Genomic DNA, 243643 nt, shown 5'->3' on the forward strand with positions numbered 1-243643 from the left:
CGCACTTGAGAGCTTGGCCACGTATCTAAGCCGTCAAAAACAGCTCTCATTCTTGTGGAAAAAGGTCGGCAACATCTTCTCAAAAGACTCCGACCCAAGGACAAAATCAGGGGCTTTTTTGGGGCTGGGAGGGAGGCAGTGTATTGTTGCAAGGGAAGAGCTAGGCCATCAAACCCCAACTCCCATTCTTTTCAGCAAGGGGCACTTCCTCTTTCATTTAGTGATGCATGGCTGATGAAGTATATCCTGGCAAATAGAAATAGGCAAATAATATGGAAATGCACCCTTTCTAAAATTCAACAAATATGCTGGCACTGCTTCATGATATAGTCTTCATAATGTAGTATTTGGGATTAAGTATATGTACATCGCGTGTTAAATTATGAGTCATAAATCATATATTCATTCAAGGCTGGGGTAAAAGGTCGAAAGGAAGCGTTAATGGCAGCGGCATATCAAAATATGAATGTATGAAGTTGCATATTACCCTGCCAGGAGTAGATTCAGCATCAAATTTGAAGGGGGTTCATGAACCAGATTCGGACAGTATTGGTATACCCCCGGGAGAGAGGGGCATTCTCCCAAGTAAATTCTTTCTAAATACTCATTTCGGAGCAAGAATTTCATTTTTATTCTAGAGAGGGTTCATGACCTGAATCCGGGGGGTATGGAAAACCTCTGGGAGAGAGGGGCGTTCTGCATTGTAATTTTTATAAACCCATTTTCTTTACACATTTCGGAGCCTAACATTTCAAGCAATAGATAAATTTGAGCAAATTTGGACATTTAAAGATACAGAAATCATTAAATTTGATAAAATTGGGAGGGTCATTACCTCTGTGGCCCCCCTAAATCCGCCCCTGATTACGTCATACTAGTCGAAATTCGCGCGCCGGAATTTGGTCGTCATCACTTGGCACACGGGGGCTTCATTGTCAGGTTGTCAGGGCTCAGAGGGCTCAGAGGGTTCCGCGGATTCGCGTTGGTGACACAAAGGTCGTGTGAATAAAGGTAGGCGCCAGATTTACACATGGTTACGATGTTACCATCGTAGCGATCTACGTCGTGTGAACGGGGATGAAAACAAGAAAACTCTGAATAACGTATCATAAACAAATAGCAGGTGAATAACATGTGACAATAATAACGTGATTCATCTTGGGGAAGTACGTCTCGAAGCGTTGTGTTAGTTTTTGGCAATTATGCTCTCCTGAAGAGATAGACAGTGAGAAGAATGTTTTATACCAATCCTTGAATTTAAGGCTGCTTTTCGTCCTTCATCGCGGGTGGATCCCTGTCGCTCATCGCTTTCGTGATGGACAGGATGGAAGGACTGAACAAAGATGTTATCAGTGAAGGTGTCATATGCCGACTTTGCTTGAAGATTCATGAATTAAGCATTGGCATATTCGTCTCCGATTCGGTTCATGGGATAGCAATTTGGAATCTTTTGCAGGATCTTCTAAACCTCCAGGTAAGTGCGCGGAAAATGTGCAATGAAGATACGGATTCAATGCGCATCATTTGCTACTATTTGTACCAGTCTGGGCTGAATCAAGTCGATTGCGGAACACGACGTTGTCGTATTGCTCGTGTTGTCTCTCATAGGGTGATTTTCTCCGGCAGGAGCAAGTTTTTCCTTCTATTGTGTGTCTAACCTTAGCGCGTCATCTTCATTTCCCCGAATCCCCTAATTGATAAACGATAGTCTTCCCTAGCATCGCGAATTTTGGCATCCTGTTGTTTCTCCAAACCGGATAAGTAAAGAAAGTTTTATCTCCTCTAGATCCGTGTTAAATTTGACACATGAAGTCATAATATATGCCTTTGTATTATTATTACGAACATTCGCAAATGTATCCTGATCCGTTGTACAACGTATTTGTATGTATCCTGATTATCCAGGCAGTGGTACACTACATCACCGAAAGCAATGGATAAATATACAATACAAGTTCAAAACTTTCACTAAGTGTTAGTGTGATTCCCTTTAGCATTCAAGCAGATCCCTCATGCTTTTTTATATCAGAGCTACACAGACTTTAAAATACGGCTAGTAGTGGAATACCCTAGTAGCACAAGAAATGTTGAGCATATGCTCAGATTATGTCAGGGAAATATGTTTTGCACACAACATTAGCATATGCTGAAAATATGTTCAGCAGATGTTTAAAACCACATGTTTTCAACATATGCTCGAAATATTTCCAGCATATGTTCAGACGATGTGTTGAGCATATTTTCATAGAAATATGCTCCACATGTGTTCAACGAAATATGTTGAGCATATGTACGTAGACATATGCTCCACATGTGTTCAACGAAATATGTTGAGCATATACTCGTAGACATATGCTCCACATGTGTTCAACGAAATATGTTGAGCATATTTTCAAGTAAATATCTATGCGTTCTGAGAAATATTTCGTCGACAAATCAGCGATCAGGATTCGAATACTGCATGCTAGTTTTATAATTAATGTAAAGGAATATATCTAGTTCTAGTTTATTCTAATTCAAGTATATCAATTCATAATTTTAACCAAGGCCCTGATTTTAACACTTTTAAAACAATTGAAGAGCGAGACGCATGCGTCGACGTTGTTGTGTGTGTTCATGTTGCTATGATTTCATTGCTCAAATCGCACGTTGTTTACGTTACTTTATACAAGAGGAGAGAGCCCAGTTACCTCGGAATCATCTAGAAGCATGAAATGTAAGTACATTGGTAGATAAATATATGAAATTACTATTTTACAATTAGTACTAACTGTTCTTGTGTGATATCGTAAAAGTTCTCAATCGCTGTTTATGAACGGATGAATGTATGATATTACTATTTTAGTTCTAACTGTTCTTGTGTGGTATGGTAAAAGTTCTCAATGGCTATTTATGAACTGAATTGTGGTCGTAAATGCCGTATTAAGTTATTCCTGCCCAATGTAAATACTTGGATCGAATATGATGCATGTAACCGAGTGAGTGCGAAAATGTTCGATCAAAATCAATCATAGCCACAATAAAATGTGAAGGAAGTAATAAATTCTTGGTCAAGGCTTAGAGCCTGTTCTAATTTCGTTTGTGAATCTATTCATAAACTCTTTTTTTGTTCATGCTAATATTGTAACAAGGCCATAAAATTATGATAACGGCAGCATATTTCATGAATGCTAAACTAATCGCTGGATGATGAATTAGCCCTCTCTTTCATGGTATCATTTTGAGGCATAATTAACTAATTTGTAACCAAGTATCATTAACGAACTTATTTTGTGAATAACTGTCGCAGCGAAGTGCTAACAGTAAATATGAGTAGTCTCGACTAGGAATCATGTTAACACAGTTGCACTCTGATATGAGGGAACGAAGCAAAGAATTGGCATAGGTAACCCATGGGGAAGGCTCAAAAGGTGTGCATGATACGTACTATCGTTAGTTTTTTCCATCAGATTACTAAAAATTTACTTTAGCACTTAGGCGATTCACTCAGAAGTAAGGGGACAAAAATAATCGAGTTGATTTGCAGTATCTACAGTATTCCTGTGGTTCGTGCCTCAAATACTAACCAAATCTGGCATATATATTGCTTGGGTTTCACGGATTTCAAGACATACACCATATGCCCATTGGTATTTATAATTTCATGGACAATTAGAGACCAAAGTCACATAATGTGTATCTTAAGCGATTTTTTATGGAAAATAAGGCTCCACATTATAGTGGAATTAAATTTAATGTTGTCAATTGAACCGTTTGTTCTGTTAAACATGATATTCTCAGGTTCATCATAATTTTCTTGCTTTCCATATTTCATTACATATTTTAAGCAATGCAAAATCTGTTAATGAGAAATGTCTGTTTAGTCATGCAAAAAAATGACATTTTTATTTTTTGAAGAACCTCATCACCCTCTTGCATGGAAATGAATCGGTGTCTTAAAATGTTCATGACCTCACTAATCTATTAGTATTATCTTCATCTAGCACTCAATAATTGTATTATGATGATGAACTTACATGGAAATGTATTGTAGGATTATTGATATTTAAGACCAATGTATATACACTAGCTGACATGAATAACTTTTACATTACATATTGTGTGAACTTATGATGCAATACTTCCCTTGCTGCTGCTTCCTCTCCTTAGTCTGTCTCATGCAAATTTTAAATTTTGCAACTTAATGTTAATTTACCATTCATGAAAGATGTCAATATTCACCATTTTCAGGTTAAAGAAGTAATATTTTTTGCTGTTTAGTGCTTGTTTAGTGGATAAATATTGACTTCTGTTTATTTTAATCTACAGATGCTCTCCACTCTTGTCTTATGTTTAGCAGTGCTGATAAATGTGCCTTTCTTGAGTTAACTGGGGAGTGGCTACGATGGTCGTGCTGCCTGAAGAAGACTGAGAGAAATCAAGGAAAAGAATAGGCTTGAAATATTTGTTGATAATGTTAAATGCTTATGTTTTTTTATTAGAATAAATCTACTTCATTATCAAATTGCAGAACTATGTCATACTTGATTCTCCTATTATATCCTATGTAATCCATTATCTACCAATTGATTACATATTCCGTAGGAGCTCCATCAAAGGATAAAGTGGCAGTAGACTTTAATAATTACAAATAATTTGGGCTAAAGCATTAGTGGCTCATGATACCACCTATGTATCAATATTCTTATTAATGTTACTAAAACATGCCTTAGCCCTTTTCCTTGTTCGTTCAATCTTTCGTACGTTGTAATCTAGCAGTGTGGAGTGTAATGCTTTCAGAAGCACATGTGCAGTGGAGCTGGTGAGAGCTGTACGATGACAGGGCTAAAGAGGATGTTGAAGGGATAGACAACATGAATGTTTTGCAGGCAGTCGCTATTACCCAAATGTACCTTTCACCCTTGCCTACTCATACAATTTCGTCACAGGAAAAAGGTAATAATGACTTCATCCCTCTTGTTTGCCCTTCTCTCTCCATCCTCTTTTCTGGATTGTCTTCGTAAACCCTTTTTACACCTTCCGTGGGAGTTTCCCATCCTGACCAGGCAGCATTGCTGCCTACCACTGACTTGCCTCTTCTGCCTATCATCAGACAACTCTCGTTGGCTCAACTTTAGGAATGATCCGTGATAAAATTACGTACATTATATGGCTAATTAATTACATTATTTGGAATGCATAAAATTTTCATTGTTTTCAAACAATAGAAGTGGGGAAATCTCAGTTGAACAATTTGTGGGAGACTTTTTTTTCAGAGATTCACTTATTCCTTGCTGTTCCTTATGGTTGATTAACCATTTTATTTTGCAATATTTTCAGCTTTTCTGAAAGGCATCACATGTAACTAAAACTTTATTGCTTCTCATAGTAGAAGGTTAATCTATTTTTTATGTAATAAGTTTCAGGGTGTAGTACTCCCTCATGACTATCTCATGTGTAGGATTTGCTCTTAAATCACTATGGGATGTAGACTGTTTAGATGCAGCAGCAATTAAGTTGGTAATTAATTAATCTTTGGTCATTATAAGGATGTTGGATCAGAAGCAGGATCATGGTTATTTCCTTCTGATAATCAATACCATCGATGCTTTATTCTGTCGAATGCTTATCATTTATAAATTTTAAATTAACATTGGCGATTTCAAATCCTTGACCAAATTTAGTTGTATTAATGATTATACATTTTCAATTTAAAGTGCTAATCTGATAACTCGAGTGAATGCAATGTGTAGGTCTGACATCATGCCCTGAGTCCACAGTGAAAGGCAGGAGCGGTAAAAAGGAGAGAATTTGTGCATCTATAGGTATTGCAAGGTTGTAAGGGAATACTTTTCATAAGGGGGATAAATGGATGCAACCTCACCCTAGTGAAAATCTCCATAGGATTTCTTTGTCCTTTATAGTAATTTGACAATGGGAAATGATTGTTCCTTTAGGAAAATTTTAGGTTCCTTTGGGAAAATAAAATTTTCCTGTAGGAACATAAAAATTTCCTATAGAAACAAATGTTTCCCATTGTCAAATTACTATTGGAAAAAAAATCCTGTAGATATTTTCACTAGGGTATGCTGAGCATATTTTGGGAGAATGATGGGCATATGTTAAAAACATATGTTGGGCATAATTGGATACCATGCTGAGCATATGTTAAAAACATATGTTGGGCATGAGTGGGTAATATGCTGAGCATATGTTAAAAACATATGTTGAGCATGTGTGGAAAATATGCTGAGCATATGTTGAAAACTTGTGTTGAACATATGTTGAGCATATGCCTTGCCGGACATTTACATATGCTCAGCATGTGCTCAAATTATGTTGAACACATCTTACATATGTGTTGAAAATGCCCTGAGCATACTCTGAACACAAATTGTGCTACTAGGGTAATGACTGTCAAATTCATGGGCCAGAACCTGTAATTAATCATTTAATTTGATATTTTCCATGCATATCATGAGATGCCGAGTAGACTCATTCATATGGTCAGCTAATAAGGAAATAATAATGTAATCTTCGCTTGGAATCCCCAAGTACAATATATGATTTCATACAATGTAAAATATTATGCATTTGACACTGATTTCATTCGTTTATTTTTCCTCTTCCTCTAAATAGTCTGATAAATCACATAAGGCACTCTCTCGAAATGATGCGTTAAGTTTTCACAGAAGGTGTTATCACGAAGGTCACTTTCAAAATTATTGGCAGGTTGGGGCAAAGCAATGGATTTATTCTCTACTTTGGTGCAAGAAGTTGCGAGTTGTTGGAGAACAGCCACTTGTAGGCACATATTTGCTGCTGCAGTTCACTTGAGCCTGTATCTCCTTTTACGTTGAAATGGTAGCCTCATTTTTGTTTGGAAGAATGTGGTCTTCTTGCATCAATGGATTTTAATTATCTTCATCAGCCTCCACGTTATCATTTCCAGGGTCCATTTGCACCTCTTTGGGCTGTTAATGGTCCTGAAGGAGTTTGAGAATTTCAGTCCCTGGAAATTCTCTGTCAGGGAAGGTGAGAGGAGATTGGCTGCATGTCTCTTGGAAGGAGGAGTGAACTGGAAAATACTCAATGGGAGGGATGGGAGAGTGAGGGGTACCGGAACTGTATTGAAGGATTTTGTATTGAATTGTTTGAGAAGGTATAGCTTAGTTGGATGAAATGCCTGCCATTAGTGTGGCAGTGGCATAACTATGGGGGTAGGGGGTTTGAGGGGATGTATCCCCTCCCAAAGCCTCAGAGAAATCAAAAAATGATTTGAAAGTCTTGTCTGGATTTGATTTATAATAATTGCATTTGCTTAACCCTTGTACGGACAACATATTTTTCCAACGTAATCGGACAAGGTGAGTCTATTGGACTCTCTTAACCCATTAGTGCATAGGGTCCAATATATCGGACGTGTGTATTTTATTTTTTTATGGGCACCAGTTGACTTGCGCTACATTTTAATACTGTATTAAGTTCAAATGGATGTCTGTCTTCACCTCCCTGCTAATATTTTAGTTGACTCATTGAATTTATCGACTAGAGAAGTATTTATGTGAGACATGGCACACGTCCGATATATCGGACGCTATGCACTAATGGGTTAACTTATGCTTTTCATTTGAACTAATTAGCAATGAAAAATATTAATTTTCACATCACTTTGTATTAATTGTACGCTAAAGAATCATTTGACGTAAAATGTATTATTTTTTGTTAAATAAAAGTTTTACATTACTTATTAATTTCACATAAAGTCAAACAGCGAGTTCAGTAGACTCTTTTTAGCAATTCTCTCTGTTTTCACAAAATAAAAAGACAAAATATTTATCGTCACATGTACTTTGTGATTATTTAACAATAAATTGACAATTCAATATGTAAGCTTAGAAGAAATTAAGAAACATCATGAGTCCCACGGACTTACCTTGCCTGGATTTGTAGGAATTCAGAGAAAATTTTTTTTCTAAGTTACTTTAATTTTGAAAGAAGTTTGAATTGCTCTAATTTATAGGAAATATACAATTAGAAGAAGTCAAAAATTTACGCCACGCTTACATTTCAATGACATTATAAAATTCTCAAAAATGTGATGCGATGAGTCCGAGAGACTCACCTTTTCAGTATTTGGGTTAAAGTTAAATTTTAACTGCCAAAATGATGTAAGATGCATTTTCAGGCATGTAATTTTTCAAAAATTTTCCCGAACTTCCTGTTTCCTAGTGGAGTAGCCCCCACTAATCCCCTCATTCCACCCCCTTTATTCCCCCTCATCCCCTAAAGCATATTCCTAGATACGCCGCTGTTGTGTGGAGTGATGTTACATGCACATACTCAATGCAGGGTGTTTCAAAAAGAGTATCCGTATTACGAAGTATTATTTATTCCAAACTATCGATTGTTGCACCTTGGTTGTTTCCGAGGCTGCACATTGCACAAAGACAACTTCAATTTTCTACAATACTGGAGGTGCCAAGTGCGTGAATATCTGAATGAAAATAAGTTCAATAGATGTAGGCACTATATGGTGGAAGTTCAACATATGTAAATAAAGATGGTAGCACTTTTCCACAATATTTTAATGCATACTTTGTGTTTTGGTTCACAGAGCCATCATCTGGTACAAGACGTGTTGTACCAGATGATGGCTCCAGGAGCCAAAACGCATAGTGCGCATTAAAATGTTGTGGAAAAGTGCAACCATCTTTTATTTAAATCTGAATGAAACTCTATCTGGGCTCCATGGTCACCAGATTTGATACTGTGTGGGGTTTCGTTAAAGATAACGCTAATGTACTACCACTCCCTCAGAACTGGAAGAGGTGAAGAAACGGACCTGCAGTACTGACCTTGCAAGTAGGACATACTTGCCCGAGTATAGAAGGGATTTGAGTATTGGTATGATATTATTTGTGTCCCTGATGGAGGACATATTGAAAATCTCTAATCTAAATTTGAGGGGTTGGTGATTATGTGTGTAAAGTTTCATATTCATAGAAGTTTAATAAATATGTGCCTTCAAAATATGTATATTGTTTTTGAAACACCCTTTACTTTGAAAAATGTCCTTATCAATTCTACATGAATCACCTCCTACCTGAAAATTGTTTTTGATGAAGTTCTGCTGCGTGGGCATTTCTCTGTCATAAATTTTAAAATATATATTATAAGAAGGAAAACTTGATAAGACATTTTTGTATTTTAGGATGCTTAAAGATTTTTTTTCTGTTCATTAAGGTTGCTGAAGGGGATGGATTACCTGACACAGCTTGTCATAGTTGTGTGAGCAAACTGGTGGAATTCAGCGAGTTCAAAGAAATGTGCTTAAAATCTTCAAAAGAGCTACAGAAAGGTGCTCCAGTCAGTGTTTTGCAGGTGGGTTATTATTTAAGCTCTTTGGAATGAATCTCTCATTGAAATGCATATTCGCACGGGTTATTGTGGCATTAATTAATAGAATCATATTTGAAAATGTTTTGGTAGTGTTAATTATGTAATTAAGTGATTGATTTCTCCTTTCAGGTTCGTGTAAAGGAAGAAGTTGACCCAGGTGGATCACTTCCTGAAGTGGATACTGGGTGGCTGGAAAACCATTGCGGAGGTGAATCAGAGGGTAGAACAATGTATGGGGTCTCCAGTGAAGAACTTGAGATTAGAAATGAGGTAATGAAGGAACTTTTATCTCTAAAATATGTTTCCTCTTATGGGGGAGATCTGGGGTGGCAAGTCATAGAGTTGTGTCCTCGTGTGCCCGGAAAAAAAAGGGGTTCAGTAGAGCTGTAATGGGCTTGTTCTCCAATTTCATTTCGCTGTCAATTGTGATAGAGCTTGAAAAATAAAGGTGCTTGTATTTTTCTGTTTCTCTACCTTTCACGTACTTCTTGAGGTTTTCCCAGCAAATAATCATTGGAGTCAACCCTTTCATAGATAAATCCGAGTGATCACAACATGATATTGTGATTCAGTCCCTTGTGATCATTTTAGTTGGGGAATCCAGCTATAGGCACCTTCCCATGGCTTTTTCTTTCACTTGGCACATCACTTGTACTATCTCTGAAGCCATTGCTGACATCGACCTTTCGCCAATCAGGATGCACAGCAGTGTTGCACGGTTATAACACTACGGCCAGTCAGAGTTGCACACTGGCAGTGCATATGCGGTGTAGTAGAAAAAGGACCAAAAGAATGATGGAAAAAATGATCATATTATTCATAAAGTGCTTCGAGCCTTTCATGGTGCCCTTGAGTATTACTTTTTTGGTCTCATAAACTCAGAATGATGGAAAAAAATGATTGTGTGATTCAGGTGTGGTGTTGATTCCACTAAGTCCCGTCAAACATCACTGCTACTCCACTTATCCTCAACCTTACACATGAGTCTCACAGGGTTAATTGTTGTTCACTCTCTTGTGATTAATTCCCTCAGTGAGCAGCTCTCCCTGAATAAGTCTATAGAATAAAACTAATGACATCACCAACTCATGAAGAGCGGGCAGAAACTTCTGTAATTTTTCAAATACATATTTCATGGCAGAATGGGGACATGAGAAAGATTTTTTTTTCTTCGAAATTAATCTTTCCCTTCAGCTTACCAATTATTTTTGTGAATTGTGATTTTTGGTCTTAGTGAATGACCCCATTGTCGGAGGAAAGTCCTAACAGATAGGAAATGGAGTTAGGAGAAGACACATTGGTATTAACCATTCTGGAACTGCTGTTTTAAATCAGTGGTATTGTAAAATGTGGTTCAACGTTTGCTGATGAAATTATGGTGCTTGTAGTCTATATTTATTTGATAATGCACTCTTATTTCCAGGCTGGTTTCAAAGAAGAGTTTGGTTCAAATGAGATGGCAATGTTTAACAGGACAGAAAGGGATGAAAACTCAGCTGAAAATGGATCCCAATTGAATGCTGCATTGATTGGCCAATCTGCTCCATGTGAGGTCATAAACAAGGTAAGGTTTTCCCAGTATTTACTTTTTTTTCTTCATTTTTATGGGTTCATGTTTAAAAAAAATCTTTTATTCTGAGATCATTTTATTAAATATGTATTTGAACTGAAAAAGTATGTAAATGAAGTTGCTTCTTGATCTAACAATATTTGTGTGTTTGTAGCTGTAATTAAGGAGTTTTTTTAGTATGCATTTTTTTCTTATTATATCCAGGTCTGTGTTCAAAAAGGGGTAGATGCCGATGACAATGAAATGCTCATGGAGGCTGGAGAATACTTTGATGGAAATGAATCTTTGGTAAGTGCTATATCTAGAGACTTATTTGAGACTCACTGTGTTAAAAGTATAGTAAGATCAGTCAAGTAACTAGAAATATTCTTTGGGGAGATGAGGTGTCTGGGGGTGGGGGGGGGGGTGACCCCTCCTCCGAGGCAACGGGCAGTAAGGACACAATTTTTGAAAAATAACTTACCTGGAAAATCATTTTACATCATTTTGGCACTTAAAATTTGTCGGTATTCAGTGACTCATCTCAATGAAAGTATATTAACAAATAATTTTAACTCTAAGCAGATCCAGTTGTAATATGTAATAAACTAGACAGTATTTTTTAAAAATTTATATCCCTCTTAGGCTTTGGGGGGGATCTATCCCCCTCATTCCCCTCCGCCATAGTTAAGCCACTGGTAACATAATCACTATTTTCCACCTTCCTTCATTTTTGCAGAATTGTAATTTTCAATAAGCATAATTTTTTCATGCTAATCTTATTCGAAATTTGGGCTGCAAAAAAATAAATAGAATCCTGCTTGCCCTTTGGGCCATCAACTCATCATTAGGTTTTGAATTACTCATAGTGTCAGTCATCATCCTGTTAAATTGCTTGTTCTTCAATCCAGAGAAGTGCAAAGCATAATATTGTAATACCTAGTAAGTTGATTACTTCCCAAAGTAACAGTCTCAAAAAATTATATAGATTTCATACAAAATTTTTAGTGATCTTAATGTAGGCCCGAGGAAAAATGTAGTTGAAGAAACTTCATACAATGATAGTTACTTTATATTCCTCTTTGGGCTGATTAAGTATCCATTCCCTTGTCCTTTTAAGGAATTGTTTTAATATTTAGACCTTTATATTCATTGACATGAAATTGTCATCCATACGTCTCGCCTAGAGATAACAAATTTAAAAAGGGATTTTTTTAAAATTAATAGAGAAACAGGCAATTTATTTCTAAGGTCTTGTTATGTTCTTTGCAATGGTTATTTCATTTTATGAGATAAAATGGGTAAAGGACTTTGTAAATAAAATGTGTTAATGGTATTGATGTGGATGAAGGAAGTAAGGGGAATGTGTGGAAGCATTTCATTTTACCTGCAATTATTCTAATTATTCTTTTTTGCAGTTCTTTGATTGGTTGTAGTTAAGTTTAGTTATCTCCCCTCCAACAAAACAATCTTTAATTTAATGTAGACCAAACCAAAGCAATATAAAGAGTTTTACAGAAGTGGATTTATTAGTTATTTCATATAAAGGATAATTTTGATGAACAGCACCTTAGTGCAACATTTGCAATGTCAAGGAAAATGACAAATGAACTTGGAAAAATGATATTTTTTGAACAATTCTGTTGGTGATATTTACTCATGCTTTAAAATTTAGCTATATATTTGATATGGAAACATACTTTGCATAAAAGATAGCCATTTTTAAGCCTCTATTATGTATTATTATGAACAACCATAATCCATACAAAATACTATTTTTTGGAATTAAATGTATTCAGGCCTCCTATGCTTACCTTCTTATTTCTAGATCTGTGTAATTGAAGAGGTTTATGGAGGGATAGATTCCTTTGAAACACCGACAATAGAAAAATCTCTAAGTGAACGATTTGCTGGAAATTGGTCTCTATCAAATTCTGCATCCAGTGACATGTATGGAGCTCCTGAAATTATAAATGCTGTAAGTTCATTTTTCTACCCTCTTCCCGGTATTCCATTTTCATCACCTAGAACAGGGTTCATATTGCTAAATAAATATTCACAATGATAGGAAATTTCTTGGGCTCAGGTTAGCATTTTGCATGAAAAAGTGTAGAAACATAATTTTTTGCAAAACTGAGTAAATTTCGGGAGTACAAGAAAATTTTGACTCCATCATTGCATCATTCCTTGTGAAAATTTGCTGCCTCTGTTAATAGAGAGTTCACTGTTTCTTACAAAACCGTAGTCGTGTTCATTAAACTTGAATTTTGAACCTTACAAAGTGTTAAACTTTTTCATTTTCCTACAATGTAGGTATGGATCCAAAATATTTGTAGATGGGCCTGTTTTGATGATATAGGTACATAATTTACCAATTTTTTAATCCTTCAGATTGAAGAAGATAATGTCCTGAATGAGTCACATTCTAAAAATGGGTTCCAAAGAGAGGAGAGCCATGGTGAAGATGACTATGAGGAAACAGATATCACTAATGTCGCACCCAAGCCACTAGAGGTGGAGCATCAGGTAAGGGTAGCTTACTTCACTCTTTTCCAGTAAATGGCTTAGTCAGCCCAATTTTAAGCTTGGATGCATCACACCTCATAGAGACAGTTTAATTCGTATTTGCTCAGATGTTTATCGGGAATTACCGTATAAGTGTGTGTAAGAGAACATTTTTTGAACATCGAAGCTATAAAGAAAAAAAATTTTGCGGCATTTTTTTATCCTACCGTGCGGTGTCGCAGACGTATGCGTGGAATTTCGACAGTTATCGAAATTTCCTCTTTCAATCCTAATTGAAAGAGGAAATTTTGATAACTGCGGCGGTAATAGCGGCATAAGAGGGAGTAGAAAGAGTTCCGATCCTCTCTTCGCACACACCGTTGCTCTATGATGCTAGTCCTACTCACGAAAAATTTTGTTTAAAAGCTCTCGCAGGAGTATTACAACAGAATTGCAGCCGTGGAAAATTTTAAGGCAAAACACGACAGGCACGTAGCATGAACCTTCCCAAGAGATTGGACCACAATCGGGGCAATTTCAGCATCGTAGGATAATAACCATGTCGTAGATTTAACGGAACCACCCTCGGCCCTCCATCAGCCAATGCCTCTGCTGTTTTTTTCCTTTCCGAGACCCCACAGGAAAATAGGAAAATATCAAGTTACAGGGGAACAATGGAAACGTGTTTCATCCCTACCCCATCTCACCAACTGACCTTTTTCGTTCTACGAGGTTCAATTCTCCCAGTTTCTGGAGGCCAAATGCTAGGTGAGTCAACTACTGAGCTCGAAGATATCTCAATATCTTTCAGCAATTGTATGACATGCACGAGATTCTAAAAAGAATGAGATCTAATGCAACATATATCTGACAGCGTTAAAGTTTTTTAAGCTCTAATTGATTGACACAAAAATTTATCGTTAAAACAAGGCTACTAATATTCAACATAGTCCAAACAGCACAATTTCGGAAGAAACAAGTGTAGCATAAGCGCATTCAAACAAGACGAGACGGACTGGTAACTTGAGGCAATGCAAACTGCATGTATCACATTGCTGTGCCTTCGCCCCTTCACTTTGAAGGCAACGACGTCGCATGTAAGATCAGACGTGTTCTTCCCTTGCTCCTTCGCTCATAGCCTCGTAGCTTGAAATACAGAGGGGAGGGAGTGCGCTCCTTCCTCTCGACCACTCCTTCAGCGCTCTTCACTTATAAGCATTTCCGATTTCTTCCGTCCAGCATTTAGTCCAATGATGAACACACTCGTTCGATTTTTTTAAACAGCAGTTTTTGACACCAATATAATTTTTCAGTCGCAAAAAACCTCATATTAGCGTCTGAAGATGATTTTTTTTTAAATCAGGTCCTCAGCGTAATGGAAATTGCTCGGCAAGACAGATGTTGACTATTAACCAAGTATGTCCTTCAAAAATACGCGTTTCTTTACCTTTGATAAGCGATTACTATATGCAGTATAAATGCCGCGGGATGCCCACTCGTGGCAGTAAATTTAGCTCACCCACCGGAGCGAAAAACCCCGCGCGATCTTTTCCGTGTTCACCTCTGGGGTACTGACGTGACGGTGCGATGCTTACAAGAAAAGCAAACAGGAGCATTTTAAAAATACGTCACTAAGGGAGAAACTCCCCTCCCTGCCGCTTGTTTTTGACCAAACTTTTCAGATGACTGACTCACGCTGAAAACCAAGGCCACTCAGTTCCCCTTGGATTTGCGACCGGTGAAGGGGGGCGGGGGAAGATAAGAAGTTTGTTTAAGAGGCGCACCCCCATTTTCGGCTGCAATTCCTGGGAAAAAAGGTGCGGCTCTTACACGTGCTTGTACGGTAGTTACTTCTTTTTGGTTCAAAGTTGCCACTTTTAGTAAGTTGAAGATTGTGCAATTACTTGCTTGGAATATTGGAGACCAATGTTGAAGCATTGCCAGAAGTTAGTTGATGGATGATACCTATTTTTTTAGTGCTCTTTGTGTTGAGTTGAGCAAAGTCTAACCAATGGGCTTCTTCACCAAATTTTATTTAGTTGATTCTTTAATGCATAGTTTGAAAAACAAGAGGTCCACATTTTTCCATTTTTCAATCATCTGTAATTATTGGTACTTATAATGTCAGCAGTGCCTTCTTCCTATTTTATTCCCATTCTTCCCCTCTCCCATGCTGTGTAGCATATAAGTGAGGAATTGTGAGTGCAGGATCCGAATCTACCTGTGTCTTTGAGAGTGTGAAAGGTTTGCACTTGCATGTGAGTTAGCAATATTGAACTGGAAGTTAGTGAAATTTGCTGGTTGAGCTGTATGAGACAGTGGAATTTTTATTCTGGCAATCAATGTTTTCGTAGTCCAATACCAGGCCATGCTCATTCATTAGAGAACAACAAATTACCTGAGCAGAGAGCAAAGGCCTGTTCTTTCCTGCTCATTATAAAGGGTGTGGCCCTTTTATTAAGGGTTGCATTTGAGTATTAATGCTGGTTTAAAAAAATTAATAAGTTATCCTAAGAGAGCACTTAGCATGGATGATAATTCAATGGTGATTATGCAATGAATCATGGATTGTCCACTTTAAAATTAAAGTGGTTTAGTAAAAGTTTTTTGTCAACAAACCTTGTGAAGGAATATCACCAAATTCTCCTCTTGTGCAGCAGTCACTGCAGCTTCTACTGGGGTGTTGAAACATGTTTCATCCTTGACATTAACTTAACATTGTCAGGAACTGTAACTTGATATGTTAATATTAATATAGTTATTTTAAGGTTTTTAAATGTATAAATCATTCCAATTCTAGGTGAGTGACTCCCATTTGACCAAAGGAATCACACAAACTAAAAATAAAATAGGAATATGTGTGAGAGCAGAAAGCCACAAAAGTTGCTTGGCTATTGATGTAAAAAAATGTAAAATTTTGGATACTGTGTCTGCAGGGAAATTTTTAAAGAACAATCCCACTGGTCGATCAATGATTCGGCTGTGTCAACTGAATGATGACATGTGTACTATCGAAGCGGAAATTGTTCATACAAAGAATTTTGGTATTGGCCCTAGTCAATCAAATAGCTGTCAGAATTATGGGAACAGAAATGAGAGAATGTTTGAAAGTGGCGGTAAAGAATCCAGGGCTATGTGTGTTTGTAAATATTGTGGCATTAGCATAAGTGATGAGAGTATTTTACTTGCTCACCTAAGAGAGCATTTTCCATTGAAAAGTGAATCAAATTGTGCGGCGGTAAATGAGGATGTGTATCTTAAACCTCTTTCTTTGATGAGTATGAATATTCCAGAAACTCTGAAGTCAATGGATTCTAAAATACATGATAAATTAACTCATTATGAGGGCAATTTACCTGTTCGTCCAGTCTTAGAAGGTAACTTGAAGCAATTTAATTGTGAAACGTGTGGAAAGCATTCAAGGATGCACTGTAAAATGTGCCACGAAGTTCCCTTCAAATGTTTTACGTGTGGGGAAGAATTTTCCCAGGAACAGCATCTGTGGAGACCTATGGCTGCCCACCCTGAATTCAGACCCTACAAGTGTGACAAGTGTGAAATGGATTTTTTAAGGGAGTATGATTTAGAAGTTCATACGGTCCCGAACAGTGACTTATGTCTGTGCAGATGCTCTGTATGTAAAAGGTGGTTTTCAAGTTATTCGGATCTGTCAAATCATATAGCTCTGCACAGGCATGAAGCTCCGTTAGAAAGCTGTCGGGCTGTGCGTCCTCATCCAAAATCATACCCATGTAAAACTTGTGGGAAGCTGTTTAGAGAGAAGGATGTATTGGATGGCCCTTTAACAAGACACTTGCGCATAAAGCCAAATGAGTGTGACGTGTGTTTAAAAAAGTTTTTTCGTGAGATTTATCGGAGGAGACAAATGCGGAATCGTACTCACAAGAATCCGTATCTACGCGACGAATGTGGAAAAGGTTTCTTTTTCCAATACCGCCTGAGATCGAACTCGCATTTGCACAGTGATTCCAACCCATTTAAGTGTGGGATCTGTGGGAAGCAATTTGTTGATGGGAGAGCTTTAGCTTCGCACAGCATCATGCATTCTGATGTGAAATCATTTCACCATGAAACTAGTGGACTACGCTGTGCCACAATCGGTGGGTTGAGAAATCACTCCATAAAGTACTTGGGTCGTAAACATTACACATGCAAGGAAAATGGTGTGAAGTTTTATCGGCAGCAAGAGTTTTCAAAGCATGTACATGAACATAATGACAAGAAGTTGTTTAAGCGTAAGAAGCAGTTTGCTGCTACAAATAATGTGCACAAATGTATCACCGGTCGTACTGGTTTGAAATCTTCCTATAAACGTGAAGCTTGTGGTAAAACTTTTGGCGCTGAGAATGGGTTAAAGGTGCACTCCAAAATAAATGGTGACCTGAAGTGGCATCTTTGTAAAAAATGTGGTAGAAAGTTTAGTTCGGCTCACGAATTAGGAAAGCACATTGACCAAATACATTACCATAACAAGCCTTACAAGTGTGCGGAATGTGGCAAGGGATATCCTACAAAAGAAAGTTTGGGAAATCACATTCTTAGTTACGTTGGCCTAAAGCTGTTGGAGTGCAAAAAATGTGGGAGGAAATTTCATAAGAAATGTGACCTAGGAAAACATTTATCAATGCATGATCGCATTCAGCCTCTCAAGTGTGACATTTGTGGTGAAGAGTATAGTCAAAAGATCTATTTGGCGGAGCATATTGCAATACACTAATGGAAAACCAATTACATATATCCTTAAAATAGTTACGAGGTGTATTTTCTCTCTGTCAGTCCTCACATACATTATTGAAAACCTATCGCAGATAGATAAGCCAATGCATAGCAGTGAGCATAATAATAATGATACCAGTTATAGAAAAGGAAAGAGAATCATGACATTTATTCTATATGAAATCAAAGATACTAGTCTTCCTTAATTTGTTTAAATTTCCTTCAGTTCATCTAGTCACGTTGACAGATACCATAATGATGGCTCTTCTAAGCTTGTTGGTTAGGTAGTGTGGGTAAAGAGTTCCCCAAAGTTTTATGTATTTGTGGAACTGAATCAGGAGAGATAGGTGCATGACAAATTGAAGTAGGAAGGTTCTTGTGGCAAAAGAATGCATTATGTGTATTCAGAAGCATTTTTTCCATTGGAGATAGCCAAAGTGGTAAAAAATGAGGTTTTTTTTTACCACTTTGCCTTACTTACTATTTTTTAAATTACTTATTTTAAAAAATCATTTAATTCTTCCTCCTGTTTTAATGATGCATTACCTACCTATCTTTCACCTAGTGCAATAAATTTTTTTGAATGATGTTAATTTAACATGTCAGATGCATGTATAGTTATTGTTTGTGTGTGTAATTCATTTATGTATTTGCTGGCATTCATATTAAACATACAGATTCAAAGATTGATCATTGTGCTGCTTATGGGCATCTCAGGTTATTTTTTGTATTTTACACTGTGTAAGTGTTGTGTAAGTATAATTTTTCAATAAAATTTTTTTAATCGTACATTTCTTAACATCATGGCTGGTTCATTGGTATTGGGAGTTCACAAGTGTGACTCGTAGCTATGTATCCAATATAATAATGTTTTTAGTTTCTCTGTGGGGTAGATGAGTAAAAGTGTATATTAGTCCCTTGTCAAACTTTTAACATTTTTATTGTCGTCCTCTGAAACTAAATTATAAAACTTGGAGACAAAAATCAACCATTTAGTATTTGAAAAGTAATTTTCAAATAAAAATAAGCTAAAAACATTCCTCTAAAATTAGTGGTCAAGAAATAAATTCATGAAAAAATAATGAAAGGTGTGTTGGATTCAAATCATGATTGTGTAAGTGTGTTCTCTGACATTTCTGAATCACTGTGAAGAACACGGTGCAAATCAATAGCCATAATTCTCATGGAAATTTTGCTGGAGTTCATGATGTTAGGTGTGATACTTTTGCTTTTCATCCCAGATAGTAGCATCAAAGAGAAAGGGCTTAGAAGACACCACTTCCTGGGTAATTGCCTTATCAGAACTAAATTCTTGCGTGTCAGTAAATGTGAGATGTTGGTGGTGGGGTTAAATCCTCCACTGTCATACTAAAGTCCATGAGTTTGAGTCTCCAGAGCTAGGATTTCACATTTAGGCTATTCTTTTTACCATCCATCGTTTAATGTTCTCTTGTAAAAAGGCTCACAGAGACTGATTTTTTGATTGCATGGAAATGAAAAAAATTAAGGTTCAAGTGCTACTCATGCAAGAATACTGAAAGGAGACACAGAAACAGTATGCAAAAGTATTCATGAGAGGAGTAGTACTCCATTGAATCAGAGTCCTGGGCGATTGGGAAAGTCAACTAGAAAAGACATGAACTTCAAGGGACCTTGTGCTGCCCAGAGTGAAAAAACTGTTAAAAAAACTGTTGAAAATGTCAACAGTTAATTGGGACAACTGTTGAATCCAACAGTAACTGTTGAAAATTCAACGGTAACTGTTGAAACTCAAGAATAACCGTAGAAAATCCAACAGTGACCATTAAAATCCTACAGTAACTATTAAAATCCAACAGTAACTGTTAAAATCCAACAGTAACTGTTAAAATCCAACAGTAACTGTTAAAATCCAACAGTTTTTTTTGCTAAGGGTGGTGGCAGGTAATGAAGGTAAATAGATGGAACATGCAAATAAAAGTTTAATCAAGGATAGAATATGAGAAGGAACTGTGGCGCACTTATACTAGGGAAGGATCCAGTTGATAGGTCATGTCATAAGAAAGCAATTACATGAATCCTCACAATCGTGGGACATTGGTAAATTTAACTGATAGGTTTTTCTTTCATCTCCATCTTCACCCTTCCTTACCAACCCTTTGGAGTGCCATTGATCACTTCCTTCTTATGCCATACCATTGAGATAAACAGCATGTATGCTAAAGGTAAAGCTATTGCTAAAATCATGTCCTTCTGGAATCAAATGATCTGGGATTACACCATTTCAATTCCATTTGCATGTAGAGCAGGCAAATACATATCAATATTTTTTTATATATTTTATCAGGGAAATGCACATATCCTCAAAGATATTCGAATCCTCATTTTCCATTCTGCGGAAGTTATCTCAGTTTTGCACATTTTCTGCAATTTGCTTCAAGATGACCAGCCAAGGATAGATTTACTGTTGAATTTACAATCTACAGCAGGATTCACAACTGTTAAGAATGGCATTGTTCACTAAGACTTGAAATCATTATCTGTCAAAAGAATGTAATACATAGATGGAAGTGAAAGATAGGTTATGACAAAAAAGACACACTTGCTTCCTCATGAAGACATTCTATCATAATTTAGAAATAAAAAATGCAAAAGTGGTACATTTTCCATGAGTTGGTGTGTTCATTAGAAAGTTGGGTCAGTAGCGCATTCAGAAAGAAGCTCACTAAGAAAAAAGTCACTCAACAGAGTGTAAACAACATTGAACTATTCAAGGCTTTGGCACAAGTCCAAGGATTAGCTGAGAAGCAATAGATAGTTTTACAATAGCTCTCGAGGTCATCAACTTATCTAAGTCCGGAGACATGGAATCAATTTGCCAAAAATATATCTGGCCATACTTTGTAGAATCTATAATTCATGTTGAGACAACAAGAAAGACTACTTACACTTCCACAGCTATTTATGTCGAGGCCAAGATTTTGTCAAACAGGTGACATTGTCAGATGAGCAACTTACAGAACATATTTAGCTTAAATGGCAACAAAGTGGGGGAGTAGAAAAGGAGAGGTCTATGGACGGATTAGTTAGGAGCTTAGGAAGCAGATTAGGGGAAGGTGGAGGAAGGAAAGGGATGTCTCACAGAGAAACATGAAGCACTACTGAGAAAAGGAAGAATTGCAATCCATAGTGGCTTCATTGTTTTGTTAAGAATTCATCTGGCTTAGAAAGAGATAGGGTTGGGTAATGCAATTTCCAGGAGATGAGAGTTTGTAAGGAAAGGTTGTCATCAGCAAGATGATCCTTTTGGAGTTTTTTTTTTATTTCATGCTGATTCCACACATCCAATCTCCATCCTTTTGGCTCGAGGTGGCACAAAACCACTGGTATGGTCTTCATCCCTCAGATGTCATATGCTGATTTAACACGTTGTGCACTGGGGTATTTAAATTCCTAGGAACAACAAAATTGGAAAAATGTGCCTATTAGGGCGTAATGCCTTTAGTTTATACATGGTTAAAAAGCTGATGTTTAGAATATAACTTTAACCAATCAAACATTATGAGTAACGAACAACAACTGAAAACGTACTAACGAATACGTATTGTACGCTTTAAAATTGTTTAGGTTGACACGCCTAAATGATGAGAATCTTCGTCATCCGTCCGGAACGTTTGGGAAAAAAATGACGAGAATTCTCGCCATCCGTATGCAACGTGTTAAGTTGGTAAGAAAAATATCCTGAAACTAGTTTACCGATACTCGAAGGCAATCTTCAAAGGGAAGGAAATATTATTCTTATCAACTTCAATTGGTATTTGGAATATGTGCATTTATACTTGCACACTATAGCAGATTAGTTGCTCAACTTATTTATTCCAATCAACTTATCTGTAGACAGGGGCAGGTGTGGGGGGTCCTGACCCATTTCCCAAAAATTTGTCAAATTTTTAAAATTTTTTATTAGTTAAACACTTTTATCCTTATGATGCTGATAGAGAGGGAGAGAGAGATGTCCAAAATTGTTCAATTAAACCTGTTTTTAAGAATGAAAATGAAATTTTAGGCTCTTAAATGTATAAAAAATGGGTATTTAAAAAAAATTACATGGGAGAACTCCTGGGGGGATTCCATACTCCTCTACACTCAGGTCATTGCCCTCCCTACCCAAATATGATGCTGAATTCGCCTTTTTCTGCAGAAGTGTCAAGGCTTTTAATTTTTTGTGCGTACAAATATGTATATCTAGGAATAGGATAGGACAAATTTGAGGGATAGGAAAACAGAAAAACTCGGATCTCTTTATTTTTGAAATCTCTCTCACTATCAACATTTTTAAAAATTTGTTGAATTAACAGATGACAATCTAATTTCTTAAGGAATGGGAAGTGGAATAGTTACGAGGTCAGAAATAAAAAAGTCCTTGGCCTGAGGAAAACTTGAAACTTGCCAAAGAAAAGAGCTAACGAGAAAGTTTTTTCCTTTTGCGTAACATTTTAACGCAAATGATTTATTTGGGCATGGAAACAAGGAGCATTGAAAACTGCTAGACCCAAGGAGGTTGGAATATTGTGCTAGAGGCAATGGAGGTGCTGTTTGCGAGTATTTAGTCTAGCCAAAGTTCCGCCATCTTAGTTTGACAATTTTTGGATTTATCTGACAGATATTCTGAGGTGGCTAAGTTTTGTTCTGTAAATGTGCTGCATTGAGTGAAAAATGCTAGCATAATAATTAGCATTTAGCGGGTGATTTTTATCAGAGTCTTCCCATCATTTGCATTACTTCTATAAATGTATAAACTCGGTGTCCTTTTTGTAACTTTACTGGTGGGGATATCCTGAAAAATATACTTTTGTACTGTAATTGTTAGATTTCCGTTGGCTATAATAAAATTATATATCAGTATAAGTGCAGGGAAATGATTAGTTTACACTTTTAACATTTGATTTTCATCTCAGCTGGTTCTAGAACGTAACCGTGGTGATTGATTATAATCTTTCCCTGGGAAAAGATGTTTGAGAAGTTTGATAACTTCGTAAAGCCAACCAGTGAAATTAGGAAAAAACGTTTACATTGTGCGACCCATAGTTTATTTTAATGTATGAACGAGTTATGACCAAAAATTTCACCAAATAGTGGATTGTCAATGTTTTGGTCGAAGTGGGCATCGCTAATTCTACCCTAGCACCCCCATTCCTGCCACACTGCACTCCATGCTCAGAATCAGTATTGCCCCTTTCAGTATATTCCAACCTCACTGGATTAACAAGTAAATGTTAGTTACATGATTCTTTTGTTTTATTGGGTAAACAAGGAAAATTCAGTCTTACATTTAGTCATCAGATTTCTGATTAAGCTGCTATAATAATATCATGGTACAAAAATATATTATTTACAAATATATATTTATGAAATAATTTTTACTGGCATTGGATTTCTTTGGAAAAAATGCACACAAATATTTGGCATCCAGTCTTATATGCGAGTAAAATTCTTAATTGTATATTTATTAGCTTTCTGTTGATACTTGATCAATGTGATTCATTGATGTCAGACATACAGCTTCAGCTGAATCTGATATGTACGTGGAGTAAAATATATATTCAGTGTTAGTCACACTAATAGACAGGAAGAAGGTACACATGTAGTTGTACGAATTTGATCAGTATTATTCACGCCACCATCAGGATTTGAACATTGTAGATTTTAAAAGTCTTTTTCCCTAATCCAACCCTTTGAACATATAATGTGTATTGTTTTTTGCAAATTTTTCATGACTCAGAAAATTTTTCATGAACGTCATCTGCCATCGTTGTTATTTAGAAATAGTTCTACCCCCTTAAAATTAAATGTTTTTTAATCTTGTTTCGATGAACTCATCATATTGGAATTTACAATAACCACTCCCTAAGGCATCTTGAGAAGAATTCACCAACTTCTTTACAGTCTGTGCTGGGTAAATCAGTTGGGGCGTTTCATTGGTGATTAGCTTCTAAAATTCTTTTCAATTAGATCATTTTGGTGGTTTTGGGTTTGGCCTATTGTTGGCCATTTGTAGAAACTGTCCTTTTGTTGTCTCCCACAAATTTCCAAACGAGAAATTCTTCCCAAACTCTTCGCAGGTTTGGATGAGAACTGGATATAACTTGGCCAAGTGAGCATTGTCGATGGTTGGGAAGAGGTGGTGAAGAGTGTGATTTCCAAAAGTTACGAGGGAAAATTCTTGGATACCATTGCAAACTTCAACTCGGTCCATTATGGCATCTACTTGGGCCAGTCCCCAGTCATTGTCCTTGCGTGGCGTATCCCCTGCGTGGAATACCTAAAGAAATGAATATATTATTTACACAAAGCTTAATATTCTCTGCACTCCCTATTACATAATTTGTTCCCATTGAATGTCCCGATGGAGAATTGGCAATGGAGAAAAAGAACACTTCAAGCATGAAATGAGACTTCTGAGTGAAATTTCACCAGTATAAATGATTGAACTGAAAGCATGGAATGCTGTTCTCCATGTACCACAAATGGGAGCTACTGAAGCTTATCCAGGCTCTCTCTCAAGGCTTACTCCTACGTTTTTTAAATGCGATGATGCCCAAAATTGTAAAGATTCATTTTGTGTTCCAAAAACAGTCTTGTGTTTCAAGTACCGTATTTCTCCGAATATAGTCCCCATCTGAATATAGTCCACCCCCCCTAATTTTGAGGCTTCAGTTTAGGGAAAAGTTAAAAAAATGCGTTTGAATATAGTCCCCCCCTTTACTTTTACCACAGGCATTTTTGGGAAAAAAAGGGGGGACTATATTCAGACATATACGGTAATTTATTTTCCAAGTTAAAATCTCATCCAAAGGGCAGAGAAAAAAATTAAAAGCTTGATTACCCATGTATTTAAATGGTACTCAATTCTTGAGGTCTTTCTTACGATGCCCAAATGTGCAAATTAATGGCTTCTTGGTAAAGGATATCAGTATTCCAATGCTGAGGCCAGTGTTACTGATTCAAGTCAAAATTCAACTATGAGAAAATTTATGTTCCATCATTGGATCTTTGAATTATATGGACCAATTATGACGGAGAAACTGTGTTCACCAGATTATGAACTACAATTGGAATAATGATATAAGAAACTAGAGAAATGTAAGTTGAGTATCAGTGTGATAGTTGATGGTTCAGCTGAAAATGATATGAAATAAATTCACTCATTAGCATTTGAATATATAAATGTTAGTCTGATTTTTCTCATTATTCTCGTTATACTTAGGTAAATATTACCTCAGGATGATGATGCCCTGCATTGAGTCCTATGTAACCAAATAGAAAACTCGAGACAGCAATTACGCTGAGCCATGTGTAGATAGCACCCCGGATGCAATCTGGAGAAAATCCAGTTGAAGCCCAAAATGTCAGTGGTATAATGAGAGGAATGGCATCCTTCCATTCCAACTCCCTTGATAAAATTCTCTTCAGTTTCTCAGCGTAGAATATTACAGCCCAGAGTATAGGGCTATAAATCCAAGACACATATCTTATCACAAATCCTTTCTGTAATTCAAAAGTAAAAAGGAATTATTACATTGTTACTTCTAGCTTCTTTTTGATAAAATTTTTCATCAATATTGTTAAGGAGTATGATGAGCTAATGATCACTGATTAATAATCCTCAATTATTTGGGATGGATTTGATTTGGTCTCATGTGGATAAGAAACGGAGGAATCACAAGTTAGTGGGACCATCATTAGGAATTTGATATGATATTAAACCAATACAGAGGTAATAATGGGTGGTGCCAGTAAGTTGTTTCAAGAAGACATTTTTTCAATGCCACCCGCTGACTCAGTGATATCATTAGAAATAATAATAAAACCTATCATAGGAAAGAAATTGCAAATCTTGAATCATGAAATATATTCAAAACAGCAAAATGCAGTATTTTAGGGGTGCGTAGCGGCACATGACCGGCTCCAGCTGCTATGCTCTTTGCCTTATCTTATATGATATCAATTATTTCAATACCCGTTAGATATTCCAACGATTGGCTGTAAATTTTTGTTCATTTTTATAATTATGCATCTAAAAGTTGAGGATTCCTCCTGGCTTTTTCTCAGAGAGGGTGAAAGGGTGACTCTTCTAAGAGCATGCAGCCTGATTTTAAACCTAAATGGTGAACCTTTTCTCGGATTATACTTCACAGCTTTTCATGAGAGTTTGAGGGAGCAGAACCCTTTGTCAGCAGGCGTGAAACACAGCGAGTGCACATGCTATCAAATCCTGATGATATCTTCATATTTTTTTTATGTTCTACCTAAAATGAACTTGAAAATTCATCAAATTTTCTCTTGAAGTGCACAAATATTGCTATAATGAGTGGCTGTCATTAATTAGGGGAGTTTTTCTGTAATGGAACATGTAAGAAGATAGGAAACATCACAGATCCACAGAAAAATAACACCTATTCATTATTATAGTTGAGCTGAATAGTAGCATTATCAGGCGAGGAAATAACATCATGTTACTGATTTTTATATTCTTTACTCACCTTAGGATTGGGCAGCCACTCAACAAATGGTTCAAACAGACAAACTTCCAAATCCAGCTTTGTGTTTGGGAAGAGATGGTGGCTGAGGGCATGGGATACTCTCCAGTCCCGAGAGGACATTAAGGACAGGTCGAAGTATAAGACCCTCAATGAATCCCTTTGGTGGAAGAAGTTATGACCGCTAATGGTGAGTAGAGTTAGCATCACTCCAGACACGGCCATGAACATGTAATATATAGATGCTCCGAGAGTAGGACTGTTGTAATAGTTGCTTGCCAGGCAACCAGCCACCAGAGTGGAGATGAGCAAGAAGTCTGCTGCCAATTTGGTTCTAAGAGTAGGCCCAAGGTGTCTGGTATTGTCTTTTACCGCCAACTCTTTCCTCACACGTTCCTTCAGGATGTTGTAGAAACCGTCTTTGGCAAATGTGTATGCACTGTTCCGGGGTCCTGATGCCTCTCTCACAAAAAATCGCTCCAGCATTCTTGTCGGCCTCTCCGAAAGGTGGTGAGACTCGAAAGCTTCTGTGATGTCAGTACCCTAGATAGCCGGATTATTTGGATGACATTGGAGAAGAGAGAAAGAGTTGAGAATTAATATATTAGGTATGGATAGCGTATTTGAACAGATAAATTAAGACCTATCTTCATTAGGTTAGGCCAGGGGTCGGCAACCTTTTGAGTCGGAAGAGCCAAAAATTACAATTTACAAAATTTCTAAGTTTTAAAGAGCCACAAAAATTTTTCTTGCCAACAATAAATAGCACTCGCATAAATATTTTTTTGATAAAAAAACGAATCTAACTATTCATAAGAAAAATGTCTATTTATTCTTATATAAGTAGTGTTTTTTTACAACAAATTAGGTAATATATCAGGTGTGTGTAAAAGTCTTTACCGGATTTTTCGCAAAATAAAACACGTTATTTCAAGTATTTACTTAAAATTTATTTAATCAAAGTATTGGCCATTAGATTCTATACATCTTACCATCTCTGAAGTAATTTATGGATATTATTCTAAAAGAATTGTAACTCCTGTGAGTTAAACCATTAATTAACCCATTTTTTAACTTCTTTGAAATTGGCAAAGTGTTGCTCTGCAAGTACATGTCCTATCGATGTGAAAATAAAAACAAACAATAGCATACATTTCAAAAATTTAAACTTTATTAAACAATGTAACTTGTACTTAAAAATAAAAACAAACAAATTCAATGGGAGCGTTGGCTTTGCATGGTTTTAGAAAGTTCGGATAAATTTGCCTCATAACTTGTTGTTTTAAGTTTCATACACGACTCCAAATTTTCATTTGTTAGTTGGCTTCTTACTTTACTTTTAATTATATTCATGCAAGAGAACGCTTGCTCGCACGAACATGTTGATCCGAAGATTGTCAGTACTCTAAATGCCAACTTCTTCACCTCACTGTAGCAATCTGGAAGACTATTCCATGCGTCGAATATAAGTGCCTCAACTCACGGCAATTCTTTTAAAGCTGTCCATTTTTGTTGCGTTACGTACATATATTTCTGGACCTCCAACTCTTCCAACTTGCTTTTCAACTCTGTAAATTTTCCACTCCACAAAGCTTTACTTTTTAAATCGATCAATTGCATTTCTAAAGATCCAGTATCAATTCCAAATGGCTCAATGTGGATTTCGTCACTATTTGTGTTGAGAGGATTTACTATGAATGCCAGAGTGGTTTTGTTGGTTTTAAGTTGCTAAAATCTGTCAGCAAATTCATCTTTAATTTTTTTTATAACTGTGCTGAAGTAAATCGTGTCAACAGTTGCACTGGTTTTATCGCGATATTGCTTTAGAAATTGAAAATGAAGCAATTTACCGCTCTTGAATATCTTCTGCAAAAATAGTTAATTTTTCTTCGAAACAAATCAATTCTTCTACCAAAACATAGACTGGGTTTCCCTTTCCTTGCAGTTCTAGATTCAGCTCGTTTAATTTTGCCGTGAAATCTACCATGAAATAAAATTTTTGCAACCATTTGCCGTTCTCTAATTCAGGGTGATTAATGCCTTTTTCATTGAGGAATGTATTTATTTCATTTAAGCACAAAGCAAAACGTTTTAACACCTCACCTTTGGAAAGCCATCGCACTTTATTTTGAAGAAGGAGGTCGGAATACTTAGTCTCCATTTCATTTAAGAATTCTTTAAACTGACGATGGTAGAGTGGTTTTGACAAGATGCTGTTAACAATCTTGATTACCAAATTCATGACCTCAACTATTTCGGCCGGAAATGTTTGGACACAAAGCGCTTCTTGGTGTATTATGCAGTGAAACCGTATTGCTGAGTTTGAGCGAAGTCGGTAGGAAGGCGAAGGTCGGTTTGAGTAGTGACGGACGATGAGAGCGACAATTGCTGGCTTACGTCGTGAACCGTGCCGGACTGGCCCCCACTTCTTTCGCACATCCACAGCACAGCGGCGACGGCATCATTCGAGAGCTTGCTTCTACCTTACTGACGACAGTGACAACGCGTGTCACGGGGGAGAGGTGGAGTGAAAAGCGAGTACAATGGGCTGAGAGAGAGAAATGGTGCCCAATCCTCGTTAGTCGATTCAAAATCATTTTTAAATGTTTTTTTTAATAAGTAATATTTGCGTATGGAACTAAAGAGCCGCAGTTTCATATCCAAAGAGCCGCATGTGGCTTGCGAGCCGCAGGTTGCCGACCCCTGGGTTAGGCTATTGACATGAAAAAATGATGAAATGTCTTGTAATAAATAAAAATGAGGACAGTTGTTCAAGATAGATTCAGTTATTTGCAGTTGTAGGTCCAATTAATTTAACTAATCAACTTTTAAAATAAAAATTGTTTTGCTGGTGAAATACATTCTCATGTTCATTGCATAATTCTTTAATTTTTGCAATGGCTCCATTAAACAATGGCAGAATTTAAATGACTTCACTATAATTGCCTATTTACATGCCCCATTTTCTCAAGATCTTCCTTCCTCCAAATTTAGGATTTAACACCTGTGGCTGTTTTTGATTTTGAAGTAAGTTATTTTGGGAAGTTCTTTTCTTGAGGGTGTTATAAACAGTATATTCTAATTCACAATTCACGCAAATCACCAACTGCTTGGATTATATGTTATGATAGAAGTTCACTTTATGCAGGGTAGTGAATTTTTGGGGCACAAGCTCTGTTGTATGACATCCACTTCCTTAAGATCCTAGCAGTGGCTGTTTATGGGGGTATTTAATGGGATGGGCAAAGTACACCAATGAAATTCAAGCAGGGAGCTTATAAAATGGGCTCCATGGGGGTAATGAAAAATCAAGTAATAATATTGAGTTACTAAAAGTATTCCAGAAAGGGATTCCTTCGTAGAACGTATATGTATGAATATAGGTATAACAGGTTGGAAGCTTAGAGAGAAACAGATAGAAGTCTGGGAGGGAATGGGTTTGAGTGAACTGTTTTCTTCAGGGCACTTTGTTTTTTTGGGGAGAGGGTATTATTCAAAATACAGTAGACTCTCGTTATTACGTAGTTCACGGGACCGAAAAACCGGGGGTTCATAATAACGAAGTTCGTATGAACGTTTCTTTTAGGAATCATCGAAAGAAACAAACATACTTTGTCAAAATTACTTGCCTCTTCAATCTCCCGCACTTATAATCTTCAGAGTCTAGTGTATAATATATGCGATTAAATTATGTGTAAGTCCTCGATATACGAAGAAGATGCTTTCCGAGATCTTGCTCGCAAGTTGATAAACCCATAAAAGGCATCGAAGAGAGTGTTTATCCTGCATAATGCAACACTGCATCACAATCGTGCGTCATTCACGATTGTTACGAACAAATCTAGCTTGCAACGTAGCTGAAGCCGAAAAAATCGCTGTCCGCGGGAAGAAAGAATGGGCGAAATGCTGAACATTCCTGACTTCACCCCGGATTAAATGATTCTTTATTCAGATTATGCCCAAAGTGCGAGTTCCTCTACTCAACGACGTGTCGCATTGGCATGATCCAAAGTCGCCAAATTTGAAATTTCGGGCGTGCTTGGATTTTTCGAATTCTCGTACCGCTGAGAGTTCGTAAATCTAATGCGCGTAGGAAGAGGACTAACTGTACGTCCAATTTACGAGCATTAATGAGTGGGTCACCATAATTCCACAGGAATGAAGCTTATTAGTAAAAGAAGAGAAATTAAATGTAGATCAATGATGATAACGTAGCGTAGTGTATATCCACCTAAAGGCCATTGCTTTTTCGCGGAGCTTCGTAATAAAGTTCATTTTGTTACCGCCGGGACCGGGACTGAGGTTCGTAATAACGTTTCTTTTACCATAGATTGGATAGGCCTTTTCGTCGGGACCAACGATTTGCTTCGTAATATCGAGAACTTCGTAATAGCGTTGTTCGTATTAAAGAGTGTCTACTTTATCTCTGCATTTTATGTGCGATGTATTCAAAGTGAATGTGATACATAATCGATCAAGGTATAACTGTAGACAGGTCATCGGCATATTTTCATGGATTCAGTAACAAGTGCACTTTTAAAACAAGAAGTCCGCAGAGGAAAAATAATTACCCTTAACCGGATTTTGATCCTGAATCTTCCGACTTTGCCCCAGGTGGTCAATCTTTTGAACTACCAAGGTATATTATTTTTATGCAGAGTTTAATTGGGTTGACACGACAAGATGGTTTATGCTGATAGATGTGAATTGGCACAAAGCAGCTTGTGTCATTACATAGCACACACTGCTGAGGCATAAGATGCTTTGGTACTTCAAGTGTTAAAATATCCATCACAATTTTGGTGGATCAGGGTTCGAGTCCCGGTCTAGACAAATCAATTTTTCTCTGTAGAATTTCCACAATACAGAACATATTCTTTGGTGGTGTTTGGTGGTACAGCATCAAGAAACTTCCCCTTCTTAATGATATCCTTTTTGAGAACCTTTCCCCCCTAATAGCCTCCCTGAACCTCACGGAAAAACCAACAACCCATAATCCTTCCCCTTCCCCCACTCCTACGGACACCCCCGTCATTACCTTAGTCACCAACAACCTTCCGTTACTCCCGACCAACGGTCTTCCACACCCCACCCCTCTCCAACTCTCACCACCCTCCCACAACGCCCAATCACACACCTCAGATTTCCCAGCCACCCCTTCCACCTACCTTATTCCTCCCGATACCACATGATATATAAGGATGTTTGTTTCTTTGTAGCCGTTGTACCTGATGATGACGCCGCTGCGTCGAAACTAGTAGTACCACACAAATAAATTGGTGGATTTATACATAGTTTGTTCGCTTTTATTTATTAACATATTCTTTATTGGCTCAACCCAATCTAACTCACCCGCGTTAGCGTCAGCCAGTCCGGTCCTCCAGGGTGCATCTTGATAAAGTCAGTCAGATCGTAGAGTTTGTCGTGAATCCGCCAGAGTTCACCAATATCATCGTCTCGCCGCTTCCCTTTCAGCCACATGGTGGATCCTTTGATGGGCCGACGGCGGTAGGAGGGCGCTTCCCACCTGGGTGGTACAGCATCTGCCCCTGTGACCCCTTCTCCACCCCTGGTTGCCGTCTCCTCCCGGTCTTTGGCCGTCGAGTCCCTAGGTGCCATCCCTCCTCCCTAGTGCACTCAAGGGAGGCAGATGAAGTGGAAACTGAATGCTAACCTGTTCAAATGAGAAGAGAAGTCATATTTACTAATGGAATGGTTCAGAAGGTAGAAGCATGCCATATTCATACTTCTTTTGTCTCCCTTCACGTCCTAGCTGGTACTTATTGTTAGCTAGAAATTTGCTTCATGAGATTCTTGGGAGGTATTCAGGTTAGGGTGGGTCAAAAAAATGAATGTTTTCAGGATCATGTTTGCCGTATGTGGGAGAGTTCCCAACTTATATCAGCATCTCGAATTCAAGCTGAATTTCGAGACCCAAAAGGCAAAATGTGAATTGATGCTACAAGCAGCCAGACATTTTTGGTTGCACGCAGCTTGCATATACTCGCCATTTGTTGACCATTCTTACCCATTGTGAAACCATAAAATTCTTTAGTAAAACTTTAAAATTCGTCAAAATAATCTTGCATGATGCATTCATCGATGATTATCGGTAAAAGGAGCTTAGTTGTTGTAATTTATTCTCCGTAGGTGTTTATCTCGAAATTCAGCCTGAATTTTGGCAAAATGTTAAAATTAAGGTCTCGGGCGGCAGTGGTTAACCATATCCGGTTTTGAAAAAAATTCGAATCTGAGAGCCGGAAATAAGTTGGCAGCTTTCCCTGGGCTGTTGGACTAGATAATGTTTTAAAGTTTTCGCTAATTAACTACAAAATAGGCGTTCTAAAAATACGACAAAGCCATTTTATTTATCCCATCTAATGTTCGCAACTTATTGTGCAAGATGAATGCCGTAGACGTAGTAGTTTTCCCTCTGCTGAGTTGCAAAGTTCATGTGGTTGACAAAACGGGTAATTTTAGGGTGCGCGGAGTCATTTATTGCACTGGCGTGTCTACATTTTAGTTTTTTTATCAAAAAATAAATCAGAATTGAGGATAACAGTTTCTACAATATGATGTATTATTTATTGTTTTAGCATGCACACAAACTCGGATATAAATTTTCATTGTAGCGGGACATCAATTTGACGCCGGCAGTAATCAAGGTTGCCTATCCTGATATTTCATTCCCGATTCGTTGCTTGCATTGGGTGGAGGCATCTTAAAATTATAATAAGTGATGGCTGAAACCTAAAGGCTTATAAGCCGCTAAGCCTATAGGTTTCAGCCACCTCATGTTTTGCGAAAGCAAAAGACTCGGGCACATTAGTTTATGTTTTTGGGAGGTGATGACGGCAGCAGGACCGGGACTTCCAGCAAAAATCCAAAACGGATGAACTCCCAAGATTACGTCCGCATTTTAGAGATAACTTCTTTCCTTTTTACATTCTGGGTAGTCCATGAGGCGGAGAAATTGATTAGCATTCAAGAAAACCGCCCCATTCAGAGGAAAGCCTTTGCAAAGAGGGTCTTCGTGGAGAATCGACATGTGCAACCATTGGCCTGGCCTTCAAATTCTCCAGACCTTAATCCCATAGTATATATGATCATTGTGAGGGAGTGGGACAATATCGAGGAGAAAACGGAAGATGATCTAGTAGCGCATATGGGCGTACGCAGCGGGGGGCAGCTCTGCCCCCTAAAACCAAAAGTAAATTTAGCTCAAAACGGAAGTTTTGAACAAAGTTTCTTTAAATTCAAGAAAAGTAATGTTACTATAAAACATGTAATTAAACTAAAACTTATTTCGAACAATAATTTTGAAAACTAGAGAAACGCTGTTATAATTTTTACTTAAGATTTTTGTTCCTTTAACTTTTTCTGTGTTACAACTTGAAAGACCTCGGCTTGCCCCCCTCTAGTTTTGATCCTGGGTATGCCAATGGTACCGCACGTGAAGGAAGTCTCGGCAGACTTATTCAGGCGTCCTTCTCCATCGCGATGACGGGATTGGCAAGGGGATTGCAAACTCAGATTAGGTGTGTTTTTTGTGCACTTTCTGTGATTTGTATGATAGGAAGGAAAGTTCGATTTACAATCAGAAATTACATGCCCTGATGTTGAAATTGCACAATAATAAGGTAAGGAAGCGTCAGAAACGAGTGATTTCTGTTTAATATCGTTTACAGCGACAGTCAGCGTAGAAGACAGTCGCAATCGTCACAGAAGGCGTAAATTCGAGTAATACGAAAGAGAACTTGATGCAGAAGAATACATGCCTAATTTTTTTTCCATATTTTTCGTGAAATAAGATTTCGATGCAAATAAATAACTATTTCCGTAAAAAAACAAAATGAATTTTCGCCGTACAAATTTTATAACGACAGCAGTGGAGTTGATGCATTTAAGTTGGTATGAAAAATATAGTACTGCCAAAATATATGTAAAAGTTACTTGTGGCAAAGTCCAACTCAACTTTACTGCCACAACATGTTCATATTTTAGGTGTTGCTTTATGGTATGTAAGTACAGTTGAATTCGAAAGTATTGAAACGAACGTAGCGACGCCACTTTTGCCGCAATTCGCATGTGGAGTTTCGGTATTTTCCATGGTACCAGCAGGAGGAAAATTTGAACAATATTTCCATCTTCCGCAATATTTGTATTAATACATCATTAAAGGAAAATTTATACGGTATATGCGCAATGTTTAATGCCGCGTGAATTTTTCATCTAAATGCTAGATAATAAATGCACCTCCAGAACTTCAATTTACTTTCTCTCGTAAATTGGTCGATCCATCGAAGCATATTTTCTTACAATTAACGCTGTAGCCTTTTTTATGAGATATTTTATAGTGTTACCTTTGTATCTATCTATCTTAGCATAAATCAATTGTAGTTACTACTTCTCACTAAAAATGGAAAACGGCTAAAATATCTGTGGAAGTCCAAGCATTTGACGCTCGTCCCACCTTTCTACCACGTTTATCTAATCATTGTGTTACTGATAATTATGTCAACAAATAAGGTCATACTTACAATTTTTTTCGGTCAATACCGTTTGTATCCTCTCTATTAAATGCGGTTATTAAATAAAACTTCCTTAAATTCAAATGAATATGAGATCTTCATCAGCATTATATGCAACAATATTACAATTCTGTTATCAATTAAAAGCTTTCTGATAAACTATTATTTTCATTTTTGCGGAGTGTATATAATAAGGGATGACTAAGTCATTTGAAAATCTCTGTTATATTTTTGAATGTTGGCCAAAAAGTGTTAAGAATCATTACCAATTCCAGAAACTAATGAGCGTAATGGATCTAGAGGTGCCACCAATTGTGGCAATTTTACTTTTCCATCAGCACAACATCATCCAGTATATTCATTGCTGTATTTTAACGCCTTTCATTATTGAAAAATGATTTTAATTTCTCCAACCGTTACTTTTTTTGGCACAATAACCTACCACCCGATCGTAGTTGAATGCTACTCGTTCTAGGATAACAGCAATAATTCGTCTGCGGAATCATTTATTTCATTATGTCGTGATCAAAGCGAGTTTATGTGTTCAAAAGCGAGTTTTGTGAATAAACTTAGAAAGAGATGCAAAACTAAAATTAAAAATACTGATGGTCGTCTAGGGGGCTGTTAGCCGAAAATGCTAAAAAAAAAACTGGTGCTAATGATCATAATTGCGCGTTCTCCTCAAAAATAGCCATTGAGGAAAAATTAGATTTAATACCTAGTAGTTGTATCAGGTAGTAAACTCATAGTTTTGCATTCTTCTGGGGTCGAACCTATTTCGAAAACACTGTCGTGCGGAATTGCGTCTCGTTGAGAATGTTTTTCTGTTCCCCAGCGCATCAAGCGGCCCTCATTAGAGCGTATCTCTTTTTTTTCTTATCGGTATCCGCCGCTTTTCTCGCGCGAGAAACCGTGCTTATCTGAAAAGACAAGTTGTTTGCGTCGCCAAAGTTTCTGTTCAGGAGTCGTTTCCTTTCGTACAACTACAGTAAATATCTACTGCCACCAATTTACTCACTTAAGTGAAAGATAATCTCGTTACGAGGTTTCTTAAGTCATGCACAGGAACGAAATAGCCTACTGATGTCACTCAATCAAACTGAATTTTAACACGCTGTGGCATTAGTTTCAGTGATGAACAGATCTTTTATATATATTTACTTTTCTTATTCTCTATATATAAAAAAACTGAATTGCTGTGCGTTAGTCTCGCTAAAACTCGAGAGCGAGTGGACCGATTTGGCTAATTTTGGTTTTAAAATGTTCATGAAAGTTCAGGGAAAGTTTAAACGGTAAGAATATTGTGAAGTCCATGAGGCCCTAGAATGGACCCTTACACTTATTTTCATAAGAAATACATATAAAGTTCCTTATTATTGCCTGCAGGCCTTTTTTCTTTTCCACATTTTAATTAGTGGTAATGGTCATATATAGTGGAAACACATACCATTGGGAAGAAAAATAAAAATCCCTTCTTATTCCTGCAATCAATTTTAGTTTTTCACGTGATTTACGGCGAATAAAAAAAACATTTATAAACATGCAGAAATGTTAGCATTTTCGGCTAATAGTCCCCTTCACGGCCATCTGTATTTTTAATTGTAGTTTTACGTCTCTTTCTAAGTTTATTCACAAAACTCGCTTTTGAACACATAAACTCGCTTTGATCACGACATAATGAAATAAATCGATTTGAGGGTGTTCGAGCAAAAAACCAAATTTGGAAATCTAGTAAGAAGTTTGGTACGAAAAAGTAAGGTTCCCAATGAGCCGCAATGTTGAGCAAAGGTGCTACGCTAAATCCCACAACATTGCCGTGTGCAGTGTCCTACTCTCGAGTCCGCCAGCCGGCGATTCACTGTGTCGCTCATTATTGGCTTAGCAACCGTCAACAATGAAAGTGATGATCCCCGTTCCCGCCAAGTGTGAGGATCGAGCAGTAATCCGATTTCTCCTTGCAAGGAAGTTACCGCCATTGGAGATTCATCAGCAACTGACTGAACTTTATGGTGAAGAGTGCATGTCCGTTCAGCTCGTCCGCAAATGTTGCAGGGCTTTTGCCGAGGGTCGCACGGAAGTTCACAATAAAGAACGGAGTGGAAGACCGCCGGTTTTGGATTGTCCAGAAGATCAATAGTGAGCTGCTCAAAGATCGGAGGGTCACTGTCCGTGAACTTCTTGAACGCATTCCTGAAGCTTCCCACGGCACAATTGAAAGAATTCAGCAGAAACGTTGGGTTATTGCAAGATGTGTGCTTGCTGGGTCCCCCGTATGCTGACTGACGGACACATGCAGAAACGCCTTGACTGTGCTCTCAAATTTCTTCAACAATTTTAGGGGGGGGAGGAGTTGTTGGTCTTTATCGTCACCGGACATGAAGCGTGGGTGTTTCATTATATCCCCGAAACAAAACTCTTAGGTGGCAAACGCTTCAAGAGCGACGATGAAGTCCGAGCAGAGGTCGCACACTTCCTAAACAGGTTGGCGGGAGACTTCTTCATCTTAGAGATAAAAAAGCTGGACCACTGTCTTTAAAAGTGTATCGAAAAAAATGGAGACTACGTTGAAAAATAGGCAAAAGTATAAGCTTTTCAACGATGTGAAAATTAATATAAATAAACATAGTTTTGTATTTTTTTTAAATACGGGAACCTTACTTTTGTACAACCCGTAGTTGCTATCCTAGCACCTGTCTGGATACTTGCGTCCCTGTTTGGGTACTACATAAGTAAGTGCCGTTAGAGCTTTTTTAAAACGACACTTTTTTCCTTGTGAATGAGATGGTGCCATACGTTATTTTGTGAAAGGTATGCATGATTAATTTATAAAAATCAATTGTAACTTTGCGTCCTCCGAAGCATTTTTAATATTTCGTCATATTTGCACTAAGGGCACACCGGTGATGGCATGGTAAACTCTGGCCTAATGATGTCATAACTTCGGCGAGTAGTAAACAGTAATGACCGGTAGCGCTAAAAAATACTGAAAATACTTTAGAAGAAGCAAAGTTACAATTGGTTTTTACGATTTTCCTCAATTTCTTTAATAATTTAATGTACCATACTTTTGTTTTTAACGCCTTAGGAAAACAATAGGTAACAATTCGCAATTCCCTTCTAGAGTTGTGAATTTTTGTGTTAACACGTTTTATTTTTAACTTTACCTTTACTCCTTCGATTTTTACCTAGGTCTTTATTTTTGTCTACTTTCCTCTATTGAAATGTGATATTTATTTCATGCGTGTGAGATTTCTTAATCGTGCGTTATTCACTATAAATTCCAAACTTGCCCTTATCAACTGCAGTCTCTTCGGAAAGTGAGTAAACAAGGCGTTATCAGCCACTGATCTAACTTCCCGTATCAGCCCCTCTATTCATACGTCCTCTGATGTTTAATGTCATTCATGTATAATTTATTTCCCCTTCTTTTTTTAGCTTTCCATTGTTCTCAAGTACGCCCCCTTTGGCAATGAAGTCGTTTGATTTTTCCATGGTATTTCATTATTTCCCCGAGAGTTCCTTTTTCCTTGTGTTTTCCTTGCTATCTGGAATTTAGAGAATGGGGTCGTTAACATATATCCGAAATCGTTAATCGTTAAAATAATTCGCTAGATGGAAGGTAAGCATGAGCTATAACGAAGAAAATCTTCCTGTCCCCTGTAGCTTACCACATAGGGCCAATTTGGACTAAGATGCCAATTTTGGCTTTCGTTGGCCATGGACTGCCAACTCCATATCAGCTACCCCATTATATTTATAATGCTTAATCAGGAGTTCAACTTGTTTGGCGAGATTTAGTGAAACAGCAAACTGCATAAACTGATAACACTTATTGTACTGGTTTATTAATAATACTAACGCGTTTCGACGCTTAGCGTCATCGTCAGATCAAATGGAAGTAACAAGTCTTGTTCTTTCTGATGCCGCTAAGCGTCCAAACATGATGGTAAAATTAATGAACCAGTGAACTATACAATTAGTTTTATCATTTTACTCATGATTAATTATAGAGTTTACTAATATTTTATGCCTCATCGAACTCGTTTTCATGATAGTTTTCCCCCTAACCTTTTCAAAGCCCTCTTGTTTGAGTCCGGACACAGCAATTTTTCCATGTGTCTATGTACAATAATACATATTCAAAGTCACAGAAGGGGCTCTGGGGCACCCCTAGGGACGATTTTGGGGGGCTAGTCCTCCACAGAAATCAGATATTGGCTATTCATTGGTTTTAATCTCATTTCCAACATAAAGTCAGTATGGGGTGCCAATGAATAGCCAACATTTCGTAGAACATTTTGTAGAAAGGAGTTCCACACCAACACACTCTGTACAATGGAGTTCGAAAGGGGATTACGAATGAGTTACAAACGTCTTCATATTTCCAATTTTTGGTACAAATGAGTGGAAATGAGTTCCATAGCAGTTCCATGACAGATTTTGGTGTTTCAAAACAGTTTCAAAAGGCTTCCAAAGCAGATGGAAAGCAAAACGTAATATTGGGTGGCTACTGAGGATTCAGCCTCTCTCACTCTTAATTTTAAAATAAAATAAAAACACGAAAGTTGGCGCCCGCTTTTCATTAGTTCGTGACGTCCGTCGTTAGAGTTCCGGCTCGGTAACTCGATCAGAGAGAACCACTCATTGAAGGAAGGAATCCCTCACAAAATTGAAAATAACCAAAAAGAACCACGCGAGGACGATGTGCGAACCCAAGGAGTACCTGAGGCGCGGTGATCCGATCGGCAGGAGTAGGTGAAGTCATCAACTTATTAGCGAAAGGGTCAAGGCCGCATATATTTCTCCGAGAATATCTCGAAAAGTAGGATATGGGTCCAATTAGTTTTCAAACTCACTTACAATCGACGATGAAAGAAATTTGGCGAATAAGCCCTTTGTCTTCTCTCTTATCTTTTCGTACAAAGAAACTTAATTTTTTTCTGAGTTCTACCGACACCAATAATGCAAAGTCTACCTAAAGTCTATCAATATTCCAGTTGAAGTTTTATTTTCGTCTACGGCTTCTTGGAAATGTCTCTTTCACTGTGTAAGAGTACATTATCTCCAGCCGAAGGGATCCACTTCTTATCTCCCCGTTTTTTATCACCTACAGCCAATTTCTTAGATGAGAATGTAAACAACGTTTTACCATTCATACTTACAACTGACAACAGATATTGTAGATTTATTTTATCATGTTTATACATTTTATTCACTCTAGCAAACCCAAATATTAGGATGATAGCAGTCTCTATTGCATAATTTTCTAGTTGTTAACTACCCAATGTAATTAACTGCGTACAATCCACATGGCTGCTACACAAAGAAATCAAATCAAGTTACAACCCGATCATCTGAATTGACTATTGAACTAGGTTACAATAGAAATGATCGAACTTTCAAGGTATATGACGAAGGTTAACTTTTAAACCAGATATAACCATTGGATAATGGAAATAAAGTCAGCATTTTGACCAGGACGACGTTTCTACATAATTAGCCTTTGAATTATGCTCAGTGAATTGTCAGATAATGTAAACGAATCAATCACGGTTAATCGCATCAGGAAAAAATTGCTAATGCCCTCCTGGCTAATTGTAAGTGCCTGCCAAAGATTCACTGCCGGTTGACTTTAGGTGGGTGTACGTACTACAGATGTACCTACTGGCGTATGGATTGTGATAAAATGATAAGCCAAATCCGTGCAAAATATGTACTATTTGTTGATAATGTATGTTGAGGGAAAAAACTTATCGTCCAATTGTATTTGGAATTTTCTCAGCGGACCGTAATCAATTTTTGGACCTTTAGAAGTGGATGCTTACTTTGAGGACATGCGACCGAGAAATCCTCCACGTGTCCAAGTCACGTGATCCCATCCTCCTAACTTTGCACTCTGATTCCTTTCGCCCCTCTCTTATGGTCTCTGATTGAAATCGAACAATGCGCCGCGCGGTGGTAATCTTTGAAAGGGAGTGATCATTGTGAATGCCTCTATTTGGGACACTCGAAGAGTGGATTGATCTGCCTCTGATTGTGGGTCGTAAAGCGAGTTCCCCGACGTTTGAAACCCTCTGCTGCGTTAGGAGAGGCTTAAGAGGACGCATCACCCCAGCTAAACTGGTAATTTCCCCGACGAAAAAACTCGTTTAAAACTTAAGGCCAATTTATGGAAAAGAAGAAGACGACGAAGAAGTCTTTAGAAGACTAAAGTGATAAAAGTGAGAAATGTAGATGGTATGAGGGTGAAGACAAAAGAAGGTGATGTACAGAATGTGAGAACCTACAGCTACTTGGGAACTTTGATAACTGAAGACTAGAAAAGTAAAGGAGAAATAAAAAGAAGGATAGGAATGGCAAAAGAAGTTTTCAAGAAGAAGAAAAGACCCTTGCGTAACAAGGTACTGGAATTAAAATTGAGGAAGGGATTGGTGAAATGCTATGTGTGGAGTGTGTTTATGTATGGATGTGAGACTTGGACGATGGGGAAGAGAGACAGGGACAGGATTGGGGCGTTTGAGATGTGGGTTTTGGAGGAAGATGGAAGGAATACGGTGGACGGATCGAGTTAGGAATGAGCAAGTGTAGATGGATGATGTAATAGGATAGATGAGAAAAGAACGTTGATGGACATAGTAAGTCAAAGGAAGGGTAACTGGCTTGGACATTTGATGAGAGGGAATGGAATATTGAAAGTAGCTTTGGAGGGAACGGTGGAAGGGATCAGAAGAAGGGGAAGGAGAAGGCTGAAGTTTATTGACAAAGTAAAAATTGGAAGTTATGGAGACTTCAAGGAGGTGGCCGGCGACAGGAGGGAATGGAGACAGCATTGGCGCGGGGAACCTGCCTACGGGCAGATTACCACAAGATGATGATGATGAATTTATGGAAAAATTAGCAATAAATTAAAATTCAGCGCTTAACTAAAAATTAGCGTCACAGCTTTTGGGCGTTGTAGAAAAAATTAACACGTAGGTACTCGACGTCATAATTCATTCTCCTACGGCAATAACGGCAAATTGTAGCACCCAAGGTATTGTCATTGAGGTTCGTATATTTCTAATCCACATCGATGTCTTTTCCAGAATTAACTTCTCAATTCCATTTTCTATGCGAGTTGTTTTTCATCCGGAGACGTCTACTTCCTTGATTCGCTGTCAGAGCTAATGAAACATGGGTGAAAAGCATATGAAACAAAATGACTGCGCGTTCTGACTGCTACTTACTACGTCTTTACTGACTGTCTGTTAACATTTACATAAGGGTTGCAGTAACACGCTCTTAGCTAAACCGTATAAATAAAACCTAATGGGAATGTTCTCAACGTAATAGCGATAGATAATATATGACTTCAATATGATGTCTCCATGTTCCTGGGTTTCACCGCGTGGATTTTCTTTGTGACGACAGTTTCGCCGGTATTCCAACCGGCGTGACTTATATAAGTCACCAAAAATTGAATCCCGACATCGACCTGAAGACGCCGCACAGTGGGGCCAAATGCTTAAAAGGTGGTCATAATTATTAAATATCATGCAATGTGTTTGAAATTTGGAATATAACAGTTTTCGAGGTCACTGATTCCGAATATGATATTGAAATATAAAGAAAATTTATATTTTGCCAAAAAATTGGAATTTTTACTAAAATAAGACAGTAATTGTTCCTTATGTCCAGTAAAAAGGGGGGGAATATTTTTAATTATATTATATTACGAATATGAAACTGATTTTGAAAATTATATGAAATGCATTTCAAAGCTTTAAGGCAATCGATTAATAATTTTATTAATTTTTAAAAATAAATATCATAATTTTATGGTTATTTTTAATTTTCAAACATTAAACGAATTCTAAACGAATTAATTTCCGATACTGTTATATGCATCTTAATGTACACGTTATAAGCATGTATACATACTTATGGCTTAAAAATATATCCTGGAACACAATAAGGTAACAAAGAAATTATAAACATTATTATATAACAGTCAGTCTGCGTAGAATATGAACAGGCCCGCGACCACTCACTTAAAAAAATGCAAACACTAAATATTATCCGTCTCTAATTCGTCCCATGAATAATTATTTAAGCACAAAACTGCATTATTGAATAAACCCACTTATCATTTTGAATATTAAATGAAAACTAATAAGTCTTTATAAGAATATATAAAACGTTAACAAACACATTTACATCACACATTATTATGTAGTAGGTTTTCTACGTTGAATATGAAAAGAGCTGCGCGCACAGGCTTATAAACGTAAACACAAATTTCAATCAGACTTCGTTCCACCCAAAGAATCGTCTACAGATTCCGATGAAGATCCTGATTCTATCAGGTAAGATTCATACACAATATTCATGGCTCCGGAACATAAAACTGTCGATGACTTGGACCGCATCACAATCTGACTTACAATAATCGAGTCGGAATGTAACATCAATCTCACGACCAAGTCCACTACAGTTTTTTCCTTGAGTACTTTCGGGTAAAATATTCCCTGAATTTCCTCAACAATTTGTTGTACGCTTCCTGCGCTTCCTCTGACATTTTTTCGATTGGCAACAATGAATTTTGTATGGCATTCCTTTCGTGCAACAGTATTTAGGGTAAACATTGTTGGCATGCAAAACCAGTGATTTAATTCAACAATAGCCGTGCTGTTTAGATAGGATACACTTCGCAGATCTCTATATTAAGCTAATATCTTTTATTCTATGGCCAGATGACAGCTTGTAAAACAGTATTAAATCCCTGAAGAAGCTCCAAATGGAGCCCTGTTATATTGGCGGAAATTTCAGAGTTCTCGAGCTGTGTTGTCGTCATTACTACAACCATACACCTACTTTAGCCTGTTTAAACTAAGCTCCTTTTTAAGTCCTTCTCCTTCTTAGGCTCCTCCACCAATTTTTTAGCGTTTGTATTGCAGATCTGCCAGGTTTTAACATACATTCTGAAAGCCACTTGCAAGCAGCATTCGAAATTTCGAATCCATGCATGCAACGTGGTTAAACTACATTAGGGATATCATTCTTTACTGGACGAGATATTATAGCATCAACTTTGTATATACTTTGTCTTGAGTCTTTGTTGCGTCAATTTATTGCAAAAGAACTCATTTTGTTTCGCTTATTATAAAGTAAGTGCTCCCTCTTGCATGCAGCGTGTCAACGAGCTGCGCGCTTTGGCGTCCATACGGTTGGAGGTTACTTACGTATTTCTTCATTAATTCACGAAGGGGCGGGTTGGGGCGGTTAATTTTTTTTTGTTTTGATAGCCGACAGTTGTGGCTACAATAATATAACTATATAAGAGCACTGCAGAGCACTGCTATATAACTTAATGATGTTCGTATTTTTATTTTTTAATAAAAGTTGTGCAATTTATTGGTTAATATTTATGTTAATAATAATTTTAATTTTGCTTCAATGTTATGGTAAAGCAACATTTTTTTATCTATGCACATTGCTTCGTTGATTCTATTTTTTAAATTTTAAATTTAGCCAATTGGGTAGCTGAGGAGGAGCCTAGAAGATGAGGGTATTTCGAAGCGAGAGGGAGGATGTGTATCCCAGCAGCGCACCTGTCACTTTGAAAGTGATTTTTACGAAGAGGTGCACACTTACCTGCTTCTCAAACTTATTTCTCAGCAGCTCAAATAAGTTTCTTCCCAACCATGTAAAAAGAAATCATAACCCCGAACTTTTATTTTTCTAATTATGGCCACCTTTTATAGATTTGGCCCCACTGTGCGCCGGTTGGAATACCGGCGAAACTGTCGTCACAAAGAAAATCCACGCGGTGAAACCCAGGAACATGGAGACATCATCTAGACAACGCCGCGGAAAACTACGCATGACTTCAATATGTTAAAAGTAGATACTTCCAACCAAATGCGTAACAATAATTGGTCTTTCTGGTACAAAAGAATTTTCTTAGCATTTAGTCACATCAACTAAACTCCCTTCAAAATTGGTAAGCTGCACACCATGCTTCATTGCCCCAAGCATTAAAGCGAAGAGATTTTTTTTTTCAGGAGAGTTAAAATTCTTCATTTCCCGTTGGAACAGCTTTTACTGCATTTTCTGTTATAAATTGTAAATTTCTCCGCTCTTGCTACTAATTTTAATTTTGGTACCATTCAAACAAAGTTAATAGATTAATTGTTAACCAGCTATTTATATTAATATTGTATTACTATCGGCGCAAAAAAGGTAGAACACTGAACTTCAAGCTATGGTATGAAATTCTGTCGAAGCTCCATAGGGTCGTGTCATATATTGTTTCACTCATTGTTTATTCGACTACAGCAATGAATCATTGAAAAATGTTTAAACGTAAAACGTTTAGATTCTACGGTCGAAAGAGTGAAGAAGAACACGTGAAAAACTATGAGAATGGCATAACGGTCGTCTTCTTCATCTCGTCACGGGCAAAATATTTGATTGGGCATTTTATTGTATTTGTTATAGAAAGAACGACATATTCGAATTGCAAAGAGCTTTTTATAATTTAAAATATACCGGGACTAGCCGCGGTGATAACGTTTACGGGAGTCACCCGCAATGCACAATCGTGCGAAAGTTCCACAGAGAAAAAATCATTCGCCTCGCGAAAATATCCACAGGGAAGAATGACGCCTCGGTAGCTTAACTGGCTAAAGCACTCGACCGGAAATCGGGGGATCCGGATTCGGATCCCGGTCAAGGCGAATGATTTTTTCTCTGTGGAACTTTCGCAAGCTTTTTATAATTAAATTTAACCCATTATTTGATTTTTTAAATGGTCGAAAGCTAGGTTTCAATTTCCAAAGTGTAGAAACGTACATGAGTATCGAAATTACATATGCTACAAGAAAAAAAATATTACCAAACTTTTCACTTAAAGAAATTTGAATGTTGTTTCTCTTGCTTAAAATAAGCCATAAAGACGAAACTCGTCCCGCGGCAATGCACACTAGCAACATGGTGATTTTCGTATTTTTGGTTTATTTTAAGTAAGAGAAATAGTATTAATATTTCCATGCATGAAAAGTTTCGAAATATTTTTATTCATATTGTAATATTTTTTTTACTTTTGAGGTAAGAGTGGCATAAAACCAAGTTCTGATGTCGTTAAAAATAACACATACCTCGCGATAAAAAAACACGTTACTTACGCTATGATTATTTTTCGTATGCGTATGATTTTAGCATAAGATATCGAAGATAGTAATCGTATTTTAAAAAGATAGGAAAATCGTATAAAAGTTCTCATGTTTTTACATTATTCTCCTGCCGTCCTAAACTGCATATGTTAAAAACTCGTACGTCGATCACAGCGATTTATCCACCCAAAAATCGTTACTTATATGATAAAAGCTTTACGTTGGCGTTATATTGTGTCTAGAACCGAAAATAATAATACATCAGCAATTAGAATCAGAACTGTGGGGTAAGTCAAGCTAGTGTCAGTGAATAAGAATGCTTCGAGGAGGAAGTCTCGTGTGAGAAGTGCCGCATAAATCCGTTCCCAGAGAGAGACGGAAATTCTCGAGAGTTTTATCACTGTGGTGTCGTAAAAACTTATCATATTTTTTCGGTTAGTTGTTTTTTCCTTGGAGTAGGAAGCATGATATTTACTAAAGGGAAAAGAAAACTTAAACGCTGTAAAGTAGTCTTCACCATATATTCGTAATTAGCGCGTGTATCAAAGAGTTGGTGTGACATATAAATAACTTTACTTGCGAAATTATCAATAATTTCATTTCAGAATGCCACTATCTTCTGTGATGTACAGTTTGATAAAATTCAAATAAAAACTTTGAGAGAATTCTGCAAAAGATTTGGTGAAGACCTCTCCGCGTTTCGTGTTCACACAATCGCTACTGAAATGGATACACATGTTTCAAACCGATAATATTAACCAGGCAGAAAAAAAATCGATCGGAATTTATGGTATAATATTGTGCCTTTTTATTCTAATTTTAGAGGCGTTAAACTTTCGGTATTTCCGAAGAAGTGAATATTTTCGCTATCATGTGCAGTCAATCGAACAAGAGCAGTGAAACATCACATTGCACTGATTTCTACAAGAGAAATAGCTCATATCCCGGTGTGTAACATCTTCAATCTGGCATATTATCTACATTTAACCTTTTTGTTTGTTCTGGTGAATAATTATCTAGGTATTATTTATTAATCGCTTGAGAGGCGAGCTAAAAAAAGCGGGAAGAACTATAGTGATAATAATAATATCGTTTATTTTCGTAGGCACTGGGGCCCTTGAGAGAACAAAAGTACATCTTTCTACACTTCCATCTTGGTAGATAAACAGAAGAAGAAAAGCAAACAAATATAATTAAGGACAAATGCAATCAGTACAGATCGCCCAGAGCATGAAAAAACAATACAATATTTTCTGCAAAAAAAATGAATAATCGCACTTAGACACAACATACCAAATACATGAATCCAAGGTGACTATACATTATGACAACCATGACAAACAAACATTTCTTTTTAAAGAAACCATAAAACTAGGACAACACTGCGATTTAGTACAATTGTAAATTTAGCTAACCATTCACTCACATATGTCTCAATAAAAATAACAATAACAATAATAATAAGAACTAGGCTAAATATGAATATAAACAAAAGATATTCAACTTGAGGTTAAGGAGGCATTCTTTAGAAACCCATATGTGCTATGTTTAAACCTATTTATAGTTGTACTGCTTCTTATTTGGGCTGGGAGAGAGTTCCATATTCGTGAGGCGGTTACTATGAATGATTAGTTCATATGTGGCGTGTGATGTTTTGGTATGTGGAGGTCAATGGTATGATTACGGGTAGGTATATTATGAACTTCAGATTTTCTAACGAATTTCTCGTACAAGTATGGCGGGTAACCGGTCGTTAAGACACTAAAGGCTAGAGTTATTATCAGAAGGGTGCGACGCTCTTTATACTTAAGCCAGTTAAGGCGGTTGTAAGAGTTACTAATATGGTCCCATTTTTTAAAATCGTAAATAAATCTTACAGCTGAATTCTTGGCCACTTGGAGTCTATTATTGTTTTCGTCGTCTAGATTAGTGAAAAAGGCTGCACAATAATCCAGGTGAGGGAAGACTAATTTTTTTACTAAAGAAATTCGTATGTCGGGTGTGATGAGGCAGATAATAGTGATGAGGCAGAATCAATAAAAAATGTAGCACTTATGGCCTGTTTTGCATTTTTGTGGTTGTAATGATGACGCAAACTGGAGGTCACTGTCACTTTACCGATCTTTACACTTTTTCGTCTTTTGTAATTCTTTATTGAGCGTTCATGTCAGCCACGATATATCATTAATTTTCCTTGGGAAGCTTTTTTGCTTCTTTGTTGATCACGTAATTTATTCCGTCTGTAAATACCAATTCATTAGGTGGGATTTTCGGAACGCGCTTTCATGAAAGCTTCTCTTTGTTATGGTTGCATTGAAAATTTGAGAAATTATTACATATTTTAATAAAATAGGTGAAAATGAACGGTTGAAATTTGTGTTTCTATAAGGTTAGTAGTGAATTTCTTTATTTCTTGAACCAAATTATCAACTTTTTCATACCTTTAAAGAGTAGCAAAGCTGCTTAGCCACAATTACCTATTACCAACAATAGCCATTGATCACATGTTTCATTGTTACCCAGAATTAACTATTGATGGTGTGGTTGGAGGCAGGAAAACTGAAACAATATTTTTTTTTAATTATCATGGCGAATCTTAAACAAAAACGGTCTGTTTTGTTTACATTTGAGATTCTCGAAATTTCTTGCATGAATTTATATTCTATGACTCATTATTCATGATGATAAACTTATATACTATGTTTATAACTTTCCGACGGGAACGTTCAGAAATTACCTCAAATTAAATAATTAACCTTCAGCGTTGCAAGCATACGTCATGAATTATTATATAGACATTCTACAGTAGTCACCACTTGATGAGAAAAAATGTTACTGTCGATCTTCCAGGGATCATCACCTCCAAATATCACTTATAATTTGACACATCCCTCATCCTTCAACACCTCTTTAAGGTACAGAAATAATTTACAGTTCCACTAGTGTGAATCTATCAGACTTTTCCACTGTATTGCACGAAATAATTTAATTCGCAATATAAAAATGTGGTGGAATAAAAGTAGACCTTGACAAGACAATTCGCTTAAGTGCAAGGAAATATGCATATGAATGTTTAGGTTCTGTAAGATGTGTGATTACTATTATTATGAATAAATTAGCCTTTGGAACTAGGCTATAGCTTCGGATAGCTTTGACAGAATCTTTTATGGGGATCATTTCTAGTTGCCAGGGCTTCTCAATAGAATTCCCTCCACGCGCCTTTTCTTTCTGCATTGCAGATTACGTTGGCATTTCTCCATTACTCGTAATGGAAGAAACCACGCATCATTTTAAATTCGACCTCCAGAATCTATTAACATTCGCCTCAAGAATAAAATACAGCCGTAGTTGATATCGTAGCTCTCAATGCTGGTTTATGCAAAAAATTAGGAATATATCAATATAAAAGCAGTTCTTCAAGAAAAATAGGTTTTAGAGCTTTGCGGCGATAAAAAAAATCAGCGCGTACCCGACGACATTAAATTATCTTACCATTCTTCTACAGCCCTGACAGCAAACTACCGAACACAAGGTATTTGAATTTAGTTGAGTATTTTTTAGCTGCATCGATATCTTTTCCGGTGTTTACTCCTCAGTTTCATGTTATTTTTATCCCATGATATCTTCTACCATCATTCGTGGTTAGGGCTAACAAAATACTGATGAAAGGCGCATGAGGAAAAAATGACCTCCAAATTTCCCATTTATTCAAATTCGACCAAATCCCACGTTAAAGTTCCCGTTGATAGGTTTCACCGTCATTTTTTCTATGAACGCCGACACTGACGTATAGATAAGGCTCCTCCGTTTTCGCAATCTTATCATTTGCTAGCAGTTTTGTTACATCTACATAATACCCTGCGAGCCACCTCTAGGGTGTTTGGCAGGGGGTGATCAATCACCAGCATGCAGCATGCATTGGACTCCCACATGCACACCACACCGTCCAAAAAACGTCACGTATACTAACAAATTAACTACTATATGCAGTTAGAAATAATAATAAAATTGAGAAACATGCAATAAGTTTTACATAGGTTAGCTGGCCACACTACAAGTCATGCAATCTATCTATGAGTTCCATCGCTGCCGTTATAATCTCTTATTGATTGTGGAAAAATGGCATTCTGTACCTGTCTGTTCTACAATCTATCTCTATCATTTTATTTATATGATCTGATCTTCCGTAGTATGTTGGCGTCCGTAAGATAGACGTCCGTTACAGTGGAAGTAAGGTCCTAACACCATTAAAAAATCGAGGAAAAATAAAAATAACGCCATGAACACTGAAATATTATGTGAAAAATGCAAAAAAATAAGACGCTACAAACACTTTTATTCGCGAAAGTAATGTATTCCTACGTATGGACACTGGAATCTGGCGCTAAGTGCTACCATTGAGTAAGTATATAATAAAACTCTCGATACGATTCCCGCCTATGCCATGAGCTCTCTAGAATAAACTTACTCTATGGTGCTACCGAGGGATGATTTATGGCTAATTATTCCTATAAACCGATCTTAGGAGTGGAGGTTCCTAATTGATTTAATTGATGAATAATGAAGTGATAATGCCCTGTGGAGGATGTCTTACCAGACATGATTATACAGAGGAAGGAGTGGGGCGATAAGAAGAGATAGTGGTATGGAAGATATCAAACAGTGGGTTTATCGAAGGAAAGTGGTGTTGAACACGTAGGCAAAATGGGAGAACACGGAATAGCTAAAGTAGCGAGAGAAAATTTTCATAAGGAAAAATTCAACGGCATCAGACGAGATGTTGCGGAACATATAACGAGGATGAATAAAGAAAAGATTTTGCAATATCCACGTAGACTTTTAATTGAGTACATTCAGGGGCGGTCTGGGGCACTCGGCTGGGGATCAATTGGGCCCCCCCTTATCGGGGATATCGGTGGCCTCGCCCGGAAAGTTTTAGGAAATTGCATGCCCAAGAAATAGATTTTTGACGCTATTCTGGCTCTTAAAAACTAGGTGAAATTCAATTTTATAAATGGCAAATTCGAAAGAAAAAAATTCCGCGAAAAGTGAGAATTTCACAACTAATAAAACGTTATAATTTATTATAGTTCTCGTATATATTTAGCAAATATTTTCCATGAAACTGAATTGAAATCTAAAAAAAAACCTCGAAAATAATATTTTCGAATAACCCTTTAAAAAAACCATCAGGTTCTTTTTTATCTTCTGACTCATTAATTTAATTTATTTATTATACAATATTTTACGCTGAGTATGTGGCATGTAAAGCAATTAATGAAAACGTAAAATTTTATAATTGCAAAAAAAATGGTTCAAGTAATCGTAGTCTTATTTATAACACCTTTTATTTATTATTACGGAGGCTTCCGCGGTGAGTTGATTGGTGATAGTTTTCCGGGTTTACACCGCGTTGCGGTCTAAACCTGAAATATATAAACTATCACCGCGTTGCGGTGTAAACCCGTAAAACTATCTCCAATCACCTATTTGCGGACCGCAAAAACATGAATCAACGCGGTGTAAGCCCGGAAAACTATCACCAACCTTTTATATATGCTTCAGGTGATATTCATCGCACCATAAAGTAAGTATATGCTTACTCTATGATCGCACCAATCGTGCGATAGACGCGAGCGTTGTGGGAGCCCCCTACTTAGGGGCCCTCGGCGATTGCCGACCAGCCGACCTGGCCAGACCACCACTGACTGTGATTGATTCGTTTACAGCATCTGACAATGCACTGACAAAGGCTAATACGTAGAAGCGTCGTCCTAATCAAAACTTTGAATTTATTTCCATTGGCCAATTATTTTATTTGGTTTAAAAGTTAGTCTTCGTCAAATACCTTGAAAATAACTTTTTATTCATTATACAATTCAGATTATCGGGTTGCAACTTGATTTGATTTACTTGTGGAGGAGCCATGTGGATTGAAGGCAGTTAATCGTATTGGGTTGTTAACAACTTGAAAATTATGCAATGGTGACTGCTATCATTCTAATTTTTGGGTTTGCTTGAGTGAATAAAATGTATAAACACGATAATATAAATCCTCTTAAAGTCAGTTACAAATATGAATGGTAAAACGTTGTTTACATTCTCATATTAGAAATTGGCAGTAGGTGATAAAAAACGGGGTGGTAACAAATGGATCCATTCGGCTAGAGATAATGTACTTTACAAAAGTGAAAGAGATATTTTCAAGAAGCAGTAGACGAAAATAAAACCATTCGTACGATAGACGCGAGCGTGGGGGACCCTTACTTCGGGGCCCTTGGCGATCGCCGACCAGCCCGGTTACAACCCGATCGCCGACCCAGCCAGACCGCCACTGACAAGAAGTAATGAAGGCTCAGGGGAGCCTTACGAGGGTACAACACACCGGGGCCGGGACCCAGCAATCGTGCTGATACGCCCGATCATCCGGGGAGGGGGAGGACAGGAGGGAAAAAGGAAAGAGGCGCCGCCGCGATAGGAGCCCGACGACGCCTCTGGGGTTAGGAAAGGGTTGGAAGGGATGGGACGGGGAAAACAACTTAACGCTATAGAAGCGAGAAGGGTCCACTAGCTAGCGAAACCAGGCGAAGCCATTACAGTGCCAGCGATTTTAGAGGATTATCCTATGAGGAAGAATAATCCAACGATCAAATAGCTAGAACCGCCACTGACAATGAGTACAATACGTTTTGATGCCACTGCGTCATCAAGTATGCGCACAGAGAGTGTACCTGATGATGACGCAGTAGCGTTGAAACGCCTCGTATTCAATTTACCAAACTGAAAGTCTAAGTATACATAGCAAAATATATTCAAATAAAGTCAACTTTCTTAGGAGAGATGTCGTGAAACATAACTAATGATAGTGATAAACGAAGATATTGTATTGTGAACAATTTACATTTAAATTCGTTCTTCGTTTATCATTATAATATTTCCAAAGTATAAAATAAGTGTGGGTCGACCAAGAATAAGGTGAAAGGATAACCGGGATGTGGACTTAATGCACGTAAGGAAACTGGCGCAAGTTATGGATGGAAAAGAAGGAGAGATATCGTGATGTTGATGCATGAAGATCGCTTGATTTGTATTTTAAGTAGATTTTGGCTTTATGTGTGCGGCTCCAGTATTGCTAAACCAGTCGATTGGTTTACAATTTGGGTTGCCAACCCACCCGTATATTCCGGAAGCACCCATTTTCGTAAAAAAAAATTACATGGTCAATCAATGACTCTTGAAAGCGATCAGTTCAAACTTTGGTTGGGTGTTTACGTAGACCTGCATTTAACTAGTGACGTTGTACAAAGTCACGCGCATTGGTGCAAAGTTCATTCTATGGGTGAAATTGACTGTAAAGTATTTTGCGTAGCTAGGATTCGAGCCTGGATCTCCCGAATACCGGTGAAGTATGCTAACATATGCAGCTCCAAGTCACTTTCCTCTCAGATAGACCCAGGTTCTAAACCGGGCGTTGGCAAATGATTTCTTGATGACGGTTTTCAACCTTGGAATAAATAAAGGCATTTAGGTATTTTATCGTCCTTGAATTCTGCAGAAGGATTAACGGCACAATTTAATGTTCACAACCTTAAACAGGAAGTGTTTTTCTATTTTAATTTTATCTAGTACTAGTTTCATTTCCCATTTTTTAAGTTGGCAACCCTATTTACTATGCCTCACACGAAAGGCTGCCGCGACACAAAGATTTATGCGTATTTATTGATTACGAGGAGGAATTTTAAACGCGCTCCGTGGATGCCAACACCATTAAGGAGTGAGGCTACCACCACGAGCTGAAGAGATAACGTGAGCTGAAGCTTATGGTCGCGAGCACCAGAAGCAAAAATACACTAACACTTTGTAGTTTACATGATAAATGTTCATTCCTATATTGAAATTATTGTTGCGCAGCGAATTTAGCCTCAGGGCATATGAAGGATGATGGTGTCATTTACTCTGACGCGATCTCGTAAGAATTCAGTACTTCGAAGCGCCAAAGTACATTGGGGCGAAACGCCAAAATCGCGGTCAAAAGTAAAAAAATAAACTTTGAAAGTTATGCTTTTTCTATTTAGGGTTAGGTAGTTAAATATTTTTCCCGCTTTAACAATTGTGCTAGGAATCGGTAAATATTCACCTGCGTTTTTCAATCAATGTTCGATTGACAGGTTTTTGGTTACCCTCTGCCACGTCAGACGAAGTGCAGCTTATTTGATACCAATTTTAAATGTGAAAAAAGAATTATCTTCCCTGATTCAAGTGTATTTTGGTATATATTGTTTAAATATGACAAAAATCAATATATCCTCTTTATTATTGATCTAAAGTAAGAAAATATATTGTATTTTCAAATGAAAAATCGGCAAAAAAGATATTGAAAAGTTACTTTGAACGACTTTGAATGGCAATAATATCGGTTAATGTCATCTTATTGCTGAAGACCCTAAAGCCCCTATGAAAAGTCAGTAACCAGAACGTTAAATAAAGCCACATGGTAACTAACGGGGATTGTTGAGTTGTTTAAAAACGTCCAACATGATGGAAGCAAGACGCTTTTCTGCTGAGTACATAACCTGATAGTACTTCTTTACGGATTATTGGTACTTCTAACATGCCTGTAAAGAGATATGCAGCTTTGATACCATGCGTTTTTTAAATACTCTAGGTAAAAGATACGGCCTTACACGTGAGGAAATATTTGACTTGAGTCGCCCACTTTGGAAGGAGACATCTACAGCTATATATGTGGAGGAGGCCATTTGTAACAAATACGGCTGCATTTTTACACTGCCTGAGGGAGATAGAGCACGGTTAAGATCGTTAATTTTAGACATGAAAAGCAGATGGAATAAAGCCAACCGTTTTGTGGAGCGATTTAACGCTATGCACAGGGACTGGCTCACAACAACCATCTGCTTCGAAGATGTTCACCAGAAATTCGAAAGGGCTCCAGGAAAAGATGGCCTGACATCGGCGGACTTGTCGGTAGCTAGTAATCGCACGAAAAGGAGACGCACACAACAGATGCGTTCAACCCGCGCCTGAAGAGTTGGCGTACGCAGCACAAATGTCTCTCCGTGCGCAAGGAAAAACTGACTCAGCAATAGTTGTCATGAATGCGGCTCTAGGGTCGCCAAGCAAAGCACGGAAATACCGCTCGTCGCTTGCGGAGAGCCGCGAAGAGCCTTCAACTCCTGAGCGTGCTCTTGCCTGGTTGGTGCAAACGCATCAGACAAAAAGTTCGTACCAGGCGTTACGAAACTGGTCGCTTATGCAAAACAGTTGGAAGGTGCCTCCATATAAATTAGTTGCAGATGCTAAAACAGCATGCTATCAGAAAAATATCTTGTGCCGCGACTGGAGTGCGGAAACCAGGCTCCAATCTCTTCTTGACCACACCACTAGGCTCATCTTGTAACTCCAGCAAGAAGTAATTTATACCTTATCAGAGCAAGTAGTTGTACAGTTAGATGTAGATGTAGTTAGCGACCTTCAACTTATAGTGAAGTGGGGTCGCGGTGGAAGTTCTGGGTAGAAGAACTATAAGCAAAAAATGATGGATAGTGATGGCGTGGAAAAAGACTATTCCAACTTGTTTTTGACATCACTGGTCCCACTGCAGCTTGCATCATCTGAGAGGGTAGGGAAAATGGTTGCATGGAAAAACCCGCGACCGTATTACCTCGATTTTGCCGCCCTTTAAAAGTTGAGTTTGTGAAAGAAACAAAAGAGCACACAGTTCGGGCTATCCATGATGTGGAACAGCAGGCTAGTAATCTCGTCCAAATAACAACAGAAATCGATGGGAGAATTGTGGAGGTGAAGCACAAGCTGGGATTAACTGGGATTATGATTGACGGAAAGGTTTCAAACATGATAGCTAATACATCATCAACCCAGAGGTGCTACCTGTGTAGAGCCACCACTACGGTGTTCAACAACGTCGGCGGTATTTTGCAGCTGCCATTAAATGAAAACTACTGTCCCATAGTTCTATCTACTCTTCACGCATGGATAAGAATGTGGGATTGGTATCTCTGTAGTGAAGTTTCCATTCAATCGTCCTGCAAACGTATTCATTTTCTACGTGTATCGACGGAATAAAATTTATCCATTCTAGGAAACTGAGGCTTATTTTATTATTTGCTCTCATTCTTACCTCTGTGTGGGTTACAGCTTTGCATAATTAATGTAAGCTAGACAAGCATAATGTGTAACGGCTATCAAGCAGTGTATTGGTTTTCCCTTTTTATTGCCAGCTAACTGGGTAAGCAACCTACCACCGGGAGCTTTTGCACTCATACAAAATCCCTTAATGTACTTTGCGTTAGTTATACCGGTTGTATCGATTTTATTTTCTTACAATCAACAGCTGGATATATAACTAATAACTCGAAGCTTTAACAGAGTTAACGAAATCCCAAAATGTACATTGCGTTAGTTATAGCGTTTGTATCGGTTTTCTCTTCTTACAACCAGCGAACTGTGTAGACAACCTACCACTAGTAGTTTTTACCTACCTCCTAAATCCCTTTGTCTACCCCGCGTTAGTTATACGGGGAGTATCGGTTTTCTCTTCTTTTAACCAGCGAACTGGGTAGACAACCTATCTCTGGCAGCTTTTACACTCTTACAAAATCCCAAAATGTACATCGGTTTATTTGTACCGGTTGTTTCGGTTTTCTCTTTTTATAACCAGCAAATTGGGTGGATAACCTACCACTGAGAGCTTTTTCACGCTAAATTACAAAAGTTCATGCCTTCGTTTACACCAGGATACGATGAGAGGACAATCCGTTGGCTGATTTGCCGGGTGGAAACTTAGAATGCGCGACGTAAACACGTTAAGTATATTACCTCTGCATTTTATTTCCCGTGAGGATATTTCCATGAATTTCTTCTCATCGCTCGTCGACGAAGGTTATCGTTTGCGTATGCGCGTCTTAATCGTAGCCACTTGCCACGTGACAAAATAATAACTCGAATGACTAATCATGTTTAAGCACATATTTTAAAACGCCAACCTTGTTTTCATTGGCTTGCATAAGCTCTAAATTAAACTCGAAAGTTCTTAGAATGGATAGTGCATTACTCAATATTCTTTCTTGGACTCGTACTGCATTGGAAATACAGCGTGGCCGTGGCCGGAGGGGGGAAGTGGAGGGAGGGAGGGGACTCTCTGGCGCCGCCCGACCTGGACAACTTGAACTTCCAGCATTTTACAATAGGGTGGTTTCCTATTATTTTTTATTGCCTAAATCGAAAGATTATTACTCCTGGAGTACGTATTTCACGCTTTTAGATTTTGAAATGATGAAATCCATTTTTCGCGATTAAATGAAAAGTGAAAATTTTCAAGGGCGCGAAAACGCGACGGGTAAGTATGAATGCCGGGAAAACTCCCGTGTGACGTCGTTCTGGTTCCCGCTGCCGCAAGTGAGGTGACCTTGGGGCGAGGCTCTGAGCGCTGATACGACGCAGGATGCTAGCAGTTAGCTGAGTGCCATGCTAGCTGGTAGCGCTTGGCTTAAATAAGGATTATTAATACCTTATCAAACAAGGAAAACTTTCCGACCTTAGCCAGTTTTAATAGGTGATTATTAAGACATGTTTCCCTGAGCTCTGTGCCTCATGCATGCATTGGTAACCTCAGACGATGTATAACTCCTATCCTCTCGTGTAGAAACTAGGTCCCTGTGACGTCACGTGGAGTGGAATCGCATGGGCGCCAATCTGGCCTTTTTCAAATGAGGATAAAATTGACCCTTGCCATTCGTCTAAACTGGTATTTCTAAAACCAAATAATTTGTTTATTATGAATACACTAAAGGCCTGGTTACACGATACATTAACACGTACGGGTTAATGTCTAAATGTATGAACGCGAGAATGAACGCCAAAATGCACCGTATAACCACCCAACTTGTGCGAATGCATGAACGGAAAATAGAACCTGTTCTATGTAGTTTGGTTCATGCATTCGTACATGTTCCGTTCCGGTCCACCAAAATCATTCACGCAAACGTACATTAACTTGTACGCGTTAATGTACCGTGTAACCAGGCCTTAATGGTGGGTAACGTATCGCAATCAATGCCTTTCGTTTTCTTTGATGAAGGAAACTACCCTATTGTATTCATTATATCCCGCCCTCCCCCAGCCGCGTATGCTTGTTGCCCGATCTGACTACCTGTCTCTCTGGATGAAGTTCTTATTTAGAAATACAATGCGTTGTCTCATACAAATGACCTTTGTTATCTTCAATTTAAATTGACGTATGACATTGGAAATTTTTCTTAGTAGATTTTATGAGGTAGATGAAATAAGTGCCTTGAAATTAAATCAATTTCAATTAATAAAATATTTTTGGCTATGCGCGGATCGAACAGGGGTGTAAATAAGATGGTGAACCTCGGTGGGTCAGGACCCCTTCCCAAAATGAGGAACATATTTAGCTTTTTTGCTGTCTACTATCTGGTTTTCTTGATCATGTTCGGCCAAAAAACCTTGGTCTGAACCCTGAGCCTGTCTTAGTATTTCTCCTTGTTTATTCTTGAGGCGTCCTAACATGGTTGAATATTCGATGAGATTCCTGCTTACGCAACGAGGTTAACGCGTTATCAGCAAGTGTGTATCATTTTTAGATTAGCTGGCTGTTCTGAAGAGTAAACAACACGATTATCTCACGAAAAACATTTAGTGACTTGTACAAATATTAATGTATTGCATATCAGGTACGGTTATGGTTTGGTATTTAATAATAATAATGTCTGTAATGATCATAGGTGCCCTCAATAATAATCATTATAGTATATGTGGACAACACACTTAAAATCCCCCATGCCCATGCGGAACTCGAACCCGCGACCATCGGTTTGGCATTTGGAGGCGATCGACCGATTAGGTCATTTGCGACAAGGGGGAAGGGTAAGGAAGGAAGGGTGGAGAGAAACTCGGTGTCGGCGCTACGAAAGACTCAGTGGTGGATTCAGGGGGTGGTCACAGGGGTCATGACCTCTCCCCAAATTTTATCAAAATTAAAAATTTTTTTCTAGTTCCATTGTTTTTTTTTATCTTTGTAAAGGGAGTGTTTATGCAAATGCATTGCTACAAGTGCCAAACGTGAGAGAAATTTGAGTTGTATTTATCGTAGAGCGCAGCACTCCCCGCAAAACATTTACACGGAAGATCGTCTGTCTCTCTTTCGGGGAGTATTGCATACCACCCTTGCTATCATTCCCAATAGCAGACTGACACATGATACATTTTGCCATATTTTAAAATTTGTTTGCACAAATACCCGGTGAAAAAAATAGCAGGTTTTCTCGTGGCATTGCAGCTTGCCATTTACTAATCTTTACAGGATATTTTTGTGCAGAGAAAATGAAATGGTAGGGAATTTTTGGAGCCATACCACCAGAGAGTAGTAGAGAGGGCCAGCGCTAATGGGGAAAAAGATATACATTTGTCGTTGTGAATTGCTCTCGAGAGATTGCAGTGACGTGCTTCCGCACGGGCAACCCGACCTTGGGCACGGCTCCTCAGCAAAAGGCACCATCCCCTCTTTCCCCACCAGGAACTGTTTGATGGGGAGAGGGAAGACAATCGTCGCCTAGGTCAGAGGGAAGGCGAAGTCTACTCGGACTGTTTTCGAGGGAGAGAGAAGAGCTGGGACAGAAGGGGGCGGGGTACAATAGGAGGGATTTCTTTCTCGCCTACGAGCTGCGTCTTCCACGAATCTTTTCCTCTACACTTTGCTTGGCTTTTTCTGTTACTACTGAAAACAATTTTACAACATACAACTGTGTTCATGTAAGTGTTGAAACGGTCTCATACACTTCAAATAATGTGGTTGAAAAGCAAGGCAGAAGAGGGAGTGATAAAGGGGAGATAAGGGGAGCCGCGGGATCCCCAAATTGATGATTGTAAGTGAAAAGTGAAGCATTCTCCATAATTGAAACCTCAAAATTATGTAATCTACCTGTAAATTAAATCATCGCTTTTGCAAAAAAAGAATCCATCCGTCCGAAAGAACAGATTCTTAAATTCTGAATGCTTCACCATTCTGGGTCATAGTCCTTTAGGGAATTTTGTTCTTTATTCATAAACTAAATGAATAGGCTATCAGTGAGATAACGTCAGTTAAGTATCCACTCGACCTCCAGGGATTTTGATGAAATTTTGAGGGGAGATATGCACGAATATCGAATGGGCGTTTTGAGGGTTTTTATACTCAGCAATGCCAGATCCAAAAATTCCTTTGACGAAGTTCTGCAGCCTTCCACTATACGGTACTGGTACAAAGGCAAATTTGAAAGATAATATCGCCGATAATATTTTGTCGGAAGAGATGATACTAAGCCACTTTATGAAACTTATTGGGCTCCATTAATCGAGGCAATGAAATATTACCCGTGAATATTTCCACGCTGATAAGTTGATGCAAAAGTGGAGACAAATTTATGACAGTAGGAATCTTTTGTTCGGAGATTCTTATTTCAGGAATAAAGAGCATAAAAAAGGAAATCTTTGCACACAACAACATGCAAAAGAATTACATAATATAATTCACCATCTCAATCTATTTGTATGTTTCATTCACCATCTCAATCTAATGTACCCGCGTTGGATGCTGTGGAAGTGCCTAGGAGAGTTAGAGAATATTGGTGCAACGAACCCCTTTCTAAGTGATTTTGTTAAATTAGTCACCATCTGTGAGGAACAAAACTATTTTATTTTCAACGACGAGTATTACCATAAAAAAGAAGGTTTAGCTATGGGCTCCCCCTTATCACCCCTCCTCGCTGACCTTTTCATGAATGACTTCGAAGAAAAACTATTTACCAGTGACTCAATAAATACAAAAAACATTCACTGCTGGTCCAGGTAAGTGGATGACATTTTTGCAGTATGGATGGGCTCAATTCGACAGCTAGACATCTTTTTAAACTCGCTGAACTCCCTATCCAACAACATTAGATTCACTTATGAGATTGAAAACGAAGGAAAACTTAAGTTTCTTGACTTGACTACATAAAGGACGGGTGAAAAGTTTTATTTCGCCATTTTCCGAAAAAAAAACTCCGCTACAGATCACGTCATACCAGTCACCTCCTGTCACCACTTCTCACAAAAACTATCCACTTTCCACTACTTAATTAACTGGCTGCTGGACATCCCCCTTTCTAAAAACAATTTCGAAAAAGAACTGAATACAATTAAATTTTTAGCTACAAGGAATGGTTATTCAGACGATTTGGTGGATAAAATGTAAAGAAAAAACAATCTGTAAGAGCCAACAGCATGTTATACCAAAACAAGGAAAAAAGGAGTGAGTTTAAATGGTGTAAACTACCGTATTACGGGTGGCTGACAGAAAAACTAACCAGCGTCTTCCCCAAAGAATACAGACCAGCGTTTTACAACCACGCAAACTTAAGGAATCTCATTAATAGAACAAAAGATAAAGTGAAGAAGTTGGAAGGCTACGGGATATGCAAACTCAAGTGTAATGATTGTGACGCAGTGCATGTGGGGCAGACGGGTAGGGCGTTCCGGACCAGAACTGAAGAGCACGAAAGGTGTTTACGCACGGGGAATTTACAACAATCCCACTTTGCAAAGCACCTGTGGGAAGAGGGACATCATAGTGACTTCGAACCGGACATTTTATGCAAAGTTAAGTAGGGGAGGAAGATGGACGTCCCTGAAGAGTTGGAGATTAAAAGAAATTTGAGTTTGGGACATGTCCTTAATGACATCGTCTTCCTGAGAAACTCACCTCTCATTACCACTGCACTTAACCTTCACAATGTACCCCTCTCCAAACCGACCCTTTCCCCCGGCCGAGGAACCTTACCTGCCTCTCCTAGCGTGGCCTTAGTCACGCATCCCAGCCATTCCCTCACCAACCCTCCTACTCCTCCCGAAATTTCCCCCCCTGTATAACCCTTCTCCCTCCCCCCTACCAGAATTTGGGTATTTATTGGATTGTCGATATTATAAACAGTGTACTTGAGAATGACGCCTTAGCGTCGAAACGCGTCGTACCAATAAATAATTTTCCAGTAAAAAGTTACCAAGGTTGTGTATTTTCATTTCAATCTATTTGATTAACTCAAAACTTTTCCTGCGAACAGGTGTTTTTGATAAACGCCGAAAATAGGGTATTATCAGTCCAATTCTAAATTAAACAACCCCTTATACGCTCCTAAAAAATGTTTTTCCTTTGGTGGAAGTTTTTTAACTTGTGAAAACATTTCAACAATTTTCAAATATAGGGAAATAACTCCCTAACAATGGAGGAGAATGAGGGCTTTACCTAGGGAAAATTATTGATAAATGACATTTCAGCCACTCAGAGGAAGTATCTCCGGAAAGGCTCGTCAACAGGTCGTTTGCAGTTAGAAATTTGAACTTAATGTTGCACACTTGAAACAAATCCTGTGCTGATGTTAAAAATCGATATTTTAATGAATAATTTGTTATCTAAGACAAAAAAAATTAGTTTTGGCCGTTTACATTCTTTGCGAAAAGTAATAAATATCTAAGATACATAGCATAAAATATTTTGCAGCCAATAATGAATTCCCTCTTCTTCTCTCAAACCTAATGCATCTCCCATTCGACAAATTACAACAAAAATTACTGCTGTTGAGACTCCTAAAAAGAAAAAGCTGAAAGCTCGCATAAAAAATAATAAAAAGTCATTGCTAGACTACGGTCCTCTATTTCGCGCTTAAAAAGAGCCAACAGGGCAATGAAAACATTCCAACAAAAAAAAAATTTATGAACCCTATATTAATGGGGAAAAATTTAAATCTAGGGAATCTTTAATCTTCACACAAATGCAATTGAGCCACAAGATGTTAAGTCCATGGAGTAAGGAGGAACAGAACATCTCTGTATTTCAAATCCCCTACTGCGTATAGATTCCTATTAGAAAAGCTCACGATTCCAGCTGTTTCAACTCTGACGAAATGGATTGTTAGCTCATCCAAATATATGACCGAGTTTAATGAGTTATTCTTCCAATAGCTAGCGCTCGAGTTGTCCGTGATGTCTCAAAAATGCAAAGTTTGTGTAATTTTATTTGATTAGATGTCCCTCATGGCAAATTTGATAACTCAAACTCAATGGATATAATCGTGAGATTTGAAGATCCGGGACATCTTTGCAGGACGAAAAATGTTGGGAAGTAAGCATCAGTCTTTCTATTAAGGGTCTTGCAGCAAAACTGTGGCATATTTCATATCCGAAAAGGGACTAAGAAACATTCAATTAAAAAGATTATGGTACTATCTAATCGAAAAGGTTTTGGTCGTTGGATTAAGTTCATAAAGTCTTTTATTTGTGATCAGGGAAGCTCAAACAGAAAAGCACTTGAAGACGGGAATGTCATTTGAAAAACCTTATCTCGAGGTAAAAAATTGAAAAATTAATTGCATATCTGATGTGCCTCATCTTGTTAAATCTTTAAGAAATAACATACGTGCTAGTGACTTTGTAGCGGTTGGAAAAATAACTTTCTTCCAAAATATCCGTAGTGTTCATAGGAGCGAAACTTCGAGCTCAACCTCAAGAGCGTTTTGAAAATTATAAGCTCTATTATAAAATTATAGCAACGGCTCATTTATGGCCAAATACCTTCCAGAAGTTTTCAGTAAAGGTGGCTGCTAAAGTATTCAGTTTTTCCGTCGCCGCCGCAATCCGTGCGAGTTGCTCCATGGGAGAGCTGACACTATCATCCGCTACCTCTACTGCGGACTTCATTGAGCAGACAAACAATATTTTTGATTTACTTAACTGTAAAGTCCACCGTTGTGATAGTAACATTAAAATCAAGGAGCTGCTGCATGAAGGGTTTCGGATAATGAGTGGCATAGCAAAAGTAGACGGAAGTCGACCTCCGTTTTTCAACGGCTTTCTATGGTCAATTAGGTACATCATGACACTTTTAGATTCCAAAGAAGAGGGGGTTGCGACAGCAAAACTAAATGAAGACCCCCCTGGTGTACGTTTTCTCCGTGATGAGGTAGAAGGGAGGATTTAATCGGAATCCCACAGTCAGGGGCACAGCTAGGAATTAAGGCTAAGGGGGGGGGGGGGGCGTTTAGGCGCAAAACACTGTGGTGTCTGAGGGTGTGGAATACCCACTAGGGTATGTGAGAGGTAAGGGGGCCCTCCCCTCGAAAATTTTTTCAGATAAATGGTTCCAAATGGTGAGTTTTACGGCCTTCTGAGGGATATTTTATTAATGTTTACACTTTTCTAAAGGGAATATTAATCCAATTAAGTGAGATTTATTCAACTTAAACATTTTCTGAGCTCCAGGGGGGGTTTTATCCCCCAAAACCCCCCCTCGCTGCGCCACTGTTCACAGTAAAGGCATTCAGAACGAGCTTCAGGCAAGTTTCAGTCCTAAGTTTGCTGGAACCTTCTAGATACATAGGCTATTACGTGGATGATGGCTACATGTAGGACATTCAAAATGAAGAATGGATTAGATTCATGGAGTCATGCCCTTCAACTTTGCCTACAGATTTCGAAGAAGGTGAAGAAGAGACCTCCACAAACTCCTCTGAGGAGCAGGTTGACGTCAACTCTGATGTCAGAACGAATGTGGTCACCCTCAGGATTGCTACGACGTATGTTTCTCAGGGTACTTGGTTAGAAGACTGGTGGAAAGATTTTCCTGCCCCAAGTGCGAGGAAATATTTTTAGGTGAGGAGGACCTGAGCGATAAGTCTCATCTCCTAATCTTATATGAGTCGGTGAGAATCAGTGGCGTAGCGAGGAATTTTGTTCGGGGGGTCCAAAAAAGGGGAAAATTTTTTTTAAAAACGGGATACTAAGTAATGGGTTTTGAACTAATTTTAACACTCTTCATAATCGAAAAAGCTTCATTTGTTAAAGAAATATTTTGCAAATTCATGATTTTTCAATATTTTGTTTTCTTTTGCGAAGGAAAATAATTGTATTTTTATATTTCGGGGGGGGGGGGGGGGGGGGTTACGGGTTACTTGGCTACGCCACTGGTGAGAATCCAAGGGGTACAAGTGACTTCTTTTTTTTACTCAGTGGTACGTACAGAAATTAGGTGTATAAAACAAACGTGATGAATTAGATATTTGATATAGTGTATTTGATTTTCCACTCGATGTCAGCACAGATATGAGTCTCACTCGTATCCCTTGGCAACCGATTTTTGTGTATTTCTTCTAACAATTAACTTTACCTATCTCTGTTGAGAAAAAATCACTTGTACCCCTTGGCTTCTCACCCCCTCATATAAGACCTTTCCTGGCCTAAAGAATACATTCTACAGAATCTTCCGGTCTCCATTATCCATTTAGTGACTTTTTTGTCTTTGCTAAAGCTGCCTTGAAAGTTTTCAAAAGCCATTTCCAAAAGATCTTTCACAAATAAAAATAAATGTAAAAAAAACTATAATGACTAAGTTAAAAAGAAATTTGAAAGGAAAACTAGTGGGCCACACCGATGTACAGTGGGCATTCCACTTGAATGCAAATCGCATCTATTCTAAGTATTTGATTTACTTTTTAACTGCCTCATTTAAAATAATTGTAAACGGATGTCTATAGGCAAATGCTTCAGTAGAGACAAGATAAGAATTTTGTCTAATAAATAAAAAAATGTAAAATTTGTGTATATAAGTAAAAAACTGAAGTAAGTAAACTCTCCTTTACACTAATCATACTATTTTATTCTCTCCGTCAAAAAACTCATACTTTTTAAAATTACTCTCATTATATTCTCTGAAAATATGTCTTGAAGGGATGTAAAAACGATATAAACGATCATCTTATTTCCTCCAAAATGAAAGGTAATTTCCAATGATTCCAAGCTTCAACGTATGTGGGACAGAAAAAAAATTCAAGAAGTAAGAATTGAGTTCGGCTGATTACGTAATAGACGGATAGATTCAGGTTGTGACTTGATGTAGTTGTATTGTAATAAGCAAAACACTGCCGTGGCAAAGAAAAAGCTTCAAATAGGAACTCAGATGAATGGTGGGTACAGCCTTCTGAAAATATTATATACTATCAAAATATCTATGGATTACCTTGAGATATCTAATGCTCGCCAGAGATACCACTCACTACACTGTGGTGCGACACAGCTTCGTGGCATTTCAAATACCGACGAAAGTAAAGCGAACGAGCTCCTTCGCCACTTGAAATATCCACAACTACGACTACGTTCGCGTTCAGAAATTTAAAAAAACACGATAAAGAGCTCAGTTTAATACTTTTTCAAGTGCGAATAACTTGCGTTGATATACCGCACCACTTACAAACCATGGATTGATTGCAAGTGGCGCCCGTAGTTCGTTAAAAATCCGCAGCCCCAAAAACGTGCCACCAAAACTGAAACGGCGTGCATGAGAAGTGTCCCTGGTATGAAAGAACCCAAGGAGATGACGACTTGTCGTCTCATCCGACGGAAGGAGTGTTAAAATTTGTGTGCCCACCACAATGTTAACAATAGGGCAGCATCTAGTAAATCTTCACAACGGTCGATATTTAGTTCCGGGCCCACGGGTCAATTCTCTGACCCGCGCACCTATCTGATCCACCGATTTAGGATGTCATGCCATCACTTATCCATTCCTTACTATCAGCGCGGAAGTACTTCAGTGTACATGGAGATAATAGGCAGCGAAAGCCGTAACTCCATTCAATTTTTATGCAGGGCTTGCATCGGTACACTGTAATTCTGAGAAGAGTGACAATTTTTTCATTAACATCCCATAGCTTTTATGCTAATTTTTCGCTGTGTGCTTAATTTATTTTTTCTCCCGTCATTATCACCGGTGAACAATCTTAAGATTGATTTGACGTATCTCTCCACTAAGTTCTCCCTTCAGCTAATTTTTTCTTCACATTCTGTCCCTGTTCTATATATTTTGTGCAAGGTCTTCCTTTTCTTCTTTTCAGCAACTTATTCCTCGGCGTTTGCCTTCTCCATCCCATCATTTTCTCAAGATAGGACCTATAAGGTTGGTCCGTCTCCTTGTCAAGGTTTTCATGAGGCTTCTCTTCTCTCCTAGTCTTCTTAGGACTTCCTCATTACGTACTCGGTCGATCCATTTTATCCTCATCATTCTTCTGTGGCACCACATTTTGAAGGCCTCTATTCTTGCTTTCTCCGCTGCTGTCATTGCCCATGCCTCGCTTCCATAGAGGAGCATACTCAAAATGTAGGATCTAATAACTTTTTTCCTTACTTCTATGTTTAAATTTCCCGCTGTGTTTAGATCTTTCTTTTGGTGGAATGCTCTATTCGACTGGGCTATTCTGCGGATACTTTCTTTCTTGCTTCTCCCGTCGCTAGTTGTCTTGCTACGGAAATTTTTAATACTGTGGTTTGCTGTTTATTCTTAGAAGAGTGATAGATAGTTTCCATTATGCGTTAATATTTTTCTAACCCCGCGAAGTCAAAAAGGTTACTTTCATTCAAGTGCTTAATTTAATTTTTCGTGTGTCTCGCCTGTGAATCAGGCGGGCATTGCGAGAAAGGGTCCTTTTTAACCCTGAATTAATCCGTAAGATAAAATTATGTTACTAATCGCGTCGGGTCATGTTGACCCAGAATTCAAACCTTTAAAGCAACAATGGTCTGATGATTAATAATAAATCTGGGTTTTATATAGTAAAAAGAAACTGAAAATATTTATAGCATTTTATATTATTTTTCCATTAGAGTAAGTGGTATAAATGGATGGTATAGGTATAGGTAATGGTATAGGATGACAGAAAGGAGACAGAGTACCTAAGCACCGTGGAAATCACTAATTCTTGATTTACTTTGTGGTATTCCGTTATAAGTTTTCTTGGATATCAGAAAATTACTTATACCACTTATTTTTTATCAGAGCGCGACCCGGGTTTCAATGGATTATCATCATCTTCAGGCGCTAATTAAGTTTTATCGGGTTGCGCTCTGATAAAAAAATAAGTGGTATAAGTAATTGTCTGATAACCAGGAAAACTTACCGTGAAAATATTCGAAAATTATATCACAAACACTCGCGACAAGTCGTGGAGTGGTATTTTTCAAGATGCAAACATTCGGGTCGGGTCAATGCGCTAAATTATCATGCATAATGCATATTTCAGGACAAAAATTGCATGGAAAGAAATAGAAGAGAACGTTGTAACATTGAATGGGACGCAAATCGCTAATTTATTTAACTGAATGTAAGTTTAAATCATTTAAAAAATCTCGGGTCATATAAACCAGATATGGCTACTTAAGAATATATAAGGTGGGCTAAGAGAACGCATCACACCCGCTCGCCCCGTCGTCTTTTGTTTTTTTTTCGCCAAAGATTACTCGTTTCAAGCTTTATCGTCTAGAAATTTTCAGGGTGGATAGCGAAGCCCTTTAACAACTCCTTCCCGATCTTAATGATGATAAGTTTTCGTGTAAGACAATACTGAGGAATAATTTTTATCTTGAATGAATAGTAAGGGCTTCGCAATTTCACATATTTTTTTATCGACAATGTTTTTGACGTGGAATGTCATCATTAGGTACAAATGTAAGGTAGCAAACACACATAAGTCAAAAAAGTATCGTGGTATCATGAGGCAAGCAAGTAAAGTCTACTTAATATATCGTTAAAAAGTCTCTCTGATATTCCAACTCCTCTTCAGGGCGAGAAAATCGTAACATGATGTCAATTCCGAGATGCGTATGTACGAAAGAGAAGGTGACTGAAAATTGAAGCGGTTCAACGGGTGGGTATAACAGGTTTCCGCTGGGAGACGGGGAAGTTACCGCGCCTAAGGCGAGTCCCGAGGGACAAGGTCACCACTGCCCTCCTTCGAATGACAGCCAAGGTCGTCGTGAGGGACACATTGGCGGAAGCTATGCTTTATAGTTTTATCGGGGATCGGCACGATTTAATGTTCACAATCTTAAAGGGGGATCGGGCTGGTGTGGTGGCTAGAGTGCTGGCTTCCCACCCGGCGGACTCGGGCTCAAATCCCGGCAGTGGCAGAGAATATTCAGAGATTGTCCGATCCCTGCTTGAGTGTTGTGTGGAGGACATTTCAAGCGCAACCCTCCGTCCGGGACGTTAAGCCGTGGTCCCCTTGGCGCCTTTCGTTAAGAGCAGGCTAATGCCATTGCCGGGTTTCCCTCCACCCTTCCATCCATACTCTTCCCTGCAAATGACCTCAGCTGTCGGTCGCCTCCTCCAAATACCTTATTGTTTTATCGATAGTGAATGATAGCAACGTATTGGGTTTCCTATCGTGTTTGTTGTTCCTAACGAACACGGTGGGAAACCCAAGAGGATGCTGCCGTTCACTAGGAAACACGGTGGAAGCCTTCGCACTAACTGTTTTATCGATATCAAGGAATGCTGTTTTTTTTTTCTTGTATTGCTCCAACATTTCCATGTCTGGCCACAAGCTCCCCAACGAAAAAGCAATCACTTTTTCAAGACGGTTCGCCCAAGCTTTCGCTAGCGAGTACACGACATATTTCAGGTTAATTTCTTTTAATTGTTTAATTACACTGTCCTTAGACAAAACCGCGTGGTAACTGCCAGTATAAAAACTGCCCAGATTACTGGCGGGGCCGGAGATGTGAAGAGCCGGATAATAGAGGGAGTACTGTTCTTAATTTGCCACTTGCGATGATGACGGTAAAGAGATCCAAATTTAACGGAAAATTAGGGGCCGGTCAAGGTCGTTGTTTTGGCGGGGCGGTTCACTGCTTTCTACGGCGCTTAACCCATTGTAACCCAATGTTGCTTCTAAGCAACGTCAAAAATGCATAACTTTTCTGCTCTATTTAGGAAATATCTCAACTAAGCATTATTTTGTAGTGTAAGTTGTAATGGCGAAATATTTATATGCCACGATATTAATGATTCAGTGCAAAATTTTCAAGTTTTCTAGATGAAAAATCTTGATATTTTACATCTCCCAGAAGCTGCCCTGGGTTAGAAAGGGTTAAGTGGTTTGCAGTTTCTCTCGGCGGTGATACATCGGCTCTTTAGATATTCTCCGATTATCATATCACACCAGCAATAATATAGAGCTGATAACGAATATAATTTCTTTCGAGAACATTCAAGCATTTTTGAAGATGAACTTTGATGATTTTCACGTTAGGTGCTACCTGGCGTTGAGTGTCACCCAAGGCCGGATTTTCCTATAAACTAATTAGGCATCAGCCCAGTGTCACAAGATGAAGAGGGACCTACGTTCAAATTATTAGCAAAATTAAATTAAAACTTTTTTTAAAAGTAGTGAACACTAAAATACTGAACCGAAAAAAAGAAAAATTCCAAACATATACCTAATGCACAAACATAAAGATTAATGCATTTTATTACCTCTCATATAATTATCAATAAAAAATATTGGAGGAGAAAGGGTCTCGTAAATGGAATAGCTTATGGCTTCCTTTCATCTAAATTCGGCCCTGGTTTTAACCAATGCACTGTTTCAATCGATATTTTTCATTTAAGGTAGGTGAAAGAAAGGATGGATTCATCCCTTTCATAACATAAGGCTAAGTCATTAGGCATTGACAATGAGCGTCTTTATTGGATCAACTGTAATTTTTTTCTTGGAAAATAAGACTGAAATTCTTTATACGAGATTCAATGAACGCATGTTTTACCTAGTATGAATTGCCTAATTTTTAAGAATTAGCTTGTGTATCTTTGATGTTAATATGATGACGTGATCCATTAAATGGCTTTACATTATTGTGAGGGAACCGAGAAAATATTTTTATTATGTATCGTGTTCACATTCTCATTAAAGAAGCGAAAATTTATCTTTGCTCCGCTTTATACAATATACTTTCGAGTAATTCTCTCCCCTAAGGTCACCAAATAGTCGTGAATATAATGCCATGATTTTAAATATCAGTGCCAACATAATTTTTTTTTCACCGAAGCCGAGTAAGTGGCCACAGTAACTTCATATGGAATTTGTAGTGTAGTGTAAAATAGTGTATGCTCATATCTTCTACAATGTGTGCTACGTAATTGCTCTGTTTTACATGTCACATTTTCATTAGAATTATTATTTGCATTTTGTAATACGTTCTTATGAATTGGAATTGAACAAAATGCATTCAAATGTTAGTATAAATTATAAGTGGAATGGATTTAAGTTGAGGAAAGGTGATTTTGTCAAAAAAATAAAGTTTGAATGCGAATTATAGCCTGCGAAGAATTTTCATTCCAATAATATTTAGCCTATCAATATAACGCATTATTTAAGCAATGGAGCTAGACAAATTTTTATGCAAATATTATATTTTGCAGCTAGGGAACAAAGAGCATAGCATATGTAGTGAAATAAGGTGAAGGTTAAATGGGAAAAATCACCAATGAAGAAGTTAATGAAATTGTTGAACGGTCTTCAGAGTGAGGGGAGGATATGTTAATTGAGGACAAATTGTGTCTCAATGGCCTTTGAAAAACCACAATGGAAGGTTACGATGAATTTCTGTCGGGGTTCAATTTTTGATGCATATATAGGAACAATCATTATTTATAGTCTCTTTTGTATTTAAAAAACGATTGACGTGTTGAAATGTATTATTTAAAAAGCCAATTTTCCAGGTACTCGAAGTGCCTTGAAAAAGTATGGTAATAATGTTATTGTCTTTCACTCTTATTGTTGTCCAATGTTTTTATTAAAAGCGATTCTGGGAGGGTGGTATGAATAAGGAGAATAATTGAAGGCCGAGTACGAAATGCCGAAAGCAATTATCGATTACTGTCTAATTGAGGGTAAAGGTGGAACAAAATAAATTATAATGAAGATATCTAATTACGAGTGGTGTTAGCTAGTCTTCGGTTATCGACCGATAATAATGTTATCTTCCTATATTCATCCAATCGAAGATTATGAGGATTGGGATCTAGAATAAGGAAATTGGTTTACCTTTTCGCCCTCAGAAGGACACCGTTAAAATTTCATTTTATTTTCGAATGTGTCACCTCATTCCATTTGGCTGCGTAACGTAATATAAAGTGAAAGTTTACCCTCGTAGCTTGATCGCTTTTTATCTGAGTTTGTGGTTAACTCATTATCTTCAAGTACGCTACCTTTCGTTTTATTTTTGTCAGCCTAAAAAACGCTGTACAACATTTTCGGTACCTCCACTTCATAAACGCTCAAAAATCGCACACCGAATCAAATCCGTTCATCTAGTTGCCCAACATTATGAATGCGCTCAGCTGGCAGTAGCCGAAGCATAAACGCTCACTTCCAGTTCTCAAACTTCGTAGGTGAGCTTTTGTGCTCCGGCTACTACCACCGGAGCACATTCGTATTGCTGGGCTACTAGATGAGCGCATTTGATTCGGTGGGCGATTGTTGAGCGTTTGTGCATTGGAGATATCATTGTAAGAAATCGTTTCTGTCGTAACTGTGGAAGTTTTTACCATTTGTACTCAAATACAATCGTAAGCCTCCGCCCAGTTTTGCATCAACCGACCCAGATTTAGGAAGCTCAGAGGCATTTTCGAAGTTGAACACTGTAATTTCCGCCTTTACTTCGCAAATGAAATAAATAAAAGTACAAACATCAATGTTCTGGGTAATTACTCGCGAAGAAAAATCGGGAGCGACGACACGTACCATTACTTCACAAATCATGACACACAAATTGTAAACACAATCGATGAGTATTCGGGATGAAAATTCGGGAGAAACGACGAGTACCACCGAACGCCACTATTTTTATTACAAGATTCCCATTGTTTATTTTCGCGTCGTCAACAAGAATTGTTGTTCATTATTATTAATCTCCCATTGTTTTCTCCCGTCGTCAAGGAGAATTGTTAAAACACAGCTGCTGAAACTTGGGCTGGTTGATATTAAAGAAAGTGAGAAGTATTACTACTGTGATTCATTTATATGAACGTGTACTTTAAATGTCATAGGGACCTCGCAGGTATTTGGCTGGGCAAGAGTTTTCCACATATTGTATCAACACCACCTTCTTTGAAATTTACATTGCTTTTCAAATTCATGTCCTAATATAAGCACGTGCGTGGTTGGAGATAGCCGTCACCAAACATACATGTACGTCACATAACTCAAAACCTGTTCGCATTGTAGCGGTATCATAAAAAAACTGTCTTATCCTTTGATAATTACCTTCCTCAATGGCTTGCACGTTTGATTCGTGACCTATTTCTGGGCCAAAAGAGCTGAGTAAAAGAAAGTATTGAGAAAAATTATGCTTATAAAAACTATAATTGAGCGTAAGCTTCGGTGGAATGCCCGGCGGTATTGTTTCTTGTTATAGTTATTTCTGCAAACAATGGCGTGATGATGATGACACCGGGGAATGCATTGGATTAAAATATTGAAATTGCTGGCAATAAAAGTGCCCTATTGTTAATAATCTTTCTGGCCATTTTACACGGTGAAAGAATTCGTGCCAACGAATGAGCGTGAGATGAGAGCGTGATAGTCTGCACGAATTTAGAACGGTTTCAATGTTTCGTTCTGTCATTCATAGAAATTGGCGCTTAACAATTCAGTTTGCCGCATGCAAGGGTTCACAGAAAAGTTTGTACAAATATTTCTATAGCGTTAAACGGCTTTCAGAAGAAATGTTATCTAGCAAACGCGTTTTCTTCTCCATTTTTAATTCAAACAATTGAATGTAAAAAAATCCAAAGAAATTGTTGTGGAGGACAATTGGAAAAAATGCCTGGTTTAGGATAAAAATACCGTAAAATTGAGTCTCGCTAAATTAAAATCTGTCAATAAATAAATTTTTCATAATAAAAGTTATTACAATTTGACACTTGCTATATTAAAATCGGCACAGAAATCAATATTTATTGGAAAAAAATAAAAGTTCTTAGCCAGTGATTTAACGTTGTGAAAGTACATATAAAATCGAGCAAACTCTATTTCCAATTCAAGTTTTTCATTGCTTAAAATTATACATATGTGAAGAGTTGTATGAATATCATTTTCTACCAAATTATATTCATACACTCCGCTAAGGGACGAAACGGCTAATCTTTGCCTGTTTATCAAGTGATCAAGTTTTAACCTAATAATTTGACTAAAAGTGTTGCAAGACATCTCTTCTACATGGAAGATGTATATATTGTTTCATTTATCTTGACCATCCGAAATAACTTTTTGTCCAGATGCAAATTCAAAAATGTGTCAAGCAAATCTTCATTAGCCGTCAGGGGGACATTAATCAGCATGATTGCCTTCTTGTAGCTTTTTTATTTACAAAGATATGAACATCGGTATGTCTTTTTTAAATGGCACCATATATTTTGTATTCGGCAATTCATTACCTCTCCTAAAGACTTATTAAAAAATGTAGCACAGTGGACCATTAACATAAGCACGGTGTTAGGAAGAATGTCTGACTCTCAAGCGCTTAGTGCAGGTACGCGGGTATTGGAACTACTCCACTTGCTGACGTTGACGGTGAACAAATGAAAACATAGTAAAATGCACACCAGTCATAAAAAACTCGTCCACAGTAAGTGGACGAGTTTATTATGTTCTCATAACGTTGTGTTTATGTTAATGGTCCACTGTGCTACATTTTTGAATAGGTCTTAAGGAGAGGAAATGAAATGCCGAATAAAAAATATAGGGTGCCCTTTAAAAAAACATATCGATGTTCATCTCTTTGTAAATAACAAAGCTAAAAGGAAGGCAGTCATGCTGATTAATGTCCCCCTGACGGCTAATGAACATTTGCTTTACACATTTTTGAATTTGCATCTGGATTACAAGTTATTTCGGGTGGTCAAGATAAATGGGACACACTGTATATTGAAAATATGAGAGTATAGTTTAAGGCTTCATTGAGTATATTATATAAAATAAAATTCGGCCAAAGTCACCCCATTTGTAGTCATCATTTTAAAAAATCACATTTTTGGCGTATTTTGCATTGGCACTACGGGAAAGAATATACTCAGGGACAAAGTCAAGGCTATCAGGAAAATATCTCACAAAATTGGTCGCTCTAATTTGCCAAAAAATATATCAGCGATTCCCGTGATTGGATAAGATGTGTACGCACTTACCTAAAGCCGGGTAGGCTGACCGAGCGCGAGTGTCCGATGAGGCGCCAGTGGAGGTGCCGCTTCGGGTGCCGGCAAAGGAATGAAGGCGAGAACGAGTCTGTTCTGCATCCCCTCGAACGAGATAACCTTCGATTGAACTCCCACTACGAGTCCCAACGGGTTACCGCGCGATTGGGAGTGCACACCGCGTGGCCGACTTGTGACTTACCCTTCCCGCGCGCGGGAACGGCGCCATCTAACGTGAGAGACGGCGCAAGAGTGGAACGGGGCGGACTGAAATCATGTCTTTCAACTCGGGCTGTCCACCGGGTTAAAGTCACCACTGATACCGACGCTTCGACAACCGAGTCGGATTTCGTCTTTAGGGCGATTGACGTGATATTAGGATTGGCCAATTGGAAAAATACGCCGTGGCGGAGCTCAGTATAACAAAAAATCGTGCCATTGGGACAAAGCCAGAATAGGGTGCTTGCCTATTTTTTAATTGCCTAAATCGAAAGGTTATTACTGAAGGACTACGTACTTCTCGCTTTTAGATTTTAAAATGAGGATATCTATTTTTCGCGATTAAATGAAAAGTGAAAATTTTCAAGCGCGCTAAAAACGCGACGGCTCAGTATGGATGCTGGGAAAAGCCCGTGTGACGTCATTCTGGCTCTAAAGCACCCTACTAGTCGGCAATGCTTGGCTTAAATAAGGATTATTTATACCCTATCAAAAGAAGGAAACTTGCCGACCATAGGCATTTTTAATAGGTGATTATGAAGATATGTTTCCCTGAGATCTGTGCCTCATGCATGCATTGTTAATCTCAGGCGATGTAAAACTCCTGACTACTCGTATAGCATCTAGGCTCCTGTGATGTCACATTGAGTGGCATCGCATGGCCGCCAATCTGGCCATTTTCAAATGAGGTTTAAATTGACCATCAACATTCGTCTAAACTTGGATTTCTAAAACCAAATAATTTGTATATTATGATAACACTAATGGTGTGTATCGAATCGCAATCAATACCTTTCGTTTTCTTTGTTGAAGTAAACTGCTCTTTCTGTGCAGCGCTAACCATTACTGTGGAATACTCACAAAGGAAGCCATCGATATCAGGCTGGAAGAAGAAAATATCAACAGATACAACGGCGGCAACTGAAGTACCGACTGGAGGCCGATTGTTAGGTTGATCAATGGGTAAAGAGAAAGGCGGGAAAATTGGACCAATCAGCAGCCCCCTGAAGTTAACGCTCGGACTATATATTCTGACCACATTTCTAATCACGTCTCTGGCCTACCGTCCGTTCACCCACAGCGGACAACAACAACAACAACAGCACAACGCCACGCGCGCCCGGGCCTTTGCCTGTACTCGGCCGGGTCTCCGCCCACCTGCCGCAATCCTCCCACTCCCCCCTCATCCACGCGCCACTCACAGCAACCGCCACGCGACTCCCATGCACCTGCATGCGTGGGAAGACCACAGGACGAGAACAATGCACTTGGTTCTCGCCGTTGCACTCATCCCGCCTCCCAATGCAAAGGACAACATCACGGCCTGCACGTGCACGCGAGGGAAGCCAAGCAGCCAAGGACTGAAATAATAGGAGCGGCTGAAATAATGCGGCGAACAATACCGATTGTTCTCGCTGCTATGCACGACCTGCCATACACCCGGCGACCCGGCATCTTTCGGAGCAGGCTTGAGCGGCGCTCTCGTGAGTCGAAGTCACCGCCGCGGCGACGGCGGTGGCGGATAGTCTTCTTGTCGTCCAGTCCCCGCGCGCGGGCGTCGAAATCGATCCCACGGCATGACGTGAAAGGGTGCCTTCACAGTTCGGCGTTGCGTTGACGCCGCGGCTAGCGAGCCAATCAGAGCCCGTCTTTGAGAATTGATAACGTCACGTCTCCAGCTCGCTGCGTCGTCGCAGAAAAACTGAACCTGTCGGATTTTCTCAGCGTGAAGGCGGCAGTACGCCGACGATTTCGAATTGGTGTTTGTTTATGGGAAGCATAGGTATACAAATATGCAAGATTAGCTCTAATGGAAGTGACAAATGCTGTTTATTTCATTATTTACTATTATTTTGAAGTGTTAAGCATAGATATTTCGTATCTTTCCTAAACATAAGATTAATGTTAACCCTAAATTAGATTACAATCACCGAGGAGAGTAGATAAGCATAGCACATACCCGTAAATGGTATCACAAGCTAAATACAGCGTGAGAGCTCTTTCGCTAGATAACATGACTAGGACAATCTGTTTGAACAACATTTATCATTAATAAATATTCCTGATAACTTTCCACGTTACTCATGTTCACTGAGTGTTTGTAATTTGTTATTTTTCGAATATTCCGAGTTAGGAAATGAAATTTAAAGGTCATAATAATGCATAGGCAAGGGCCATCAATACATGCATGATTATCGACTTTATGGTCGCCATATTAACTTCAAATGCTATTTATGGTTAAGAAGAATATTTTAAGAAATAAAATTGAGTAAAAATGCACGAAAAACATATGTATTGTGCGTTTGGTTCGAAATCATAACATGATACGCTCACAGGCCGATTTTTAGGAGCCGACGCTTTTTACCTTTCATTTTTTTCGTAACGCAGAGCTGTGAAGGGCAAAATTTGCTGGCGTGGCGGGAGCTCTCGTGGCGTCGACGCAACGCTGAGCTGTGAAGGCACCCAAAGTCAGAAATATGCCGAATTTCGCCGTGGGATGAGTGTTGTGTCTTCTCGTAGAAATCCTGCGCGCGGGACTGGAAGACATCTTCCAGCGGCGGCAACTTCGAGATAGGCCAAAGGGCGTCATTGTGTGTCATGACACATAGCCGTAGTGCTGTTCGAAGACTCTTGCGATCGGCAACACAGAGTATGCGCTGAGCAGTCTTGGAGGCGAGTCCGATCCACGCTGAGACGGCGTATTCTATGATCGGCCGAAGAATGGTCCTGTGCAGCATGATCCGGCGATGTAGCGGCAGGCTGCCATTTCCGAGCATTGAAGAAATATGGTTCCTTCTTGAGAGCAAAAGAGCACTTCAGAAGCGCCAGCGAGAAGTTCGCCGGGCTCCTTCCGTGCTCTAGAGAAGACGATCGCCTGCGTCTTTGTCTCGTTCACTGCCATGCGCCAACGCTCGTACCACTCTACCAGACCGTCAGTGGCACGTTGTAGGTATTCGACAGCTTTTTACTGCTGTGACGATCTGGCGAGCAGCGCCGCGTCGTCAGCATACAGCGCCGCCATCACGTTCGGGCCGAAGTTGCTCGGAAAGTCAGCCGTGAAGATGCTGAATAGCAGCGGCGAAAGAACAGATCCCTGCGGGACGCCTGCTCTTATTCGCCGCTGCATCGATGCCCCGAACCCCATGCCACGGAGAAGCTTCTTTCCCGGATCCAAGCCGCGATGATGCGAAGGCACCAACGTGGAAAACCGAAGCAATTCAGCTTCCAGAGCAAGCCTTCATGCCACATTTTATCGAAAACTTTACTGATGTCGAAGAAGGCTCCAGCTGTATGACAATTACAGTCGAAGCCCTCAACGACATAGTTCAGTCGTGCGACTTGATGAGTTGTTGAATGCCCGTTCCGGCAGCCGAATTGGTAGTCCGGGAGAAGATCCAGCTCCTCCGTGATGCGGCGTCTTCAGGTCCTCGACCTGAAGACGCCGGTTGGAATACCGGAGAAACTGTCGTCACAAAGAAAATCCACGCAGTGAAACCCAGAAACATGGAGACATCAGTATTGATTTATGACTATAACCATGAACTGTCCTTGTAATGAATGAAAAAAATTAAAAATTGTTTTGGAAATTACCGTATATGTGCCTTAATGAGTTCATTTTTATACTGCTTAATAAGGTGGTATATGCAGCATCGCTTGTCTATCATCTCTTGTCGTATAAGATATGAAATGCTCTTCCACGTCAATGGGTAGCTTTTTCTCGACCCAATGACCTCATAGACGAGGTCAGTTCTTTCCGAAGTCATATCCTCAAAGAACTCCCCCATAACTCCTTGCTGGTGTACACGCGAATGCTGCGTTGTGATTACACCAGTACTCGGAGCGATTGAAAACGCCGTAAGCCTTGCGATAAAAGGCTGCTGAACAGTGGAACTAATTTCGTAGTCACATAGAACAGAAAGCCAGTATTTTTCCATAATGTATTCACTTGACCGGATGTGGTTACGATTGCTGTGACTAATTGCTTAAACCCTGAAGGCTGGGATTCATATGATGAGGGTAGCGCTCATTTTCAGTAGCGTATATCCTTGTTTAGATATTATTAGATTACATGCATTAGATACATGTAGATCCTTATTTAGGGTCATTTCCCTTATATTCGCCCCTTAGGGAACTGCCATTGGCAGGTCCAAACATAGGGTTGGACCCAATGAAGAGCGAAATCTTGTTCACGAGAAGCGTTCGCGCTTCTCAGAAAACTCATGAAATATTTTTTTATGCATATCAAAGTAAAACGTAAATGATGTAAACGTTCTTTTCCTCAAAGAACTCCCCATATATCTTAATGATATATAATAATGATTAAATATCTTATTAAAAATTTAAAACTGGAATGTCGCCTAAAATATCGCGGTTACTGCTCATAACCGTCACGCGAAATAAAAATTACTCTCGGAATTTCGTCGAATTTGGCGAACGTTAAAATGGCAAATTTAAAGTTATTGCAGCTTAAAAAAAAACTTCAATGCCCCTACGAGAAAATTCGCTAATAACACCTATTCGTGAAATTTCAGTGTCACTTCTATTAACATATGTATACGGCGAAGTATCTCTGTATGCCGTCGTTTCGTTCTCGCGTATGATCGATCAAACTATTCTAGATAACTGCACTTGGTTTTTTCTTCATATTTCTCATTTTGGCCTGTCAGCATATGAGGGACATAGGGGATAACACTAAAGACCTTTCAGGTAGCTTCAAAGACCTAATAAGATTGCAGATTCTCAGTTACAATTTCTTGATATATCTGAATATAACTATTCACACAACCTAGTCTTGATGATTCTGGGCATTGTGTTAACTTTTTTTTTAAATTTCTGAATTCAAAAACGTAAAATAATAATTTTTTTCTGTGTTTCTATGAAATTTAATAATTTCATTAATAATACGAATTGAGCTTCAACTAGCATCTATTTAGCTATCAGGAAATTATTAATTATTATATTTATTAGGTTGAGAGCACTTTTTACAATGTACGAGAGAACGAAGTGTATTAAAATATTTATTTCTCTGTATTTTAGGAAATATCGTATTTTAACGGGGCTTCCTGACCGTCAGGTGTTTTTGGTCTTAGAGTCCGGGTTTAAAATTCGGAATATGCCTCTGGAAATTCCCAAATGAAATTTATATTTGAAATTCATCTGCTCGTTGTCGAGCCAGAGTCGAGATTCACCCTCAACTATTCCCACCAACCTTCAAGTTGAACAACTGAATTAATGAAAGCAGCTCTGAAAATGTCCTCACTAAATAAGTGTACCTTGTTTTAGATTGTTTATCTGATAGAAATTTAAACGAATTACTGTAAGTACAGTCGGGCAATCTGGCTACATATTTGTTAAGACCAGTAAAAAGCAATGTTGGAAATACATGTAATTACCCCTTGACTAATGTGCATCACTAATTAATCCGCAGTTTAAGGCATTGCGTTGAATATGAGAAATAGTTCACTCTTAAGAAATTCCCACAGCAAATTGATGTGACCGCACGCTTCATCATCATCACTGGTCAACAATCCTAGGATTGGTTTGACGCAGCTCTCCACTCAGTTCTCCTATCAGCTAATCTTTTCACTCCTACGTATTTCTTCTCTTTCACATCTCTCTTTACTTGTTCCATATATTTTGTTCGAGGTCTTCCTTTTCCATTCTTGCCTTCCACCTGTCCTTCGACGATTGTCTTCATCAGGCCATCATGTCTCAAGATGTGGCCTATAAGGTTGTTCCGTCTTCTTATTAAGGCTTTCATGAGGCTTCTCTTCTCTCCTACCCTTCTTAGGACTTCCTCGTTACTAACTCGGTCGATCCATTTGATTTTCGACCGAGTTAGTAACGAGGAACCGCACGCTTACATTCCAAAATCTAAAGTATTAAATTTTTATATTTTTCTATGGCACTTAAGAAATTCACAATGAATACGAATTGAGCTTCTCCTAGCATCGATTTAGCTATCAGGTATTGAAATCAAAAGGTTGAGAGCATTTTAATGATTTTTTTTTGTTGCTTGCTGAAGCCACACCGTGATAAAGCTTCAGGCGCTTTCTCTAGCAATTTACGTGAAACGTCAGCACGCTCGTGATCTCTATATGTACTTGTTTTGAAGCATGGGATGACCTAGCACAAACATGAAGGATTCTTCATAATTGCGTCCATTTTTAAAAATCAGCATGACTCTTAAATTTCCCGGAGGCGGAGTGATTGCTTGACTATGTCGGGGTCGCGCACAAGAGGATACGTCACTCCTTCTCGACCGACCGTATTGTTTCTCTAGTCGGGTTCACGGGAAAAAATAGGGTAGTTTCTTTCATCAAAGAAAACGAAATGCATTGATTGCGATTCCTTACCCACCATTAGTGTTTTCATAATATACAAATTATTTGGTTTTAGAAATACCAGTTAAGACGAATGGCAAGGGTCAATTTTATCCTCATTTGAAAAAGGCCAGATTGGCGCCCATACCATTCCACTCCACGTGACGTCACAGGGACCTAGTTTCTATACGAGAAGATAGGAGTTTTACATCGTCTGAGGTTACCAATGCATGCATGAGGCACAGAGCTAAGGGAAACATGTCTTGATAACCACCTATTAAAACTGGCTAAGGTCGGAAAGTTTTCCTTGTTTGATAAGGTATTAATAATCCTTATTTAAGCCAAGCGCTACCAGCTAGCATAGTACTCAGCTAACTTCTAGCGTCCTGCGTCGTATCAGCGCTCTGATCCTCGCCCCACGGTCACCTCACTTACGGTAGCGGGAACCAGAACGACGTCACACGGAGTTTTCCCGGCATTCATACTTACCCGTCGCGTTTTCGCGCGCTTGAAATTTTTCACTTTTTTTTTGATCGCGAAAAATACATACCGTCATTTAAAAATCTAAAACAGTGAAATACGTGCTCCAGGAGTAATAATCTTTCGATTAAGGCAATAAAAAAATAATAGGAAACCACCCTATTGGGATAAATTATCCTATGCAACAGTGAAACATTTTTTTCACAAATTTAGGTGTATTAAATGTATTCTTGCCTCTTGAATTCGAAAATGATACTCAAAGGTCGTATCTCCCGCAGGTATGGCGTTAATCATATTCTCCAACCAATATCAATATCCGTTGCGTCGATTAGGCACGACCTTATTGGCATATTTTTCCTGCAAAAATATCCTTACTAGCAATAAGTATCAATCAGGAGGTTTAAATGCGGAAGACTGCAATATTTTGTTTGCAAGCAACTTCGGAAATATCATCTGTTCCTGGAGCCTTACTCTTTCGCAGGTCCCCTTAGGTCTGATGCAGGTTACTGCAGCTTAAAATTCCGATGTTAATTAGTTATAATTATATTGTGTTTCATTCAATTTTTTACCTTATGTGATATACTTTTCAAGAGGGATATTACCTCACCAAGAAATCCATCAGTCTACCAGATAGTCGCTATTTGCCATGTAAGCATGTTATTTCACTTCTCACCGTTTGATTTCTTCTGAATCTACGTCTACGTATTTGGCTACAGGTTGCCTTTAAAGCTATAAATTCACGTAAGAAAATAAATGAAAGTGATTAACAATATGAACTGTACTAAGGAGAAAACTATTTAAGTGATTTTTTTGTTATAATAGATTGTACACATTCTTACAAAATATAAATCATCACCGTGAAGTGTTGCATCGATTCCAGTATCTTTGAACATCTTAGTTTGATGGTACGATTGCATTCGACTTGAAGGGCAAATTTTTTATAGATTGATCAAACTCCGTACGTGCTCATAACCATTGAATTCGGATTACGATTAATTTATTTCAAACAGAGATGACAGTGATAAAAACCAGGCTGAAAAAATGGATGCATAATATTTTGCCTCTTAACAAACGGAGGTGAGCCAGTCAGTCCTGAACTTTGGACAGTATGCCTTTCAAATCGATGCGATAAGAATGAAACGATTCCAGTTTGAACTCGATGTGATAATTTGTTTGTTTCGTTTTCTATTTGGAAGTAGTGCTTACAGTTGGTGAAGAACGAAATTTGTGTTTATTGACCGTATATGAAGTAACTATTTCAGAAAATTTGAGGGGAAAAAGATAAAGATAAGCTAGCACAAATGGAGCGTTGGAGGAAGTTTCACTGAAAGTCCATATCTCCCGTAGCAATTGAATGTTGCTCACAAGGGAAACATGCCAATATCTTCTTCAACTTCATGATGAAATTACAGTGGGCTGAATTTTATAGTGATTCTATTATTGGAAGCGATTATGAATAAACATAAGATATTATATTATACATATATTATTACGAAAAACATTAGAAAAATTGGTAAAACTAAGAATTAAACTTCTGTTAGAAACATTTCCCAAAATGATATGGAAATATATTTTGTATTGCAATATCGCACACCGCGGAAATCTCATTCTCACTATGATTGAAGTGTTGGATCACAACTGAAACTGTGTAGCAATCATAAAATCGATTTTAAAAGACTTACGGTAGTTTATGTTTCATCGATAGGTATTGCTAAATCCCTTTCTTTTTGCTAGAATTAAGAAAGCGTTGAGCAATACTCGACTAACGGTCTCACTAAATCAAGTCACGCCATGTCTTGAACTGTCACCCGCTCTTATAAAATTCTTAACTCCAAAGTCACGTCAAATTTAAATGTTTTAAACTAGGATGTAAAGCATTCCTAACGGGGCACGTGATGCACTGCATATTTTTCTCAATATGGCGTGGAATTTCGCGAATGCACGGACGAAAGAACAGGGTCTCTTTTGCCTTTTCACGTCCATGCATTCACGCATGCGTCCCAGCAATTCATCACTTTACTCTGGGTCAGTCTGGGCTGAACGGGGGCCCTCCCCCGAAAAGTTTTAGGAAATTACATGCCCGGAAATGGATTTTGACGATATTCGTGCTCTTAAAAACTAGATAAAAGTTAGACTAAACTAGAGTTAAATGAAATTGAGAGATTACTAAAATTAAAGATTAGAGATAAATGATCAAAAATTCCTGGAGTATAGGTCTTATAATGCAAAAAAACGTTTTGATCATTAATTAATGTCAAAAATTTTGTGTATTCCCTTCTCATTTTTTTATTATACTATTGTAAAAAAACTGTTTTTTCAACCTTTATTTATGCATCAATTTTGTATATTATTGCATTTTGTTGTACTCTCATTTTTTCATTCATAGCCCTGGTGAAGGTTTTAAAATAAACCGAAACGTTGGCAAACTTTTTTTTGCATTATATGACTTATTATATACTCCAGGATTTTTTGATCATTAATTAAAAGAGGTCACGACAAGAGAAAAAAGAAAATCTAATTAGAGATTAATGAAAAATCGGAATTTTATAATTACAAAACAAACTTTGGTTCAAGTAATCTGAAGCTTTCTTAATTACACCTTTCATACACGTTTCACGATAGACGCGAGAGTTTTGGGGGACCCCTAAGCTCGAGGCCCTCGTAGATCGTCGATCAGCCGACCTGGCCACACCGCCCCTGGCTTCATAGGACACAATTTGGACTGCGCCTTCGTACGCACGTCAGGTTGTGCAAGTGCCAGCCCCTTATAGAACGGTCTTTAGACAGAATACAACTACATTTTTTCTCTGGAAATCGCACAAACCCAATGCCCCAATAGGAGAATGAGAGTTTTCCCCCAGGAATTTATTCGATAGACCAGGGGCGGATTTAGAGTGGGAGCAGGGGTAAGTGGTCGACCCTCCGCAATAGGGTGGTTTCCTATTATTTTTTATTGCCTAAATCAAAAGATTATTAATCCTGGAGTACGAATTTCACACTTTTAGATTTTTAAATGGCGATATCTATTTTTTGCGATCAAATGAAAAGTGAAAATTTTCAAGCGCATGAAAACGCGACGGCTAAGTATGAACGCTGGGAAAAATCCGTGTGACGTATTTCTGGTTCCCGCTGCCGCAAAGTGAGTTGACCTTAGGGCGAGGATGTGTGCGCCGCTGAGATGCAGGCTGCTAGCAGGTAGCGCTTGGCTTAAATAAGGATTATTAATACCTTATCAAGCGAAGGAAACTTTCCGACCATAGGCAGTTTTAATTTTTGATTATTAAGAGATGTTTCCCTGAGCTCTGCGCCTCATGCAGGCATTGGTAATCTCAGACGATGTAAAACTCCTATCTACTCGTATAGAAACTAGGTCCCTGTGACGTCAGGTGGAGTGGCATCGCATGGGCGCCAAACTGGCCTTTTCCAAATGCGGTTAAAATTGACCATTACCACCATTACCATTCGTTTAAACTGAAATTTCTAAAACCATATAATTTGTATATTATGAATACATTAATGGTGGGTAACGAATCGCAATCAATGCCTTTCTTTTTCTTTGATGAATGAAACTACCCTATTCCTTGAAAAATGGAAATTGCGGTACTCTGTAATGTGGCTCTTCAATGCAAGTTTTTTTTCATAGATGTGATAACAATCTCGCATGCTCCCAATGTATTGTTTCAGCATCTCAACAAAAAATGCTTAAATATCATGGGAGAATATCTAAAAAGCCACTTTTCTAAGCAGACGCTTTTTTGCGGAAAGATATTGCATAATACCCAGGCACTGCCTTCTGCTTAAAAAAGACCTTACTTCTCCCCTGCAATGGATGCCATTTCCTCCAAAAAATTGGTTCTTTTATGGGCGGAAGTTGTCCTCACTGACTGACCCAAAACAATGTGTAACTTCATCTGGCGCATACGAGTGTTATCACAACTATGACCACATCTGCTATGTCCTTTTTTTCTCTCTACTCCAAGATATTTGAAGCAGACTCATTTTTCCCGAATTGTTGCGTATGCGTGAATTATCGTTTATCCACTTCAAGGTCCAGCTCACATGGTGCGACTGTTCTGCAACTACAGTGACTAACCAATTGACCGCACAACTGTTTTTTGACCTCGACATTGTATTGGAGTCGGGAGGCGCACACGATGTGACTTGTTTTTTTAACGGTTTCAAACCAATCAGAAACGTCTCATACAAACGCGGATCCCTGGTTGCAATTGCGTTGTAACTGCAGTTGCAAGAGATCACTTAGTGTTTTGACGGCCATATAGTGTCAATCTCAAAATGAGTGACCAAGAACTCAACATGAAGCTCGTAGGAGCAGTGGAAAAGCATGAAGTTCTGTACTACTACAAACTATGTATCGTCTTCGGTATTGTTAATAGATAACAATGGTTCTACATAAATTTTAATGCTTAGGGCACACCATCGTGGCGTTTATTCGATGTTAGATTAATTTTTTTCTGAAGCGAAGTACCTATATACCTCGTGATATAGATGGAAATGGATAAAACTTACCCCCTGCGCCAGAATAGATTCTTGGAATAAATTTGTGAAAGAGGACGCTTTTTGGAAGTTAGCGCAACGTGCAGCATATAAGTAAGAAGTAAATTAATATTTTTTAGGTACATACGTGACTAAATTAGTATTTTTAGCTGGGGCAAGAGAGATATCCATATTAAAACACTTATCCATAAAATGTATTTTTTAGCTAGCTGACCCGGCAAACGTTGTTTTGCCATATAAATTATTTCTAGTGAATATTTTGGTGGTCAAATAAAAAATAACTGATTTATTGCAAGTGTGTGGGGAAGTAGTATATGACTTAAAGAGGAATGGAGCGCTGTGAACGATGACGACCTGTAAAAATAACAAAACACTAAACATTCATGTTTTGAATGCATTGTACTTTTACTATCTTAATCAATTAATTTCGAATTAGATCTCTCAAACAAATTATGACGAATAGAAATATAAACATTATCAGTCTCTCAGTGCAATAAAATGTACGATATTTTTAGTGAGTCCATCGTTAGCCAGCACAAACAAACTGGATGGTTTACCCGCGTGAGAGTATGCCATGTATAATTTTCCGTGTGAAAAACACGGTGAACCCAAAATCTAAGCCGCAAACATACATTGTTTGACCTTGAGACTTATTGACTGTCATTGCGAATGGCATTATAATTGGAAAATGAACCCGTTTGAATTCAATTGGCACATCTATCGGAATAATAGGCATTCGAGGTAGTAATGCATCTTCTCCTTGGAACTTGTCATTCAAAATGCTGCCTTTGACAACGTTTTTCATTATTTTTTAAATGACTAATCGCGTGCCATTGCATAGCCGTGGTGAATTCAAATTACGAAGCAATAAAATAACCGGAGATCCAATTTTCAGTGGTAAATGGTGCGATGACATGCCTGGCAAATCCAATGAGTTAAAAAACTCTGTTAGATAATTTACAGCTTCGCTGGCGTCGCACACTCTATCGATAGAAGAGATGTCAAACTACATCAACAATACTCACGGTCGTCAAGGGGACAGTAGACCAATAATGCTAACATTTCAGCTTTTTTGGGTGTTTTTTTTCTAAATTCACCGTAAATAACGTGAAAAACGATATTCGATTGCAAGAATAAGAATGTGCATTTCTTTTTCTTTCCAATGGTATGTATCTCAACTGAATGTGACCATTATCACTAATTTAAATGTGCTAAATAAAAAAGGTCTGCAGTCATTAAAAACGAACTTTACATGTATTTCGTATGGAAATGACTCAGGGCCCATTTCAGAGTCTCACGGGCCCTGGAGAAGAATGAAAAAAAGTTTACAACATATAAAATTTTACATCTAAATATCCATTCTCAGTCCCACTGAACACACACACCAAATTTCATAGGAATTGGTCCAGTCGTTACGGAGGAGTTGGAAACAATAAAGCGTGACACGAGAATTTTATATATTAGATTGTTGGTGTCTTGTTTCCTAGTGGAGCGCATCGACGTGGCAGTAAACCCAAAATATGTCGCTTTGTCGCTTGATTAGGAATAGGACGTGCCTCACTCACGATCTAGAGTGTGGGGTATTAAGTCTCAGGCTTTGGGGTTGCGTATAATTTGTTAGTTTCTTCGAGGAACGGAAAAGGTTGCTTCACTCACGTTCTATCAGTTTCTTGGCCTTCCGGTCGCTTGTTCCCGCCCTCTTGGTCGTGTGGTTTGTGCGGTCAGCCGTTCGTCCGGTCTCGCGCCTTGTCCAGCCGGCCAATCGCTCCCTAGCTGTGACCGCCGCGGTGCTTGGGCACTTACTCTACACAAGTCTATCCCCGAGTCTGCTTATCGTTGATTGTCACTCTCTCCTTATCTGCCAGCTCCTCCGCGAAGGGAGACTGGGCGATCTTTGATTCCGGCTCAATGGTGACGTACATTTGATCTCATGTCGGGGTGGAGGGCGGGGGACTGCCTGCCTCCTCCCTTATCGCAAGGAGCATTATATCCAAAACGTTTCGATTTCATATCAAAAATATCACTTTTACATCTACATATCCTCGGGCAAGGGTATTCAACCCGCGGCCCGCCGCAAAATGTCAAGGTTTTAATGACTTAATACCAATTTAAACAAATCATTTCCATTATGCGCAGATGTTTGATAGCTTTAACATTGTTAATAGTAGAAGAAATTCCATTATTCCCCGGATGTCCCGTTGCAAAATTTGGAGGGCACCTGGCAACTATGTCGCCCGCAACAATTTCACCTATTTTTCATTGTTATCGGCCTCCTTAACAATATTGTGGACTGCATTATCCTAAATAAGTTTCATTGCATATTTAAATATACACAAATCGCAAAAAAATCATTAATTTATTAATATTTAAGACGACAGCGACTTTTGTCCAGCCCTCGAGGCTAAAGAAAATATTGTATCGGGCCACACAATATTAAATATATATCAACACACTCGTCAAAAATAAACAATGTCAAAAATCGCATTGATTGATTGAACTTTTTAATCAGTAAAGATTATTTCACTTTGAACTTATAGATATGTTTTCTTATTTCATTGATGTGGTTATATAATGACTTGGAGCACTGTGGCCATCCGAACGATGTGAAATTGATTTTTGGCCCTTGTATGAAATAAGATGAAGACTCCTATCCTTGGGCGATATGAAAGTTACGTCGCGTTATTTGAACATCACTTTGGATTAAATTAACTGAGGCAGACGAGATGTAGTGGAATGACATCCTTATGTAATGAAAAATAGAGATGGCAACTATCCACAAAGTTGTGCAAAATTTCTATATCTCTTTTTCATAAAATCACTTAAGATACCTGAATTTCTTAACATTAAAAATGTATAAATGTGATGTAACCATTAAGGGAATCAAAATTTAATGTGAGCGCAAATTATGAAAGAGTGAAGCCAATTAAATATCAACTGGTAAATTCAATTGATTCGGCTTTTACTTTGTGAAAATCCATGTTGAAATGAAAATGCACAACCTTGGTAACTTTTCACTGGAAAATTATTTATTGGTACGACGCGTTTCGACGCTGAGGCGTCATTCTCAAGTACACTGTTTATAATATCGACAATCCAATATATACCCAAATTCTGGCAGGGGGGAAGGGAGAAGGGTTGTACAGGGGGGGGGGGATGTGTGTGGGTACAGTGTATGTGGGGCAGACGGGTAGGGCGTTCCGGACCGGAACTGAAGAGCACAAAAGGTGTTTACGCACGGGGAATTTACAGCAATCCCACTTTGCAAAGCACCTTTGGGAAGAGGGACATCACAGTGACTTCGAACCGGACATTTTACACAAAGTCAAGAAGAGGAGGAAGATGGACGTCCTGGAAGAGTTGGAGATTAAAATAAATTTGAGTTTGGGACATGTCCTTAATGACATCGTCTTCCTGAGAAACTCACCTCTCATTACCACTGCACTTAACCTTCACAATTTACCCCTCTCCAAACCGACCCTTTCCACCGGCCGAGGAACCTTACCTGCCTCTTACCCCCCTCACCAACCCTCCCACTCCTCCCCAAATTTCCCCCCTCTGTATAACCCTTCTCCCTCCCCCCCCCCGCCAGAATTTGGGTATATATTGGATTGTCGATATTATAAACAGTGTACTCGAGTATGACGCCTCAGCGTCGAAACGCGTCGTACCAATAAATAATTTTCCAGTGAAAAGTTACCAAGGTGGTGTATTTTCATTTCATCAACTGGTAAAATAATAAATTACCGGACAGACTTTTGCCGGTCAACATTTCGTCCAGTCGTCCGCGGTTCGAATCCTCGACCAGCGAATGTTTTTCCTCGGAAATGAATATGAATATCATCGCCGCTCACGCGGCGGAGTAGAAATATGTCGTAGAAACAGCAAAGCTCGGGTTTATCACCGGCAGTATCTCATATTCCCCTGCGTTGCCATTTCGGGTGGACTGCTGAGGCCTCGGGTAATCTTTTCCCATGGCAATTACTGTTAATTTCAAAGCCTTTCACGCAGCTGCATGCACGTTACCAGGAATTTGCCTTTGGGGTGGGAAAGCTTGGGTTGTACGTGGATTGCCTAAATTGGTGTTTTGTTGTCTTTTCGCACGCATCTGAACACCATACATTTCATATTGTTATTTGTAATTTTCAGTTATGCTCTATGTTTACTTCTGTATCGGTGCTGTTGATGTTTTTTTCTCGTTGGTTGGCGAACAAGAATATATATTTATGTACACTCAGCAACAATGCCGTCTTATGTGATGTTTTTTAAATGAAGAATCAGTCGATCTGAGTTGAAGTCTTATTATTCATTTACGTTATAACTTGAGTCTTTCAGCGGGAATATGAGTTCACGTCAAGAAATAAACAAAATCAGCTGTATATTTCGTTTGCATAAAGCTGAAGTTATATTCACCGTTGGTTATTGTCAAATATAATGTAATTTAACTGCATAGAAAAATGGAGTGCCAGAGGATAGATGCCTATATACTAGTGGTCTCCTCAGCAGAAATATCGCGGGTAATCGCCACAAGGGAGATGAATTGGGGGGTCTGAAGCCCCTCTCCTGTCTACGTGTTTGTGCGTGGCATATTCCACACTTACTTTTTCTCTCGCTTCTCGTAATACCACTTCATACTCTGCATAACATTTTTTCGCTAAAAATATCTACATAATATCCTGCGAGTCACCCTTAGGGTGTTTGGGAGGTGGTGATCAATGACCAGCATGCAGCATATGCAATACGATTCCCACATAAACACCACAGCGATACGCATACTAACAAATAGTCTACCAAATTCATACAAAGGCAATACTTTCAACCACTTATTAAGGTAGTCTGCCATTAAGCTAGAACACAAAAAACATGCTGTTGTAAATAATAAGAAAATTCAGAAACATACATTAAGGAATACATAAGTCAGGAGGCTGCACAACAAATCATCCAATCTATTTGTGAGTTCTAACGCTGCCGTTATAGTCTCTCATTGATCATGGAAGAACCGACAATCTGAATATATCTGTTCTACAGTCTATCTCTCTTATTTATTTATATGATCTGATCTTCTGTAGTATGTTGGCATTCGTAAGATATTTCTTACATATAATATATAACTTCGTAGGAAAATACTGATCTTTAATTAAAGTAATATATTTAGTTTTTTTCAGCCATTGGTCTGATAGAAATTCCCATCCGAGTTTATCTAAGAGGTCAGTAATACTTACAAGACTATCGTATCGGCTTTTTATATACCTGGCAGATCTTCTTTGCCCGCACTCTCTGTTTTTAAGCCTATTTCGTGAGGATCCCAAACACTGGCAGCGTATTCTAACTGGGGTTTAACTTGGGAGAGGTAGCCAATTTCTCCCCATTTGTCGTCGCATTTTCCTAGTATTCTTTTAACAAAGCTCAATTTACGATTAGCGTGACCTATGACTTCTCGAATATGTCTATTCCACGATAGATAATAATTGAGTATAACTCCTAGATATTTCACGGATTCTATAGTCTCTTATTGGGTACCCTGAATGATATGGCTATTATGTGGGGGAGTTATTTTTTCCAGAAATTCATTACTACGTATTTTTCAAATGTAATTCTGACACTTGCTGCTATCCAAGCGTGTAGCGATGCGTACGTATCGCACCACGCTTTGATAGCAGGAAGATCGTTCGTTAGTTCAGCCCTATCATTACTGCTAGGTTGGGACAAGTCAGGAAAGTCAGGAAAGTCAGGAAATAGTCAGGAAAAAAAGTTTTGGTCAGGAAAATCAGGAAATCGTCAGGATGAGCGCCCGAAGAGTCAGGATGGATCGGATTGTGTGCCTTTTGCTGTGCCGCCGGCCACCGCACGCCGCACTGGCGGCAAGCGACAGCCGCAAGATGAGCCGAGAACGCCCGCGCCGCGCTGTCTCACCGCCTCCCTTCCCCTCGTGCTAACCCGTGCCGAACTGGGCTGCCGCCTTCACCGCCGAAGCAAGGAGTGCTGGCGTCGCTCTGCCTGCCGCTGCATGGCAAGGTTCTCGCATGTGTTCTAGCAATTCACCGCTTTACACGACGCAATTTTGATTGCGCCTTCGCACGTACGTCAGACTGCGCAATTCCGTGTACCGTGTAAAACGGCCTTTAGACACTCTTAACCCTCTCATGCATGCATGCATGCATGAAATCCTTTGGAGTAATCAAAAAATAAAATAAACATGTGACGAGTGCAAAAAGTGAAAAGGGTTGAAATTTTACATCGCTTGCTGCAGCGGTTCCAATTAGGCAAACGTTTAGCAAATAATTTAGACTATTGAAAAGGAACCAACTTCAATATTGAGCTCAGAGAGAATTCAGAAGAGTCAAAGCATTTTTAGAAAATTTCTAGAAAACATTCAGCAATGTGAGTCACTTAAAAATAACGATCATTGATTATAAAATAAATTTTGAAATTACCGATTGCTAATTCAGATGCACTATAATTGAATTCATATGCCTACTTTTAAAGCTCCTCTCGATCACCCGTCAGGTATGCTATCAGCTAAATAAAACTAAAACACATATATGCATATGCTTTTCACTAAGGATGACCATGTCATTGCAAAACGCTATTTTCTCACCATGCGTCTTGTCGTTCATTATCATGCTCTGGAAAAATTAGTTGATAATTGAGAATAGAGAAAAGTATAAAGTCTGAACGCAATGAAGATTACCAATAAATCTGGAGCAAAGTATCAATACCTGAATTAATGACTTTTGATCGGATAACCAGGCTAAAATCTCAAAAGTAAAAAGAATCCTTCACTTGGAAGAGGTTCTGATTCAATACAGTTGCAAGTACATATGACGTGAAAAGAAAAAAAATTGAAACGGTTTATCCTAATTTACCTTAGAAGTTTAGCAAGACTACCAATTTATAGCTTGTTCGAGTGAAGGAATAATTACCATAAAAAATATAGGTTTCTATCATGCGATTTACGATCTTTCCCGTGATGCCTGAGAAATATTTTTAATGCGCTAAAATATTTTTGAACTTCAATTATCACATGTTATGGGTTATTCTGCTCAGCCATTGCCTGGAAAATTGCTCTGTATTATTTAATGGCGTACAAAATAATAAAATTACAACTAGTTTTTAGTCTCACGTCTAGAAATGAGGTTGAATGATTTCTTACAATGGGGATACAGTGGAGGTCATGCCTTTCGGGTTGATGATGTAAAAACATAATTGTCTTTGCACGAATAAGTATGTTAGGTAATTTATCTCAAAAGTGGAAAAAAATCTAGCTTATCACATGTGATAGGAGCATCGCAAATCTTGTACATCACTTCTTTGGTATATATACATATTAATTTTGACCGATTCACTTTCAGCGATATTTTTTTAACGTGTGAGGGGTATTAAGAGGTTGTTGGTGCCGATTTGTATATCCATGAAATAAAAGGATTCCTAAATTCAAGTGCCCACGTGTAGTATGAGACGTTTCGTCCAGCTTTCTTCGTTTCTGACAGTTTGAGCACGTCGCCACTGTATAGCGGGAGGCCGGCATACACGGCAGTGTAACGCGCTCTTCTTCCACAAAAAGTCATTTTATCATTTGTGGACTACTGAGACCATTAACGGAGAAAGCGCAGGAAATATTGACTACATTGTGTTGAACGCATGGCGACGCAGCGTCTCAGGAACCTTAAATGAATTCTGTACTACCATACGACAATGCAATAGCAAAGTTGCATTGGGTCGTCTGTGACATAGTAGCGGCTTGGTAGGCTCATGCGCAGAAGCGAGTGAGGCAACCTTAGGCTCTAAACCTTGGCTCCACGGTCGCTCCTTTTCCGCGCCTTTCCCCCCACACCCCCCGCCATCCCACGCGCTCCCCGGGTCTACGCCCGCGGCGGGTCAACAATAACAGTGCGACGGTGACGAGTCCGGACGAGTCGGTGTGCCTGGAGAGCAGCGGAGGTTGCGTTTTCTTCATTGAAGGTAGGCTGTCACGAATATTAGCAAACTCACTGTCGTGTTATTTTATCCACTCCATTCGACTATTCATTGAAACTTAATGGTGCTGTAGTTCAAAATGAGATTGTATTATTTTCAGACCCGAATGCTGAGGCCCATTTCGTCTCTAGTCATGGTCGGGGGAAAGCAGACGTATTGGAACGAGGATTGGTCAAAGGAGCTTCATTTCAGCTGCTTCTCACCAAAGACTTCGACTGCATTAAAGCATGGATTGCCAGAAGGAAAACCAACATCTTTCTACTGCTCGGTGTGCTGCAAGACGAATCAACTCGGCAACATGGGTCGCGGTGCCCTGACTAAACACCTGTCATCAACCCACCACAATACTGCCGTCGAGAACAAGAAGAGCTGTTACGGGATCAAGATATTTTGTTTGCCTTCCGCTAAGAAGGTAAGTGATGGTGAGTTATTTGTAAAATCTTCGGGGTTTTCTGGTTCTCTACCCCAGCCTGATTTTTGTAGGTGACTACAGCAACTCCCTCTACCTCTACATCCGCGTCGGTGAACCCCACGGCGGCGGCACCTGGTTCCTCAGCATCGGGTGGGACTGCAGAAGACCCTCGGGACGATCCCGATGACCCCACACCAGCTTCACCTGCCTGCACATGTTCATGCCCATGTGCGCGATGTACCAACGAAGTTATCGCCGTCCCGAAGACTGCTGGTTTGCAAGGTCTTAACACCTGGTTAATGAAGCAAGATACTACCAAAGCTGAGATTTTGTGGTGTATCTATTGTGTAACGAGCCATACTTCTTTGTCTTCTGGGGGCAAGGCAGTGCAGTTATTTCCCACAATGTTCCCAGATAGTATGATTGCTGCAAAAATGGAATTGGGTCGGAACAAAATCGCCTATTCACTTGTACATGGTTTAGCCCCACATTTCCATGATGTTATCACATCTAAGTTAACCAAACTGGATTTTGTGGTAGTTTTATTTGACGAGAGTCTCAATAAGTGTAGCCAGAAGACTCAAATGGATCTTGCCATTAAATTTTGGTGTGATGATCAAAATGAAACGGTGACGAAATATTATGATTCAGTGTTCCTGGGTCGCTCAAGGGCGACTGATCTCATATCGGCATACTGCACAGCAATTCCTAGAAGTGTGCAGTCTCATGTGCTTATGGTTGGCATGGATGGCCCGAATGTTAATGTCAAGTTCCTGAAAGATCTCCAGATTTATATGAAAACAGAGTTTGGTGAGGATGAGCCACTGCTGCTGCTCATGGGGTCCTGTGGTTTGCACGTAGTTCATAATTCCTTCAAAGAGGGGGTTAGTAAGTGTGGCTGGAATATTGTCATGTTTCTCAGGGCCTTATACAATATATTTAAGAATGTGCCTGCCCGTCGCAGTAAGTATACAGAGTGGACAGGCTCTACTACTTTCCCAAATAAGTATTGTGCAGTGAGGTGGTTGAATAATGCACCTGGTGCCGATAATTGCATCAAAATATTGCCAAACGTAAAAACTTTTATTGAAAAAGTGAGAACTGGACCTGAAGAGGATAAAATAAAATCTGCCGGCTTCTTGTATGTTGCAAAAGCTGTTGAAGATAAGATGTTGGGGCCTAAGTTAGCCTTCTTCTCATATGTTGCAAGACTTGTTGAGCCATTCTTGACTACTTATCAAACCAATGACCCAATGGCGCCGTTCTTGCACACGGACCTGTCGAACTTAGTGTCGAACCTGCTTAGACATTTTGTCAAGAATGATTATGTAAATCGAAAGTCAGATGTATGTAAAGTTGACATTACCAATGAAGACAATCTGATTCCTGTGAAGAACTTCAATTTTAGTTTTTCTGTAAAGGACGCTCTCAAAAAAGTACAAGTATCTACTCCAGAAATGCTGAAGTTCAAGGAGGAGTGTGTGCTCCTGCTGAAGGCTATGGTTAGTAAAATTCTTGAAAAGGCTCCCTTGAATTACAAACTCTGCAGAGCCATAACTTTTTGTGACCCAGAACTGATTTCACATTCCAAAACTGCCGTTTCTACTCGACTGAACGGCTTCTTGGAACAACTGCACAGCCGCAATTGGCTTCCTGCAAGTGAGTGCGACACTATTTTGTCTGACTTTAAGGTGCTCTGTGACAAACAAGTATTTGCTAACGCCTGTCAAGAATATGATCGTCAGAGGCAGAGACTAGATCATTTCTGGAGAGGTATCTGGGATCGTTATAAGTGCTCAGATGGTTTAGTGAAAGTGATTAAAATGGCTCTGATCATAAGCCATGGCCAAGCTTTCATCGAGCGTGGCTTCTCCATCAATAAGGAGATAATAGTAGAGAACCAATTAGATATGTCTTTGGTGGCTCAGCGCCAAGTGTACGACTCAGTCAACGCTGCTGGTGGCGTAGAAAACATAAAAATATCTGCTGAAATGATCAACAGATTTCGGCACGCGCGCTCCGAGTATGAAGAAGCAAAGAAGCAGCGCCGATCTGAGGACGCTGAGGTCGAAAAAAAAAGGACCCATGAGAAGATGATTGGAACTGAAGTTAAGGAGCTTCAAGCCAAAAAGATGAAAGTGTTAGCATCAAGCCAGAAGGAGGCTGATGCCATTGATGAAGAAATAAAAAAGTTGACTGGTACTTTCTAACTTAACAATGGAGTTTCTAACTTAGACAATTTGTGAAGTGCACTTTAAATTAATAGTGATTTTTTTGTTCACCAAGTTTTTTTTACTGTTTTGACTAATGATTAAGTCACAGTGATTGCTAGTCCAAAGTGGCCATATTTTGTTTGGAAAGTCAATATGAAAGAACTATGATAATTTGTGAAGTGTACTTAAAATGAGGAAATAGTGATTTTTTTGTTCACCTTGTTTTTTTTACTGTTTTGACTAATGATTAAGTCACAGTGATTGCTAGTCCACAGTGGCCATTTTTTGTTTGGAAAGTCACTATGAAAGAACTATTATTATGTGTGAAGTGTACTTAAAATAAGTAAATTGTGATTGTTTTGTTCACCTTGTTTTTTACGGTTTTGACTAATGATTAAGTCACAATGATTGCTAGTCCACGGTGGCCATATTTTGTTTGGAAAGTCACTATGAAAGAACTATGATAATTTGTGAAGTGTACTTAAAATAAGGAAATAGTGATTTTTTTGTTCACCTTGTTTTTTTTTTACTGTTTTGACTAATGATTAAGTCACAGTGATTGCTAGTCCACAGTGGCCATTTTTTGTTTGGAAAGTCACTATGAAAGAACTATTATTATGTGTGAAGTGTACTTAAAATAAGTAAATTGTGATTGTTTTGTTCACCTTGTTTTTTTTACTGTTTTGACTAATGATTAAGTCACAATGATTGCTAGTCCACAGTGGCCATATTTTGTTTGGAAAGTACCAAAGTACCTAACGTGTAGTACTGTACAGTAGTAACATTTCTTGTAAGTTTTTCTGATATTACAATTAAAAAATACTGAAGTGTTGCATATTTTGAGCTATTTCCTTGTATATGACCTCTTATGACATCTTTCTTCATGCGTTAAAACTTATGGCGAACGCTAGAAAAAGTCAGGATATATCAAGATTTTGGACAGGAAAAAGTCAGGAAAAGTCAGGATGGGAGGAAATTGAGATCTTGTCCCAACCTAGTTACTGGAACGGATTTCTCTGTGAATTACAGCGTCGTCTGCAAATAATCGTACTTTACTGTGTATTATTTCATTAATTTCGTTCATATAAATAAGGAATAAGAGTGGGCCTATGACACTACCCTGAGGGACGCCAGAAGTGACTCTAACCTCGTTGGATCCTCTAATATAGCCTGTAAAAATTTATTGTAACTATCTATGTGATGTGAAGTTCATTGATTTATTTAAGATTAATTATTTAAATCATTTAAAGTTAGTATAACGCATTTTTACCCACATGTGATGCGATCATTTACCACGTTATTATATTCTTTATCCGTCATAACACGTATAATTAATATTAATGCTCATCGGTCACTGCAATGATTTACGTCTTAGCTGGCCGTATTTATCTTCAATTGGAAATTAAAATCTTACGAAACTTTCATCCTGTCAATTTTAATAATATTAAGAGTACAGGATGGTAGACTCCACTCTTCGCCGTCATACCGTCGCTGAAGCCGTCCGCGGCGCGGCGCCACCAGTCGATGTGAGGTTACGAATTATTACGGTGTTTTTAAATTTATCATCGCTCTAACAACTTTTTTGGCTTGGCAACCCTCAATCGATCACTGTGTTCTAGTGATGGGTCGATCATGAACGATTCGATCAAAAAGATTGAATCACTAGGTGAATCAAATGACGCAAATGACTCATGATTCATTTCGTTAAACAAGTCGATCATCAATCACTCCGACTTCCGGTTTCATATCAATCTCGGTTTCCGGTTTGTTTCAAAATTTGGAACGATCGATGCTTGATCTATTTTCCTCAGGGCAGAAATAGTTGTGAGAAAATTAAATACTATGTTATGAAGAACTGAATACTTGTGTAATCTTTTTCTTAAATGTTTTCCAGCAGTTATCAGTATTAATAACACCAATACACGTAAAAGGAAAATATTAAGATGACTCCTGCAGGAGAACGTTAAGAAGTAGAAGTTAAAGCTGGTTACATTTTATTGTGCCGTTCATAAAATTATCCTGCAGATCAGATTCATGCATAGTGTGTGGTGTATTTTTTGTTATATTTTGATCAACTATAGTTAGAAATTATTTTATAAGTGTTAAGAAACTGTGGCAGTTTTGCCTTCTCAAATATTTTCATGACACTACTTCCTTCATTTTTGCAATCTAATTTACTTATCTAGGAATTCACAATCAAAATAGTATATGAAATGATAATATGGATAGCAATCAGCGTTACCAATGCTCTTCGCAGATGAGGCAATATTTATTCGATTATTCAATTACATCCATTGATTGAGTCTTTTCGATCTTGATTCATTTGAGTCTTTTCGATCATAGTGATTGAATCAATTGATTGAATCACTTATGTGACTCGAGTCAAAATGATTGAATCACTAAAATGATCGACTTTGCCCATCACTACTGTGTTCATTAACATTTCAGTGCTAAATTTATAAATAACTATTTGAGGATTTCCATGGAAAATACACAGCTTGTCTTTCATAAAATTTCGTCGCTACCATCACGAATTTAATTTGCCTCACTGTCCCTTGGCGACCGTCAGTATTGTTTATATAGATTGTTTAGTCACAAAATAAATACTTTGTTATAGTCGTTAAATTAAAAGGTTCAATAAGCTTTCTCCTCTTACTAAAGTTTAGGGCCTAACAACTGTTAGATATCGGCGATGACAAAGTAATGTTGGGTGGGGTTATAATCATGTTCTTGAAATGATGATGAACCACACGAAAAATAGCATTGCAGACTGATATCCGCACAATCGTTATATTGATCAGGCATTTCCCGATAAACACACAATGCTTGAATCATGAGTGGCTGTCAGAAAGAGCAATTTTGGAAGCAAAAAATCTGACCGTCTACGATTCGAATTTCAACATACAACAGGTTTTGCCAGGGGACTTGGTGTCATTCACATCTATCGATACAATTTTTGAAACCAACGAAGCTGTAAATTATCCAGCAGAGTTTTTGAACTCATTGGATTTTTCAGGCGTGCCACCGCACCATTTACAACAAAATGTTGGATCTCCCGTTATGTTGCTTCATAATTCGAACCCACCACGGCTGTGCAACGGCACGCGATTAGTCATTAAAAAATTGATAAAAAACATTGTCGAACATTTTGAATGGAAAGTTCAAAGGAGAACATGTGTTACTAACACGAATCCCTATTATTTCGATAGATGTGCCAATTTAATTCATACGGGTTCATTTTCCAATTATAATGGTATTCGCAATGACAGTCAGTAAGTCTCAAAGTCAAACGATGTCTGTTTGCGGCTTAGATTTAGGAACACCGTGTTTTTCACTCGGGCAATTATACGTGGCATACTCTTGCGTGGGTAAACCATCCAGTTCCTTTGTGTTGGGAACTGCTGTTCTTAATCGTATTCTAAGCTGCCACAGAAATGGCTGGCTCTTAATTAGTAGTTATAATATTGCAACAAAGAGGGCTCATACCTCCAGAGCCCGGCGCAACTTCCGTGGCAGGATTGATAAGAACCGACAGCCGGATGCGGTCTGGTGCTTGCGTGTTCGAGCGAAAGGATATCCTTTTTCGCGCAGTATGCACGTGAAGGGCTGGCAGCGTCACTGTGACTGTGGACTTCGGACTTGCCGCTCTCAGTCGCCTTCATGATCTCCTGGCAAGGTGGTGAGTACAGAGCACAAACTGCATACTGCTGTTTTAATTTAGGAATATTTATGGGTTATAACACTCAACCAGAGCTCAAATTATTAAAGTATTTCTCGTAACCGTTATCATCGATGGTTCCTGCGGGAAGCCCACCGCCGCTGCGTTTTGTTTAAGGCCGTTTTACACGGGAAACGTAATTGCGCAGGTTAGAATTACATTAATTTCTTATTATAGCGTGGAATTGCGAGAATGCACGAAAAAAATTACAACAGAGCCTATTTAGCCATCTTACGTCCAAACATTCTGGCATGCGTTCTAGGAATTCACCGCTTTATACGACACATTTTTGACTGCGCCTTCGCACACGCGTCAGATTGCGCACCTACGTGCCCAGTGTAGAACGACCTCTAGTTCGAAAAATGTTCTGTACATGCCCAGCACTGAAATAATCCTAGAGGGAATTGAATTTCGTTTTCCCATTATTGATACTGTTTGGTGAATTTAAGTTATATAGTTGAAGAAGTTGTCGCTGAAGTTAGATTCCTGAAGCTTGTGCTAAAGCCTGAACTTACAGGAATCTTAGTAACTCTTTGGAATGTCATAAGTAGTCGTTCGGTTTCAAAGTTTTTTATTAGCTATGAATTTACCCGGTTGTATTTCTTGGTCGATTGTAGTGATGGAATCCATAGAATATTTTGTGTGGTTTTACATTGTTGTAACATGAGTTGGTCGTCCAAGATCAGAAGATAATGAAAAAAAATTGGAAGTGGAAATGTGGCTAACGTGGCATGAACTTAAATTTGGATTTGTCTACCTCTGACCATTAGAAGATGCTGATTAGAGAAAAAAGTGTAGGAAGAACTTCTTGAGGCTGACGTTTATCTCGGATACCTATAGATTTGAACCTGCGATCTTCTGATTTGCAGCAGCATGGGATGACCTTTGGCTAATCGGTCATTTAGACGTCGTGTATGAAAATCATAAAATAGCTTGACTACTCAGTTTTCGTTGCCGAAAAATTAAAAACTACATAGTTAAAAATTCGAAGAACATGTGAAATTATCGGGCTATTATTTGAACAGTTAGAATTGGAAAAGCATCCGTAAATTTGCTAATTGTATTTTGAGGTAAGCGCACCAATTATTTACAGAATCATATATTTAGAAGCAATTTTTTCAAGGGTGATTGGTCGAATTTATTGCAGGAATGGAAATGGCAGTTATTGAAAATTCCTTTGCATGTCAATATAATTGTGAGACAAATATTTTGAGGGTCTACAATGCATTTTACCACGTTTTACATTCTGCCTTTCGGCAGGAAACAAAATTTTTAAATATTCTTTGTGAGTGAATATAGAACGAAAGAACCGTACCTACTTATTACAATCATGTTTGAGTGCCTAAATATTAATGAAATTCAATAGAAAGTTGTGAATATTTTAGCACATCTACCTTGTATATATTTTGAAAAAAAAAACTTTTTAATAGCCATGTGGTGGATGATGATGAATCTTCTGTTTCTTTTTGATCATCATAGGTCATGGAGGGGATCACCTGCTCCTGGTTGCTATAGCCTGGCTCCGTAGCTGGTCCACCTGCTGTTTGCCGCCATTGTTTATGAACTTCATGCAGGGCTTACGGGACTGGTATCAAATCGCTGGATGTGATCTGAAGGTAAGATAATTCACTATACCGCATTAATTCTGATTTATATGGGGCGCGAATTTTCACATCTTCAAAATACACATTTTTCTCACTCAGTCATGCCATTATGTATTTTATAGTAAAACAAGGGGCTATTTTGTCACCTTGCGTTGTTGCGTTCAAGGCTCTATACGATGCATTTCGTAGTGTATTTTCCTAATTGCATTAGGTTTTGCAATCATGTACCTTGTGTTAAATGGACTTCAAGGTGAATGCTAAGTCGTATATATTTATTATTATAGTAAAACCTCCGTACAACGAATTTTTGGGACTGGAAAAATCATGACTTCGCTGTCGGGGACTTCGTTGTATGAACGTTATGCGCGGGTTGCGTTGTCACAGGGACATACCAGTTTTCCGTGCGCTTTGCAATGCAATTTTCAGTAAATTTCTCAATCTTTTTTTTTTCTCTATGGCGATGGAAAACCATTTTTAGATTAATCATCAAATACCGTGGCTGTCACCGCGTGATTTCATTCTGCGTATTTCTAATTGAAATTATTATTTTTCTCGTCCATCCTGCTCGACGCCTTATGTCTTACTATAGTTAGGGTCTGCAGTTAAAGGATCGCGAAAATTAATGCCTGCGCATTACGTATTTTTAAAGTGCTCCTTAGTTTGCTGGAGTATCTTGTCAATATAATTCTGGGAGTGCAATAATTTAAGTTGATTTCGATTGGCAGTCTTATGCAGCAATTTTGCTTGAAAGTGCACATATTGCCCTTAAGACTGAGGAAATGAAACGCATTGTTGGAGTCCCGTTGAAATACAGATAATTATCTATTTTCATGACCAGTATATAGTAGATATCATTAAACCACAACGAAAGTTTGGTGAGACGAGTTAGTTACCTCGAGTAAAAACGTGACAGTCGGCAATGCACTATGGTTTCAATGGTAATATCAGATGATAATGCGTTGATGATGCCTCCATAGAATTTGGACACGTTCGGTATTCTTTTTTCTTCTGTGCTAAAACGAGTACCATTTTTCGAGTAGGTACGCCGGGTAGCATTTGTATCCACACCTTGCCGCCGTTCATCCTGTAATTACCTCTTCACACTTGAAAAAAATTTTCAGGTTTGCCCTCTTTCGGTACTTTTTGAACGTTTCTCATTTTAAAATGTGCGCCAGCTGTAGGCAAAAATTAGGTATGTGCGAATAGTACTTTTTGACCTCTAGTCGAGTATCGAGTCGAGTTAAAAACTACTCGCAAGTATCGAGTCGAGTCGAGCATGATAATTTCTGGATCAGGCAATACAGCAATACATGCTCCAACATGTTCTCATTTTTTTCAATCCCCTCGCGTATTTTCTATTTTGAATGCTTATAGATTGCTGTAAAAAGGAAAACATAATGACGAAAGTTGATGGTAATTGAGTCATAATGGGGAACATGCATGGAATTTGTTCATCATGCTAGTAAGTCTTATTGAATAGACAATTTTCTCACGAGCCAAATATACAAGCCAAAACTCTCCTAGCATTACACAAACGTCATTAAATGGTTATTAAAAGTGATAGAATATCGCTTGATGTCACATGACCTGAAGCGCCCTCTGACGTCATCGCACGGTACACCATTCACTTCGCTAAGAGAGTAGAAGGGCAGACTCTTGATTGCAATATATCGAAGTAAAAATCATCAACGAGCTTTGTAGTAGTTCCTCAAAGGACAAGTTGACTTAATAGGGATTTAAGAAAGCACAATACATCAGTTTACTTTTGGTCGACTTCCATGTGGCGGCTGATTTTCTGAAAAATAGTGATTCCTTCCAAATCTCACCAAACAATCCCCTTCATTTGTTTCATTAACGTCTTGGAAACCCAACATATTCGTAATCTGCTGTTTGACGTTAAAACAGCAATTATTTTCGCCATATTTGTGGTTGAGCCCCTGCATAGAGCGATTTTCTATGCACTTCCTCAGTCTGTCTATGCACTTCATCAGTGGATTCCGTGTCATGACGTCACGCTCCGATGACGTCGTGTTTTCAAGCAGCCGATGAAGATTAATTTTCAAAGACTCATAACTCACAATCAACTAAAAACATTATTCATCCGCGAAATTTTCGGTGAGTACATTTGAGATAGGGACCTTCTTATTCTAGTACTTTGAAAAAGTTGTGTATGTTCCCCATTAGAAGATGAATGAAAATTAATGTGCCTCAAACAGTTCCTTAAGCACAATTGAGATGAATTAACCTTTAATTTTATGTCGTCAATCAGTGGCGTAGCCAAGAATTTCTTTCGGGGGGGTCCAAAACCAGGGGGGGAAATTTTTGAAAAACAGTGTACAAAGTAATGGGTTTTAAACTAATTTTGACTCTTTTCATAATCGAAAAAACTGTTAAAGAAATATTTTTCTATTCATAATTTTTCAATATTTTGTTTTCTTTTATGAAAGAAAATGATTATGTTTTTATATTTCGGGGGGAGGGGATTCGGACCCCCCACCCCTGGCTACGCCACTGTCGTCAATGTATGTGTCCAAAATGCTCAGAAGAACCCTCACCAGATATATTTGTACAATTGTAATAAAGGTTATACGAGCGTGCTGCGCCCGCTCCCAGCGGGCTTCCCCCGCTCTTTTCAATGCAGGTCCACAGAGGGATAGGCGCGTTTCTAATTTTAAAATGTAGAAAAAAAAGGCAGGGTCTTATGTACAACTTTAATTGGAATTTTCATGTACAAATTGAGGTCAGAGGACCTCTTTAAACACAATATTGGAAGTAATTACACTATCCTCTGTTAAACGCACATGATGACTCATACTTACGTATCAACAGGAGACTTGAATGTGGAATCAGCGGCATTTTGATAAAAGTTATTTAAAGAATGCGAGATATTGTTGCAAATGAACAAATGTATCAGTTTGTGCGCCGTTAACGTCAGGAATATTTACCGGTTTTTGTTTTTTGTTGTTTTTTTTATTATTTAAAAACCAATTTTAGGAAACAATAGCAATATTTAGGAAGTAAGATATGCCGTCGCATGTTCTCTGATAAATTCTGTGCATTTTGGTACCTCATTTGTAGAGTTTGGTTGCGTATAAGTTGAGAAAAAGGTATCTATACAGTAGAAATAATATAGAAGATACGTAAATGAATCAGTTAATATTTGATTTTTTCAATTCTTCAATCAGAAAAACTTATTGTTCTATATGCTCAGGCAGCAGCTTTTGACATCTACACGTAAAAGTGTAACTGCCTGCAGAAAAGTGTTTTTCGCAACACACTTCTGTGGCTGGAAAAGTACTTTCTTTCCATATAGTTCCAGGGTTTGTGGACCTTGGCGAAGTTTTATTAAAAGTTATATCAACGATTTATATGGATCTTGAATAATCATCGAATTTTAGTGGACGAAGCGAATGAACTTTAGAACTTACAATTAGCTTTAGCTTTGGAGATAAAAAAAAGACGTTTTCTTTATTCCTTACTTCGTTTAATCAACCATAGCAACTATTTTCTATTAGTTTCAGAGGGAAACAAAACGCAATGTTGTGTCAAAGGAATAAAAGGAAATTAACATTGGACGTACTTACTTTTAAGTACTACAAGCACTATAGTGCTTAAAAAGGCTGAAGGATTGCACCACTATTGTGACGTCAAACACCGGGAAAAACCAGCATTGCCCGGCAAAACCTTAAAGTTGCATTTTTTCCTCATAAAACGTATTCCCTCGGCTTTTGAGTGCAGAAAGTATGGTAGGGTATAAAAGTATCGCATGAGAAAAATACGTCGCCGGGGCGGAAGACGGTTGGACGCCGCGGCTGACGAAAAGGTATTCGAATGCCTTCGAATTCGAATATCCGATCGGCACCCATGTCAACTACTGTAGTGGTTGACTGTTACGTATGTACAGAAGCTGAAAATCCCAGGCAAAGGCATTAGAACGACTTATCGACTTTATGAACGAAATTAGTACATGCGTTTCATGACAGCGCTTTCTGTTGGCAGATTTCTAAACTTGCTGGCCTCGACAGCTCTGTAACCGAAACTACTCGACTCGACATTCGTATACTACTACTCGAATCACTCGAGTCGAGTACCAACTACTCGATTCGTCTCGAATTTTTGAGTACTCGCACATCCCTAGCAAAAACTATTAATATGGAATAATTAGTCTCTTAAGCACAATCACACGAGTTAAACAGGGTGGAGGAAAATTGTGTCAGGAAATATAACCCCTTGAAAGCTGGTGCCATGAGGAGCCAAAATTACCAATAAGGAGTGAAGTTGAGTTGAAATTGAGCGATTTATCTATTTTTATAGAATTAATTCTTTAAAATCGTCATTTGAAGCATGGAACATAGTTTTTATTGGCCTACAACACTATTACCAGGATAATGGATCGATCGACTTGACCGTTTAATGCGTTACTCTGGTGAAGATGGTATACCATCCTTACGGATTAGATTTTTGTCCGCACCATTCTACGTTGAAGAAGTATACTTCGGATATTTAAGTATTGTTAAGAGATTAAGTCTGCATGCGAAAGAGAGAGATCAATTTAATGAAGAGGGAAATCAAATTCATGTAAAATGGCATACGAATCCGTAATCAGCAATCATTTATGAGTATTTTCGCCAAGTTTTAAGTCTCTATCTCAAAAAAGCCACTTTGGACTTTCGTGCTGCTTTTTCTGATTTCGAACCGTTGCGGCGACTGTATAGTTTAAAAATGGTGCATTTTCGCGACAGATATCCTGGGTTAAAATTCGTGATACAATTTTTCTTCGCCTGCTCTCAGTCGCCGCAATGGTTCGAAATCGGAAAAAGCCGCACGAAAGTCCAAAATGGCTTTTTTTGAGATAGAGACTTAAAGCTTGGCGTAAATACTCATAAAAGATTGCTGATTACGGATTTGTATGCCATTTTGCGTAAATTTGATTCCCCTTTTCATTAAATTGATCTCTCTCTTTCGCATGCAGACTTAAATCTTCACCAGAGTAACGCATTAAACGGTCAAGTTGATCGATCCATTATCCTGGTAATAGTGTTGTAGGCCAATACAGACTATGTGCCATGCTTCAAATGACGATTTTTAAGAATTAATTCTAAGAAAAGAGATAAATCGACCGCAGTTACCGAGCCTCAGGGTCCCGCGTCTTGTAGCTCACACTTGACGCGCGATCGAAAAATCATTCTCATTTCCTTGGTCGCAAACTTTTTTCCATGATTTCTTTGTAGTATTCTTAATAACTCTCTACCTCACACTCTGATGTAAATTTTCCGAGTTACATATTTCGTTAACGAAAGGTAATGTCTACTTTATTTAAAATTTCAAGCGAAAAATGGGTACGCCATTTTGTGTTGTGTAAAACCATGCAGATATGAACCAATATCCTAAAAAAAAATCATGGACAATATGGCCAAAAATATCGTCAAAGGAATATTGTGTTTTTTATTCCATAAACATACTACAACTGCTATATCACCGGCTTGAGTTCAAAGATTTTCGAAGAAAAACGGGATCGCGCGCGTTTTTTTTAAATTGGTCGTGATTGAGCTTCTGTATCTCAGCAGCGGATCAAATTTATGGAAAATGGCATAAAAATACATAATCAGCATTCATGCATGAGTATTTACGCTAAGTTTTAAGTCTCTACATCAAAAAAGGCCATTTTGGACTTTTGTCCGGCTTTTTCCGATTTGGGACCATTTTCCTGATTTTTTTCTCTGCTCCGTTTTGTTTAAGGCCGTTTTATACGGGACACGCAATTGCGCAAGTTAATTTCATTAATTTCTCATTATAGCGTGGAATAGCGCGAATTTACGAACGAAATTAGAACAGGGCCTATTTAGCAATCTCACGTCCAAGCATTCTCGCATGCGTTCTAGGAGTCCACCGCTTTATACGACACATTTTTGACTGCGCCTTCGTACACTCGTCAGATTGCGCACCTACGTGCCCAGTGTAGAACTACCTCTAGTTCGAAAAATGTTCTGTACATGCCCAGCACTGAAATAATCCTATTGGGGATTGAATTTCGTTTTCCCATTATTGATACTGTTTCGTGTATTTAAGTTATATGGTTGAAGAAGTTGTCGCTGAAGTTAGATTCCTGTAGCTTGTGCGAAAGCCTGAACTTCAGGATCCTCGAATAGTAACTCTTGGGAATGTCATAAGTAGTCGTTCGGTTTCAAAGTTTTTCATTGGCTATGAATGTACCTGGCTGTATTTCTTGGTTGATTGTAGTGATGGAAACCATGGGATTTTATAAGTGGTATTATATTGTTTTAACATATGTTTTAACATGAGTTGGAGGTCGAAGATCAAAAGATAATTAAACAAATTTGAAAGTTGAAATATGTGGGGCTAACATGGCATGAACTTAAATTTGGATTTGTCTGCCTCTGGCATTGGAAGATGCTGATCAGAGAAAAAGTGTAGGAAGAGCTTCTTTAGGCTGAAGTTATTCTACGATACCTAAGGACAAGCTTGGGCGTATCTAAGATTTTTTCTGGGGTGGGGGGCAATCGGTTTTTTTATTTAGAGATTAAAAATAGCATACAACAATTATTGTATGAAATATTCTCTTTATTTCAATAAGAAAGTTATTCATATGGAAGTAAAAGATTGAGGCTTGGAAATACACAAAAAACGAACATAATTATAGGAAAGATTTTGAGTTTTAATATATAATATTCAAATTTTCGTCTGTATTTTAACTGTCGGTAATTTAATAATTTTAATTTTTAATTTTAATTTTTTGATCGTTCTCATGTGAAATTATCGGGCTATTATTTGAACAGTTAGCATTGGATAAGTTTCGCAAAATATGCGAATTGTAATTTGAGCTTGATCCAACAATTCTTTACAGAAGCATGTATGTATGTCAAAGCAATTTTTTCAAGGATAATTGCTGTAATTTATGGCAGGAAAGCAAGTGGCAATTATTGCATATTCTTTTACGTGTCTGTGTAAATATGTGTTGGGCCTTCAATTTCCTCTTAGGCCTTTAAGCTGGAAATAAAATTGTTAAAGAATTTTTTCTAAGTGAATGTGTAAACTAAAGAACCATACTTATTAAAATAATGCTTGAGTGCCTAAGTGTTAATAAAAGCAATTTATTATAAAGTTGTGAATATTGTGAGGACATCTATCACGTTTACGTTCAGAGTAAATTTGTTAAATAGCCATTTGGGTGCTGAATCTTGTTTCTTTTTAATCAGCGTAGGTCATGGAGAGGATCACCTGCTCCTTATTGCTATTGTCTTGCTCCGTAGCTGGATCACCTGCCAGTAGTCCTCCATTGTTAATAAACTTTATGCATGGTTTGCAGAACTGATTGCAAATTGCTGGATTTAACCTGAAGGTAAGATAATTCATTATTCTGCCATTAATCCTGATTTTGTGGGGCACGAATTTTTACTTCTTTAAGATACACAGTTGTCTCATTCAGTCATGCAATAGTTTTAGAATTACAGAAGGGACTATTTTTTGTTTATTTGCTATTTTGTTGCCTTGCGGTCACATAATTCAAGGCTATACATGTTGAATTTTGTGGTGTATTTTCCTATTTGCACTAGGTTGTGGAATTATGTGCCTTGTGTAAACTGGACTTAAACATGGATGCTAGGTCCTTAACATTTGTATATACAGAAAAAACTCTGCACAACGAATTTGTTGGGACTGGAAAAATCATGAATTCGCTGAATGGGATTTCGTTATATGGTGGCTATGCGCGGGTTGCGTTGTTGCTGGATCATACTAGTGTTCCGTGCACTTTAATCCGTGTGCAATCATTTTTCTTGTGCATTCTGCTCCACACCTTATCTCATACGTGAACGACGGTCTGACATTAAAGGAACGTCAAAATTAATGCCTATGGATTACGTATCTTTAAAGTGGTCCGTAATATTCTTGAGTATCTAATATGTATTATTCTTATAGTGGAATTTTTAAAACTCGATATCAATCGGCAGTCTTCTGTTGCAGTTTTGGTTGAAGGAGCACATATTTCTCCACATAATGATGGGGAGAGACGGTACGAATAATAGGAAAACACGGATAACCCAAACTTTCAATTTAATGTCTCGTAATGTTCATAATTAACCTAAAACAAACAATATATTATTTATAATATTTATTCATGCCGTTATTTTGTTATTTTAGTGCTTCCCGGACTAATTGAGAGCTTTCTCCGCCAATTCGCGATCTTTTTAGCGGCGATAACGTGGTTGTGCTCGTATTAAAAAATTACACTATAAGAATAATACATACTAGATACTCAGTAATATTACGGAGCACTTTGAAGATTAATGCTTTTTGCAAGGCCTGCTTTCGAAAACCACACATCCGTGGCTGTGTGATCACAGATACTGAAAAGTGGTTTGCACGAATGCCTTAAAACCACTACTCGACGTCGGGCACCACGCCACGTACTCGCGTCTCGCACAAGTTGCCCGGGTTGCAACTGCTGCGAAACGTGTATTCGTGATCACGGAGCTCGGTTACGCGCTGCGAGGCTTGGAAAACAGGAACTCTGTGCTCCCGTGAATGCAGATGGCGCGCGATTGCTTCCGTTTTACGAAGGGAATTCTAACGGAAATTATAAGCCCATAAAAGCAGCATTAATACAGTGATTACGATGATTTTGCGTCCGATTTTATTTTTTATAAAGATCGCAGAAAATATTGAGCGAGAGTGAAAATCATGCACGGATATTCCGCAGCCGGATAATCGGGAGTCTGCTGTACTTATTTTCTTTTAGAAATAAATGCATTGTTGGAATCTCATTGAAATATTGGTAAGCATATATGTTCATGACCAGTGTATACTAGATATCAATAAATGACAATGAAAGTTAGATCAGACGAGTTAGTTACAATGAGTAAAAACGTAGCATTCGCCAAATGCACTTAGGTCACTATGTCAATTTAGGGATTTAGCGTTTTGACGTCTATTGCAAAAAATGTTCATCCTTCAACGAAATAAATGAATCTACAGTTTGTTTTCGCATTTGCATATTCTTGGTCCCTCAAAATTGATCTGAAATTTATTTGACTCTTCAAATTTTTCCTCAATGGAGTCTTGAATTAAAAGTTGAATATCTTCCTTCTTTGAGGAGAAATATACATGCTTTAAGCAGTAAAGATGTTTGGATTTTATTATCTGTCAATTGAAAGAATAAAATTTTCCTAATACCCTTTACAGTTCATTGTCTGGATACAAGGATACCCTTATTAGATGATTTATCTTTTTGGCGTCCTTTACCTAAAGGGTTCTTCTTTCAATGTGATTCCCTACTATATAGTTTGTTTTTACAAATTCATTATCCAACTTCTTCAAAATTGATCTGAAATTAATTTGACACTTGAAAATTTTTCCTCGATGGGGTCTCGAATTAAAACTTGAATATCTTTCTTCTTTGAAGAGAAAAATACATGCTTTCAATGGTATAGATGCTTGCATTTCAATTACATTTTAAAAAATTACATTACAAAATTTCCGTTTTAATTAATTTATGTGTGACTGTTTATTCTGTCCTCCGTGCATCCGTACCAGACTTTGACCTGCTGGGTCGAAACCTATAGACTGTACATTAAATATTTATGTGGAATTACAAGGTTTTCTTTAATTTCATTAAGTCGATATTAATTTACCTCTAAAATTTGAGACATTCATAATCTTTCAAGTCATGAATAAGTATGCAATAATTAGGTTATAACCTCATTTAAATGACCTCGCAATTATTGAGGCTAAAGCAGAGTGACACTATAAAAAGTTTACGTATTTAAATAATTGATCCATAACACTTGAGGAATAAATAGTTACGATTTTTCATGAAATATATTTTTATGAGATTATTGGTGTTAATACAATTAAATTCATGAGTATAAGCTTTGTACTATTTTAATTTAATACATAAATGTCAACAAAATGGAGTTTTATTATGCATTGGATATAGTCCCAGCAAGGAAAAACTGATTTCCATCAGATTTGACACTGATTTCCAACAGGTTTGACGCACTGATTTCCTTCTCCTTTGAATATGTTTTGAAAATTGAAACAGCTGGAAATCAGTTGGAAGACAGTGGGAAATCAGTTGTGAAGGTCCAACATGGCGGCTGTTTTCCTACTCATTTCCATGAATGTGGTTTGACTCTGGTTTCCACTGTTCAACAGATTTGAATCCGGTTTCCCCGTTTAAGCTATTTCGAATCTGTTTTCCACCTTCATACCTATCTGAATCTTGTTTGCGACTCGATTCTCACCTCTTATGACCTGCTGATGCATAAGTTAACTTCGGATACATGAGTTAACTGCTGATACCCGAGGCGGAAATAATTATTTCCGCCAATTCCAAGTTTCGCAGAGTTGCACTCAACCAACGTTTCTAACTTCACATACTACATCTCTATCATCAATCTGGATGTAGACTCAGCTGAAAAAAGTTTACAAAATACAGCCTAACAAAATGAACTTCATGTAAGTCCTCCACCACAACAAAATAACACAGGCTCTATTAACGTATTTATTAAGAATGCACAAACCCTGTTGGAAGTACATATTCAATTGAAAATACATAGTCATCTAATTTGGTAAAATTCTGCGGCAGAATACACTTAAAATCTCAATTTCATTACGTATTATGTTTAAGTAAAGGCACTAAGCAGTAAGCTAATTACAATTCAAAACTTACAAGCACATTCAAATGTAGTCCTACTGCTGAAGGAAATCTGTGATTTTCCTTTTTACCGCCCTTTGTTTCTTGGAACCAGAATTTGTTGATGCTATGGAATCTATTGACGATTAATCTGGCGTTTTATTAATGCTTACACTTTAAGTTTGGTGGCAAGGTAGTTACAAGAATATACTAGATGCTGAAAAATGTAATGGCCAAGATAAAGCGTTGGAGTGTAAAAAAGTATCACCTAATGATCACTCTCCTTTGTTATTACCGGTGTGCATTATGTGCAATGAAAATTTTGGAGTTTATAAATAATTATTAATATTATTACAGAAAGGTTTTTTCCTGTAGTTCTGTATATGCTCCGTTAATATATTGCACCAAAAGTGAGAAATGAGGTATCATTTGAAATACTGAATCACTGGCTTCTGAAGAAAAATTCAATCTCAGTATCAGATATAAATATTTAACCATTAATTTGACATAAATTTAAAGTTTAAATAAAAACTTTAAAGTTTCAATTTTTCCATGTCAATTACTCACTCAAGGAACATCGGCTCCTCACATTTTTATTCTAGAATTCAAAAAAGATATAAAAACTAATGATGATGAAAGTCATAACCAAAAAGTTATAGATGGCAAAATAGTTACTTCTACTATTGACTTTAAAGAAGTTTTGCAAATTGCGTGCCATTATTCGGGCATTCGGAACAGACCCCATAACTGTTCCCACTGGTATCAAACTCTCTTTCCTGCATAGTATTCATATGTTTTCTAAATTTTTGCAAGAAAATAAGTATTAAGAAAGCACTTTGTTATATGCCTTCTACTCTATTTAAAACCCCATTACTCCAATTACAGAACATACGTATTCACTGATAGGGTGAAAGTGCAAAATTTTCTCACGGGTTACCTAGTAATTATTGTTATTTTTCTATGTTCATTGCCCAACCCATCAAACCACTCTTTCCGGGTCAAATCTAAGAAATTATGGAATTCCCTCTGTATATTGACCTGAGGAATATTTTCAATACACAAACATTCAAAACAAAAGTTTATTCTTTCCTACTATGTAAAACCATAATTTGTTAGTTCAGTGTACACAAAAATGATCTTGTGATGCTGTTGTTTAGTTTTTCTTATTTGTCTAAGAATATACCACAATGCCTCTGCGGCAATTTTTTCCCCTGTTTACCTATTAGCTTATTATTCGTAAAAATGCTGGCATAGCGACTTGTAGTGCACAATCTTCCGATATTTTTTGGGCAGCAAAGGGAAATAAAACCTTTTCAATCCTTGATTTGCATAAATTCATGTAATTATGATATTTTAATTTTGTTTTATTTATTGTTAAATGATTATTGCATTACCCACACTGGAAAATCGTCACTGTATTGAATTACAAAGGTGCCATGAGTGCTTTCTTTTTTCAGTAATCCGGTAAAGTTTTTGTTTTTGCTTTGTTAAATTGTATATGACATATCATATTCTGATTGTATGTTTATTTTTAATATTCAATGTATTTCTTGTATTTTTTCACAATTTCTTTAACACTAGAAGGACGGCAGGGGTCATTTGACCCATTTTCAGAATTCAAATTTATTTTTCTCTTATTAAAATATTTTTTTTAATTTTGAAACTTCTTGACTTTGTTCATTTTGGTCTATATTTTGATAAATTAGTGAAAATTCAACAATAATGTTTTGTTTTAAATTTTTATGGCGTGTTATACCTAGAAGGACGGCTAGGGGTCATTTGACCCACAACTGGTTTTCGCGCTATTTTCTTGCCCGTGGGCACTTTAGTGCCATGTATATAATATAATCAGCAAGAGGCTAGTGTGGTAGATGATTTACTTCATTTTGAATATGGAAGTACCCGGTTCAATGCCAGTTTCGTCCCGAGGGCTCCTATCTGTATTCGAAAACTTAGGCATAGCGACTTGTAGTGCACAATCTTCCGATATTTTTTGGGCAGCAAAGGGAAATAAAACCTTTTCAATCCTTGATTTGCATAAATTCATGTAATTATGATATTTTAATTTTGTTTTATTTATTGTTAAATGATTATTGCATTACCCACACTGGAAAATCGTCACGTATCCCAAGAATTTTTTTTCCGTCGTCCAAGATTCAGAGCTCTTAGAGACATTATTTTCAATATATCAACTCATCAGGTTTACGCATAACTTTCATTTTTCTGGCCTGACAGCACTGTCACTTGACCTAGCCCCTTTGCCGTGTGTCCAGCATTAGTGCCGCCTGACCCCATCGGGGTTTGGGGCGGGTCGACCGCACGTTGTGTCTTGGGGAAAAATCCTGTCTCTTTCTGAGAGAGCGGAGGAATTGGGTGGACTGTAAAATTCTACTGTAAATCCTACCCTTGGAATCCGCACGTAGGTCGAAAAAGAAGCATTATTGAAATTTCCTGGAAGATACGAATCAGGAAACGGTTGGCGGTTGAGTCCCTGCCTTTCGAATGGCAATTAGCGTTACTTCTGAAAATTTTGTCCTTTTGTATGAATTTCTAATGCTCTCCAGCTCTCTATACCTCCAATGCAACTGGAGAAGATTCTACCATAATGCGCTTCCGTTTGTAGATTTTTTTGCATGCATATCAGTAGTGAGTTGAGGAAGAAAGTAAGAAGTCGATAAATATATCAAGAGAAGAGAATCGTCGCGATTCAAATAGCTGTAGGGAATATTGAAGATCAGTCTGGAAATGAATCGTAAACATCAGTTCAAGGACATCCTGACCAATCCATCAACATCTGCGTGTGATGGAGGCGACGAAGTCCAAGATAGTGAATCCGATGGCGACTTTGGCATGATAGCAAATGCACAGCTCTATCCAACAAAATGCAGCTGTCCTTTTATGAGGTAAATTCCGAATAAACCAGACACATTTGGAATCGAGTACTGGGTTTTGACAGATGTGAAATGAAAATACACCCTAAATGAATTTCCATATTGTGGCAAAGATGATGATTGGCCATCAAATCAAGCGTTGGGGAAATAAATAGCTACTAAAGTGACCGTAACATACAAGAATTCAGGAATAAATGTAACTTGTAACAATTATTTTCCATCCATCCAGCAGGCCGAAAGTCATAAAAAAATGGAAAACTTCTCTTGCATGGACGATCTGAAAAAAACAGCCGTGATGCGAAAATATCCATGACCCCTAAAATAGCCATGTAATCCATTCAACGCGAGTGTTCAATATTACCTTAGGCCATACTCTTAGGTAGAATCAGGCAAACTAGAACAATAATGCACTTTCACTCAGCAGCATGATCTTAGACGACACTATTTCTGAAACGAATAAAAGAATACCAGAGACCATCCTATTTCATAATAAAAACAAAGTGGGAGTAGATATGATGGATAGTACGTATCAATTTATTTACACGTCTCCAAATCCAACAGCCATAATTCCACGGGCACAAAAAAGAAAAAGGTGCCAAATACCATCAAATTGAATCATTGCACCAATTTCCTTTCCATTTTCCAAATTCCTTTTCAAGTGCAAAGGCCTGGTGTGGTAACACCCTCTGCCACACGCTTTTAAGCGGCTTGTGGGTTAGTGTGTAGATTTATAAATCGTCCAATGAACGCATTCAGTGCAAAAATATATTTTGTGGAAACAGCGCTGAAAAAATACTGTCTGTCTGAGATTTACAACAAAGTAATAAGTTTTAAAAATTTTTATGCAAATTTTGTAAACCCAGTACCCCTATTGTTCAAACATGTAACACAACTTTTGTATTGAGTGTATATATTTTCATTATTAGATTTGCAATCGACTACTAGATTACGGTTTAATTCATGATTCTTTAAAATAATTGTTATTAACTTTTGACGATGGAAATAATATTTAATAATGTTAAATAGTGTTTTTAATGAACTGATTCAACAATTAATTCGATTAAACTGAATATTGGTTGAAAATTAGGCGTTTTATTCCAAAATACATTTTAGGGGTCAAATGACCCCTAGCCGTCCTTCTAGGTAGCGCGAAACTCCCGTCCTCCTAGTGTTAATATGATTTTTGTTCCGTAGAATGTTAAAAAACCTTATGTACACCACTATAATTAAATTGGTGCACTTAGGGGCATTGTACTCAGAACCAATAAATATTTTTATTATTATTAATTTTATTTCAGGCTCAAAGAATTTTTGGAGCTCCAAAACGCAGCAGCTGCAATGCTAGCACAGGGAACAGAAACTTATATATCGTCATAATCTTCATGGGCTGTTCTTCTGAAAAATCACCAATTGATAGCGACGAGGGAAAATGCTGGGCTATCATTGTAAACATGAACCCATATGTCCCTGCTTCATAGTGAGGGATCAGAAAAATTCTGTCGCCATTTGCGAAGGCAAAGTTTTATTACACCGAAGGATGGATGTGTGTATACCGGTATACTATGAGTTGGAATGCAAGGGAGAAACAGAGGTAGACCCGTATCATTACCTCTCCATGATTCTACTCGCCAACTTCTCAGTGTATTCCTATGTGAACACGAAGAGCGCCCAGCTTAAGGTGACCAGTAGCAAATCTCCGTACCTTGGTCAATAAGTCCTACTTGGAGCTGGGAGTAAAGTCAGTGGCCGGCAAGACCACTGGAAATCCTAACAATGCATTGCAAGGAGTAAAAAAATTCCAATCTCTCCAAGCAGCATTGGAGTGGCCTCAAAAAACTGAAGAAACTTAAGTCATCGGTCCAAAGTTGTCAAAGGTAGATGAGGGCCTTCTCTCGGGAATATCAAAACAACTTGAACACCTTCAAATCACAGAAACAGGAGTGCAATATTTACCAGAAAGATATTTTGCGGGCATGGAAATGATCAAGGCGTTGGATCTTCTGTGAAATAAACTCATATCACTTTGACGCAGTTTTCTGAGCAGCTTGTGGAGTACAGAAGTGCTTGATTTTGGCGAAAACGAGATAGAAAGTGTGGACAACGATATTTTTCTCCAAAAGGAGAAGCTGACTCATATCCGATTACAAAAAACTTACAACATTACCGAAGAGTTTATGCAGCCTAAGGAAACATGAATTTCTCCATGCCGAGCATAACAGAATCAGTTTCATCCCTCACAAATGTTTACACAGTCTGCCATCCCTGTCTCTTGTTTCCCTCTATGGTAACAAAATTGTAACCTACGGACTCGAATCGAAATGGATAGCACCAACCAACAACAAAGTTTTGAGTGCTGATAAAATATTTCCCAACTCGTCTTCAAAGCTTGAGCAAACTTACTTATGCATGGATCGGCAGGTCTTTGTTCAAATATCTTCTTCAAGACAGTAACTCCTTATCGTCCCTGCCATATGAAGCTCTCTACGGAATGGATGGACTTGAATACTAGAATATTTCCTGCTACAGAATTACATACTTGCCTGAAAATATCTTTTGCCGGAACAAATATCTATACCAACTCCTGGCTTCAAACAATCTCTTCACCCACATTCCGGCGACACTGTGGAGAAACAACATCGGACTACATAAACTGGATCTGTCCAACAATTTTATGGAGACACTGCGCTTGGATTTCTTCAGTTATTCCACTGCATTATTCTACATATATTTCAACAACAACAGGTTTGATTATAATTACACTTTTAGAATAAGCTGCTAAATGAAAATATGTGAACTAATACTTTTTATATTTCTTTACAGGATCTGCCATTTGCCAGACATGATATTTCAACCATTCGGAGCAGAGTGGACGAGATGCAAAGAGGTTGTTCTCAATGAGCAGAAATCGTCTGGAGCATGTGCTGGAATTGTCGCTTCTGATGTTGACAAACCTGAGCATTTCTGAAAATAATCTGACTTTGATCAAAGCTGATGTGTTAATGCAAGCACTGGGCCTGTTGGTGGTCAACCTGTCCCAAAACCTGCCGAGTGATGGAAAAAGGGATGGAAAGCCCAACCCCCTGAGGGCCATTGTCAGGGTACAAGTGTACCCTTATTTTGGGATTCAGCGGTTTGTTGTCAATTACAGAAAATGTTCATCCTTCAGCAAAATAAACGAATCTATATGTTATCACATTTGTATTCTCTAAGTCCCTCAAAATTGATCTGAAATTAATTTGACGTTAAACGCAAACTATGAGATATAGTTACTGCTGTGGTTGAGGTGTTTTAAGGTATTTGCGACAAACGAAATGCTTGGCAAAAATGTTAATCGATTTGATGGTAGGTCGATAACTTGCGCAAGGACGAAATATTTTCTAGGGAGTACATTATGTTCGTCAGGCTCTTATAGCATATGTATGGTATGAATCAGGTCGTGGGACAGGGTGGCCTCCAACAGACCTAGTGCTTGCGTTAACATGTCAGGTTTGATCAAAGTCAGATTATTTTCGGGTAGGCTGAGGTTTGTCAACATCGGAAGCGACAATTCCAGTACATCCTCCAGACGATTTCTGCTCATATTGAGAACAAACTCTTTACATCTCGTCCACTGTGCTGCGAATGGTTGAAATATCTTGTCTGGCAAATGGCGGATCATATAAAGAAATATTAGAATTATTTGTTTATATATTTTTGTTTAACAGTTTATTGTAATCATGTAATTATAATCAAACCTGCTGTAGTTGATATAAATGTAGAATGATGCATGAATAATATAAGCTTCCAGATTGCTCAAGCGTTGAAGATGAGTTGGGAAATATTTCATCAGAACTCAACACTTTGTTGTGGGATGGTGCTATCCATTCCGATTCGAGTCCCAAGGTTACAAGTTTGTTACCATGGAGGGAAATAGCAGGCAGGGATGGCAGACTGTACAAACATTTGTGAGGAATGAAACTGATTCTGTTGTTCTCAGCATAGAGAAATTCATGTTTTTTTAGGCCGCATAAACTCTTCGGTAATGTTGTAAGTTTTTTTCTAATCAGAGGTGAGTCAGCTTTTCCATTTTGAGAAAAATATCGTTGTCCAAACTTTCTATCTCATTTTCGCCAAGATCAATTACTTCTATATTCCACATACTGCTCAGAAAACTACGTCAACGTGATCTGAGTTTATTTCGAGTAAGATTTAATGCCTTGATGGTTTCAATGTCCGCAAAAAATCTTTCTTGTAAATATTGCACTTTTGTTTCTGTGATTTGAAGGTGTTCGACTCGTTTTGATATTCCTGAGAGAACTTTGACAACTTTGGACCAATGACTTTTAGTTTCATCAGTTTCTTGAGGCCACTACAATGCTGCTTGGGAAGATTGGAATTTTTTTACTCCTCGCAAGGCATTGTTAGGATTTTCAGTGGTCTTGCCAGCCACCGACTTTACTCCCAGCTTCAAGTAGGACTTATTGACCAAGGTACGGAGATTTACTGCTGGTCACCTTAAGCTGGGCGCTCTTCGTGTTCACATAGGAATACGCTGAGAAGTTGGCGAGTAGAATCATGGAGAGGTAATGATAAGGGTCTACCTCTGTTTCTCCCATGCATTCCATCTCAAAGTATACCGGTATACTACATGCATCCATCCTTCAGTGTAATAAAACCTTGTCTTCGCAAATGACGACAGAATTTTTCTGATCCCTCACTTTGAAACAGGGACATCTGGGTTCATCTTTACAATGATAGCCCAACATTTTTCCCTCTTCGCTATCAATCGCTGATTTTTCAAAAGAACAACCTATGAAGATTATGACGATATATAAGTTTCTGGGCCCTGTGCTAGCATTGCAGCTGCTGCGCTTTGGAGCTCCAAAAATTCTTTGAGCCTGGAATAAAATTAATAATAATAAAAATATTTATTGGTTCTGAGTACAATGCCCCTAAGTGCACCAATTTAATTTTAGCAGTGTACATTAGGTGTTTTAACTTTCTGCGGAACAAACATTATATTAAAGAAATTGCGAAAAAGTACAAGAAATGCATTGAATATTAAAAATAAACATACATTCAGAATATTTCAAGTACAATAAACCTAAGGGAATAACTCAATGATGACAAAATGACATAATTCTTTTATCGTGAGCAAAGCATAAAACAAAAACTTTACTCGATAACTGAAGAAAGAGAGCACTTATAACACCCTTGTAAATCAATACAATTAAAGGCACATTATAGAATGGCTAAGCTAATGAAATAAGCTAAGTCCTAAACCAAAACTATGAAATAGCTAAACTATGGATTGGTTAATTTTGTTGAAGGATGAACATGTGTTGTAATAGACGTCAAAATGCTGAATCCCTAAATAATTGTACTCTTGTATGCTGACAATGGACCCTCAAGGGCTGAGAAAATTTTAATTGTTGTATTTGAAGGACAATGAAATATAAACATCTATTCTGTTTACAGCATACATTTATCTATTGGAATGAAGAAGATATGAAAGGTTTCATTTGTATCCTCTGATGAGGGAAATTGACCAAGTCCACATACACTATCCCTGAGTGCAGGGGTCTCACCCAAAGTTTGAGGTGATTAATAATATGTATATGCACTGGGTTACCAGTCACTCAAAGATCACCTTTCAAATTTAAACTTATTGTTTATCTTAAAATAAAGAAGTTATTGAGCAAAATCCTGAATATTTTGTGTTTTTTCAAGATTGGGCCAAAACCATTGGTCCAATGGGTCTGAAACTTTGGGAAAATATACATATATATACAATAAAAATATACAATTCAGTACATAGTACTGAGTGGCGCCTACCCTAGTCGACCCCCTTGTTTGACCTTGTGCTAGAACCGCCATTTACTCTGTACTGTATGATACAATTTAAAAAGGGAAAATTTAGCTCGGACCTATCCACCTGCACCTTTGCAAATGTAACTCGATGCTGATAATCTGATGAGATTATCAAGTTAAAATTTAAGTGTAATGGGGACGAGGAATAACCGTCATTTTAAGCACAGACACCACTTTTCAAAAAACTTCAAAAACAAGTCCTGCTAGGATTGGCACAGAGGTCGGAGTGGGACAATGGACATTGCCGCACGGAGCAGAGTTTTGACTTCCCTTGCACGTTTCTTATGGTGGGAATTCTAAGGGTTGACTATGCCTTCATCAAATTAGAGCGTCAAGTTTCCTTTATGCCCTCCACTCTGTAAGTCTCGTATGTGATCCCCTTCAAAGCTCGGGGTGGAATGGATAAGACACGGTACCGTACGTTCCGGTTGTACTTCCTGCGTATTATGTAAATATCGATGGAAAAAATTACCCATGAATGCAATGTACTACGTTTTTTCTCATTAAACCTTTATGACAAACATCCATGTAGCAAAATTTGACTGTAATATCTTTTTAAGAAGTCATATACCCAGGTCCCATGCCCTTCCCATGCATGCTTATAGAAAAACCTTCAGTAACAAATTTTCTATTATTAGGTAACCTTCTTGTAATGAATTTGGCATGAGGCCTCTAGTTGGGAAAGCAACCTCTCAATGGCAAAAAATTCACTTACAAATTATTTAAATGCATCTTTATGTGCAATCACTCTTCCTAGTTCCACATTATCCCAAGAGCTTCTCGTGATTGTGACTGTAGACTTACTTTTACGTGCATAATTTGGTATTGCTATTGGCTGTACTATATGAGGAACAGGAGTGCCATAGTGGCCTATGGGCCCTTCTAGTTCACAAAATTCCTGCCAATCTCGGATCTGGAAGGGGGGCTTACAGTATGTTATCAGTAATTGATTTATTCTTGATCTCACAAAATTTATTATTTAGCAGCTAAAGGTACCGAATCCGAAGGTGCCAGCATGGTCAGAGAAGAAATATTTTTGCCCTAAGACACCCAAATGTAAAGGAATGTGCCCTGTGTCTAGTCATATGTTTTTTTAGCATTGTGTATGGGGCTGTGGAATGGAGGTAATCATGGAAATACAGGCATTAGCATTTCCTACTGCAGCTGGTATTATGGTGACTACCCAAGAAGCAAAAGAATATTGAAAAATGATTTTAAAATTATTTCAAATAATTTTAAAATCAAAATATCATAAGATGGCTAAATTCATTACTTTTTCAAGATTTTAAAATAATTTTAAAATAATGTATTAGGCGTTGCTCTTTTTAAGTCTTGTACCATTTGATCTCATTTTGTTGATAGTATATTCTTGGATATGCAGGAATTAGTAATGGCTTATTTTTGCCAAAAATGTTCCTTTTTTAATTTTACAGAAAAATAATTATGTGAACATTATTTTAAAACAATTTCAAAATTATTTTACACACATTTTGAAATAACTTTGAAATAATTTGATAATTATTTTCTAATCATTTTAACATAATTTTGAAATAATTAGGTCATTATTTTGCAATCATTTCCAAATGCTCTTATAAATTTTCATTGGTACATATAATCGATCTTAGTCATACCAGTGTGATAAAATAAACCAGTATAAAAATCCTCATTCCTTGGAGGTGAATGTGGATGTTATAACCTTCTCAATTTATGTGAACACTTTGCTCATCCTGCATTCAATGCAACCAGTAAAGCACCTAAATTAACCGAACCGCCTCCTTATGAAGTCACCAGTTTCCCATAGTCGTGGAATTGGTCCAAATTCACTCAAATAATTTTTGTCGATTTGGACATTCATACAGTAACACACCTTGAGATTGGAAGACGAGTCGTTTTCTGAAATGTCGGCCAATACGACTGAATTAACCTGGTGTAGAGCCCAAAAAGAATTCCTGAATATTATTCACCAGGAAAAGTGCAAATCATTTATTTCTATGACAACCTCCAGTGCATGTCAATGGCTCTGTGGATTTTCATTTCTCAAACACAAACAGAGTAAGTTCTAACTGTGCAAATGGAAATGGTAAATTACTGTGAAACTCGATACCTAAGAGGTGTAATTTGGTAAGATATGCTGCTTATTATAAATTTAAGTATTTTTGACCAAGAAATCTGTATGTCTCGTGCTCATTACTATTAAGAATAAATTTTAAGTCACATACACAGCTAAAATTATCTACAATCACCTTCACTTTTCCAACTTTACAAATAATTAACCTTGAGTAAATTTTTCATCAAAGTACATCTGTTAAATGAGTACCAAAGTTAGCATTCTCAGTATCTTTCATAAGATTAACAAATTTAAATTTTTGATCAACCGTATCCAGTCCTGGTGATGTCACATGTGCACCTGATGCATTACATGGATCAGGAAAAATTCCATATTCATGCAAGGTGACTGAGGGCACTTAGGCTGGACAGTTGGGAGGGGGAAAAGAAGACATGATGGGGTGAGAATTTCATTTGAATGTGGGGAATGGGTTGACTATGCTGCATGCTCATTATAGGGTGGTCTTTATTGTTCGAATTTCTTTCAGGACACCCCCTCATTTTACATCAATTGGTGTAAAAGCATATTCTGTAAAATATTATTGCAATTGGATTACGGGAAGTCTCATAGCATTGCACTCAAAGTTGAGAAATTTTGGCATTTTTAAAAATATGAATGGCAATAAGAAGGTGCTGGTATTTTTCAATGGATTTTATATGGTAACCAACGATACCTTGGACATTAGACATGCTGCACCTAAAATATTTTCCAATTGTGTCCAGTGGTTACAGAGGGAAGGCCCCAAGAGTGAGTGCATTCCACCTCAGGCAGACATTGTGGGTGGCATGCGGGTTGCATATGCTTAATATTTGTTGATCATTCTCACTCATCGTAAAACCATAAAATTATTTATAGAAACTTTAAACTGTGTCAATATGCACCCTAATGCTCATGCAACCTAATCATGCTATGAATGCCTCTCTCTTACAACTTTTTGTGATGTGTGACTGTTTCGAATGTGGTTTCTGCAGTTGCACAGCAATTTGACAAATCTCATCAATCCTGGTCAATTACAGATCCGTAGATCACATCATTGCCTATCATGCAATGCACAGCCATAGGTGTGTGGTTTATTGAGAAAAAAACAGCAATTATTGTTTTGCAGGGTTTAATTTGCGGCATTATATTCATATGCATAAATTTAGGCAAGCACAATTATTATTTCTCAGTGAAATAGCCCTAATACATAATAAATACAGAAAATTATGAATATGGTATTTGAGGGACCAGGTACAAGCACAAGTATCTATGGGGGAGAAAGGGGGATATCAAAATTTTTGGAGGTTACCATTATTTACAAAAGTATTAAGTTATATTTTCCAATATACATATTTACCTGCTGTGACAAATTGAAGTACAAATTAGCTCTAATCTTAAGGTCTATTTTAAACACTTTTTGTATGCTACAATTCAGAGCCCCCCCTTGGGTATCCAATTTATACTAGATAGAATTATAATTTTGTTTGGACCCTTACTACTGTTGGGAGGTTATCCCCTACTTAGCCTCCTCACTTGGATCTTGGATTCGCCACTGACAGGCATATAGCAATCTAATTTTCAGAGATTACAAGCACTCATTGAACCAAGCTTCCAATGAAGTAACATTTTATAATGTTTGCCAATGACCAGCGATGAACATAACTTTCAGCTACATACAAACAAAATATGTGGCTGATTTATGGTATGCCTGAAAATAGAAATAAAGCTATGATTAATACAGGGAACCCACATAGGTACCTCTCCAGCTCCTCCTGCAAGTAAATTTCTGACTAATTGCCAGCTGGTTGGAAATCACATTAGTGGTCAATGGAATTTTCTTCTTATCCTTTTTTTTATTTTTGAAGCTACCTCCCACACCTCCAGCCCAAGTCATTGTATTACATAGTTACTGGGTTTTCTTGTCAGGACCTTTTTCCTTCACAATAGTCCCACACCTCTAGTCCAAATGTTTATTCCATCCTTTCCCCCTCCCATCTACCCTATGTTGCCCCAAAAATCACCTACCTACCTTAACATGCAACTATGTATAGAAAATGTGGTATGACTTACCTTTGCATAAGTGTGTTTGTACCAGTTTGTTGCTCATAATGGTGTTCCATGTCAAAACCATGGTTGATTTAAAAAATTATGTATAATTATGAATTCCTTGCTAATTATTCACAAGAGATATAATTTCAAGAAAATTTTCATCAAAAATGAATTGAAAAGTACCTTGTGGATGGTTGGACAAACTGAAAAGTATGAGTCTAATTATTTTTCAATCTCCATCACAGTTGACAATTAGCAAAAGGTGGTGAAAAGTCACCGTGGCAACCAAGTCTGCCATCATCTTCTGGGTTAAATTCCTGACCATGTAGTCACTGGCTGACTGTATCATTGGGGTTACAACACTGTTTCAACTACATACATAGTGGGAAACATGTAAGCACTCTGTTCCACGAATGCCAATGTTAAAGTTAATTCATACTTCTGTTTTTTCAAAGCATTTTTAGAGCTGTAAATTTTAAACCCCAAACTAATTGCTCCATTAACTTGGATCACTAATTATTGATCCATAACCTTTTTCTTTCAGAGTTGTTGCCTCATTATCTTCTTGGAATTCTCAGATACAACTTTCCTACCTATCATCTGGATTCCTCGTGCTGATGTCAGCTGTTGCTCTCCATACTTCTGGCGGTTGTATCTGATTACTTCGCCCTTCTATTGCCTCACTGTTACATGTAAGTTATCAATCAGAATTTTATTAAAGAAACAATTTACATCAGATTTATAATTAGCTGCAATGATTTTGCCTGTGCTTATTAATATTTCAGTTTCCATTTATTAATTATTCCAAATTAGGGTATTTAACATTTCAAACAGTTTCTTTCTTTCATATTTTTATTTAAGTTACCATTCTTTCCATTGTATTCTTTGCGATTGATGTAATAATAATAATTTATTCGACGTTAAACACAATACAATGCAATAGTCTTCGTCAAAGTCAATGAAATTCTAGAGCTAATTAATACAATTCTGAGTACTGTATTCAAGAAATTCATTCATAGAGTAGAAAGCTTGGCTACATATCCATAGGTGGAGACAACGCTTAAACTTAGGTAATGAACAGTCTCTGGCCTCTCGGGGTAGGTGGTTGAAAAGGCACAGCTTTACATGGTCAAAAGACTTGCTAGTTGTTGACAGCCTACATTGAGGCTGAATGAGATTATTTTTTAGCCTAGTGTTATGATGGTGAACGTCACTACCAGTTTTATGGCTGTCCAAGTTCATTTTTACATTTATAAGACATTTAAATATATATTGACCATACAATGTCAGTATGCCTAGCTCCTTGAATAGAGGTTGACAATGTTCCATAGCTTTTGAATTCGCAATGATTCTAATTGCTCTTTTCTGTAAAATAAATAATTCTTTAGCGGAGGAAGAATGGCCCCAAACCTCAATGCCATAGTTTAAGTGGCAGTGAAAAATGGCAAAGTAAACTGCTCAAAGATATTCAGTGGGAATGAGAGTTTTCAGCTTTCTTAGCATGTACATATATAGCTTTAGACAATTTTACAGTAGTAGAGGAAGTATGACAGTCTAACCGATACCTCAATCAGCGGTTGGTGTCTCACTTTGTGATTTAATTCAACCTGCAAGTGGTCATCTGGAACTAACATGGAAAGCCAGGATTTACTCTACTTATTTAGGTCTGTTTCAGTATACTTATTTCCCTTATTTGATGAGGTTTATATCCTTATGAATGATCATTGCCTCTTCAGCTGCAACTTAGCATGGCATACCATGTGCTATTCTAACACAATCAGCGAGTTAACTTTTCTGTCAATATTAGCGGAGGATATTTTCTTATTATTTGTTCAATTTTAGGAGATTTTGAGTAGTGTAGACAATTGTTAAAAGGCACTTCTACCTTGAGTGCAAGCTCACTCTTCAGTGTTTTTAAATACAGCCTATCTCCAAATTTTTGTAATGGGTTGGAGACCTCCATCTGAGAACCTTTATTCAACCACCGCATAATCCAATATTTTGGCATTTGGAAAATATGTATAGGATTTCTCTCGTTAATGCCGCATTTCCCTGAGTATATATAGTTATACCTAATTTTTGAGGCTTGATATTTTTTTAATTCACTGCAATGAAAACCTTCATACTTAGGTGCTCAGTATGTTTCATGTTGATGGTAAAAATCTGAATAACCTTTTTAATCAGTTTCACAAAAGTAGTGCCCAATCTGTTGATTGATATTTTAACCCTTAACCAGTGACGTGCAATTCTTGTTAAAATACCAGTGACGTGCGGTCTGGGAGATCGCAATATGTAAATGAAAAATTCATAAAATGTTGCAATGCCATTTTTATTGTCTAGTTAAATATTTATTTAAATGCTATTTATTTAACTATTCTAAAACATTCTATTAAATTTTTACATTCCCAATACGAACCAATTTGTCAGTAAAAATTGTTATTTGAAGCAGGATCAAAAAACTTATGTCAAACACTTGAGTTATAATTATCATATTTATGTATCAATATTTTGACAGATTTAAAAATAAGGCCTTAAATGTTAAAGTTGGAAGGCTAAGTAGTAAATAGCCATGAAATTTATCCCGCTTATTCCTTTTCTTGATGCATTCTGCAGGCGATCAAAATTAATATTTTTCACAAAAGCTCACACAGTCTTTTTTCATTGGAAAAATAAGAAAGAGGTTTTCGTGTTTTTGTACGGCGAGAAAAGTCTACATATTGTCCACATCTCAAACCTTTCAACTTCTCCTGCCTCTTCCAACAGTAGATGGAGAATTTGTACAATAATTTATCCTACCTGTCTTGGGAGTCTTACATTATCCTTCCCATATGGTGTCTAACATGATCTCTGTACAATTGATTTAATACAATTAAATCGTGTCATGTCTCTATTATCTTTCTCAGACTGCTGAAGCGCAAAAGAGTTGACAAAGGAAATATTTAATATACTGAAAAATACTGCCATTGGCAACCTCCCGTATATGTATCTGCAGTACATTTTGTCCAAATTATCTACGCCACTTTTAGTTGCATTGTAAAATTCAATTACCACTGGTTTCCCTGACTCTATGTCATCACCCACCCTGTAGTGCATAAATGAAACTAAGCAAACAGCCTTATATATTTTGGGGACATTGGATATTACAGTCTTGTTCACTGAGAATCCATAAATTGAAGAGTCCATTATGCATCCTTTACATGTTGCAAAATCATTAGGCCTTTTTATTTTATTGATCGTACCAACTAGTGATGAGCGGAACTGTGATTTTCGGATCACTTCGTTACCTGTGACTGCTACTCATCGGTAGCGGTGATTCTTAACTGTGATTGCGATCACCGAGGTGAATCACTCTCAAAAGTCATCGGTGATTTGTGGCGCTGCTATTGCTGCTACTTAGTCCAATTCCAAGGAATAAGCTCTCCTTAATTGGAACGAATAAACTTATAGAAAATTGTTAAATTCGGAAAAATATTTTTTTTGAGGGAATAGTTCTGATTCCGAGTTTATATTACAATAATTAAGTAAATTTGATGTGGTAAAAGAATTGATAAGGGGCAGTCATTTTTTATACGTATTTATAATCAAACCATCATAATTCAAAGCTGTAGCTGTATATTTCGCACAGAATGTCTTATTTATCATAAAAGATGAATAAGACATCCTTATATTACTGTTGGTAGCATCATGGTAGCCGCCGAAGCTAACTTCACCGTATTCACAGTCGCAGTGATTTTGAGTATTTGGTGATTTAGTCACCGGCAGTGATCGGCTACTTCTCTTCGATCACAGGTGGCGATATATCGCATATCACTTGGTAGCAGCCAGAGCTATCTTCACTGAATCCAGTGATTGAATCACCGATCACAGTGATTTCAAATATTGAATCACCAACAGTGACTGCTACTTTTCAGTAATGGTGATTCAATCACAGTTAGCAATATATCGCTCATCACTAGTACCAACGTATTCAATTGTAGAATTCGCTCATCAAAAATCAGAGACTAATAATCAAGAGTCTCAATAACCCTACCTAGTAATGTAATGTAATCCTTCAAATCAGATTTCTGAGTCATGGTGTTATGGAATGATATACGAATTTTCCTCTTTGGCTCATTTGATGACCACTTTAGGGATTTCTCCTGTAAAAAATTTTTATTGTCTGGGGAGATCTTTTGCTACATCACTTCTGTCATCATGTGTGCTCCCTCCTTCACTATCAGTTGTATTTGTTGGCATTTGTTGACAGATTTTCATACTAATTCAGGAACTACGCACTCAAGGGTTTTCTGGTTGCTTGAAAAAAAGGGGCCAAAAAAATGCTTCAGACAAACGTAGACGTAAATTCACTCGCATTTCGACGTTTTAGTCTCGATATTTCCTAGGCTTTTTTTATTTCTTCTTGCGGTAAGACTCGATGCTAAATTGTTCTGTCTCCAAATAGTTAGGAGGAGACCGACTGCTGAAAGATACCAGGGAAGAAATTTCAGGGTTCAATTGGTTCCAATTTACAAAGTACATTATATGTGTACTGCCTGCTGGGGGTATTAGAAATTCACCACTATTTAATTCTAATTATTGATACATCTATAAAAATGTTAGCATTCAAAGAACAAAATGAGTGATATTTCCAATAAAAACTGGATTTCATTTGTTTTGCATTCGCCTTCAGAAACTACTTGAATGGCCATTTATTCTAACGCAATGAATTTTAGGAAAATTAAGTGCTTGAATATCCACTTTGTACAACTAAAGATGCTTCCTAACAAAATATTAATTATTATTATGCTTAATAAATCACTACGAATTGTTTTTAACAACTTTTTGAATCATTTCTGGCAGCATTAACTTTATTGATTTTTCTAATTTTGTGAGGTGCAGTCTCACGGACTGCTAATCTAATTCAATACCAAATTTACAGAAATTAATGAAAGGAACGTTAAATTTTAAGAGTGCGATGTCCTTGTTATGCAAAAATATGGAGCTAGCGAGGATTATAGACATTTTGAAATATTAATTTTGAAAATATTCATATTTTTAGAAATGCAGCGGTCTCTCAGACCACACGTCACCGGTTAAGGGTTAAAATATATTTTATGCCATACACATTTTCAAATGCTAACTCTGTTTTGTCACATAACTTGTTGGCTAAAAAGCCAGAAATTCTTATCGCTTTTTTTTACTTTGAACGTGCTCCTTTGCCTGTTAGGCGGGTTATAATTTTTCTAAGACCAGCCAGAAGCTGAGAGATTAATTTACCTTCGACCTCACTTTCCACACTAAAATATTCTAATTCTTGAAAACAGTTTCTTTGACATAGAAGCAGGGGATTTTATTTTTCTGACAATGAGAGGTACACATTTCCAGTTTAAACTAAAAATTACATTTTTTAAAGGATCAAAATGTGCAGCCTTGTGCCTGCATCTCTTCTGTGACAACCAATAACTTTCTGCAAGGAGAGTTTTATCTCTGTATGATTTCAAGATTAGGAATGCCCACCAGTTATAAAAGAATGAGTCCAAATATGATGCATTTCCAATATGATTTAACTGTGTTAACCATGATTCCATCACTTTTATTTATCGATTTATCAACAAATAACAATTTCCTCTATTAAACTGCACCCAAAAAGTGATGAGAAGATTGCATTACAAAGCTAATTCTTGTTTGCCCGTGTTGATGTCCATTGAGCTTCATTTCTATTTAATTTCCTTGCACGAGACAGGTCACGACCCTTCTCCCTCTCTCCACCATGAAGAGAGGAAGAAGCTGCTTGAATTGCTTAATAGTATTAATATAATTTCCACTGAATTATCTAATGATGAAAGTGATAAGGATTGCATGCAGTACAGTAAACTCTCGTAAACTCTCATTTGTACGAAGGAGGGTATTACAACATTTTCTATAGTACGAAGTGAATTAGAAAACATAGGTATGTGCACATCACGTTGTATTTTACATGTTAATACTCATATACATAATTGTGCATCTAATATACTCAACTTCCTTCCAAATATGACACTTTAGAAATTGACAGATGGCGAATTTTAAAAAAATTTTACTAAATATAGTAAAAATAAGACAGTTTTGCATTCAGTGCACAAAAATGTATGGTACTCCATCAACAGAACTTGGAAAACATGATAGAGCTGTAAAAATGTGGGCCTGTGTTATTAGCATTAGACCCAGATAAGACGAGACAGACTGAAAACTCGGACTGCACAAATCGCTTAGCTCGCCTGTTTCTGCCAACAAAGAAAGACTTCACAAAATTTCAAGATCACGAGTGCTCTTCCCTTGCTCCCTTCTTCCCTCATCCGTATTCTCTCCAGTGCACTCCAGTGCCTCGCTGCCAGGCTGCTAAGAAGGCAGAGAACCCAGGCTCCCAGAGAACACACTCCATCCCCACCACAGCCCCTACCTTCCCATGCTTTCGCAGCCCCCCCTTCCTCTCGCTGAGGGGATGGATCGTTCTAGCTCCCCCATCTCGCCGATGGCGACATGCTCCGACAAGTTGTGTTTTTGTCATGATTATTATTTAATTTAGTACTTTATACCTGCATATAGCTTGGTTTTAAAAGCCACATTTTATAGTAACTTACAATTAGCTGGAATTCTTTTGGTGTGACTGATTTTTTGCCAAAAACAATAAATTCAATTAATTACAACATGTAAAACTTACAATTTTCAATTTATGTGAATTTGAAGAAGCTAGATAGAAAAATTGTCCTATATATCAGCGAAGGTTTCACATTGATAGTTTGGTAGTCATCACTAAAAATGGGGAAAATTGTTAACGTGGCAATCACCATTCGTCTTAAGGCACCTTGGAAAACAATGTTTACAGAAACCAATGAAGGAGTAAAATTTATCCATGAGAGAATTTACAATGGCATCAGTTGCTTAGGAAGTGAATACTTACGACAATATGAAGAAAAATATGCATTGCGGTCTGTTTCATGCTTCAGAGGCATTGAGTCACAACTGCTCCAAGCCGGGATGGAACTAAAAGTTTTGTCAGGTGGCAAAGATTAGTCCCCTCCTCCCCTGATCCCTCATCCTCCTTCACCTCCTCCACCACCTCCTTAAGGTATTTTTTGAGATGCGGTAGTTTAAATTACACACCATATGTATGCTATTAAGAAGTTTTATGTATAAAAAGCAATTGTTAATAATACTTGCGTTATGTTAATTTTAGTGGCATGTGAAGAAAAAAATAATTTGGTATATACAGTGTCAGTGAAATAAAGTTGATAAAATGTGCAACAAAATCAAACCAGTGGCGGATACAGATGGGGGGCGCAGGGGGCACGCCTTGCGGGTCCGCTTGTATTGCCGAACATTGCAAAACCACAATTGTAACTTTTTTATTTCATGAGATGGCATTGTCTTTTACATGTTTATAATCACTTTAAATAAAATTTTCATATACTTTGCCTGTGACTTTATCATCTTTTATTACAATAAAAGTAAAGACAACTCAAGATATGTTGCGTTTTTTCTGTATCCGCCACTGAATCAAACAAAATAAAAAATACCAAGTTTGGTATGATAATTATTATTATTTGGTATTATTAAAATATTAAATAATATTTTTCACCCATTCGGGTAAGGAACTGGTGAATCGCCTGCCTGTCTCAATTTGCTTAGTTGTAAAGAGAAGGGAAATTGCCGGTTGCATTTTTGCTGTTGTTTGTGAAAAATTGTCTGTAAGTAATGTATAAATATTATGTGATACCGAAAAACTACATTAATCCATTACGGGTAGTGAAATGAATTGTGAATTTTATTTAGATTAAAATAATTAATGAAAATTTTATGAAATCATAGAGAGGTTTAGATTCTGAAATTCTATGAAAAATTAAGAGGCGAATGAGTTAATAAACTTTCCAAATTTTGCCACCCCTGAACTCTGCCGTCCAGGCCACATATTCCCCCTGCCCTGCCCTTGTTCCAGGCTTGGCTCCAAGGGCCAATTTTATTTCTTTTTGTATGAGCACCTCAACCACTTTTTTGAAACGGACCAGAATTTCAGAACAGCAGGCCTTTGTACTCAGGTTGCCAAGGATTTGTTGAAAGTGTACATTTGTTTAAAAATATTTTTTGCAAAAATTACCTTTCAAGGCATGATTTCACTCCTCTTTTGCCTGGAAAAAAAACCTGGAAGCCTTCATTCATAATGATCAGTTGTTTCTGTTTCCTTCTCCATTGAATTGGAGTACTTAAGTAGACATCAACTTAATATGTACCTTTCTTAGTGACAACATATTCAATTCCCTGCGAGTTATTTATTTGTATCTCCAAAGCATGGTAACCATTATGATAATATAGGAAATTATTCGGATGATATATTTCATCATCTCCAAACACTCCACATAAATGCTGGGACATTTGGAGCTATAAAAATTGGCAATTTATGCTTGCTCTTGGGCTTCACCCTCTGAGCTTCAGAGGACTACAAAGCAGTAAATGGACTCACCTGAGGTGCTTGAAATGTGAAACAGATGGCATCCCTGAATCTCAACTTATACTTAATCAAAGAGCAAAAAGAATAGACGTATTGAAATAATTACAATGATTAATTAAACAAACGATAAGATATATGTACCATTCTAAAGGTTGATGTCAGTGGTAAATTTTAAATACAATGTTAAAGCAGTCATGCAAAGGTGGCAGTTGTTAGCAAAGCTGCTTTCCTCAGCTGCTGTTGTGAAATTACTAGTATGTGACATCAAAACAACATGAAATATTCTGGTATTCTCATCACATAATTTCTGAAACCATAATAATGTGGACATTATCACTTCATAAAAACAAAAGTTGCTTTATTTGTTAAATAAGAGGTGCCTCTGGTACCTCACTGCACTTTATTGGACAGGCATATGGCGCTCATTAGCTGTCTTTTTAATAGCCATATTGTTAGAGTATAGTGATGCATAGTAAGTGGTAATTTGAAGTGATACAAAAATGTGTCTATGATGTTATGCAGTTCAAAAATAGTAACCTTAACTTAATACTCTAGTGTTTAATAGGTAATCTCTATCTTTTAGGTTAAAATGCAAGTTGTACCCTAAGGTTTTAAAATCATGTAAAATATTTTGGACCATGATTTATAATAAGTCTTGATTCCTGCATCAATTAATGAAGAAATCCTTAGATTAATTAAGTTATTAAATATGGCCTCCTTACATCCTGGTAGTACCCAATGCCTTAATTTGAAATTAGTTTCCCTTTATAGCCTTATCACTAGGGCCTGCAAATTTTCCAGTAACTTTTGGTGTTTCATTTTTATTTATATGATTGATTTATGGCAGCATGGCACATTTTAAATACATACATGTCACTTTAAAACTATCTCTTATGCTTCTGTGATCACCTATAAAAATGGAAAGAGGCATTAATATATCTCCATGACAGAATTTTAATTTTTTGGTATTTAATGTGCATGTAAAATTACTAAAATTAAATGTTTTATGTTAGTAAGTTGTATTATATGTATTTTCTCTTGTACTATTTTGATGAATGCTTTTAACATTTTAGGTTTCTGCCGGGTCAGTGACAGGAGGCATTTCCAGGAGAAGTGTGCAGATTATGATCTAAGGAGTTATGTGGAACAAAAAGATTGTAGTATGCAGCTATACTGCTGCCAAAGATTTTGAGTTTTATTATCTGACTTACCCTTACCCTGACAATCCCTTTTCCAATCAACAGCTGAAGAAAATTCTCTTCAAGGAGTTCAATGATACTCTGGTCATTTAAATAGGAGATTAATTTTGTGTTTGCTCATTGGTGAGGTGGCACGTTACTTTTCTTTGTATGCATTTCTTTTGCTTGAGGCCAACATAACCTCTCTTGTGGATAGGGGAAGTGAAAATACTTCCACAGTATCCCTGCTTGTCACAACAGGTGACTAAAAGGGTGGCACAGTCTTTTGTATGGCAATGAGTATGCCCAGCAGTGTTATGGATCCGCATCAGCCAAGGACAATAACCAAAATGGATCTCCACCATTGCGTTCACAAACTGGGGTAGTCGTTCATTTCTGGCCAACACTAACTTGCTCAGGGGTAATTTCTCCAAGAGCACAAAGATATCAATTCAGTTTACAATGGAACTCATTTGTACGCTCAAAATTCCAACTATCAAAAAATAAGCAATCCAAGACATTTTAGCATAGTAAATATCAAAAACATTGAAGAAATTCTGGGTGAACTCAAATAGAAAAACTGACATTCACTGGGAGAGTTGTTCATTTCTGGGGAGTAGTTGATGTGCCTAGAGAAAAGGGTTAGATGTTTTTTTGTGTGTGGGTTCATGCCATCTGCTTTTATGGTACTTCACTGGGAACTATCAAATTACAAAAGCATTAATGAACTTATGGGTAAACTCAAATAGACAAACTTACTCGGCATTCAGCGACTGAGAAATAGTACCTTATTACATTCATGTCTACAAATATTCAAGACGAGAACTCAAAGTCAGCAAAGGCAAACCCCAAAGAATTGGAATTGCCTCTCGTGAGATTAGACCTTGTCTTGGAGGGAGTCTGAAAAATGAGTTAGCAATTACAGGGCGTGTGGGAGGCGAGGCTAACTGAGACCCTCATTCTCACTCCTGCATGGTGCCTGTTAAATTGCATTTGCCTCCACGGTCGTCCCATCTGGTAACCCTGGTAGTAGAGCCTCCATTCGGAGTGATCCTTGACTACCAGGGAGACTGGATGGGTCTCTTCAGTAGGGACTAGTGTGTAGGATAGGGGGACACCTGGGCCAGGCCAGCTGTGCCCGCGTCGACTTAAGTCGGACGGATCGGTTGGAAGGCCCACATGGAATCCCACAGCTTTACCCTTAGCCCTTACCAACAGTGAGTAGGGAAGACTCTCTCCATAGATTACGTACGGTCTCTGTATTCATGGGAACTAGTGGAGCTGAGGCCCTCGCAAAGCTTCTAGATTGAATTGTTACCGATATATTTTGAATTGCTTGATGATTCTGAAAAAAATATATATTTTGCCATATTGTGTGTGAAGTACTTGGAAAAGGCCTATAAAGTTGATTCCTGTTAATTGGGACTTATCAGGAGTGGCACACTTTGACCCAATATATTTTGAATAACCTGCATTAAAAATTCAGGAATGGGAAAAAAGCTGATGGGAGTAATGAGAAAGAACTAAAGATGGATAAATTATCTAAGTCACATTTATTACTAATTTTTTAGCCCTGCAAAATATCACTACACCATCAGGATTTTGATCTCATCTGACCTATACCACCTAAGACCCACATGAGAATAATAACTATGATAATACTTATGGTAATAATAATAATAGCAAGTTCAGGAGTTAAAAGGATTTTTGGAAAGTTTAATGATTGCCAAATCAATAATAATAATAATAATTTTTGTTGGTCCTGAGACTATAGTATAGTGCAAGTATTGAATACAGTACAGTGCTTCAGTTAAGAGTAGTACTGGGAATATGTATTGGTTCTTTGGAGAAAGGAGACAATCTCTCAGAGAGAGGATATAATAATGTCATATATCAAACGACTCAGAAAAGGGGTTTAGTGTAGTGTAACTCAGATGATCGGTAACGTCATAACCCAAAGGCAGTCACAGCAAAGAAATACATCCCATTCTTAAGTGAAATCCATTTAATTTACATCAGTAAGATACATGTCTTGGGTTTGGCTAACTCATTGAAGTACATAGTGCAATGGGTGGTCTCGAGTGAGCAGTGGTGGGCAAGAAGTTTTGCGTAGGGCACAGTCAAGTCAGCGTCTTCAACAGGGCATTTTCCTAGTACAATCGGGTGATGCACAAAGTATGCAGTGTGTTTCTTAATGCGACCACCTGCGGTATACCCAAGCTTCTACCAAATGTCATGTCCCAGACCTTTCTTAAAGGTGTAGCGTTGCATAACTCAGATGGCCAGGACCTTTCTTGGTCCCGGAAATGGATGAAGACGTTGGTATTTTCATAATACTGCACTTCCAGTGGTCGACCTTCGTATTCTAGATCTTTCAACCTCTGGAAGGGATCTGCAGCCTATGGTAAATGGAACACCTCTGCCCAGTACTGAGTATTTGAGGAAAAGGGATCATGAAACGGAAGTGACGTGATCAAGGGGTCCGCCATGTTGTTTTTTGGGTTGAACCAATAAAATCATTGGTTTTTTCGGCAGGAGGTGGAGAATCTAACCAGGAATTCTTTCTCTCCGTCTCATTCCCCTTCCTCAGAGTGAACTAAAAAATATAGTAATCATGAACAATAAATATAAAATAATAACATTCGACTATTTAATATACAACAAAAGAACTCGATCAGCATGAGATATTGTTGTGACCCGGAAGGGGGTCGCTGAAGTTTAGGGCCGTAATTACTCAGATTAAGGATCGCATGTCAGCAGAGGTTGTCTTTAGGAAAGAAGTACACGCAGTCTTAGATAAGCTCCATTTAATAGTTAGTTATAACAGTACAATTAACTAACAAAGTATTGAACATGGCGTCTCCGGGGATGATAGGACGAGAGTCCATAAGTAGAAGTACAAACAATGTCTTAAGTAACTTCCATTTAATAAGCAGTTATAACAATACAATTAATTCACAAATTATTAAACATGGTGTTCCCGGGGTGCTAGGCCGAGAGTCACGGGCGAAGAGGTCAGGCGGGCGGCGCGCCGGACAAGTGGTGTAGAAGTGGCGATTGGCAGGGGATGTCTTGAGGTCGAGGAGCGCAGCCTCGCCGTCAGAGTTCAAACAGTGAGAGAGCTTCTTCGTCAGAAGATGGAGTTTTTATATGCTCGTGGCAGAAGGTTCGAGCATGTTCTTTTAGGGGGGAATGTCACGCCCAAGGTGTTAAAGCGTAAGGCGTCAGAGACGCATCCCTATAGGGACAGCTGTGACCTCTATACAATGTCCTTTTGGGAGAATGGAAATTACCCAAGCTTGAGAAAGAGGCAACTCCCTTTCGCGTGATTATGTCAAATTTGTCACCGAAGATGCGCTTTGATTCGCGTAGATTATCTTTTGGAATTCTATCAACAAGCTTTGCTAAATTTGTGTCTAAAAATCTATAGCTGTCAACGAAACGATATCTGAAATATGAATTGATGTATTTTGAAAAGGATATGTATTTTTCTTTTGTGTTGGGAATGATTCCGATTCTGCAGCCATCCATTCCTAGGTGAGGCACTATCAAATGTGCGTCGTAGTTCGACAGGTTGCGTATGAAAACTTCACAAATGTGGCAAATGTCCGCTGTAATGAAGGAGTGAATTTGATCGGCTGAAAGTTCTTCCATGGGAAAATATGTATTGTACACTCAGGGTGCCGTCTCGGAAATCTCTCTTAATTTTATTAGAAAAATTATTACCGCTTCTCGCCCCCGGTACAGTATGGGGTCGAAAATTTCTCTGTTTTCGCGACTATGTGAAAACAGAATGACATTGCTTCGTGCTTTTGCTTTGGCAACGTGTATGAATGATCCGTGCAAGGCTCGCATGATGACACTTTGGGCAAAAGGCATTCGAAATCAGCATAAACTACATAGGGAACGAAAGAGCAATGAGAGAAATTTTGTAAACTAAAGCCATTTATCATTGGCAGTTGGTAGGAGTATTCGAGTTGGCGAATTTAGGACTCAGTCGACGCGATGCTTCGCAAGGTTTTCCTCTGAAAGAAAATTCGAGAAACAACGCTTGCAAATATGGAGTCTACACCGACCTCTCGATTTTTGGGAACTATAGTTCCCAAAAATCGAGTTATGTTATAACCAAATGGCTAAAATTCTTTATCCAAGCGTAATGAATTCTATCTGTGTCTGTTAAGTAAAATAAATCTCTGTGATCCTCTTGTTCGATATCTACGACTTTCATTGGGTAATGAACGTCCTTTGCACTACTGCTGGAGAATGTTCTTTGAACTCGGATAGTTCGCCATTTTTTGATTCTTTGGACGTTCATGAAGAACATTCTTTGCACTAAAGTTGCTTAAGGGAATTCGCTCTAGAGACGCGCCCGAATCTACTACGGCCTTCTGGGGGTGCTCCGTTCTTTCACCGTTTCCGACACAAGGATGGCCGCCTCGTGCAGTTTGATGAACTCTAGCAGTTCCTCACATATTCTTGGCTTCATAGGAAGCACCGCCCTTACGATATCTGGTCTCAGCCCTTTTAAAATATTTCGGATTTTTTCCGATTCATGCATCCACGGATCGACTTCCTTGCAGAGGTCGGTTACGTCGTAAAAGTACGACTCTGAGGTTTTGAATGCTTGCTGTGTTCGCTCGTTTAATCAGTGGGCCTTCATTTCATCTGACATCGTCCCTTTAAACGCTAATTTGAACGCCGCCACTAATTCATCCCACGTAGCGCGGAGAGAACCAGACTCAACATCGTACGCAGGTAAAGCCTGCAGCCATCTCTGAGCCGTGCCTTCCATAAAGCACTGGAAGAGACGTATTTTATTGAAATTTGACAAAAACTGCAACACGCACTCATTTCCGTTGGTTATGATAAACCGGTGGTTTTCCTGCCAATATTTGGCTTCTCTTGGGGGGGTGTTCTTTGCATTGACATGAATTTTAGTTTAGTACCTCGAACACATTAATAGCAGCTTGGGTGAAGAGTCTATCTGAACATTGCAATGAAACCGAAACAAGGGAACGCGAAACACAACATAAAAAATGAGATAATTCTAAGCCTATGCATTACACACGCAACACACGAAATGTTGTCACTGCCTGAAAAAATACCCTGCCTAGATACTATAAGCGTAACCAACACCAACAAAATACATGAATATGCAAAATAAATCACACAACATGAAATGCATCGCCTGAAAAAGAAAAATTCACTCCGCGCGTACTAATAATTTGGGGCTTCTGCCCGCGCTGAAGCAACATGCATTTTGAGAAAAACGGCATTTAAACAATAAACTATACTAGTTTATGCACAAAGTGCGCTGTGAATTTCTTTCCAAGACTACATATGACATGCCCAAAGCCTCCGCCATTATTTCGCGTCCCGAAGAGGGGTCGCTGAAGTTTAGGGACGTAATTACTCAGATTTAGGATCGCATGTCAGCAGAGGTAGTCTTTAGGAAAGAAGTACACACAATGTCTTAGATAACTTCCATTTAATAGTCAGTTATAACAATACAATTAACTCACAAATTATTAAACATGGTGTTCCCGGGGTGCTAGGCCGAGAGTCACGGGTGGAGAGGTCAGGTGGGCAGCGTACTGGGCGCGTGGCGTCGAAGTGGCGGTTGGAAGGGGGTGTCTCGAGGAACGTAGCTTCGCCGTCAGAGTTCAAACAGTAAGAGTGCGTCTTCGTCAGAAGATGCACTATTTATACACTCGCAGGAAAAGCTTCTAGAATGTTCTTTACCACGCCCTAGGTGTTACACGTGGGGTGGGAGGTGGCGTCAGAGACGCGTCCCTGTGACCTCTATACAATGTCCTTTTGGAGAGAATGGAAAAATTCTGAGCTTGGGAAAGAGGCACGTAGGCACATAACTAATGATGCACTGCCTTAAAGAACTGGAAGAATGTGGTTGGGTGAATGCAACTCTAAGGCGACTCACCGACCACAGCCCAAGAGATAATAGCCTAGCGCTATGCAGGTGGCTTTCGACATCGTGAGAGCGGCTTGCATCGTGAGAAAGGAATTTATAGGATAATAGATATAGAAAGTATGGGAAAGCGGCCCTGGGCCAGCCCACCTGGAGATGGCTCTTGCCTGGTCGGATAATAGAACAATCAACCTTGAGTCTCACCTCTAGAGCCTAACCTTGGCCCAACTCGAACAGAAATGGAATTCGGGGGTGACTGGAAAGAGGTTACGGGCAGGGACATAGCACATGCCCCCCCGGTGGAGCTTCTCGGACCCCGGGAAGAAAAGCCGGTGCCACGAGGAGTCAATCACAAAACGCCATCTACCAGAGGCAGGAAGCAAGCTAGGGGCGGAAGGTCGCGGAAGGGGAGACACCATGTCAAATATTATTAGAGAGAACATCAAAATGGACCCAAACACCGAAATAACAAATAAAAGAATTGTGTGCCGAAACAAGAAGCTAGAACCGTTGAAGTCGGTAGGATACACAAAAAAAAACAAGTTAACCAAAAGTTGACAAACTAACGGATACACAAAGCAAAAAGAACAACTGCATCGAGTAGGCACACAGAGGCCGATTAGGTCGGCATGGCAGCAAAATAAGCATGCCAAATCCACACACAAAAAGATACGAACACAAATGGTTAAAAAAAAGACAATAAAAAATATGGATGTGATAAAACACAGAAAATACAACATAATATAGGGTGGAATGTAGGAGGTCAAAAATCAGCATTAGCCGATGCAGAGCCTAACTATGGAATGGCTCAATACCGAATCGACAGCAAGTAAGATAAATTGTAGTAAAATGAAACAGCAAATGCAAATGATACGTATAAGAATACAGAAGAGAATCAAAATCATTGCAAAGTAATACAGGGAAATGGGAACGCAACTGATATAATACAAAATGATAGGCACATTAGATAAAGCCATAACAAACAAATGGCAATGCAATGTAAATAGCTAAGCGATAAATGACCTAATAAAATAAATCTAATGTCTAATAATTCACCAAAACACCCAAATAAAATTAAATAATCTAGCTTGAAGAGCGTACAAAGAGACATCAAAATTCATGACACAAAATCTAACATGAACCAAATCCCAAGGCAAAACAAGATAATGTAACTCCAAAATTAAAAAAAAACGCAAAAAGAGACAAATGGTCCACATTGAAGATATTAATACACATGAGTAAGTCTTACATGCAAACGATGAAACGAAATTACGAACTGTTAATTATAGGCAAAATAAACATCACTGACACCAAAGCTATAAATCCACTCCAATAAAGTCACTACTAAGATAAAAGCAACAATGTTACGAAAAAGATAATACCATTTTAACAAAGTCATTCTACCAAAAGCAAATAATTGAATGAAGCTAAACGTCACAATGCCACCCGTATAGAGGTCCCAGCCCCGGCTGCTTACATATTCGCTACCCTTGTGCCATCGTCGAGGAGTTGATCTGAAGGGTTTCTAAGTCAGTTACTATGGCGTTATCTTCCCAAGAATCTCTCGGAATCGCTTGTTTCCGAGTCAACGGTTGGGCGCCTAATTGGTTTTACGGTGATATGATATACCGGCGGTTTTCCCGCTAATATGTGACTTCTCTCTATCGGGAGATTTTTGCGTCGATAAGAATTTGACTTTATTTACATACATTACTTTAAGTACATTAATAGCAAATTGAGCGAAGAATCTATCTGAACATTGCAATGAACGCGAAACACATTAGAAAAAATAATAATATTCTAAACTTATGCATTGCACACGCAACACACGAAATTTCAACACTTCCTGCAAGAAATGTGGCTATAGACACTACAATATTAGGACACTACAGATTCTGATAAATTAAAGATTTCCTGTTGTTCCAGTGTAATTTTTAGCACTGAAATCAATATTTTACTTTATTTATTTACGTTCAAAAAATGTGTCTTGATATTAAAAAGACATATAATGTTGTCGTGTTCTCTCGTGGACAGCTCGACAAGGGGTGACTAAGGCTAGGGACCTTGACTAACGCTGAGGGATTCCGGGCAACGAAGGTGGTCCTCTCGGAGGGACAGTATCGGATAGAAATGAAAGATACGGAGTTTGCCGCGCAGGGGTGAGCTTGTGATTTTGGCAAGCCCTAATGACTCCCGTCTGCGAAGTGATGGTGTCCTGGAGGTGAGCCAGAATATTCCGGCCAGGTCCTCCAGGTGCTTCTCCATACCCCGGTGTCATTGTGCGTCGTGCCGGTAGTGTGAGTAAGTCAACACGGTCCCGCATTGTCCTTTCCAACTCCTCAGCTTTCCCCTCTGATACGACGAATCGCCCCGCGTGCTGCCTTATCGGAAGAGCGAAAGGAGACGTAACCGCTCCCCCATCCGGTGACAATGGTGCCCCTGTAAGTTGGTCAGCCCAATATCTCGGGTTTCAATTCTCCAGTGCTGATGCCAGAGATGTGCGAATGGCTTCACAGAGTCCAGGGTGGTTTCCTCTTTCACAGTTGGATGCATAAGTACTCAAAAAACCCAACTCCCTCCCTGGATTAAAGGGGACCTTCCAAACACAAGAGTAGGAAGTTTCGTATACTGTGAGATTAATTAATTTTCTAAATAAGGTTCCCGCTGTGACGTGTACAGGTATGTCCGCCATGTTCTCCATTCCATAGGTAAGCCCAATCAGCATTCCCAAGAAGCAGGTGTAATATTGTCGCGTCCCGAAAAGAGGGACGCTGGAGTTAGGGACGTAGTTACTCAGATTTAGGATCGCATGTCAGCAGAGGTAGTCTTTAGGAAAGAAGTACAAACAATGTCTTCAGTAACTTCCATTAAATAAGCAGTTATAACATTTCAATTAACTCACAAATCGTTGGACATGGTGTTCTCGGGGTGCGAGAGCGAGAGTCATGGGCGAAGAAGTCAGGCGGGCAGCGTAGTGGGCGCGTGGCGTGGCGTCGAAGTGGCGGTTGGCAGAGGGTGTCTCGAGGAACGTAGCTTCGCCGTCAAAGTTCAAACAGTGAGAGAGCGTCTTCGTCAGAAGACGGACTATTTATACACTCGCAGGAGAACCTTCTAGAATGTTCTATGCCACGCCGTAGGTGATACACGTGGGGTGGGTGGTGGCGTTAGAGACGCATCCCTGTGTCATGGCAATGTCATCCTGTTTACGCGACTATGTGAAAACAGAATGACATTGCTTCGTGCTTTTGCTTTGGCAACGTGTATGAATAGTCCGTGCAAGGCTCGCATGATGACACTTTGGGCAAAAGGCATTAGAAATCCGCATAAACTACATAGGGAACGAAAGAGCGATGAGAGAAATTTTTAAACTTAAGCCATTTATCATTGGCAGTTGGTAGGAGTATTCGAGTTGCCGAATTTAGGACTCAGCGGACGCGATGCTTCGCAAGGTTCCCCTTCTGAAAGAAAATTCGAGGAGCAACGCTTGCAAATATGGAGTCTACACCGACCTCTCGATTTTTGGGAACTAACCAAATGACTAAAATTCTCCATCCAAGCGTAATGAATTCTATCTTTGTCTGTTAAGTAAAATAAATATCTGTGATCCTTTTCTTCGATATCTACGACTTTCATTGGGTAAAGAACATCCTTTGCTCTACTGCTGGAGAATGTTCTTTGAACTCGGATAGTTCGCCATTTTTTGATTCTTTGGACGTTCATGAAGAACATTCTTTGCACGAAAGTTGCTTAAGGGAATTCGCTCTAGAGACGCGCTCGAATCTGCTACGGCCTTCTGGGGGGTGCTCCGTTCTTTCACCGTTTCCGACACAAGGATGGCCGCCTCGTGCAGTTTGATGAACTCTAGCAGTTCCTCACAGGTTCTTGACTTCATAGGAAGCACCACCCTTACGATATCTTGTCTCAGCCCTTTTAAAATATTTCAGATTTTTTCCGATTCACGCATCCCCGGATCGACTTCCTTGCAGAGAGCGGTTACGCCGTAAAAGTACGACTCTGAAGTTTCGAATGCTTGCTGTGTTCGCTCGTTTAATCAGTGGGCCTTCATTTCATCTGACATCGTCCCTTTAAACGCTAATTTGAACGCCGCCACTAATTCATCCCACTTAGCGCGGAGAGAACCAGACTCAACATCGTACGCAGGTAAAGCCTGCAGCCATCTCTGAGCCGTGCCTTCCATAAAGCACTGGAAGAGACGTAGTCTCGTGTCCACCGACCAATTATTAGCGGTGGCTATTTTATTGAAATTTGACAAAAACTGCAACATGCACTCATTTCCGTTGCCATGAAACTTTGGGGGGGTTAAACTCAGGCCGCCTGCGCGAAAAAACGTAGGCGGATTTATTTCGCCGGGGGTCTCATCCCCGGCTGCTTGCGCACTTGATTCCCCTTGAGACATGGTCGAGGCGTTAATCTGCAAGGCTTCTAAATCAGTTACTATCGCCTTATCTTCCCTAGAATCCCTCTCGGAATCACTCGTTTCCGAGTCAACTGTCGGGCGCCTAAGTGGCTTTACGGCGATATGATAAACCGGCGGTTTTCCCTCTAATCTCTGGCTTCTCTTGGGGGTGTTCTTTGCATTAACATGAATTTTAATTTAGTACCTCGAACACATTAATAGCAGCTTGGGTGAAGAATCTATCTGAACATTGCAATGAAACCGAAACAAGGGAACGCGAAACACAACATAAAAAATGAGATAATTCTAAGCCTATGCATTACACACGCAACACACGAAATGTTGTCACTGCCTGAAAAAATACCCTGCCTAGATACTATAAGCGTAACCAACACCAACAAAATACATGAATATGCAAAATAAATCACACAACATGAAATGCATCGCCTGAAAAAGAAAAATTCACTCCGCGCGTACTAATAATTTGGGGCTTCTGCCCGCGCTGAAGCAACATGCATTTTGAGAAAAACGGCATTTAAACAATAAACTATACTAGTTTATGCACAAAGTGCGCTGTGAATTTCTTTCCAAGACTACATATGACATGCCCAAAGCCTCCGCCATTATTTCGCGTCCCGAAGAGGGGTCGCTGAAGTTTAGGGACGTAATTACTCAGATTTAGGATCGCATGTCAGCAGAGGTAGTCTTTAGGAAAGAAGTACACACAATGTCTTAGATAACTTCCATTTAATAGTCAGTTATAACAATACAATTAACTCACAAATTATTAAACATGGTGTTCCCGGGGTGCTAGGCCGAGAGTCACGGGTGGAGAGGTCAGGTGGGCAGCGTACTGGGCGCGTGGCGTCGAAGTGGCGGTTGGAAGGGGGTGTCTCGAGGAACGTAGCTTCGCCGTCAGAGTTCAAACAGTAAGAGTGCGTCTTCGTCAGAAGATGCACTATTTATACACTCGCAGGAAAAGCTTCTAGAATGTTCTTTACCACGCCCTAGGTGTTACACGTGGGGTGGGAGGTGGCGTCAGAGACGCGTCCCTGTGACCTCTATACACTGTCCTTTTGGGGGAATGGAAAAATACCGAGCTTGGGAAAAGAGGCACGTAGGCACATAACTAATGATGCACCGCTTTAAGGAACGGAAGAATGCGGTTGGGTGAATGCAACTCTAAGGCAACTCACCGACCACAGTCCAAGAGATAATAGCCTAGCGCTATGCAGGTGGCTTTCGACAACGTGAGTGCTGCCTGCATGGTGAAAAGGAATTTATTCTTAAGGAATTTATACTATAATAGCTATGGAAAGTTTGGGGAAGCACCCCTGGGCCGGCCCACCTGGCGATGGCTCTAGATTGGTCCTTGAGTCTCACCTCTAGAGTTTGACCTTGGCCCAACTCGAACAGAAATGACAGACATTTTTGTTTTCAAAATAGTTCTCAGCGACTCGATTCAATCCGTCCCTCGCCCCTCCGAGCCCTTCCGCCAGACGCCGAGCAGGAGAGGGAGAGGTGACGTCGCGACGTTGCATAGTTCTGTTATTATTTCCCGCTACATTCCTTATATGCGCATATGCCATCAATTCATTTAGGCGAGATTCTTCCCTGATCCCCCTCAATTCCCTCAGGCCTCCTGTCTGCTCCACTCGCTAGTCCTCCCAAACCATTTTCTCAATGTGGGATAATACCATCCATACAATTATTAGAAGAACACCAAAATGAACCCAAACACCGTTTAACACATAAGAGAATAAGAGTGCCGCGGCACTTCGTCCTCCATCTCTTCATTACCTTCTTCCTTCGGAAGTAAGGCCTTCTCATTCTCCCACTACGGCGTTTCCGCCGATACATAATGTACACGAGCTCTTAACGCTGTAACCTCGAAACTGTCGAAATTGGAAACGAATATAATAATACCTTCAAATTTAATCACACGACGTAAACCACATTTAACAGAAGCTTTGAAAGGTTTCCTATCAAGAAGCCTTTTCAAAATTCCCAAAACATGATACTTTGAATCAAACTCTTCAAACAATATTATTTTATGGAAAGACGGGTAAAGATCCTGATACGCAAATTTACCTATATCAGGATAATAAACAAACTTCATATTAACTTCACCGATAATTTGTTTTACATAACTTGTCTTTCCAACATTCGTTTCCCCATACAAATACAACATTTTAAACTTATGACTTTTATTACTAATAGCTTCATTAAACCACGTCGCCACATCAAATGCCCAACCGAAATATTTTACAGACACAGGTTTCAACTGAAACTCACATTTTAAAGTAGATTTCAAATCAGCATGAAATTTTTGCAAACAATATATCTATTATAATGCTCAACCACAAAGGGATCCACAGAAGAAAAGACACATCTGTTGCAATAGCCCATGTTATATACTCTAAAGTTGAAAGATAATTTGGAACTACTCACATTCGTTAATAAGTGCTTGTCCTCCTTCGATATATACTTTAGAACACTTTTGCTTGACTTACAGGGTTGTATATCAAAGTTACATCCAGGATAATAATACTCAAGCAATGAACGTACTCTAACACAGTCAATATCTTCAGTAAAATTAAACCAGCAATGAATATGATATTCAACTTTATCACTTGTGGTTGACAGTTCCTTGGTTATACAATATGAAATTAATATTACACTCAGTGCATCCAAGACGTCAATTCGTTCCAGCCTGGAACTAGGATCACTTATTGTAATAAAGAAAATGCGTCCGTGCGCTCGGCGGCCTGAAAGGAAATGACACTCTCAATAGAAGGGCAATTTTCACAAGTCCGAATTTAGCGGACGTACAACAGTTATTCTAGTGTACGTCCGGGTGGGGGCGGAAGTGCTTATCTTATCTCAGTAAAATAAAGTAAATCTCAGTATCCCGGACGGAGAATGGAAAAGTCGCGAATGAATTTACGATAATAATTACACAGCCCCAGAAAACTTTGCACCGACTTGACTTTCGTCGGGCGAGGAAAATCGGAAGTAGCTTTTATCTTTTCTGCGTCCGGTTCAAGCCCCGCCGCGCTGACGCGATAACCAAGCATTTTAATTTGAGTTTGTGCAAAATGACATTTTGAAGGCTTTAGAGTGAGATTCGCTTCTCTGAGCTTATTAAACACCTCTCTCATATTTTCAAGGACATCATTAAATGTTTCTGCAAAGACCACGACATCATCTAAATAGACTAACACCTTTTTCCACTTCAAATCGGAAAATACATTATCGGCTAAATTTTGAAAGGTCGCGGGCGCTGAGCAAAGACCAAAACTTAACACGTTAAAATCATAATGTCCCTCAGGAGTGACAAAAGCAGTTTTAGGCTTATCCTCCTCCTTAACTGGGATCTGCCAATAGACACTAAATAGGTCAAGGCTAGTGAAATACTTAGCTTTACCCAAGTAACTTAATAAATCGTCAATCAGGGGCAAGGGGTAGGCGTCTTTGCACGCAACGAGATTTAGTTTCCGGTAGTCTACGCAGAACCTTATTCCGCCATCTTTTTTCTTAACTAGGACAACAGGGCTTGACCAAGGTGACTTGGAGGGTCTGATTATATTAAGATATAACTTCTCTTGAACCTGAGACCTGATCAATTCCTTTTCCCTGTGTGACAATCGGTAAGGCGACTGATGGATTGGTAAGGCAACCCCCGTAGGAATAGAATGTTCGACCAATTGAGTTCTCCCCATTTGCTCGGGTTTCCATGTGAAAACATCTCTATATTGGGCCAACAATGCATTTAACTTGCATGTTACTTTCGTCTTATCTACCCCGGATGTAGCGAGCGAGAGCCGAGGCAGCCAGTGGGATGAGAACCGGAAACTGACGTCAACATAGGGAATTTACATGGAGTTGTGGACTTTAAAAATTCACGGGACTTGAAAAATATTCTAAGTCCGTTAATATCGTACGTTCCTAAGTTATTCTAGGGAACGTACTCGGAGGGTTTTGAGGGGAAGTGAGAAATCCAACATGGCGCTGAACGCAATAACAAATGACAACACAATATTCGTATTAAAGAAATAAATTATTTATTAACCTTTAACACACGATAGGCTCCTTGGAGACCAGTGGAGAAAATCATTAAGGATTTTACTGTGTTGAAGGCTCATGCTGGAGCTGTCAATGTTTGGGTTGCTGATACCATTGGAACTCTTTTTGGATTTAAGTTTACCTTTGCTGTTGGTAATGATCATAATGCTCAAGGTTCATATTGGCTTACTATATGTTTTGCAAGGATTCCTAATAATGTTACCATCTGCTCACGGCGCTGTAGGTACCCGATAAAAGATAATTTAGAAGTACTAACATTTGACAAAAGACCCTTATCCTCTTTTGAAATATTGTCGCGTCCTCAGAAGAGGGTCGCTGGAGTTTAGGGACGTAATTGCTCAGGGTTAGGATCACATGTCAATAGAGGTGGTCTTTAGGAAAGAAAACACACATTATCTTAAATAGTTCCATTTAATGTCCAATTACTATAAGTACATTTACTCACAAACGGTGTGACATGGCGCCGAAGTCAGGGGGCGAGGGCCTCAAGCGAAGAAGTCGAGTAGATGGCACTTAGGCGTCGCAATGGTGAATGGCAGGGGGGTCACGGGCCGTAGCTTCACCGTCAGAGTTTAGACAGTAAGAGCGCGTCTTCATCAGAAGACAGGGTATTTATAGTCTCGCAGGAAATCCTTCTAGAATGTTCTATGCCACGCCCTAGGTGTTACACGTGGGGTGGGAGGTGGCGTCAGAGACGCATCCTCTATACAATGACCTTTTGGGGGAATGGAAAAATACCAAGCTTGAGAAAAGAGGCGCGTAAGCCCAACTAATGATGCATCGCCTTAAGGACGGAAGAATGCGGTCGTATGAATGCATCACTAAAGAGTCAACAACCACAGTCCAGGAGATAATGGCCGAGCGCTTATGCAGGTCGCTTGCGACACCTTGGGAACGGCCTGCATCGAGGGAAAGGAATTTAATCTTAAGAAATTTATGGGATAATGGCTGTGGAAAGTTTGGAAAGGCGGCCCTGGGCCGGTGCATCTGGCGATGGCTCCCGCTTGGTCGAATAATTGAGTACTTAACCTTGAGTCTCACCTCTAGCGTCTCACATCTAGAGAATGGAATTCGGGGGTAGTTGGAAAGGGGAATAGAAATCGGGGTGAACGGAAAGAAGTTACGGGCAAGGTCATAACAACTGCCCCCCCTGGAGAGCTTCCCGACCCGGGAAGACAACTCGGAGCCAGAAGGGTCCCAGCGCCAGACGCCATCTGCCAGAGGAGGGCGGAGGGTCGCGAGAGGGGTGATGCCATGTCAACAAATTTTAAGAGACACTAAGAGCACAAACACCGAAAAAACCAATAAAACAGCAGTGTGCCTAAACAAAAGGCAAGACCGATGAAGTCGGTACGTCACGAAAGAACTAAGTGAAACAAAAAGGAGCCAACTAAGGATACACATAACAAAAGGGTCACCAACCTCAACAGTCAATCACACAGAAGCCGATGAGGTCGGACTGGCAGCCCAAGAAGCATGCCAAATGCACACAAAATTATGAACACATAAGAACACACAAAAAAATGGATGTCACGAAAAACAGAAAACACAATTAAACATAGGGTGGAACGTTTGAGTTAGCAAAACTGCGTTAGCCCATGCAGAGTCTGACAATGGAAGGGCTCAAAAACGTGTCCACCGCAAGCAAAATTAATTGAAATAATATGAAATATACCAAGTAGCAAATACCAATGACGCGTATCAGAATACAAATGAGAATCAAAAATAAAATCACGGCAAGGTAATACAGGGAAATGGGAATGCAACTTATATAATGCAGGGTAACAGGCAAATTAGAGAAAGCCATAATACATAAACCGTAACACTAAACGTAATAACTGAGTGACCAAAGCAAATATAAACCCGTAATCCAAAAAATACACGAAAACACTAAACATAAGCGATAACTGAAACTCCCGTGAACGTTGGAGTCTACATACAAAGCACCAAAAATGGAAGTAATTAACCAGCTTGAAGAGCTCCCAATGAGACAATAAATCCAGTGCACAAAATTAACGTGAACCGACACCTAAGTAAAACACAAGATAAAGCAACTCCAAAGTAAAACAGAGAAACAAAATGTTCTCACGCGAAGACACTATATCATACGAGGAAGTCCTACATGTGAGCAACGAAGTACAATTATGAACCGATACACCAAAGCAAAAAAAATTAAAATCAATCAACAATCAAAAAATCACCGTCACCAAAATCAAAAAGCTATTCTAGTAAAATCACTACTAAAATGAAAGCAATAATGTTACTGAAAAGGTAGTACCACTTCAACAAAGTCATTGTGCAAAAGGCAATTGAACTAATGAAGTGGAGTATCTATGCTACACGCATGGTAGTCCAAAGACACAAAAAACACAAATATTATCATGAACAAAATCAAAATATTGAACACCAACGACGTAGCACCTAATATGAGGTAGGGCGAAGAACGCCAAGCACTACTCACAATACGGGGGAATATTCACAAAACACTGTACTATTATCGGACTGGAGGAGGGCGACGCATGGGCAAATACGTCGTTTCTTCGATCACCTCGTAAACAGGGGCCTCAGCTGACAGGATCGGCGTCGGGCGCCGAAAGGAGGCGGCCGCGGATGGAACCGCGGGAGGGGGAAAGGCTGGTGGACCTCTCCTAGCTGGGCTAATCGTCGGCGGCGTGGGTAGGTTCAGAGCTGGCGAGTGATTATCCTCTCTCAGGAAGAAGGGAGTGGGGGTGTGAAAACAGTCGATGTATGGACGGATACTCAGGAATAAGGCAGGAATAGATAGGAAGGCGATCACAGCCATATTCAAGAACAGCACTCATGGGCGAAGCTCCAACGGTGAGTTACGCTCAGGGCTCCAAGAAGACTTAGTACACTCGTTCAGATCCGTACAGGTGGAAGAATGCGCCAGAGAGAAGGGAGGGAGCGTTATGGAGAGGAGCAGCGACCATTCGGCCGGAATAAGGCGACGGATGGAGAGGGAGGGGGCCGTGGAGGGGATACAGGGGAAGGAAGGCGTGACTTCGCTGCCGTCGAAGACGAGGCGACAGCCACAGGGTAAAGTAATTCGGAAGGATCCCTTATTCTCCGCGCCCCAGCTGCTCCATCGGACACCATCGCAAAGTATCGCAGCATCCTTTGGGGGGTGAGTGATCAGGAACGTAGATGGGCCCAAGGAAAGGACCCGGGTCTCCGCCGATTTTCGGCACCGCAGTGGGCATTCTCGTACCGCCTCGGCCGCGGACCCGCCCACCGCCACTCGGCGGGCGCACCGCATCGGGATGGAGTCGTCATCGCGAGCCGCTTCCAGGGAGCAAAACTCATCACGATAGGGGTTGCATTGCAGTTCACCCAACTGCACACCCTCAGCGGTCCGAATAAGCGCCAGCTCCGTTGCAGGGGCCGTAATTTGGCATGTGTGATCGCCGTAGGCAAAGGGTATGGGCACAAAGGAATGAAGGGAGACAGAAGTGGTATTAGCTTTTGTCAGGGGAATGACTAAAAATAGGTAAAGGGAGGTAGGAGACAAAAGACAGTCTACGAGACTCAAAATGTAATATCGAGAGAAGTGCTTAATCGCCAGTTCCCACCCACGATCGTGGATAGACTTTTGGACTGATAAGAGTTCGGTGCGGAGTCTTTCCACATTGACCACCGAAGGGCTGAGGCGCCTAGTTTGACACATGGACAGGACATCCATTTGTGCAGCAATAGTAGACAAGCCGACAGTCAGGAGGCCTTAATCAGGCTCAGTACCGTGGGCGGGGGCGTAATTAGCCACACACGGTGCGGACAGGTTTGTCACTTTCCCCGCCTCTGCCAACTTGTCCTCCAACTCCTCCCCCTCCGCGTCGGATATCAGCATTCGCTTGGAGAGCCGGCGCGTAGGGAGAGAGAAGGCGCTGGTCATGGCGCCACCGTCCGTCGCCAAAGGTGCCTCAGTCAGAGACTCCAACCAATTTCGTCGATCCCAGTTCCGAAGTGCGTCATCCACTGCCATGCGGGGAAGTCCGCATACCGGGCGGCGGTCAGCTGAGTTGCATGTCCGTCCCACCATCTCACGAAGTAATCGGAGTTGGGAGGCGGGGTTGTACGGCAATTTGAAGACCAGAGGGGTGGATGTGGTGTATACCGCTATATTTGGCAACGGTTTAAGATAGGCCCCGGCGGTGAGGTCGACAGGTGGCAACCCCAGGCCGGAGTGTGGGGCGGCCGCACTCGAAGTGGCGAGCGTAAGCAGGGCCACCGCGAGAAGGCGCCAGCCCGCTCTGGGCTCAAAGGCCAGATTCCTCTGCAGGGTTAGGCTCACATAGGACATGGTGAGCGGCCTGTGAGGATATAATCGAATCCAAGAGACGATATTTAGAATAGACCCAGTGAGTAGGCAGAAATAATACACAAAAGGGGAAAAAAGTAACTTATAAAGTAAGAGATGGCTGGCAACAGTGAATGTCATAAGCCAAAATTAAATCAAAATATGGAATGACTATTAAGCTCTAAGTACTGTATCCGCAATGAGACAATGACAGAATATTATGACACCACGTCAAGCAGTATGCCCGAATTGCGGAAGGCTGCTTCGCACTTAACTACGCAAACAGGATGCGGCTTGTGGCTGCCACTTGCGCATATGAATCTCTTAAAGAAAAACAAGCGCTCTGACTTATGAGTAACCAACATAGGGAGCGAGTAGGAGTGATCAGGTCCTTTGCACTTCCGTTAGCCAAATCAATAATGGCAATATATATTTACGTCATTAACAATCTCCAAGGAACACTAAAAATGAGCACAATACAAAGCTATTAAAGAAAGAAAAGTCATCTTATATAAATAAAGAGATATATAAAATATCATAAAAATAAGCGCTTCTCTAAACTAAGCTTAAATGAGCATTTGGCCTCTCAGTCAAAAGATAATATCTTATCACAGCCAAGGTAATACCTTGCAGGTAAGCTGCCCTTTACTGCAGGTCGCGCCATAAAGGCTGTCAAGTCAAATTGTCACAGGCTTGTGAAATAATTATTCCGTACGCGGAGGTCCTATCGACCTTTTCACCCCTAAGAAACCTATATGAAAGGGACTTGGGGCCCACCTCGTCGCGCGTTGGACATTATAAATCTGAAAATCTCACATAATGAATCTTGTTGCGCCACCCAGTGTAACTGTAACGCGGGGCAAAACTATCCCAAAAAAAATCGACTTGCGCTCTTCTAGCGCTTGCGAGGTTTCATAATAATAGCCCATGCATTCCTCATGCATTACCGGCATTTACCTCATAACAGAACTAGGCCCATGTACCTTCATTGCACATTACTGGCAGTATGATCACGTGATCGACAAAACATAACTTCAACTCTAATATTCTCTCAATAATATTAAACTTAGGGGCACAGGCGTCCCTGAGCCCCTGGAGGAGTCATCACCTCCAAAAACTTTGCGCGCAATAAGACCCTACGGTATTTAACATCAATAATAAAATACTTACGAGGGAAAGAGGGATGGAATGCATCCATCGCTCTTCCCTGGCCAAAAAGCGTCTCATACGCTGGCCTTCGAGTTACACTGAGGCGTCAACAACCCATAACCACTTCGAGGATTCTCTCACTCGAAGCCACTAAAAAAGAACCAAAATTATGCATTTTGGAACTTTCACCCGCTCCGCGGGCCCTTACTCGGCCCCGGCGGTTCTTGCTGAAAATAAAGGGGTGGTTAAATCACACAAAAAATAACCAACACTGCATCTCGCGTAGCAATGCCCTCTCGCGGCATTTAGACCTTATTTCACGAATCTCAAGCGATTTCGTGTCATAATACTCGAGGCGACTATCGTAATCTCAGCTCAAGGAAAGGATGTGAATTTTTATTTTTGTTTATTTTTTCTCATTCATACGTCATATCATGGAGTACGCTACCGGAAGACATTCCGTTGTAATCTTTCTCTCTCGGCGACTCGGCCGCGCTTTAGTTACGGACCGCACGCGAAATTTTACTATAAGGGAAATGAGACTTAACTATACTGAACCTTGACCAAAGACATAGGGGGCCTACCTGCGTTTCGTCATCCGTAGGCTTTCTCCGCGCAGCACGGGTGAAAATTAGTTCTTGGCCTTCTGGGGTCAAAAGTAGATAGGGCATACGTATCTCGTGTTTGTACACGAAATAGACCAGGCCGACGAGGACCAAGATTAGGAAACCATTCCACGATAGAGATTATCCTGTTATTGTTTTCTCAGATCTTGCTACGTATACGCCACCATTATCGTCCGTCAATAAGAGTCGCGGCTGTGTAAGGTTTAAATGTGGCAATTGGTTTGTCCAGTTTTGATTCAAGCAATCATCTAATTTTTCAAAGGTGGGTAAAGTTTGAGGCGATTTTGGGTCCAAAACGAGTGAGTCCAAATTAGACCAGATTGCGGGTAAGATGTGAACGGTTTTAATTTGTTGAGGGCCCGAATTACATGGAAAATTCGAAGGTATATTTAAATAGTCTGAAATATGTGCGGAGCATTGACACGGTAGAGTCAGCTCTAGGGCCCCTGGGCCCGGTAATGTTGAATTAAAGGTTTTGGAGTAAGAATCGTCGCAGTCAATCCTGATTTCTGGGGGTGGATGCGTAATTATATACTGCTCGAAACCTACTTCGCTGATAATGGTTGCCTTTCCGGGCCTGCACTGGAAGGTGCACGCTCTTGACAATTGAAACATGGTTCCTCCTTTAAACATTTGAATGGCACAGCTCGGACCATGAACCGTATCTGCACTGTAACGGGGTAAAAAGCATAACCTATCCGAATGCACTCGACAGTCGTGTAAGGCAGGACCGGAAATCGTTCGTAAACGCTTTCCATCGACCGCAGCGTAAACAGTTTCGTGGACGATAGAACACGTTTGTTCGTGCCAAGCAAAAGGAGTCGCATTGATTTCAAAGAGAGCCCATTTAGCACCTATTTTTACGATGGGGATATTTACGCGAATTATCATATCTCCTTCATGCAGGAGACAGTGAGCCACCTTAAGGGTAGCCACTTCCGCAGCGCTCGAAACCACCCACTCATAGCCGTGGTCTCGTATATTTTCTGCACGCCCATCCATTTCCTTTTGCAAGGCCTCAATGGGAAATATAGACGTTGGCAATAAATGATTATGACACTTGTTCAGGGCTTCGTTTTCACGCAAATGTAAGGTCAACTTTCCTTGAGCATAGAGATTCTGAGTTAAGATGTCTATTATTGACATTACCATGCCTTTAAATTCGGCGGACGCGTTGGAAGCTTTAGTAATTTGTGATTTAATTATCGTTTGCAAATTAACTATTCGCCTCTTCATATCGAATACCGTGTCATCAACAATTTTTGTATAATTCTCTAACTGACCCTTAATGTCGGTTACAAAATTATGTTCTAATCTCGTCATGGCTGATAATTCTTTTAGACGACGTTCAAAGCCTAGATGTGTCTCTGCGAAGCTAGATAGGTCGCTCTTCGTAGCTAAACCGCAACACCATCGCATAGCAGTCCCGATAAAATCAATCGAGCGGCGATTACGATCACTCGATACGGCTTCTTCATTGCCACCATAGAATAGGGGGTTAACTTTTACAAAATCCACGAGCTTACTGACTTGTGTCGCGGTGCCCCGCAAAGAATTCAAGGCATTACACACGGGACCGGAGGACCCGCACTGAACTAGGGGGGGGGGGGTCAGGCGCGTCGCGGTTAGACGCCCTCCACTTTATTTTAAAAATTAAGGGGATTACCGCTTCATATGCTAACGTCTCAGGCAAAGAATTCCAATGCGTTCCGGCGACTATTTTTTATAGCAGGGGAATTAGTCGGAACAGTTTGCCCGTTCAGTCCAAGGAAAAAAGTGAACGCCACAGAAAATAGTATAAGATTCATTTTGCCCGAAAAAAGGTTCACAAATTTATATTTCAAAGATTATGTTTGGCTATTAGCAGTGCTAGCGGGCTTTAAAAGGGCGTCCGCTTTCCTTCCCTTGAGGAAGAAAAAATAAAATAATCTACTTCCGCTCAGCCGTCTGGCGGTTATCTCCCCGCGGAGAAAAAAAATAATTTTATTTTTTCTTCCTTATTTTTTTCGCTTGTCTCTCTCTCGCGGAGTTATCTGTCAGCCGTATGTTTTGATAATTCTTCGGGTTTGTTTACGTATGACCTACCCCAACACAGTGAGAGAGAGAGGGATTTAAAGCCAAAACTAATGCGACCTAGATTGCGAGTGATATTCTACGCTCAACCGTAGTGCTAATAATTTCTCATTAGTAATGAATACATTAGCTATCGTGGGATAGCGGGAAGGGGAATAGGTATATGTCCTGTGGTGCGCTGATCGGCAGAACCCAGTGCTTTCTCTGCTTCTCTCGTTCTCAGGTGGATCTATGGGAAAAAAAACAAAAAAATCTCTACCTGTGTAGGCCAGCGCCGAAGGCAACGTCCTCTGGGCACACTCCTGTGGGCGAAGGGACGGTGAACGGACTTTTAGGTGGATGGGTTAAAGGAAGGAAGTGGGTAGGGAAGAAGACACCTCACCTCTCGGATGGGGCCATCTCCCTCAATCACCCCGAAGATCTCTTTCCGAGGGCCAGTTGTTAAGGGACCCCGGTCTGTCTTCCGGCATGGGGTATAGACCCGCGGCCTCCAGGATGCGACGGCCTCTGCCCGAAGCACCCCTCCGGCGCACGGTAGGGGAGTGGGGGCCACCCGCGCCCCGCCCCGCCTGCCTCTCGGGTTGAGGCGAGGGCGGACGCCCAGGGGACCCCCCGTCACCCCCCCAATCCATCGAGGAGGTCCACTAGCCGCTGTTGACGCTCCCGAGCCTCCCGCGCCCCCTCCCCCGACCGGTCCCCTACCCTCTCCTCCGCTCGCTCCCCACCCCCAACCGCCGCCTCGGCATCTTCTTCCCCACCTGACACCGAGGACGAATCGGCCGAGGAAGAGGACGGGGAAGTTCCCCTCCGGGGGGAGACGCGCCAGGGCCGCCCAGAGGGGGATGGCCGCCACGCCCCCCCAGGATAGGGGCCGGTGAATGGAGGTACCAGGGGAGAGCGCGATCTAGGGGCCAAGAAACGCGGGTCAAACCCGCCCGGCCCGAGACTACCTCCCCGATGTAGGGAAAGCATGGTAACATCGTCCGCAGGTTCCTGAGGAAGACAACCCGGCGCTCGATGTCTAACAGCGCGCCCCAACTCAGGAGGCTCTCCATTCCGAGAACTAAGGGGAAGCGGAGGTTTGCGGTGGGCCACCCCCACACGTCTATCTCCTCTACCCCCAGGTTTAAGGTGAACCGGACTAAGTGGTTTCGGGCATCTGTCCCCACGAGCTCCGGACAGATGAGGGTGTTGGTTAGGGAGAAATTCAAAGGGATCGCGGGGAGGAAATTGCCGTTAACCGCCCCTGAAACAAATATTCGGCACTCGCCAGGTCTGCGAGGATCGTCCAAGCCGGTTTCAGGGCGGTATCCGCTGCGAATAAATCACCATTCCTCTTAATCCTTTTAATTCTTACCTCTCCTCCTGCCCTTCTCCTTTCAGGCGATGTCGTCAGAAGAGGCTCATCTTTTTAGGCCAACTTTCGGCCGTATTTACAACACATTACATACCAATCCACAAAAAATAAAAATTTCTAAAATTACTTGGGCCAGTGATGCGCTCGACATTTATATTTGTTGTGCGAGTATCATCGACTGCGCGAAAAAGGGGGGGGGGGTGAGGCATCTCGAAGGCAAGAAAAAATAGCTAGAGCGCATCATTGGCAGAGAAAGATGCAAAATAAACGAAGAAACATGGAAAGAAAAATTGGCGGCTGTGAAAAAGGTTAATATTCATTTTAAACTAACAGCCTTATTACAAAATTAAAATTCGTGCTGTGGGGTTTATTCTTATTCAATGTTTTTCCAGCTGAATAAACTGGCTGCTGTTTGCGGCTGACACCGTCCGCCGGGCGATGAAGGTCGCAACCCCTCCTACGCCAAAAAATGTCTCGGAGTGTGACCTCCGAAGACATATCGCTCCTTATGAGCCTATCTCTCATCTTCTCGCCCTCCGCTTTGGGCGTCTGGTTCTCCGAACCCGCGTACATGATACGGCGTCATTCGTGACACATGAACTGTATCTAGTTTGTCGTCCACCTCCGAAAAATCAATCTCACGCTCTTCGCTAATTTCCTGTTGGGCTCTCCTTCCCAAGGTCGTACCCTTAAATAGTTTCTGGGGGACATAGCGGTGATTACTAATAGTGGCCGCCACGACGTCACCTTCGCGGGGAACTTCGACACTAAGCCCTCGCCTGGTGATCACTGAAGATGTCACCAGAACCTCGTCTGACGTGCGCGTCAATGGCGAGCAACTGCATTTAATTTGAGCCCTGGGGGGAACAACTATGTCATATTCTAAGCGTAGCTTGTCACGAAAACCCCGCTCTTCGTCGTCCTCATCTGGCTGCGAATTTAAGACCTCAGGTTTGAGGAGGTTTGTCTCTAAATAAACTACTTCATTTTTCCATTCGAGCCTAACCAGGCCCGAGTAGAAATCTATCAGCGCTCTGGTATTGTGCAAAAAATCTATTCCCAAAACTAAAGGGATATAAGCATTTTTTATTACTACCGCTTCCAGATGGAACTCCTTTCCGTTGAGCCGGATTTTCACTACGGCCACGCCCACTACTCGCATTTTAGTACCGTCTGCCCCTCTTATACTGACATTGGTTTGACGAATGGGAGATCTAACAAGATCTTCTCTCAGAACACATACCCCTGCCCCCGTATCTAATAGGATTGTATGATTCTGTCCTTCTGCCTCTCCTCTTACCACCAGAAGATCCTGCGCGCCTGGTTTACCCGCGAATGGGCCTCCCTTTACATCCGCCGAGTCGAGTTTCCCACCAGCTTATTATCGCGGGGGGCCGCACGGGGCCCCGGTGATTGTTTATGGGGGCAAACAGAGGCGTAATGACCAGGTTTGTTGCAATTATAGCAAATTATGCGACCCTCGGCGGTTCCAGTTTTCTGCTCATACGGCGGCCGCCTAGGGGCTGCTGACGCGCCTGCATTGCCTTGGCCCCTATTTTGAGGAGAAAATCTAGTCTGATCATAGCGAGGCCCCGCAGGTGGTCTTTCCTGATAGTACCTAGGGGAGGAGGGGCCCTGTCTCCCTGCGGGCGGCGTGTTGGGACTGCGTCGACTGCGCTCTAGCTCGCCCCGTAGGCGAACGAGTTCCCTCTCTAAGCGGCTGATCGACGCGCTCGAGTCTATTACGGCCTTTTGGGGGGTGCTTCGCTCTTTCACCGTCTCGGATACGAGGATTGCCGCCTCGTGAAGTTTAATGAATTCTAGCAATTCCTCACATGCTTTTGGTTTCATTGGGAGGACTACCCTTACGATGTCTGGTCTCAAACCTTTCAAAACATTTCGGATTTTTTCCGATTCACGCATCCCCGGGTCGACTTCCTTACAGAGGGCGGTTACGTCGTAAAAGTACGACTCTGAAGTTTCAAACGCTTGCTGCGTGCGCTCGTTTAATCTATGGGCTTTCATTTCATCCGACATTGTCCCTTTAAACGCCAATTTGAATGCCGCCACTAATTCATCCCACGTACCGCGGAGAGAACCAGACTCGACATCGTAAGCAGGTAACGCCTGTAACCATCTCTGAGCGGTGCCCTCGATGAAACAAGGGAAAAGGCGAAGTCTCGTCTCCACTGACCAATTATTAGCGGTGGCTATTTTATTGAAATTTGACAAAAACTGCAATACGCACTCATTTCCATTTCCATTAAATTTCGGGGGGGTTAAATTCAGACCACCGGTGCGAAAAAACGTAGGCGGATTTACTTCGCCAGGGGTCCCACCCCCCGTAGCTTGCGTATTCGAGTCCCCTTCAGACATAGTTGTGGCGTTAATCTGCAAAGCTTCTAAATCAGTAACTATATGCTTATCCTCCCTCAAATCCCTCTCGGAATCACTTCTTTCCGAGTCAACTGTCGGGCGCCTCTGTGGCTTTACGGCGATATGATAAACCGGTGGTTTTCCTGCTAATCTTTGGCTTCTCTTGGGGGGCGTTCTTTGCATTGAAATGAATTTTAATTTAGTACTTCGAGCACATTAAAAGTGACTTGGAAAAAACTATCGGAGCCTTGCGATAAAAACCGAAACAAGGGAACGTGACACACATCTGAAGAAATGAAATAATTCTAAGCTAAGCATTACACACGCAACACACGAAATTTTGTCACTGCCTGAAAGAAAAACCCTGCCTAGACACTCTAAGTATAACCAACACCAACATAGTACATAAGCATGCAAAAAACAAGATCACACAACATAAAATGCATATCCTGAAAAAGAAAAATTCGCTCCGCGCATACTAATAACTTGGGGCGTCTCCCCGCGCTGAAACAACATGCATTTTGGGAGGAACAGCATATAAACTATAACTATGATAGTTTATGCACACAGTGCGTTGTGAATTTCTTTCCAAGACCATTTATGACATGCCCAAGGCCTCCACCACATGTCGTGTACTCAAAAGAGAGTCACGGGAGTTTAGGGACGTAATTGCTCAGGGTTAGGATCGCATGTCAATAGGGATGGTCTTTAGGAAAGAAAACACACATTATCTTAAATAATTCCATTTAATGTCCAATTACTACAAGTACATTTACTCACAAACGGTGTGACATGGCGTCGAGGTTAAGGGGACGAGGGTCGCAGGCGGGGAAGACAAGTGGAGAAGTGGCGACTGACCGATGGTCCTCGGAGCGGAGGTCAGGCAGCGTACTCGGCGAAGGGCGTGGCGTCGAAGTGGCGGTCGGCAGAAGGTGTCTCGGAGCAGAGCTTCGCCGTCAGAGATTTACCAGAGAGAGAGCGTCTTCATCAGAAGACGGGGTATTTATACCCTCGCAGTAGAAGCGTCTAGAAGCACTCTATGCCACGCCCTGGAGGTTACACGTTGGGTGGGAGGAGGCGTCAGAGACGCATTCCTCTGACCCCTATACACTGTCCTTTTGTGGGGCATGGAAAAATACCAAGCTTGGGAGAGGGAGTCACGTAAGCACATAACTAATGATGCATCGCCATAACGAACGGAAGAATGCGGTTGTGAGTGCAACACCAAGGGGAACCCCCAGACCACAGTCCAAGAGATAATAGCCTAGCGCTATGCAGGTGGCTTTCGACATCATGGGAACGGCCTGCATCGTGAGAAAGGGATTCATTCTTAAGGAATAGCTATAGAAAGTTTGGGGAAGCGGTCCTGAGCCGATCCACCTGGCGATGGCCCTCGCTTAGTCGAATAAAAGAGTATTCAACTTGGATTCACACCTCTGGAGCCTCGCCTCCAGAGAATGGAATGCGGGGGAGACTGTGAGGGGGAATAGAATTCGGGGGGGTGACCGGCAGGAACACAGCAATATTATCGAGAAGATCATTAAATGTTTCTGCGAAGACCACGACATCATCTAAATAGACTAACACCTTTTTCCACTTCAAATCGGAAAATACATTATCGGCTAAATTTTGAAAGGTCGCGGGCGCTGAGTAAAGACCAAAACTTAACACGTTAAAATCATAATGTCCCTCAGGAGTGACAAAAGCAGTACAGGCAGGGACATAGCAATATGATATACCGGCGGTTTTCCCGCTAATATGTGACTTCTCTCTATGGGGATATTTTTTCGTCGATAAGAATTTTACTTTATTTACATACATTACTGTAAGTACATTAATAGCAAATTGAACGAAGAATCTATCTTAACATTGCAATGAACGCGAAACACATTAGAAAAAATAATAATATTCTAAACTTATGCATTGCACACGCAACACACGAAATTTCGACACTTCCTACAAGAAATGTGGCTAGTGACACTAAAATATTAGGACACCACAGATTCTGATAAATTAATGATTTCCTGTTGTTCCAGCGTAATTTTTAGCACTGAAATCAATATTTTACTTTATTTTACGTTCAAAAAATTTGTCTTGATAGTTAAAAGATAGATAATATTGTCGTGTCCTCTCGTGGACAGCTCGACAAGGGGTGACTAAGGCTAGGGACCTTGACTAATGCTGAGGGATTCCGGACAACGAAGGTGGTCCTCTCGGAAGGACAGTATCGGATAGAAATGAAAGATACGGAGTTTGCCGCGCCGGGGTAGGCTTGTGATTTTGGCAAGCCCGAATGACTCCCGTCTGCGAAGTGATGGTGTCCTGGAGGTGAGCCAGAATATTCCGGCCAGGTCCTCCAGGTGCTTCTCCATACCCCGGTGTCATTGTGCGTCGTGCCGGTAGTGTGAGTAAGTCAACACGGTCCCGCATTGTCCTTTCGAACTCCACAGCTTTCCCCTCCGATACGACGAATCGCCCCGCGTGCTGCCTTATCGGAAGAGCGAAAGGAGACGTAATTGCTCCCCCATCCGGTGACAATGGTGCCCCTGTAAGTTGGTCAGCCCAATATCTCGGGTTCCAATTCTCCAGTGCTGATGCCAGAGATGTGCGAATGGCTTCTCAAAGTCCAGGGTGGTTATCTCTTTCGCAGTTGGATGCATAAGAACTGAAAAAACCCAAATCCCTCCTTGGATTAAAGGAGACCTTCCAAACACAAGAGTAGGATGTTTCGTATACTGAAGATTAGTTAATTTTCTAAATAAGGTTCCCGCTGTGACGTGTACAGGTATATCCGCCATGTTCTCCATTCCATCGGTAAGTCTAATCAGCATTCCCAAGAGGCAGGTGTAATATTTAATCTCCTTCATTTTCCTGAGAGACATCCACGGGCTTCACGTGGAGTCCCTTTGGTTGGCCCTGAGAAAAACGGGAAAAGATGGTTGATCAGGGCATCCATTCCGTCCTCTTTCACAAAGCAAGCAGGATGGGTTATCACGTGCACATCACTACCGACCATGGTGTCCTTTGACTTCTCACACTCCGATGGGCACGCTGCTGCCATTTCTTTGGCCGTCACTAATGGCCGAAGAAGTCACTAATGGCCGAAGAAGTCACTAATGGCCGAAGAAGTCACTAATGGCCGGTTCGTAACCCTCCACCTCATTCATTCTTGTAGCTGATTTTAAGTGGCTCCGCTAGGGTTTGGGGACTGATGAGCGCCGGGGTGAGCTTGTGATTTTGGCAATCCCTAATGACTCCCGTCTGCGAAGTCATGGTGTCCTGGAGATGAGCCAGAATATTGCGGCCAGGTCCTCCAGGAGCTTCTGCATACCCCGGTGTCATTGTGCGTCGTGCCGGCAGTGTGAGTAAGTCAACACGGTCCCGCATTGTCCTTTCAAACTCCTCAGCTTCCCCCTCTGATACGACGAATCGCCCCGCGTGCTGCCGCATCGAAGGAGCGAAAGGAGACGTAACCGCTCCCCCATCAGGTACAATGGTGCCTCTGTAAGTTGACCAGCCCAATATCTCCGGTTCCAATTCTCTAGTGTTGGTGCCATGGCTTCACAAAGCCAGGGTGGGTTTTTCTTTTGCAGTTGGATGCGTAATACCTGAAATCACCCACCTCCCTCTTTGGATTAAAGGAAACCTTCCAAACACAAGAGTAGGATGTTTCGTATACTGAAGATTAGTTAATTTTCTAAATAAGGTTCCCGCTGTGACGTGTACAGGTATATCCGCCATGTTCTCCATTCCATCGGTAAGTCTAATCAGCATTCCCAAGAGGCAGGTGTAATATTTAATCTCCTTCATTTTCCTGAGAGACATCCACGGGCTTCACGTGGAGTCCCTTTGGTTGGCCCTTAGAAAAAGGGGAAAAGATGGTTGATCAGGCCACCCATTCCGTCCTCTTTCACAAAGCAATTAATTGTTTTTGATTGATTCTTCCCTGATCCCCCTCGTTTCCCTCAGACCTCCTCTCTGTTTCACTCGTTTGGTCCTCCCAAACCATTTTCTCAATACGGGATATCACCATCCCTCTAAGGCGAGATCTTTCCCTGATCCCCCTCGCTAGATTTAAAACATGTGCAAAACGTCACGACTTCCCTTACGCGTAACAGCCCCACAGTTAAAAACATAGTTGAAATGTTTTCACCGTCGTTATGTGGAATATTCAGTCAGATGTCATAGTCCAAAAATTGTCAACACACCTTTCTCACCGTTATCAATTCTGTGCCGTTTTCTGTTTCCACTATGCAGACCATGCGTTTCTGTAAACTTTGGATTTTATACAGGAGGTACACACATTCCAAGGTAAGCAAAATGCACCATGTCAGTCCAACTCCTCCCAAGGCTGATCCTCGTACATCTGGAGAGGACCCCGTTGCGTTCGAAATCTCCACTGACCAATCCGGTCTAGTTAAATTTAAGTGAGGCAGTTTTAATGTCCAATTTTTGTTAAGGAAGTTATCTAAATGCGCGAATTTTAGCTCCTACTTTTGAACATTTTATTCCCGATTCGGCCAATTTGGTTTTAATATGCTCCGTCACTAAGTCTTTTCGATTCCCCCCGCTTATAATCTTCTCTAATCTTCTCATGAAAATTTAGTTAAGTTACACAGAGACTGACAACCCCCGATCGGACGCTACAGGACCTTCCTGACTTTGTCTTCCTTTTCCTCTGAAATAAAAAATAACATTAATATACAAATACTCATTTATCATAAGTCCTCTGACAAGATATACTCATTACGTGTCACATGCACTAGGTCCGTTTTCCCTCTTCCTTTATCTATATCCTTCCTTCTCGCTATTCTGTCCCTGTGTCTCTTTCAGGGGCCATTCCCCAACCGTGGTCCCCGCGAGTAATCACCTTGGCACCCTTCGATGGTTCCAAAGAGTGGCGACCGTATTCTAACCATCATGACGGACGACCTCCACACTCAGGCACTATTCAATTAAACGCATGGCCGGGGTATTTCGTCTCCCGCCTTCCGGTGTCGGTCCTTCCACCTTACAGTCAACCTCGTCTCAGGGTGGTGAAATAACGTCAGTCGTCAGTATCCAATTATAGTGATTTACCCATGGATGTGCGGTAGGATCTTGACTCGACAAGTCATGTTCCTCGGTTTTCCGCGCCCATTCTCACTGTTAACTCTCCAAACTCATTTTTAGAATGCCCTTGAACTTCTCAAAATTCAAGTATGCCAGGTGTTGTTTTAAAAATTCTTTTCCAAGTAGAAGGAGGTCGATTAAATTACTTAGGACAATTGACTCACACCGAAATTGCAATTAGGCCTCCGTGCCCCTTTCCTTGATGCACGCGACCCATTACCCCACTGAATGCAATTCTGATGGGTTGGAAAAATTCGTGAACATCTATCTGTCGTGCTATTTACCGGATCGTACCCTGCTAATGTATTCCGTCATCTTCCCGTGGTTCCCGTAAAAAATGCAGTCTTAAATGAATTTTAGTTTCTTCGTCCCAAGTGTTTTCGGCCATTACGAGTATTCTGTTAAATTCTGAGAGAAATTCGTTAACGTCCTATGTTGGGTTCCTCCTGACCGTTGGAGGTGTTAAATTACTACTCTTGGTCGCCCACGTGGTTCTCCTTCCGAAAATATACTTCTTGCTTCTGTGACAAGGCTACTTTCGCAATGTTCTAGATTACCGTTTGTATTTCACTCTCGAATCCGCTTGGCTCTCCGTGCTTTTTAACGTTATTCCGTGACGCGACCTGTTCTGGTGTTCTTAAGTCTTCGCGGGCTCACTCAATTTCGGACGGATTAGAGCTTAATACATGTCTGAATGCCTTACAGTTCCTCGACTCCAACGCGGATCGTTACTCATAAAAACAATTCAAGAACCCCCAAAACTATATTCAAACAACTCGAAAAACAAACCCTTATTAAAACTCAAATTTTGATTTAACGTGGTAACAATAATGACGCAATTTAAAACTCCCTTATGCTAGAGCGACCGGTCATCGCGAATTGACAAACAATTCAAGAACCCAAGAAATTTATTTAACGTCACGAGGAAAAAACTGTTAAATAGTTACTAATGCTAATATTTCGTTATCATCTGGTATCAGTATTTTGCAATTGAAAATTTCCCCTGGCTGGACCGACAGGACTTGCGCTAATTCCACTCCAGCCATATCTCGTGAAGAAGAAGAATGAGGAAAAAAAGGAATGGAAGAATACATACCGTACCGTGACCACTCCTTAGGCCAAGTCCTTCTGCGGCCCCTCTCCTGCGTCGTCCTCCGAATCTTCAAATTCTTAAATTAACCGCGGCGTCTCCACCAATTTGTCGTGTCCTCCCGTGGACAGGTCGACTAGGGGCGACTCAGAATTGGGATCTTGGACTAACGCTGAGGGATTCCGAGCAGCGAAGATGGTCCTCTAGGAGGGACGGTATCGGGTAGAAATGAAAGACCCCGGGTTGGCCACAAGAAGTGTATTTGATTCCGATGATTCTTGTGCGAGAGTGATCTCCTCCCTCGGCTTCTCCGGGTCAATCGTTGAACTTCCCTTCCACGGCCCTGTGGGCCCCCGCTACGCGGGTCCCGACTCTTGACGAAATGACGAATGACGACTCACAAATGACGAATCACGAAATGCCCCCGAGTCAATGATGCGTGCCGTTTTTAAGGCATCCCCACATCCGACCACCCCTCCCCTCCGTGAGTTCGAGAACCTTCCAACGGTACACCATTCCTTTCTAAAAAGTGCAAACGCATCGGCAATCAAAAATGCGGTTCCCACTCTCAGCAAAATCAGCGCAGTGCGGACATCGTGGCTTTCCTTTTACGCGAGTGCACACGCACCGTCTATCCGAAAATGCATTCTTCGCCATCAGCACAATCCGCACCGCGTAGGCATAAAGGAAGGTTCAAGAGACCCACGCAGGAAAGGTGAACAGACGATGGAGAGGACGCATAGGCCGACCAAAAGAATATGCACGCATCAACAAAAAGAGTGTGAAGACTTAATCGAACGCAAAATGAAGTCGGGATTTAACAATATTTTAAATTAAAATACGCGCGCGCATGGGTTTAAGCAATATTTGAATCCGTTGTGTGTTTTTCCCTGGCGCGCAAACTCTCCACTTGAAAAAATGAAGACGAAGTGGTTTAAGGGGTGAGGGGGGTTTTACTTGGGCTATATTTTGAGTCCGTTGTGTTTTTTCCCGAGACTCGTAACCTCTCCACTTACAAAAGAGGGCGAGGTGGTTTAACGGTCGAGTGGGGTTTTGGAGACAGGGCAGGGCGTGTCATGCTTGGGGCGCATATATTAAGGTATTTTTACGCGCCTTAGGGCATTTTTTGTCAAACTCTCGTGTTTTGCAGATGAAACTCTCAGTGTTAATTGAGTTTCTGGTTGTTTGCGCTATGTTCTTTTCGTGATTTAAGTGCAGTGTTGGTGAAAGGAATAATTCTATTCAACATGCAGGTTCTTTACAACGTGTGCTTCGTGCATTACGATTCATCTCATGTGATTGGGCATGAGATGACTGAAGTTCACCGTCATCATGTGATTCGGCAGAGGGGTGGCGGAGGAGCAGGGTCTCCGAGTACAGTAGAACTCAATTCTGCTGTCTCAGGCCGCCTGAAGACATATTAGATTGTGGGCAGCAGGGAAAGGCGTGCGGACCTTATTTCATTTCTCAGCGAAATAGAAGATGTAGTTGCAGCAAAAGTTAGTGGCCTTCTACCGCAAACGACGTTGAAAATAAATATCATCCTGCAGGCTAAATTCTCGAAAGGTGAGGAAACTAAGGATTTTTGGTTCAAAACAAAGAATGAGAATGTGTACGAAGTTGATGATGTGCGAGAGATAGTACGAATTCATTTCGCCAAGTTGATGACAGAGAAATCAGAGTTTGGGACTAAGGGCTCGGGTTGTTCACTTCTAGAAATATTAGGCTGTGAGCTACGGTAAACCAGTATACAGCAATAAGGGGTTCGATGTTCATAAATCTACCCAATATAATCAAACACAGGAATGCAGTTGTGAATGTGCAAGTCTTTTTTATGAAATAATTTCAAATAAGGTAATGACCCCACGCCAATGTATTTATACCGTCTTCTTTGATGTGCCTCTTATCATCTCGCGAACTAAGAGCTGTCTTATTCACTTGAACGGTTCACATGTTATGCAAATGAGATCTTATCATGCACATTTTCCGGTATGAATCTATACCTGTTCGCAGACGATACATAGTCATCAAATGATAAACTATTTGCTGCAGTTGTTTTCTTAACTTCCTTAGCTCGTTTTGAGACCCTGCATCCTAACAACTTATAAGAATACATTTTACTCCTTAGACCTGCAAAGTGAGTGATGATCGCACTACCGCTTTCATCCTTCATTTAGCCCACTACTTGGTTATTTATTTTTGAATGACATGGGTGGTCAACTGGATAATTTGATGTGTCATAGGAGGTGAGATCAGAGAGCATATCCGAGTAGAAATCTTCCGTTTTTATCTCCACTATGTAGTAGTCTGTATCCATGTAGCAGAGATACATTCTGTTGCCATATTTAGCTTTAAGATTGTCATAATAGTACTTGTACATATGTATTTTTTATATATCTAGTACTGCTTGTCCGACGTAGTTAGGTTTATTCATTAGCATGGTCGCCTTTCCCCGATGAACTGCCACGAGATTTTCAGCAATGATCGTGCGATCTATAAATCTGGAACTTTCGATTAATTTATTCAGGTGCCTCTCACTCGACACCAAGTCCAATTTAAGCCTTTTCGTCACGCATTCTAGCGTCAAACACGGAAATAACCATTTTCTTGTGGAAATTCTTGCTAAATTTGTCTACTGACAATTTCCTCTTCTCAGAGTTGAGTGTTATGTACAGCTTCATCCATGTCGATTGGTCAAATTCATTCACGCGATCCACTGTATTCAATTTGAAACCCATGGAGAGATCATACTTTAAATTTCGATAATGGAGGACATATCTTTCCTTGTTATAAAGGGTGGTCAGTAGTTTGGGACACATCCCGGCGGGTGGGATCCTGGTTTTCGGGCAAAGGGTGTCAGAGTGGCAGACGCTGTGGATATTCTAGGTCGGCGTCTAGCACGTACCCTTTCGGACTATCATCGGAAACGGCTGAAATAGAGTTAGCAACCATAGGCTCAACCAAACGAAATCCTCCAGTTGGTAGAGGTTCGCTCATGGCCCACCCATATAAGTTATTGGCATTCACGTACATTATGTAGCGAATCTCCTAATCACTTTCATATTCATCACCCATATATCTATTATTATCTTCACTGTAGCGCTTAACAAATTGGCTAATTCCTCCTCTTTTTCCCCTCCCCATCATCATTAGCATGTCATAGTCAGTGAGTAGTTCTAGCTGAACCCCGGTGAATCGGAGCATGGCGTCGTAAGCCAAACCTGGGGAAGTTAGATAAGGGATTGGAGAAGGAGCGATAAAGAGAGGTAATAGGTAAAAATGGAAAAAATGTAAAGAAAGGGATTTGGCGGGTGTCCTACTCATCTTCATCCTCCTCCAGCTCCTCCTCTTCATCATCATCCCCTCTCTCCTCCTCTTCACTCTCAGGACCATCCGTGTCCGCGATGAACGAGGGAGATGTTGCACGATCATCCTCATCTGAGTTTAATTCCACCGTGCTAGATATGGAATTAAACTCAGACGACGACACCGTCTCCTCGCTAAATACGGATATCGTATCCATGTCGTCCCCATGAGTATAGATGGAGGCTCTGAGGGCATTGTCGGGCACATGTAACCGACAACCCGGACAGTCTCGCGCAGCCCTCCTAATACAGCGAACCTGACGCTCGCAGACATCACAATGCGGTACTCCCGGGTTGAATGATGAGGACTTGTGCACTGTGTGTGTCATTGATAGTCCTTCCATCTGGACCTGAAGTCGGTAGAAGCACCTCTCGCATATTCTAGCCAACCTGCTGATGTTATTCACAAAGACTCCCCTCTTTCTAAGAATGCGAGTGTGTATGACCCACACAATGTATCGCAGGCACGACCAAAGAGGCTCGTTTGGGTCCATTTTTCAGAGTTGACTGAGAATTGTTAATATAATTACCATTTATATAAATCCCCATCTTCTTTCCTTATCATAGGTTGCGGTCCTCATCCGGAGGTCTACTTTTGCAAGCGAGAGCCCTTATCTATTGCAACACATATGATTAATTTATCATGCTTCACGGTGGAGACCACCGCTGCATCCATACCCCTGCAAAGACTAGCGGTTTCTAAGAGGTGTGTGACCATATCTTTCCACCAAGCTAATTAAGTAAACATGCACAAAACGTGAGAAACTGTCTTCAAAGGCCTTATCTATTGCGGCAGTTATATTTAATTTTTCATGCTCCAAGTTGGAAACCACCGCGCTACCCACACCCCTTGAAAAATATAGCGGTTTGTACGAATGGTTCTCTTTACCCACACCCTAATTAATTAATCATGCACAAATGGTGAGAAACTGTGGCTTCAAAGAAGACGCTTATAACGGTTCCCGCCAAGACCTGCCACGCCCTTCCTAGGTAGCGTCACCCACCCTCCAACGGTGAAATCTCCCCCCACACCAAAGCAAGCATCGAGGCTGTGACCTTATTTATTTCCGGACAACACCCTAAATTCTCTCCGCTCACAGAGCTGCGTGAATTTCCACGACCAAAGCCCTGGTCTTGTGAAAAAGATGAGGCGTGCCATATCTCACAGAGTTACATTAATAACTCAATGCAACAACACAACCATAAGCTGAAAATTTAAAGTATTGTTAGTCCCCTCGGGCTCGATCGGGCAAATTTGGCAGGGATTTGAGAAAGGAAAGTCCAGAGATGGTGGAAAAGTAGTTTATTCCTTGTTAAACTGTACTTTCATCGTGACCGCCCACCCGAGTCCCCCTCTGCTCCTCCTTCAACCTGCTTTTATTCCCCAGTCAGCCGTTTGTCGTAATTCGGCAAACGGCGTTGCATTCGCATTCCTCCAGGAAAGGTGGATAGCACAAAGGGTGGGGAGGGAGGGGAAGCCGTTGCTGCAAGTTGGCAATCAGACTTCGTAGCACATTCCTCTAGTGTGAGGAAAGGAAAAAAGTAGATGGGGCAAGAAGGAAAGGAGGTGACGAGGCGCGAATGCTGACATGGGTACTTACAATCACCCTCCCTCAACAGAAAAGAAAGATATATATATTTTTTGACTACACAATCAAAAATTAAATGTCACCATAAAAAGAGACGATTAACAAGTAATTAATAATACAATCCTAATCCCTAAAACATAAAGACTCATTTTTTATTTTTTTTAATATCTCACATTTTCTGTTTACAGAATTTCTCAAAAACCACCCCTTCATCAGAGGGGTCACTCTCACTTCACCACTCTTCGGTAGTACAAGCAATAGCATAATACACCAGCACTGATTAATTTCCTCCATTTTTCGACGTTGGTCGAGGACGGAGGTTGTACTGATGCGTCTGGGCTATGCTTTCGTTTCCACACGTGAGGGGTGGGCCTACACTGCCTTGGAGGGGAGGGAATTCTTCACTTGAGGGGCAGGGGGGTTCACTCGGCGTCGGGGGTGGTCCAAGGGATCGCAGAGCATACGGTGGTTCGGGGAGGGGGTGCGCGGCGAGGCGGGGGGACACTCCTCTTCTTCTTTATCTTTCTCGGGCGTCGCCAGGCTGTCTGGTGCGTTATCCGCCGGGGGGTGCCCGTTGTCGAGGGATGGGTGTATCTCCAGGGAAGATGTGGATTCTCCGCGACTATCTCCGTTGTGTGAAGCACTGTGGTTGCCGTGTATTTTCCACTCGACGGCCACCTCTTTCATTAGGGGTGCCGACGTTGCTTTTTTTGGCCTCCCTCTTTTTGCGCCGGTAGGGGGGGGGGAGGGGGAAGGGAGGAGGAGGAGTGATGAGGTTTCACTCGGTTTTCGTGCACAATGACCGTGCGGTGCGCAAGTTGCAATTTAAGGTTGCAAGGTGGAATGACACTGACAACGCGGAACGGCTTGTGGAATTTTTTCACTTGTCCCGGCCGCAAACTTAAGCCGCTCAAGTATACTAAATCGCCCTCTGAGTATGAGCGCCGACTCGTTGACTTCGCTAAAGATGCTCGCACTTGGTTTTCCTCTGCTTTTTTATTATTCTTCCTACATTTGTCCCTTATCATTTTAAGTCGGTGCCTCAAGGTAGACACATATGTCCCATCCAGCCCTTTTATTTTCCTCTCCATCCCGCGATTTTTTTGGCACGATCACCACAGGGGACGCCCACGGGCTCTCACTTGGAACGATTATCCCTGCGTCGAGTTGCTCCCGCACTAATTTTTCGATAATGGCCTTCTGATGGAAGGGACTTCTATAAGGTTTTCTGTAAATTGGGGGGTGAATTCCCGTCGGTATGTGGTGGGCGGTTATATCAGTTGGTGGTGGCATTCCGTCCTCCGAAAATAAATCTCGGAACTCTTCGAATACAGGCAAGAGGACATTCCTCTCGGACTCTTTCAAGTGACTCAGCTTTTCGGAGAAATCTAACTCATCAACCACCGGTCTCGCAACTCTCACCTTCCCCTCCATTTCTCCGCATTTGCTTTTTCCCCCACTCATGTCGACCTGTGCGACGCTAGCCAGCACCGTTCCCTTATTCAGCGTTAATTCTCCGTTGTTGAAATTGGCCACCTGAAGTATTATTCGTTCATCTTCGCTACGCGGCACACTGCCCTCGCTACATAGCACCCTTCAATACATTCCAACGCCGGTTCGGCTATGACTTCGCTACCAACCCACCCCCGCCCTCCTTGCAATGCCACCTAAAAATTTCTTTCACTACGAGGGGGCAAAACTTCGGATCTCTCGAGTCGCGCAATAACATTTCTTTCCCATAGTTTTGCTTCATCATCGACCTTTTTCGACATCTCTCTTTCACCAGCATTGGCAATGCGGCCGTCTCGCGAGGCCCAAACCTGGCCGTTTATCGTAATGCGCCCTCTGCTAGCATCTATAACACCCTTATATTTCTGCAAAAAGTCTAGTCCCAAAATCCCGTCAAAACTACCTAAATTGTCCACGACCTGCATCACATGGTCATACCGCTCCTCTCCCACAGAAATGCATATAAGTTTTTCTCCGTGGACCCACATCACGTCTCCCGTAATTCCCTTTACCCTGTAAGGAGAACTCTTCACACCCCCCAGCCCCCACGCGGCACTCGTCACCAATGATATATGAGCTCCTGTGTCAATCAGCACCAGACACGGGCGTTCTTTAATATAAACTTCCGCCACTAAATCGTGTGCCCTTCCCCCCATATCCACCCTCGGAAGAAGGACACTTACCAGGGGCCGCGGTTGGCGGCGACGTCGGCCCCAGTAGCGTTTAAATTCCCGTTGCTCTCCCCTCGGCGGCGGTTCCGACATTCCCGGGCGACGTGGCTCTCTCTCCCGCATGAATGACAGCGTCTCCTTGTCTTGCACTCCCTCGCGAAGTGGCCCTCTTCCCCGCAATTGAAGCACGCCATCTCCCTCGGTGCGCGGAAGATGTTTCTGGTCGGTTGTGGCCGCTCCTTGAAGCATCCCTCCACCTCTTGGATTCGTATCGCCGCTTGGACCGCTTCGTCGAAAATTTTCGGCGCCGTCAGGCGGCACTGCCTCCCCAACTCACCCGGAAGGCCGCGGAGAAACGTATCGAGAGCACGTTGGTCTGCCTCGAAACGTGTTGCGGCGACGTGCTCGGCCGCTCCGTCTATTTCGTATGTTTGTGAATTAATTTTTCGGATGCGGTCCGCGAAGGTCTCGATATCTTCGCCGGGTGACATACGCATGTTGATGAGCATTTCCCGGTAAAACCTTGTGCTTCTTTTACTGCGGTATCGCTGGAGGAGTAGCTCTTTCAGTTCTTCGTAGTTGGCTGCATGTATACATTCCTCCCTGCTGCGGAAATACTCGGCGGCTTCCCCGCTTAGGCGCGGCACGGCGACGTGTAGCTTCTCTGAATCTGACAACCCTCCCAACTCGGCTGCCCTTTCCAAATTATCAAAGAAGAGAGTCACCGACTCCCCTGGTTTCCCAGAAAACCCCTCTACGGATCCAAGAACACCAAAATTTTTAGTCGGTCCTCTATCTGCGGCGGGTGCACCGTTGTCAGCCCGGAGCTTCTCGTTCTCCTCACTCAGCTCCCGGAGTTTGTTGTGCATTTGTTCTAAGGCCTGTTGCAGGTCCATCTCCTTCCCTCCAATGCTCACTCTTCCGGCCATCCTGGAACTCGATTCACTTCCCCAAATATGCCAAATCCCACTTCCAGACACCAGTTGTTAGTCCCCTCGGGCTCGATCGGGCAAATTTGGCAGGGATTTGAGAAAGGAAAGTCCAGAGATGGTGGAAAAGTAGTTTATTCCTTGTTAAACTGTACTTTCATCGTGACCGCCCACCCGAGTCCCCCTCTGCTCCTCCTTCAACCTGCTTTTATTCCCAAGTCATCCGTTTGTCGTAATTCGGCAAACGGCGTTGCATTCGCATTCCTCCGGGAAAGGTGGATGGCACAAAGGGTGGGGAGGGAGGGGAAGCCGTTGCTGCAAGTTGGCAATCAGACTTCGTAGCACATTCCTCTAGTGTGAGGAAAGGAAAAAAGTAGATGGGGCAAGAAGGAAAGGAGGTGACGAGGCGCGAATGCTGACATGGGTACTTACAGTATTCAAAAAGAAAGAAAAATGGATTTCACTCTACTTATGGGCTGGGATTTAAGGGGAGTGGTATTGTCAAAAAAAGAACACACAAGTTATTAATAAAATTAATAAGCATAGTGTATTGTCATAAATTCAGGTTACACAAACACATATTCACGTTAAATATTTTTTTTGTCCTTATTTTTTTTGTTGCAACATTCGAGGGCGAATTAGGAAAAAATAAAAAAATTGTGCTCACCTTCCTTCTCGCAACCTGCTCATTCAAGTACTACACTTTCCTCGGCGAACGACACTCAACACTTGCAAGCAACATCAAGAAATGAAATTAATTTGAAATCAAGTTCGCACCACACATTAAAAGAATATCAGTTTTTAGCAGAAAAACAGCCAAACGAGCTATCCTATTATTGCTTAAGCGAGGACACACTTTGAACTTCATTCACTTTTTCACAAAATAAAAAAAAGGTGACACAGGACAACACAAGACGCGATATTCTTCTTAGGGAAACATTCACTACGCATTAACTTCGGCCGGGGAAAGAAGCGACAGCAAGCCAGCATCGTTGATCGTCAAGTGAAGCCTCTCAGAAACACCACCTTGCGCATTTCTGTTATAACTTTCCACGTCTTCTGAGTCCAGGGCTCTGCAATATTTTGCGGGCAGGAATGCTTTCCCCAGGACCTCTCCTCCTGAGTCTGCAATTACTGCAACCAGCGCCTCGCCATACTCGGTCTCCATACGCTCTAAGGAGCGCACCACGTAGAGTACTCCCCTCGGCAGAGAATTCTTCCGCACAAAGGGAATATTCGAACAGTTAGAATTGCTGACTTTCTTGAATAGGGCTTCCATGTTGCTCGCTCAACTGCTCAACGAAGACTGATTTCCCGCCACGCTCTCTTCTTCCCCTTCACGGACCTTCGGGCGCCCGACTCGCGCACTCCAACTCTTGAAGAGATGACGAATGACGAATTACCCGAATGACGAATGACGAGTCAATGGTACGTGCTGTTTTTAAGGCATCCCCGCATCTGACCACCCCTCCCCCTCCGTGAGTTCGAGAACCTTCCAACGGTACGCCATTTCTTACTGAAAAGTGCAAACGCATCGGCAATTGAAAATGCGGTTCCCATTCTCAGCAGAATCAGCGCAGTGCGGACTATGAGAGAGTGCACACGCACCGTCTATCCGAAAATGCACTCTTTAGCACAATCCGCACCGCGTAGGCATAAAGGAAAGTTCAAGAGACCCGCGCAGGAAAGGTGAATAGACGATGAGGAGGACGCGTAGGCCGACCAAAAAAATATGCACACATCGACAAGTCAACGCAAAAAACGAAGTCGGGATTTGACACAACCCTCCCCTCCAAACTTCGTCCTCCGGACGAAGCCTGGATTGGTATCCGTGGAAGAGTTATTCGACGATTACCCCACAATGCGATTTGATCACTCTCGGTCCTAAATACATAGTATTAAAAACCAACCCCTTAACAATATCATAAAAAAAAACCTCAATAGTAAAGGAAATTTCTTAATTCGCATAATAATATGTTCGAGGACACAAAAAGCAACAATAAAACAATATAACAATACAAAACGGACGCACTAAGAATTTAACCAAAAGAACTGCAAACAATAACATTCTTTTTTTTTTAATCATAAAATTCATGTCCACATTCAGTCCACAAATGAAAGAAAAATTTCACGTATTCGAAAACATTTTGAAAGTAATTCTAAACGAACCCCTAAGCAATAACAACAAAAGCCCTAAGTAACATCTTCAAGGTAAATATCTTAAATCACATGGCAATGTTTGAGCATAAAAAAATCAACAATAAAACAAAATCACAATACAATATTGGAGCACTAAGAATTTAACCACAAGTACTGCAACCAATTAAAAAAAATCAAGAAATTCACCAGTCCACAAGAAAGGAAAAATTCACACATTCACAATTCTGCACTTGTCTTTAAATTTTCCATCACTAGATAACTGTTTTCGTACACACCGTCTATGTTGGCGTATACCCCTGAGTAGAGACAGGAAAGGGATTCCAGGACACTTCCGGTCGGCCGCCATCTTGGAATAATGCAACCAATGAAATGCGAGTACGTCACCAACTCGATGACGTCACCAACTTGATGACGTCATAAAACACTCGCTAAATCACGATTGCATTATTCCAAGACGACAGCCGACCGGAAAATGATCAAGGAATCCCTTTCCTGGCGTCTACTTTGTCGACCAAAAACCTAAGTACATAAGAATAGTGTAATACGCAACCAAATCTTAATGGAGAGTAGAATGGACAAAACAAATAAATGTAAAAAACGAAATAAGAGGACAGGGAACAATGTAAATGGAAATACACCAACTTTATGACGTCACCAACTTGATGACGTCATTAAAAAACTCGCTAAATCCCGATTGCATTAGAGCAAAAACCTAAGTACATAAGAATAGTGCAATACACGACCAAATTGAAACGTAGAGATGAATGGAGAAAACAAAAACGGGTTACTCACGGTTTACTCTCTCCCTCATCGCCGTCAACTCTCGCAGGTTGAGTTAGGGCGTTGCCCGGATAGAGTTGATGCAATGGGTTGACGAAATTCAGGCGCTCACCTTGGAAATTCTCCGAGATCCGTGTGGGGAGGAAAGTAAGGGCGTTGTCCGGAAAGACGAGAGGTCCCTACCCCTTTTCCCCCTCACGAATTCTCATCGAGCGACGCCGGATGTTACTCGTGTGCCTGCTGAGACTCGACTGTCACTTTTGACCGCTCGCTCTCTATGAAGACCCCCTTCGCCTCGCAGTGCGCATGCGTGGAAATTTTATAACCTGTGGAAAAAATGGTGCTGTTCCATGTCCAACCCGGGAGGTAGCACCGAGGACTCGTTATCCCCTATATTTAACGTGGCGGATTCCCCCTCGGAATGAGACATTTCCTCGAGGCATATCTCCACCTGAGGGAAAAATGACTGGGGAAGGAATGGTGAGGGATTGGAGAAGGAGCGATAAAGGGAGGTAATAGGTAAAAAGGGAAAAAATGAAAAGAAAGGGATTTGGCGGGGTAGTCCTACTCATTTTCTCCCTCCTCCTCCTCCAGCTCCTCCAGATCCCTCAGCTCCTCCTCTTCATCTTCATCACCTCTCTCCCCCTCTTCACTCTCCGAGTCCGCGATGAACGAGGGAGGTGATGATGATGATGCACGATCATCCCCGTCTGAGCTTAATTCCACCGTGCTAGCAATGGAATTGAACTCAGACGAGGACACCGTCTCCTCGCTGAATTGCGACACCGTATCCATCTCATCATCATGAGTATAGATACTCGCTCCGAGGGCATTGTCTGGCACATGCAACCGGCAACCCGGACAGTCCCGCGCAGCCCTCCTAATGCAGCGAACAGGACGCTCGCATACATCGCAACGCGGGACTCCCGGGTTGTACGATGACGATTTGTGCACCGTGTGCGTCATGTAGAGGCCTTCCATCTGGACCTGCAGTCTATGGAAACACCTCTCACAAATCCTCGCCAACCTGCTGTTATTGTTGACGAATATACGCCTCTTCCGCAGGATTCTCGTGTGTATGACCCACACGATGTACCTTAGGCACGCCCAAAGAGGTTCGTCACGATCCATTTTACAGAGTTGACTGAGAATTGTTAATATAATTACCATTTATATAAATCCCCATCTTCTTTCCTTATCATAGGTTGCGGTCTACTTTTGCAAGCGAGAGCCCTTATCTTTTGCTTCACATATAATTAATTTATCATGCTTCACGGTGGAGTCCACCGCTGCACCCATACCCCTGCAAAGACTAGCGGTTTCTAAGAGGCGTGAGTCCATATCTTTCCCACCAAGATAATTAATTAAACATGCACAAAATGTGAGAAACTGTCTTCAAATGCCTTATCTATTGCACCGGTTATATTTAATTTTTCATGCTTCAAGTTGGAAACCACCGCGCTACCCACACCCCTTGAAATATGCAGCGGTTTGTGCGAAACGTAGTCATTATCTTTACCCTCTCCCTAATTAATCATGCACAATTCGTGAGAAACTGCGGCTTTAAAGAAGACGCTTTTAACGGTTCCCACCAAGACCTGCCACGCCCTTCCTAGGAAGCGACACCCACCCTCCAAAGGTGAAATCTCCCCCCAAACCAAAGCGAGCAACGAGACTGTGACCTTATTTATTTCCGGACAACACCCTAAATTCTCTCCGCTCACAGAGCTGCGTGAATTTCCACGACCAAAGCCCTGGTTTTGTGAAAAAGATGAGGCGTACCATATCTCACAGAATTACATTAATAACCCAATGCAACAACACAACCATATGCTGAAAATTTTGAAGTATTCAAAAAAAGAAAAATGGATTTAACTCTACTTATGGGTTGGAGTTTAAGGGGAGTGGTATTGCCAAAAAAAGAACACACAAGGTATTAATAAAATTAATAAGCATAGTGTATTGTCATAAATTCAGGTTACACAAACACATATTCACGTTAAATAATTTTTTGTCCTTAGTTATTTTGTTTTTTTTGGTTGAAACATTCGAGGGCGAATAAAGAAAAAAATAAAAAAATTGTGCTCACCTTCCTCCTTGCTACCTGCACATTCAAGTACTACACTTTCCTCGGCGAACGACACTCAACACTTGAAAGCATCATCAAGAAATGAAATTAATTTGAAATCAAGTTCGCACCACACATTAAAATAATATCACTTTTTAGCAGAAAAACTGAGCTAACCTATTACTGCTTAAGCTAGGACACACTTTGAACTTCATTCACTTTTTCACAAAATAAAAAAAAGGTGACACAGGACAACACAAGACGCGATATTCTTCTTAGGGGAAACATTCACTTCGCATTAACTTCGGCCGGGGAAAGAAGCGACAGCAAGCCAACATCGTTGATCGTCAAGTGAAGCCTCTCAGAAACACCGCCTTGCGCATTTCTGTTATAACTTTCCACGTCTTCTGAGTCCAGGGCTCTGCAATACTTTGCGGGCAGGAATACTTTCCCCAGGACCTCTACTCCCGAGTCCGCAATTACTGCAACAAGCGCCTCGCCATACTCGGTCTCCATACGCTCTAAGGAGCGCACCACGTAAAGTACTCCCCTCGGCAAAGAATTCTTCCGCACAAAGGGAATGTTCGAACAGTTAGAATTGCTGACTTTCTTGAATAGGGCTTCCATGTTGCTCGCTCAACTGCTCAACGAAGACTGATTTCCCGCCACGCTCTCTCTCACGATAGCGTCACCAAGCGGCCAACGCCCAATCTTCCCACCCCACGCAACGCTCAAGCCAACGGACAACCGCCCCATCCCACTGCAAGCAGCCACTCAAAGACCTTATCACTCCCCACCCCACCACTCCCCACCCCACCACTCCCCACCCCACGCGCCACCCAGGCTGATAACTCCCTTCCCCACGCGGAGCTCAGACCAACGGCCGACCTACCCATCCCACTGCTGGCAGACACGCTGAGACTTTATCTCCTTCCGGCTTCCCAACTCAAAATAGGCGCTGGGGAAGTTTCCACGTGCGACTCCCTAACGGTCGTTTTAGCAAGCGAGTGAAATACTCGCGTGTATATTTTAAATTAAAACAAGCTTGCGCCCTTGGGGCTTGAATAATAAATGTGCACGTTGTGTGTTTTTTCTGGTACGCAAATTCAGCCCTAAAAAGAGGGCGAGGTGAGCAATTTCCCAAACAACCAACCATTCGCTACAGCATGCATGCGATATTGTTGCGTGCATATTTTAAAAATGAAAAAAGATACTCGTGCTTGGAGGATCTCACACCGGTTGCAAACTCTCCACTTAAAGAAGAGGCGTGGTGGTTTAACGGTCGAGGGGTGGTCAGGGCGTGTCAAGATTCGAAGGGAACGCGTGTTAGGTCCTGAGAAATATTTGAATCCGTTGTGTTTTTTCCCAGGCGCAGAAACTCTCCACTTTGTGAAGAGGCGAGGTGGATTAACGGTCTAGGGGCGGTTTTGGTTTTCTCGCATCCGTTTTGTGTTTCCCCAGGGGGTAAACTCTCCACTTAAAGAAGAGGTGTGGTGGTTTAACGGTCGAGGGGCGGTCAGGGCGTGACAAGGTTGGAAGGGAACGAGTACTAGGTCTTGAGCAATATTTGAATCCGTTGTGTTTTTTTTCCCAGGCGCAGAAACTCTCCACTTTGTGAAGAGTCGAGGTGGATTAACGGTCTAGGGGCGGTTTTGGTTTTCTCGCATTCGTTTGGTGTGTTCCCAGGAGACAATCTCCCCACTTAAAGAAGAGGCGTGGTGGTTTAACGGTTGAATGCGGTATTGGAGACGTGACAGGGCGACTCTTGTTTGCGAGTGGCGCATATGCATATATATTGTGGTATTTAACGAGGCTTATGGCATTTATTGTCAAACTATTGTGTTGTGCACACGAATCGCTCAGTGTTATTTGAGTTACTGGTTATTAGCGCTGGTGGCATTTATTGTCAAACTATTGTGTTTTGCACACGAATCGCTCAGTGTTATTTGAGTTACTGGTTATTTGCGCTGTGATTTTTCGTGATATTAGTGAAGTGTTGGTGTAAGGAATAATTCTATTCATCATGCAGGTTCTTTGCAACGTGTGCTTCGTGCATTACGATTCAACTCATGTGATCGGTCATGAGATGACTGAAGTTCACCGCCGCCATTTGATTCATCAGAGTGGTGGAGGAGGAGGAGCAGGTTCTCCGAGTGTAGTCGAACTCAATTCCGCTGTCTCAGGCCGATTGAAGACATATTGGATAGTGGGCAGCAGGGAAAGGCGAACAGACCTTATATCATTTTTAAGTGAAATTGAAGATATAGTGGTGTCAAAAGTTATTGGACATCTAGAGCAAACGACGCTGAAAATAAATATCCTAGTGCAGGCAAAATTCTTGAAAGGGGAGGAAACCAAGGATTTTTGGTTCAAAACAAAGAATGAGAAAATTCACGAAGTTGATGATGTGCGTGAGATAGTTCGAATTCATTTCGCCAAGTTGATGACAGAGAAATCAGAGTTTGAAACTAAGGGCTCAGGTTGGACTCTTCTAGAAATATTGGGATGCGAGCTACGGGTAAACAAATATACAGCAATAGGTGGTTCGATGTTTGTAAATCTTCCAAATATTATCAAACACAGGAATGCAGTTGTGAATGTGCAAAATAATGACGCCTTCTGTTTTAAATATTGCGTATGGGCAAAAAATGTACCGATCCATCCAGAGAGAGTCAGCAAATATAACACACATGAATTTAACGCAGGATATATATGGGACTGTGTGAACTACCCAGTCAGGTTGCAGGACATTCCACGATTTGAAAAGGTCAATAATATATCAATAAATGTATTTGGTCTAGATGAAGATGATAATGTTTACCCAATGAAAGTAGTAGATATAGAACAAGAAGATCACAGAGATTTGCTGTACTTAACAGACACAAATAGAATTCATTACGCTTGGATAAAAAATTTTAGTCGATTGGTCAGTTCCCAAAAATCAAGAGGTCGATGCAGGCTGCATATTTGCAAAAGATGTTTCTCTAATTTTATTTCAGAAGAAAACCTTGCGAGGCATCGCGTAGACTGTGTCCGAAATTCACCAACTAGAATACTACTACCAACTGAAAAAGATAAATGGCTAACCTTCAAAAATTTCTCTCATCGTTCTTTCGTTCCGTACGTAGTTTATGCTGATTTTGAATGCCTTCTGCCTAAGGTGGCAACATGCGAGCCTTGCTCGGACCATTCGTATACGACGCATAATCAAAGGCATGAAGCGATGTCATTTTGCATTCACATAGTCTCGAAAACAGGGGAAATGTTCGATCCCATACTGTACCGGGGGCGAGATGCGGTAGCAGTTTTTATAAGAAAATTAAGAGAAATTTCAGAGATGGCATCGCGAGTTTACAGTACAAATATCATAATGGAAGACCTGACAGAGGAGCAAATTCGCTCCTTCATCACAGCTGACCTCTGCCACATTTGTGAAAAGCCTCTGGATGGTGAGCGGGTTCGAGATCACGACCACCTTACCGGTAAGTTCAGGGGTGCGGCCCACAAAGATTGCAATATAAATTTTCAGCTACCCTCATTTCTCCCCGTTTTCATACATAACCTTTCAAACTATGACGCACACTTGATTGTTCCCCACCTAGGAATAGATGGCTGCAGAATCGGAGTCATTCCCAGCACACAAGAAAAATATATATAATTTTCGAAATACATAAATTCCTATTTCAGTTACCGTTTCGTAGACAGTTATAGATTTTTAGATACAAATTTAGCCAAGCTTGTTGAAAGAATACCAAAAGACAATCTGCGAGAATCCAAGCGTATTTTTGGTGATAAATTCGACCTCATCACGCGAAAGGGAGTATTCCCTTACGAATATGTCGATGCCTGGGAAAAGTTGGAAGATAAGCAATTACCTACTAGAGAAAAGTTCTACAGCTCCCTCACCGAAGAAACTGTATCCGAGGAAGACTTTGAATTCTCCAAAAAAGTTTGGGAGGACTTTGGTTGTAAAACTCTCGGAGAGTACTCCGATGTTTATTTAAAAACAGACGTTCTTCTTTTGGCTGATGTATTTGAGTCCTTTCGAAGCGTATGCATGTCAACATACGGGCTCGATCCAGCTTGGTATCTAACTTCACCTGGACTGGCCTTCGATGCGATGCTGCGCCTCACCGGTGTTCGGTTAGAACTACTCACCGATTACGATATGCTGATGATGATGGAAAGGGGTATAAGAGGAGGAATAAGTCAATGTGTTAAACGCTACAGCGAAGCTAATAATAAATATATGGGAGAAGAATACGATGCAGAACAGGAGAGCCGCTATATAATGTACGTGGATGCCAATAACCTGTATGGGTGGGCAATGATTGAACCTTTACCTACTGGGGGATTTAGATGGGTTGAGCCTATGGATGCTAGCAGTATTTCAGTGATTCCCGATGATAGTCCGAAAGGATACGTGTTTGAAGTCGACTTAGAATACCCACAGTGCCTGCACGATCACCACTCCGACCTACCCCTTTGCCCGGAAACGCGAATCCCACCCACCGGAAAGTGCCCCAAACTATTGACAACCCTTTTGAACAAAGAAAGATATGTTCTGCACTATCGAAATTTAAAATATAATTTAAAATTGAATACTGTGCATCGCGTTATTGAATTCGACCAATCGGCATGGATGAGACCATACATTACACTCAATTCTGAAATGAGGAAATTGGCAGTTGACGACTTTAGCAAGGATTTTTACAAGAAAATGGTGAACTCCGTGTTTGGCAAGACGCTAGAATGCGTGAGGAAGAGGCTTTCAATGGACTTGGTTTCAAATGCGAGGAGGCTCAATAAATTAATAGCAAATTCTAGATTTATAGATCGCACTATCTTTGGTGAAAATCTCGTGGCCGTGCATCGGAGAAAGGCATCCATACTAATGAATAAACCTATTTACATCGGGCAGGCAGTACTAGATATTTCAAAAATACACATGTATAAATACTACTATGACAATCTGAAAGCTAAATATGGTGACAAAATGCAGCTCTGCTACATGGACACAGACTCCTACATTGTGGAAATAAAAACTGAAGATTTCTTCTCCGATATGCTCACAGATCTCTCCTCCTATGAAACTTCAAATTACCCAGTTAACCACCCTTGCCATTCCCAAACAAATAACAAAGTAGTGGGAAAAATGAAGGACGAAAGCGGTAGTGCGATCATCACTCACTTTGCAGGACTTAGAAGTAAAATGTACTCCTATAAGTTGATAGGAGGCAGAGTCTCAAAACGGGCAAAGGGAGTAAAGAAAATAACTGTTTCAAATAGTTTAACATTTAATGACTATGTGACTTGTGTGCGAACTGGAATAGATTCATACAAAAAAATGAGCATGATAAGATCAGATTTACATAAAATGTGCACCGTTCAAGTCAACAAGATAGCTCTCAGTTCGCGAGATGATAAGAGACATATCAAAGATGATGGAATTAATACATTGGCGTGGGGGCATTACCTAATTTGAAATAATTTTATAAAAAAAAAGACCACTTATCAAATGCGAATGGTGTTTTCCCGCGAAAAGGGAGACTCATCCCACCAACGATAAAACGTACTATATTGCGATAGCGTGAATAATGTGAGGATTGTGCTCTCAATATATATAGCGCGAAGTTCCAAGGTGGAAGTCATTCATTTGGCAGGTCTTGTTCAGTGTGTGCAAGAGGCTTCTGCTTCCCCGACTAGTGCAGTGGTGTCACCAAGTGCCCCTTCCAGCTAGCATTCGGATTCATAGATGCTACAATTTGGTCAACCAAATTAGACTTTTCTTTACGATTGTGTAGGTTATTCAGCCTAAGACATGTGGCTTTTCTTGATAACCTGTTTACTTTCCACAATTTGCAACTCTCAGGAGTTGACCCTCAATTCATCCGATGTTGATAATAAGTGCATGCGGTCTTTCCTGCATGCGTTCGGATACCTGGACGCCTCAGAAAACCAAATGATAAATTTGAACCATTCGGATGTTGAGAATGCATTTTTGAGGATGACAGAATTTTACAACGTCAGTGTAGATGACGCCATCAAGCTTACCCGCTTACCAAGATGTGGAATGAGTGACATCGGTAGGTACTCTGCATCATCTGCCACTTGGTCAAAAAGAGTCATAAAGTGGCGATATGCTCTTAGCGACGCCGAACACATCAAACTCGCAGAAGCGGCGTTCAAAATGTGGGGAGATGAGACGAATCTGGAATTTCAATACGATCCTTATAATGCGGATATAATCATTTCCGAGAGAGGTGGGTTACACAGATATTTCTCCCCCTCTCAGTTATGCCCGTATCGTTTTTTCGGCCCTGGATACATATTAGGACATGCGAAGTTTCCGGCCGAGTGGAAAGATCATATCGAAATTCATTTGGATGAATCGGAGACGTGGTATTTAGGGCGAGATAAAAACGCACCCGCACATCACACTAACCTTTTTCACGTACTTCTACATGAAATAGGACACACTCTCGGACTCTCGCATTCTAACGATCCGAATTCGATCATGTACGCATCGTACACTGAATCGTATCGATTATCTCTGCATGAGGACGACATTGCGGGAATTCGCAGTTTGTATGGAGACCCACCCGCGGTGCAAACCCAACCTCCACCTCAGGGGGAATCCTGGACAGAGGATGAAGATGAGGAGGAGGAGGTAGATGATGGGGTGGCGGGAGGTAGAGGAAGAGAAGAATCAAACGATGAGGAGGATGATGGGGTAGAGGGGTTTGAAGGTGAAGGAGGTGGGGGGAGAGGAAGAGGATCGGTTCCCGACGGTGATGTTAACATGTGTGACATTAAAATGGGCCGCGATTTCCTCATAGTGAACCAGATAATGTACGTTTTTTACGAGGGCAGGGTTTGGTTGGTGGATGTGAATGGTGGGGGTAATGTTTCCAAACCTTTGCAGCTCTCCGAGTGGTTAGCATTTTTGCCAAGGAATTTCAAAAAAGTTAAGGCAATATATCAAAGACCGTCCGGGGAAATAGTGCTCTTCTCCGAAAAATTAGTATATATGTTCCAATATCCATCCCTACAACCCGTACCAGGTTATCCAAAGAATGTTAGGGAATTGGGTTCCAGAAATGAAGTCGACGTTCAGGCTGTCGTTAGTTCACATACTGGGCGCACGTACTTGTTTTACAACGATGAGTACGTCATGGAAATAGATGAGTGTACATTCAAGGCTAAACAATTTGGAATCACTTCCAGACTTTTTACCGGTATACCTGAAGGAGTAGATTCAGTGTTCCGTTATCTTAATGGGATGTTGTACTTTTTCAAAAATGATATTTTTTACGAATTCAATGAATTCAGAAACAAACTCGTGAGGGCGGGCAAGTACGACCCGGCATTATTTGGAATCAAATGCGCAACCCATACGTCCAGCTTAATAGGTGAATTGAAAAAGTTGATTACGTTTTTCGATCAAACAGCCAACGTTTAATAAAGATAGGCGCACGATGAGGCTGAGTTAGTTGCCCCCATGCCTCTGAAGTGGAAACATCCTTTCACTTGCATCTGCGCTGGACCTTCGTGCTGCGGTAAATCAACCTTTGTCGTAAAATTTTTGAGGAACTTGTGCGAATTGGTGGATGGAGATATTGAACGTGTGATTTGGATCTTCTTCAAAGGGAGTGAACCAAAGGATAATCTTCCCGGAGTTGAATTCGAGCACGAACTGCCTTCTTTCGACAACCCGAGGAGGTTACCAACCCTTTACGTCATTGACGATTTAATGCATGAATGTTATAACTCGGAAGTTAGCAAATTATTCACCCGGGGTTCTCACCACTGTAACATTTCAGTGATACTGATCACGCAGAATATATTTCATCAAAGCAGAGAATCTCGAAATATTTCGCTGAACGCCAAACACATCGTAGCTTTCAAAAATCCCAGAGATACTCAGCAGTTCCTTTATCTAGCGAGGCAGGTGTATCCAGAGAAACCTACGGAATTGTTCAAGGCATATCAGGATGCAACCGAAGAACCGTTTGGTTATTTAGTGCTTGATCTTTCTCAGGAGAGGTCTGGGAAACTGAGGTTTACCAGCCATATTTTTCCAGACGAGCAAACGTACGTGTACGCTCCTACAGCTGACGTAGGCAGTTGCTTGGAAGTGGAAGCATGAGCGAGAAACTACTGCGTAAGCATATTCACGTTTTTCAGAATATAAAACGTAGTTCACCAAAGCTTAGGAAAGCAATTATTTCGCTTTCGGGTTTAGATCTCACCAAGGCGTTGTGCGAGGTTTGCATCAACGTTCTGAACGGAAATCTACCCATTGATCCCGAGGTTAGGAAAAAGTTGACCCCCTTCAAGTCCGTACTCAGGACTCTGTGTTGCAGGAAAGTGCCGCTGCGAAAGAAACGAAAAATACTAGTTCAAAAAGGAGGATTTCTCCCAGCACTATTAGGAACTCTCCTTTCCACAGTGATTGGGGCTATCGCTTCGAGATGAGTTTGAAAAAGTACTTGCTTATCGATCCTAGGGAATTCGACAAGACTATTTTCGATAAGCGCAGGACTAGTTTGGATCAGCAGTTGACTAGCGTTTTGAAAGAGAAAGGTTTGAGCGACTCGGAGAAGTGGTACAGATACAATCGCGCCTTGAAGGAATACATAGCCGCTGCTGAGGAGGTGCAAAAGCCAATCAAAATACCAATCTTCGAACAAGAGAAAGAGCGAATATTAGGTGAAAATTTCGAACTGTCAGCGAAAAAGTTAGACCAATGGTCAGGAAGGAATCAAGGAGGCGCGAAGGGGACACAATCGCAGGCGATGGAAGACTTAGAAGCAATAATTCCAGAGGGTCTAACCGAGGGAGAAATAAAAAGAAGCCCGAGCTGCGAAAGAAAAAGAAGCCCGAGCGGCGAAAGAAAGTTAAAATCTCCGAGGCGGACAGGGCGAGTCATAAAAAGAAAGTCACCATGGACTCCGTATCCTACGCGAAAGAAAAGTTAAAGAAAATCTACTACGAGCCCTCACATCCCGCTAGTTTTTCATCCGCTTCGAAATTGAGTGAATATTCGAAACTACCTCGTTCCTTTGTTGCAAGTTGGCTCAGCGGGCAAGATTCTCACACACTTCACAAACCTGCTAGGAAAAAATTCTTGAGGAATTATTATGCACTGTATTCAATCGATGAGACATGGCAATGTGACCTTATCGATATGAGAAAATACAAACGGTTTAATTCAAACTATCAGTACATTCTGACAGTCATAGACCTGTTCTCAAAGTATGCTTGGGCGTTTCCACTGAAAACCAAGAAATCCTCGAGTATAATAAATGCATTCAAAAAGATTTTCAAGACACGCATTCCTTTGAAGATTCAGTCCGATAAGGGCAAGGAATTCGTTAATACCCAATTCAAAACTTTCCTTTTGAAAAGAGGCGTTAAATTTTACACAACGAGCAATCCGGATGTGAAAGCAGCTATCGTGGAACGCTTCAATAGAACACTCAAGAGAAAACTTTTCATGTACTTCACTGCATCGAACACATATAATTTCGTGAAAGTGCTACCACGTTTGTTAAATTCATACAACGACACTGTTCATTCCAGCACTGGGGTTAAACCCAGCTCTGTTTCGATTCGCAACTCGTATGAAATTGGATTGCGACTGGCGAATTCGAAGAACAACCTTAAAAAATCTATGAAAAAGCCCCTGCTCTCGGTAGGTGATTTCATCCGCATCAGCAAAGAGAGGTTGCCTTTCATGAAGGGGTACGATAAAAATTTTACTGAAGAAATATTCAAAGTTAAATCAGTTAAGATAGGTAAAAGCGTTCCAAGTTATCACATAGAAGACCTAAGTGGGCAACAGATCCAAGGCTCATTTTACGAGCAAGAGCTCGTCAAGGTGACTTTGCCCGAACGATTTAAGATAGAACGCATACTGAAGAGGCGAGGAAAAGGAAAGGCTATGGAATATTTAGTGAAGTGGGAAGGTTACGGTGACCCTTTTAATTCTTGGATTCGCGCGTCGGATATCTCTCATGTATGATTTAATTTAGTAGGCCCAAAACTGGACAGGTATAAATTGCTAGCGAGCGAGCCAATTTGATCATAGTATTTCGAGTGTTTTGGGGGAGTCGACATGTCGCAGCATTATGTCACAGTCTTCAGCAGTAGTTCCCTCAACATATTCAGAGAGAACACAATATCCCATTTTACGAATGTTTTACCGAAGGAATTCATGTTCGATGGGGAGTGGGAGGTGGGATTGGCTCAAATTTCATACCCCGAGATCGAGAACCCCCATACACGTGAAAGAGGAGGGAGAGTAACGAGAAGTCTGGAAAGCAACCGATTGCCTTTGGCAAGGAAACCCTTAGGTGCGATCACTATTTCCATGCCTCTAGGTTTACCCCCTCTTATTTTGGAGTATGGAACCTACGCATCTTTTCACAATTTCGTTTTCCCCAACAATAGCGTTCATCGAGTTCACCTCCTGGACATGCTTGAAGAATTTAATTTTGATTACAGAATGAATTACAGAACTCTTTCTGATGCACCTCCGAACGTTAACATCATAATCAGCAATGAAAAGTTTGGTGTTCGATACGTGCTCGACCCCAACATCGTGAAATATTCCAGTTTCACCGACGTGTTGAGGACGCTATATGCGGATGACTTTAGTGAAGTATTCAGAGAAATGAAGCGCGAACTTTACACATCAGACTTCGCTTTTGTGAGAGTCGTACCATCGCTTTACCTGCAACTACCTAGAGGAACATACAGTTCTTTTTATCATTTGTGGAGTGTGGTGTTCTTAAACTTCGACGTTGGGGTAGTGTCGAGCATAATAGGGGAAATCTCACTTTTTAGACTGCTGCTTCCCGAAGTACTATATAAACCTTATGGTGAAGAAGACATAGAGGAGGCCGCTCACTTTATAAACTCGAACGATGGTGTTAAGATTCAGATTCCAATGGGGTATTATCACTCCATGCAACATTTCTTATCGTCCATGCAGACTGATGAGGCGGGAAGGGCTCATACCCACATTTTGGAGAACACGAAGTCATATTTGGATATGAGGAGGGGAAAGGCTCGCGGAGAGATAGTGAAGGTTGAAGAAACCATTTCAGATTTTAATCCCGAAACAGGTTACATGTATGTGTATACGGATATGATTCAACCGAATGCTGTCGGAGAGGTTACCACCAGGTTATTACGGATAGTTAGGGCGAAAGAAACGGATCACGTCTTCAATCCCATTTACTACTACCCTCTGGAAAAGAATCGCATAGACAGTATTGAAGTTAAACTTTTGGACGAAATGGGAAGATTGATACCATTCCATGGTGGGACAGAACACTCTCGGCTCACGTTTCATTTTAGGAAAATTGACTATTAAAAAGGAGGACTGGAGCGGAGATCGCGCATTGTGTTACGAGATGTCGGCGGATGTGCGTCGCTATTTAGTGCACGTGGGACGAGGGGTTGATGGAAACATTGGGCAGGTGTACGTTGCTAATCGCAGATATCAAAGAGGACGAGGATTCGGGAGCATCTTCAGCAGCCTTTGGCGAATGGTGAAGCCACTAGTCGTTAAGGGTGCGAAAGCAGTTGGAAAAGAAGCTATGAACGTGGGAATGGGAACATTGAGCGATATTGCTGCCGGTGGACTCCCTCGAGAAGCTTTTAGAGAGCGCGTTAACGAAGCAGGGCGGAACCTCAAGAATAAGGCTGAGACTAAGATTTCTCAGATGATGACTGGGTCAGGACTCAGGATAGTGAGAAAAGGGAGGATTTCCAAATCTCGCGTCACAGCAAAGAAGATGAAAGGAAAAGGTAGCAAAATGAACTATATTAGGAAGAAGCGTAAGAATCAAAATGGCAGGGGGAAAGTAATTAAAAGGAAATCTAAAAGAAGGGTGAGGAAGAAAAAAAATAGGGCCACTGATATCTTCTCTTAAAGGGGGAGAGTTTTTATAATTTTATTCATTCGGAGTTTAGTTGTTGGGGGAGTAACATTCACCATCATGACGACCGTACTACACAGTTCCCTGGACTTGTTCTCCGTAAAACTGGAGCAACACGAAATCATGGGTAGGCGAGAAATTCCCCACAAACCTACGACTTCTCTAGATTCAGCGACTACGATTGAATTTCACGTGCGGGATGGAGGTAGTGCCACATATAAGGATTTGAGCAGTGCTCGACTGAGCTTGAAGGTGAAACTCACCAAGTTAGATGGCTCCGATTACACTTCGTCCGATGAAGACCAACCCGGTGTAGTAAATAACATTTTGCATTCTATGTTCTCGCAATGTAACGTGGAAATGAATGGGCATTTGGTGACACCCTTTGAATCAAATTACCATTACAGAGCATATCTAGAAACAATACTTAACTATGGGCTGGATGCCTCGAACACTCATCTCAAATGTGCGGGTTGGGTTTTGGATGGTGAGGGTGAGGATTTGGAAAACGAGGGGTATGCGGAACGGAAGAAGATGTTCAAGAATAGTAGGGTGGTGCAATTGGAAGGTAGGATATTCTCCGACGTGTTAAATCAGGAGAAGTTCATGTTGAATGGTGTTGACGTGAAAATGAAGTTTTCTCTGGCCAAAGACGCTTTCTACATCAAGGAAAAATCTCAACAGTCCAAGCTGAAAATTTTGGACGCTACGCTGTACATGACTCATTATAACGTTTCTCATACACGATTATTATCAGATGAGAAATATCTGCTCACCAATAACGCAGTCTATCCATACAGAAGAACCGACATTAAAACGTTCACCATACAGAGAGGCGTCCGTTATTTCAATCAAGGAGGACTCGTGCAAGGCAAGTTGCCCATAAGGATATTATTCGCTATGATCTCACACGACGTTTACGTAGGTTCGTGCACCAAGAATCCATTCAAACTGCAACATTTCAACATCACCAATTACTGCCTGTATTACAATGGGCAACCAATCCCATCACAGGGTCTTGAGATGTCCTTTGATAATTTGACTGGGTTTTACACTCACGCTTACTTAAGCATGATAAATGGCATTGGAAACCTGCACTCGGACAGAGGTAACACGATAACAAAAGAAATGTTCGCGAAAGGTTATTTTATTATAGTGCAGGATCTCACACCGGACGGATCGAGCACCGAGGATCATACGTCACCGGCTGAAAGTGGTGATTTGGTTGTGGACATCACGTTCGCGTCTTCTTTGTCGGCTCCGGCAATGTTATTGATGTATGCGGAATACGAGAGTGCGATAGAAGTCGATAAAACCAGGTCGGTCTACCTTAGATTTTAGAAAAAAATGGATAGCTCGCAGATAGAGAGGTTATTAACAGGAGAGTTAAAAACAAGAAAATGCTTTCGGGGGGTTTTCGCATCCGATAAGTTGCCCGGCAAGAAGAGAGCTGGCACTTACGTCATCAACTTGGACCCGTCCAATCTGCCGGGGAGTCATTGGGTAGCGGTGCACATAACCCGTTCCAAAAAAGCTGAGTTCTTCGATTCTTATGGATTTGAACCACTCGTTCCACCTATTATAAATTTTTTGAAATCGGTCGACGCGCATTTCAGTAGGAATCATTTTCGATTGCAAAACGAGAAATCTGATCTATGTGGTGAATACTGTTGTCTGTATGCTTTTTTTAAATCAAAATCGCTGTCCCTAGGTGACTTCCTTAAAAATTTCACCAGGCGAACCGACCTGAACGATTGCAGGTTGCTTCAACTTTTTCACTCTTCGTTTGGGAAAGCTCCCCCTACCCGTCGTTCCCGCACTTGTCATAAGAATTCTCAACGCTGTTGTTCCCAGTTCTCAACTAAAATGAAAAAAAGCAGAACATAGAAGGAAGGAGTGACTCACTCTCCGTTATCGCCTGTTCGCGGTTAACGATTACAGCGTCAGTTAACCATATATAATCAACGTGTGGAGTCCGCAGCTCACCACTTGTGATGGAGATTTGGCGAGACGAGGACGGGAGAGCGTGGAGGATACTCGGCAAAGTTGAACTCGCCTGTCCTCCCGTCACCGCGGGTGAGAACCTGATTTTCACAGTCGCTGAGGACGGAACAGACGTCAATTCAGTATTAGGCTTCGAGACACCCACTAGCTCGAAAGGAAAGGCGCGCAAAACTACTCGCGTAAGGAACGCAGGAAAAGAGCCAGTCACCGGCACTGTGCAAGTCGAGGCACCCATCACCAGCTCAAAAAGAAAGCCGCGCAAGACCAACAATCAAGAAAAGAACTCAGTGATCGACACCGGTACTGTGCGAGACTGTCAACACACCGCCAGCTCAAATACAAAGACGAGCAAGACGACGCACGAACAAAACGTGGGGAGCAAAACTTCTGCGCAAGTAAACGAGCCCACAGTCAGCTCTTCAAGAAAGCCTGCGAGGAGCACACAGGAGAAGGAGAGGCAAGTGAAAAAGAGGAAGTCTTCGCCTGCAAATCAACCAACTGAACCCCTTTCTCAAGTGGATAACAGTGGAGTCACAGTAGATGTGCTGAAGGAGTTAATCACAGTGATTCAAAGAGAGTGAATGGGGATTCAATTTTTTAGAAAAAAAATGTCCCGTGAGTGCATAGTAGACTTTCAGGCCCTAATTGGCGACAGTGGAGAATTCGTGGTGAAGGAATTGGCCATGATTGATGTGCGTAGCGGGTCGACGCGCTTGTGGTCGTTCAAGAATGCACCGGGCTCGTTCTCGAACAGGAAGAACGAATGGATAGTTCGGAACCATCATGGCATGGATTCAACCGTGGGTGTACTCTCACATGATCACTTAACCATGATTCTCAACATGTACTTGAAGGGATTCGAATATCTGTTTGCAAAGGGGCTTGAAAAGTGCAAATTCCTCTCCACATTGGTGGGGAGGGAGGTGAAAGATCTCGGAGAACTAGGAGCGCCAAAACTATCCAAATTTCCTCGGGGGAGCGTTTGCTCATTCCATTCCTCATCGGGAAATCTCGTTTGTGCTCTTGCGAACTGTACAAATTTGAGGGAATGGTACCTATCAAACTATGGAGGATTTACTTCACAAGGAAGCAAGGCGTGGCGTGCTACGCCCCATCTGGACTGAAATTCTTATGGAAATATTTTTTGAAATTCCCCACCCCCTGTTTCATCATCACCAACGGACTTTTTTGAAATATACCACCTCAGTATCATCTTTCCCAACGGACTACATGGAAACCGGATGTGGTTACCTCTCCCCATTGTTTCATCATCACCAACGGACTTTTTTTGAAAAAATACCACCTCATTCTCAGTATCATCTTTCCCAACGGACTACACGGAAACCGGATGTGGTTACCTCTCCTCATTTCTCGAGTAAAACTTGAGTCTTCGTTTGAAAACAGGATGTGGTTCAAGCCGCTCCATTTCCAGTGACACTTGAAACAACGTGCACGAGTTCTTCAGTTTCGTTAAATCCAACGGTTGAGATGGACTCCCCTTCTCCTATGCTTTCGAGTTGTCCAGAGGCTACACTGGGAGAGACGCCTTTGAAAGTGTTTAAGGTGGGGAGTGGGTCGGACACGTACAAAATATACGTTCCTCTCTCCATATCGAAACTGTACCAGGTTGACTTCACATTGACGCTAAATTTCCACAACTGTTTTTACTGCACCTTTCTGCATCAAAACTCTGAAATTGACGTCGTGGGGAGCAAAGTTACATTCTCAGGCTTCAGGGATACTCAAGGAAGAGTGGAACGATTTAACGTCGTGCCCTTGACTGAGTTGCTGTCTTCGGATCCCGTTACCAGGAGTCAAGCACTAAGACAGAATCCCATCATTTGGGTGGACGTCTGCGAAGAGAGAACAAACCCGTATTTCCCAACATCACGAACGTGCACCGACGGCGTAGCTCACTCTACCAACAAACCTGTGTTTTACACGGATCGCTCGCCGTCGTCCGTGAAGTACGAACATAGCGGAGCTGAGAAGGGGCAGCGCCTCAGAACACTAAAGTTTGTGGTCGTTTTCTGCGAGCTGCACGTTTACTAATAAGTGACATCCTTCATCTGTGAACATGTCTATCGCGAGTAAGAGGGCGGGAATCCGTTACTACATGCACTCGGTGACAATTGGAGGTGTCGCTGTGGAGTACAAAAAAGGCAAAAGTCACGCCGACCTATATGCAAATCCTGTGCACATCGCACCCGAAGATGAACCCCTGGATCTGGAGTTAAAAATTCGTTTTGATAGGCTGGCAGTATGCCGAACTCAATTGTTTCATTCAAGCGTCTGGTTGATGGGGGATATGATCACCTTCCGGGGATTTCTCAGTGCACAAGGAAAGATAGAGCCGTTAGACCTTGGTATGCTGAGGAGTCTCGATAAGCTGAAATTTTGGATTGATGTGCATCTGCCGGCTCGTGATCGTATCGAAGTTAAGTACTCTAAGAAGGTGAACGCACACCTAGGTGATAGCGGAGGAGATTCGAAAGTCCTGTACGTAGGAGAAAGGGTGAGGACATTGGAGATCATCTTTGGACTCTCTCTCGTTTCAAAAACGATTTCCATCAATTTCCATCCATTTTTTTATTTTTGACCAGCGACAAACTGTCATACATCAACTCTTCCCGACATTGTTCATTTATTCCTTTTTTTATTTTCGACCAGCGTCAAACTGTCATACATCAACTCTGACCCAATTCGTTTTCCACCAACATCCTTTTATTCTTTCGAGAAATAATTTTCCGTAGTGGAGATATGCCTCGAGGAAATGTATGTTTCCAGGGGGAATCCGCCACGATAAACAAAGGGATAACGAGTCCGCGGTGCTACCTCCTGGGTCGGACATGGAACAGCACCATTATTCATTCTTGTAAAAAATTATGGAGTATGCGAGGAGAGAGAAAAAAAGTTCAGTGCAGTCATAGCAGTCGTACGAGCAGCATCCGTTAATGCTTGAGGGGAGTCCGTGGAGGGGTAGTAGTAGGGAGGGTCCTTATCTCCTTTCCCCTCCCATTCCCAAGCGAAATTTAACGCGCATGCGCACTGCTGGAGTCCGTGGAGGGGTAGCAGTAGGGGAGGGTCCTTATCTCCTTTCCCCTCTCATTCCCAAGCGAAATTTAACGCGCATGCGCACTGCTGGGACACAGGGATGCGACAACGAGAGTGGACTAAGTAAGGCTAGTCGAGGCACAGCATTCGTACGAGAAACAACCTGCGACGCTAACCAGCTCAACGTCTCGTCGACAATTCGAGGAATGGACATTTCATCTTTTCGGGCGAATCACAACGTTCACCATCGAGCTGAGCCTGCGCACGGTTGAATTGGCGAGGGTCTCCGGCGCGATTGGGCGGCACGTTTACGGGATTAGTACTGCGTGAGTAACCTGTTATTCCCTTTCTCAAATTTCCTCATTGCTTAGCTTTAAAAATTTTCGTTGTTCCGTCTCTTCCTTATTCATCTGTTTCGCCCTTCATTTTTTTTTGACCGGCCACATTTTGGAGGTGTATTTTCACTATTTTATGTACTTAGGTTATTGCTCGTCAAAGTAGCCGCCAGGAAGGGTGGTTCCTTGTTCATTTCCCGGTCGGTCGCTGTCTTGGAAAAAACGCAAACAAATGAGTGCCAAGTTGATGACGTCATCAAATAGGTGCTCTTATCAATTCGGTGACGTCATATATGACGTCATCAAGTTGGTAATTTCATCATCTTGATGACGTCATCGACCTTGCATTCATTTGTTTGCGGTTTTCCAAGATGGCGGCCGACCGGAAGTGTCCTGGAACCCCCTTCCTGCCTCTACTCCCCTGAATGTGCCTCTTCCGGGATTGCTGAAATGGGCGGGGGAATGGGTGCCCTACACTCAGGGGGCCTGTTAAACCTCACTGGCGGGTCGATGATTTCTACCTCCACACGGTCACTAATTAAACTAACACTTTCTCGCGGTCTCTCCACCGTCGGGAAGTAATAATTTTTAATTCTACATCTAAGGCGATGTACCATATAACCAAAGCTTATTAAGGAGAACACTAAAGAGAAACTACTGGCATACAGCACATAGGGTGATGCCCCCTCACTACTGTAGTCGATTTTTCCAGGTTCCGTCGTTAATTGTCCGCATTCACTCGAGTTGGTACAAGTTACAACAACTCTATGGTCGTTAGGGGGTTGTTTAACGGAAGGTAGGGAAGCCCACGAGGCCGGTATGATCCATTCAATTCCCGCCTTTGTGTCCCTTGGTTCACATGGAGATTGCGCCGAAAAATTTGACTCACCTACTTTTAATAAACATGTGCAGGGGACAGTGAGTTTAAAAGCACCGAATCCAATTTTTTCATCCAAAGTGGCATTGATTTTTCCACCATAGTGAATGGCTGAATTGGACGGGGGATGGGTTAGCACGTACACATCACTACCGACCCTTGTGACGATGGTGTCATTCGCCTTCTCACATTCCAAGGGGCATGCTGCGGCCATTGCTTCGACCGGGGCCCCTTTGACCATCGTCTCTGCGCACTCAACGGTCCTTAGAATGTTCCCAAATGGATTTTTCAACATGCAGAGTTCATCCAGGTAGATGTTACACGCGAGAACCTTGAGGCTCGTACCTGTGCTGGTACGTGTGAGGTTACTACATGCACTCGGTGACAATTGGAGGTGCCGCTGTGGGGTCCAAAAAAGACAAAAGGCATGCCGACCTATATGTTGTACCTGTGCACATCGCACCCGAAGATGAACCCCTGGATCTGGAGTTAAAAATTCGTTTTCATAGGCTGGCAGTATGCCGAACTCAATTGTTTCATTCAAGCGTCTGGTTGATGGGGGATATGATCACCTTCCGGGGATTTCCCAGTGCACAAGGAACGATAGAGCAGTTAGACCTTGGTATGCTGAGGAGTGTCGATAAGCTGAAATTTTGGATTGATGTGTATCTGCCGGCTCGTGATCGTAGGGAACTTAAGTACTCGAAGATTATGAACGCACACCTAGGTGATCGCGGAGGAGATACGAAAGCCCTGTATGTAGGAGAAAGGGTGAGGACTTTGGAGATCATTCTCTACAGGACGAAGAAGTGACTCTCTCGTTTGAAAAACGATTTCCATCAATTTCCCGGCATTACACTAACCATTTAACAATATGTTTATTTATTCCTTTTTTTAATTTTTGACCAGCGTCAAACTGTCATACATCAACTCTGACCCAATTCGTTTTCCACCAACATCCTTTTATTCTTTCGAGAAATAATTTTCCGTAGTGGAGATATGCCTCGAGGAAATGTATGTTTCCAGGGGGAATCCGCCACGATAAACAAAGGGATAACGAGTCCGCGGTGCTACCTCCTGGGTCGGACATGGAACAGCACCATTATTCATTCTTATAAAAAAATTATGGAGCACGCGAGGAGAGAAAAATCGGCGAGATCGATCAAAAAAAGTTCAGTGCAGTCATAGCAGTCGTACGAGCAGCATCCGATAATGCTCGAGGGGAGTCCGTGGAGGGGTAGCAGTAGGGAGGGTCCTTATCTCCTTTCCCCTCTTATTCCCAAGCGAAATTTAACGCGCATGCGCACTGCTGGGCACAGGGGATGCGACAACGAGAGTGGACTAAGTAAGGCTAGTCGAGGCACAGCATTCGTACGAGAAACAACCTGCGACGCTCGAGGATAGATGGTTGAGGGGTATGAGTGGAGGGGAGGGATTACCACTTCCCGACGAACGAGCCATACGGAGCTATGAGATATAACCACGGACAATTAACCAGCGCAACGACACGTCGCCAATTCGAGGAGTGGACATTTCATCTTTTCGGGCGAATCACATCGTTTACCGTCGAGAAAAGTTTCTGAGCATGCGCACGGTTGAATTGGCGAGGGTCTTCAGCGCGATTGGGCGGCATGTGTACGGGATTAGTACTGCGTGAGTAACCTGTTATTCCCTTTCTCAAATTTCCTCATTGCTTAGCTTTAAAAATTTTCGTTGTTCCGTCTCATCCTTATTAATCTGTTTCACCCTTCATTTTTGACCAGTCACATTTTGAGGTGTATTTTCACTATTTTATGTACTTAGGTTATTGCTCGTCAAAGTAGTCGACAGGAAGGGTGGTTCCTTGTTCATTTCCCGGTCGGTCGCTGTTTTGGAAAAATGCACGCAAATGAATGCCAAGTTGATGACGACATCAAATAGGTGCTCTTATCAATTTGGTGACGTCATCTATGACGTCAACTAGTTGGTAATTTCATCAACTTGATGACGTCATCGACGACGCTTTCATTTGTTTGTATTTTTCCAAGATGGCGGCCGGCCAGAAGTGTCCTGGAACCCCCTTCCTGTCTCTACTCATTCTGAATAAATAATTGACACCTACATCAGACTACGAATGAATAGTTAAAAAAGGTTAGGTTACTTTCTCAAACTTTCTTCTCTATCAATATAATTTGGTGATTTAAATGTATATTAAGTCTTATTCTTTTCAGATGGATAAACTAACAAATTTATTAACTATGGTGACGGATGAAGCTCCGGCTTTTCTCAAAAAAGAGAAGGTAGACGTCAATAACAAAAATATAATTAAACCACTGGAAAGTGTCGAAGGACGGTACGACGCCGTCTTTACAGCGCTCATCAGTTTTGAAGGGGGTCCGAGATAGATATGGTTACCCAAGAGGTATTCAAATGTTTTTACGAAAACTGAAGACGTCGAAATTTACAATAAACTATATTAAAAATGGAATGTGACATGGGACGGGACGAGGCTCCTTGTTACGCCATAGTGGTATGTATGCATTATTCTATTTTTATTCGGTATTGTATTGCCCATTTTATTAGTCAAATGATTGTTTGCATGACATTTCTTACTTTATTGTTTTACTTACTTTAACCTGATTTGTCTATTTACGTTGATATTAAAATTTGAAAATAATTATGCGTAATTGTACAAAGGATAGCACATTTCGAGAAGAAAATATATTGTGATAACTTTTATTACAAATAATATTTAAAAATTTTTATAAATAATTACAAATTTATTTTTTTAGTTCCAAATCATGTCAAATTCAAGGACATATCATGTCTATTAGCGATGCCTTTTGCCAATATATTAATACGAATCACAATAAAGTTGTTTGCTTATAAAAATCCATTGATTTTAGCATATGTTTTTTCTCTTCTTTATTTAATTTGCGGTACATAAACACAGAGGGTCCCTCCAACCAGATTTGGAAATAAAAACTTGTAACTTTTAGTATACTGAATAAAATTGTAAAAAGGGTTAACTGTTTTTATTTCTCAAGAAAACCTGCTCCCGCTTCCAGTTCAAAGTAACTACCGGGTTATCAATAATAAGCAAGGTTACTTTATAGTTTTAAAAGAGTGTCTGTGAGATCATGAACACATGATAGTTGTGTTTCAATGTGAGAAGTTAATTATTTCTCAATGCTTCAGATAATAGCAGGATACAAGTCTTTTATTACACACTTTATATCTCCTATTGTGACGGGGAAAAAAGGGCTGACGCACGTCTAAAAAACTGCAACCTGCGCTCTCGCGAATTGACATCCAGAGGGAGCACAGGGGGAGAGGCGCACGCGCCGGATGGGCATCGCGCCGCTCCGCTCTGTGCTTCGCGCCTTTTTTCCCGCGCGCGCGATTTCCACACACCGACACCGAGTCAGACGTTACACACCCTCCCCGAACACCGAATACCCCCGCCCCTGATCACTAATTGCCCGCACCTCGACCACCAATTGTTTCCGCACTCCACCGCAACCCATACCGCAGATGACTTCCTTCCTTATACGCCGCTCACGTTTCCACCACCTCCCCAGAACATGCCCGGTGGGACTGGTTCACTTTGCGCGCGGTGGTCATCTTGGAAAAGCGAAGCTACTGCCACCTTTATTGCAATTAAAAACAATTGAATAACGAAACATTGAACCAAAGACGCCGTATTTTATCTACTATAGTGTGGCGCCGAACCAGCAAGATTGTATAACCTACATTATAGACAAACTGTTTAATAGGTAGTTACAGCATAAAACAAGTGGATGTGTACTCAGTTACGCGCACGTTTGGATAATTATTATACACCAAGGATGAATTTCGCCATGAAAATGTATTTCAATTAGTCTGGATTCGAACCCGGATCCCCCAATTGCGGGTCAGGCGTGTCAGCCATGAACACCACCAAACCATTTTCTCAGAGCTCACTTCAGGGAATCCCTTACGATACCCATCCCAGAATCAGTTCGGAGAAAATGCCTTAGTAGTCCAGGAAATGAAGCATTTTGGCTTCCAATTTTTCAAACTCAATTGATTTTCTTGAAATTTTCACAATAAGTAGGGAGTACACCAAGAATCAAAATCTTTATCATGCCGACGGGCGCTTTTACCCTGGGGGTGGTTTCCACCCCATCTTGGGGGTGGAAAGTTTTAATTATATTTTGACCACAGGAATCGATAGAAAAATAAATTCTAAGAATAAAATGTTATATCAATTTTTTGCGTCAAATTAATATTTTTCGAGTTATTCGCGATTGAAAGTAACAGTTTTTTAACGAAAAAATCAACGATTTTAATCAGTTATAGGCAAATAACTTGAAAAGTATTAATTTTAGTTGGAAATTGTTAATTACAAAACTGTAGCTTGTAAAAAAATTAATAAAAATCTTATTTTATATTTCCTTTATGACCAATTCGGACCGAGCTACAGCTTGTTAATGGTTATCTTTTGTTTGTCTTATGCTAAATTTGAAAGATTCAATACCAAATAGCGGGAAAAATGTATTTTTCAAGGAAAACTTATGCAATCTGTTTAAAAGTATTTAAAAAAAACTTTCTTAAAATGAGAAAAAAATTTATCGTGGAATTTGAGCGAGTTATGATTAAAAATAAGATCAGTCCCTACTTTTTTCTACGAAAAAATCAGTGAAAACAACTCCTTACTACCACACTAGTCAAAATTGATCAATACCCTTCGGAATTTCTCTTTATTTAAGTATTTTTAATTGATCCTAGAAGTTTTTAAAATTTACAATTCTAAATTTTGAAAAAAATGGAGGTAAAAGTGAAAAGCCATTTTCTACAATTTTGTTAAAAATGCTCTTTTTTTCAAAATAACACCAAAAAACTGGAGATATGAAAAAAATGCAGTATTAATAAATTGTAGCTTCTTTATTTTCATATATTTTGGTGTGTTTAAATTTTCTGTACAATAAATATTTAGTGAGATATTGATAATTAAAACCTCTATTAACAAGGTAGCTCCACCTTATTTAAACAATTAAATCCCTCCCCTTTCAAAATTAAGGATTCGAAAAATATTTAATTCGCGTGACCTTGTAGCCAGTAAAAACCCTACAAAATAATATTTAAATGAACTTTCTATCATCAAAAATAAAGGAGCTATGTTTGAAATACCAATGAAATTTATTTTCGAAAAATTCGAAATCCACAATTCAGAGCATAACATTCCTCATAACCAGTACCTATATACTTTGTGTGCTTTACGTTCGAAGCTAACGATACACTCAAATTTGCTACAAAATAAACACACATACCCATAAGATGTATATATGTATACTGTAATGGTTCAAGCCCCATTACAGTGCATTTCTACTCGGCGCATTTTCTTCCCTACCAGTTTACCCGCTCTTTCCACGACCTTTCCCAAACCCCCCTCCCCCCCCCCCCCAGACCACGGCCCGTGGAGGAAAGCGTGGATGAGTAAGTGGGGATGAATGTGTTTACGCCGATTTTTGTATGGTTGTGTGAGAGTGTGTGTGTTTGTGTGGGAGGAGGGGAGCTCGGGTTTTTCCTGAGTGAATGGCGTGTTACTCCCCCTTTTTTCATTGTGCGTTGCCCCCACCCCAAGTTGAGGGATAATAAAAGGTGGTGCGCATAAGAGAACCAAAGGAATTCTTAAGTGACTGTCGGGCGGAGCCTATGCCCGAAATCTGAGTGCGACGCACGGCAGAAGGAGACGAGGGGCCCAAACAGGTCATTTCAGAATGATTGATCTGAAAGAAGAATCCCCCCCTGTCTGAAGGAGCATGGACCGGCTGAAGAGGACGCATTACCTCCGTTCCTGATGCAGCTTCCTCCAACAAGGGGGAAAGGAGTGCAGTAAAAGGAACGAGAGTTTGTTGGATCCAACCTGGTCCAAACTCGGACAACGATAAAGTAAGATTGCAGCTATCCCCCCCCCCCCCCAAAGCCCCCTCTTGTCTCCTGCCAAGTGTTAAGACAAACAGTCACGGAACGCACCCGTTACTTAGTGAAAATGAAATTAATCACCAAGTACAATTAACGTTCGCACCCAAATTTACATTCGTCGGGATGGACTATCATTTACCTCCCCAGTCAAGAAATCATTGAAATTGTATCATATTTACGTGTTCACAACCGGACTTTATTTTGTTGCTATCATTTGCTATATTGATTTGCATCTCGGAACCAAGTTATATTGTTGTTATTTCTTTTTTATTTTATTTATCATTGATGTTTCATAAATGGCTCTCACCAATTCATATTTCATTAGCGTATAAGAGGGTTTCTTTTGTTTTTGTCATATGCAACCTTATTTGTGTGAATTATATTTTGTTTAGTTGAAAGTGTTTGAGTAAGTGTTTTGTTCTGATTCCTTCATGGGTCACCTCAAGGAAAATATCCCTCGCCCTTCCTTCCGCCCCGTCCGTTTTCCTTCCCGTAAATGCGATTTGGACGAGTGCATCAGCGCCCGAACGTCACCCATCAGTTTGAATCGGGAACCCCCCACCCGCAATCATCTTCAAAGAAGGGGAATATTTTTTATTTATGTGAATTACGAGAAGTGAGTGGCATAGTTTTGTCCCGTAGATCCCATGCGGGAGGGACCTTCGCGGATTTGTATATTTATTTTTATTTTTGTGCGACGTCTCCCCCCGGTTCTATTGTGGTATCCGGGCGAGTTGGGGGTGGGATGCCACAATACATACACATATGTGAGTATGTGTGCTCTCGCTCACAGTGACCTGTGTGCATGCATGTGGTGGAAAGACTGGAAGCCATACAGTCTCCGTTTGATAGTGTTTCATGTAATGTCTACATAAATGTACATTTGTTTGTTTATGTTACCATGACGAAGTTTGTTCTGTTTATCCTATTGTTATATATTTTCTGTGCTGTGATTAAAGTCATCAGAGAATAAAGTGGATACATAATAAAAGGAGTAAGAAAGTGAATGAGAAGATACAATGTGATAAATAATTTATATTTTTAGGGTAAATAATTTTTTTACATTAACCCCCAATAAGGGCTGAAATATTCTAAAATTATTTTCAAAACATAAAAAATTATTATGCAAATAATTTAAACTAAATTTACCCGTATTTACCTTTAAATTATAATTTTACGAGTTTTAGCTTTTAGGGGTAGTGTTCACCCCTAAAAAATAAAAATCGCCCTTCGGCATAATATAGATTTTGAAGTAGGGGGTATAATTAGTCTAATCCCAAATTTTTGTGCGAATCGATTCAGTTTGAAAAAATTGCAAGGTTTTGCACTTTTATGAGCTTCATATCCTGGACTATAGTGGTGTACTTCGTGATGGTATTGGCTAATACGCCTGACCGGCAATAGGGGTGTTAACCTCAAACGAAAATACCCATTTAAGTAGATGATAACGGTGAGGTTTGGCTAATAATTCACATTGGTGAAAAAATTTCTTCAATAGGAGCATTACATTTTCTTTAGTGCTCCGTTGAAATTTATGCGCCTTTGAAACGGCCAGTTTCGGCGGGAAGTCAGGCTCGAATGGCTCTGACGTCACACACAGCTACTTCGCTGACTGCACGCTTTCGGTGAACGCCGTTATCCGAGCCGTGCTTGAATTTGTGGATGCCGTGGTGAGATATGCCTTCGGATTGTGGTTTTGTGAGGGCTAATTCTACTACTGTGCCTAAAATGAGTTCTCTGATGCTCATTTTTATCATGAATAAAAAGAGGTTAAGACAAGAAAAAAATCTAAATACGCAGTAATGACATTTTTAGCGCTCCGGAAATTCAAGGAGTCAAGCAGGCAAGTTAGGAGTCAATGCATATTAATTATGATAGCACTGTTAAATATGTTAATCGTACTTATGAGTATATTTTGCATCAAATACTTAATTTTGTTACGATTTACTCAACCTTGGCTTCCATTTTTATTCGAATTATCCCCTAGTAAACGCTGAATGGTTCTCCAGGGGTACATTTCATATTATATCTTAAGTATTGTTGAGAGCAAAAGAGCGTATCCTCCGTCTATTTCATCTGTTAAAACGATATTGTAAGTGTTTTCTTTCCCTTTTTAAGCAACTTATGGACCCAATACTTGAACGCACGTGACACAAATACGTTCGGTTTTGGAGAGGAGTGGGAATTCCCACTCCTCTCCAAAACCCGCTTGATGAATTCAAGCGCCCATCGACTCGTTATATCATAAATCCATGTCACGCAATGCTCGTTTTTTTAGTTTCAAAGGCATTTGATAATTTATAGCCTATAAAAACTTAGGTGACATAAGGGAACTAATACCGTAAAATAATCACTTTCGTTCGTCTCAGATTTGTCTGAATCATGATATGGAATGGCGAATTATTGTCAATATTTATTCTTGTGAATGTTACTGTAAGGCCCACGCACCGATTTTGGACGGCCGGTAAAATACCGGCCGATACTTTACCGGTGAAGCGCTGCTTGCACACACGCCAGATTTTCATAGGTCAAAAGATAAGTTGCTTGGTTGTTGAGCTGGCGCAGGGGATCCGCAGTGGCATTGGCCGGTAGCTAAACACACTTGTTACCAGTGCCGGTGCGCGGTCGGTCAGTGTGCAATCCCCCATGCCCTTCCATTGTTCACCATTGGAATGTTGACGGCCGTCCAAAATCGGCTTTTGCTTTGGGTCTAAGGGTTGAAAACTATTTCAGCGCTGCCAGAAAAGAATACGGCGATTCAGCAGTTAGCTATATCCAAATTAAAAGAGAATAATATATACACTATGAAAGGAAGAGTTTGTCCTGAGCACAAAATCAAAAGAAACCACTGGAAAAATAATTTTTGTCACTTATTCTTCTGCCATACCCAGAGGAAACAAAATTTACAAATTCATATGGTTCACAAGGTACTAAATACTTGATGGCATTACATTTTTTATATACTCACTCCATGTCAAAGCTTGATTTATTGGATCAGGGGGCTTTTAAATTTGAATTTCAAAACATTCAATTATATACTGTACATTGCTGTAATTGGCTTGAAAAGACAAAAGTAGATCAAATTTGTTATGCTTCGGAAGAAATATTAACTTTTTTAAGCAATCTGAAATAAGAGGTAAAGTTGCGTGGATAGTAGAAGAAACTCTTGTCTTACTGATTTGTAATTGGTCTCCTAATCTCTTTAAGTTGTCATATAATTTAATTTAATGGTGATGAAAATGTCTCTTGGTGGCAATCTTAAATATTCCAGAGGGCAAATCAATGACGTACATTGGATCATTAGGTATTCCTAAGTACCTCTTGGGGTAACTTCATTATTAAGTCAGTTATATTATTGTTTTCACCAACTCCAAAACTCTCGGCTGAGAATGTGCTCGAGAATATTTCATCAATAAACATTATGTTTGGTTACTGTATGGTAATCTCTGGTGAATTAAATCTAAGACTAAGTTAGCATCAATTAACTTCGGTGCTCATTGAATAGTAGCATAAATATTGTTCTTAATCTTTTGTAAATAATTTCCCTTCAAATAACTTAAATTAAAACCCTGTTAAAAATTCCCCATTGAAAATACCCATTAAAATTCCTTATAGGGAATTGGCAATGGGGACTACCATTCCCTATAGGGACACCCATTCCCTATAGGGACAGTTATTCCCTATAGGGACTGTAATTCCCCATTGAAAATACCCATTAAAATTCCTTATAGGGAATTGGCAATGGGGACTACCATTCCCTATAGGGACACCCATTCCCTATAGGGACTCCCATTCCCTATAGGGACACCTATTCCCTATAGGGATAGATATTCCCTATAGGGACTGTAATTCCCTAATAAAACAGAATGAATAAAAACAATTGTTCCATTGATATGAATTTAATGCTAAATTAAACATTTTTACATTGTATAACATAAATTTGTTGACAGGCTTGCTACTCTTTAACAATACAAAAGGTTAAAGGGGGCAAGATTTGGGGTAAAACTGTACAAATTATGCAATTCCAGCTATGGTTATACACATAACTTTAAAATGTATGTTGGAAATGATGAAGTAAACAATATTCCTGTTAATACAAAGGTAGTATTGGATTTGATGGCCGCGTATAATCTTCTAAACAAACGATATTAATTGTATGTTGATAATTGGTATAATTCGCCAGATTTGTTTCACAAGTTACACACCTTAGGAACTAATGTACTGTACTTTGTGATCTAAATGCAAAAATATGCCTAAAGATAGAGACGAATTAAAACTCCAAAAAGGTGAAGCCATATCATATTGCAGTAATAACATTACTGCAAATGGAAGGACAAGAAGGATATGTTACAATAATGAACACCAGGCATTCCTTGGAGTGTACAGATACCAAAAAAGTAAAGGTAAAAGGATGGCAAAACGTGTAGTGTGCTTGGAGAAAAAGATAAGAAGAGAATCCACATGGTAGTATGATGTGTGCAAAAAGCCACTATGTTTGGAACATTTCAAGCCCTAAAGAATTATCTCCAATTATGTAAAGTATTTAATTTAATTTTGAATGCTTTTATTTTTGCACACAGTAAACCACAGTTGGTAGCATATACTTCAAGCAAATGAAAGAGCAAGTAACTATTAACAAAATATCAAAATTTGGACCGAATTGGTTAACAAATACCACTTCAAATGTCTCATACAAACCAATATTACAATTGTGTTCAAATTCTTTCAAAGTTCGTGGTGTTGGGGGTCGATCAGGGGATTGATGTGAATGGTATGCGAGTATTACAAAGGCTGACAGGGAATGAACAATCAATATCTTAGCTGGTAGCATTTGCATCCATCATCAGTCTGGATAGACATGTGAAGTATTATTTGCTACTTTTCAGTAGCTTCTTCCTTTGGTATTTAACCATGTCACAACTTTTGGTGGCAAATGCCTTTGTGATAACTTGCTTTAGTCTAGTTGGTATATCCCTTTTCAGGTTGTCATCCTGACTCCAGACTCTCTCCATTGTCCCTGCAAATAAATATAGAATATTAGTAATAAAAACAAGGTTATATCATTTGCTATGAACCTATCCTGCAGGAAATCTACCTATTTATTACATTTACACATGGTATCTTGCAAGCATATTTATGCACTCCCACTCTAACGCGTTCATATTTATGTGCATGCATCAACGTGGCGAACAAAATGCTAGGCTCAACTTCCTAACAAGTATCTATTCTGTGCTTAACAAACAGGTTATTTTTTTATAAATATTTATATATACCCGTTAACTGCGTAAGGAACACCGGGGTAAGTGGAACCCCTAACATAAATAGTTGACATTTCAATAGAATTGAATTGACATTCAATTTTAGTAACATCCCACACAGAAAATAAACATCTATTAGATATCTAATAGATATCTACAGATAGATGAATAGTTATCTAATAGACATCTATCATAGATATCTATTAGATATATTATTGTCAAAATAGCAGCAGTTCTAATAGATATCTACGGTAGATGTCTATTAGACATCTACTGTAGATGTCTATTAGATGTCTACTGTAGTTGTCTATTAGATATTTAATTATCTGTTTTATACTTATCTATATCTATAAAAATTTTTCTCATGCATGCTTGATGCAATTAACATTAATGAAAAAATTGTCGCCGTATGATCAAAATGAAAACTACAAAAAAAATACCGCGACTCTGACCCAGGATCACAGGTTTTTCGACGGGGTTGACGGGTTCCGCGAGAAGTTCGCTGTGTGTGACGTCAGCATGCCTTCGGCAACCATCGTGCGCTTTCGGAGCGTTTGAGCCGGCCCTCGGATTCCACACTTTTCGCTTAGCCTTTTTGGGATTAAATTTTTGAATAGAAAAGCGCTGAAACTGCCGCCGGTATCCCCTCGGTGTGCACTTTCATTTAAGACAGTAAAAAAAAATTGGTGAACAACCCCATTGGGAGATCCGGGTATCGAATCCAGGGTGAGTAAAATATTTTTTCAAGGTGAACTTAATTTTTGGTGAATTTTGTTCAAAAGGTTCCCCCATCTCCCTTTTAGAGGCCGTGATTCCCTCTCAACTGAAACTCTTGCCTGAGGTTGCCATTTGTTTAAATTTCGTTGTCTTTGTTCTTATGTACTTAAATGCAACATCAGCAACTTACCAGGGAACTTTTTCCCTCAATAAAATAATCCATTTCTTTCTGGATCGATGGACACCCACTGGTCATGAACACACCACGTTTACCTATCATTGATAATATAATTATGCACTGGTAGTTATAAACTCCCTGTATGGAATGAAATGTACCTCTATCGTGTTCAAGGGCGTACCCAGGATCATAACTAGGGAGGCAAGCCATGGTCTAGGGGGGGGGGCAACAGGGCCTTGTGCATTGTAATTATAATTTTCCACGTCCTCCGAGGCTATGGCTCTGGAATATTTCGCGGGCAGGAATACTTTCCCTAGGACTTCGCCTCCCGACTCTGCAATTATTGCCACCAACGCCTCGCCATACTCGGTCTCCATGCGCTCTAACGAACGCACCACGTACAATACTTCCCTCGGCAGAGAATTCTTCCGCAAAAAGGGAATATTCGAGTTGTCAGAGTTGTTGAATTTTTTGAATAAGGCTTCCATTTTGCTCGCTCAAATGATTGGTATTGTTCGGTATTTTCTGATTTCTGTAGTTATTTTGTTGACATTAAGCCACCATTAACGTCGTAAGCAATATATATATATATATATATATATATTGTGGCGGAACATGAAAACGCCACCTTTTTTACTGGGTGGGGAGGGCATCAATGGTCCCGAGTACGGAATGATCGAACGATTATTGAGTACTTTGAAACATAAAAAAAAATATATTTTCCACTTTGAACATAGCATACACACACACTTATTGAAATTAAATACCCTGATGAGAATGGGGTGAACGACAAGTGCACAAGATGATATGGTTCGATTGCCCCCCCTCCAAAAGAAATACAAAAAAAAGCAACAATTTGTGATTGGTAGGATTCGTGGGCCGAGTTTACAATTTGCCCAAATTAAGTTTTTAGGCTGCTCTCGTGGTAACACTGAATTAGATTTCTGACAAGGAGTCAACAGTTTGGTGATTACATACGGCGCACCGGGATGGAGAGAAAATACCCAAATAATTTGGATACACAGTTTGGGGATTAAATCGGGTCTGGGTGAACGAGCACGGGGACGGGTCGCTGACTGCGACGTTCTTACGGTTTCTCGGAGCCTTGAGCAGTAGGAGCCGTCGATGATGCGACACGTTGGACCCCAAATGTCCGTGGGATCGGGGGTACTTTTCCTCCCGACCTCTGGGCGTTGGTCCTGCTTGTCGCTCGTCTGCAATGTTGCTCTCCGCTGCTGGCTACCTCCGTAGACAATCTCGTCCCGCTAACAGCACTCTTTCTGCACACCCAGATAGATGACGACCAATCTGGCACGTCATCAATCCCTTTCTGCGTCGATCAGGATAGCGTTTCTCGCCCGTCGACCGTACTAGAATTTCTCGCCTGGAGGCTCTCTCCGTCCGCCGCTTTATAGTGATATTGGAGGGGGATGATACACAGGGGATGGGTTTTTTTGGGACAGGAGGGGTTGCACTTGGGCCTCACTGTTGGGTGGGGCAACCATCGGTCCGAGCCGACCAAACACTGAACATTTGTGAGTCACATTTACCTCATGCCTGGGGCATGACACACTATTACGCACACACTCAGACATACCCACGCTCATCCACACATATGTGATCATCCCCTACTCGGGTCTTTACATAACGAGAGAAAATACGTGACATAAGGTCAGTATGTCACAATATATATATATATATATATATATATATATATATATATATATATATATATATAAATAACGAACAAAATAAACACTAATAAAAAACATAGGAACACATAGAAAAGGACACTCACAAAGAAGCTTGCAAACGTTTCAGCGGGTTGACCCGCTATCGTCAGTGCTGAAGGTGAACTGCTGCAGGCGGATCCTCCAGAAGCTCTCCTTGGTGGAGTAGTGGGGGTGGAAGAAGGGGAAGGGTAGAAGGGGGGAAGGGGGGGTAGGGTTTGCTTTGACTATTAGTGGGCAATGTTTAGCCCGGGCGTTTCAAACGCCTTTTCAACCCAAATATGTGCCATTTCCCTCGTTCTCACCTCGATGATGGTTGCGTTTTCTGGCAGAATTTCAATGATGGTTAGGGAAAAACATTTATCGAAGGAACTATTGTGTGAGGCGGTGTGAATGGGGACGGGTTCATGAAAGGGGGGGGTTTTGCAGGAGTGTCTGTGGTTGTTCATTCGGATGGATATGGGTGTGGTGCATTCTCCTATGTAGTACGAGGGGCAAAAATTACAAAGTAGCTTGTAGACAGCGTTGAAGGAAGTACAAGACGGTATAGAGGAGGATCTATTGATGACAGGTGAAGTGGTGGGGCGTAGCAGAGGGCAGCACTTGCACCGAGGGCGTTTGCATGGAGTAAGGGAGGAGAGTGGGGGGAGTGTGTGTCGGAGGAGGGGGCGGGTGGATTTTAAAATATTACCTAAGTTAGGTGCTCTTCTGTAGGCTAATATATATATATATATATATATATATATATATATATAGACATTGTAGGATATATTCAATTTTCTCTGGATAAATTGTTAGTATTAAGCTTTGATAACTTCGTAAGTAATGTATTTTATGCATTTATATGTATGTGTGTGTGAGGTCTGTCTGAGGTGTGTGTGTGTTTAATTGATTTTGATCACTACAATTCACCATTCCCCTTGACGGTAAACCCTACTTACCTCTACTTTTATGAAGTCCATGATTAATGTTTACGGAAAATGCATTGCGAAACTCTCCGAAACTTGCGAAATTGCTCTTGATGAAACTGTTGCGTTTCGTCTGGATTTCTCTTCTAGATTTGAAATAGTAGAAATTGAAAATACTTTTTTCTATTTTTGAAACCCATGAATGGATTTAAAATGTTTTCTGCAGCAGATTCTAAAAATGTTTATTTTTATCAAGGCTTGCTTTTAATTTATCGATTTTAATCATAACACAACAGCAGAAAAATACTTCAGTCAATTTTTTAGAAAAATAGGAAAATATTTTTATTTAGATTATTTTACGTTAACTTGAAAGACTGTTGCCTAAAAATTACTTAGAAAAAAAATTGTTATGTTCTCACTGATTATTACGACATTAGAGAGTATAATATTTTTTCCAAAATTAAAAGTGACAAAAAGCAAGCACGCTTTTTTCAATTTCAGCCCACTATGCAACGCCTTGTGAAGGTTATAACCTATAGCATTGTTGGGCGCTATCGAAAGCTTTATAACGCTCTATTATAGTGACGAAACACCTTTATAATGATTCAATGTGCCTATGAAAGGCTTAAATATGCCTTTTCAACTCCTTTTCACCGTTTTAGTTGACACCAACGGTAGCTTTATCACTCTATTGCGGTTGATTTAGCTCCTATCGCAGTCCAGGAAACTTCTACAAGTGTGAACCACTAATTAGGTCGTTCACTTAGAACCGAAATTGGAATTCATTAAAAATAATTTTGTCGATGGATGGTAAATATAATTTTTCCTCATTCTTCCTCATAATTCTTCGTGTGTGCTGCTTATTTTATTACAGACAATTCTTCCTCATTCAGCCTTTCAGCCAAGTATTTAATATATATGTATAAAAGAAGAAAGTTGTTCTCCAATTTTCTTTGAACTCGTTCGGTAAGTACCGCTCATTGTGGCATGGAATCGCGATGAGAGGAAGTCGGGAATTGAATCTCTCTCTCATGAAAGTGATCAATCACGCATGGAAGGGAGGAATAGGTGACCCGCTCGTCAGGAGCGCGTAACGCCATCCAATTATTTGCGGAAAGGTTAAGGCTGCGGATTTTTTGCTGCTTATAACCGGAGAAGTAGGCGATATATCGAAAAACGAAAAAATGGGTCTCTGTATTTGTTAAAGTATTTCAGTCGACAATGGCTGAATGAGTGAATGTGCTCAATTGAGCATAAATAAGCATCCGACGCGGCGCGTCTCCTTATAGGTCGATGGGTGTCTTGAGAAGGTAGTACCTGTACAAATGGTACTGCTAATATTTATAGCAACATGCTTGAGGCTGTTTTCTGACATTGTTATAAGCTAGGACTCGTGAAGGGGACCCAGGGGATAAGGAACAAGGGTATGGACATTCAGATACCCTTGTTACGTTGATTGCAGGGAATTTTTTGGATGGAGCGGAATGTGCATTATTCATAGCACTTATTCTCTATTTATATGGCATATTGTTGAAGTAATACATTTTGTACGCTTGGTCGGATATTCTAAAAGTATTTAACGTTGGTTTACTATGTGTTTGGATGATTTTGAAATTCGTATTGCCTCTCGAAGTTAAACCAGCGCCACTGGCGGCGGCTACTGAAGACAACTGGTAAACAAGAAACATCTGAAGAAGAAGAAAGTGAAGATCTTCAGGATTGTGTTTGACAGGGCTTGTTTTCTTTATTTTGTGTCAAGTTTATTAAGTGTCAAGTGAAGTAAAAGTGTTTCGAAACGTTAATTAGCCTTGTAAAGCCTAAATTTTGACACAGACTCGGTCACATGCTGTGACTACTTGCGGGATTTCCTCGCAGAAATCATATCTGTCATTCACCGAAATCAGTATGAGCTACAGTATAGAATCAAGAAATGCTGCTCCGGCAGAAGGTGTTGTTTGCAGACTATGTATGAAGAATACGGAGCGTACCCTAAACATATTTATTTCGAATGCGGAGAGTGGAATTGCGGTGTGGAATGTGATGGAGGAGCTTCTTAATATCCAGGTGAGTGTTCTGAAACAGTGAATCCGAAATAAGGGTACTGTTTTCTTAAAGTAATTGATTACCGTTGATAAAGCTCGTAATTTATGAACATTTAAGCTATTGGGTCCTGAATTCCCTAGAATATGGAATCGTTCACGAAAAAAATGAACCTGTTTGTAGCACATATGAGCACCCATTTAGTTCGGGTGTAATTTTCTCCGTTGTTGGGTTTATTATGCATTTTTTTAGCCTGTTTACAAATTACACCTGAGAGCTTCCTTTCCAAGTATTTATTTTTAAGGTACCTGACACTTCACAACATAAGCCTGTAACACTGATGTGTGTTTGCATATGCATGTTTTCATGCTATCCTTTGCCCGGTGTAATATTGTACTATTACTTCTCGAAAGAATAAACTGCCTCAGATACGTTTGAGTTCGCGCCTTTAGGAATTTTAAAGTAAGCCTCGATTTCATTGAAATGGCAATTCATTTTGTTTTGCTTCAGTGTCACTGATTATGGATGTCGGTTATAGTTGCTCTGGCAAGGAAAAAAAATATTTTGGTAATAAGTTGGATTGCTGCTTTTCCAGTGTTTGTCCTGAGTGAAAAATATAATAATGGACAGTGCTTGTAGGCTTAAAATGTTTTTGTCTAAATAAATGCCTCATACTCGAGAATTAAAGTCTTCGTGGTGATTAGATTTACCATTTTTCTATTGATTAGATATTTGACAACTCAAATTTAATAAATAGCTCATCAAGTGTATAAGTTGTATATCTTACAGGGTTGTTTAAAATCATCTTTTATATTCCATTTATTTTGCTTTCACCTATACCTGTCTACATGTCAAATATCTGAATGAATTGACTCATCAAATGAGGCTTTGAAAGAAATAAGTGAGTATGTCAGAACCAGTGGTGCTGACGCCAAGAGGCTTGAGGGGGCCCGAGTCCCCTCAAAAATTCGTTATGGGTGTGAGGAAAAATGTGTCAGGCTTGTAGATTTTCTCCGGAGTGTCCAGATATTGAGATTCGAGTTATCAGGATTCTATTGTTGATCATGTGACACTTCTAAAATGCTTATAAAACTTAACACTCATTACTTATAAAATTCCTGGGGCAAGATCCCCAGTTTGGGCCCCCCTAATATTTTTTGTAAGTCGGCATCCCTGGTCAGAACTATTACTCTTATTGTATGGCTGGGTCATGAATCATAATTGACCATTACCATCAGCAAAATTACCATTACCATTGACATCAGCAAAGTGTGGGTATCAGAAAGATTCATATCTTGCCAATGCCATTAAGTTGGGCTTTATGTTGGTCTCATAGGCCTTATGTCCTGCCTGTGTGGTCTATATAAGGCTAGCTGTATGAAAATCATATCAACCTCAGTATTTTATTATTGCTGTTTCTGACATTTAAGACATTTTGACTGGAAGAAAAATCTTGACAAAGGTCAGGGTTTGTCTTGTATGCCAGGTTGGGTCTTAAGGGCTGGTTTTCAAACTGACCACCAGGACTATCTATGGTTGCTGCCTGCAGTGGGGGAGCTCAAAAACTGCCACACCAATATCTCTGGCTAATACAGTGACCACTTGAAAGCAGCGAGGGTGGTGCTGTTCAAGGAATAAATAATTTAAAAGGGGTAATGTTATAGGTGGGAATAGCTCAAAATCCATTTTTTAAGTGGAAAAATTGGGAGACATCTCATATGCTTAGGTGGGGTAATATCCTGGAATATGTAGTACTTCTACTGATAGATTGCGCACTCATTGTTGTTGTAGAATATTCTTCATTTGCTGAAAAAACATGTCTTGCAAGCCAATGGGAAGATGCAGGAAGAGTTAATTTAGATTTTTTTTAATAAGGAAGAATCTGCAAATTCCTTACTAAATTGATAATAATAAACTAAGACATTTGTTTATTTCAGTCACTGGATGCTGTACATTTTAAATAAGTTAATCTCGGTTTGATTAACAGGTGACAAGGAATCTCTTTGCTCTGGGTAACTTTATCGAAATTGACTGGATTTACTGGAATTGATAACATTTTATTTAATAATAATAGTTATATCGACTAGTTAATGCTGTTAATAGAAAATAGCTGTGCATCTCTTGAACATCAGTTTCAGTAGCTATTTCTGTAATCATTGTAAATTATTAATGAACTATGCTGAAGACATTTTCGTGTCAGTAAATTTTTTGCTTGTGTTGCAATTACATGCAACTTTCCTTTTCTATTGGTATTAATTTCTGTTTTCACCTAGGATGAAATTCTGTGCCAAAAAATTTTTCATGGCAAACTTCATCCTTAGTGTATATAAATTTGCACCTGTGCACGTGACTGCATACAAGGCCACATTTTTCATGCAGTGCTGTGTAATTTTTGTGTTCAATTTTTTGTCCTAAAGGAAAATGTGTCTTTTGCAGTAATAACAATATTTAAGGAGAATAATTTGCATTTTTTTATTGAAAAAGGTTACTGAAGATGATGGTTTGCCAGACACGGTTTGTTGTAAATGTATAAGGAAGCTGATGAAATTCAGAGCATTTAAAGAGATGTGTCGAAAATCAGAAATTGAGCTGAAGAAAGTAAAACGAACCAGTGATGGGAAGGTGAGTGGTAGAATGCATAGATCAAGGAAGATGATCAATTGGCTGTGGAGGGTAACCTCCCAGCAGTAGTGGGGGTCCGGGAGGTTATGAAAGTGTTGAGAATTTCAAGGCTTGTAACAGCACTTTAAGGTTGTCAAATTACTAATTTTCCCAAGAATTAAGTTTTAAATACAAACATTTATGTACATTTTGATTAATTTTACCTCACGATAATTTTCTATATTGCATTATGTTTTTTGCACTTTGCACTATCTTTATAATATAAGGCCCATAGCCACAGGGGCGCAGCGATGAATTAAGGCTAGGGGGGTTTTAGGCACAAATAATACTTAGGGGTGTGGGGGTATTGCATACCCGCAAGGGTAAGCAGGAGTTGCGGGGGCCCTCCTTCTGAAAAATTCTAAGAATAATGGTTCAAAATGGCGAATTTTACGGCCTCCTGATGGATATTTGATTAATCCTAACACTATTCTATAAGTAATACTGTTCCAAATAAGTAAAATGGATTAAACTTAAAAATTTCTCTGAGCTCAGGGGGGGGGGGATTTAACCCCCAAAACCCCCCTCGCTGCACCACTGCATAGCCATTTTAACTAATGTAAATTTTATTCCCCAGAAGCAGGCTAAAGTCCTCATAGCCCCTCTCTGGATCTGCCACTGGCAGTGGCCAACAACTGCCTCTTATCCAGAAACTCTTTACAAACACCTTTGATCCTTTTGCAGTGTAGCTATTTTTATCACTGGTGTAATGCTTATCATTTTTCGTGTGGCAATACATAATGTTCAAATGTACTGGTGTGCATGGTACATAGACACCTCAGTGCATCCACAGATTGGCCTCTCCTAGCCACAAAGTATCATCTCAAAAAATCTTTCTATTCTGGCGCATCTTGAATTTCTAGGCCATAAAATTGTATTTGGAAAATTTGAGCTGTATCATATCTGAAATTTCGTCCATTAAAAGGTATGTCGAGGCACCAGTCCACAAAGCTGTTTCTCAAAAAATTAGTCCAGATAGCCTTTTCTCAATCAATTATTTGATTCTATTCCCATATTTTTTAATTATATGTAGGTATTTAATGCAAAAGCAACTTTATGTGTCTTCTCTCTAAAAATCCATTTTCCTGGGATCAGGTCAGGGATATTTGGTATTTTTGAAAATCTTTCTCGAATTTTGGTAAGAAATTATAATTTAATAAAAGGCATGGAAAATCGATTTCACCAAATGAAAATTGAATTATTGGCTGCGATATGGCTTCATGGACTGGTAATTTGGCAATCGATTTTATGGAAAAAATTTCAGATATGATTATCTGGATCAGGTTTTGTACAAATGATTTTGTGAACAACCTGAATGAAATAATTTTTTGGGATACTATTTGGTGGCTTGGAGCGGTTGAGACGATCTTTCTCTTAACCACTCTTTGTTTCATTGTCATGTCAGGTTGCATTAACATTTTTGCAACTCATATGTATGGAATTGCCTGGGAAAATTTTCTCTTTGACTAATTTCAACCTATTGGTTTTTTTTAAGGGAATTTATCTAATGTATGGGTTGTAGATCTTAGTTGCTATGTAAAGAGGCAATGATTCCCATGTTATAATTGAATGCCATTATCACTAACCACGAGTAATAGGTAATCATTTATAATTATTATTAATGGAAGATTATTAAAAGTTAAATATAATGAAAAATGAAATACCATAGTCACTCTCTGCAGTCGTATGATCTGCAAAAGCAGAGGAACGTGTACTATCTAGTGATAACTGATAAGCAATTGACCATCTGAGTCTATGACTTAAATTTTTCTAAACTGATTATCAATTTTGATGTAAAAAATTAACAAATATACTATGCAAAATTATGAATTATTGTACAATAATAAATTATTATTTAGAGCCTTTAGCTGTCAAAATCTGCCATTGGACTGTTAGGAAATGAGTAAATATGTAATTGCATACTTAATCCAAGCATGTTCATTTTATTTATTGAAAAAATATTTATAAAACAGTTAAATATAGTTAAATTTGTTCTGCATCCCATGACGCAGAGCAACACCAGGGAAGAGGCTGATCCCGGCAGCTTACAGAACTGGAGTCAGGGGAATGTTGATGAAGGGGAATCGCCAGATGGAGGAGCTTATAATGTTGTTTGTGTGCCAGTGGCTATGAGTGATATGGTAAATTTTTAAATTTCTCTCTTTCTAATGTGTATAGCTCATTAACTTGAAGTTTGCTTTACTTTCCCTTTTAAAGAATGCACCTTTTCCCAAAGGACAGCTCCATAATAAATATATGGGTTTCATCAAACACTGCGGTAAATAGCTTACATTAGGTAATGAGCACTTGATCTTTAAACCAGTTCATAATTTGTTGATTTAAGCTTTCGCAGATCATGATAATTACAAGGTGGCATATCTGATTTTTATCTTAGTTAAAAATATGTATCTGAATTAAAAATCAGATTTTGCCCTGACGTTTCATGACTGAGTGCTGGTCACTTCTTTGAAGGATTGATGGTGGTGTTTGGTGCTGCTGGCTTTTATTTCAAGTGGGAGTGGTGGGTGAAGGGGATGAGGAGTAAGCGCTGGAGGGGGAAGATTGAGAAATGTTGTGGGTGATTGGGATCCGTGTAATGCTGATTCTCAATACTGTGTCTCTGTTGAAATTATTTTTGTTCTTCTTTATCTTGATGGCTTCACATATGAGTCTAGGTTTGAAATGTTTTACAATCTAGATGACTCTAGATTCTAGAATCCTGGGTCATCTAGATTGCAAAATCTTGAGTCATTGTGAATGTTTCATTTCAAACTTTTGAAACAATTTGTGTTCTGCAAACTGTTAATACTGGATTTGGCTTTTTTCACGTCAAAGTTGCAAGTTACTGGAACAAAAACTACGGGATTACCAAGCACTCAAAGTAGGGCAACTTGATTTTACATGCAAAAAAACGGGTACTTTAATGACAAAAAATTTAGCACAGAAAATACTATGGAGCCGAAGATTTAAAAAAAATATGTGGTCCAATGTAGAAATAAATTCTTTTGAATGCTTTTTGTTGCATTGAAATTGATTGCTTCTTTTAGACACTAGAGCTCCTCAAGCTCAGGTGTCTTGCTTTTTTTTACAGACAGTAGGACTGATGTTTTGTGTGTGGATCACGACTGAAGTGGTCATTATGATGGCAACTCTTCAAAACAGAGTAAAATTCATTTTAGATTCATTTGCAATGACAGAGTGTCCAGTGACCGGGAAAACCAGAAGAATGGGGAATTATGAGTGAATTTTTAGTCCCTGTAATTATCCATGAATTATTGGTCCAACCTGGAATTTCAAAATATTTATTTCAAATTCATTTCACAAAAAAAATTGTACGTTCAACACCCATTTTCTGGCCTATTATTATTACATACATGTATGTTCTACAATATACTGATTAACATTTTAAATTGCACTTTATAAAAACATATATTTATCTATACACAGCAGACTCCCAAGTATCCGGCTGTGGTTTATCTTTGTTGCCAATTATAAGTGCATGATTTTTCAATCTCGCTCAATTTTTCTGTGATCTTTATAAAAAAATAATCGGAATTACTGCATTAATGCTAGGATACACTGGGCTTATTATTTATGTTAGAATTTTCTACGTAAAACGGAAGCGATCGTGCGCTAGCTGCATTCACGGGAGCACCGTGTTCCTGTTTTCCAAGCCTCACAGTGCACGACTGCACTCTGTGATCATGGATATACGTCCCACAGCAGATGCAACTTGTGCGAGATGCGACTACGTGGCGTGGTGCCTGATAGTGTAGTTTTCAACGTCGAACAGTGGTTTTGAAGCATTTGTGCAAACCACTTTCCTGTATCTGTGATCACACAGCCAATGCAGCCAACATTGCTAGTGGTTTTCAAAACTAGGCCATACAAGGAGCATTAACAATATGAGTACAACCATGTTTTTGCTGCTAAAAAGGATGCGAACTGTTGAAGACAGCTCTCATTGAATCCGGGAAGCACTCTAAAATGGCAGAATAACTGCATAAATAATAATATATTGTTTGTTTTAGGTAAATTATGAACATTTCAAGACATTTAAGTGAAAGTTTATTCGTGTTTTTCGATTCCCATCATTAGCCCGGATAATCGGGAGTATGTAACTATTTAAATTATGATGAATGCCCAAGAGAGTTATTCATAAATTTAGTGTAAAATTTCTATTTCTAAGTGTAAGACTTTAAATTAGGAACGCCTAATGAATCATATATGTAATATTATTAAAAAGTACAGCATACATAAAGATTATCCTGGATAATGATGGGGAGAGGCGGCACGAATAATCAAAAAACATGAATAATCCAAACTTTCTGTTTAATTTCTTGTGATTTTCATCATGTAAGTAAATCAATCAATCTATTATTATCTACGCACATTTTATGTTATTTTAAATTGCTTTCTGGAATCATTGGCAGCATTATTTTTCTGACCGCGATCTTTTCAGTGGCAATAACATGATTGTACTCGTATTCTTAATGCTCCGGGTAATATCTAATTTACGAAAACCATGAATCCGTGGCTGCAAGATCATGGCTTCAGAAACGTGGTTTGCACGCTTCAAAAGCACTGTGCAACGTCGGAAGCTACACCATCAGGCACCGCGCCACATCTTACACAAGTTGCTCAGGATGCAGATCCGTGTGCGAACTGAGTGCGGTCGCGCACCACCATGCTAAGAAAACAGGAACACGAAACTACCCTGATGGCAACTGGCGTGCAATCACCCCATCGCCCAGATGTGGTTATAGGAAACTAGGCCTTTGGCAAACTGTCTCTGCAAGAAAGTTCCTGGCTGTGACTCATGCTATCTTTACTTCCACTGCCCTTGCTGCTTACACTTCTACTATTCTCTTCCTGTCCAAATTGACCTTACTAGTCACGGTGTAAACATGCCCGAGTGCGACGAAATCTCTGGTTCCCTTGGACAATATTCAACCGTATGCAAGTCCAGGGCAATAATTGCGCATTTGAGATATAAAATATACACATGATGATCGTAGATAATGTTTTTGGTCAATTACGATACATTAACAATTCAAGAATCTTCGAAAATTTCTCTAGTTTTTTTCCTGCCGCTGATCAGCATCTGCAATGCTAGATCAGACGTCCAAGTGAACGTGAATAATTCCTTGTCAACAAGTAAATAAAATAATTCCATTTTTTGACAGGAATTCTAATGGAAATAGAGGTCCCAGTGTAGCCATGCATTAAAATGCTAATATCCTACTGATTTTGCAGTCAAATTAATTTTTTTACAAAGATCGCGGAAAACATCAAAGGAGTATGAACTCATACACGGATAATCCACAACAGGGATAAGCCGCACCTGGATAATTGAGAGTATGCTGTATTGAAGTAATTTTGGGTGTTTTAAAATTTTTATCTATCGCAATAATCACGTAAGATTAACCTGGAATTAAGTAAATTTTCCCTGAAAAATCTGGAATTATACATGAATTTTTCTGCCTTGATTGGCTGGACACCCTGAATGATTAATTTACATTTCAAGGACCTGTAGTATAAAATGATAAGAGAAGCACTGATGGAGTCTAAGGAAATATGTTCTTAAACAATCCAGGTCAGAATCCCATCAAATATATATCATGGGATGAAATTTATCTTTCATTCTTTCCGACTGGTTGTGTTCATACTTAGCAAAAAAATTTATTTCTGGGAAGTGATGAATTATTTTTGTTGTGTAAACTTTTCAGAACCGTGTGAAACAAGAGGTTGAATCTGAAGACTCGCAATCAGGAGAGGGAAACCAGGATGAAGGTCGATTTGATGAGGAAGAATCCACTGTGATACCCATGTGTAATGTGGAACTTGAAATGGGAGATGAGGTAAGATCATCTTGCTTAGATGTAGTGACTGCCCTAAAGTAGAATGTGCTTAATCTTTCTGCCATGGTTTGTGCTAACACTAAAAACCACCTGTGTGGGCACATTAGCTGTATGTGCAATAGAGCCTTGATTAGCTATTAGAGTAGAACTTCTTACGTGTGTTTTTGACCACAAAAAATGAACGTGATATCCAGGAAAATGTGCTCACCAGGGAAGTCAGTAATAACAATTGCAGTAATTGCAATCCGTGGAAAAGTCGTCATAATTACTAGTACTGTCCAAAGTTCTTTTAGGATCACCTTCCCGAACACGTTTCACATTTAAAATCAAGAAAATTAGAACTAAACTGCCAAAAAACTACCGTGTGTATTAAAATCACAATGTTTTCATAGATTTCCCAGAGGATATTACATAAAAACGTCATTCTCCCGTGAATTTTTGTACGTATATATATATGTATTAAGAGGACAAGATAAGCTAAGTCATTTCTTCTTTCTCACAGATTACTCGTAGAAAATGACAAAAACCCTGACCTATGTCAATTGGTTGTTCTGGAAAATCATAAAAATTGGGCAACATTTCCTTTACCATAAATCCTGGCAACAGCCATACACACTCTCCCATATCGATGAATATGTGGATTTATTGGAATGAATATATGGAATATTGTATTGATATTGATTGATGATTAATAAGATATTTAAAGATTATTCTTAGCAGATTTTTATATTCTTCAGTTTAAATTCTCTTAAAACATTTGTACAATGTTTTCTGATTTCTATTTCTTGTACTGAGATAAAGTATTTTTGCGTTGCGTTTCGCGTGGAGATCCAAAGCATCATCTGCTCCTGCTACACCTACATGCAGAAAGAGAGATGTGGGATGAATGTAAGAAGATCAATGGCTGATAGTAATAAAATAAATAATGAATTCGGAGGTTTGCACACTCTCAATATTCTAGGAAACGACTTGCGGGTTGCTTCATGGCAAGTAATTGAGCATACTACCCAGGAAAGCACAACTATTTTAAGTGTACTAACCAAATAGTTTTACCTGTATTTTGCTCGGATGGTACCGGGACCGCGAGAAATCGCCGTACTAAGGAGGAAAACGTGCTATGGAGGAGCTTACTAACCAAGTTACACTGTATTCATTTAAACTTCCGTTGGGTGCAATGGATTTGACTGGCACAGCATGAGTATTTTTTCATTTCTCCATGCCACAAGGCGGCGTAGGCCCTTGATGCTTACAGTAGCGTTTGTTTTGACACACATATGCAGCCTTCCACTTTTCGCATTAATGCCGACAGATCAGCGGCTGATTATTCAGCATATTTAAGCAAAATAATGGCACAATAAAGCAAAATAAAAGTATAGATAAATAAGTGAGCAAAATAAAAAGCACTGATTTTATAGAATTCACATGCTAAAATACATTACATATACAGCAGACTCCCCATTATCTGGCTGCGGTTTTTCCAGGTTGTGGATTATCCATGCATGATTTTCACTCTCGCTCAATTTTTCCGCAATCTTTATAAAAAAAATAATTGAACGCAAAATCATCGGAATTACTGCATTAATGCTAGGATACACTGGGCTTATTATTTCCGTTAGAAATCCCTTTGTAAGACGGAAGCGATCGCACGCTAGCTGCATTCACGGGAGTACAGTGTTCCTGTTTTCCAAGCCTCGGAGTGCGCGACTGCACTCTGTGATCATGGATACACGTCCCGTGATCATGGATACACGTCCCGTGATCATGGATACACGTCCCGCAGCCGATGCAACCCGGGAAACTTGTGCGAGATGCGACTACGTTGCGTGGTGCCTGATAGTGTAGCTTTCAATGTCGAACAGTGGTTTTGAAGCATTCGTGCAAACCACTTTCCTGTACCTGTGATCACACGGCCGCGTATGTGTGGTTTTCGAAACTAGGCCATACATGGAGCATTAATAATACGATCACAACCATTTTAATGCTGCTTAAAGGAACGCGAACTGGCGAAGGAAGCTCTCATTGAGTCCGGGAAGCACTCTAAAATAACAGAATAACTGCATAAATAATAATACATATATTGTTTGTTTTAGGTAAATTATGAACATTGCATGACTTTTAAGTGAAAGTTTGGGTTGTCAATGTTTTCCGATTTTTTGTGCCGTCTCTCCCCATCATTAGTCTGGTTAATTGGGAGTGTACTGTTGTAATACTTAATAGCGTAAAGAGCATGTTTAATCGCACCTTGCTAAGTCGGTGTGGGGCCATAAGACAGCATGTAAAGGCGCCTATGCATGGCACGAAAGACATACAAGTGTTCAACTACATTAATAATGGTGCTTTAAATTTTATGGGTGTACCACTGAGCTATGCCAAGAGTTAATAATGTTTTTTCACATCTACCTGTCAGGCACATTGCGCACAGTTTCTGTTATTGTAGATTGGTTATCAAAATCATCCAGAGCTTTCTTTTCCTGATCACGTTCTTTTTAGCTTCAATAACGTGATTGTACTCGTATTCTTGCTGCTTTGTGTATTCTGCTACGGAATCATGGTTTCCGAAAACCACGATTCCGTAGGTGGGAGATCATGGATTCAGAAAAGTGACTTGTGCAAATGCTTCAAAACCACTGCGCGACGCCGGAAACTACACCGTGAGGCACCATGCTGCGTAGTCGCGTCTCACGCAAGTTGCCAGGGATGCAACTGCTGCGAGTCGCCAATCCATGATCACTGAGCAAGATGATACACCATGATGGTTAGAAAAAAGGAGCTTTGAACTCACATTTCGGCAACTGGCTCGCGATCAAGCCATTGGGCATCAGTGGTCATAGAGTCTAATGGATACAATAAGCCCAGTGTAGCGCAGTTATATTTTTTATAGGAATCGTGGAAAACGTCAAAGGAGCATCAACTCATGATGGATAATCCACTAACCGGATAAACCACAGTCGGATAATCAGGAGTCTGCTGTACTTTCAGTTCTTTAAACTTCGTTATCTTCAAAGCAATTGAAAAAGCTATTTATCAAATCCCCAATTCACTTTTAATCCCAGTAAAAAAATCAAAAATCAAGATATAAACATCCCAACTTTTTTTGCAAAAGCTTAGCCATTAAGGACATGATGTTACATCACCATATGCTACCACCCTCTCGTCTACCTTTCCTATGATAATGTACCTCAAAACAACTAGGTATTATTTTTAATGGAATGGCTACAAATAATACACAATTATAACATGCAAATTGAAGGAAAAACTAAAAAAGACAATGATCATGAATGGATTATTCCTCGCTTTTGATCGTCTACTCATGCATTCCCTTCCATTGTTATGGATGATTGAAGCTCTTTTATGATGATTCTTTATATTTCTGCATTAAAATGTTGTCCCTAGATAGTGTTGTGACATTGCTTGAAGATCTCCATGGGGGTTGCTACAAAACCTTCATTTTAATCAGGCTTCAGTTTTTCATCAAACAGAATTTTCTATCATACTTAGAGGTATATTGCTAACGTTTTGAATTGAAGAGTTTCATTTGAACTAGGAATATCACGGTTTATATGTGTTGCAATTTTATATTTGAAAAAGATTAGTCTTTGATTATCCAATTTTTTAGTGCAAGAAAAACATAGATATTTTTTTTTAATTGCTGTGATTTTTTTTTGAATTAATGAACTCATTCCCTTTCAGGTTAAGGTGAAACAAGAAGTCAAAGACCCCCCAGAGGATGAGAACTATGGTGAGGAGAATTATGATGAGAATGAGTACCAGGGAGAAGGTCCCCCTGAAGAAGAGGAAATGGGAATGGAAGATGAGGTGAGTTTTTTGATAGCTCAACTGGCTAAAGCACATGACCTGAAATTAGGGGATCCAGGTTCAAATTGCAGTCAAGGCAAATGAATTTTTCTCTGCGGAATTTTTGCACCATTTGACTGTTGAAGTTTTGACTACTGAATCACCATCCATGACTTTAAATCAAAAGATTTAATCTCTCAAAATGGAAAATAATGAACTCGAGGTGAAATAGATTAGGGTGAAAAATATGAAAATATGACAGGAATTCCTTGTTGGGTTACTCCTATAGCAAAAAAAACATGCTAAATATTGCATAACTCTGGAGGCAGTGACAAATTTTCACATTAACTCACATTTTGTTAAAGATGAAGGCTTTTCACTCCATTGAGTTAAGCCAATAGTTATTCAAGGCCTAACCATGCTTCATTTCAACTCCCCAAGAAAAAGGTGAGCCAGTATTGATCTTGTATGTTATACAGTAGACTCTCCTTAATACGAACAACGTTATTACGAAGTTCTCGTTTTTACGAAGCAAATCGTTGGTCCCGACTAAAAGGCATATGCTAGCTATAGTAAAAGAAACGTTACGGCGAAATTTTCGTTTTTACGAAATTACGAACCTCAGTCCCGGTCCCGGCGGCTATAAAATAAACCTTATTACGAAGATCCCCGCATAAGCAACGGCATTTAGGTGCATATTCACTACGCTGAGTTATAATAATCGCGCCGCGTTTAAGTTCTTCTCGTGAATTGTGCCCAAGAGCGTCAATTATGGCTCTCTATTCAGTGTACACGCAACATCATGTAATAAGTTTCATTCCTGTCGAGCCATGGTGACCCACTCGCAACCGCTCGTAAATTGGACGTACAGTAAGTCCTCTTCCTACGCGCATTCGATTTACGAATTTTCAGAGATACGAGCATTCAAAATTTTTCAAATTTCGAAATTGGCGCCTTTCGATTTGGCCGATGCTTCAAGGTTTGGCTTGGCGTATAGGAACTCTCACTTTGGGCACAATCTGAACAAAGTATCATTGAATCTGGTGTGAATTTAGGAACTGTTCAGCGTTTCGTCCGTTCATCCTTACCGCGAGTAGTGATTTTTTTCGGCTCCGGCTGCGTCGCACGCCCAGCTAGATCAGTTCGTAATATCGTGAGCTAGAGCACGATTGTGATTCAGTGTTGCATTTTGTAGGATGGCCATATTTCTCATGATGTAATTTCATACAGTCCGGCCGGCGACAGTAGCCCGATGACGGCACAATAGGAGGGGCGAATAATCCTATGCCAGCACGGTTTAGTCAATCGCTGTCCTCCAAACGCACCCTCGTCTTGTCTCTCAACGTTGTCAACTGCATAAGGCGCATCGAAATATGGCTGATCATCAAAAAAATCCTTTCTTCGAATCACCAAAACAAGTGATTCTTCCTCTGGGTCCATCATGCGCGGCGTCCCTTCCGCATCCTTTCTTCGTGGAACCCTTTGTAGGTGTTTCCCTTTCTTAGCTGGCAACCCTGCCCCTACCCCGACCTAGACCATTTTGTGTGTCATCGGACAACTCTCAGCGGCCGTGCTGTAGGCTTATCAACTTAGGAACAAGGAACGCAACCAGTGCGTATATCGGACTTACTGTATTCGGGAATATATCAACCCTCGATTGCATCGTGCCGCATTCTTCTGCTGAGAAACTGGAATGAATTTTCTTGTTTAATCAAATTTCCGCGTAATTTAATCGTGTTTATTAAATACGGTTTTTTTCCCGATGATTCCTAAAAGAAACGTTGATACGAACTTCGTTATTACGAACCTCCGGTTTTTGGGTCCCACGAACTTCGTAATAACGAGAGTCTTCTGTATAAGCAACTTCTTCCTAGCTCCAATCTTACTGCCGAGGTTGTGTAAGTCTTACACGTATTTACTATTTAATCACTTAATGGGCAGGGTTTCATTTTCAACCACTAAATATATTTCATATGGCTCTAAGGTATTATTAGTTGTTAATTTTTTTAAACTTCCGATGACGAGGTGCTTGTGGAGGTGGACTCAATTGTCTAATTTTTTTATATTTATAAATTAATTATTTGTAAAATAAATATGAACCATGAAAAATTAAAGCATGGGGTCTAGATGCCTGAAAATGTTACGTTACCCTACTTCAATGCATGTGTTTGAATTTGATTCCTACTTATTGAATGGAGGAATGTAAAAAAAATAATTCAGCAAAAAAAAAATTCAAGCAATTATGAAAAATGAAAAGTTTATTTTTATTACTCGGAGAAGCACTGAGCCATGGTACATAATAAATTTATGCAAACATTGCCATCAGCAATCTCCTCTTTTCATGTGCCTTAAATCTTAAAAATCCTCAGTCAATAACTTAAACATCAGTATACTCACCATGTTGAAGCATATGTAGAGGTATGAGCATCATTTCCTTTTGATTATTAATTTGGTGAATGTTATTTCTAAAGTGCTATCTTAAAGTTGCAACGTGTGAGGTATGTTGCCCTGGGAGTGGCAAAGTGTCAGTTTTGCACTCAGGGGCGTGCTCTTCAATTTCATTTTCGGTCTTACTAATTTCTTGTTGATGTAAAGGTAAACAATTTTCATTTTATGAATCTTAATTTTTAAAACTAGATTTAAAAGTATTTCCATGTTATACCTCTCCTTTCCTGGAATAATGATGGACATCATTGCAGGTGAATGGCAGCAATGTGTCCAGAGCGGTTCCTAGGGAGGGTGAAACTACATCCCATTATTTTAGAGCTGGCAGCATGCATTATGGTGGAGTTGGGACCACAGAAAGGTACACAGCAGGGCATCCAAATGTTGAAGAGGGACACAAAAATGAGGATTGGGCCAAGTACGTATGCGATCATTGCGGAAGTCAATTTGCAGATAAAAATTCATTAGGAGCTCACATCCAATGGCACATGTCTGGTGGGAGGATGGATTACGAGCAAGAGGATGGATCCCAGCAGGGGGAATCTTCATTCAGGTACGATCATCAGGTTCCTAGTGGATCACGACCGTTTCAGTGTGAGGTCTGCGGAAAAGAATACCGGTACAAAACAGACTTTCAGGCTCACATGGCCACGCATGATGGCACCGAACCGTATCAATGTGAAATTTGTGGTAAGAAGTTTGGCATCAAGAGTCGTTTGCAAAAGCATTACGTAGTTCACAGTGACGTGAAGCCTTATAAGTGCGAAACCTGTGGCAAAGGCTTTGCCTGGAGCAGCAGTTTGAAAAATCACCTCTTTATTCACACTGGAGGAATGCCGTATTCTTGCGAAACTTGTGGGAAAGGGTTCCCAACGATGGGCAGCCTGATGAAACACACGATTTTTCACAGCACTTCCAAACCCTATAAGTGTGAGGAGTGCGGCAAAGGATTCGCTCGAAACTGCGACCTGGAAACTCACGCCGTCGTCCACACAGGCATCAAGGAATTCAAATGCGAGGTCTGTGGAAAAGAATTTTTCTGGAAAAACGCCCTGCTCAGGCACTTGACCCTGCATTCCGAGTCGTCTGAGTCGTACCGGTGCGAAACCTGTGGAAAGAGGTTCCTCAGCCGGGCTACCCTCGTGAACCATTCCTTCATGCACACCCAAGTCAAACGCTTCACGTGTGAGGTCTGCAACAAAGAGTTCTGTTGGAAGAGCGATCTGGAGAAGCACGCAAACAAGCACAGTGGACTTAAACCCTTCAAATGTGAGACCTGTGGTAGATCGTTCGCTCGGAAATCACAGCTGTCCGTACACTCCTCCGTACACTCGGATGTAAAATACTTCAAATGCGAAACTTGCGGGAAAGAATTCAAGTATAGAAACCACTATGTGATACACATCAGAATGCACTTGCCCAACAAACAATTCAGGTGTGAAGTCTGTGGGAAAGAGTTCTGTTATCAGCGTGGCATTGAGGCACACATGGCCACTCACGGCGGTGCGCAGATGAATAAGTGCGAGATTTGTGGAAAAGAGTTCACGTACAAAAGTCAGTTGGTCAAGCACTCGGTCATTCACAATGAGGTGAAGCCGTACAAGTGCGAAACGTGTGGAAAAGAATTTGCATGGAAGAGCAGTTTGACTAACCATTTGGTTCTGCACACTGGGACATTGCCATTTAAATGCGAAAACTGTGGTAAAGGATTCCCCGCTAAGAATAGCTTAGTGAAACACTCGCAGAAATGCAATTTGCAGCCACCACAGGTGTGAGAAATGATCAAGATAAAGTTTTTTTTTAAATATCAGTTATCAGCTGTAGTACGCTGATTTTTTCAGCCATGTTTTTGGACTTGTAGGCATCCTGACAGTGCAATGGTTAGGTGATGTTGATGTGATGTTGCAGCATTAGCAGATGCCTCAGTCTACCTTGCCATCTAGACCTTCCATGTCTCGATATTTTTTGTGTTCCTACTCATGAGAGTGCGTGTAAGGAATAATGTACCTCATGTCCTTGTTCCAAATTCTTGGCAGTTGAACTGCCCTTTCCGACCAGAGTTTCTCTGTAAATATTTTATCGCTTTCTGGGCAGTTGCTAATTTTTGCCTCATAATGTGCTTATATTCTTGATTCTATGGCTCTTTTGAGGATACAGAGCTTTCAAAATGTTTTGGCTACTTGTCTGTATTGCTTAGATCTGAGTTTGGAAAAGGAATATGTACAATGAAATATTAAGGAATGTGATAGTTTATGAAGTGCTTATCCTGAAAGTACTGCCATCTGTATTTTGATGACATCAATGAGACCCCATGCTTCAGTTCGTTAACATCTTCATGAGAAATAATACAGTAAACTCTTGATTTTACGAAGTCAGTGGGACCGGAAAATTGGCACTTCGTAAAATCGAGTTTCGTAAATTCAAACCTTTTTCATAAGTCACGAAAAAAATGTTCGCTTTTGTTTCTTCCGCCGTTTTTTGTCTTTAGTGGTCTTATTTAAATGTTTTCGGTGGTTATTCTCGGTATAATTCATAGAAAAGGCTTTTTGCTATCGATTTATGATGTGAAAAATCGTTAAATAATTATACCACCATAAAATTCCCATTTCTTGTTCATACTTCAACATCAACGATCGCTAAAGAAATTCCCGACCAGTTTAGAAAACGTAATCAAATAATGAATTGCAATGTTTATTATAAGAATTAACAGTAATAAATTTGTGGCTAGGAGCCAATAGCTACTATTAAGTATGCAAAAGATAGATGTTTGTTTCTGACACCCACGGAATTTTAGCGGCAGCCGGCCTAACCGCCATTTATGTCACCCTCTATCGCTCAGTGACGAGAAAAAAAGAAAAACAAGGGGTCTTAGCCCGTTTCCAAAATAACCTTCGTAAGTTAATATTTCGAGTTACTTCGTATTTTCAGCAGAATGTGCTCTATTTTCACTGAGATTCAATTACGATCATAAATAACGTTGGATGTGATTATCTTCTGGCGAATATTTGAAGTAAATTCTGTTTGAGTTCTCCGTCCGACTACTGTGTTCCATCATCTTCGCAGACATTGCCATAAAAGACTTAATTCTTCACCAGGACTGTATTCTTCATACCGGGTGTGAGGTGACCTGTTCATATAGTATGTTTCTCTCCTTTTATGCCGACAGGAGCAAGGTTCCAACCGGAAAACGACAGGAGAAACATCTTACAGTATCGGAGAAATATAGATAGAAACGTTATTATCCACATTGATTGTTTTCCTACAAGAGACGTTTTATCATTTCTCAACGTGGTTAAGTATTGGTTCGCTAGCGTGAATTCCCAAAAAAATGACACGCAAAAACCTGTACCGTCACCTCATTTAGTTTTCGTGTTCCTTTCTCCGCCGTATTGAAAGTTAGGCAAAGGATCATTGACACAGAGAAAAGATTTTTTTAGTTTTAGCACTAAAAAATAGTCGCGCCATAATCGTAAATAAATATAGTGTGGAAAGAGCAAAGAAATTAATTTCAATTGAAAAGTCAGCTGAGAAGAAGAGAGACAATTATAAGCGCGGCACCATTTTCCCGATAGTGGAAGATACTTCTTCCGCCTCTCTCCGGTTAATAACTTCCCCCCGTTGCAGGTAAAGATGAACCATGCCCTTCTCCACAATCGGGGAACGTTCCCAGTGGGTGGGGTGAATAAGAGTGGGATGGGGATTGCCTGAGGGAAGAAGTGTGGTCAGCACAAAGACTGGTGAAGGGGGCAGGTCAAAGAAGGGTGGGGAAATGGCCTTCAGCTCTGCCTCAGTCTACTTTTGGGGGCCGTATTTTTTTGCGACGCACACAAGCTCAGTCTCCTTAGGGAGGGAGAGAATGGGAAATGCTGGGGAAGGAGGGGTTTGGGATGCGTAAGGTGGGTGTCAGCAAGATCAGCCAAAGGCGGCAGGAGGGAAGGGACGGCTTTGGAAAGACAGAACCCCAGCATGGGAGAACGGGGAAGCGCGTGAGAAGAAAGTTCATGGTTAGACTTGGAAGTGCGTCTTCATTACGAGAAGCCTGAAATATAAATTGGCGGTAAATAGAGCCCAGTACTTAAGATATTTAAGTTGTTCATTCACAAAGGCCAATATATACATGAAAAGATATTATGGCGCGGATTGCATGTATCAACGTCCATTTCGGGATGTTATTAATTTCTGTTCCCATTTATAAAAGTAGCAAATAGATTTGAAAGAATGATAATCATGAATAAAAATATCTAAATCGATATCCAAACGCACACGAGCAAAATAGATGAATGTATACATACCGATCCATCGCAAGTAATACCGCTCAAGCTTCTTCCGGTATAGGACTTTAAAATCCTGGATAATGCCTTGGTCCAAGGGCTGGGACTTGCTAGTCGAGTTCGGGGGTAAAAAGAGGACTCGAACATTAGCCAATTTTAGATCTTCCACGTATTTATGAACGGTGGCATTATCCATTATTAAAACAATTTTGCTGTTCTCTCCAGCAATTTTTCTCTGTAGACGTATAACCGTTTGCTGGAAAATTTCTCGGGTCATCCAGCTGTTTTTACTTGCATTGTAGAAAATGGGGAGGGCTTCCAATTTTACATGTTTTAAGCACCGTGGCCTTTCAAATTTCCCAATGACAACGGGCTTATTTTGTCCGTGCCCGTTTGGTTGACGCACAGCCCCCCAGTAACACGCACTTTACTCTTTTTCCCCCCATGGCACCTTTGCCCTTTGAAACCCAGGGTTGCGTCAGGTAATGCATTAAAAAATAGCCCAGTTTCAGGGGCCAGCGAGGGTGAGCTCGTCGAGGAAAGGGTCCCGGATTAGGGACCCTTCGAAGTGCTTCGGCGAAAAGTAGTCAAGTAGTCTTCGAAGTACGTTCACAGCAGTGCAAAGGGTTAATTAGGGGTGTACGAAATACTCCGCGCGACCTTCCTGACATGTTAAACTACGAATTATTGTCGATGCTATGTTTACGAACAGGCACGTAAATAGGGGCATAATGTCAGCCGCGATATTTTAAATTCCTACTCCCCCTAAATTCCCACAGTGAGGTTTTTGGCGACCCATTTCTCTCCAAAGTTGCATTATCATTTACGATTTCGCACTTTTGATGGACCACAGTTGGAAGCGCTGATTTTTTAGCTACTTACGCCGGCGTAACTATTTTTGTTGACAAATTTTTCGCCGTAGTTCGTATAAACGAATGCCATTTGCTCCTAGGGACCGAGCCGAGGTTCGTAAATTCAAAAAACTTCGTATAATCGAAACTTCGTATAATCGAATAGCGCCATGTATTTAGCATAGGCTTTTCACCGGGACCGCAATATCACTTCGTATAATCGAAAACTTCGTAAAATCCTGCTTCGTAAAATCAAGAGTTTACTGTATATTTAAAAATGTTTTGCAGTGAGAGTAACCACGCAAATTGCTGTGCAATCAACTGTTATCTCAGAAATTGTAGTTACCGGTGCACTCCTGTATGTAATCGAACAAAAAGTATTAAGTGCCAAGCTTGTGGGAAGGAAATCAAGTACAGATATCATTACATGGTACACATCAGGGTGAACTTTTCCTGTAAAGAGTTTAAAAAGTTTAAACTGTGGAAAAGAATTCATAAACAAAAGTTAGTTGGTCAATAGCTCAAGCCATCCAAAATGACCTGTGTGTAACTCTAGGTGAAGATTTTGTTTGGAAAAGTAGTTTCTCTGATCACTTTGTCCTGCATATCGGGATGATGCTGCTCAAACGTGGATTTCATGGGAAGGTATTCTCTGCGGAGAATAGTCTAGAAAAACACTCCATAAGATATCATTTTCAGCCACAGGTATGAGACTTGTGTGTGGGAGGATTAGCTAGATATGGGTTGGCACTCTTCCTGAATTATCCTAGAAAGTTCTTATTTATCCTGAATTATCCTAGGAATTTCATTTTTCTTGGAAATGGAACTTGGTCTTCTTGCCTCTCAGACATTGTTAACGTGCAAAAAATTAGAGTAGAATTTCCTTCTAAAAGCCTCCTTTGAAGTCCTAGCCTCTTTCTCACTCTTTTCCCAACTCAAGACAACTGCCCTGAAAAGAGTGAGTAGCCGTTGAGAGGCTTTTCTCCTTCCACCTGTCTTCCCATCTATTTTACCTCTATCCCCGTCCAGGTGGCTGATCAGTGTTGTGATTAGCCCAATGAGAATGGATCCCATGCCAAGATTAGTCCATGGAAACAGACTCGGAGACCTTATTTTCAGTCATGGGTGTGAATAAGCTTATTACATAGTGAACTTGTGAGTGGTGGAAATTATGTTGTTATGAAGCATCCGTATTACTTAAGACTTGCAGGGCTATTCTGTAACAGATTGTGGCTGTGCTACTATGAAGTAGGATTCTATTTGGGCTCAATATTATGCCCCCTGATTCTGTATCTCAAGGTAGCAGTCCTCTAGCAGAATTTGGGGCTGCTTTATAGCATCAAAAATTATGCCAGCTTCTGGCAGGTTTAATTTTTGATGCTTTGAAAGCCTATTGTAACCCCATAAATTATCTTCCCTCTTGTACTCACAAATTTTTTCACCACTTGACATTTACTTATAATGTCTGATGAGTTCAATTTCCAGTGCTTACAATGCTACTGGATTGTTTTCCATGTTCTATTTGTTGTTTATTCACACTTTAGTGATAACATAAAAGCACGCGATATGAGAAATCACTTTATTTGGCAGGAATTACACCACTACACACAAGAACATGAGCACATGTGCGGGGGAGAAAAAAACAACTACCAGAGGGCACCACCATACGGGCTCATACCAAAAACAAGAAAATGGTGTGGGGTATTTTGTTTCAGCGGTTACTTCAAGCATCGCAATACTATTTTGATCCTGGATTAACAAGTAGTACAAAAATATTCTACATTGACTTTGGTGTTCGATTAATTTTTGTAAACGATAAGGATATTTTGGCCATTATCCTCTCTAACAACTATGTACATTTTTTCAATTACCTATATATCTGAATTACTAGACTAATAGTGTTTGCCCTATGATAATCATCACAGATTTTGCCTATACATTATTTCCCACACACGGCATCAGAATCAGCATAATATGGCATAGCGCAATTAACAGAATCGAAATATATTTGTGTTATTTAAAAAAGGAAATAACAGCAGTGGAATGTTGTCCTTAAGATACAGAATAGCCCTGTAGTTGATAAGGCAGAATGCAAAGCATTGGCTGCCTTTAATTTTCTCAATCATTGGCTTGCTGGAGAAAAGTTCATTCATTCCTAATATGTGCTACCACTACTGATTGAATGAGTTAACTTCAATGTTGCCTTGCATTTTTAGCAGGGAAAATGTATTCAACTTTCTAACTACTATTAATTTCTTCCTCTGATATGATATAAATGACCTCTTTCATCGCATTGCAACCATCAAAGGCAACCCTTCTTTTGCACTTGGTTTTAGGTAAACGTTTAAATAGTGTAATATATTGTATTATCTTGTGTCAGTGTTGGTTGTAATGCTGTTTGTGACGACTTATGTGGCAGCTTAGGCAAGAGACTATGTTTATGGGGCAGCCAGGAGTGAAGGAGGAAAGAAATATGTTTGTTAACCCTGACAACTTGGGAACACCACCAAAGTGTGGGATAGACTTATTTGTGCTACACACATTCTCACACTACTTCTCTGTGATTGGTCAGATAATTAAAAAAAGCTCTCGTGCACCATGGGGTGCTGCCTCTGTGAGTTGGGAAAAGAGATATAGGGAAGGTCAACTCTCGAGTGAATGCCGGAATTCTTCGGCTTAGAAGAGTAACTATCAACATCTGCTACAGTAGAAATGCCCATTGAATTGGGAAAAATGTTGTATAAGTTCTTATTTTAATATCTTAGCTTTACTGGTGCCCGAGTACACTCTTGTTTGAAGGTAATGGAAGTGAAGGTTCTGTATTGATACTACATACAAGAATGTACACGTGTGTACCGTTGTTATCCTATGAATCAAAGTATGATGCAATGTAACTATTTGGAGAAAATCTCAGTTCCTTAAATGCATTGTGAGCATTATAATTCACCAGTGGTGTAGCAATTTTTGTCTGAATGTATGTAATTAAACTGAATACTATGGAGACATAGCTTCTTCATCCATTGTTTATGTGTAAGTGCCCTTTATACACCAAAATATTTGTTGCCGTACTATCCAATCTGCACTTGTTGGACGTTCAGTTTTCTTGCTCATCGTATGAATGTTATGGGATAAAATAGGTGTCGTTTTTATTTGTTGCATTCAAAAAAACTGCCAATTGCACTTTGATACATAGTATGTCTCACTTCTTCATCATTATCATCTGAATCACTGTTTCTTATCCTAAGCAGATGTGTAAAACTACATAGTTCAAAATACCTATATCACACATACAATAGTACATAAAATACTCATCTAACACTTTGAAGAGATTAAATATTTTGACGCAAGAGATTTCTCCATTGTCTTGGTTCACCTGAAATGGCAAAACATTTCTAGCAGTTCACAAGTCTAATGTTCATACCCTGTGACTAGTTCTCCTTTAATTTAGCACCATTCTTCTGCACTGTTATTAAAATGTCATCCATGTAAAATCTGGCAGTGAGATTTGGATTAGCAAAGATATTTCATGCCTTGTTAAAATGTAATGTCCTTCAAAACATTACTCATGCAAATTTTCTAATCCAAAAACTTGCAATTCTCAATACAAAGTTACTTTTTTTGAAGTCTACATATGTACCAATAACATTCTTCAAACCTTTCTTCTTTTTGATTTTGATTCCATCTGCTCTGTGTAGGCAAAAATGCGGATAGGGCTGTTGAGATATGCACAGGTAGCATGCACATTAGGGTGGGCCGAAAAAAGGTTTTTTTTCCTGATCAAATTTGCCCTGTGCGGGAAAGTTGCGAAATGATATAAGGATCTCGCACACAAATTTTTTTTCAAATCGGATAATATTAACCACTGCCGCCCGAGCTCTAAAGTTTAAAATTTTGCGAAAAATCAGGCTGATTTCAGAATCAAACGGCTATGAAGACGAATTTTATGAAAATATGGGATAATGGATAATAACAAAGAGTAGATACATGTTTATAGTTTATGAAAATGAAATTTGAAGTTTTTTTGACAAAATCTATGGTTAAAAAAATGTCTATGAATTAACAACAAAATTAGAGTATAGACCACCCACACAACACAACTCATTTTTGCCTACATTTCTAAAACTCCATTTTGGGGGCTAAATTGCAGGTAAAATAATATTTATTTCGATTGAATTTCATTTCTTATCAAATAAGTCATCATATGGTAGTAAATAATCCCACAAAAAGTAATAATAAAGTAAATTATTTGAAATTAACATCAATCATAACGACGAATAACGTACCTGTGGAGCTATTTTCAACAAGAAATTCAGCCAAGGCTGAGAAAAAACAGAACCTGAACACCAAGCATTTCACTAAGTAGCTCTCTGCTAGTTTCGTAAAGAAACTACCCAGAACTCACCACGAGGAAGAGGCTACCATCGAGTTCCACCCGTGTCCCCCCAACCGACCTTCCAAAGGATTACGGGAGGATTGACGCAATGGTTAGAATAGAGGGAAAGCGTACCAGGTGTGGAGTGGAGTGCGTGATATTTGTTGCACCCGAAAATTTCATGGGTAATGATTTGCCCACTTATGAAGAGATGATGAAAATGTTTTTATACTCTCGGTACATTGAAGAAGAAAGTTTAAATACCATTATTTCTCTGCCGGGAATCGCGGAGAGAGTGGCTTATGCCATTGAAGGCATTTGGCATTTTATTCAAGTATTACTCACGGATTTAGTATACAATATCAAACTTTTTGTCAGTGCATTTGTACCATTTGATTTTAAAATTTTCGTTTAACAAATATGTTGCCATGTACAATTTTGCTTACAATGGATGAACGAAAGTGAAATTTGTCCTAGTCAAATTAACACTTTTAACAAAGTAACTCTTGATTCACCATTCAATCATATTGTGTAAATTATGAATTCAAATATATAATAAATTTCATTTCTTTTTTTCTACAACATTCCCCCTGTGTGTAAATCTTGGTCAAATTTAAAAGGGAAAACCTTTGATGAAGAACCCGTTAAATACCATCGAAGGCTGTGATTCACCATAATAAGTCCCTTTCTATGTGACCCACCTCCGCCAGGGTGGAAAGGGTAAGGAAAAAGAGTATCAGTTATTGCCTTTCCCGGAAACAGTTTATTTCTCTCTCCTTTGCTACTCTTAACACTTCTTCAATACCAGAAGCATATTTCTTATATGTGGGATGGTTCTAACAAATATCCCATCCCTTGCATCTTCGATGTATTGCGTTAAATGGCCAAGTCAATCAATCTATTATCCTCGTAATATTCTGAGTATTGACTTTTACGTGAATACTATGTGCCATGCTTTAAATAAGATTTCCAAGAATTAATTTTCAAAAAAACTTGAAAAATCAGCTGAGCATTTAGGTCCCGCATCACACAGTGGACTGAAATAGAATAAAACTTGCCAAACATTATTTTTTCAAATATTAATTTAAGAAAAAACGATGAAGTCTTCTCATAATAAAATGCACGTAGAACAAATTACTGAAATAATTTTAAATCTAAGTCATTTTTGTAGAGGAGGATAAGTCTTTTAAGTTTATAAAAATGATCTCAAAAATGTTTACTTTTTTTGAAAATTGACTGGATTATATTGCTGCAGTTGTGTTTTGTTTTAAGATGCCTAAATTTAAAGTATACCATGGAGTAAAATTAAACATTTTTGAATCTATTGTGGTGAAAATTTTTATTCTATCGATAGTTTTCATTACTTTAATAAACAAATAAAATGCCATGCTTATCACAGATTTTTTATATAGTGTAGGGGAAAACTTTATGATGAAATAATTGAAGAATTTTGTGACACGTCAAACAATGCCTGGCGACTATGCCAACTGCATGACATCAGCATCCACCCGTTCCCCCAGTAGATTTATAGAGGTAAGTACTGAATACTGGTAACCATAATAATTATAGTTAGATAAGATTGTTCCTCCCCTAAAGTAAGAAATATAACCTTATTACCCCAGACAGTAGATTACAAATTTCTTACTTTTTTGCAAATTTGAATGTATGACTGATTGATCAACTCAGCAGTTTCGGACATTTTGCATGCATTTGTGATCACATCCAGGTCTGATAAGCTTTCTCTATTCAAGCTGTAAAAGTGTACCAGTGGATCATCAGCAACATCTCCGATAAGTAAGTATTCAATTATAAAAATACTAAATAGTACATATAGGCGTAGTTGCTATAAACCTAAATTTCTTAGAGAAACTTGGATAAACGTAATTTTTCAAAAGCCACTGTCACTCACACAACGCTATGGTTAATGGCTATCCTAAGGAAGATCATGCGCAATTGTGTAGGGAGCAGTAGAGGATACAGAAAAAACTCAAGAAAATATTTCTAGAGAACTTTAATCCGAATGAAAAATAAGTCGCATGCAAAGTTTGAGAATGTTTCATTCAAGCTGATTGTAGACATATACAAAATAATGCTATCTTATGATTTAAAAAAGTTACAATTGTGGTTCTCCTATGTTAGGCAATGCAGGTGGCCCTGCCTCTCCCTCAAATCTGGAAGATTTTGGCTCTGGGGCATCAGTTTTGGTATAAAAAAAGGCATTTTGGAATCCAGGTATTAGTGTCCCAAGTTATGGCAGAAGGTATCTTCGTAAAAGGTGACATTAGAATTTGTTTACTTTTTTCCTCGCGGTCAACAGCTTTTGTGTTTGTTGACTGTTGACTGATCACCTTATCCTCCCATTTTGCAACGTTTAATGATGTTTAAAAATAATTTTATGCATTTCATATGAATATAGTTTTCTTTAAATGATTACATTTTATGTTCAACCACTTACTTCTTTATGGCAAACTGATAATTTCAGTAAAATGATCCCTTTCTACTGAAGTGGTCTGACAAGTCGATTTTTTATATAAAAATTTGTGTAACACTCCGTAAATTTGTTTTTAAATAACTCCCCTGATCATTATTTCGGCAAAATGACATTATATTCGTGTTATGTAGCATTAAAAGAGGTGAAAATATTCAATTAAGTTACCTATAAAGGTATGGAAGACATAATTTTTGGCGAGGTTT

The 243643-nt window shown here is 39.9% G+C and overlaps 5 protein-coding genes and 1 long non-coding RNA gene across 9 annotated transcripts; 5 read left to right on the forward strand and 1 right to left on the reverse strand.

The window, feature by feature from the left end:
- The first annotated feature begins 966 nt into the window (after positions 1 to 966).
- On the forward strand, positions 967 to 18960 carry LOC124163720 (zinc finger protein 99-like). Its single transcript, XM_046540794.1, has 8 exons — positions 967 to 1474; positions 9226 to 9363; positions 9511 to 9651; positions 10805 to 10945; positions 11156 to 11239; positions 12759 to 12908; positions 13322 to 13456; positions 16236 to 18960. The coding sequence occupies exons 1-8, from the start codon at positions 1316 to 1318 to the stop codon at positions 18171 to 18173; spliced, it is 2886 nt and encodes a 961-aa protein (XP_046396750.1). The 5' UTR covers positions 967 to 1315; the 3' UTR covers positions 18174 to 18960.
- Positions 18961 to 23427: 4467 nt separating this feature from the next.
- Positions 23428 to 88874, reverse strand: LOC124163546 (cytochrome b5-related protein-like). Of its 2 annotated transcripts, none has more exons than XM_046540518.1 (5): positions 88661 to 88874; positions 32044 to 32365; positions 26695 to 27234; positions 25430 to 25699; positions 23428 to 24473 (listed from the first exon to the last, which is right to left on the reverse strand). In XM_046540518.1, the coding sequence occupies exons 2-5, from the start codon at positions 32308 to 32310 to the stop codon at positions 24165 to 24167; spliced, it is 1386 nt and encodes a 461-aa protein (XP_046396474.1). In that variant the 5' UTR covers positions 32311 to 32365; positions 88661 to 88874; the 3' UTR covers positions 23428 to 24164. The 2 variants fall into 2 exon arrangements, with proteins under 2 accessions (XP_046396474.1, XP_046396475.1); XM_046540519.1 differs by lacking the exon at positions 88661 to 88874 and adding an exon at positions 75462 to 75657.
- A 3826-nt stretch (positions 88875 to 92700) lies between these two features.
- Positions 92701 to 97646, forward strand: LOC124163685. 2 transcript variants are annotated; one of them, XM_046540747.1, is made up of 3 exons: positions 92701 to 94963; positions 95079 to 95390; positions 95462 to 97646. In XM_046540747.1, exons 2-3 carry the CDS (start codon positions 95085 to 95087, stop codon positions 97598 to 97600), a joined length of 2445 nt encoding a protein of 814 aa, XP_046396703.1. In that variant the 5' UTR covers positions 92701 to 94963; positions 95079 to 95084; the 3' UTR covers positions 97601 to 97646. The 2 variants fall into 2 exon arrangements, with proteins under 2 accessions (XP_046396703.1, XP_046396702.1); XM_046540746.1 differs by having other exon boundaries at positions 92701 to 95390.
- Positions 97647 to 101180: 3534 nt separating this feature from the next.
- LOC124163349 lies at positions 101181 to 122153 on the forward strand. Of its 2 annotated transcripts, none has more exons than XR_006865755.1 (5): positions 101181 to 101282; positions 102801 to 102937; positions 110143 to 110285; positions 117769 to 119212; positions 119291 to 122153. It is a non-coding gene; the product is annotated as an uncharacterized LOC124163349 (long non-coding RNA). The 2 variants fall into 2 exon arrangements; XR_006865756.1 differs by lacking the exon at positions 101181 to 101282 and adding an exon at positions 101390 to 101469.
- Positions 122154 to 193706: 71553 nt separating this feature from the next.
- LOC124164399 (uncharacterized protein F54H12.2-like) lies at positions 193707 to 194987 on the forward strand. The gene has a single exon (XM_046541722.1). The coding sequence runs from the start codon at positions 193707 to 193709 to the stop codon at positions 194985 to 194987; it is 1281 nt and encodes a 426-aa protein (XP_046397678.1).
- Positions 194988 to 216236: 21249 nt separating this feature from the next.
- Positions 216237 to 233803, forward strand: LOC124163668 (zinc finger protein 708-like). The gene is made up of 6 exons (XM_046540729.1): positions 216237 to 216717; positions 219178 to 219315; positions 221367 to 221495; positions 225084 to 225215; positions 228906 to 229031; positions 231710 to 233803. The coding sequence occupies exons 1-6, from the start codon at positions 216559 to 216561 to the stop codon at positions 233228 to 233230; spliced, it is 2205 nt and encodes a 734-aa protein (XP_046396685.1). The 5' UTR covers positions 216237 to 216558; the 3' UTR covers positions 233231 to 233803.
- The last annotated feature ends 9840 nt before the right edge of the window (positions 233804 to 243643 follow it).

The sequence above is a fragment of the Ischnura elegans genome, chromosome 8 (genome assembly GCF_921293095.1).
Source record: "Ischnura elegans chromosome 8, ioIscEleg1.1, whole genome shotgun sequence".
Classification (NCBI taxonomy): Eukaryota; Metazoa; Arthropoda; class Insecta; order Odonata; family Coenagrionidae; genus Ischnura; species Ischnura elegans.

What these genes read in the sequence shown, in the direction of transcription:
- LOC124163720 (XM_046540794.1), top strand. Translation starts at nt 1,316, where the DNA reads ATGGACAGGATGGAAGGACTGAACAAAGATGTTATCAGTGAAGGTGTC. An exon ending in AGGATCTTCTAAACCTCCAG is followed by an intron (nt 1,475 to 9,225) that starts GTAAGTGCGCGG and finishes CTGTTCATTAAG; the next exon opens with GTTGCTGAAGGGGATGGATT. An exon ending in CACTAGAGGTGGAGCATCAG is followed by an intron (nt 13,457 to 16,235) that starts GTAAGGGTAGCT and finishes TTCCAATTCTAG; the next exon opens with GTGAGTGACTCCCATTTGAC.
- LOC124163546 (XM_046540518.1), bottom strand. Translation starts at nt 32,310, where the DNA reads ATGGCACCTAGGGACTCGACGGCCAAAGACCGGGAGGAGACGGCAACC. An exon ending in AGTGGCTGCCCAATCCTAAG is followed by an intron (nt 25,700 to 26,694) that starts GTGAGTAAAGAA and finishes TTTGAATTACAG; the next exon opens with AAAGGATTTGTGATAAGATA. An exon ending in CAGGGCATCATCATCCTGAG is followed by an intron (nt 24,474 to 25,429) that starts GTAATATTTACC and finishes TCATTTCTTTAG; the next exon opens with GTATTCCACGCAGGGGATAC.
- LOC124163685 (XM_046540746.1), top strand. Translation starts at nt 95,058, where the DNA reads ATGAGATTGTATTATTTTCAGACCCGAATGCTGAGGCCCATTTCGTCT. An exon ending in GTTTGCCTTCCGCTAAGAAG is followed by an intron (nt 95,391 to 95,461) that starts GTAAGTGATGGT and finishes TGATTTTTGTAG; the next exon opens with GTGACTACAGCAACTCCCTC.
- LOC124164399 (XM_046541722.1), top strand. Translation starts at nt 193,707, where the DNA reads ATGACGACCGTACTACACAGTTCCCTGGACTTGTTCTCCGTAAAACTG.
- LOC124163668 (XM_046540729.1), top strand. Translation starts at nt 216,559, where the DNA reads ATGAGCTACAGTATAGAATCAAGAAATGCTGCTCCGGCAGAAGGTGTT. An exon ending in AACTTGAAATGGGAGATGAG is followed by an intron (nt 225,216 to 228,905) that starts GTAAGATCATCT and finishes ATTCCCTTTCAG; the next exon opens with GTTAAGGTGAAACAAGAAGT. An exon ending in AAATGGGAATGGAAGATGAG is followed by an intron (nt 229,032 to 231,709) that starts GTGAGTTTTTTG and finishes ACATCATTGCAG; the next exon opens with GTGAATGGCAGCAATGTGTC.